This window comes from Fundulus heteroclitus, chromosome 5, assembly GCF_011125445.2.
Source record: "Fundulus heteroclitus isolate FHET01 chromosome 5, MU-UCD_Fhet_4.1, whole genome shotgun sequence".
NCBI lineage: Eukaryota > Metazoa > Chordata > Actinopteri > Cyprinodontiformes > Fundulidae > Fundulus > Fundulus heteroclitus.
In genome coordinates, this window is record NC_046365.1 from 25,682,505 (window position 1) to 25,970,862 (window position 288,358).

The 288,358-nt window shown below is 40.0% G+C and overlaps 5 protein-coding genes and 1 long non-coding RNA gene across 9 annotated transcripts; all 6 read left to right on the forward strand.

Moving 5' to 3' along the window:
* The first annotated feature begins 3,792 nt into the window (after positions 1-3,792).
* LOC118563184 lies at positions 3,793-4,718 on the forward strand. The gene is made up of 2 exons (XR_004931082.1): positions 3,793-3,929; positions 4,567-4,718. It is a non-coding gene; the product is annotated as an uncharacterized LOC118563184 (long non-coding RNA).
* A 32,376-nt stretch (positions 4,719-37,094) lies between these two features.
* On the forward strand, positions 37,095-156,145 carry LOC105936763 (complement C3). 2 transcript variants are annotated; one of them, XM_036137294.1, is made up of 44 exons: positions 37,096-37,193; positions 37,328-37,493; positions 38,643-38,841; positions 40,211-40,373; positions 54,379-54,452; positions 56,254-56,342; positions 56,430-56,512; positions 56,592-56,685; positions 56,757-56,859; positions 57,243-57,363; positions 67,649-67,764; positions 67,955-68,101; positions 71,333-71,432; positions 71,529-71,623; positions 71,710-71,901; positions 72,017-72,172; positions 96,707-96,833; positions 99,634-99,702; positions 108,763-108,960; positions 109,068-109,182; positions 109,261-109,349; positions 109,705-109,844; positions 110,078-110,293; positions 118,410-118,467; positions 118,553-118,642; positions 119,960-120,166; positions 120,328-120,403; positions 122,331-122,490; positions 122,574-122,669; positions 125,905-126,055; positions 126,197-126,282; positions 127,736-127,813; positions 127,939-128,094; positions 144,892-144,954; positions 145,601-145,682; positions 146,215-146,263; positions 152,879-152,969; positions 153,066-153,155; positions 153,397-153,499; positions 153,730-153,819; positions 154,244-154,336; positions 154,413-154,496; positions 154,770-154,908; positions 155,565-156,145. In XM_036137294.1, exons 2-44 carry the CDS (start codon positions 37,399-37,401, stop codon positions 155,707-155,709), a joined length of 4,968 nt encoding a protein of 1,655 aa, XP_035993187.1. In that variant the 5' UTR covers positions 37,096-37,193; positions 37,328-37,398; the 3' UTR covers positions 155,710-156,145. The 2 variants fall into 2 exon arrangements, with proteins under 2 accessions (XP_035993188.1, XP_035993187.1); XM_036137295.1 differs by lacking the exons at positions 146,215-146,263; positions 152,879-152,969; positions 153,066-153,155; ... (4 more) ...; positions 154,770-154,908; positions 155,565-156,145 and adding an exon at positions 145,863-146,207 and having other exon boundaries at positions 37,095-37,193.
* A 6,829-nt stretch (positions 156,146-162,974) lies between these two features.
* LOC105929252 (complement C3) lies at positions 162,975-208,001 on the forward strand. 3 transcript variants are annotated; one of them, XM_036137290.1, is made up of 43 exons: positions 162,975-163,377; positions 169,730-169,928; positions 173,143-173,305; positions 173,980-174,053; positions 174,337-174,425; positions 176,482-176,564; positions 176,663-176,750; positions 176,856-176,958; positions 177,598-177,718; positions 178,161-178,276; positions 179,264-179,410; positions 180,059-180,158; positions 181,323-181,417; positions 181,495-181,686; positions 181,801-181,956; positions 182,695-182,824; positions 184,038-184,106; positions 185,351-185,593; positions 185,698-185,809; positions 185,889-185,977; positions 186,147-186,286; positions 187,266-187,478; positions 188,191-188,254; positions 188,342-188,431; positions 189,709-189,915; positions 190,007-190,082; positions 192,560-192,719; positions 192,804-192,899; positions 196,372-196,522; positions 196,756-196,841; positions 197,115-197,192; positions 197,297-197,452; positions 200,098-200,160; positions 200,735-200,816; positions 201,432-201,468; positions 201,707-201,797; positions 201,891-201,980; positions 202,593-202,695; positions 202,866-202,952; positions 204,555-204,635; positions 204,961-205,044; positions 205,682-205,826; positions 207,694-208,001. In XM_036137290.1, exons 1-43 carry the CDS (start codon positions 163,205-163,207, stop codon positions 207,830-207,832), a joined length of 5,061 nt encoding a protein of 1,686 aa, XP_035993183.1. In that variant the 5' UTR covers positions 162,975-163,204; the 3' UTR covers positions 207,833-208,001. The 3 variants fall into 3 exon arrangements, with proteins under 3 accessions (XP_035993183.1, XP_012722401.2, XP_035993184.1); XM_012866947.3 differs by having other exon boundaries at positions 162,976-163,377; positions 185,701-185,809; XM_036137291.1 differs by lacking the exons at positions 162,975-163,377; positions 173,143-173,305 and having other exon boundaries at positions 169,842-169,928.
* Positions 208,002-217,961: 9,960 nt separating this feature from the next.
* LOC105929253 (complement C3) lies at positions 217,962-249,865 on the forward strand. Its single transcript, XM_012866949.3, has 43 exons — positions 217,962-218,126; positions 218,896-219,094; positions 219,241-219,403; positions 219,813-219,907; positions 221,560-221,648; positions 224,232-224,314; positions 224,395-224,482; positions 224,571-224,673; positions 225,075-225,195; positions 226,331-226,446; positions 226,979-227,125; positions 227,441-227,540; positions 227,618-227,712; positions 227,828-228,019; positions 229,010-229,165; positions 230,022-230,151; positions 231,338-231,406; positions 231,711-231,908; positions 232,008-232,128; positions 232,208-232,296; positions 232,427-232,566; positions 233,282-233,494; positions 233,689-233,752; positions 234,167-234,256; positions 234,357-234,560; positions 235,212-235,287; positions 237,553-237,712; positions 237,816-237,911; positions 238,086-238,236; positions 241,028-241,113; positions 241,198-241,275; positions 242,967-243,122; positions 243,214-243,276; positions 243,426-243,507; positions 243,597-243,645; positions 245,331-245,421; positions 245,534-245,623; positions 245,718-245,829; positions 245,921-246,010; positions 247,429-247,521; positions 247,604-247,687; positions 249,343-249,487; positions 249,571-249,865. Exons 1-43 carry the CDS (start codon positions 218,035-218,037, stop codon positions 249,710-249,712), a joined length of 5,001 nt encoding a protein of 1,666 aa, XP_012722403.2. The 5' UTR covers positions 217,962-218,034; the 3' UTR covers positions 249,713-249,865.
* A 1,733-nt stretch (positions 249,866-251,598) lies between these two features.
* Positions 251,599-256,811, forward strand: asf1bb (anti-silencing function 1Bb histone chaperone). Its single transcript, XM_012866950.3, has 4 exons — positions 251,599-251,906; positions 253,448-253,563; positions 253,959-254,135; positions 255,771-256,811. Exons 1-4 carry the CDS (start codon positions 251,798-251,800, stop codon positions 255,966-255,968), a joined length of 600 nt encoding a protein of 199 aa, XP_012722404.1. The 5' UTR covers positions 251,599-251,797; the 3' UTR covers positions 255,969-256,811.
* Positions 256,812-260,566: 3,755 nt separating this feature from the next.
* prkacab (protein kinase, cAMP-dependent, catalytic, alpha, genome duplicate b) lies at positions 260,567-286,092 on the forward strand. The gene is made up of 11 exons (XM_036137300.1): positions 260,567-260,612; positions 263,626-263,687; positions 266,778-266,906; positions 269,190-269,288; positions 272,286-272,368; positions 272,520-272,646; positions 277,275-277,370; positions 277,760-277,882; positions 280,027-280,086; positions 280,180-280,284; positions 280,382-286,092. Exons 1-11 carry the CDS (start codon positions 260,567-260,569, stop codon positions 280,505-280,507), a joined length of 1,056 nt encoding a protein of 351 aa, XP_035993193.1. The 3' UTR covers positions 280,508-286,092.
* Positions 286,093-288,358: the final 2,266 nt, after the last annotated feature.

Genomic DNA, 288,358 nt, shown 5'->3' on the forward strand with positions numbered 1-288,358 from the left:
CTGATGGGTTTTGTTGAAACGCATGAAACGTTGGACAAAAACACGCCGCCTGAGTGGAGACAAAAAGTTGTGGAAACAGTTACAGCCGAAGAAAAACGCCTGGAAAATGGTGAGCAGCTTGGCAAGTATTTGGTAAAACAGTATGTTAAAAGTAAGAAACATATGAAGGAATTTACGGAGAAACAACAGAAAGTTGGTTTGTTGCACTTTGGGAAACACAACCAGTAAAAAGGTAAGGCAGACAGAGAGGTTAAATGTTGGGAAAGATTGTTGGTAACTTGGCAGGGGATTAAACATTTGTTTGAGACAAAAAAAAACACAACAGAATAGTTTCCCGCACCGCAGGACAGCTCTCTACCCACATATATCGTAAACACTCCTATTTCCGGACTGTATCCAGTACTGACCATGTTGGGCGGAGAGTTAAGGCTAGAATCAGTTCCTGGGGCCCGTTCTTCGTATGTCGCTAACTCAGTTAGCTGGATTTGATTGTTGACGATTTGGCATGATCCTGGATCGTTTGGTTCTTTGAAAGACATCCTGTACTTGTTGTCATAGCAACATGTGCGCGGTATTAAGCCTGCTCGAGAGCAGGCTTATTTCATGTAAACAGGGTTAGATCACGGCTTTATAAGCGGAGGAGATAGGAAAGTCTGTCGTAGCCAGGTCTATTTTTACGACAGCAACCTGTTGCGGAAGGTGCAAGAATAATTTCAGAGCTTTTCGAATTAAATTGCATATTGCGCAATAGACAGGATCCTTTAGCGCAGCGCGACAGTGTAATTGTAGAGAGATTTTTCTTGGTGGCTGTTATAAACAGACAAAGACATCATTTAACAGTGGCTTTTAAAGAGGTAAAAGTTGTGTTAGAGCCATAAATAGAAAATATTTAAGTTATTTGTATGATTGTTTGCTTTTTATTTTTTATCATATTCAGTAGGAAGATTTGTTCAGGGCAATTTATTGTGAAGTTTAGTTTTACTTTGAAAGGCTTGCTTCCTTGTCGAGCCGTATATTGTATTAGAAAAAACTATGGATGGATTATCTAGACATGGAGCAATACAGTTTTTGACCATGTAAACTGTGGATGACTTGGAAAAGGAAAAACTTCATTTTATAGAGATAAAGAATTTTTTGGTCATATTCCCAGTTTGCACACGTCCTTTACTTCCAATATCTAAGGTCCCGTGAAGGCTCTGACATAAAAGAACAAAGTAAATATGAAATTATTAACATGCAAAAATACCTACTGTAGAAAGTGATAAAAACATCTACCATGTATAGTACTTACGCATTTAATTTGTCTGCTACTTTTTGCTAGCCCTCTCTCCTGGCTTTAACAGACTTTGAGGTGTAGTTTTAGAAATACACATACAAACATACCTACATTGGACAATTGGACCGCCCTCCAACAAAAATTACAGAACAACTAGTTTGACAGGAGCAGTTGAATGATAATCCAAGAAAAAAGGAAAACAATAATTACATTACTTATACAGTTGGTGTCAAGTTCTGATGAATGTTCCATTTTTTCCAGTATTTATTGTTGTCATAGTTTTAAGGTGTTTGGCCCACATGCAGACAGAATCAGACTCGGGAACAGTTTAAGATGTTTATTAAAGGCTCAGCAAGTTTTAGCACACAATGGGAGTGACGGACAGGCAGCGTTGCTGATCATTGTTTCTACTATCGACACATTTCCCCTTTTAAACCGATACATGAACGCGCAGTTATCTCAGATAACTCAATCCAGCCATACTTGTAATGAATTGCTAATGTTGAACCCAAATGTGAGCCAGACACGGAGCTGTATTTTAAAAAGGGGTTTATTAACAAAATCCAGGTGGCAAAAAGGCGGACTCAAAAAACTGAAAGGCAAAAATCAGAACAGGCACGGACTGGCAGACAGGCAGGTTGTACACAAAAATAATCAAAGGCTGGAAAGAGCTTACCGCAGGCTGGCGAGAGGGATAAACACAAGACGTTCCGGCAACACACAAACAACTAAGGAGACTTAAATAGGAGGATGGAACAGGTGAGCAGGGCGGGACCAATTAACCAAAACAGGTGAAAGTAATTGAAGGAACATACAGACAAATAAAGAGAAAACCTAAGATAGAAAGCAAGACTAAAGGACACGAGCTGACATAAATAATAACCAAGACCAGATGACTTAAAACAGACTAAGCACAAATCAAAAACAACACAACACAGAAATAAATCCTAAAACAGAAAAGTTGGCTAACTGAAAATAACCTAAACCACAACAGAACGTTACAATACTAATCATAAACAACAGGTGTGTTCGAAGAAGAACCCAATAAGCCATGATTAGCCGGTTGATATTATCTTGGATGTCTCATTTGATCTTACATGTTTTAAGCAACGTAGGAAGAACGGGCCCCAGGTTTCTCACACACTAACAGAAGAGATCAGTTTAAGGGTCCATCAAACCTTGAAAGTGGGCGTTTTACAACCAGTGGCTGTCTCTGTTTATGAGTACTACGAGTACTACGAGAGTAAATTTTAGAGTAATGGGCTATAGGTTTTGTCATCTTAGGTTTTTTTTGTGGAATTGCCTTAATGCTATTTCTCATTCACTAAGAATAAAATGTTTTCGGATATATATATTTTCCATCTCAGAAACACCTTCTGTGAAATTCTACCATCCAGAGAGGAAGGGTGGAAAACTGCTGCAGCTCTGTAGAAGTTATGAATGCACCTGTGCAGAAGGTAAACAAGAATGGTCTGTATGAAGAGATTAGGATGGGTAAAACATAATTTACTGCAATGCATTCCCAAAACTGACAGCTATTTGCAAAAGTATCAAAAATCCAAGAGTAGATGAGTTCAATTTCAGTTTTTGCTAAATCTGCAAAATGTGGCAAGCGTATGTATTCAACCCCCTTTTCTCTTTCACCCCTAACAAAAACCCAGTGCAACCATCTTCCTTGAAAAATAGCCTAATGTTAATCTTACATTCTTTGAAGGCCTCAATAATTTGACATAGAACATTAGAAAAGAAATGGCAAAGACCAAATGTCATTAAAATGCAGAAGAGCACACTAGGTGGGTCATAGTAAGGTTGTGGTATCTCTAGAGAAGCTATAGAGATACACGGCTTAGATGACAGAATAGTTTAATAGGACCAATTCTGGGTCATTAACTCCAGAAATCTGCCCTTGGTTGAAGAATGAATTCAGAGCTGTGTTCCTTGAAGCACAATGTTAGGAAACTGGAGAAAAAATGGCGCTCTACACACCAAGAGGAATCCTACCTAATCAAGAGGGACAGTCTATTGTTGTATAACAAGACCCCTTGCAGAGTTAGAGCAGCATATCTTTTATCATTAATTGAGGAGAACAAAAATAATCCTAGATTTCTCTTCAGTACAATGCTAGTTATTAGAAGGTGGGTATTAATAACTTTTAATGGCATGAAAAGGTTTAAAAACATTATTGGTATTTTTTTTTTTTTTTTTGTGGAACCTAATTGTGTTAAAATACACATAGCTTGTGGGAAGGAAATTATACCCAAGTCAATGTATAGATTATTTCTACTGTAGTGCAATTTAATACTAATCTAGTAAGTGTATTTCTTTCTTTCATTCCCTCCTCCTTTTACAAAAAAGAATTTTCCGTGTCTGCATAACGATCTGATCTTTGTAAAGGGCTCTACGTTTAAATTTTGAGTTGATGTGTATGACAACGCTACATATTTCACCTTCAAACACTTGTGTAAGCTGAAGCTCTTTGTCTCTTCTTGTTCTGCACTTCTACCACAGAAAGTATTGATGTTTGTCCTGGTGGTAAGCTGTGCTCATTCCTCAGTTATCAGCATTGCAGAGAAAGTTTAAATCTGGTAAGAGACAAAACTTACCTCATCATGGGATCATCTAAAGACATCCACAGAGATGACCAGACGCAAACGTAAGCAGCTGTTCGTGCAATAGGATTCATTTGAAAGCTTTTTTTGCTCACCAAAAGGGACAGTTTCGGTCAAAACATTACACATGTTTTTGGTATAAGGATAGACTGGCAATAAAACATAAAATGGATTACTTTTATGAACAATAAGTGGGAGGACAACTTTACATTTCCTCTCACTTATGCATTAACCCACACTAATATTTGGAAAAATGTCCTTTAGCAATTTGCTGAGACACCGTATTCTTCTCGTAGCCATCAACAAGCTCCTGTCAAAATATTTGGATCTATGTTAGTAAATAGTTAGTTGATTGGTTAAAGTTCATTTATCTTTTGATCTGGTTGCAGAAAACCAATAATGAGAAATGAAATCCCTGTTTTGTTTCAGTATTTAATATAAAGAAATATGGAAAATAAACGAATGGTCCAACGAATGGATAGTTATGAGCTAGGTTTATGCTGATTAATTCTTGACATCAATTGACTGACATGTCACGGTATCTTATTTAATACTGGCCAATCTGTTAGGGTTTGACAGTGTACCAAGACATTGCATAAAGGCATGTCATCCCACATTTTTTTTTGTCTGTGAAACTGCTCACTTTACCTTTCAGTGTACCTCTGCCCATGCCTTTTCCAGGTTTCAGTATGTGCTCGGGGAGAGGACCTGGATTAAGTACTGGCCCACAGAAGCAGAGTGCCAGCTTGATGAACATCGTCCTACTTGAATGGGCATGGAGGAGATGGTCGATCAGTACACCAATTTTGCCTGTCAGCATTAACTGAACTCAAGAAAACAAGTGTCATATATCCAAATATATTTTTTTGCAATATTTGTAAAGGATGGCTGGTATGGCTTGTACAAGGGTTAAAATTAAAGTGTGTTAATTAAACTCTGATGGTACTTTTTTGTCTCACAGTCTTGGCCTTTTGTGATGTTTGCATGCAGTACATGTTTTAAATACACTTTCTCTTTTTCCACCTAATTTATTTATTTCTCTCACCTCTGAAGAACATCAAGACATTATTTAATATTACTTCATGACCAGAGAACCACTAAAGTAAACAAGCAAACAACTCCAATCCACAACTGTGAGTTGCAGATTCAGTCAAATATCTTCTTGATTTAAAATTTATACATTAAAACTTAGACATCCAGAGGGTTTTTGAATTGGAAGAAAATGCATCACTGAATGATACCACAATCTGCCCAACCAAAATTTAAACAAACAATAAATGGGTGAGATATATAACTGTACCATAGTGTACATGAATAGACTCTAAATTAATTACATTTACTGTACATCCCATGCTGAAGCAGCATGCGCTGCTTGAGCTTTTCATATTGCAGCATCCCATACGAAACAGCATTCTCATCATGGTGGTCTAGAACAAGACACCCACCCTAAAACTGTCATACAAAAATAGATAACAAGACACTATGTTCACTTAAGCATTTAACAGTCCCTTTTTGGGAATCAATATTACGTAACTGCCTCAACTGAATCGCGACTGTGCTTGTTTAGCTGCCCTCTGCTTTAGAGAGTGAAAAATCGTTCCAATTGTCTGTTTTATTTACTCAGCCCGTAAGTTGACCAAGGGGTTTTAATATTGAATGTAAGCTGACATGCAGCAAAGGTCCACATGCTGGAATCCAGTATGGCCACGTTGAGGACTAAGGCCTCCATATGTGGGTTTTATGGGCATTTCCCACTGGCAGGAGTCCCCAGGGAAGACCCAGAACTCGCACCCGATAAGATGTCACTGGGGGGAGGGATGTCTTGTTTGCTTTTGCTCTACAACCTGATCTTGAATGAGCAGAAGATGATGGACGGATGGGTGGATGTATGGATGTTTGGGATAAAATTTAAAGATACTCTCTCTACAGAATCAGTCTGTTTAAATTAAAATGCAAACATGTGTTTTCTTGAATATTAGAGATTTATAGAACTGATTAGAATATTTTGTATGAATTTGTATCTTCATTTATAGCTATATGGTCCTTGTGTGATTATCTTAGGTGTATTACTATCCATCCATTTATTTTTATTTTTGTAAAGATAATAGAAACGGACACATTGTCTTCTTATTTTATTTTTGTTTTTAATCTGAAAAGCGTACCGTGCTTATACAGTGCCTTGTAAAAATATTCACCCCATTTTGTTTTAACCTATTTCGTACATTTTAACTTGCAATTTAAATGTTTTTTACTCTTATTTTGATGATGGATCATGGTGCATCGTGATGTAAAGTGAAGTGAAATAAGAGAAATATATATTAAAAAAAAACAGAAAATTGGCATGTGTATCCACCTCCTTTGTTACAAGCCCCTAAAGTGTTCTGGTGCATCCAATCCCCTAATTGGTGAAATGATGTCCGCCTGTGTGCAGTTTTGGTGCCTCATGATCTATGAGTGTAAACACGCATTTTCTGAAAGGCCCCATAGGCTGCAACACCACTAAGCAACAGGCCTCACACCATTAAGGCAAACAAGTCAGGGACAAAGTTGTTGAGAAGTAAATGTCACGATGAGTATATAAAAAGTCTCCTAATCCTTGCCTTTCCGTGGAGCACAATTAAATTCAGCATCTTCATCTTAGATTTGAGACTGGGACAGAGGTTCATTTTCCAGCAGGGCAATGACCCAAAGCATACTACAAAATTAACACTCAACTGGCTTAAAGTGAGATGTTTACATGTATTGGAATGATCCAGTCCTTTCATTTGAATATGTGTGGTTAGACATTCACTTGTGAATCTCTATTCACAAGTGAAGTGGACGGGACAGGGGTAAGGCAAAAAGGCAGGAATCCACAGAACGATCAGTCATGTTAGGGATCATGAGATTACAGAGACTGGCCTGACAAAGGCAGTTACCATGGGGATTGCAGATAGACAACAGAGCCTGACATACTTAGATTGGACAGAATGACTGATTAGGGGAAGATGTGTCAGCTAGGACACATCTACATTACAGTATGATCTTCTCCATCAATGTGATGAGCGGAAACCTGATATACTGTGCACAGCCTTGAATGGGTGTACACAACTGGTCCTACTTATTGTCTGTGTGAGGAATGAACTGGGCATCCGGAAATCTCCCCGTCGTGTTGTGTGTGAGAGTCCAGTACTGAAGCTGTAAACATCCTTTTGCCTTTTAGATTAAATATGGTAAAATATAGTTTCTGTTTCAAGAGTGTTTTTATTATTACAGAAGTCTATAATAGAAACCTCACATTATTCAGAGACATAGAAATCACAGCAAAGTTGTGAACGTTACATCGTCAATGATGCACAGGAGCAGGAGCCCCTGGGCCAAAGAAGCATGATGAGAGATGTACTTCACTGTTGCTACATTTATGCTCAGTATGAGGTATGGCTGCAAATTCAACAACGTAATGCAGGCAACTGTCCGCTATGGCTAAGCACTCTTTCAAGAGAAGATAATGCTGCAAGTCAATAATGTCTTGGCTGGCATGTGTCATCTGTCTATATGATTTGAAATAATTGACTTTGTAAAGTGCCTTGAAATGATGTGTTGTAAATTGGTACTGTACAAATACACTAAATACACTAGATTGAAGGTGGTTGTCCCATGATGGACTGGTGACCTGTTGAGGGTTGTTATGATATCAAATGGGTCAAGTGTAACAAACTGTTTATCCCAGAACTGCTTGCCACACTTGGATAACACCGGACACAAGGAAATGACTCATCTGTCTGATAGCGTCCCGGAGTTGATACAGTTTTGTGGAATGTATTAACTTTGATCCGTTTCTTACACTTTTATGAAGGTTTAACATGTGTTTATATGCTTTAATATGCTTTTAAGATAGCTGGCAGAAAGCTTCAAAACCGGGCCTGTTGGTAAGGGAATTTGGAATTCTTGGAATTTGCAAGATGGGTTTCTGTCTTGCAAAACCTTTTGTTTAGCTCAAGGTTCGGGGTTGTGGTCAGCAGCTTGCAGGCGATGACCGGAAGTACCAGTGTAGTGTAGCAGCCTGCAAGCAATGACCGGAAGAACCAGTACAGTGGGCAGCCATAGAAGCAACCCCATATAGGGTAGAAGTATTGTTAAGGTGTAGAACTGATTGGGCAACAGTGTGTGTCATTCGCTCATGTAACTCTGTGAGACCCTCCCCTTTGAAGTTAATAAAAAGAGCCTGCACAAGGAAGAGGACAGAGTTGTTGCTCGCAGGTGTTGGCTGGTGCAACTTCTCTCCTTTTGCAAAGGTGAAACTTTCAATTCTGTTTCCTTGGCTAAGTTTTTGTTGCACTCTTAAGTCCTGCACATGACTCAACGGACCCGGGGAAGCAAGCGGCTTCAACAGTTTCTCTACTGATGACACAGTTTGGATGTGTACGGCATTTTATGGGTGTTACCCTAAACCCCCCCTAGGGCCAAATGTTTGAATGATGAGCGATCGGGGCTTCTTGCCGATCAAGAGCCCATCAGCGCTGATGTGTCTGTAACTGTTTCTCTGTCTTTGGTAGATAAAGTAAAGTATACTTTTCTGTTTATGCGTCTTGTCAGTAATATGTAAGTGTGGGTCGCCTGAAGGGTACAAATGAGCTGGGTCCATCCAGGGTGTTTCACCGCCGACAGGGTGTGGTAGCCCTTAAAAAACTGGTGTTTCCGCCTCGGACCCATTCGGACATACCACATTCCGTTTTCCGGCCAGGATGTTATTCCGGAAGAAAAACACACACAACGGCCATACAGAAGGTAAGGAGATTCCATTTTAATATCTCCAGTGTCTTTTGCTTCCTGGAAGGGCCGACTTTTTGTATTACTTGAGGCAGAGAAATGGTTTAGATAAGCTGGTTGCAAAGGTGTCAAGGAGTACCGTGTTAATTTCCCGCATGGGTATACAGGGTTAATGTCTTAATTTGTGTTGGTGCCCGCAAATTGAAATATCGTGTACCCTAGAAAAGTGGGTTTTAGAGCCCCTTATTGCTCAGAAGCGAACCTAAAATTATTCGTTTTCACGGGATAAAAAAAGATAGCCTTTTCCAAAAATGGAACGTGGAGGGCATTGAGGTTTAAAGGCCTAGCTCCACGAGAATGGATTCAAAAAGCTCCATTGCCAAAGTCGAGTTTTCGGTTTAAAAGGTCAATAGTTTCTCCTGAAGAGACTTAAAACTACCAACTGGAAAGATACGAAAGAGGGTACGTACAGAGTTCACTGAAGCTTGGCCAGAAAGGGTATGTATGTGTGTGAGTGTATGACATTTTATGAAAAGTACAGCTTATTGCTCAGTGTGAATCAGCATAGTAAGTCATATAGGAACATCACAAGTTTTGGTGCCTGAGAAAAAACATTTCTTGCAGATGAAAATGTAGAAAAACAGAAAAAGGAACTTAGGAGGCGCAGCGTTGCGCAGGGGACACATTTTAATGACAGACTGGATAGACGCTTCTGTCGACTAGTCGGGAGAAAATGGCTAAAAATAACCGTGAAACGTAAGAAAATGAAAGAAGGAAAGGCAGCGCTTGTCTTTGCGGAGACAAGGCGTTGGAAAACCGGTGAGTCGAACGTTCACGGCGGTGCGGGGCAATTTTGCTTTTTCAGCCTCCACGTCTGGAGCAACAGCAGCGCGTTGGATAATGTACACAAATATATATTACGGTAATCTAAACTTTTCAAACATGATCCACGCTTAAAACACAAAGGACAAAATTATAGAGGCCTAAACAAATACGGACACAGAGACGTGTTCATACAAAGAATTCCAATAATCCACAAATTAAAATGCAGGTAATAAGGCTAAACAAAGAGTTAGAAGAGGGGCAAAACTTAAGGCTGATCACCTACCAACGGTTGGTCAATATTTAAGAGGGTTTAAAGGAACTGCACAAGTTCTTCATAATTAAAATAGACAGTGATTGATGAAACAAAAAGGCAAATTCTAGCGTGGGGATTTTTAATTTGCTGGGACAAGACACGGTGCAAACATAAAAAACGGATTCATAGATCACTGGGTGATTATAATTTGCAAGAGCAAACCAGTTATATCTATAATTTTAACCTAAATCGTAACTAAAAAATAATCGTACCTACAAAAACATTATAAGAAGGAGATGCTCGCTGAGAGCTTCCTGGAAATAAGTGTAGGCGCACCTGCATGCTGTTGGAGAGCAGCATTTCAGCACCTGAGTGGGAGGGTCATAAATCTCCCCTGCTGGTGGCAGCAGAAGACATTGAGTCTGAAGCCCCCTCTGTGATGTGACACTGGGTCCTCACCTGACTCTTTCTCTCCTATCTTTCCTCTGCTCTATTTTCATCTTCCTTAAAGGCATACTATGCAACATTTTTCAGTTAATTAATGTGTCCATACCGTTTTGGATGATTAAATGAGTCATTTCAGGTCGAACAAAGGTTTTCTCGGCCGCCCTGGTGGTCTGTGGGGGAAATACCGCACTTGCAATTGCAATGCGGTACCGCGCACGTGACGTCACCGTCTCAAGAGCAACGCCCCTTTTGCCGCTTAGGTAGGGCATACAGGAGAGAACGCATACAGGAGAGAACGCACGGATAACAGATATGACCGACTTTACAGCCGTTACACTTTCCCAAGACGATGTCCCAGGCGCACGGATTACTGGTCGCACTGTGGAAGAACACACCAACCTTCAGCTCAAACGATGGCTTGAGGTTCGAGGGCTTAAAAAGACTGGAAAACTGGCCGAGTTGATGAACGGTAAGCTTTGTGTTTTTTTTTTCCTGCGCGGCGATCATGGCAGCGTCGGCCGTTTTTTTTTTTGTTGTTGTTTGCAATCACCGTCCAGGAATGGGTATATGTTTAATGTTTGTCTCATTTGAAATGTTTTTGAGTAAGCTATCCTGGTAGCAGGCTATCATGTTAGCGCCTGCTACCATGATAGCCTATGGGTCTTTTGCAGACACGTGACTTCGACACTAGGAGGCGCCATTTTGGGGGGTAACCTGCCTAATCGCAACGAAGTTCATTTGAGTTCAAGGATTGACAGTAAAGCCGCGACGTCAGCTAAATAACTTCAGCAATATGGACATCCACAATAAAAACGAAAAGAAGCCTTACAGAGATAAACTCAATAAGGACGCCAGAGACCGGTATTTAGCTAAGCTAACCTCAATTAGCAATATAGATCCATATGAGCTAGCAGCTAAAGCATGGACAGCCGATCCCTCGCTATTTCCACCAACTACAAATATGGACATCATTTTTTATCTTGTTAATGGTGTTAGTGCATATACACTTGAAGAATTCCGAAACTACAAATCTCTGGAAGCTCATGGACTGTTTACTAACGGTTGGGTGCAAGATTTATACTCATTTCAACCAGAAGGATGCACTAATACTGTGGTCACCGCAAAGGTAAGATGTTAGTCAAACTTGTACAAGTCTTCACTTCACAGCTTTATCTAAGTGTAAATTATGGTGCATTCGAACCTATCAAGCGGCAAAAAGCTTCCAAAATGATTAAACTCAAAGTACATAAAACTCTTTTAGACCAGCATACTGGATGATTCCAGGTAATCTTTCTAAAGTGGTACCAGAGCCTGGATATAAAATTGATTTCACAAGTTCAAAGGCAAAAAGAAAGACTCTGAACAGACTCCTGGAAGGAGGGACTGTAGCTGCACCTGGCATCAGGACAAAACGCACAAAGACAACTAGTACTGTGTCAAATGAGCAGTTGGACTCCTTTTTTAGGGCAATTCACAAGGCATCACCACAAGCTGCTGTGCTATCATGTTTGCCTGAATATTGTGAAGCATTTATTGACCAGGTCCAACCATTAACTGTGCCACGTACCCTTCACTCTCTACGTGATGCGACAATGGATGGCAAGGATATATCTGTTTTGCGCAAGCACTGCGAATCACTTGTTAGTAGGACCTCACTTTCAAACAAGCAAGCTGAATACATAGAATGTAATACAAGAAAGCAAAACAAATCTTTAACATGGCATCACTATCGTGCTGGGAGGGTAACAGCATCTAACATGCATTCAGTTTATGTAGCAAATCTGGACAAACCTTCACAGTCTGTTATTAATGCTGTGTGCTATCCTACAAATGAAACAAACAGCTCTAGTGCTATTGCATGGGGGAGACAAAATGAGGACGGTGCCAGGGAAATGTACAGACTACAGTCTAACAGAGATCACGTTGGTTTTGAGGTGACACAGTGTGGTTTTTTTGTGAACCCAAAGTTTCCAGAGGTAGGAGCATCACCTGACGGCCTTGTACATTGCATCTGTTGTGGCCGAGGATGTATTGAAATTAAATGCTCATATAAGTACCGTGACCTAACGGTGATTGAGGCTTGCAATAGCTCTGACAGGAACTTCTGTTTGGAATTACATGAAGGGGAGATGCGTTTGAAGCCACAGCACCCCTATTATAAACAGGTGCAAACTCAGATTTTTGTTACCGAGACTGAATACTGTGATTTTGTTATGTGGACAAAAAAAGACCTGGCTGTGATACGAGTTGCACCAGACCTGGAGCTTTGGACAGCTATCCTTGAGAAGGCAAAACAATTTTTTGTATGTGTGAGTCTCCCTGAGCTTGTAAGCTGCCATTTCACCAAGACATTAAACAGTCCTGCACTAAATGAGATTCCCCTTTTAGCTTGTAATAACAAAACACCACAAACATCAGACACAGTACCACAGAAAAAATGTAAGCGAAAAAGTGTTGAAAAGTTATGGTGTACTTGTCGTTGTCCAGAGAGCAAAGACAATATGGTCGCCTGTGACAATGACAACTGTAAAATTGTTTGGTTCCATCTAAGTTGTGTGGGTCTGCAGCTTACACCTGCACAAGAAGAGACATGGTTCTGTTCTTCATGTACCAATAAAATGTAATTTACTATCTTATTTTGCTTAATAAAGATGGCTTTACTTGGCTAAACCCTGTTTTTATCCTATTTGTGTACATTATAAATATTATATAAATATATGTATATGTATATATGTGTATATATATACATACATGTATATATATATATATATATATATATATATATATACATACATATATATACATATATACATATATACATATATATATATATACATACATATATATATATATATATATATATATATATATATATATATATATATATGTATACATATACATATATATGTATATATATACATATACATACATATATATATATATATATATATATATATATATATATGTGTATATGTATACACACATATATATATATATATATATATATATATATATATATATATATATATATATATATATATATATATATATATATATATGTATACACTTTAGAGTTTTTATAAAGAAACCCAAAATGCATAAAATCAGACCGGTGTAGTTCAGTAATCTTGAGACAAATGTTGAGCCATTTGTGTTTATTGTCATTAGCTACTTACAAACAGATGGGCACAGATTTGTCAATGCGCAACACACTGTAACCACTTTATCTAAAAGGGTGACATCCTCACCTTCACATGGCAGTATAAGAGAGATTGGCATTGTCCCTGTCAATATCTTATATTTCTGATTTACATTTCCAATAACCCTTTCAACGTGAATTCTCAGATGTGCTATTTTTCTTGTTTCCTCCACATTTTTAGCATCCAGCTGACACATGCCTTTAGTAAAAGCTGGGAGTTTAACCTCCGCACACAACAAGCCAACATTTTCCTGAATGTCAAAACCTCTGTCAGCCAAAACGATGTCCCCTGGCAATAGTTTATCCAGAAACCCACTATTCAGGGTAATATGTTTGTCACTTGTACGCCCCCCCCCCATCCCTTTGACAAAAAACAGATGGCTCCCTTGGGTGTAATGCCTATCAGGTACTTCATGGTGTGATTGTGCTTGTAACTTGAAAACATTTGGGCACATGCTTTGACATTGGAAGGTCTCTCTGTGAAAATTTCGAAGCAGTCAATAATGACAGCAACTCGATTGCCAAACGACTGCACAAATTGATGTGGCATAACTTTGCATAAAGTGTCTCTGTCGGGCCATATAATGGCATTTTTTAGAAATGTATACAATTGTGAGATAGTGTCGCTAAAAGCTCTGTACACAGTACTAGGAGACACAAAAAACATATTAGCAAGAAGATAAACAGAAACATCTAGTCGAAGCCGCATACATGTTAGAAGAAGCATTTGAAATGGTGTGAGTAGTTTCTTATTGTCTGAAGTGGCAGGCACCAAAATCGACACAATTTCCATGAATGTTTGTTTATTTGGCAGTCCTGTATAGTGCCTAACTTTATCATTGTCATCATCTGAAAAAAAAGTATCACTGAATTTAACTCTCTCAAGTTGGTGCCTCAGATTTCGATTTTCTTCCAAAAGTCGATTTATTTCTGCACTTTTGAGGATGCATGTGCCACATTCAGGGATGCCATTCAGTTGTTCATCTTGCTGTTGCGTATCACCAGTCTTGTCTGTAATGGCATCTTCCTGCACAGTAACTGCAGACAGCTCAGTGTCCACCGGGATGTGTTGACCACAGACTTCTCCGTTCTGCTGGACCACTCTCTCTGCCTCCTGCAGCATACTGTTCCTCAGCTGCTGGCGTTTACCTCGTCTTGCAGAGCGCGCACTGTCAGTTGGTTGGAGATCAGTATGACCAAGACGTAGGGATGGAGCCCAGTCTGGATCAGTTTCCATCATCTCATAAGCAGGTTGACCTGCAATTACATATTGAGATAATAAATACAAACTGTTATGCCAAGATTTCTGTAAGTTTTATATGTTATAATAAGTTGAAAGACAGACTTTTATTGGTTCTGTCTTTGTCCTGGTTTAGTCTTTAGTTCTTGTTTTTCCCTGTTTAGTTCTGATTTAGACCAGATTTAATTTTGATCTAGGCCTGATTTAGACCCTATTTAGAAAAAATTCATGCATCGGCAACAAGACAAACAACAATAGCATCATGCCACATATAACACACATATCCAACAGATTACTAACTGCAGCTTCACAAACTAGAAAAACAAATAAAGCATAGGATAGATAATCTACTTACTTTTATGAAAATGCAAAGAGCAAACACGCATATTCGGAGATATGTGATTGAATGTGATATCTTTCCGTCGGACAGCTGCAACCCAGGCTATCCTGCGTCTCCGGCTAATGTCCTCTATTTGTAAGCCACGATCTTTTCTCCAGGCAGGAAACCTGAAAAATTTCATGCCAGAACGTCCTTTTTTACCCGAAGTAGTACTCCCACAGGCTTTAACACAACAAGAACGAGCCATTTTATTCACAAAAGAAAGGGTAAATCTCCTCGGGACGTTTGAATAGCAGCTCGAATTTCTCGCTCGGTAACCCCCCAATATGGCGCTAATTACCCACAATGCACAGGGCGTGACGTCACGTGCAAAAGACCCATATGCGATCATGGTAGCAGGCGCTACTTTATTAACATGTCGGCCACCAAAATACTCTTACCTTGACTTGATGTCGCTGGAATTGGGTCAGGATGTTCTTCGGTTGTGCCCTTTCCTCCGACAAAATGCTTGCTACATATGTACTTGAATTTGGTAACTTTTTCCGGGTTGAACTGTTGTGTAGGCCGACCGCCCCGAAGCGCACACATTTCTCCTTGGCAGTCTTGAAGAAAGCATCCTTCATATGCGGCCGATCAGCGTAACTCGAGTCGCTGTTGCACGTTCCATAGCAACAATGTTTAAAAACCATGGTCTTAGATTTGGAAAAAGCAGTCGTTTACCGAGTAAAACCTAGGCTAACGCATGTCTCTTACAGCGAAACAACGGCAGCTTTCCGGAGTTTGCCCCACTGCGTACCACGTGATGGGACGTCATCGTGACGTTGTGTTTCTAAAAATAGCTCGCGCGCGGTACCGCATTGCAGGAGCCCTTGGCCCACACCCACAGGCTCAGAAGTCTCATGCAAGACCCCGAGAGTCGGTCTTGGTTTACGGCAAGAACTCCATGTGTTTTTGCCCTGCCATTCACTATGTGCACGCGCGAAAGCAAGAACAAAGAACTGCGTCTACAGCTGCTCCTTGGCTGGAGTAGCTGTAGAAATAGAGCCTGTGTATAATGTAGAAACAAATGTGATAACACCACATGGAGTAACACCAATCAGTCCTTTAAATGTGGTGTGATTTTTGTAGCTTGAAAAAGTCTCTGACTGTAAGGAGAGGGAAGTTGCGGTTTCACAGCGAATCTCAGTGCAGTCTATGATAACTCTCAGCTGAGAACAATAGAGCCTGAACTTGTCAGGCATTGTGGCCTGTACCTGCTCTCTTGTCATCCAAGATGGTAATGAGCCCAAAACCTGATAAAGGTAGCTTGTCCATGTAAAGATGATGCGACTAACAGTTGACACGCTGACCTCAAAGAGAGATGACAATGTCCTCTCCTGAATCCCAGCTGCAACGCAACAGAAACATGAACAGTTCAATCAGTTCAAGCTATCGCTGTGGACTTGCCGTCACTTCTGCTGCACGCTGTGCTTTGGACTAATAGATAAGCCTTGAGGCAGACGGGTTAACAGACTCCCAAAACAGAGTGAAGACCTTCTTGGAGCTGAATCTTGTGTAGTAACGGTAGTCCTCGTTGGTCACACATAATTTGTAAATTAATGGCTCCTGATTTTTAAGGGTCAGCTGCTGGATTTTGTGTTCAAGTGTCAAGATTTGCACCTCCAACTGCTGAATCTTCATAGCAGCTCTGTACATTTTACCTTTAGAGAAAAGAGGAGACTACACTTTAGCATCACCTATCCATTTTAGGTTCATCCAATTTGAAGGTATCAGTAGGCTTAATATTTTTCTTAATTTTCATGAGGTGAATGTTACGAGCAAGGAGCTGGACCCCAAGTGCAGAGAACCAGGCGTGGGGAAAAAGGTGCAATCAACAGTTTATTTAGTCCTTTAGGGAAGCAGGGAGAGGTGGTGTCTCCGGAAGCTGGGGCTGGTCAAGGAGGAAGGAAGGCTCACGAGGGTAGCAGCTGGAGACGTGGTAGGCGGGTGGTATGGCTCGGTGGCAGGTGGCTGGTGTGGCTCGGTGGCAGGTGGCTGGTGGCTGGAGCGGAGCTGAATCCTAGGAAGACAGGACAAAGGTTACTTTGTGGAAAAAACACAGCAGAGTCTGAAAAAGAACGCTTTCTCTAGAGGAGAATGTTGGTTGATCTACCAACTAGCGGTGACCATCTGGCAGTGACCACACAGGAAGCCAGGCTTTAAAGGCATACTATGCAACATTTTTCAGTTAATTAATGTGTTCCATACCATTTTGGATGATTAAATGAGTCATTTCAGGTCGAACAAAGGTTTTCTCGGCCGCCCTGGGGGTCTGTGGGGGAAATACCGCACTTGCAAGAGCAAGAGCTCACGGCCCGCACTCACAGAAGTCTTGCTTTACGGGGAGAACTCCATGTGTTTTTGCCCTGCCATTCACTATATGCACGCGCGAAAGCAACAACATAAACATGCAAGCATATCGAGTTTTATTTTTATTATTATTATTATTTATTTATTTTTTTATTTTATTTTATTTTTTTTTATGTTGGCGAGACGCTACCGCGGCAGCCGCGGCGAGGCGGCGGCGGCGGCCGCGGCTTGGCGAGGCGGTGGCGGTAGCGTCTCGCCAACATAAAAAAAAAAAAAAAATAATAATAATAATAATAATAATAATAATAATAAAACGGACGAGGCGGCTGCGGCAGGGGCCGCGGCTTGGCAAGGCGGCGGCGGCGGCGGCCACTGCCGCCGCCGCCGCCGCCGCCTCGCCAAGATAGCGCTCGCCAAGATAGCGCTCGCCAAGATAGCGCTGCGGGAAGCTTGATGTTCATACCTTCACTGTGTTAGTCATTGTTTGTACTGCCGTTTTTTCCACTTTTCGTTGCGTTCGCCTGTCTGCTAAGCTCAAAACAACCGCGCCTGGCTTGTCGGAGAAACCAGAACAGCTGAGCATCTTTACGACAGTGCACTTTTACTTTCGCCCTCTGGGGGGAGCGTCGCTGGAAAATCAACCCCGGTTGCATAGTATACCTTTAAATACTGCTCCAGATGAAGATCAGACTCAGGTGTGTGCAGCCAGCTCCTCCCCAAGCCACACCTATCCGAGAGAGAGCACACCTAACCACACCCACACAGTCACAAACACCACAGTGAAGAAAGGAACATTAGGTCTTTATTGCTATATTGTGCCAAATATGATCGTGGATATAATTTCGTTTAGAAACATTAATTTCTCAGATTAATTTCCTTTCATTAACAAATTGATTTTGACAGCTCTAAAAAAATGTGGTGACCCACTGAAAATATCTTGGGAAAAGCTAAATAAACTTATTATAACTCAATTATCTTTAAGAAAGAAAGATGGAGTTTAATTTGTTTAAAAAAAATCACCAGGAGAGGGATGGCAGCTGTCTCAAGGTGAGACCAATCCTCTGTGATGCTCCCTGGAAAAGGCATCTCGTTGTCAGCTGCAAGGCGTTTTCTTGCTCGCCTTCCAGATTGCTCACCTCTTCCTACAATAAAAATGTTGTTGTTTAGATGTCATTTCAAACTATTAATGTGATTGCCATACTTAAAACAGCAACCACTATTTTAAAAGAAAGAGTTAGCATGAACCCCTTAAGTTGAGTTCTGAGTAAAAGTTATCTAGTAATTTATTACCAATTTAAATACTGTCATCTTACCTTTGCCCCAATCATTCCACGGGAATTTAGATGGTACTGCTTCCTTCTTTAACTTCTTTCGACCACTTGCAGAAACGTAGGTCTCCTCGGAAGGGAAGTGCTGCCGTGCAGGATTTTAAAATTTGGCCCCTCGTCTCTTCCTATTGCCGTCACCCATTGGGCACGAGTCTCAGCATCAGCCGGGAAGTCATGAAACCTGAGATATGGAATGTTTTTTTTTGTTGTTCGAGCATTGTGGGACACTGCAGTAGCAGTTTCTCTGTGATTGTGCCAAGCTTGGTGGATATGATGCTGCTGAGAGATGAACACAAGGAGAACAAGGGGAGAAAAAATTGATTAATTATAATACTTTTTAAAACCTTTTATTTAACCAGATAAACTCCCATTGAGATTAAGATCTCTTTTCAAAGGTTGATCTGACTAAGAGGTCTGCAGCACATGTCATTACTAATACAGTATAATAAACAAAACAATTTCAGGCCTCTACTTAAAATACACAATATTTTGCACAAAAACTAAGAAAAATGTGCATTAATATAAGTGCAAATAATATTATGAAGGAAATTCGTAATAATACACAAAAAATTCACAATACCAATACAAAGGGAAAAAAAAGATAGTCAATGCGACACATTTAATATTGTGCTCTCTGTCCTACCTAATGAAATTGCGCTGATTTCTGATAGGTAAAAATTCGGTAAGGTAAGCTAACAAGCTGCTGCATGTTAGCTTTTATCTTCATGTTACTGTCCCGATCATAGCATCTATATAACAGCTATGATCGCTACAAATACTAAGGAAAATAAAGATAGTCAATACGACACGCTTTATATTGTGGTCTCAGTCTTACCTTATGAAATTGCACTGATTTTCAGTGAAACACGTCTTGACCTCCCAAATTTTCTATGTAAAAGCATATAGCCGGATGTAGAGATACCCTGCTCTGCTTCAAAACGGAAGTTGAGTAACGTCATGTGAAAAGTGTCTATTAGAAGTCCTTTGGTTTGATGCTGTCACTACCCGATCTGTACCGGTAGCACGATCCGTACCATCAGCTCATTTGCGCGTGCGCGAACAGAATAACTTCCGGTGGGAAATATTTCGTTTTTCTTACTTTTTTATTCTTTTGTATTTTTTCGAGGCAGGGGTTTCTTTTCGTATATCTTTGTATGCATATTCTAAAAAATAAACAACAGAAATACATAAAAATGTTTTTTTTTTTTTTTAATAGCAAAAATGTTTCCCAGTTGTGGCTAGGGAAATAAAAATATATAAACCATTTCAGTACATAAACCTCCAGCTATAAACACATATAGGAGTATAGAAACGTATTTGATTTTTTTTTTTTAATTTTTTATCATGTATTTGATTTGCATATGTATGTATTTTGTGCTTAATAAATGTATTTTAATAAGGTATGCCTTCCCTTTGTGTATGTTCTTTGTTCTATTCCCTGTTCGTTTTCGTAAAAAAAAATAAAAATAAAACAATGCGGCTACTATAATCACGAGGTCTTCTCTAGTTTATGATGTGTACACCAGAGGGCGCTAATTTCTCAATCAATAATTTTAACTTTCTAATAAAATAAATGTTTAGAACAAGATTATTTGTATAACAAAATACACCGTATAATTAAGGATTAAATCTTTTTTACAGTCCTGTTTCAACAAGAAATAAAACTAACAGAGTGCTTTCAGACAATACAGTTAAATGTTATGCAATGATAACTTCCCGGACTGGAGGATGCTGGAGCATATCCGATGATGACGTCAAGCAATACAATGGAGAGAATGTAAAACGCATCAATTTCTTTCAGAAAAGTCTTCAATATTTTATTTATGATATAGTTTAGCATTTTTTTATGATTTAAGTATAGAAATAAGTATTTTCAGTACCGTAATTACATAATTTTTTTGGCGACCCGGAAGTTATTCTGTTTGTGCTTGCGCAAATGAGCTGATGGTACGGATCATGCTACAGGTACGGATCGGGTAGTGACAGATGCACGTCAATCTCAAACTGATTCACAGAATTACTTCCTGTCTCCGCCCTGGGCTACACCCACTTCCTGAATAGCAACCAATTACCACTTTGTGTGCGCTTGGACATCCACACACTTCCTTTTTCTCAGCTGAGTTTTTTAAAATAAGACAAGAGATACATGGGGTTGCTTCTGATTACCATCACAACAATATTCTGGAAATATACACAGTGGAGATTTCTTTTACAAACTGTTAGGATATCAACAAGGTCAAGTGGAACGAGCTGTTTATCCCGGCACATATCTATCAGATACCACCCCGGAGGTGACACAGCTTCCCTGCTGATGTCACAGTTTGGATGTGTACCGCCCTTGTATGGGTGTGTCCCGAGATCCCTTTATAATGTTTGTGTGATGAGCACTCGGGGCCTCCTGCCGATCAGGGGCCCATCAGCGCTGGTGTGACTGTAACTATTTCTCTGTCTTTACCTAGATAAAATATAACTAAAAGCATACTTGTCTGTTTTATGCGTCCTACATTCAAGGTAATAAGTAAGTGGGGGTCGCCTGACTGGGTAAAACGAACTGGGTCCACCCAGGGTGCTTCACCGTAGACACAGCACGGTGAAACAGTAACAAAATGGTGTTTCCGCCCAGACCCAAAAGGCGGCGTACCACCTTCCGTTTTCCGGCCAGGACGTCATTCCGGAAGAAAAACACACAGCCCGCGGCCGCACAAAAGGTAAGGAGATTTCATTCATCTCCTAGTGTCTTTTTCTTCCTGGAGGGCCGACTTTTTGTATTTCTAAAGGCAGAGAAAGGTTTGAGGATAATTGTTTGCAAATGTGTCGATAAGAACTTGGGATTTGCGTGCGGTCACAGAGGTGAAAGTCCGGGAAGCCTTGGCCAGGGTTCCGAAAATACTGTGCACCTTGAGAATTTAGGGTTTAAAAGGTCCCCTTGTTAGGCACAGAGGAAAATACGTGTTCCTCTGTGCGTAGCATAAAAGCGGCCATTCTGACAGGCACGCCGTTACGCGTGGCTTCTTAAACATTGTGTAGCCTAGAAATTGTGGGTTTAGAGCTCCCTTATTTTCCGCGAGGACGAACATAAAAATCTTCGTTTTTGCGGTAATATAAAAGCAGCCTTTTTCGAAAAACGAGCGCGTATGAGACTGAGAACACGCGTGGCTTCTAAAACATCGTGTAGCCTAGAAATTGTGGGTTTAGAGCTCCCTTATTTTCCGCGAGGACGAACATAAAAATCTTCGTTTTTGCGGTAATATAAAAGCAGCCTTTTTCGAAAAACGAGCGCGTATGAGATTGAGACCGGAGGTACCTACAGAGTTAACTAAAGATTGGCCAGAGAGTGTGTGTGTGTGTGTGTGTGTGTGAGACGCGTTACTATCATTGAGCCGTGGAAGTGAAGGGTAAGGGTGCACCTGTTCAGGTGACATATAACCTGCTCATCCTGAGTACACTGGCTCATTGAAATTGCCGTGTAAAAACACTATAATAAGGCATATAGGAACATAATAAGTTTTGGTGTCTGAGAGATAAAAAATAAGCTCTCATTGGACTGGGGACAGGACGCTGTCCCAGCAGGTTGGCCAAAACGTGTGAGTGCTGGAATGGCTGAGAATCAGGCAGAAAATGAGCTCCAGGGGTGTTCTTTAGGAACACTGTTGGAGACAGGAAAAGGGAGCATAATGGCAAGCTTTCCACACAGAGATGCTGAAAACCATTTAAAACAATTTGAAGAGTGGTGTGAAAAAATGAGGAGAGACGGGGTTTTTGGTGATACAAAAGGACCTCCACCCGATGCCCAAATGTGCACTTACTATTTGCAAATGTTAAAAAATAGACTAGCCCAAGCACAAGTAGAAACGGCTAATGCAGGTGAGTTTGCTAGAGAAAAATGCCAAAAAGAGGAAATCAAAATAGCAGGCTTGATAAAACTAACTGAACATTATTTCAGCATTTGCTTCTCAGGCCTCGACAAACAACAAGAGGGTGAAAATCTGCAGGGGGTAAGGGAATCATCTTCTTTCAAACAAGAAGATAAGTACACAGCCCCTGTTATTCCAGAGATGTCTGCTTCTGGTGCAGCCGCTGTTATGCAAAACAATCTGTGTGGTGATAGTGCAGAACTGTTATCCAAGGCCAGGAGTGTGGTGACTTCATCAGACCCTTCGGTGCATGTGCCTGGTATAGAATTATGTGGGGGACAGGTAAGCTGTGACGTAAGACCCAGATGTAGCCGGCATTCTAGCGAAACTGATCTTTCTTTACCTGCAAAGAAACAAAGTGTGCAACTGCCATTGTTTCAGACTCACAGTGCTACAGGACAGGTGAATGCAGCTGGTTACAGCCCTCTTTCATGTGCAGACAACGTTCATCTGAGGCACATGTTCCCTGATCCCAGAAAAGGGCCGCACCTTTGGATCAAAGCATTCGTGGAAACTTTAAGCGGGTATGTATTGGCTATTGGTGATGTGAGGACTAGCTTATCAGCATACCTGGAACCACAAGAGGTACATGCGGTTGAAGTTTCTGCTGGAACTGACGTACTAGGAGCAGCTGCTCCTTTGGCCCCAGTGGCACGGCAACTTTGGAGCACACTGAGGGCGTTTTATCCGGTAAGTACGGATTCTAGCCTTTTAAAGGACATCCTAACCGTCGTTAGGATCTGACCAGCCCTTCCTCCCTGTCAGAAGTAAAGGCCTGCGTGTGTTTGTTTGTCTGAATGCGGTTGAAGTTTCTATGTATCTGTATGTATGTAACTGTATGTAACTGTACGTATGTATGTGTCGTTTGTAACTAAACGTTCTTCTGTGTGAATTAATTAATTTGGTTAAAATTATTGTTCATGGTTTCAAAATGATCATTTGTTTTGGGAGAACTGCAGCTCCGTAATTCAAATGACATATTAAGCATGGACTAGGTTAACAAAAAGGTAAAAGTAAAAGAGAGATTTAAATAACAAAGTTTGTTTTTTAACATTAAATATCTGGCCAAATTAAATTGTTACACTGAGATATGCTAACGTGTCTTAAACAGAAAATATCCCAGGGCTATAGGAAATACTTGGGACTGGGGATAAAGTTTTTTTTAGTTTGGAGCTTAATTATGCAATACAGCAACCAGAGGCGTTGGGGTGTATTCAGTTATGCTATTAGATTGCGTTTGGCTTGTGTTTGTCAATGAATTCATGACAGCTGAAATAATAACAGAATAAAAGCTTTTATATTGTAATTTTAGAACATTAATAAAATGGCAAACAGCATATGGGGAGCATATGGGAGAATGTTTGGGAGAAATGGAACCGGATGGGATATGTTTAAGGGGAGATTTTTAACTAAGGATTTTACAGCTGCCTAAAAAGAAGAATTTAAGAGCATTAAGATATACATGATTTTTGATTTAAATAGATGAGACAAACTGTGCTTTAAACAAACTGTATGGGACTAAATATGGTTGCTTTTCTAAGGGTTCTGTATTAATTTACTTTATTTCTTTTTACTGGGGATTTGAATGCAGCTAATGAGAAATTTAGAGAAGTGTCAAGATATCACAAGGCCACATTAAGCATGTCATCGGTTACAAAAGCATCTGATGTTATTAGTTATGCTGAGCTGAGGCAAGCCTCAGAGGGACAGTATAACCTGAGAAGGACAATAGATATGATAAACAAATCTGACCATGATGTAAACATCTGAATGTTATGGCAAGGCTGGGTCTGTGTGTTCTGGCCTAGGGGCACGAAAACTATGTCAGAGGGAAAAAAAAAATAAAGCCAGCTTGTGAAGGGATTCACAAGCTGTTTCACAAACAAATTCACAAACAATTTGTTTTTGGGTAGCCTTTTGGGTAGCCTTTTCAATGTGCTGAATCATGGGGAAAACTCTTATCATTTATAGAGAAACACTAGAAACTCAAAAACTAAAAGGGAACAATCATTGCTTTAAAGTTTCACCCTTGACCAATTTAGATTGAAAAGTTATATATGAATAAAAGTATTACTATTAGCAAATACACATGGTCAAAGGACCAGAAGGATATCAAAAAGTTTGTAATACGTCAAAAACCTATGTCATATTGGAATAGACATAATTGTGCTCCTTGGAAGACAATTTTGTTTGTTTTTGTTTGTTAATTTCTTTTGTTTTTTTGTTTTCTTTCTGTTGGAGGGGTTCTGAACAGAGTTCAAAGGAAAGGTGAGGAATAGATCTAATTTCCCAGGATCAGCAGAACAACATCACGTTAAAGTGACACTAAGGGGACCAGGGTTTTAACTACATGCTATTAACACTCTTGTTTTTCTCTGAGTTATTGCTTTCAGAACAAAGGAGACGCCACCTTTCTGCCAACAAGAAGGCTCTGAGGAGACAGTGCTAGCAGTGCGGTAAGGAGTCATAATCAGATTTGGACACTAAATTATACTTAGTTTTGACTAAGGAGATCTTCCGGCAGGAAAGGTGGTGTCTTAAAATTGTTTGTTGCTTTCTGCTGTTAACAGCTCTATCTTTCTGCTTCTTTTTCTTTGCAAAGAAACCTGGTCAATATGATAGGGATGTGCTAACATAGAGATTTAGTCTCATTTTAGACATTCTCAGATGTGAGAGAATACAGAAACAGTGCCGCAGTGCCATGGGGGCTGATCCTTGGGACAAGGAGAAAAAGGTGATGTACTTGACTCCTGCCTAATCCAGTTTTTGATCAAATTTTGGACAAAAAATCAGTAATTTTTGCAGAAGCTGCATAGAGGTTTAATGGGGAATGTGATGCTACAAGGTTAAGAGAAATGTTTTTTTATTAATTAACTTATACAAAGAGGTTGAACTGTCTGTAAAATATTTTGCTTGGATAAATTTTTAAGGGATCAAGATCTGGGGTAAAGGTGAAGAACTTCAAGAATAATTTTGTTTTAGAGGGAACAATGTGGTTGATTTTGTTTTGAGACAGTTTTCTTGTAATTTCTGTTTTGATTTTTTTCTTTTCAACTTATTTACACTACACTACGGATGAAGATAGACAATTCTTGTATTGGACAATTTGATTTTGGACAAACTCCATATTGGCAAAATGCTGGCAGAATTCCTTGTGGTTTCAGACACAACCATTGGAGAAAGAAGATTCATGGACAACGCTCGTCCTGGAGCGATGTTGTGCTGAACTGAGACATGAGGACTGAAAATGGACAACTAATTGCGGGGGAAAAGACAGAGGCATCGGATAACCTTCAATGGACCGCAACACGAAACAAAGATGAGTTGGCAGACACCCCTTCTGCATTTCACATCAGATTTTCCTGCACATAATTAAAACACAAAACACACATTAGAAACATACACGTTGGCGGATGCGCTTAGAAGAGAACTTTCAGATTAAAAGCAATCAAGATTATTATTAAACCCCTAGGATGTTAATTGTTTTAAGTCAGAGCTGTTATTGGCGAGCGATAAGAGGGTCAAACGCATTCGGACAAGTGGTACTGGTCTGGAAAAAAAGCTGGTAGAGATTTTGGGCCGCTGATAAGAAGGATTTTCTTTTACTTTTCTAACACAGTTTTTATTTAAATCATTTAAAATACATATAGATATGTTTTGGAATTTTATTAACCCCACAGGGGGTTTTGAATAAGATTCAAAGAGGCACCTTTAAGATACAATAAGCTTCATAAAATACATCATGCATGAGAAGAAATAGGGGGGAACCGCTAAAAGACATCCATTTTGCACCAAAATATTAAGTTACGGGATGAGAGCATAGAGCGGCTTAAGTAATTATGCTAAACCTAAAAGGTTTGACAACTTATATTGGGGATTACAGTAAGGGGATTACATAGATGGGCCGTTTAAACGTAAAAGGAAAGTGGATAAGAACAATGTATGCTATTACATCAATGGGCGATAATTATGATCATGAAAAAACTAGTGGGCGAAAAAGTTAAAGTAGGCATTACAGCAACAGTTAATAGCATAAACGAATGAACGAACGAGTGAGCAAGCTAATTTTTCAATATAAGCAGAATAAACTCTAAACCTTTTAACCTTGTTCAAGCGAAGGGGAAATTGTGAGCACAACATTTACTGGGTATCCTAAAGTAAGCAGAGGCGCAACTAAGAAATTAATTATTAGGATGTAAAGCGACACAAAGGTTAAGGACTTGAATGGATAAAACTGCAAGTTTAGAATAATGCCTTATTCTAATAAATAACTTGGGTAAATTAGGGATTAAAGCACCAGTGTAAATAGTTTGGAATTGTACGCAGTTACCTAAAAGGTGTGAGGAGACTTAACATCTCTCTGTTTGAACACAAAATAGCACAATAGTTGTTCTTTAACTAAATGTTAAAACATCCAGAAGAAAAAACAGATAAACATAGTTTAGCCATCTATTAACCTAGTGGTCTTTTAGACCAGGATAATCTAACGATTGTCCTCTTGTACATGCAGAAAAGTAATGAGGTCAATTAGATTAGTTGGACATTTGGAATCTGGTCAGGACAGCAGAAGTGACTCCTGGACACAAGATGATGAGGAAGGATAACAGCTTCAACATGATATCAATGCATGAAGGTTGGCTCTGGGGAACATCAGAGCTGCAATGGCATCAGACAGTGACACTCTTGCTGTGCTAAAGAACATCTTGAAAAGGACTATGCATGACTGCTTTGCTTCACAGGTGATGGAATTCAACTACAAGGTTTCACGAACATGACATGGAGAGGTTGGCGTTCAGAAAACGTACCTAGAACACACTCTTGGACTCTTTGGGGTAAATGGGCTCTAAAGGGGGCCACTTAACAGGAGATGAACTGAAAGCCTGGGCTTACGACGAGAGACATTTCAGACAGGGGGTGTGGACACCCAGGAATTGCTGCTGTGGTTTGAAAATGTCAAAGATTTGTCGCAGGTGGTGGAGTGTTTCGATGACCCAGGCGCTTGAAACCAGGTTGAACAAAGGAGACGACGTCGTGTTCCCACAGGGATTACCTATAACCTAACACTGACAGTGAACATTTATGTCTGGGTTTGCTGGGGTTGCCAAAAGGAGCATCGGAAATGACTTTCTCTATCCTGACCAGGTTCACACTTAAAATGCAAAGAACAAAATTATAGAGGCCAAAACAAATACGGACACAGAGAAGTGTTTATACAAAGAATTCCACTATTCGTCAATTTAAGGTGCAGATACTAAGGCTAAACAAAGAATTAAAAGAGGGGCAAGACTTAAAGCTGATCATTTACCAATGGGTAGTCAATATTTAAGAGGGTTTAAAGGAACTGCACAATTTCTTCAATAATCACAACAGACAGTGATTGATGAAACAAAAAAGCAAATTCTAGAATGGGAATTTTTAATCTGCTGGGACAAGACGGTGCAAACATAAAATAAGGATTTATAGATCAATGGGTGATATAAGTTAACAAAACACAGATCCTAAAATTGGAAAAACTGTAGAAAAAGCAACAGTAGTAATAACGGATAAATGACAAGGAAAGAAACTCACTTAGAGTAATGTCTGCTTAAAGTTTTCAAGGATGAACTAAACACATGAGAACAAAAACTAGATACTTGTTAAAGGGTTGATTTACTTGGGGATAAAATTATGCTTGGAAGTATTATCTATTAAACTAATGTTGGAGGACTGAAAAGGGTTTAAAGTCTCATAAAAAATCTATCTAGAAGCAGCATGGAGCTTCTTACATGTTCAGGGGGCGATGTGTTTAATAAACAATGAGTCACTGCTCACAGCATACTACAGTTTAAAGGTTTGTTTCAAACAAGATTCAAACAGGGGGACATAAGATAAAACTAGGGTCGCTTACAAAAGCTGTCTGTTAAAACAAGCAGAAGTGATTAAAAAATCAAGAATTAATGGGGTTAGAATTGCGCTTCGCTTCAGGTGGAGGGCGCATTCTTTTGGGTTGATGCACGTCAAGCTGAAAGTGATTCACAGAACTACTTCCTGTCTCCGCCCTGGGCTACACCCACTTCCTGAATAGCAACCAATCACAACTCTGTGTGGGCGAGGGGCATGCACACACTTCCTTTTTCTCAGCTGAGCTTTTCAAAATAAGACAAGAAGTACATAGGGCTGCTTCTGATTAATATCACAACATTATTCTGCAAATATATATAGTAGAGCTTTCTTTTACAAACTTAAGGGTTTTTCTGTTGGGCTTTTTAGAAAAATTTTAAGTATTTTAGAGCTGGTTCAGTAAGAAGTTTCTAAAAGGTTTTAATACAATTCCTTGTGTGCTAAATAAATTGAGATAAACCGTGTCACAGTAGCCATGAAACATATGATGATAAACTTCTGTTGCAGAGATTTTTCAACTGTTGGACATTGTAAGGTGAGACTCACATGGGAAAGAATTATAGAGAAATGCTGCTGCAGATAACGTTGAACTTTCAGATTTCTCCTTTTATATAAGAGTAATGCAAGATCTAATGATTACAGTAAAGGAGGTTAAGCTAAGAGCATAATAATTGTGAACGGAAATATCTGGATGTGAAAGTGTTTGAAGAAGGTAAATGACAGAAGGATTGGGAGTCTTGATAAGAACACTAATTACACCTTGTTTCTGTTATTCAACAGTAAACAAGGCCTGGTGTCTGCCAACCATCTCAACAGAGCATTTTCCTGGGGATAAAATGCTTATTGCCTGAAAAAGGACAGGACTCTCATTACCATCCAACTAAATCGTTTTTGTCCATGTTGAGGAATAAGAAGAGGACTTAAGAAGTTTGGGAGTAACATGCCAGAGACCTATGATTTTTTTAATGTTTTTTTTCTTTCTGTTTGCCATGAAGGAGCAGTTGCCTGAGAACACTGAGCTGACCACTTATGCGCGAATAGATTCATCTCTGCCTTGTGCTCAGACTGGCTTGATGTTTTTTTACTTGAGTTATTGACGTACAGACTCTTTTTATATCACAAAACTGATTTTTTCCTTTCTCTTCTCCACTGACTTCCATCACCATGTTTGATTTTATGTGTTATGATGTTTATACTGTGATGTTGCATTAAGTTGATCGCTATGGTTTTATGATTAAGAATGAAAACTCTCTGTTACAGACACACACACCAAGACCTACAGTTCTTGCAATCTTTTTGCTTTGTTATATAGAGAAGCAGGATCTGATGGCTATCACAGATCCATAAATTACTTGGTAAGGCTAATTTTTAGATTCAATACAGGGTGTCTTCTCGCTCAGATTGGCCCAGAGTGGGATTCCCTTAGACTGGGCTCCATCACTTTTTTGCCATTTCTTAGAGATGGTTTTTTGTGATGAAGACTCAGCCTGCCCTCTGATGCCCCCTACTGGTACTCTTGGATTTGTGAGGATTGAAGGTGATGGATCGTTGTCCATAGGAATGGAGAGTGGAGGACCGAGTAGGAGGTTTCTTGGGGTGGGGGTAGAGTAGACGAATTTGGCCTTGATTAAGGTACATCTTTAGCTTATCTGGTCTAAAGTAAACTTAAAATAATGTGCGCATAGGAACCTAAAACAGGCCTAGCTCAAATAGTTGAACCCTAAATTGTAGTTAAAATGCTTGGACTGTGGTGTTGAGTAAAAAATGATTCATGCTGATTGATGCTAAGATGTTTCCATTGTGGTTTGTCCGGCCCATTCCTTGGAACCCCCCCAACAGGGGGGGCTAACGGACAACTGGACTGGTTTTTACAAAGTGCTTTTCAGTCACACCAGCAGAGATTGTGTGACCCCAGAGACTGAACCGCACTATCGACTGCCATGGAGATCACAGATGGATGGACTCTGGAAGCCGGAAGCTGACGTGCGTGGATTGCTTGGACTGGACGGAATGACCGACTGTTCTGGGAGAGAGACAGACTGAGAGCTGTCGTTCCACTGGTTGATCATCTTTGGTGATGTGCCATAATGACACATCATCAGGGGGTCTGTTAGGATATCAACAAGGTCAAGTGTAACGAGCTGTTTATCCCGGCACATATCTATCAGATACCACCCCGGAGGTGACACAGCTTCCCTGCTGATGTCACAGTTTGGATGTGTACCGCCCTTGTATGGGTGTGTCCCGAGATCCCTTTATAATGTTTGTGTGATGAGCACAGGGGGCCTCCTGCCGATCAGGGGCTCATCAGCGCTGGTGTGACTGTAACTATTTCTCTGTCTTTACCTAGGTAAAATATAACTAAAAGCATACTTGTCTGTTTTATGCGTCCTACATTCAAGGTAATAAGTAAGTGGGGGTCGCCTGACTGGGTAAAACGAACTGGGTCCACCGAGGGTGCTTCACCGTAGACACAGCACGGTGAAACAGTAACAAAACTTAGGAGTTTTTCTGTTGGAGTTTTTAGAAAAATATGAAGTATTTTAAGGCAGGTTCAGCAAGAAGGCTCTGAAAGGTTTTAATACAATTCTTTGTTGAGACTTAGTGTGTTAAATGAGTTGAGATGAACCTTCACACAATAGCCATGAAACATATAAGATGATAAATGTATGATGCAGAGAACTTTCAACTGTCAGACATTCTAAGATGAGACACACGTGGGAGAAATTTGGTTAAGAGTTACGGAGATAAACTGCTGCTGATAAAGTTGAGCTTTAAGATTTTTCCTTTTAATATAAGAGTAATGCAAGATCTAATTCTTACAGTGCAGGAAGTTAAGCTAAGAGCAAAATAGTTGTGAGCGGGAATATCTGGATGTGAAAATGTTTGAAAAAGGTAAATGATACAAGATTGGGAGTCTTGATAAGAACACTAATTTCTGTTCCTCAACAGTAAACAAGGCCAGGTGTCTGCCAATCATCTTCACAGAGCATTTTACTGAGAATAAAATGCTTTTTGCCCGAGCCAGGACTGAACACTCATTACCATCCAACTAAATCATTTTGTCCATGCTGAGGAACAAGAAAAGGACTTAAGAAGTTTGAGAGGAACACACCAGAGAAATATATATGTTTTTCCTTTTTCTTTTCTTTTTTTTTGCAACGAAGGAGCAGTGTCCTGAGAACCCTGAGCCGACCAATTATGCTCAAATAGATTTATGTTTGCCACGTGCTCAGAATGGCCTGACGGCTTTTTGCGTTATTGACTCTTTTTATATCACAAAACTGTGTTTTTTCTTTTCTCTTTTCCACTGACTTTCATGTTTGATTTTATGTGTTATGACGATTATACTGTGATGTTGCATTATGTTGATTGTTATGGGTGTATGATTAAGAATGAAAACTCTCTGCTACAGACACACACACCAAGATCTACAGTTCTTGCAATCTTTTTGCTTGATATAAAAAGTACCAGGATCTGATGAGTATCAATTCAATTCAATTCAATTTTATTTATATAGCGCCAAATCATGAAACATGTCATCTCAAGGCACTTTACAAAATCAAGTTCAATCATATTATACAGATTGGGTCAGGTTATACAGATTGGTCAAAAATGTCCTATATAAGGAAACCAGTTGATTGCATCAAAGTCCCACCAAGCAGCATTCACTCCTGGGGAACCGTAGAGCCACAGGGAGAGTCGTCTGCATTGTACATGGCTTTGCTGCAATCCCTCATACTGAGCAAGCATGAAGCGACAGTGGGAAGAAAAATCCCCATTAACGGGAAGGAAAACCTACGGCAGAACCGGGCTCAGTATGAACGGTCATCTGCCTCGACTGACTGGGTCAGGCTGGTAATTTATTAAACTCATCTTGATCAAGAGATGGTTTCTTAAGTAAAGGTTTAATAACAGCTACTTTAAAAGCCTGTGGTACATATCCATTTACCAAGGATAGATTAATCATGTCTAAAATAGGACCACTGATCAGAGGGAATACCTCCTTAAACAACTTGGTTGGGATTGGGTCTAACATACAGGTAGAAGGTTTAGATGAAGCTAAAATTTTAGATAGCTCAGAAAGCTCTACTGCTTTTAAACAGTTCAGACACTGCGCAGGTTCTAAGGATTCCTCCAATGCTGCCTCATTTACTGAGGACGAGGTAATCATGTTTGGGAGGATACCAATTATTTTATTTTTAATGGAATAAATTTTATTTATGAAGAATCCCATAAAATCATTACTGCTAAGAGCTAAGGGAATGGATGGATGAACAGAGCTGTAGCTCTGGGTAAGTTTGGCAACTGTACTGAAGAGAAATCTAGGATTATTCTTATTCTCCTCAATTAATGATGAAAAATATGCTGCTCTAACTCTGCGAAGGGTCTTGTTATACAACAATAGACTGTCCCTCCAGATTAGGTAGGATTCCTCTTGGTGTGTAGAGCGCCATTTTATCTCCAATTTCCTAACATTGTGCTTCAAGGAACGCAGCTCTGAATTAAACCAAGGAGCCAGCTTCCTGTGAATAATCACCTTCTTTTTCAAGGGAGCTACATTGTCTAATGCAGAACGCAATGACGAAGTCACACCGTTTACAAAGACATCTATTTGTGAATTGGAAGAAACAACATCGCTGCCATCTACAGGGCATTTCTGCAATACGGAGGATATTAAAAAGGGGACAGACTCTTTAAGTTTTGATACAGCATTATCAGATAAAGATCTACTATAATGGAACCCTCTTTTGGGGGTGGAGAACTCAGTTAGATTAAACTCAAATGTTATTAAAAATGATCAGATAGGAAAGGGTTGTGAGGAAATACTGTTAATTCTTCACAATCCATGCCATATGTCAGCACAAGGTCTAAAGTATGGAGCCAAGAGTGCGTCGGTTTATGCACATTTTGAGCAAAACCAAATGAATCTAGGATAGTTTTAAAGGCTACACTAAGGTTATCACATTCTGTGTCAACATGGATGTTAAAATCACCCACTATAATAACCTTATCAGTATTTAACACCAAGTCAGATAAGAAATGTGTAAGGGCCTGGTGGACGATACAAAACAACAAACAGAAGAGGTTTTATTGCTTTGCAGTTTGGATGAGGGAAAGTGAGGGTTAAATGTTCAAAAGAACTGTAGTTATTAATTGGCCTGGGACTAATTAATAAATCAGACTGAAAGATGGTTGCCACTCCTCCTCCTCTTCCCACAGATCTGGTAATGTGGAAATTTGAATAATTGGAGGGAGTTGACAGTTGCGACAGACTGGCGACCTGTCCAGGCTGTACCCCGCCTCTCGCCCAGTGAACGCTGGAGATAGGCACCAGCAACCCCCGCGACCCCATGAGGGATAAAGCGGTTTGGAAAATGGATGGATGGATGGATGGAGGGAGCTGACTAATTTATACTAACGTAGTCCTCTTGTAGCCAGGTTTCTGTGAGACAAAACAAATCAATCTGTTTATCAGAAATCAATTCGTTTACTAACAAAATCTTTGGAGGGAGAGACCTTATATTTAATAGACCACATTTAATTGTTTTATTTTTAGGTTCAAGGTGAACCGTATAGATTTTATTAGGTTTTTATGATTTGTTCCTTTTAGATAAGTTTTTGATCCGTTAAGTTTTGGCCGTGGGAAAGACACCTTCTCAATAGGATAATGGATGGGTAACAGTACAGAAGCTGCAGAGAGGTGTGTTAAACTACGGCTCTGATATCACAGATCCATAAATTACTCGGTAAGGCTATTTCAATCTGAAAAACTAACAGAAAAGAAATGGCAATTAGAAGGATTTTATTGACACAATATTTTAAGTCTTTGGCGCTCAGAGCTCGGCAGGAACATTATTGCTGAATTATACTTTAATATGCATAAGTAGATGTATGAGAACAGGGATGTTCCCCCCAGGTCTAAAACTGGTGGTGGAGTGGAGATAGAATAAGTTTGTTCAGTCCATATGGTGATCTGTTTAAGATAGATGTCCAACTTGATAAACACAGGTTTGCATGAACTGTCCATGATGAGCAAGCTTGAAGCAACTGTGGAGAGGAAAAACTCCCCTTTGGGAAGAAACCTCTGGCAGAACCGGGCCCAACATGGTGGTCTTCTGCCGGACCAATAACGAGGTGATAGGGAGTGCTGAAGACTGAAGGGAGAAAACACTCTGATGGGTTGAGGATGGAGGAACGTCTTGGAAGCTAGATGAACTCAGCTACGATGGTGGAGAAGGGGTTGGGGGTAGGTTGAATCGGACATCTGATTCAAAATCCGACATGCAATCCGTTTGCGCTTGCTGGTTAGCAGGCTGAGACGTGGATTTGAAGTTGCTTTTAAGATGAGCGCAGGATGCTGATTGGCATCATGGAGGTGCGGTTCGTAGCTGATTGGCTCACATCAGAGGCGGATCGGACTCTGAATGGCGGCAGGCGATGAATTTCTTCAATTGAACTTGCGCTTCAGCTTCATTTTTTAGATTCAATATGGTGTCTTCTCGCTCAGATTTACACATAGAGGGATTACCCTTGACTGGGGTGCATCGGTTTTTACCATGTCTTAGACGAAGTGACGTTTTCTGGTGGAGGTCCAGCCTGCCCTGTGATGCCCCCTACTGGTACTCTTTGATTTGTTAGATTTGAAAGTGATGATGTTTATCCATGAGAATGGAGAGTGGAGGACCAAGTAGGAGGTTTTTTGGGGTGGAGGTGGAGTAGACGGATTTGATCTTGGTTACTAAACAGTCTTAGCTTACCTAGTGTAATGTAAAATTAAAATAATGTGTGCTTAGGAACCTAAAACAGGCTTAGTTCAAATAGTTGAACCCTAAATTTTAGATAAAATGCTTGGACTGTGGTCTTGAGTGATAAATGCTGAATTATGAATTATTCATGCTAATTGATGCTAAGATGTTTCCGTTGATGTTTTTCTGGCCGATTTCTTGGAACTGTTTTCGTTGTGATGTGACTTCTGGGCACACTAACAGGGGGGGCTAACAGACAATTGGACTGTTTTTTTATGATGTGCCTTTCGGGCACACCGGCAGAGATTGTGTGACCCCAGTGACTGAGCTGCACTATCGATTGCCATGGAGATCACAGATGGATGTACTCTGGAAGCCGGAAGCTGACGTGCTTGGATTGGACGGAATGTCTGACTGTTCTTGGAGAGGGACAGCCTGGGAGCTGTCGTTTCACTAGTCCAGGTCTGGTTGATCATCTTTGGTAATGTGCCATTTAGACACATCATCAGGGGTCTGTTACGATACCAACTGGGTCAAGTGGAACGAACTGTTTATCCCAGAACTGCCTGCCACACTTGGATAACACCGGACACAAGGAAAAGACTCATCTGTCTGATAGCGTCCTGGAGTTGACACAGTTTCTCCACTGATGACGCAGTTTGGATGTGTACGGCCTTTTATGGGTGTTACCCTAAACTCCTTTATAATGTTTGAATGATGAGCGATCGGGGCTTCTTGCCGATCAAGAGCCCATCAGCGAAAATCAGACAAATTGTTTCTCTGTCTTTAGTAGATAAAGTAACTTAAAGTATACTTTTCTGTTTATGCGTCTTGCATCCAAAGTAATATGTAAGTGGGGGTCGCCTGAAGGGTACAAACGAGCTGGGTCCACCGAGGGTGTTTCACCGCCGACAGGGTGCGGTAGCCTTTAACAGGGTGGACCCCACCTTCGCCCAGTCACCACTGGAAAAAGGCACCAGCCCCCTCTCTACCCTACAAGGGTAAGCAGGTGCAGACAATGGATGGATGGATGAACTGAATATTACAATGAAAATGAGTGGATGTAGTAGTCACAATTTGTAACAGATCAAAATAAACTGGCTGAAGGAAATCAGATTTATGTACTCACAGACCATAAAAAACACAGTAAAAAAAAAGGAGCACTCAAAAAAAGCAGCCATGGACTGTGATTGACTGAATGCAAATGTGATTCAGTGATGAATCCTTAAGCTGCACTGGCTAAGAAAATTATATTGAAACATTTGTCTGGTGACATTTCAAGAAAACCAAATAAAGGCTGAAGGACATACGGACATTTCCACAGTCTTGATGATATGCAAGCAGGATAAATGTCAAGCCTTACAGTAGCTGCACAGGTGGACACAGTAGGTTTGATGCTGATTTGGTTCAATTTCAGGAGCTGACTGAACAAAGAAGACTGAAACCACATGAAAGATAAATTACCACAATGGTGAGACCATCATAAAACTTGAAGAAGGTAAGAGCCCCAAGTCTCCATTTTTATCTTTTTGTTTTATTTATTATTTTGTTTCATAGTTGTTTTTTCGCAGTTCTTTTGGACACAGCAACATGCTCATTAACACAAATCAAATTGTTGCACGTAGGGTATGCCATATAGCATTGCAGTTTGGTAAATGGACCGAATTTCATATGGTGCTTTTATTGTCAGACTGACCACTCAAAGTGTTTCACACTTCATCACCAAATAACCCTCAAACATTGAGCAAAAGTAAAAGTTACAAAATTATTGCCTCACAGTCAATGTACTTTGATCTCTACAATGCCAGTAAATTGCAAGTTATCTTGTTGAATTTGCTCAGAAGTGCATCCCACCAGAAAACAAATAGAGGCAAGGACAGTGATGCAATTGTTGACCTAAAGCTGTATGGTAAATGTGTGACAGACTACAAGAACAAATAAGTTACTTGGTCACACAGAAGGACAATTTCGATGCTACGACTTTAACAGTGCGTCAAGGGTACTAGTTATCTTGAAAAGGTCCTGTAATTTGCAGGTCAGTTCATATTCTGTTTAAATGTTAATTTAACTAATCAAATCTGTTCCACTAGATTTCATCATCAGGAATGTACATTTGTTCTTTGTTTGTTTTAACAACACATCCAAATCCTTAAAAACTGGGTGAGACAGAAGAAAGAAGAGGAACTACTAAAGCTGTTTAAAAAGGAGCTACATAGTGAGTGGAAACACTCAAAGCAGCAATGGGATTCAATATGAGGATGTTTTGGCTCCCGCTGTGGCTGATGGCCTGCCTTCCATTTTCTTCCCTTTTTTCTCCAACTGCTGGATCTCCAATGTAAGTAGGCCTGCCGTACTCTACACAAGGAGTTTAGTTTGGATATGTTTAGTCATAGATCATCTGTTTGCTTTTTTTTTTTTTAGCAGTATAAGCATTTCTACATTAATTACATTTAGTTTTACTCATTTGTTTTATTTTGGTGTTACTGTCAATTGCTTATCTTGGTACTTTTATGATAAAATGGCTTTTAGGACATGAATATTTTAAATGATTCTGAAACTTTTTCATATTTATTAAGGACTTTCTTTAACAAAACATAAATGTTGGATTGCCTATTTATTGACCAACCTGTACAGATCATCAAGACATAAAGTTAACCGGTCACGTAAATCCATAGACATGATTCTTATGGACTTTTAGCTGTTCCCTCTATCATAAGAAGATAACATCAATTCACTCGCTTTCAACATCTTTTAATGCATATAGGTTAAAACAACAGACAATAGATGAAAATACAATTGGCTTCAACGAGTCATTTGTGTTATTTATTTCAACACAGAAGCCATAAACCTTTGTTCAACCGCGAGTAAATTAGACTAAATTGTTTACTTGGAGGTAAATTTCATCAGATTGACAGAGTCAAGAACAATGATGAAATGTTTTGTTTATCTAATCAATACTGGGTTTTGGTCTAAGGTCAGGCATAAAGTACTGATTCTGTTTTCGGTAAATACTACATATATCTCCTTCTGCATGATATGATGATTCACTCCAGCACTTTTTGTAAAAGCCTCTAAAAGCAAAATCCTCTTTGAGCATTTTTGTGCTGCCACTTTTTGTCACAACCTAGCACTGGCAAGTAATACTTGCATGTTCAGTATTTCAGTTCAAAGATCCGTATTCTTGTTCTCTGAGTTTAGATGATTAAAGACGTCTGTGAAAGACTACACATCAGGCATGAAGAAAAACTAGTCAAATCGGAAAAAACTTCCAACACTCGTTTCAATAAGCTAACTGTAGTCAACATCACATAGCTTCAGGGTTTCTTAATGAGTGTTTCCCAACAAAACGTTGACATTACTTTCATAACTGTAATGGTCTGGTTAAGTTTTTTTTATATTTTTCTGGACTGTAAAAACCAAAGTTTAAGAGTGAGCTTTCACACTCCCGGAATAGATCTCTAAACTACGTGTGCTCTTTTCTCAGGAATGTGATGATTGCCCCCAACGTGCTGAGAGTTGCAACAGAGGAAAGGATTTTTATAGAGATTCAGGACCATATGGAACAAAATAATGTGAACGTTAGAATATCCGTGATGAACCATCCAACGAAAACCACAGAGTATGCATCGACATCTGTGACACTTACAAAGCAAAAGAATTTCCAGGCATTTGGAAAAATTGTGGTAAATTTGCATTTTTTTCTTGGGAGTATCTGGTTTCAGTGCAGCAAACTATTTTTTGTTTATGATGGTCTCATATCTAGATTTAGAATTTAGCAGCTGTGTTTAAATTTTTCCACAAGTTTAGTTGTTATCTTCGGCTAAAACATATTTACCTTCACTGCTTGCTAAATGTACGCCAGCCCCCCATCCTGATTCCAGACCTCTGGTTTGACATGGATCCCAAACAAAATTTCATCCTGCTCTTATGTCTTTTATTGTCTTTTATCACCTCTATCATTTCAAATTGTGATGTCAGCATCAGTAGTAGAGATGACAGAAAGAGAACCTTAGGTAGCGGAGGTGCTTTAGAGTTATTGATGACACATTTTTTTCTCCTTCTGTGGTAATACGAGGCCTCCTGGTCCATGTAGATGTACAGCTACAGCACCACTGTGGACCTGTTCTGCACTTTTTTGTTACGATCACTAATTTCACCGCAAATTATTCGGATTTACATGTTATAAAGCAACACAAAGTGGTACGGAATTGCAAAGTAGATCGGGAATGATATAGAGGGCGTTGTGCTTTTGGGAGGTGATAATAGAACCCGGAGAAAAACGTGGTCTGCAGGAGAATTGAGACTAGGTTGGAGGTTCAGCTTCCAGCAGGATTCCATGAGCCAGAGGTACAATGAGATGGTTTCTAGATCACCGTAAATCCAGTAAATGTCCAAGGCCCAGTAAATGTCCAGTTTCTTTGCCAAGTCTTAAAAAAATGTTTTACTTTAGACATCAACACCCTTTCCTACTGAGAATCAGCTATTTTGTAAAGACTACATATAATTTACCTTCTACTTCCTAGTAGAAGGAAAATGTTGGTGTATCCCACGATGCACCAACATGGTTGGTTGTTGTCTACTTTCTTTTACCATAATTTATGAAATCCAAACAAAATTAGCTGACAATTTTGGCAGTATTGTATGAAAATTTGAAAAACCTTGAGTTTTTACAAAGAGTTTTTGCAAGGCGATGCATGTTGTTTGGGTTGACTCACAGGTGGTTATTTACTATAACTTATTTTTTTATCAACATCAACAAGACAAGGGATTTTGTAGAACATGTTGAAATATAACTCTTTTTTTACATTTCTGTTTTACATGGATTGTAGAGAATATTTTAATATAAAAGATGTAGAATTAGATTAAACTCAGTCTATAAAATAATTTAGGACACAGCTTGTCAAATCATGTGATCACTGAAAAAAATTAATATCTAGTGACTCAGAAGACAAACCTGTCTTAATGTTTTTGGTTCTCTTGCTTTTCTGAGGTAATTATGTATAAATGTAACTGTTTTTACCCAATATTTAAAGCAATTGTTTTTATTCCCAGATTCCCACTGACCGCCTCGTCAATGATCGCAATGTAAAGCAGTACGTTACTCTACAGGCCCAATTTCCTGGTCATCTACTCGAAAAAGTTGTGTTAGTTTCCTTCCAATCTGGTTACATTTTCATTCAGACTGACAAGCCCATCTACACCCCCAGCAGCACAGGTGAGTCTTTTAGCAGAATAAACAATCTGCAGAAAAAATTATTGTACAATTTTAGTCTTAACAGTGACTGAGCTCAACATGATTTTATCTATATGGATCATTCAAACAGAGTAATCAAGATTGCTACACTGGGAAAACAGAGAAAAAAAACATAAATCAAGCAAAGTATCACATAAAAACAAAATCCTGTCAAAACAAAGCAGTGGTAAAATGGCAACATTCAAATACATTATTTTTCTAATAAAAACCCTGAACATGATGGAAATTATAAACTCTTGCATGTTTATGGTAACAGTTTCTTGACAGTTAAGATTTTCAGATAGTTTTTCCACAGCTAAGAAGCATCAACTTCTAGATGCAGCGCCTGATCCTTGAAAGCCTATGCAGCATTTATCTAGGTCCTGTTTTGAATAGAAAAAATCCTAACCTTCCATTTTTGTGACCAACAATGATCAGACAAGACAAAACTCAAGGTCGATAAAACAGTCCTAAGTCACAACCAGGTAATCAGAATGCAAGATAGTCCAGAAACAGAATCCAAGCGCAGAGTCGGGACACAGAATAAGGTTCGATACACGGGCGAGCGGACAGGCTGGACAAGGACAGGCTTGCTCGGTAGTTAGACAACAGTCCAGGTCGGTACACAAGAGGGGGGGTTAAGGGGATAAGGCAAGCTCAAAGAGTCCAGTTACAGGCTAAGTCATGGAATACAGGAAAGCAGTCCGAACAGGCAGGAAAAGCAGGTTACAGGATCCAGGCTGGCTCAGAAGTTAAGAGGCAATCAGGTATTATTAACAGGTCAATCAGGATAGAGAACGCTGGACAAACTCACCAATCGGCTTAGATTGATCTGGCACTGATGTCTGGTCTGAAGGCTGAATATATACTGGTATGTGCAGGTGAATCAGGTGAGAGGTAATGAGGAACAGGGCGCAGCTGAGCAGGTGTGTAGAGTGAGTGATCAGACCAGGCATCAGTGCTGAGATACTGACATAACTGAGATAGAACATAAACTATAAAAGAAATCAAACAAGATAGAACCCAAAACAGAAATCTAAACTAAGGCAGAAAACAGAAAACGTGAATCGTGACAGCAACAGGAAGTTTTGAATGACCCCTGGATGACGTGGAAAAGCTGACATGGAAAAATATTGTTAGGATAGTTATTTTAGGTGATATTGAGATATAACCCATAATCTGAGCTCGTGAGGTCATATAATTTATTAATACATAAGCCTTAAACAAGAATTGAACCACAATACTGTAGCAATCGTAAAATAAGATAAACAAGAGCAACAAAATAGTATTACATAAAACACATTCAAGTAGATTAGGTGTAGAAAAGCTTAAATATTGTAACACTCCAATATAGTGGATGTTAAGATGTGAAAACTACTGTAAAATACCAGCTTATACAGTTCCTTTATAACAAAACCTTTGGGGTTTGAATCATTTTGTTATTTGTTTTTGCATTATTTATTTATATACTATGCAAGCCAGCTGACAGCTTTGCTGGGGCCTGGGACAACACAATCTTTTTGGGGCCCCCCCTCTACACCTGCCGCCACCACACCCACACACATACACACAAGCTAAAATATGGCCTTTTTTCACCTGCTGTATATTAGCCAGTCCCTGTTGACCTTTCGGGTTTTGTGATTTTTATCTTATTATTACAATTAAATATTAATAATAATGATGTTATGTTCAGTGTTTTTTCCTAATCCACCTCTTATATCTTTCAATCCTTATGTAATTTTGTCTGTGTTGTGTGCACCTGCCTGTTGCTTTAATCCTATAATTTCCCCGTCGTGGGATAAATAAAGGATTAGGTAATGTTTTGGTTCTGTTACGACCTGTCTAGGGTTGGCCAGACCATAACATATTAAAGAGTTGATCCATCCTCTTCCCATCCCAAGCAGCTCACAAATACAAAGTTGTATATGTTTAGAAAGTGATTTATTTTGTTGTAAATAGTTTTAAAGGTACAACACCAAAATGGAGCAAACTTCAGAGAGAGCTATGTGCCGAAAATAACAAACAAAAGGCAACTGTCTAAAAAAAAGAAATGAACCAACTTACCTAGTAAAGTAAACAAATGACAGTCACCTTACCTCCCTTACTAAGAAAACAAGAGAAAACTTAAGTAACCGAGACAGCAGCTCACTCCTACAAGCTCCAGAACATTCAGAGTGCTAAAAGTGTGGCTGGTTGGGAAGAGTGGAGGACGGGCCCAGGAAGTCCACATCAGCAGTCTTTTTTAGTTGTCACTTCCAGGATGGCACCAATAGGACGTCTCCGTTGTCATTGTCCTGGAACCAATCAGCAACTGACACCTGCACACTCAGTTACATAAAAACTTACAATGCCAATCGTAACACGGGGCAGTGAGAGAAGTTTCCTCTCCTCTCTCCATTTCTGTCGCTCAATGTTTTCTTTCTTGTGTTTTTTCACGTGCTTAGATAAATTTGTTGTGTTTCCACTGAATTTGACCAGCTTTTAACAAAACATACAGCTTGATTTCATTTACTAAAATATAGCTAAACGGCGCTACTTGCCCTCTTTATGTTTTTCCGCTCCTGCGGTGTCGCTCCGAGTCTGATCAGCAGCAGCGAGGTTGTTTGTGAGACAGAGCTGAGTGGGCAGGCCAGGCTGAGCCTGCGTGCTGATTGGCTGGTGCCGCTGAGCCATGTACAAGAGGGGAAGTGGAGAAGCAAAGGGCCGTGACACAGACTGACCATTTTAATGGTCAGTCAGAGTGTCAGTTTTGGGCCCCCCCCTCTGTCCTGGGCCCGGGACAACTGACCCGTTTGCCGCCCCCTGTCGGCGGGCATGATCCTATGTTCAGTATTTTTATTTTTTTTTTTGTTTATAACGTATCACACATTATGTTTAAAGGAGCAATAAGCAAAATTTCAATATTTTAGATAGAAAGAGTGAAGAACTAACAGTAATATTTCAGAGGGACTATGGTATGACTTCACACCACAGCTCTCTGTGTTGTTCTCCAGTCTCTTGTTTACATGCCTGGGCTGGACCATGCATGTACATGCGCACCCATACTTGTACGTGCATGTGAACAGCTGCTCAGCCGCCTGTTCAGGACAGCGCAGTGTTGGAGCAACACGGCAGAAAGCAACCCAGCAGATCAAAATGTTCTCTTGCTAAAAGCATTATCAAGTTATGACTTATTTACTTGTGACTTCACTTGAAATGTTCATTCAAAAGGTGTGGTTACTTTGGTGTGTTTTTGTCCTTTACAAATAGGGGCATAGAAGGCAACACGTGAGAAGGGAAGTGTAACAACATGACTTTCACAACAGATGGTAGCAATACAGCAGCAGCTCACTGCTCTAACAGCAGGTCAGATGGGCACCAAGCTACCTTCTGCTGCAAAAGCTTATTCAAAGCCTAATGTGAATAAGACTAGCTCTAAACCTGGGTTTTGTTTCCGTTGTGGGGAGGATGGCCATATTAAGCCTCAATGTGATAATGAGCCCAATCCAGCATTGGTCAGTGCAAAGCGGAAAATATTTTATGATAAACAGAAGTTTGTTTTTGACAAAATCCCTCTGTTTCAGCACATTTCACCAGGTGACTATGAACCAGTTCAAGCACTGAGTAAATGTTTAGAAGAAATCAATACATGGATGTGCCAAAATTTTCTTTAGTTGAATAAAAACAAAACAGAAGTAATATTTTTGGACCAATAGAGGAGAGATCAAAAGTTAGCACACAGCTTCAGTCGCTTCAGCTAGAAACCACTAATCTGAATGTCCTACTTCATGTTGAATGGGGCTGCAGGTCAACATGTTCCGTATCTGGGTTATGTTGAAGTACGAATAACATTTCCAAAAGACTTCAATGGGAGTGAATTAACAGTTGAAACCCTTGCTTTGGTTGTTCCGGATGTGAGACCTGGATTTCCAGCTTCAGTACAAATTGGCATGAATACACTTGAAATTCTCTATGAAAAATTCTGCTCCAGTAACTGTCCAACGTTTAAACCTACCTCATATGGGTTAAAACAGTTCTGCATCAGTTAATGCATCAGCAGAACTGTGGCAACCATTTTGGGTGTTGTGACACATCACAGAAAACCCCTGTGCTTATTCCAGCTGGTTACATAGTGGTGGTTAAGGGTTGTGCCAAACTCTCTAGTACGGCCAGCCAGTGTGCTGTCGTTCGGCACCCGGTTTCAGGCCTGCCGGGTGGCCTGGTTGTCAGTAGCTGTCTGGTTGCACTTCAAGCTGGCAGACTGTATAGGGTTCCAATTGCTGTCTCCAATGAAACAAAGCAAGACACCTCCATTTCAGTTTTAAGTGTTGAAGTTTGCTGAACTGGAAGCCTATGCAGGTATCATCTCAGAAGCCCATGTGACCAACCATATAGCTGAGGAAACATCAACAGCACCTTTGAACATCAATTTTGGTGAGTCACCAATACCATCAGAATGGAAGGAAAGAATCATAACAAGGTTAAATGCCATACTTGAAATTTTATCCCATCATGCATTAGATTTTTGCTGCACCAAGCAAGTGAAACATCACATTAATCTTCATGACAATACTCCTTTAAGCACCGTGCAAGACCGGTCCACCCACAAGACATAGAGGCTGTTCGCAAACATTTACGTGAACTTCTGGATGCTGGTGTTATCAGAGAATCCGAATCACCTTTCTCATTCCCAATTGTTGATGAATGGAGAGATTTGACTGTGCATTGTGTAATGGCAGTTCAGACGTGATGACTGCATTAATTCGGGACGTGACGGACTGGATTCCCCATGACGCAATGTGGTCAAAATGGCCACCAACTCCCATCATGCAACTTGGCCCAAAAATGGCCGCCGCCCTAACAACGGAGTGGAGAGATAATGTTACTAGGGAAAATGTATTTATTGAGGCCACGCACGACAATCTGCCTTCTTCCTGGCGCGCTGCCAACCTGAGAAGACTCACAGCTGTTTCACTTCGTTGGGGCAATCCCACACCACGTGCTCGAGTTTCTCGCTGGACCGAGACTTTTCAAAGCAAACTTTATCCCTGCTGACGCAGGAGGTCGACTCTAAAAGGTACTTTTAATTCCCTCTGATCAAATACTGGAAGCCGCCTTATCTCCCAGTGATCGAAAGAGGACTACGCTTTTGCTGGGCCGAGCAAAGCGACTGTGAGCCCGGAGAAAGAGACGAAGGAGCCTCCACGCCCCGTCCCTGCTGCTGCCCGCTCCGGCCTACGACCGCGCAGTCGAGACGCATTCAGGACGCCGCGTTATTCCAAGCGCTCACGGACCAAACCGGGACTTCACTCCTGAACCACGTATAAGTAACGGGGTTCTCCCCTTTTATTTCTTTTTCACCCACAGGGTGTTTAGAAGTGCCTGGGCAGGCGTTAGGAACTTTGTAGGTGTAGGTTAATGCTTTTTACTCCACGACAAAGTTGGATTTATTTTGCTGAATATTTTCTTTGTATGTGCATGCATTTGTGAAAGTGACTTGGCTGTTGTTTGATTTTTGTGGTCCGTGGAGACTCCGCCGTGGGTCGATTCTTCAACTTTTTCATCCTTTTCCTCCCTCTTTGTTCCATCTTTGCTTTGCTTATCAGCGAGTGCAATCTTTTTGTCCGAGCTCAGTTCGCGGTCTCCATTTAAAATCCCCAGTTAGCCACGCCCTCTCGAAGCGAGGTATTACCCCATCAGTGTAAGCATGGTTACGGCATTAGGACCTCCCCTCACGCATCACGCAAATTGGTAGATCATACGTCATCATAGTCGCCATCTTGGAAGGGTGTCGGGTGACTGAGATGTGGTGTTAAACGACCGTGAGCTGGACTTAGATTCGCTAACCTCTCATGTTAATCCATTTGTTTTGTTTGTTCTTTTATTTCCACATATATTTTGCATGTGTAGTTTAGTAGTGAGTAAGATTTTCAAAGTCGTTGATTCAGAGAATTACTGTAACAGGGAATTGCTTTTGGTTCAATAAAAACATCAACTGCGGAATAGAAATTGTTTTGTGTTCAATCTAATTCACAGTTGCATGGTTATTCAGAATTCAGAGCTAACCTCCTTTGGAGTTAACATCTGATATTAATACAGAGACATTATCATTGGATGGTGATAAGGAATACGGATTTAAACTCTAATTGCAGTTACATTGGGGTTCTCACAGCCTGCCGGATAAACCTCATCGGTTAAAAGTCCGACCAGATCATTTATTCCAGCATAATTTAGTTCATAACAGCTATTTAACTAATGCATTAGTGGTATAAATCCTTACAAGCGTACAGCTAACATCACCACCATTTGAACTATATTTTGTTATAGCGGAATTTTGAGTTGAATGATTTCTTACTTAAATTATAATACCAAATTATAATTAATAATAATAAGCATATTCAAACAGCTTCTGGCATAACAATTGACTACCGTAAACTTAATATACAAACGGTCAAAGATGCATATGCTTTGCCCAACTTGGAAGAATCATTTACAGCACTCAGAGGATCAAAATGGTTTTCTGTGCTTGATCTGAAATCTGGTTGTAACCAGATTGAAATGAATGAAACAGATAAAGCTAAGACCGCTTTTGTTACTCCACTTGAGTTTTGGGAGTTTAATCGGATGCCTCAAGGGGTTACTAATGCACCATCAACATTTGAAAGACTGATGGAGAAATGTATGGGTGACCTGCATTTGAAAGAGGTTCTGTTTTTTTTGGATGACTTGATCATATTTTCCAACAGTCTTGAAGAACATGAAAGTCATCTACTGAGAGGTCTAAATCGTCTGAAAGAGTTTGGAATAAAACTTTCTCTGGAAAAATTTAAATTCTTCCAAACATCTGTCAGATATTTGGGCCACATAGTTTCAGAGAAAGGTGCTGAAACAGACCCAGAAAAGATTTCCACAGAGAAATCCTGGCCAATTCTTACCAATTTGAAGACCTTGAGATCTTTTCCGGGATTTACTGGCTATTATAGACGTTCCATAAATTGCCAAGCTTCTTAACAATCTGACCCGTGGGTACCCACCAACTAACAAAACCTCAAGGGTACAATCTAATACGTGCCCACAGTTTGATCCAAAGCAACATTTTGGTTCCAGATGGACTCCTGAGTGCCAGTTGGCTTTTAATACCCTGATTGATAAACTTACCACTGCACCAGTCCTGGGGTTTGCTGATCCTGCATTACCTCACATCCTTCACACAGATGCCAGCACCACTGGACTGGGTGCTGCCTTTACCAGGAACATGAGGGGAAGCTCAGGGTAATAGCCTATGCTAGCTGGGGTTTGTCAGCCAGCGAAAGTTGTTATCCAGCTCACAAACTTGAATTCTTAGCGCTGAAGTGGAGTGTAGCACAGATGTTTCAAGATCATTTATATGGAGCGGATTTTACAGTTGTCACTGACAGCAGCCCACTTACTTACATCCAGATATCAGCTAAGCTGAATGCTACCAATCATTGTTGGCTGGCTGCACTTTCTACCTTCTCCTTTAAGTTGCAGTATCGAGCAGGGAAACACAATCTGGATGCTGATGCACCCACACCGTCTGTTACAACCCAGAACGGGGCCAACATATTTAAGGACACGTAGACAGGAATGAGGGTTAGCAAAAATATTTTATTTTCAAAACCTCTCTTGGACTTCTTTTTTTGTTCAGCTGCTTTGCTTCTCTGTGGAGGGAGAGGGGAAAAAAGAGAGAGAGAGTTTAAATACCCTCGGTTTCTCCGTGTCCAAAAAACAAAACAAAAGGGAGAGAGAAAATAGAAAAACACATAACTCTCTAAAGTATTAACAGAAAGTTGGACCTGGTGAGACAATCAAAAAACAGAATGCTACAGCAGAGGGCCAACCCTATACAGGGCCGTCAAAGCCTCTACTATAGGCAGACTAGAGCAAAAAAAAACTATTGCAAAGTAAGAACCGACAACAGGACAACCGTTCCCACCAGGCCAAAATCATCAAAACAGCAAACAAACAAAAAGCTAACAAAAATACCACATGGCTGGCTGGAGTCGTCAGCTGTCATCATCAGCTGTGTCATACAGCTCCAGAAGACGTGCGCGCACCACTATCAGGACACATCCTTGGTAATGGTGATGAGCGGAAAGGCGGGGCTCTCTAACATGTTGAGACCCAGCCTATTTATAGGCGGACAAATAGCACCGGTGTGTTCTACCATCCAAGCTGGAAGTTGGAGAACGAGTACTTATGCGGAATGTGAGACTCAGAGGTAAACACAAACTCTGTGATAAATAGGAACAAGATGTCTTTGTAGTGGTAAAGTGTGCTGGAGATCTTCCAGTTTATACAGTAAACCCAGAGTGCAAAGATGTCCCCAATACACACACTACACAGAGACCTTCTTCCATGTGTTTTTTCCCTGTGACAGATGCTGAAAGATCAACTGAGACAGTTCCAGTCACAAAACCCCAGACACGTCAACAAACCAAGAAATGGCAAGAATTTCCTGATGACTGTTGACATTCTTCCAGATTCTGAGAGTGTGAATTTAGTTGTTCAAGGGGAATCAATTGAACCAGAATCCAGTGTTGAAGAGCAACCTGATGTGGTTCCACTTTATTCTGAAGACTTAGCTGATCCTGGAAGCCCAGTTGGTGAAACTGTTCCTGCTCCTGATTTTGAAATTACTTTGAATAAATCCCCAAACTTTGATGGCATAAATCTAATTAATGACATCCTTCCAAAACATTCAACATGTCATTGAGTGGAGCCTAAACAACTTCAATCTGTTCACTCTGTCGTTCAAACTTAATTGCAGTTTGTCCGATGCTTTGTTTGTGACATTGGGACGTGCATGATTTAAGGAGGATGTAACCCCACCTTTGACAATTAGTCACATGGTACAGCTCCAGCTCTCCCAGTCAGGTGGAGAGACAAAGGAGCTATGGGTTTGTGCTTCCAAACAATTAGTTCATCTCTTTGGTTATTATGCACTTTTAAAACTCCACCCACTTAATCGGTTATCACAAGGGGTGCTAGTGCCTGTCTCCAGCTTGCAATGGGCGAGAGGCAGGGTACACCCTGGACAGGTCGCCAGTCTGTCGCAAGGCAACACAGAGACAAATAACTAGTGATGGGTCCGGCAACACCGATGCGTCGGCGCATGTGTCGGTCTCATAGAGCGAAACCCGTGTCGATGTGTGTATTGCTACGGAAAAGTCACGTGACCGATACAGGAACTGTTTCGGTCACGTGACCAATACAGCACCTGTTTCGAACTGACTGACGCGCCAAACTGTTTCTGTTCCCTCTAAGCTGAACGCGTGTGCATTCGCGCACAGCAGCGCGCACAGCAGAGCTATGCTGCGCAGTAAAGAAAATCCAAGCTGAACTGTAAACAAAATAACTGTTAATAATGGTTAATTTTTAACTATTTTGCAACTCTGGTGTGATGGTGTTGTACCACAGTCTCGCTCTGTGAGCACAAGGTGCTGATCGGAGCGCACCACTGATGGATGGGTTGGGCAGACGCCTTTATGGTTGGGCGGGTTGCGCTGTGCGTCTTTGTTCTGAGCGTCGTTTCAGAAAAAAACAGCTGATCTACACTGAGTAGAAAGTTGCTTCTCTGAGTAGTTTTTCCTCCCTTTGTCATACTCAGCATGTCCGATTTCAGAACAGATGATATCAGTCAGGTAACTAAACACAGCGCCCGATCAACCATTTGTAAAAAAATAAAAAAGCCAGTCCACAAGCATCCTCCTTCACATTATTTATTGACTGTATCTAAAAAAAATCAAATATATGTTTAATTCAAATGAAAATATAAAATAATACAATGCAACATACAATGATTTAAATTGTATTGTGTATACTTGGTCATCAAATCAGTGTCAGTTAACTCTGTCAACCAGGTTGCCTGTAGGGATTTTTAAGGTCCAGCAGGTGTCAGTATTCAGTGACACAGTATCGGCACAGTATCGGCACAGAGTTGCAATGTGTCGAAACGTTTCATGACGCCTCATCGACCCATCACTACAAATAACCATTCATGCACACAATTTAACCGTTAGGTTAATAGACCCCTTGCATCTGACGTCACAGTCACGTGATCGGGGGTGCGTGCCTCCATCTTGGTGGGCAGGCTAGCCTGACAGCCCGTCTACTACATGACAAAACGGGTGATTTAGAGCGTACTTTTAGTTAGTTTATTTATGGAATCTAAACAATGCCTACGACTTGTTGTGCTCCCGGTTGCACACAGAGGCATTCCAAATCGTTGGATGTACGTTTCTGTCGTTTACCGAAGGAGAAAGGACGAAGAAAGAAATGGATATTTTCAATGAAAAGAGCGCAGGCATACACTCCCAATGGACTGGGGGAGCCAACATACTACGAGAGAATTTGCAGTCTACACTTCATCTCCGGTAAATACAACTTAATTCTGCTCTAGTCATTGTTCTACTTAAATAGCGGCGGGGGGGAGGTAGCTATCGCTACCTCCCCTCCGCCGCTGTCTGAAGCAGCGGCGGCTCTCCGGCGGCGGAGACAGCAGACAGCGGCGGCTCTCCGGCGGCGGAGACAGCAGACAGCGGCGGCTCTCCGGCGGCGGAGACAGCGGTGGCGGAGACAGCAGACAGCGGCGGCTCTCCGGCCCGTGTAGCTGTTGCTGCTTCAGACAGCGGCGGCTCTCCGGCCCGTGTCGCTACACGGGCCGGAGAGCCGCCCGTGTAGCTTCAGACAGCCGCCGCTGTCTGAAGCAGTAGACAGCGGCGGCTCTCCGGCGGCGGAGACAGCAGCCGCGGCGGCGGAGGCGGCTCTCCGGCCCGTGTAGAGCCGCCGCTGTCTGCTGTCTCCGCCGCTGTCTGGAGCAGCACCCGCTTCCTGCTGCTCCAGACAGCGGCGGCTCTCCGGCCAGTGTAACGATCGCCACCTCCCCTCCGCCCGTTCACGGGCGCTAGTACGTCTGTGTTTACGCTGCAATGTCGCCGACACCCCCAACCATTTTAACAAGACAAAAACACCTAAATAATCCGTAGTGAGTGATGTTTTTTTAACCTACTGGGCGGGTCTTCCTCTCTGCTTTCTGCTGTTACACAAACATGTCTGAACATCCATCCATCCATTTTCTGACCCGCTTAATCCCTCATGGCGTCGCGGGCGTTGCTGGAGCCTTTTCCTGATATAAAATAATTGTAGCCGTCCAGTGGTTTCAGGGGCTTTCGTGCTCTCTTGTCCGTACTGGCCTGCGTGTTTATAAAGCAGCTGTGTCGCGGTACGAAACCATTGGCCAGCATTTCACAGACTCGCTCCGTCCCTTCAGGCTTTTGCTGTGTGGATCTGGCAATCTGATACCATCAACCATCAACTTACTCTTAAAACGATCTTGTGATACGTTATCTAAAGAAGAAAAATACCTGGAGATCTCGTCATTTCGTCAAATGGCGTGCCAACCAATATGGCCGCCACGCAAGGGGTTCTGGGTAACGGAGTCACGTGGTTGCAAGGGGTCTATTGGTCTCCCACAGTCCATGTTTTTGGACCCGGATAGAACCCACACATGCACAGGGAGAAAGACCCAGGGTTGGACTCAACCCCTGAACCTTCTTGCTGCAAGGCAATAGTGCTACCCACTGTACCACTGTGCACTTTTAAAACTCACAATTAGGGCTGGGCAAGTTAACGCGTTAATTTCGCGTTAACTCATTAGACTATTAACGGCGATATTTTCTTTAACGCGCGTTAACGCATGTTGCTCACATGCTTTTATTTTGTGAAGGTCTGTTGCTGCGGTGTAGGGGTTTGAATCAGAACAGTAGGTGGCGATAATGCGCCAATAACCTCGCTGTCAGCCAAACCTCGGATTCAGAGTAAGAAAGGTGCTGGCCGGAAAAAAACAAAACCGACATGCGGAAGGCGGTGTTTCCCGCAGGAATTTGCTTAGGCGAGGCGGTGAGTTGGCGGCCGGAACAAGTTTTGTGCGGAGCGGAGCGGAGTCTGCATCGACGCGGTCGGTGAAGTCGCTTCTTGTTTCAAAGTATCCATGTGTTTTTGCCTGTTTTTCCCTGCCATTCACTATATGCACGCGAGAAAGCAACAACAAAAAAAACGCGTGTCAACGTCAAATAAACGCAAGCAACGCAAGCATATCGAGTTAGCAAGCATTTCAGTTTAAAGTTCTTCCAGCATCGAATATGACAGAATCAAATTAGTTGTAACCACTGCCAAGTTAAACTTTGGTATTGAACATAAAATGGTAATGCTGCTCCCTGCTGTTACCTCAGAAATTGCCTGTTTTTGGTAGATTTTTTCCCCATAAAGAGAATTCCCTGTCAGTGGCAATAAGCTTTAATTTATTATTATTGCTATTTTTTGTTTTACATGTTTAAGTTGAGCTTTACACTAAATATGTGTTACTGATAAGTGCTACAAATGTTACAACACTTTTGTTCATATGGCAGCAGAACATTAAAATAAAAGTGCTCTTTACACTACTTTTGAATTCATTCTTGGAGTTTGTAAATACAATGCGATTAATCAGGGCGATTAATCAGGGCGATTAAATATTTTAATCGTTGCCCAGCCCTACTCACAGTATAAAATTCAAGTAGATCTGAACACCCAGTGAGCTTGGAGTCATGACGTCATGCACTAAACTATGTATGGAGTTGGTGAGTAGTGAACACAATGTTATTTGTTTGTTTAGCATGTTGGTGGTGGTAGCCAATGCTAATTGTTTTATCAATTGTCACGTGATTTAACTTCTTAAATTCAATGTATGTGTTCAAGATAAAGAGATAAATTATGATACCCTTACTTTGTCTGAAAGACTAGATGGTGGATATAATTGCATTTAGTCACATATATATATATATATATATATATATATATATATATATATATATATATATATATATATATATATATATATATATATATAACATTTTTGGGTACTATGTATGGTTTGTGTTTTGTGGTGTTTTTTTTTTTTACTTTTTCCCTGTTATAAAATACACAGTATTTAAAGCAGTTATTCCCCCTTGTATTGTTTTTTATTGAATCCTGACAACAGCTCCAGTAGATGAATTCAGTCTTCTATGCCTTCTAGTCCTTAATACATAAACTAGTGTTACAGAAGGAGGGGTTGGTTGCCAGGTTCGATCGAGGCTCTGGCTTGGAGTGAGAGACGCAGCTTGTCATACGTCTTGCTTTGGTCTACAGACAGGGCTCAAGCACCACCTAGTGGTAAAATATTGCTTATTGCTCCTTTAAATTTGTAAACTTAATTATTAAAAAGAATGTGGAGATGGATGGATGGACGGACAGACGGATGGATGAATGGATGGATGGTGCTTTTTGAACTGAATGCCACTTATTTCCACGTGCCTTCAATTTAATGACAAAGAATTTTTAAGTAAAAATAGCTCTATAATAAAAAAAGAGAATGAAAAGTACACCGTAAAACTCAAAATGGGTTTAAAATTAAAAGGTATTTCCCTATAAAACAAATGATAATGTGAGATATACCTGTTTTTATTTTCTGCTTTAGAATATTTTAAACAAAAGGTATCCCTAGAAACAAGATTCAAAGCAATGAAGACAAAAAAGGAGGTTAATATGTAATTTAATTTCCTCAATAGAAATTTCAATTTGTTTTAATTAACTTTGTAAAGTGGCTTCAGATGAAGGTCTATGAAATGGAATAATATAAATAAAACTGCATTGAATTAAATGTATAATAGGTACTTATTTAGGAATATGCTTCATGGACACCTTTAAAACTTTCAACATGGATGCAACATAGAAATAGTACTTATAATGACTGGCAAAACGATTAATTCTGGTCATCTTGTTCGGTTCATAAATAATTAATAAAATATGTAACAAGTTCTTTAGCTTCTTCAAGATAACATTTTCCTGTTTTTGTTTCTGTAATGTTGATGCAACATTACAGAGAGTCTACAGAAAATGTTATCTTGATACTTCACCACCAGATGAAATTGCATTATTTACATGTCTCTTCCTGTGTCTCTGACAGTTCACTACAGGGTTTTTGCGATGTGGCCTGACATGAAGTCTCCATCGGATTCTTCAATTAATCTTGATATTATGGTATTGTACAATATGTTTCATAAATACATTGTTCTCAAAACGTATTAGTACATTTAGTAAAGGGATTTATAAACACTACCGGTCAAACGTTTGGACTCTGCTTCTCATTCAATAGTTTGTATTTAATTATATTACTACTTTTGGGAACTTCTTTTCAGGCTCATCAAGAGAGAAGAAAATAGAAAATGCTAAAATATACAACATTTTTGAGTTATTTCACAATTGTTAATTTGATACATAACTCTATATACTTTTGAGTCATGGTTTTGATGTCTTCAGTATGTATCTGCAATGTAGACACTCAGAAAAATAAGGAAAAGTAATTGACTGACAAAGGTTAGTCCAAACCTTTGACTGGTGCTGTATATTTTTTATCTCAATGGTATGATCTCCCAGGGAGAAATTTTGAAAAGTACACCTTTAAATTGAGTGTGTTTATTTAATTGGGGAAAATAATTCTTAAAATAATTATTTCACAATTATTACCCTTTATGGTTTTTATATTTGGTTTCGGTGCATTTAGCCAATCAGACAGCTTCTATTCATCTCTTAAAACATTTCATAGAGTTGGTTTAAATAAAGTTTAACCATTCCTTGATCTGCAGGTTTACCACACTGCCCAGAGCTGCAGCACTGATTAACACGGGCAATATAGGTAGTTGCCGTGGTGGCAACTGACCACCAGATAAGAAAGTCTTTATTGAACATCCCCTGCTTGTTGTTAAACATGGGGAGATTGGATCATGTGCAGGATTTGTGTTGCAGTTTATCCTCCCCTCAAATCTCAGACATTATTATTTATTTATTTATTTATTTTTTCCCCAGTGTCCTGTCTAGCAATGTGGCAATAGGAATTGATGTCTCAATGCCAGATAGAGCTCAACAGATTTTGCTTTTACAAGTGGAGCAAACAGCTTTCGCCATAGTGCCCCACTTGATTTATGCTTGTAAATAGCTTTATTGTGATTCCTGCAGGGAGAATTTCAAATTATATGGACATTACAATGGGAGAGTAAAGGAAGAACAAGAAGTGAGAGAGAAAAAAAAGAGTAGAGGTGAAAGAAAAAAGAGATAAAAGGGAGAGAATGATAAAACCTTCTCCGTCTGCTCCATCACCTGGAAAGAGATGCAAAAAGAACAGCACAACCAACAGACCTTTGCCTCCTCAGGAAAAAGAGTCGGCTTTGGCCCTTTTTGTAGACCGCCTCTGTGTTTCTAGTCCAGTCCAGCTTATTATTAAAGTACACTCTCAGGTATTTATACTCCTCCACAGTGTCAACAGGGACCCCCTGGATGGAAAGAGGGGTCACAGGTGTTTTTGCCCTCCTCAGATCCACTATTAGCTCCTTAGTCTTTGTCACGTTGAGCTGCAGATAGTTCAGCTCACTCCAAGTGACAATGTTGCCCACCACAGTCCTATATTCACTCTCATGACCCTTTTCAATGCAGCCAACTATTTCTGAGTCATCATAGATGATTCATAGATGCAGAAACTCTTAATCCATTTAAATAAACTGCTTTACTGAAAGGAACAGATGCACAGTGGCTCAGCTGCTAGGACTGTTGCTTTGCAGCAAGAAGGTCCAAGTTTAAATCCCAACTTGGGAGACTTTCTGCATGGAGTTTGAATGTTCTCCCTGTGCATGCCTGTGTTCTCTCTGGGTACTCTGGCTTCTTCTTGCAGTCTTGTTAGGTTGGTTACTCTAATTTATCCATAGGTGTGTGATGCCTGATTGTATGTCATGTGCATGGATAAGAAGGTGTTGATAATAAATGGAATGTACTTGTTTTTTATTTTTAGACCCCTGGTGGAATTGTGGTAGAGTCTAAACTAATCTCCCTGGGGTCAAAAATCTACTCGGAAACTTACACCCTGGGTAACATTGTGAGGTAGGTTCAGACATCTTTGAAAACTGTATGATTGAATTATTTATCACCATCAGAAAGTAATCTCAAACTTGTTGTGCATGTGTGCAGCTTTGGAAATTGGAAGATGATGGCCAAATTTCACAGCAACGCAGCAGAGAGTTTCACTGCAGAGTTTGAAGTTAAAGAATATGGTAAGTCTTTCCTAAGTCTTTGTTTTAATTAAGATGTTTTTACCTGTATAAACACATCCAACAATGTTTTGTGTCCCAGTACTTCCTAGCTTTGAAGTTCAATTGTCACCCCCTCCTGAGAGTCCCTTCTTCTATGTTGACAGCAAAGAGCTCAAGATCACCATTAAAGCTAGGTAGGTTGATGCAGAACTTTGATTGTTCTATTTTTTTTAGTGACGTGTTGACCGTTCCTGTATGGTTTAAGGTATATGTTTGGTAAAGAGGTGGATGGAACAGCTTATGTGGTGTTTGGAGTTATACTTGGAAATGAAAAAAAGAGCTTCACAAGTTCTCTTCAAAGAGTCCCGGTGAGTAGATTTTTTTGCACATTATGCAAATTGGTTTGCTGAAAGTTGTTGGGGATTTTTATTTTATCCTTCACCTATAAGCTGCCAATATATATCATATTGGTTCTTAACACTAGTATTTTAATTTTTACTTTTGAACATGTTGACTGTTTATTTTTAACAATGGAAACAACTCAATTAACAACAACTAAAACTAAAAGCATTTTCCAAACAAGACCATGGCCATTTAAAAGGTGAAGATTTTCAAAATATCTTTTCACATATTTAAAATTTAGTACCACAGCTCTTAACACTAACATACAAGTTTTCTCTGCAGCAAGGGATTTATCCAGGTTATTTAGCTGTTGATAATTTTGGCCTAACTATTGCATAATATTTTACAGATTCAGAGAGGTAATGGAGAGGTAAAACTACAAAAGGAACACATCACAGACATCTACCCAGACATCAGTCAACTTCTCGGGAACTCTATATATGTATCTGTCAGTGTGCTGACTCAAAGTGGTAAGAGACAACACCGTTAACTCTGAAAGTGAGGTAGATAAACAAACTGACCTAAAAAAGAAACAAAACACTCAAAAATGTCCTTGTGTATCTTAACTTTAAATGAAGCAGTCTTTAGAATGTTCTGTTTACTTTTAAATCATCACCTACATAGTCTTGGGCGCCCAGATGTAGAGAAGAAGTTAAAATTTGTCTATGTGCACATATGGACAAAAAGGATTGGTAAACAGTTAAATAAGGCTGTCAGATTAAGAATACATTCAATGCAATATGTTTTATACCTTTAAGCAGGTATAAAACATGCTTTTCACTAAGCCCACATTACTATATTAATTCTCTTTTATTGGTCTGGTGTAATGTTTGATCCCATCTTAAAGCAGCAGTAACTTAAATTATAAGTCGATGTCATGGTAATCTGATGGGATTTTTCCATCGCCCTTGTCTGCCTCACATCACTCTACTCATCCCGCCTGCGCTCCGCTCCACCGTAGCGCTTTTGATTTTCAACAGACCTGGTAAGGAGTGTTGGTGAACACCTCCTGGCGGTGGCTTTAAGCCTCACCTTCTGTTTGGTGTCCCGCTGCTATTATGCATTACTCTGTGGCATTACCCTCTGAAGAAATATGTGAGAAACGGTAAAATAAAAACGTAAAGAAATTCTTATAATAAAAACACAAATAAAACAAAAAATACATATAATGTAAATGCAAGAATGTCTTGAATTGTTCTAAAGGATCAAATAATCCACTAACCTGACCCTAGCCAGATGTATTTCGCTCCACCTAGCTCCACTCATCCATCTGGGACTGATCCATAGGAATGGCCTTTTTTGAAGGCTGGGCCTTAGGGTCAGGTTAATAATCCACAGGATGAAAATCTGGATCATACATGTTAAAATCTAGGGCTTTTGATTATCATAGGTTGGATATTGGGTATTTGCGCTGTGCTCATTTGGTGGAGTGTTGGTTGTGTTGGTCCACTTCAATGGTGGGGGAGCCTCACTTGGAGAGCAACAGCTTCAACAGCAAGGTGTGAAGTGGGCTCCACACCACAGTGGCTACCAAGAGAGAAGACTGTGTCGATATGAAGCCGGGCCAGAAGCCTTCGCTCTCAAAGCCCCAGCAACCCCCACACTGCCGGTCACTTGAACAATATGCTAGCACAGAAGACTGTTGCAGCCAGAGGAATCTGGCTTTTTTGTTATTTCTTTGTGTTTTGTATGTTTTATTGCCATTTCAAGCTTTGATCAAATACAGCAGAGAAGCGAAGCCTGTGGACCGAAGCACAGATGATGTATAGTTCTCTAGACCGGCTCCCTCTTTAAAAACATCCCAGTCAGTGTGCTTGAAACAGTCCTGTAAAGCCGAGCAGGCCTCCTCAGTACAAACCTGAATGGTTTTGGTGACTGGTCTGGCTCTGCAGATCAGTGGCTTGTAAGCAGGTATCAGCTTCACAAAGATGTGATCTGATGCTCCAAAATGAGGAGCTGTGACAGCGTTATATATACTGTAACTCGATCTAATATATTACTGTCTCTGGTCGGGAACTTAATGAATTTATAGAATTATGGGGAGCACAGCTTGTAGTTTAACATGATCAAAACCTCCTGCTACAATCGCAGACGCATCTGGATCACTCTTCATAAGTCCATTGATGAAACAATGTAGCTCATCCAGGGCTGGTTTAGCATTAGCTTTAGCCTGGGTGTATGTAGCAATAATAATCACAGAGCTGAGTTTTCTAGACAGTTTAAAAGGTCTGTATTTAACTGTTAGGTATTCCTACTCATGGGAGCAGAAGGTTCCAAAATGTTTCATTGTTGTTGATCAGGTGTTATGAACATTTATAATCAATCCTTCTTACCTGTGTCCTCTTTGTGGATGCCTTTAAAAAAGGCATCCAAAAAGCAAAGCACAAGTACAAGCAGCGCATCGAGAACCAGTTTGACAGCAACAATCCATGTGACATGTGGAGAGATATCAGAAACATATTACAAGTGCAGCGATCAGCAGTTCAGCAATGACCCGGCTCTCCCTGACACCTCAAACAGGTTCTTTGCATGCTTCTCCAAGCAGCAGAGAGCCTGAACATCATCCCCAGCCAGAGGAGCACCATCAGCCCCTTGTCCTGTAGCTGCATTGAGTGACCTCCTTCTTGAAGATAATCAATAGCAAAAAGGCTGCAGGTCCAGACATGGTGTCAGCTTGGACGCTTAAATCGCTGACCTGCTAGCACAAGTCTTTCTGGTAATTTTAAACCTCTCCCTACAGCTCTCCACAGTTTCTGCCTGCCTGAAATTATCCGCTATCGTGCCTCTTCCTAAGAAACCAACCATCACCTGCTTCAGCGATTATCATCCTGTTACTCTGACCCCCATCATCCTCAAGTGCTTTCAGAGGATGCTCCTGCAAAACATCAAGGACGCCATCCATGCTGGCCTGGACAGCCTGCAGTTTGCCTACAGGGAGAATCACTCCATGGAGGTACTGTCTCTTTAGCACTGGACTCAGCTCTGACTCATCTGCAGCATCCCAACACCTATGTTAGGATGCTGTTTGTGGACTTCAGCTCAGCCTTTAACATAGTACTCCAAGGCATCCTGGCTCTGAAGCTCCACAACCTGGGATTATCCACATGCCTCTGCTCTTGGATCAGTGACGTCCTCACCAACAGGCCCCAAGTGGTGAGGATAGGGAAACGCACATCTACCCCACTGAGCCCCATCACCGGCACGCCACAGGGTTGTGTCCTCTGATCTGCTCTCTTCAACCTTTTCACACAGGACCGTTCTACTGTCCACCACACAAACACAATAGTTAAGTTTGCGGACGACAGTCATGGACGACAGACAACAGTCATGGCATTGATGAGAATGCCATGACTGTGTCAGCTGGCTAGTGTCCTCACAGACTTTTTAAACACCTCACTGGACCAAGCTACAGTGCCAGCATGGTTTAAGTCTGCCTCCATCATTCCGGTGCCAAAGAAACCTCAAGTCACCTCATTTGACTACCGGCCTGTTGCACTAATTCCCATCATGATGAAGTGCTTTGAACGGCTGGTAAAAGAACACATTGTCTACAGACTCCCCCCCAACATTTGACCCATTCCAGTTTGCCTACCAACGGAACCGCCCCACTAAGGACGCTTACACCTGGAGGAGAAAACCACCCATGTGCTAATGCCGTTCCTGGACTTCAGTTCAGCGTTCAACACCATCATCCAACAGCATCTGGTAGGAAAACTGGAACATCTGGGCTTCAGCACACCCCTTCGCAACTGGCTGCTAGACTTCCTCTCCAACAGACCTCAGTCGGTCCAGGTCGGACATAACACCTTTGATGTCATCATCTTCAGCACGGGCTCCCCTCAGGGCTGTGTCCTGAGCCCCCTGCTGTTCACTCTGATGACACATGACTGCGTCCCCAGGTTCACCACCAATCACATTGTGAAGTTTGCAGACGACACAACGGTGGTGGGCCTCATCAGAGACAACAACGACCGGGACTACAAAGAGGAGGTGGAGCAGTTGGTGGTCTGGTGCAGAGACGACAGCCTGATCCTGAACATGAAAAAGACGGAGATCATCGTCGACTTCAGGAAGAACCGGCCTCGCCACGCTCCACTTCTCATGAACAGCTCAGCTGTAGAGGTGGTCTGCAGGACCAAATTCCTGGGGGTGCACATCACAGACAACCTCACCTGGTCTGTGAACACCATGTCACTGGTCGAGAGGGCACAGAAGCGCTTGTACTTCCTGCAGAGGACGAGGAGAGCCCACCTGCCCCGCCCCTCCTCAAGAACTTCTACAGAAGCACCGTAGAGAGCAATCTGACCAGCTGTCTCTCTGTTTGGTGTGGAGGCTGCAGCGCCTCCGACTGAAAGAATGTGAGGAGAGTGGTGAAGACAGCAGAGAGGATCATTGGGCTCCACTCCTCTCCATAAAGGACATTTCATGCCAGCGCTGCGTGTCCTGAGCCCGTAACATCATCAGTGACCCCTCACACCCCCACCATGGACTATTCTCCCTGCTGCCCTCTGGGAAGAGGCTTCGCAGCATCCGTTGCAGGTCCACCAGGTTCTGCAACAGCTTTTTGCCCATTGCCATCAAACTGGTAAACTCTAAACTGGACTCTGCATTACACATGCACAAAACTGAACTTTATGGCCATTTTGCATCATTATTTTGCACTGCCAACTTTGCTGAACTTTTCTTATCCATTTAAATTTAAAAGTACACAACTGAACGTTTACTGCATTTTTGCACCATTATTATTTTGCACCCCCAACATTGAACTTTTCAAATTAATGCCTTTTTTGCACCATTATTTTTGCACTATAAACATGGTCATACCTTCTTCTGCACACTTTTTTAAAAACTGTTTTTCTCCTGCACTGTTACATTCTTATCACTGCTGCACTTTATATCGTAATGTTATTTTATTACAAATGCAATCTCATTACATTGTCGTAAGCTGTATGCAACGCACTCTGTGCATAGAAAGTTAAAATAAATTTGAGCTAAGTCTAACTCTAAGACACCACTGTAGTGGGTCTCATCTCCAACAATGATGAGTCCCACTACAGGGATGAGGTCAGCAATTTCATGCGGTGGTGCTCCAGGGACAATCTGATCCTGTCATGGTGCAGCTTTGCCTGCTGCACCATGGACATTCGTGGCACTCTCCACCTCCCATACAGCGCCAGTTCCACACCTCAGTAATCAGTTACACCTGTAAGCCTTAATCAAGCCAGGACTCAGTTCACCTGCCATCCTCCCTATTTAAGCTTCTTTCAGTCAGCTCTCCTCCGTCGGATCGTCTGCTCATTACTGCTCAACTCATCCTTTCCTTATCCTGCCTGAGTTCCCTTCATCTACGCCTGCCTGCCCACCGACAAGTACTCTCTCTGCTGTGCTGCTGGATCTCCTGCTACCCCAGTGCTCCAAGTATTCTCTCTGCCATGCTGTTGGTTCTCCTGCTACCCCAGCGGTCCAAGTATTCTCTCCGCCATAGTGCTGGTTCCACCTCTTCCCCAGTGCCAACCTACCTGCTCTGAAGGCTTCCTGGCTCCACATTGCAGCACCCGCAGTCCTCCAGTTCTCTCCGGTCATCCTGCTCCTGCCATCTCCATCATCTAGCTCCAGTCCAGTACTGACTGCTGGTTTCCTATTCCACTATCCATCTTCTTCAATAAAAACTCACAAGACTAGCTCTGTGTGTGGTTGTGTTTGGGTTCAGTTTACAAATCATGACAGATCCAGCAAGACCAAAGGGGTCATAGTGGACTACAGGAGAACCAGAAGGACTGAACATGCTCCTCTCTGCGTACAGGGGGAGGTGGTGGACCGTGTGGACAGCATTAGATGGCTAGTGGAAAATGTAGAGTTGGTTACTACTATTTTCATTTTAACAGATCAGTTTAAGTAACATTACAAAATTTCTTTTCATCTAGTTACATATTGATTCCACACACCAATAGTTGTCCTGTCATTAACAAATAGTTAGTCTGCTAAGAAAACCAAAACTTCTCTTTATTATTTTATATTCAGGTGTGAGCTTTAACACAGTGATTTGACTGAGAGGACTTTAACTGATAGGGTTAAGTTTAATAACCTCTTATCCTGGAAAGAAAACCAACACAAACACAAGTTTTTTACTCTTCACAAGGAAGAGGGCAGACGAACCAGGAGCATTAAGACCTGTTCTTTCACAAGCTTGAGTTCGACTGCCCTGGACTGCCTCTGTCCCCTTGTCTTTATTGTCACACATCACATGGGGTCAGGAGGATTTAATCACAGTCTTGAGTTTACAACATGGGGGTAGGAAAACAAACAAGGGAGCAAGTTTCATTGCGGGTGATAATCAAATCACCAGCTTTATGCAAAGTTGGATAGAGGTGATAATTAAATCACCAGATTCATGCAAAGTTGGATAAAGGAGACATTCCTTATCTGGGAAAACCATTTGCTCTCCCTTATCTAAGGTTAAAAACAACAGAACCTTCCTTAAAGCAAACTCCTAAAACAAACCGAATGCCTGTAGCTTGACAAAAAATAAAATTACTACATTAACATTTTTCTAACATTCCCTCCTTTTAATCATTTTATTTAAAATTGGAGCTTAACGTAACCTACTTCAAGTACTCATTTCTTGCGTTCAGCATTTTTAATGAGACTGTCATTTTTGTTAAGCATTTAACATGGGAAAACTTAAACTGCAGGTTGTATTTCTTCAAGAGGGATTTGTGAAAGCATTTGATATTGAAACATTATATTTCCCACAGTTTTAGCGATCATAGATTTTAGACATGGAATTACACAAGCAGTAAAAACACAAATAATAATAATAATAATAATAATGGGTGTCATTATTTTCATCAAGAGGTGCCACCAAGATCCTGAAAAGAACCAGGAGAAGAAGTCTATACTTAGAGGAACAGCATCTTGGGACATTGCTTGTTGCAGATTATTTAAAGCAGACATAGCTTCAGTAATATGAGTTTCATTTGCATCAGAAATGTATGTGCAGCAGGATGTTCCAATTATTACACATACGCCACCTTGGCAAAACCATTCTGTTTTGCAGTACCATCAAACGCATTTCCAGGTGCAAACACAGGTACGAGGACAGTCCTCAGGAAACACGTTCCGTCTCCTGCCGGCATGCTCTTAGCATACAGTGTGGGTTGTCTGGTGGATTTGGGCATCACTGAGCATACGTAGCAGTTACTCGTGTTCTTCTCCTCAGCCAACACCGTCACATTCATCTGCCACAAGTTGTCTGGGTGATGGTCTGGGAGATTTCCCAGCCAAATCTTCATGGCAGTGGAGTGGTTGAACCTCTTTCCTCTGTCACTCAGCGGATCTGGACTCAAACAGAGTCCAGCAAACAATTTTGCTAGGTTAGCAGAGATGTTAATTTTACCCAGGACTCTAAAGAACAGGGATCAGTTGGTTTCTTCACCGACGTTGAGACGAGTGGCCCTAAAAAAACCAAACCCCTTTCTAATCGGACTTCCCCACTGTTCCAACCTTTTAGGTATTTAACACTCTCTGTAACTTACAGTTGCTGAGGTGAATTCAGGAAGGTCTTTCAGCGATCTTCACAGTTGCTGGCGTGGTCAGGAGCACTTGGTATGGTCCTTCCCACCTTGGGCTTGTCCAGTTTTTCCTTCTGATGACTTTGACGAACACCCAGTCTCCTGGTCTCACTGTCTGTGGATCCTGTGTAGAAAAAGATTCTCCTGGCAGTAAATTTGAATTGGACAGTTCTTTAGACTGCAACATTTCTCTCATGTAGTCTGCTAGAGTTTTTTTTCCCCCTGTATCTTTTAACCTTCTTTTGAGATAACAGGGCTTGTAACTGTACTTGTTTCTGCACTCACTGGGCATGGTCTAATTATCCCTGCATCCTCCATCTATTTCTTTTTTTCTTTTTTTTTTCTTTGGGCTGAAAGCCCCCTCGGTCGCTAGGACTGCCCCTGCCTCCTCGGAAACCTTCTCGACACCGTTGAAGGGTCCGGTAGCTTGGAAAGCAAATATTTCTTCTGAATCACACATAGGATCTGCCCAGAAAATGTGGGTTCCCCCTCCAGAAGCACCAACTCCCTTTTTTGCGTGTTTCTCTTTTTTGACGCACATATTCCATAACTGTGGTTACATTAGACGTTGCCAGTGTAACTAAATGTTTTTTAACCCACGCGGAGATATGCGGCTGGAAACCTCCCATCAACATGTTTTTTAGCTGTTGTTGATATGGTATTTCATCTCCGTCAGCGGGAGGGATGCCGCTGTGAAACCTATATTCTTTTTTAAAACGTATTTTGAACTTGTCTACGTCTTCCCTTATTTTTTGTTTTATGGACGCCAAGTGTTCATAATCTGCTCTTCTGTGGAAAACTGCTCGTGCTGCTTTTGCTAGAGCTGTCCATTTCTGCCTTTGTTCGATCCCCATTTGCTCTTGATGTTCAAATATTCCACCTCATGGGGTTCTGCCTGTATGATTCGCCCTTACTTTTTCCCAATGTTTTCCCACTGATGACTGTAAGGCTTGTCCGAACTCATTTCCATTTAAACCATATGAGCTTTGAATTTCCTTCATGTCTTGGGTCCATCTTTCTGGATCTTCCTGTGGAGAAATGACACCTTCTAAAGTCTTTCTGGTTTCCTCTAACGACCACGGACGGAAAACTGGGATTGTTTGAGGCTGCTGAGCTCCTACATTAGGATTTGCGACCTGCACCATAGGACACAATCCTTTGGACTAGTCTGTAGATAATGAATGATCTTATTTACTCAGTCCATCCAGGTCTGGGTACAGATTTGAAACATCCTTGGGGGGGGGGGGGGTTGAGGGATTATACGGTGGTGGTCTGTTTTCTGCAGTTGCCACCATAGTTTGCGTTACTGAAGTAATGTTCTGGCGGGTTCTTTTTTGTTTAGAGCCTAAACTTGTAGGAGACCATATAGGTGATGAAGTGGGGCTTTGACACACCGCTCCATTGGCCACCCCACTCCCTCCTTCTGGTCGGGGCTGTCTCTGTCTACGGTCTGCTTTATTTTTTGCTCGTGCAACCTGCCTTTTTTGTGCTTGATTTAACCAACAGCGTGCAATTTCAAGCTCTTTTAGTTTTTCCTGTTTTTGTTTTTCTGCTTTTGCACTAGTGCTTGTTTTTAGCCGACACACAACGTTTTCCCATTTATTCACTTTCAACACACCATCTACATTATACTTTTTCTTCCACTTCCCCAAGTATTTTAAATTAATTGGATCAATCTGATTCATAAACTTTTCATCCCCTTTGGGATTTCCCTTTGTACTTTGTCTGGAACCCATCCTATTTTACTTTTGCATTGTGTTTATATCATTTCCAGGACCTTAATCCTGTTTTCTTTTGTTTGTTTTTTTTCTTTTTCTTTTTCTATACCTTTCAGGACTTTAACCTGGATTTCCTTTTTAATCTACCTTTCAGGACTTTAACCTGGATTTCCCTTTTTTTTAATCTACCTTTTCAGGACTTTAACCTGGATTTCCTTTTTTAATCTACCTTTCAGGACTTTAACCTGGATTTCCCTTTTTTAATCTACCTTTCAGGACTTTAACCTGGATTTCCCTTTTTTTAATCTACCTTTCAGGTCTTTAACCTGGATTTCCTTTTTTTAATCTACCTTTCAGGACTTTAACCTGGATTTCCTTAACTTCTGGACGGACTTAAACCGTATTGCTTCGAGAGACTCAAACTCTCGATTTAACTTTTCTTGGGGAAATTTTAAACACCTGTAAAAAAGGGACTTAAACCCTGAACGACGGACTTTAACCGTCGTTTAAAACACACTCTTTGAGAGACTCAAACTCTCGATTAACCTTTCAGGAAACTTTTAATCACCCGTAACCCTGAACGACGGACTTTAACCGATCGCTTTAAAACTTACTTGATTTGTTTGGCTTTCTCCCTGGTCGGAATCCCGTCAATCTCTCTCTGGCGAAAGGAGTCAACCTATAACGCTGGCCCAGCGAGGAAAACACCTCCCGGGACTTTCACCAGGTCCTTGCCTCAGACCTGCAGTGGTTTTCAGCGCATTGCTCCTCCCGTCAGCGAGTCGATATGTTGGGATCCGCGTCACGGCGCCAGCTGATAGGGTTAAGTTTAATAACCTCTTATCCTGGAAAGAAAACCAACACAAACACAAGTTTTTTACTCTTCACAAGGAAGAGGGCAGACGAACCAGGAGCATTGAGACCTGTTCTTTCACAAGCTTGAGTTCGACTGCCCCGGACTGCCTCTGTCCCCTTGTCTTTATTGTCACACATCACATGGGGTCAGGAGGATTTAATCACAGTCTTGAGTTTACAACATGGGGGTTGGAAAACAAAGAAGGGAGCAAGTTTCATTGCGGGTGATAATCAAATCACCAGCTTTATGCAAAGTTGGACAAAGGAGACATTCCTTATCTGGGAAAACCATTTGCTCTCCCTTATCTAAGGTTAAAAACAACAGAACCTTCCTGAAAGCAAACTCTTAAAACAAACCAAATGCCTGTAGCATCATAAAAATAAAATGATTACATTTACATTTTTCTAACATTAACTGTACAAAAATGAAAATTGTCCATAAAAATCCAATTTGTCTTATAATTGTGCACACAGTGTAGAGGAATTAGGCTTTATTACTGAAAGGTAAAATACTGAGAAATGTATCTAAAAAGTTACATTTAAATGCTGCTGAGGTGGAAGAAGTTGCTAAACTTTTGTTTAAATTAATTGTGTTTTAACATTTTTGACAGGTGGTGAAATGGTAGAAGCAGAATTAAAAGGAATCATGATTGTTGAATCCCCCTACACAATCCATTTTAAAAAAACACCTGAATATTTCAAACCTGGATTGTCTTTCGATGTAATGGTAAAGTAAAATTTTTCATACCTTATTACATCAGAATTGTTACATTATTATAGATACTGTGTGACTGAAATTGTCTTAATGTTTTGCAATTGTTATATTCTAATAGGTAGGAAAATTATTAGATATACAGTATGTAAATGATATAATATAATTGTATTATATAATAAAGTTCTCTTTTTATTAATGACAGGTTGAAGTTGTTAATCCGGATGGTTCTCCAGCAGACAGTGTACCTATTTTGGTTAATCCTGGTGAAAAATTGGCTGTAACTAAAAGCAACGGGATGGCAAGACTTTCCATCAATACTGAACAATCATTGGAACGCCTGGAAATAAGTGTACGTTTTCATAAATTTCAGATTATGTTCAATTAACCTTGTTTATTTGGATATTTTAATACATTGTATATTACTTTCTTTGTAAATTAGAGTTGGGGATTTATTTCTGCATTACACTTGAGCTTCTACAACTTTAACATTTTCATTTAAATATGTTATCTATTTTAAGGTCTTGACAGTTGTTTTATGAAATTTTTATTCAGGTCCGGAAGAGATCGCCATGCACAAATAACACAAACACTGTTTCTATTAGGATAATAGCCCATATTTATTATTCCCCACAGAATACAGCAAACAAACAGCAAGTAATTCTTAAACACTATCCCTGCCAGGATAACTATATCCTTCATTATCCCCACAGAATATAGCAAAGTAGCAAGCACTAACAAACACTATACCTGGCAGAATAACTATATCCTTCATTATTCCCCACAGAATATAGCAACAAACAGCAAGCACTTCGCACACACAAAGTAGCAAGTACTAACAAACACTATACCTGGCAGAATAACTATATCCTTCATTATTCCCCACAGAATATAGCAACAAAACAGCAAGCACTTCGCACACACAAAGTAGCTAGCACTTAAAGCAACATTGCTTTCAAACAGGCGTGATGTTCCATCCCTTACCATGGTACAGGACTGGGAAAACGGTCAGTCCAGTTAGAGCGACATCAACGCGGTCGGGCATCCTCACATGGCAGACTTCATCATTTGATGGTGGTTCCCTCCTTTTTACACCAATCCTGTTTCCAATACAAGAATCGTTCCCAGCATCTCAGCAGTGTGTGAAGCAAAATAACATTGCGAGCTCAGAATAATAAGGAATACAGAATCAGTTTTCCCATAACACATTGTCATAGGTTCCCACCACAAGTTAAAACAAGTTATAGGAAAATTACACATGTTGTTCTTAGTTTTATGTGAGCAACATAACAGGCACGAGCATATATGTTGCTCTTAGTTTAAAACTAACCAGTTTTTCCCAAAATACATTGTCAAAGAACAAAAATAATTCTTTAATATATCAACAGTATTAAATGGCAAATGCAATATTTTAAAGATTTATTTTAACATTAAAGAGGCACATCTCATAATTAAGAACTTGATAGTTAGGTTAGGTAATAGGTTGCAGAGGTGGCAAGGATTGTACTAAAGTAAAGGTAGCACTATTTCAACATATTTTTTTAAAAGTAAAAAAGTAAGAAGGCCACTTACGTACTGAGTAACTAATCATAACAACTAACTTAACATTCAAAATTATTTAACCAAACAGGTGAAAATATAAACATGTACAAATTCTGGTATTTTAAAAAAAATTGGAATTTTTTTTTTTTTAAATACAGAAAATCTAGGTATAGTAAACATTGTCATCTGGAGAACAACAGCTGGTCCATTGGAACCCACATCAGAGCTCTGACGACTTGGGCTCCATGCCTACAGAGCCTAGAAAGTGGACAGGCACTGAGGGCCCCCACTTGATACCCTGAAATAGGATCTGAGGCATCCTCCGGACCCCCAAGCAGGGTAACAGGATCTGAGGCATCTTCCGGACCCTCAGCAACCAAAACAGGATCTGAGGTATCTTCCGGACCCTCAGCAACCAAAACAGGTCTGAGGCATCCCCCGGACGGTGGAGAGCACCCCTGTGGAGGACCCCACCACTACTTCCAATGTGACATTGATTGTTGGAAGCGCTGCCGCTTGGGACGCGTAGCTCCTTTGCTGATGGCTGGATATGTGACGCCAAGAAACAACTGTAGGCAGGACGAGTCTGATGGTGATGCAGAAGCTTTGGTCTGCAGCGACAGTTAGGACTCTGCAGCCCAGGAGTGTTCCAGGGAATTTCTATGTAAAATCAACCCAACAACTTATGCCAACTTAACTAGTGTAAACAAAATGGCAAAACAGAAACACAAGGACACATAAGGCCTGTTGGAGGATAAAATAGGACATTTATGCCCAAAGATAACAAGTTTGCTCTAGAAAATTCAAACCATGGCAGTTTTTTACTAATTTATGGGTGATACCAAAAGAAAGGACCTGTTTTGATTTGAATTGTTGTTTGTGCTTTTGGACTGTTTAGCTGAACTTTCTCAACACCATGCTCAAACCTTCCCAGTAAGTGTTCGGCTCACATTTATCAGTGTCACCTGCTGCTGCTAATTAGGCCAATTCATTCCACCTGTTCCTCCACCTATTTATACCTGCCTCACTCATCACTCTCTGCCAGAACGTCTTTTCTTGTCTTGCAGCAAGCATGTGTTTCCTCCAGTGTTTATGCCACTCAGCCTGATGATCCTGTGGATATGTTCTTGCCCAGCTCTTGTTAGTTGGCTTCACAAGTACTTGTGTACGCCACTTGGTTTAGGTTGCTCCTGGGGATTCTGTGTCTCGCTCTGCCCTTGGTAGGGACTCTTCGGCTGCTTCTGGTCAAGTCTACCTCTGCCTGCATCATCTGGTTAAATCAGTCTCTTTCTGTATCATCTGGTCATCTGCGAGTTCCTGCTGCAATCACCGGGTCAATCCTGACTCTAGGTTGGAGGGGATTCATGTGTAGATGTGAAAACCAGAATTTCACTCTCCATTCAAGTTCATCCCAAAGCTGTTTTGCAAGGTTTAGGCTAGGAAGTTTCTCAGCGTCAGTGGTTTTCAAACATGGTCGTCAGGACTCACTGTCCTACATGTTTTAGATGTGTCTCTGCTACAGCACACCTGAATCAAATCAGTGCATTACCTCTACAACAGCCATCAAGTGCTCTGTGGCTTCTTCTTCAACTAGTTTAAGTCAGGTATATGGGTGAAATATGCAGGATAGTGGGTCCCCGCGGACCAGGAAAACCACTGCTCTACACCAAACTTTATACACCTGCAGTCATAGAAGTGATTGAATGGGTGCCCATCCACCATTCCATTTTGCTTAATTTAAAATCAGAAAACCAAATTTCTGTTATGCCACATTGGCATATTTAATTGTTGCTTTTACTCAGCATCACTCTTTGCATCAGTCCTCTTTTTCTCCCTAAAATGCACTACATTATTGCACTTGTAATATGACAAAGTCTTGGTTAATGTAAATTTTAATGAGTCACAAAAGGGGATTGAGGACAGTTGTACTGAACATTTTGGTGGTAGTAAAAAGACTTATGAAATTTGAAATGCATAAGACTGTGCTATACCTTAGGCTTATCTATGTGTATTTTACTTCACCGGAGTTGTTTCTTCACAGGCAAGGACCAACCATTCCCAAGTTTTATCTCATCGACAAGCAACAGCCACAATGGTAGTTCTCCCTTATAAATCCCCAACTAATAGTTTACTTCACCTAAGTAAGTGTTGCTCTGAGTAAGTAAAATATAAGTAATACCAAATATGAAAGTGCAGTGTATTAAGTGTGTACAAAAATCTGTGAAACAATATTTCAGGTGTTCACTCAGCTGAAGTGAAGCTAGGTGAACAGATGAAAATCGACCTGTACTTTACCAGGCCAGAAAATCAGCCAAAAGACATCACATACATGGTGAGAGTTATTCTGCAGTTTGCACTTGTGCATGAATCATAATTGTTATAAGTAATGAAGGATTAATGAAAAACTTTTTCCCATAGATTTTAAGTAGAGGTCAGCTGGTGAAACATTTCAGAGAAAAGAACAATAATATAAACCAGATGTCATTGTCTTTTGATATTACAAAAGAAATGCTGCCATCATTCCGCATTGTAGCCTTCTATCACACAAACGCCAATGAACTTGTATCAGATTCTGTTTGGGTGGATGTGACCGACACCTGCATGGGAACGGTGAGAGACACAACAATGATGTCTAAAGTTCATGTACATAAACTAAATAAGAGGTGCATTATTATTTTTAGTAAAAGACCAGGAAATTAAAATTTTCTGTTCTTGTTTATTTTAGCTGACACTAGAAATGGATAAACCCGCTGCAAGCTATGAACCTGGCAAATCTTTCACTCTAAAAGTAACTGGAGATCCAGGGGCCACAGTGGGGTTGGTGGCTGTTGACAAAAGTGTCTACGTGTTGAATAACAAGAACCGCCTAACACAGAAAAAGGTACATTTTATGGTGTTCATGGCTTCCTCTATGATTTTTTTTAACTGTGGTGGTCAAATGAGTGTGTGTGTGTGTGTGTGTGTGTGTGTGTGTGTGTGTGTGTGTGTGTGTGTGTGTTTGTGTGTGTGTGTGTGTGTGTGTGTGTGTGTGTGGGAGGGGGGGGTTCACTGTCATTACAATGTCATTGAAATGCATAATTTGTTCACATTACTTTATGATATAATGTATGAATTTTGCATACTTGGCCTGAGTCCATGCTATGTACATCTAATTTTAACAAAACCACAATACAGGAACACACATTGAACGGAGTGAATAAATGATTCAAGGTGTGTGTGATAAACAGGTAACTAGCGCAACAGTTACAGAGAAAAAAAGAGACTAGATTAAAAACTATGTTTTTTCTGTCACGCCCAGCTCAAAGGCTATGACAAGAACGGGAGGCAGACGAGCAGATCTAGGTCAAAAAACATTTATTTAGAAGACCCATGTGTAGCGACCACAACTTGTAGTAGTGCACAAGCGCTGCTGCCTGCTCCCACCAGATTCCATCTGGAGGCCAAACCAAGCAGGGCGTGGCTGGCTTGAAACCAGCCTTTTAACAGCATCCAGGTGTGCTCAATCAGGCAGCCCAGCCATCCGACCACTTCCTGAAAGGAAAAAGAAAGAAAGGAAAAAACAGAGACCCCTAGTGGACTGACGGGGTCGTCACACCCCCACCCATAAAAAAATGGAGTTCTCATCAAAACTCCATTACCTACTACAATTACTGCAATACCTTAGAAGCTAGGAACACGGTGCTCTGGATAAAGCATCAGCAACAACATTATCTGAGCCCTTAATGTGGCGAATATCCAGACAATAAGACTGCAAAAACAACACCCAACGCATCAATCTGCGATTTGGGCACTGCAATGAATGCAAAAATGTTAGAGGATTATGATCTGTGAAGACCACCAGAGGAACACTGCCAGAATCCAAGTATACCTCAAAATGCTGTAAAGCCCAGATAAGTGCAAGTGTTTCTTTTTCAATAACCGAGTAGTTCAGCTGAAATTGGTTAAATTTTTTGGAGTAGAAACTCACAGGTCGATCAACCCCACCTTCATCACTCTGAAATAACACAGCACCTGCACCTACATCGTTAGCATCCACATGCAAGGCAAAAGGACAATCCATGCGTGGAGCTGAAAGAACAGGAGAAGAACAGAGAAGAGATTTGATTTCATCAAAAGCCTTCTGACAGGAAGGTGACCAGATATATTTCACCTTCTCCTTCAGCAAATCTGTCAAAGGAGCAACAACAGTAGAGAAATTTTTACAAAAACTGCGGTAGTATCCCACAAGGCCAAGAAACCGCTGAAGTTCTTTTTTTGTTGCCGGTATAGGATAATGCGCAACTGCAGACACTTTAGCCTCTATCGGCCGCACGCTCCCTTGCCCTACCACTTTACCCAAATAGGTAACAGTGGCCTTAGCAAACTCGCACTTGGCCAAATTTAAGGTCAGGTGTGCTTCAGTTAATCTGTCAAACAGTTTATCAATATGACCCAGATGTTCTTTCCATGAATTACTAAAGACCACAACATCATCCAGATATACAGCACAACCCTCCAACCCAGACACAACCATGTTCATCAAGCGCTGAAATGTGGCCGGTGCGTTTCGTAGTCCAAAACTCATAACAGAATAGGAGAACAAACCAAAAGGAGTTATAAAGGCAGAAATCTCCCTGGCCCTCTCAGACAGTGGAACTTGCCAATAACCCTTCAACAGATCAAACTTGCTCACAAACCGAGCTGACCCAACCTGATCAACACAATCTTCCATTCGTGGCAACGGGTAAGCATCTGGTTTTGTAACCATGTTTACTTTACGATAGTCCGTACAAAACCTGAAACTTTTGTCAGACTTCTGCACCAACAAACAAGGTGATGCCCAACTAGATGCAGAGGGTGTGGCAATACCATTGTCCAACATGTACTGAATCTCCCTGTCCATCACTTTCCGCTTTTCTTCAGATATCCGATAGAAACGCTGCCGGATTGGCTGCGCCTCACCTACATCAATATTGTGTTCAATCAGGTGTGTTCGACTTGGCACATCACCAAACAAACAGGCATACTTATTAATTAGAGTAGTCAACTCTGCGCCTCTCTCCTGAGGCAAATGTCCAAACACAGAGTCCAGATTCTTCAGAGTATCAGAATTTTCCAGCCTACCAGTCAATGAACCCTCATTACATGCAACTACTCCATCATTTTCCAGCACAGACAAGAAACCCAAACCACCCACCGCAGTAGCTACCGAAACAGCTTTTTTAGTCTGCTTCTCCTCACCCAGTGGGTCCGCAACCTGCAACTCTCGAGTATAATAAGGTTTCAATAAGTTTACATGACAAAGCTGTGTTGATTTCCTACGCTCAGGGGTTGACAACAGATAATTTTGATCTGACAACTGGGTTAGGACAGTGAATGGGCCTGTAAATTTAGCTTGAAAGGGAGAACTAACAGTTGGTAATAAGGCAAGTACCTGATCACCAGGACTAAAACACCGTTGCTCCACCTTACGGTCATAAAGGCGCTTCATTTTTTTCTGGGAAGAGGTTAGCTTCTCTCTAGCCATCTCTCCCCCCATATACAACCGATGCCTGAAGCCATTGACATAGTCAAGTAAATTGCTTGGGGGTTGTGACTGCCCCACTGCATCATGCAATAACTTAAGCGGTCCACGCACTGCATGTCCAAAAACAAGCTCATTTGGACTAAATCCAATGCTCTCCTGCACCACCTCCCGAGCAGCCAACAAAAGCCACGGTAAGCCATCCTCCCAATCCTGGTTTAGCTCCACACAATAGCTACGCAGCAAGGATTTCAAGGTCTGGTGAAATCGCTCAAGAACACCTTGACTCTGAGCATGATATGCAGAAGCCTGGTTATGTTTTACATGCAACGTTTTCAAGACCTGAGCAAACAAGTGAGAAGAAAAGTTTGAACCTTGATCAGATTGGATCACCTTTGGAATGCCAAAGATAGAAATAAACTGAGTCAGAGCCTTCACCACAGACCTAGCAGTAATGGTACGAAGTGGATAAGCAGCCGGTTATCTTGTGGTCTGACACATTATTGTCAGCAAGTAGTTACTCCCAGCCTTAGAACGGGGCAAAGGACCGACACAATCAATAATGAGATGTTCAAATGGTTGCATAATTGCGGGAATGGGATACAAAGGAACCGGTTTAATACTCTGGTTAGGCTTTCCTGCTATCTGACAGGTATGACAGGTTCTGATATATTCAGACACATCCCTTTTTAACCGGGGCCAGAAAAAGTAACGCAAAATATAGTTATACGTCTTCCGGACCCCCAGATGCCCCAACCGATCATGGGAAGTTACCAACACCTCAGTGCGAAACTTAGCCGGGACCACAACCTGCCAGAGTGGATCACCCATATAATATTCTCCATGTGCCAACCACTTCCGCACCAGCATTCCATCCTTCAACACGTACCCACTTGCAACACTCTCCACATCAGTGACAACCTGGTCAAACAAGTGTTGAAGAGAAGGATCCCCTCTCTGCTCCGCTATCAGGTCACTGCGAGAAACAGATAAAAGAGAGTCAGGGATATCCATACCACTTTCTCCTGGTACCCCACCCTCAGGGGCAGAAACCAACTCCGGCTCAGCACGGCACATAGCCCGTGTCACCGCACAGGCTGTAAAAATTCCAGGAAAACACCGGGCACTCTCATCTGGCTCTCTGGAAACAGGTGAAGATGTCACTATAGGTGAAGGTGGTGGACAATCAGCCCACACCTGGCTTCCAGCAAGATCGTTACCAAGAATAATGTCCACCCCCTCCAGAGGAAGAGCAGGGCGCACCCCCATGACAACCTGTCCCTGAACCAACCCACAGTTCAATGAAAGTTTATGCAGTGGAACTGGTAGTACCATTAGCCCCATTCCCCGCATCAAAACATGGTCTCCCGTGCTGGATTTTTCAGAAAAGGGCAATACAGAGCTAACAATATATGAATGAAATGCTCCAGTATCCCTCAAAATCTTCACCGGTGTGGAAATATCACTCCCCACCAGGGACACATGACCGTCTGAAACAAAAGCGGAGAAATTCACATGATCTAAACCACAACTTCCTACTTCCACCCGCTCAGAAGAGGCAAGACCAGCATGTTTTTTTACAGGGACAGCAAAAGCAACGGGTTTAACATGGCCTGCTCGTTTAGGACATTCACGTTTCCAATGACCTTTGGCTTTGCAATAATGGCATAGGTCAGTGGGATCATAACGTGCATAACCACTTGCAACCCGTTCCAACCTACTGTCCAACTCAGAACCACCACCTTCCACATGATAGCGATCCTCTCCCCTGTAACCAAAACCACTACGAGCATGACACTCACGACCACCCCTGTGGGTGAGTACATACTCATCTGCTAGCACAGCAGCCTCAGCAGCTGTCGTCACATTATGCTCACTGATATACACGGCGAGGTGTCGAGGAACAGAGTTCTTAAACTGCTCCAACACAACCAGGTTACAGAGGTCAACAAAAGTACTAACTTTCAGGGAAGCACACCACCTTTTAAAATGAATCCCTAGCTCCCTGGCAAACTCAACATGGGATTGTTTCCCAGTCTTTTCCCACATCCGAAACCTCTGTCTGTAAGCCTCTGGTACTAACTCGTATGCAGTTAAAACAGCCTGCTTCACAGTGGCATAAACTTTGCTTTGATCCACTGTAAGAGCAGAGTATGCCTCTTGAGCCTTGCCTGTCAAAACACACTGTAATAACAGCGTGCGATCTGAATCAGACCAACCCCTACTTTCGGCAACGCGCTCGAACAGGGAGAAAAATGTGTCAGGATCCCATTCTGAAAACTGAGGAACCAAACGCAGGTTGTTGGCAACATCAAAGGAGCTAGAAGTAGTCCTACCGGAGATATCCAAAGAGGCATAGCCTGCACCTGCTGAACTCAACCTTCGCTCTTCCACCTCCAGTTTCTTCACCTCCAGCCTTTTCTGTTCTATTCCAGCTTGTAACAAGAGTAATTCCCTTTTTTGTTCAAAAGTCAAACCACCAAAGACATCGGTTCCTAACAACGAACCGGCAGCCTGCAACTGAACTGGCTTAATCACACCAGAATCAGTCAAATTAGCCTTGATGATTGCTTTAATACTCTCCTTGGAGCGCTTATCACCAACGTCTAGTTTGAAATGATCGGCGATTTTTAACAGCTGTTCACGTGTACAGCGCTCCAACCCCTCCTCAGACGGATCCCCCAAAAAATCTTCAACAGCAGCCATGCCAGAAATCACTACCCACACAAAAACAACAACGATAAGCCAAAGTTTACTGTACCGGTAGCACCCCAAGTCAACAGAACCCAAACACAGCCACAACGACACAGCAGCCCTGCCCCTCTAACTACCGAAAGAAAAATCTAACTAAACTCCCCCCTAGTCTTCGGAAGTTACTTGTGGTGGGTATTTATGCACTGACGCCCGAGAGCCCGGAAAAGCAACCAATAAATGGCGACTCACCTGCAGCTCCGGATGTGCTCCCGAGACAACTGCTCTAACCACTTTCACAACACACTAATACCCCCCCACAACAAGCTCCATAAGGGAAACTGTTGTTAAGCCTAACAGGGACAGGACCACCGCTACTCACCAAGACTGGCTGGGGCCGACAACTCAGAAGCTGCTATCTAAACACAGACTCCAAATCAGATAAAGAATGGCTACCACACTCACCAAACCACAATGCTCGTTAACGCTCCCCAACAAAACAAACCAGAATGCCACACCAAACGGGTCCAAACTGACGAGCCCCCACTTGTCACGCCCAGCTCAAAGGCTATGACAAGAACGGGAGGCAGACGAGCAGATCTAGGTCAAAAAACATTTATTTAGAAGACCCATGTGTAGCGACCACAACTTGTAGTAGTGCACAAGCGCTGCTGCCTGCTCCCACCAGATTCCATCTGGAGGCCAAACCAAGCAGGGCGTGGCTGGCTTGAAACCAGCCTTTTAACAGCATCCAGGTGTGCTCAATCAGGCAGCCCAGCCATCCGACCACTTCCTGAAAGGAAAAAGAAAGAAAGGAAAAAACAGAGACCCCTAGTGGACTGACGGGGTCGTCACATTTCATATTTATATCCAGCCTTGTAATCCAGGGTGAAATCATCAGCAGCTTTGCATTATACATTTGCAAGGTGAAAACTGTCAGGGTGCAGTTTTGCCCGCTGCACCCTGGCACCTTCTTCCACTCCACCGCTGATCTCTGCCACCTGCCGTTGCTAATTAAGCCAGACTCATTCCACCTGCCATCCTTCCTACATAAACTCACCTCAATCTGCTTTTGCCCGCCGGGATTGTCTTTTCCCCACGTCTCTCAACTGGCCTCGACCCCTCACGATGCTCTGTCTTCCTTTGTCCCTCGCCCCTTCCACATTGTCCTTTCAGCCTTCATGCCTTCCTGCCTTCTTCCCACGACCTACAACCTTCGTCCTTGTGCCTGCCCTCGTCCCTCGTCATTGCCTCGCCTCACGTCTGCCTGCCTGCCTTGTACTTGCATTCAGTATATATACACATATATGTGTGTGTGTGTGTGTGTATACAGATTATATGAAATGTAATGGTTCATAATACATATTTAATACATATATATATATATATATATATATATATATATATATATATATATATATATATATATATGTTGCGTTCAGTAGATTTAACCTTGCTGGTTTTGATATACCGTCTTGAAGGATTGAGGAAAAAGCAGTGCAGTTCACGATTAATGATAACAAATGAATAGACCTCAGCCTTGGCAAAAGTCATTCACTCAGCACCCAGCACCGTTGGTTAAAATATTTAGGTTAAAACATATAGCGAGGTTTAGCCTGTATATGTTTTGACCCTGTCTAGAGTGGCGAAACCCCCCACAATAAATTCACGGCTTTTCACCAAGGTGCAAATTTAAAAAAAAAATTTCTTCCAAAATTATTATCCACGATCAGGGTATGTAAATTTCTGACTGGAAAAATGCTGGGATATGTTGTCCCAGTATAGGTGAAACCAACACGCAGCAACTATTTAAAAAATGTGTAAACGGTTTTGATTGAATAACTAACTTTTCTACTCCTATTTTGCAAAATCAACACTTACACCCAGTCAAATAATGAAAAGAATTTCTGAAAATATATCGTATAGCTTTCACTTAATGCGAAATTTTAAATAAACTGCAATCAAACTATTCAAAGAAGTTTTTGAACTACACTTAAATAATTCTGTATAGCTGCAATATTTAATGTATTTAACGACTTCAGTCGATGCTCAACTGAAAAATGCATTTGACAGTTGCAAATATTAAAAGTATACTAGAAACAAAGTAGTGATGTATTCATGACACATTTATATTGAACAGCCACAGGCCTGTTTTCACAGGGCAGACAAATGCTTGATATTCCTCTTGCTGCAAAAGCAGATGGTTAAGGCAAGTTTGTAGTGACCATAGTGAATAGCTTTGATAGGGGAATTGGAGGGTATATTCACCGCCACTCAAGTCTGAGTGACGGTCTAAGATAGAATAAAACAAAAAGCATTCAAAAAGCTAAATAACCCATAGAACATGCAATAACTCTTTCGTATAGGTGGTTTCTGATGTATCATCAAAATAAACCATGTTTACCTATGGTTTAGATCAGTTTTTTAAAAGGTTTGAGGAGCAATGCATGATGGAAAATTTCGGCTCCCCCCGCTGTCCCTCTCGTCTTTTGCGACGCGAGTTGTTGACCCGGGTGGGAGGAAAAGATCATTTTGATGTCATCCAAGCACAAAATGAATCTAGCTAACATAAATAAGGCAAGATGTGTGTTATTGATCCAACAATTGGGGAATTATTGAGCAGCAGCAGCAACATAACATATAGAAATCAAACTAAACATAAGACCTAAAAATATGAAGTGGTATACATTCTTACATCCTATAGTTAAATCCATTTTGTTCCATAAGAGGCTATGGGTTTACCAAAATATATAAATAAAGGGGAGCTATTAAAAATAACGGTGTGAAACCTATCAGAAGAATAATGGTCTGACATTTTAGCTGCTTCTTTGTAGAAATATTTCAGGCTTTTTTTTTTTCTTACATTGTTACTGTATTTAGGATACAATATTAGAGATTAGTGAGAAAAACTGATTTATTGATTATACACATTTTGGAATCCTGAGCAAAAGAGGGCAATATTTAGAAACGTAGTGGGTAAAAAGTTAAATTAGTCAGGATTTGATGAATTAAAACCATATTGTTAGTTACTTTTGTTTATTTTTATTGAAACGCAATGAATTTTAACGTGTTATCCCGATAAAGTCGGCTGTTTGCTTTAAGGATGGTAAAAATGGACTTTATATGTTTTATTCAGTAAGACATATTTAGAAACCATTCCCAAAAATGCCGGAATCCTCGGCTCCAAAAAAAACAACAACAAAGAAACAAGATTATACACAGGTAGATTTTTCAATGCATTGTTTGTCATCAAACCCAGCTGCAGTGCTTGTTTCCAAAAAAGCTAAAGCTTAGTCTCTTCTGACCGAAGCATACAATTCCAGTCCAAGTCCCAGAACACTTAAATTTTTTTGTGATGGTAGCACAGAGTAGGCTTTTTTTCTACCCTTACTTCCAAGCAGCTGGTTGATATATAATATACCATACATAATATACCATACATGATGGTTTTAGAGATTTTGTATCCCGAAAATGCTGCACTTTGCTAACAGCGGATTGATAATAAAAAACAATTGTTATGGAATTTAGTTTTATCCACACTGCAGGCTAAAGGAGGTAAGGTGGTGGTGTTGGTCGCTTTTATTCTTTGGGGATGCTTTATTCACTAGATACACGGAAACTGGTCAGAGTCAAAAAAGGGGCTTTGATTGAGCTAAATGCAGTGCAATCCTTGAAGAAAATCTGAGAAAAGACTAGAGACTAGACCCTGAACTTACTGGTAGAGCAATGATGGAGTGATTTTACCTATTTTAGACCGGCCTTGTCCAATCTCAAATAGAAACTTTTACCTGAACTTAAATTATTTTTCTTAAATGCTGTTTAAAATGAAATAAAAGTTATTTTCTCGGGTGTTCTGACGGATGAAATCAGCAGACAGCTCCTTCATTTTCAAGGAAAACCTGAAAGAAAAACAGGGGTTGGCGTTCAAAGTTACTGCAGGGCTATCATGGGGATGTTAAGTCTTACGTCACGCGTGACGTTTAGCCTCTTCCTGGTCCAAGCGCTCAACACGTCTAGATCAATAACAATGGCGGAATCTGTAAATTTATTTACGATCACGTCCTTCTTTAGTAAGGTACCCTTGGCGGTCAAAAAGGGTTTAAACTCCTTCAACTCCAACAGAGTGGTTAGTGTAGCGCATCATTCAGGTGGCATAATTAAGGGTGGAGTCCAGGCATCGATGAAAAAGAAGGTTTACGAGGTTGAGGTGAGTTAGCTGTAAGCTAGCTAGCTGATAGGTGATATTCCATGTTCTGGGTGAGGTATTTCGAAAGAAAAAAAATATAGAGGACTGCTATAACTGTGGATGTAACTAAACAAGGATTAAAAAGTAAATATGTGACAGCCAGGTTTTAGGGGGTTTAGGGAACTAGGGAATTAGTAGTATGATCTGATAGCCCCAGCTAGCTACAGAAGTATTGTTATGGTTACAGCGCTGACAGCAATGTGTTTTAGAAGTGTTAGGGTGAGGGAGTAAAATTGTTTTCAGTACAGGTGCAAGTTGAGGGCCAGGCAGTCAAGTACAGCACATGCGAGTGCCCAATCGGCAGGGACAAGTGCCATCATATGGCAGCTTTGTTGATTTGGGTTGAGAAAAATGTGTCCCGCACCGACATGGAATGTGTGTGGAAGAAGGCCAACGCTCCGAAGGGGGACGAAATTGCAACCAAGAGAGTGTCTGAGATGACACCATCCACAGCACAAGGTTTGTAATAAGTTTGTTGATGTTGCGTGGTTTAAATTATTTTCTTAACTACGTAATGTGGTTTAAAGCTATTGCTAATGAGATTAATCGTATTTAAGTTAACATACACTCGCGGTGTGTTGTATTGCAGCTGAAAAATCATGATCATATCACCATATTGAAATATATTTGCAAGACAGTGAGGCTGAGATGTACACTGAGATTTTTTTTAGATTGTGTGCTATAAATAAATGATGATTATAATAAAAGGCTATTAAATTGAGATAAATACATTACTCATTTTATCATTATAACCATTTGTATACCATTATTTCAGCTGGCATCAAAAGACCTGTCACCCAGGAGGACAAAGAATGGGCTCAGGCATCCTTGTTACAGCTTGGGCGTTTTACAGGATGGGGTGGATTTTGAGTCCAGAGACACCTCAGGTAAGATTTTTTACTTTTGTACTTTCATGTTCCCTTAGAATTAGCAGAAACATCACAATTACACTAACATTAAATCAATGACAATTCAGCTAGGGTTTTGTCATCCAACACATAATCATTTTGTTTTGTACAATGTTATATGTTTAATTTTTTGAAATTTGAACCAGAGGTTGGTTTCAAACTGTGTAATATAGTTAAAAAATAACAATACATAATTTAGGCTCATAATACATTTGGTAAACTACACGTATGTATGTATGTATGTATGTATGTATGTATGTATGTATGTATGTATGTATGTATGTATGTATGTATGTATGTATGTATGTATGTACTGTATGTAAACCATTGCTTTCATTTCAAATGTATTTTGTATACACTATGTGGCTAAGTATGTGGACACCTCACTGACTTCACAACTTGTGCCTAACTTTAAATCTAGACTCTCCCAATCAAGATCTTTGATGGGCTGGTGACCAGCCCAGGTTTTGTCCAAGCTGAGGACAAGGCTCTATATGTGCTGTCAATGCTTGTTGTCAATGATCAGGAGAAGCAGCAGATTGAGGAAGCAACTGTTGGCCAGGCTAAGAACTCACTATGGTAAGAAAGTATACCCTGGTGGTTCAGAGAGCCTAATACGCGGAACCTTAAACGCATGCAAACAGACAACACAAGCATAACTAAGTTAGCCCTGATGACATTCTGCTGTCATTTACTCTAACCCCGGATTTTCACCAACTGTGGACTGGCTGCGGATCAGTTCCAAATTGTCTGCTAAAGGCTGTAAATTAGCTCAAAATGTAGAAGTGTGCTAGAGAATGTCAGATTGTTTTTACATGAAACTGTAATTGCCAATTGTTGAGCAAAATTGGTCTCTCTAATTGTTGGTTTCTTTTAACAGGTTAACATATCGCAAGAAAAGGATAACAGCAAGTAACTTTGGTTTGGTCTTGGCAGCAGTCAAGCGGAAGTTTTACCCGCCTTCCTTATTCAAAACCCTGCTTGGGCTCTACAACCTCAAAGAAGGATCTAAAGTTAGTTGTAGTTAATAAGTGAATATTTAAAATGAAGGCATCTGGTGTTGTCACACAAGAGAGGGGACTGTTCCTATCTGATAGCGGCCTGCTTGGTGGATCTCCTGATGGGACGGTGTTTGGAAACTGCGTGATTGAAGTCAAGTGTCTGTGGTCAGCCAGAACCAAGACTATCCTGCAGGCAGCGGAGAGTAGGGACTTTTTCATGGAGTTCGATGAAGTGGTTGGTTCCCTGACACTAAAAAAAAAATCACAACTAATGGCATCAGATCCAGGGAAACCTGCACCTTACCAGAGCTAACAGCTGTCAACTGCTTGTGTGGACACCTCTTGACCTTGTCATTCTGCCAGTGCTAAAAGATCCTACATGGGCTGTGAACAATGACAGTCTTGAAATATTTTATAAAGATTTTTTCCTACCTAACATTCTCTCCCAGTTTTAAGAAAACAAATCCACCCACTAAAGCTTTTATGGAAGTAATCAACTGGGAAACGTGATATTAGTTAAATGTATTCACCAGTGTCTCCCCTTGTTTTCTGTAAATACTTTTGTTGTGGCTTTTTACATTTAATCTGCTGTAGCCTATTTTTGTGCATGACTGAAATAATTTGAACTGCTTTAAAGTAATTTAGGATAAATGTTGAATGTTTGTAGTGCTTTACTTTAAGATAAGATAAAATGCTGTGTAGCCTATATTTTATAAAGATTTTCCTATCCTTACAACTCTCACAGTTTTAAGAAAATAAATTAAACTTTGACATTTCTCACAAGCCAGGTATTTTATTTATTATTATATATCAAACAAAGACGGGATGTTCAGGGAGATGGCTGAGGTGCTCGGGGAATTGGAAAGTCTTCCCCTCATTCCAAGCAAAACGCGATGGTCCAGCAGCTTTTCCATTGGGGAAATGCCAACTGCACACCCTAGAGATCCAATTTGGAGTGAAGTTTTCACGTCTGTAAAAAAAAAATATATAATTATTAATAAATATTACTTTTAGAATCAAATTACATTAATTCACCAAAGGGATTTTTTAATTATTATTCAAAGGTTGTAGTACTTTCCTAGTGACCAGACTGACGTACTACAGGTGAAATTTTGATAATACCTAATAATACTGTATTACATAATATAACACTAATTTACTAAAAAGGGGGTTTGTTTGTTCCATAACCTGAAACCAAGCATACTAAGACACACACAGCTTCTTCAAGATTGGATTTGGCCAGGCTTGTTCTGTGTATGTACACTGAGCAATGTAAGATCTGAATCAAATATGTAATCATACCTGGCCATTAACCATGATTCTGATCTTATATCTCAGACTCCCTCCAACAATGATCAATTATTATAGAAATGAGAAACGTTAGCAGATTATCATAATATCAAACTGGTCTAATCACGAGAATCTCTCTAGTAGTTGTCATGATTTGTTTACTGACACTGCATGAAAAGTGAGATTTTCGTCCCAGTAAACTACCGCAGATCTCCCTAATTTTCGTCAGTTAACGACAATTTGCAACCCGCGCTTGTCGCCGTTGGTCAGTGCCACAAATTGTCGGAACCGGACAATGACGTATGTGGAGAGCGATCAGCTGTACTAATGGCCCTAATTAGCATAGGACTGGCTTGAATAACCTACTCAGTATTGGCTGAAACCACTATTTTCAAATAAGTAAATTTGAAAATCGTGATTGGCAGCAAAACCACACGTGGCCAGGCCAGGCTTGAATGTTCTTACTCGTGATTGGTTGGCATATATATATATTTTTTTAATATATAGATATTTTATTTATATTTTTATATATATATAGATATTTTATTTATATTTATTCATATTATGCTGTATATTTATGTTATCCTACACTACTACACTATTATTAGGCTACCATCAAGGACATGAATGAATTTATACAGGAAATTAACATTTGCCAGGAAGATGTTTATGCAAAGAAAGAGCTTTATTAAAACAAACACAACTATATACAACGCGAGGATCTGCCCACACATGCGTTTTCAAAAATTAAAACTCCTCTCCGAGGCAGGTCCGATGTGCAGACGCTTACTGTGCGTAGCTCTGTACTTCGGCGTCGCCTCTAACCGGGACTGCAGCTTCACACAGAGTTCAGAGAAATCCGGCCTATGAAATGACGGCGGCCGTACAATCCATCCAGAGACCCCGCCAACGACGCTATCTTCTTCGCCAGAAATGAGGTCGACGGTGGCGGACTTCCAGAGTTCCACTTCCTCATCCGCTAGCACACTCTGCCTCGATTCCAGCAGCTGTAAAAAAATAAATAAAATGAATCAGTACTATGCGATGGGATGCACTGCGTATGGACACAACACATCTATCAATGCACCTGAAAAATAGTCACCAAATAAAGTCTTACCCTGTTTCTTCTAGCTTGACTCCGAGCTGAATTCTTGGCAGCTTCAGCTCCTGCGTACCATCTCATAATACGTCTTACAGGCGGCTGGAAAACAATTAAATGAGAGTGGTATGAATAAAAATCAAACGCAAGTCACAGTAACAAGGAAGGAGAAAACAGTAAAACAAGTCACTTACACACAATGTCGTCTTTATCAACATCGTGTAAATCTGGACTTGCAGTTATTGCTCCGAGCAAATAGGGCTTGGGATCCGCGTTGCATTGTGGGACGTGGCGGCCAAGTTGATGGCAACGCAACGTTAAAATACCTCTGACATAACGTTGTTGAACGAAGAGACGTAGAAGTAGAGTTGAGAAAGAATAGATAGAAAAAATATGTTAAAATCCCAAAAAGGATCTGAAATTTACCGGGACACATTAAATAGAGAAACCAGGGACCGGTATGTTGCGAAAATCAGCATTATTATGGAGCGCCGACGACCACTTGTTGCCACTGTTTTGCATATCGGACGTCTTCGGCTACCTAGTTTGTGGTGTGAGCGCCTATACTTCAGAACAGTTCCAAAGCTACAAGTCCTTCGAGTCTCATGTGCAGTTTACGAATGGATGGATTCGGGAGCTGCAGATCATAAAGCCAGCAAACAGTGGGAACACAGTAATTCGCCCTATGTTAAGCTGTGCTCAGACGGGCTCTGGCACCTGCTAACCGCTAGTGCTAACAACCACTCACGCATGTAATGTACTTTTAACAAGCTGCTATGTGTTTCAAAGGTGTAGTTAGTAACGTTAACTGCCAACCCTCCCTAAACCCTCCTGGTTTCTCACGTATTTGAGCCTTTTCCCGCTGCCGTTTTAGTATTTATGTGCATGTATGTGGTGTCGCGGCTGAAGGAAAGAAACAATGTAGGCTATAAAATAAAACCGTGCATCTTTAACTTACCAGAATGAAAATGCAGGGAACAGACACTCATTGACATCGGGATACTGTGGAAAGTTATGATCGGTAGTCTTAAAGCCGCGAGCCGACGACTCCATTGCGCTTGCTGTCTCTCCCGTGGTTGCGCCTCCAGGCAGGAAAGCGGTGGAAAGTTAACCCATTTTCTATGTTTTTCCCATGGCGATCATGTGTTGCGCTGTTACAGCCCACAACACAGCAACGGTTTACCATGGTTGAAATCAAGTTACGGTAAAATTAATCAAATTAAAACACGGCTGAGAGAGGGAGTACAGTACGCGGTAGTCATAGGCAGTAGTCTGAGTAGCGGGGGCGGAGGCATTCAATATGGCGGCCACACAAAGTAATACGTCATGACGACCAAGCCCTATAGGAGGTCACCGCCTCATTATGAGGCATGCTTAGTCTGTGAAAACAAAATGTACAGTTATTATCGGTATCTATCCGTATCTATTTCCTTTTACCACAGAATGAAAGCATATTATTTAAATCTTACCCTTGCTCCGGTTCATAGCGCCTGCAATTTGTCTCCGAGTTGTGAAGACGGCGTACTGCTTCCTGTGAATCACAAAAATACACTTTAATAAAGCTTGTTCTTGCAAGTTGAAGGCGAGTTGAACGCGAGACGTCGTCCATCCATTGATCGCTTACCAGCTGTTGTGGTTTTATTTCATCTTCAGGCTCAGAAGAGGACATGAACACACAGTAGCGGAGCGTTCAGCACATTTTTTTTTTTACTTCTTAATTCTTCTTCTTCTTCTATCATGGCGGACCGCAAGCAACTTTAAGGTGCATTCCGCCACCTACTGTCCATGAGTGTGTAGCAACACTGTTTTACATCTATTAAATTCTATTTGTTAATTTTGTATTCTGAAGATAATAAATAATAAATAAATAATGCTTTCCTTAATCTATAAATATCTTTTATATGTCCTTTATTTCCCAATGATCCTTTAAGACTCCATTCTTGGCCTGTCCTTTTATTCCCAACAAGTTTGTAAAATTGTTGAAGTTACATTTTCATCCATACTACATACTACTACTGACAATGCCATCACATCACTTCTTCTGTGAATCAAACATTTCATGTGGATACTTGGAAATGTTGTCTGTGTGTGCTAATTCCCTCACTGCCTTTGCAAGCAATATTCCAAAGACTTTATTCTCCTTGAGGAAATGGACTGGTGTCCTCCGTGACAACTTCTTACAGTATGTGGTTTGTCCAAAATGTATGACAGTATACATGCTTACTGAAACCTACGAGCTCAGACGCGATGGCACAAAGGTTTGTAAGACTTGTGGTCACATACCATTCTACAATCACCCACAGCTAAAGTCTGCATTAAGGAAGAAATGTGGCTCTGTCTTGCTAAGAAAGGCGAAACCTCCCCCTGCAACACTGATTTGCGTTTGTATAGCTCACAGCATTTTCATTTACATGTTAAAGCCTCCCCTAGAATGGCGTACCGCGAGCGAGCTATTTTTAGAAACGTAACGTCACGATGACGTCACATCACGTGGTACGCAGTAGGACAAGCTTGAATAGTCCGCCGCTGTTTCGCTGTAAAAGAGACGTGCGTTACCCTTGGTTTTACTCGGTAAACGACTGCTTTTTCCAAATCTAAGACCATGGTTTTTAAACATTGTTGCTATGGAACGGGCAACAACGACTCGAGGTACGCTGATCGGCCGCATATGAAGGATGTTTTCTTCAAGACTGCCAAGGAGAAATGTGTGCGCTGGGTACACTGGTGTGGTCGGCCTACATATGTAGCAAGCATTTTGTTGGAGGAAAGGGCCCAACCGAAGAACATCCTGACCCAATTCCAGCGACATCAAGTAGTGAACAGGTAAGAGTATTTTGGTGGCCGACATGTTAATATTGAAGCGCCTGCTACCATGATAGCATATAGGCTATCATGGTAGCAGGCGCTAACTTGATACCCTGCTACCAGGATAGCTTACTCAAAAACATTTCAAATAAGACAAACATTAAACATATACCGATCCCTGGACGGTGATTACAAACAAAAAAACGGCCGATGACGCCATGACCGCCGCCCAGGAAAAAAAAACAAAGCTTACCGTTCGATCAACTCGGCCCGTTTTCCAGTCTTTTTAAACCCTCGACACTCAAGCCATCGTTTGAGCTGAACGTTGGTGTGTTCTTCGACAGTTCGACCAGTAATCCGTGCGCCTGGGACATCGTCTTGGGAAAGTTTAACGGCTGCAAAGTCGGTCATATCGCTGGTTCTGTTGCGCGTGTAATAGCTGGTTGCTACGGGCGTTCTCTACCTGTATGCCCTACCTAAGCGGCAAACGGGGCGTTGCTCTTGAGTCGGTGACGTCACGTGCGCGGTACGCCATTAGGAGGAGGGGGGTCATGGGGGGAAAACTGCCACGTCAATTTCTGACAATTCATGGCAGTTTTCGGTGTTGCCTGCAAATTACCGTGAACAGCCATTAACCTGAACTTCCACGACAATCTACAGTGCCGCATAGTGACGAAAATCACACTTTTCATGCAGAGTGATGAACTCAGAACCACACACACGGGACTAAAAGTTGAGAGTTTTCATTGAAAGGATGATGGATGATGGATGATGTAACCAGCAGGGCAGGACTGCGCAGAAACAGGGGTGCAGAAGATGGCAGGAACTGACGGCCCGGAGTGGGAGTACATGGAGCCAGAGACAGGCAGCAGTGTTCACAGCTTCACAGAGGCAGGCAGCAGTGTCCACAGCTTCACAGAGGCAGGCAGCAGTGTCCACAGCTTCACAGAGACGGGCAGCAGTGTCCACAGCTTCACAGAGACGGGCAGCAGTGTCCACTGCTTCACAGAGACGGGCAGCAGTGTTCTCAGCTTCTTAGAGACGCGGAGCTGTGTCCACAACTTCTCAGAGACGGGTAGCAGTGTTCAAAGCCTTTTAGAGACAGGTAGCAGGACTAACCTTAAACGAGAAACAGAAGGCAGGTTCCAAAGGCACACAGATGACTGGCATGGAGAGGGTGTTGAATGATGACGGACCAGAGAGGAAATGGGAACAGAGGGAGGTTTAAATAGGGGAACTAACAGGTGGAAAGAGTCTGACTGGTTGATTAGTAAATAGCTAACAGGTATGACTGACTGCAGAGGGAGTGATGTGAAGGCTGAGTGAGAAGGGATGATGAAACTGAAAACTAACAATAAATAAAAGTCAAAAACTTAATTATTACCCAAACGAGTAAGAAAAGTGAAAGCTAATGTAAGCAGAAGCCAAACCAAAACTAAACCATGACATTACCACCTCTCAAGGCCGGTCTCTGGACGGCCTAAAAAAGAAAAACTAAATAGTGACCAACCCAGGGTGGGTGGTGTCATGGTTTTCAGATGACGAGCCCACATGCAGATACGATCGGGAAGCAAAGCACAGTCTTAAGATTTTTATTTAAGAAAATGGCAGATATAAAGGACGGGACTACGGGCAACTCGGCAGGGTCAGGACGTCACGGCTGGAGAGACTGCAAAGAGAAGAAGAGTAAGTGACTTTGGAAGGTGAACCAGGAGAACTACTAGAAACTGCGCTGCTTACCATAAAGCTGGGCGGACCTAACCGATGAGAAGTAGTGCCGAGGGAACTCTGTGATCCTACCCCTGTTGGTGTTTGACGGCTAGTGGCTGAGGGCGGCAGATGTAACTGGTGAGGGATCCAGAGCGAGCCTCCTCGGAAGTGGGTGACAGATGGATTGACCAGAGTGAGGGAAGAACCAGTAGAATCCGGGAGGGAGAATCTCAGGCCCCGCTGGGTAACATCCAGCAAGTATGAGGGGTGAGCCAGAGCAAAATCTGAGCGAGAGAATTCTGAAGGTCTGGTTCTTCGGACAAGACGTCAAGACAGGTGAGTGCATCCAAGCACCAAAAACTGTGACAAAAACAGGGAGATCCAAAATTAGTCAAAGTCCAAAGACGAAAAAACTCACAAGCAGGTTTCCAGGAGTTGGGTCAGAGGCCACGTCGTACCACGACTTGTTAAGGCTCTGGCGTCTTCCATCTGTCAGCGCTCTGCTTAAGAAGCCAGAGGAAGCCGCCTGCAACAAGCCGCAGGTGTGGGCCACGCACCCTCAGCCAACTAGACACACCTGAGGAGTAGAGTTAGAGCAGGACAACACAGAGAACCCTGACAGGTGGAGGGAAGGTAGGATGGCGTGCTAGAAACAAACAAAAAACTACCCATCCAGGGCGAACCAAAATAAAAAAGCATCTAACAGATGCTGGACGAAAAACAAGAGTAATTAAGGCCAGATTGGCGACCAACGCCACAGGGCAAAACAGGCAAGATGGGTGACTAACGCATCAGAGCAAAACAGGCAAGATGGCTGACTAACGCCACAGAGAAAAACAGGCAAGATGCGTGACTAACGCCACAGAGAAAAACAGGCAAGATGAGCGACCAACGGCACAAAACGAACAGACAACATAGGTGACTACGCCAGAGGGAAGAACAAGCGTATAACAACGCCAGAGGGAAGAACAGGCATACGACAACGCCAGAGGGAAGAACAGGCGTACGACAATGCCAGAGGGAAGAACAAGCGTATAACAACACCAGAGGGAAGAACAGGCATACGACAACGCCAGAGGGAAGAACAGGCGTACGACAATGCCAGAGGGAAGAAACAGGCGTACGACAACGCTAGAGGGAAGAAACAGGCGTACGGAAACGCTAGGGTTCAACAACGGATGGAAACGCTGGAGCACAACTAACGTACTGGAAATGCCAGGGGAAGGACAGGCGTAAGGAAACGCCAGAAGGCAGGACAGGCGTACGGAAATGCCAGAGGGCAGGACAGGCGTACGGAAACGTCAGAGGGCAGGACAAGCGTACGGAAACGCCAGAGGGAAGAGGATGCCGGGGCATGAGGGAAACGCCAGGGCATGAGAGAAGAGAACGCCGGGGCGTGAGAGAAGAGAACACCGGGTCGTGAGAGAAGAGAACGCCGGGTCGTGAGAGAAGAGAACGCCGGGTCGTGAGAGAAGAGAACGCCGGGGCGTGAGGGAATCGCTGGGGCGCGAGGGAAAATGGGTAAACCTAAAACACCAAAACAAAGAAAACTATAATTTCAGGAATCTGAGGGTGTTCAAAAACACCAAGTACCAAAAAAAAAACTAAATACCATGGGACAGTGGGCATTCTAACAAGCCAGGGGAACCCAGAAATCTAAAAACCAGGATACAAAGGGCTTTCTAACACGCCAGGGAACCAAGAAGTCTAAATACTAGGAGACAGAGGACGTTCTAACACGCCAGGGAATAAAAGAAAAATCTAAATGCCAGGAACTAGAGGGCGTCCTAACATGCCGGGGAACCAAGAAGTCTAAACTTCAGGAGACTGAGGGAATCCTAACATGCCAGGGAACCAAGAAGTCTAAACATCAGGAGACTGAGGGCGTCCTAACACGCCAGGAAACCAAGAAGTCTAAACATCAGGAGACAGAGGGCGTCCTAACACGCCGGGGAACCAAGGAAACTAAAACGCCAGGGAAACGGAGGTCGTCTAACACGCTAGGAACAGATAAGTCCAGAATTCTAGGGAACGGAGCATCTGACGTCACAGTCACGTGATCGGGGGTGCGCGCCTCCATCTTGGTGGGCAGGCTAGCCTGACAGCCCGTCTACTACATGTCAAAACGGGTGATTTAGAGCGTACTTTTAGTTAGTTTATTTTTGGAATCTAAACAATGCCTACGACTTGTGCTCCCGGTTGCACAGAGAGGCATTCCAAATCGTTGGATGTACGTTTCTGTCGTTTACCGAAGGATGAGGAAAGAAGAAAGAATTGGATATTTTCAATGAAAAGAGCGCAGGCAGACCCTCCCAATGGACTGGGGGAGCCATCATTCTACGAGAGAATTTGCAGTCTACACTTCATCTCCGGTAAATTACAACTTAATTCTGCTCTAGTCATTGTTCTACTTAAATAGCGGCGGAGGGGAGGTGGCGATCGCTACACAGGCCGGAGAAGCGGCCCGTGTAGCGATAGCTACCTCCCCTCCGCCGCTGTCTGTAGCAGCAACAGCGGCTTCTCCGGCGGCTTCTCCGGCGGCTTCTCCGGCCCGTGTAGCGATCCCTAGATCCCGCCGGAGAAGCCGCCGGAGAAGCCGCTGTTGCTGCTACAGACAGCGGCGGATGGGAGGTAGCTCTCGCCACACGGGCCGGAGAAGCCGCCGGAGAAGCCGCCGGAGAAGCCGCTGTTGCTGTTTCAGACAGCGACGGCTCTCCGGCCCGTGTAGCGATCGCTAGATCCCGCCGGAGAGCCGCCGGAGAAGCCGCTGTTGCTGCTTCAGACAGCGGCGGCTCTCCGGCCCGTGTAGGGATCGCTACACTGGCCGGAGAGCCGCCGCTGTCTGGAGCAGCAGGAAGCGGGTGCTGCTCCAGACAGCAGCGGCTCTCCGGCCAGTGTAGCGATCACCACCGCCCGTTCACGGGCGCTAGTACTTCTGTTTACGCTGCAATGTCGCCGACACCCCCACCCATTTTAACAAGACAAAAACACCTAAATAATCCGTAGTGAGTGATGTTTTTTTTAACCTACTGGGCGGGTCTTCCTCTCTGCTTTGTGCTGTTACACAAACATGTCTGAACATCCATCCATCCATTTTCTGACCCTCTTAATCCCTCATGGCGTCGCGGGCGTTGCTGGAGCCTTTTTCCTGATATAAAATAATTGCAGCCGTCCAGTGGTTTCAGGGGCTTTCGTGCTCTCTTGTCCGTACTGGCCTGCGTGTTTATGAAGCAGCTGTGTCGCGGTACGAAACACTTGGCCAGCATTTCACAGACTCGCTCCGTCCCTTTAGGCTTTTGCTGTGTGGATCTGGAAATCTGATACCATCAACCATCAACTTACTCTTAAAACGATCTTGTGATACGTTATCTAAAGAAGAAAAATACCTGGAGAACTCGTCATTTCATCAAATGGCGTGCCAACCAATATGGCCGCCACACAAGGGGTTCTGGGTAACGGAGTCACGTGGTTGCAAGGGGTCTATTCAGTCCTTCATTTCTGCAATATTGCTCTCAATTAAGTCCCTAACCATCCATTCCTCTTTAGAGCCTCTGTTGCCCTTCGGTCCAAGCTCCCAATTTCTGAAGTCCTGACAACTCACATTGTTTCAATAAACCTTTTAAAAAGTATGTTGATTTCCTAAGTGTGTTCTGCATGTGGGTTAAATCTTTGGCAAAAACCATGACACCACCCCTGGCCTCATCTAACTTCTGCCAACGTCTCTGTACATGGACCCTGTTTATGTGCCCTGACCAGAGAGCCTTGCCAAGCCCTGTGATATTTGATCTATGCCTCTTTGAGCATGAACCGTGTCTGTCTTCCTACTAACACCACTCCATTTTGATATTGTTTCTGTTGGCTTTTCGGATATCTGCATACTAAACCTAGCCTGTCTACTTGTTCTTAAATCTTCCCCCTTGCCTGCTGCTGCCTGGTTCCCCTCAAGAGAAGCTTGGGCAACCCTACTGCTTTCTGGAAAAGAGAAGTTGTTTGGATACAGTTGTTTAGATTTTCATTTAGATCCTCATGAGGAACAATTACCTAAAGGAGCATCCTGGTTGAATGAAACCACTGTTAACAAATCCTAAAAATGTTAGTGGCATTTTGTTTGAGTCTCTAAATTATCTGACTCCTTTGGAGCCACTAACTACTGTCATGGTTTAGTTTTGGTTTGACTTCTGTTTACATTAGCTTTCACTTTTCTTCCTTGTTTGGGTTTTTAATTAGGCTTTTGACTTTATTTATTGTTAGTTTTCAGTTTCATCATCCCTTCTCACTCAGCCTTCACTTCACTCCCTCTGCAGTCAGTCGCACCTGTTAGCTATTAAAACTCCTGAGGCCCAGCAACCTTCTTTTCCTGCGCCCTTAAGGCCAGCGCTTGTTGTTTTTCTGTCTGAGCTCAGCTCTGAGGATTCAAATGTATCTGGATCTTCAGAAGGGGAGCACGGTGGAGGGTAAGCCGGGCGCGATTGTAGGAGGATTGAAGCCACAAAGGCTACCAGCTGGAACTTGAGAACTGGAAAGTCTTCTGGAAGGATTGCAGGTGTGTTCCGATGCTGAGAACTGAGCCGGAACAGGATCAAGAGTGCAAAGGCTAGAATCTGGGAAACAGAGCACAAGGCTGTGAGAGTCAAGCTTAGCTGTCCACGTCCTTTCATTTCTTTATTTGTTTCATTTATTTATTTATTTGAATTAAGACAATGCACATTCATCAACTTGTCAGCTTAAAACATTATTGTAAATATGCCAGATTTAGTACAACAGCTAGTTAGCATCCGCTGCCCTAAGGCAGGTAAGACCAGTGAACATTAAATAAGACACTATGGGAAAGAACAGAGTGGACAGATATGATGCCAATAACATAACATCACAATACAATTAGGTTAACAGGCCCAAGGAAACAGATCAATTAACCTGTGAATACATGTCTGCTTAGTCCTCACTAAGACTAAGAAAGTAAAGCATATCGCCCCAGTACTGAAGTCCTTACAATGGCTCCTTGTATCTCAGAGAATATACTTTTAAAATGTATCTTAGTCAATAAATCACTGATTGGCTTGACATCAAAATACATCACAGACTTGTTCTCAGAGTATTAACCCTCCAGATCACTCAGGTCTTCTGTCTCAAGTCTACTTTCTATACCCAGAAGCAGAACCAGAACCAAATAGGGAGAAGCAGCTTTTAGTTCTTATGCTCCACTTATCAGGAACAAACTCCCAGAAGACTGTAAACGTGTTGAAACCCTGGGTTCCTTTAACTCAAGGTAAAAAAAACTATTTGAATAGATTTGCTTGTACACAGTTGCAGCAGAATCTGCCATGTCTGAGTCCACAGTACCAGTTTTCCTCAGCTACTCCCACCACAACTTGTCCAGTTCCCTTTCCTGCATCTGAGCTGCCAAAAAGCCTTAGAGCCCATCCATTGTCGTCATCCTCACCGCTTATAGTCTTGGCTCAGTCGTTGTTGTTGTCGTCATCATCGTCACACGCTTGGATCAGTCATCATCATCATCGTCACACGCTTGGATCAGTCATCATCGTCACATGCTTGGATCAGTCATCATCATCATCATCACATGCTTGGATCAGTCGTTGTCGTCGTCATTATCACACGCTTGGTTCAGTCATTGTCGTCGTCGTCATCATCACACGCTTGGATCAGTCGTCGTCATCATCAGATGCTTGGATCAGTCATTATCATCATCATCATCAAGTACACCACGGTCCCAAATGCACAAAGAATCCTAAGACTAACCCCCAGATTCCACATCCTCCTTCTTTGCTCTGATCTGCCCGACCGACTGACTACATTATGTTAATTAATGAAAACGGTTCCATATTCTCCATGAGTACTCTGAACGTCACCATCGACGGACACTATCCAATACCGTCATGATCCTCGGGTGTTTATTATTTCCTGGATCATGCTTTCCTTTGTTAGTTTTTTTTATTAAAGTATGTATTAAAGTAAAATTTATATTAGTTCTTACTTTTGTGTAGGATTATTATTTTAGTCCTTGCTTAATTAACGGTGTTATACACACATTCAATCTTTAGCGTCATCAAAATTAAATCTTTAAAAAGATAAAATCACAATGGTGGAACTCCAGTCTCGTCACGTGTGGTTACATTTTGTTTTTTAATCTACCTCTCTGATTAGATATGGGATGTAGTGGAGAAATATGACACAGGCTGCAAACCAGGTGGAGGGAAGGATGCCATAAACGTCTTCTATGATGCAGGACTGTTGTTTGTGAACAACAACGGTGTTACACCGGACAGAACAGGTAAAACTTTCTCCTGTTTTCACTTGAGTAATGTCAAACTAGTCTTGTGAGTATCTGTGTTGCCCTGTGATAGACTTGCGACCTGTCCAGGGTGTATGCTGCCTCTGACCCAGTGATTGCTTGAGATAGGCAAAACCCATCCCCGTGCAATACAAGGGTATAAAAAATGGATCAGTGGATAATGTGGATACTTTATACTGCAGCATTATTAACATCATGCTGGGGAATAAAGCTTTAGAGACAGCATCAATGTGCTCAACACAAGTTTTGTTCCTCCATCTCTCCTGCCCTTTACACTATGTTAGAGGTCATAGATTATAACACAATGGTAATCTCTAGTTTTAAGATAAATTCATCCACAGTCACTTGCCTGCTGCTGGACTTTTTAAGTCTGGTCAGGTCTGGTCAAGTCCAAGTACCTTTATCCACTTTTTTCACAGTAAATTATTGTCGTGGATAACCCAATGGCAGCCTGATAACATCTACTGTGGTCTGCAATAACAATTTTAAGTTACTAATATATATTTTAGGTTGGGTATTTAAACTTTAAAATTTAGACTTTATTGTCGATTCATCCATGGTCAACTTGAAATAACTTCACTGACCATACTGACAACTCCTTTTGAAATATTTTTTCCTGTCTTTTTTTTTTTTACTTAATATTGGTAGATAAGGCAAAAACACATTGGTTAGCAGTGTGAGCTTCACTATCACCATTTTAGCAACTTTGTTGTCGTGGATTATATCGTCCTGATGTACGCTTGTACACTTGCCAGCAAGTCAATTCCTAGTTGCCAACATTTTAAAAAATGTCCTTTACCAAGTTAAAGAAAATCCATTTATTTTTTTCAGCTATTGGCAAGGTTTTCACATAATTCTGGCTGGATGTTTGATCCCTCATATTGGTGGAATTAATTTAAGTTGATCAGTGTCAAGACAACAACTTGGCTTTTCAGTATAGCCCATAAATTTGAATCAGGAACTTAATTTTTTGGCTGCTTTATTCATTCCAGTTTATATAAAACCAATGGATGTCCTTTTAGAACACTCAAGTGGGTAAAGGTTGTAAATACCTGGGCTAGACTGACACGTTCACAAGAAATTCTTAAGGATTTTCGGGAACAGACATTCAGGTATAACTACATTTTGTCCTAGCCAATATGGCTTCTTGACCAAAAATGTTATGGTCAGACAAGTTATAAATTTAGTTATTGGACCATGACAAAAATATGGTTGTATGCTTAGAGGAGTCAGGATGTATTGTTCAAGCCTAAGCACTCAGTTGTGTATTATGGTATTATTAGCATCATGCTGGGGTCTGTTTTAATGGTGTTGTTCTGATGGTGGTATTTTAGGGCAGGGAGGGGCTAAGCCCTGAATGGTAGCTGTTCACATGCACGTACATGTACTATGTAAACAAGACTGGAGAACAACACAGAGATCTGCGATGAGACATTATCCCAAAGTTCATCTGAAATATTACCTTTAGTTCTTCACGTCATTATTTTTTAGTTATTTTTATCTGAAAACATAAAATTTTGCTTATTGCTCCTTTAAGTTTCTATAATGTCTCTGACATCCTCCCTGCTGAGTAAGCTGAATTCTTGTGTTTATGTGGGTTCACAAATGCACAAGAATCCATCCTGTCCCACTTCCACCTCAACCATCGGAGAAATGATCCAGCACAAGTGGGCCAATTACATTGCAGTATTATTGTTTTAAAGTGTGAAATACAGCTGTGACGAAAGCTAGAGGGGCCGAGTCTACAGACAAACCAAAATAAATATGGCAGCGCAGCAGGACTCATGTTCATGTTGCAAAAACGGCAAAAAACACTTAACGATATGATTACATCAGTGTCACTATCCATATAAAATGTGCCTTGAGTAGCATAACTTGTTGTGGTTTCCCATGGCACCTGCTTCTTACGACATTTTCATTTGATACCGTGATTGTCCAAACCCAACCTTTTGGTAGTGCTACACATTATCAATTTGGCTTGCCAGGTTACGTCTGTGTCAGGAGGCCAAATAATGTCAATGACCTCTACCAATTCTGCCAAGAGGAATGGTCAGAAATTTACCCAGTATTTGTCAGAGGTTTGTTAATCGATAAAAAAGAGAGTGTGTTTTCTCTGAAACTTTCAAAGAGGTTTTTAGTCAAATTCTATTGTGTTCTAATGTGTTTGAATTAGTTTATTTAAAATAAACGGCATGATAAATTTAAATTTGTGCATCGATCTCCTGTTTTTTAATTAGATTAAAGTTACAAAAATGCTACTCATTTCTCAAAGAAGAAATGCACTGAAATGCATTGATAGGAGTGTTTAAAGTTCTCTAATCAGAAATAAGTGAGCGTCAGTGTTGCATTTTATGTGGAGCACTTTGTAAAATGAAAAGACAAACAGGAAAAATAAAGAGAAAGGTGAAACATAAACTGGAGGGCATTCGAGGATAACAATTAGGGAGAGAAAAGATTAAATGAATTTAAAGAAAAAATATATATTAGCAAAAGGGTAGATATCTGTCAAGCAATGGATAGTAAGTAGCCTGGGGTTGGTGTTCCATGTTTTACAGAAGAGGATAAATAACTCAACAATCTAAACCAAGGTATAAACAGGCTAGTATGTCTATTTAAGCATCATACAAGAAGACAACAATTGGATGCCTGCTCAGTATCTCACATTTTTTATATTGCATCTATAATCCTAAATCCAGTATTTCTTTAATCCCTTGCTGTGTACTCTATACTTTTATGAATTTGATTATAAAATTGTGTTTTGGTGTTATTTTATCTCTAGATTTAATGTGTCCTGCCCCTACCAGGAGGAAGCGAGCAAGCACCATCATGGAAGTCAGAACCAGCTTGAGTAAGAATATTTTTTTCTAAGCAGTCAGTACCTGTCATGGTTTAAGTTGTCTGGCTTCTGGTTATTTTGTAGTTCACCCAGCTCCCCCTCCCACAGCCATTAGTCACACCTACTCTAATTAGTCTTCATTCCCGTCACCTGTCAGGCTCCCTTTATAAACTCACCTCAGTTGTTTTCTCGTCGCTGGCTCGTAGTGTTTTGTTGCCCTCCATCGTGTCTGTCTGCACCTGTCCCCCCGCCTTGGTTCCCGGTCAGTTAAGTTTTGGTTTTGTGTGGCTGCGCTGCTGGCTTCAGTTTCTTCGTCTTCGTCCTGGTCTTGTCCCTGGTCCTGCAGCAGCCCAGCTCCTCTCTGTCTCGTGGACTCTGTACCTGCCAGTCAGCTCCTGCATCATTCACCTCTGCCTGGTAACAACTCTGGTTCCTCTTGTCACCACCATCCACCTGCAATAAACTCTCTTAAATCCTACTCTGTGTGTGCGTGCTGTGTCCGGGTTCATCCTCGACTAAATCCTGACAGTCCGAGCCAGCCACAGGGTGAACCCGAGCACACACAGAGTCACGATGCAGGAGCTGGCAGGATCTGCTCCGCCTCAGTTAAATGTCTCCGTGGGTGACTTCGCCGCTGGTTGCGTTCCGCTGGAGGGATCGTTCTCCGCGGAGCCCAGCGTTCTCAAGTTCCTGTCAGCGTCTCAGTTCCTGTCTGCGTTCTCAAGTTCCTGTCCGCGTCTCAAGATCCTCGTTCTCAAGTTCCTGTCTGCGTTCTCAAGTTCCTCGTTCTCAAGTCCCTGTCTTCGTTCTCAAGTTCCTCATTCTAAAGTCCCTGTCTTCGTTCTCAAGTTCCTGTCTGCGTTCTCAAGTTCCTGCCTTAGATCTTTAGTTTCCTAGTTTAGCTTTTATTTTCTAGATTTGCTTTAGTTTTCTGGTTCTCTTGTTTTCTAGTTAGTCTTCTAGTATCAGTCCAAGTTCTCTAGTTTCTGTTGTTGTTTTGAGTTATTTTGGCCCTGGGGTTTTGAGTCACTTAACATTCTTTGGTTTTAGAGTTTTTTCAGTGTTCCTTAGATTTCTTAGAGTTCTTTAGTTTCAGTTTGTTGTTCTGCTTAGATTACTTGAGTTTCTGTCTTGCTTTGGGTTTTATTTCTTTTCAGCTCAGTCCTATTGTTCTTGGTTTGCCTTTAGTCTTTCGCGTTTTGCTTCTGAATTCTAGTTTTTACCTTAGATTTTCTGTTGTTTGTGTTCTATTTTCTAGCTTTAGTTATCTAAAGCTTTAGTTATCTAAAGCCACGGTAAGGTGGCAGCCCTCCCTGGGCTGCCACCTTACCGTGGTGGAGGGGTTTGAGTGTCCCAATGATCCTAGGAGCTATGCTGTCAGGGGCTTTAAGCCCCTAGTAGGGTCACCCAAGGCCGACAGGTCCTAGGTGAGGGACCAGAAAAAGCGCAGCCCAAAATGCCCTTATGATGAGTACAATTATTGGACCTCGTGTTCCCTCGCCCGGACGCGGGTCACCGGGGCCCCACTCTGGAGCCAGGCCTGGAGGTGGGGCACGTTGGCGAGCGTCTGGTGGCCGGGCTTTTGCCCATGGAGCCCGGCCGGGCTCAGCCCGAAGAGGTGACATGGGTCCCCCTTCCGACGGGCTCACCACCTGTCGGAGGGGCCAAAGGGGTCGGGTGCATTGTGTAACGGGTAGCAGTAGAGGGCGGGGACCTTGGTGTTCCGATCCTCGGCTGCAGAAGATGGCTCTTGGGACGTGGAATGTCACCTCTCTGGTGGGGAAGGAGCCTGAGCTTGTGCGTGAGGTTGAGAGGTTCCGACTAGAGATAGTCGGACTCACCTCGACGCACCGCTCTGGCTCCGGAACCAGTCTCCTTGAGAGGGGCTGGACATTCTTCCACTCTGGAGTTGCCCTTGGTGAGAGGCGCCGAGCTGGGGTTGGCATACTTGTTGCCCCCCATCTCGGTGCCTGCACGTTGGGGTTTTCCCCGTTGAACGAGAGGGTGGCCTCCCTCCGCATTCGTGTGGGGGGACGGGTTCTGACTGATGTTTGCACTTATGTGCCAAACAGCAGTTCAGATTACCCACCTTTTTTGGAGTCCTTGGAGGGGGTACTGGAGAGTGCCCCTCCTGGGGACTCCCTCGTTTTGCTGGGGGACTTCAACGCTCACGTGGGCAATGACAGTGGGACCTGGAGGGGCGTGGTTGGGAGGAATGGCCCACCTGATCTGAATTCGAGTGGTGTTTTGTTGTTGGACTTCTGTGCTCATCATGGATTGTCCATCACAAACACCATGTTCAAGCATAAGGGTGTCCATATGTGCTCTTTGCACCACGACACCCTAGGTCGCAGTTCAATGATCGACTTTGTTGTCGTTTCATCTGATCTGCGGCCTTATGTCTTGGACACTCCGGTGAAGAGAGGGGCGGAGCTCTCCACCGACCACTACCTGGTGGTGAGTTGGCTCCGATGGCGGGGGAGGAAGTCGGTCCGACCGGGCAGGCCCAAACGTACTGTGAGGGTTTGCTGGGAACGTCTGGCAGAGTCCCCTGTGAGGCGGAGCTTTAACTCCCACCTCCGGGAGAACTTTAAACACGTCCCGAGGGAGGCGGGGGACATTGAGTCTGAATGGACCATGTTCCGTGCCTCTATTGTTGAGGCGGCTAGTCAGAGCTGTGGCCGCAAGGTTGTCGGTGCATGTCGCGGCGGCAACCCTCGAACCCGCTGGTGGACACCAGCGGTGAGGGAAGCCGTCAAGCTGAAGAAGGACTCCTATCGGGCTTTTTTGGCCTGTGGGACTCCGGAAGCAGCTGATGTGTACCGGCAGTCGAAGCGGCAGGCGGCTCGGCTGGTCGCTGAGGCAAAAACACGGGCGTGGGAAGAGTTCGGAGAGGCCATGGAGAAAGACTTCCGTACGGCTTCGAAGCGATTCTGGTCCACTATCCGGCGTCTCAGGAGGGTGAAGCAGTGCAGTACCAACACTGTTTACAGTGGGGGTGGTGTGCTGCTGACCTCGACTCGGGACGTTGTGTTTCGGTGGGCGGAATACTTCGAAGACCTCCTTAATCTCACCAACACGTCTTCCATTGCGGAAGCAGAGCCTGAGGACTCTGGGTCAGGTTCTCCCATCTCTGGTGCTGACATTGCCGAGGTTGTTAAAAAGCTCCTCGGTGGCAAGGCCCCAGGGGTGGATGAGGTTCGTCCGGAGTACCTTAAGGCTCTGGATGTTGTGGGGCTGTGTTGGTTAACGCGGCTCTGCAACATTGCGTGGACATCGGGGGCAGTTCCCCTGGATTGGCAGACTGGTGTGGTGGTCCCCCTATTTAAAAAGGGGGACCGGAGAGTGTGTTCCAACTACAGGGGAATCACACTCTTAAGCCTCCCTGGTAAGGTCTATTCAGGGGTTCTGGAAAGGAGGGTCCGTCGGATAGTCGAATCTCGGATTCAGGAAGAGCAGTGTGGTTTTCGTCCTGGCCGTGCAACACTGGACCAGCTCTATACCCTCAGCAGGATTCTGGAGGGGGCATGGGAGTTTGCCCAACCAGTCTACATGTGCTTTGTGGATCTGGAGAAGGCATTCGACCGTGTCCCCCGAGGGATCCTGTGGGGGGTACTCCGGGAGTATGGAGTACCGGGCCCTTTAATAAGGGCTGTCAGGTCTCTGTACGACCGGTGTCAGAGTCTGGTCCGCATTGCCGGCAGTAAGTCGGACTCGTTTCCGGTGAGAGTTGGACTCCGCCAAGGCTGCCCTTTGTCACCGATTCTATTCATAACTTTTATGGACAGAATTTCTAGGCGCAGCCAAGGTGTTGAGGGGATCCGTTTTGGTGGCCTTAGGATTGCGTCTCTGCTATTCGCGGATGACGTGGTCCTATTGGCTTCATCAGGGCGTGATCTACAGCTCTCACTGGAGCGGTTCGCAGCCGAGTGCGAAGCCTCCAAATCCGAGACCATGGTCTTGAACCGGAAAAGGGTAGAGTGCCTTCTCCGGGTTGGGGAGGATGTGCTGCCCCTAGTGGAGGAGTTCAAGTATCTTGGGGTCTTGTTCACGAATGAGGGGAGGATGGAGCGGGAGATCGACAGGCGGATTGGTGCAGCGTCTGCTGTGAAGCGGGCGCTGTACCGATCCGTTGTGGTGAAGAGAGAGCTGAGCCAAAAGGCGAAGCTCTCGATTTACCGGTCGATCTACGTTCCTACCCTCATCTATGGTCACAAGCTTTGGGTCGTGACCGAAAGAACGAGATCCCGGATACAAGCGGCTGAAATGAGTTTTCTCCGTAGTGTGTCTGGGCTCTCCCTTAGAGATAGGGTGAGGAGCTCAGTCATCCAGGGAGGACTCAGAGTAGAGCCGCTGCTCCTCCACATCGAGAGGAGCCAGTTGAGGTGGCTCGGGCATCTGGTCAGGATGCCTCCTGGACGCCTCCCTGGTGAGGTGTTCCGGGCACGTCCCACCGGGAGGAGGCCCAGGGGAAGACCCAGGACACGCTGGAGGGACTATGTCTCCCGGCTGGCCTGGGAGCGCCTTGGGATTCCTCCTGAGGAGCTGGCCCAAGTGGCCGGGGAGAGGGACGTCTGGACCCCGGATAAGCGGAAGAAGACGGACGGAGTTATCTAGTTTTTCATTAGTTTAGCTGCACCTGCCCTCGTCTCCCTGTTTTGCTTAGTTTCATAGTTTTTCTTTAGGTTTTGGTCCCCTTCCTAGTGTTCTGGTTTGTTTCGGTTTTCTAGCTTTAGCCCCTGTAGTACCTATTTGGCCCAGTAGTTTTCTGTTTAGCCCTGTTTTTTAGTTCAGGTCTTAGTTCCGTATTTGTTCTAAGTTTTGTTGTTTTATCCCCTTAATGTCTGTGTGTCTTAGTTCCTGCGCTGTCTGGGTTCCTGCGCTGTCTGGGTTCCTGTGCTGTCTGGGTTCCTGCGCTCTCTGGGTTCCTGCGCTCTCTGGGTTCCTGCACTGGATAGGTTCCAGCGCTTTAAAAAGGTCCCTGCGCTCTTAAAGGGTCCCTGTGCTTTAAAAAGGTCCCTGCGCTCTTAAAAGGTCCCTACGCTCTTAAAGGGTCCCTGCACTCTTAAAAGGTCCCTGCACTCTTAAAAGGTCCCTGCACTCTTTTAGGTCTCTGCGCTTTCCAAGGTCCCTACGCTTCACTTTTCCTGTTTCCTTATCTTAGTTTTGCCCAGTTAGGTTAGTCTAGTCCTCTCTAGCCCTCCATGGTTTTCGTTTCGCTTGTTTTCCCCAGGTGTCGCTGTTCTGTTTCCCCTGTCTCCTAGTGTTCAGGTTTCGTGTTCCCGGCGTGTTAGGACACCCCTGACCCCTGTAGATTTCATGTTCCCGGCGTGTTAGGACGCCCCTGACCCCTGTAGATTTTGTGTTCCCGGCGTGTAAGGACGCCCTCTGACCCCTGTAGATTTTGTGTTCCCGGCGTGTTAAGACGCCCTCTGACTCCTAGTTCTTTGATTTCGTGTTCCCGGCGTGTTAGGACGCCCTCTGACTCCTAGTCTTTAGATTTCTTGTTCCCGGCGTGTTAGGACGCCCTCTGGTCCCTGGTATTTTAGAAATTCCCCTCAAGCCCCGGCAATTTCTTCCCTTGCGCCCCGGCGTTTCCCTCACGCCCTGGCGATCTTTCCCTAGCACCCCGGCATTTCCCTCACGCCCCGGCGAGTTTCTCCCTTGCGCCCCGGTGTTTACCTCACGCCCTGGCGATCTTTTCTCTAACGCCCCGGCGTTTCCCTCACGCCCCGGCGTTTACCTCATGCCCTGGCGATCTTTTCTCTAACGCCCCGGCGGTGCACCCGTTCCTTCCCTTTGGCGCTGTGTTGCGCCCGTTCCTTCCCTTTGGAGCTGTGTTGCGCCCGTTCCTTTCCTTTGGCGCTGTGTTGCGCCCGTTTCTTCCCCCTGGCGCTGTGTTGCGCTCGCTCTTTTCCCTGGCGCTGTCAAGTGCCGCGCTTTGGTTGTGTTCTGGCACGTCTGTGTTCTCTAGCCCCTTTGGTCCCTCCGTGTTTCTTGGCACCTTTAGTTCCTCCATGTTTCCTAGCCCCTTTGGTTCCCCGTGTTCTCTAGCCCCTTGGTTCCCCAGTGTTCTCTAACTCCTTGGTTCCCCAGTGTTCTCTAGCCCTTGGTTCCCCAGCGTTCTCTAGCCCCTTGGTTCCCCAGTGTTCTCTAGCCCCTTGGCTCCCCAGTGCTCTCTAGCCCCTTGGTTCCCCAGTGTTCTCTAGCCCCTTGGTTCCCCAGTGTTCTTGACCTTTTGGTTCCTTAGTTTCCTGTTCCATCGTGTCTGTCTGCACCTGTCCCCCCGCCTTGGTTCCCGGTCAGTCAAGTTTTGGTTTTGTGTGGCTGCGCTGCTGGCTTCAGTTTCTTCGTCTTCATCCTGGTCTCGTCCCTGGTCCTGCAGCAGCCCAGCTCCTCTCTGTCTCATGGACTCTGTACCTGCCAGTCAGCTCCTGCATCATTCACCTCCGCCTGGTAACAACTCTGGTTCCTCCTGTCACCACCATCCACCTGCAATAAACTCTCTTAAATCCTACTCTGTGTGTGCGTGCTGTGTCCGGGTTCATCCTCGACTAAATCCTGACAGTACCTGCATATATTTTAAAGTGAGGTTGAATAAGAATTATCTTATCTTTATATACCACTTTATATACCTTTAGCATTTGGGCGCACGTGAATTTTTTTTTCTTTAATGGTGCATGACAATAGTGCTAATGTCTGCATCACAAACCATCAATGTTTATATCATTTAGATTACATTTTGCCATGATTTTGTATATTGATAAAGTAACATATGTGATAAAGTATTATATGTGGAGTTTATTTAATTTGCATGCCACAGGAATGTTTATGGCATATGTGATATCTGTGGCTGAGTATCTTAACTGGAGATCAGATCATAAGACATACGCAAAAATAAAAAAAGTAATAACCAGACTCTGGATCACTGATCTCTATTTATTCACTGGATATCCGATTGGCCGTTGGTAGTACACATTGCTATGAAGTCACCAGCCGCCATATTGGTACTCCCTAGTTACAACCAGTCAGAACGTAAATCATACGAGCTCAACACCATTGAACAGCGATGATTTTCTCATTTTCAGGGGGGCTTTAGACTTTTAAAATAAAGATAAATTCATTACTTTGACACACACTTGCTGTTTCATAGCATCAGAAGATTATTGTAATTTATGGTATAAATAGGCACATCACATTGCATATTCAGTATGAAGTCTATAATATAACATATACAAATCTATCAGATATTTGTATATGTGCTCCATTAACACAGAATACCATATCCTGTGATAATGGTGCATAATAATACTGTACTTGGATATTAAGAATATCACACACACACACACACACACGGATGCCAAAAGTGCTAAATTGATGATGTGCATGTAATATACATGTATTGATTGCCTTGTTATGGTAATTACAAATTACACATAATTTCAAGATTTTACATCAAGACTGCATTACTAGTACATGTCTGTTAATGAGTATTTTTCTATTTGCAAATTGTGCATGCATGATGCCATATACTTTTATGCTGTGTCTGGGCATTAGCCTTTTTATCTGACATAGATTTACAATAGAGCTAAATTAATGAACCAATTTAATCACTCCACAGAGCTTCAGTTTGTACACTAGCAAAATCACATAAATTTGCAAAACAACAGGCAACTTCAAATTTCGTATTTTGCTTTCTGCTCATAGTTACAAGAGTTTGAGAATTTATGCATGTATGCAAAGTATGTATGCACACACGTACGCAAATACACACATACACTATCCAGTGATTGAATACCTTTAATAATATAAGTTGCACATGTAGTTCTAATTCAGATTCAAATATGCATACATATGTATATAAAATATATTCCAGCATTTTACGTAAATTAACTTTCAGAAATTTTATAAAAATATATCAAAATGGTGTTTGCATACTGGTGCTTGAAGCGGATGAGTTTTGAAAACTGTTTGCGTATCTTGCAACCTTTAATTATGGATGTATGTTCCCGTGCGATGTGATGCATCCTGATCTTGATGTAACTAGCACATATGTACTTGATCAGAACAAAAACATGGCTGCAATCAGGTGGTGTGTCAAACATGTGTTCATACAGTTCCGCAAACACTCCCTTGCAGCCAAATGCTACACACGTCGGCAAGTTTATGGTGCAACTCCGTGACAGTAGGGAGTACTAAGATGGGGAAGGTGATTTCAGGCTTTTGAACAATCGGATATCCAGAGAATAAATAGAGATCAGTGCTCTGGACCAAAGATTCAGCCACGGCAGGTCAGTGACATTTCAATAAGCTTTATTAAAAGATAAACAAGCGCAGGCACTCGGGGCTCTCTGCTTGTGTTTGGGCTGGAACCCCTGGAGGCAGAGAGACAGGTTAGTGACCAGCGATGGCAGGCGTGACACTGTAAGAAGAGCTGGATCACTAACCTGACTGAGGGAGCTTGCGGTGCTGAAGCAATTGAGCGGCTGATAGGCAGGCAGCCCGCTCAGGGCTTTCCAAGAGCGTTATCCAGAGGAGTTCAGGGTTCGGTATCAGGAGACAGAGATCCAGCGGCGGCACAGAGAGAAGATCCGACAGTCGGGTCCAGGTTCGGTCAGGGTTCGTTAATTGGCGGCTCAGAGAGTTAAAGAAGTCAGGAGGGTTCCAGTACTCTCAGGCTAACTGATTCAGGGGTTCAGACGGGCAATCCAGGTCGAATGGGTTCCAGGGTCCAAAGGCCAACAGAACAGGTTTTAGGCAGGCAGACAGTCAGAACAGGATTGGACAGGCTCAGAATCAGAAGGCAGATTCAGGTCGGGCAACAGACAAGCAGACAGGCTTGGAAACAGGATGGCTGGAAAGTTCTCACCAGTTGGCTCAAGACGATCTGGCACTGGTGGCCGGGGTGACAGCAGATTATATGGAGGTGGAAACAGGTGGAACCTGTGAAAAATGATTGCAATTTATCAGTCAATTTATGTGGGAGGTCTGTAATAACGGCGGAAGTGTAATCTTTATTTGCTTAATCCTCCTTATTTTAATGCCTTTGTTTTTTTTCTCCTTTCTTTTCAGTAAGTCAATATACGGACAAATTACAAAAGGATTGCTGTTTGGATGGTATGAAGGAATCTCCTGTATCATACAGCTGTAAGAGGCGTGTTCAGTACATTGTGGATGGTCCATCATGCGAGCAGGCCTTCCTGCATTGCTGCGAAGAGATGCAAAAGCAGAGAGATGACATGAAGGTGGAAGTCCTACACCTAGCTCGCAGTAAGATATTACCACAAAAAATAGTCGTACTTGCATTTGATTCTTAGTGTCATTATAAATAATATATTCAAAATAAAAATGGCAGTTGTTTTTTATTTCTTCCCAAGACGAGATAGATGGTGGTTACATTGACAGAAAGGATATAATAAGTCGCACCAAGTTCCCTGAAAGTTGGCTTTGGAGAGATATCCAACTGAGATGCCCTACCAATGACCCCAAATGGTAAGAACATCAACTCAAAAAATGTCTCGCTACAGTTACATTTTATCTTACCAAAATCATATTTTCCTTTTCTTTCAGTAAAACTGTGACTTTCACAAATCCGGAACCATTTCCAGACACAATCACAACCTGGCAGTTGACTGGCATCAGTCTGTCAAGAACTCATGGTGCGGCTGGGCGGTCTGCACAGCTTGCTTTTGTCATTTTTAAAATAATTTTATGCTGTTGAAGTAAAATTCCAAAGACTTATCAAATTATTAATTTAAAAATATTTATAGTTACATGTTATTCCAATATAACCATTTAAGTTTTTAACTTCTGACTTGTGAAATGGTCTCTTAGACCTCCCTGATTATAATGATAAAAATGGGACAACTGCATATATGTCTACTGCACACATGAATCATGTAAAATAGAAACCAGTTTATTAAAGATTGATTATTATTATTATTATTATTATTATTATTATTATTTATGTTATTATTCATGTTATTATTATCATTGTCTTTTGCATCATTAAAGGTCTCTGTGTGGCCAAACCATTAGAGGCCATAGTCTGGAAGCCATTCTTTGTTGACCTCAGGCTGCCCTACTCCGCCGTTCAAGGAGAGCAGCTGGAAATTAAGGCAATTCTCCACAACTACAACAACCATCCCATAACTGTGAGTTTGAGCTGTTCCTTTTTAAAAATGCATGTGTCACATGCAGTGTGAAGGTGTTTAAATGGTATGCATTCCAATATTCGAATTATGACAATTTACTTGTATCCTGATACTCAGTGAACCAATTCTAAACCATTGTGGAAGTTTCTGCATTTTTCATTCTTTGTCTCCACTTTGCTTTAAATATTTGACTGTTTTGTCTTCCCAACTCTCCATCTCAATCTGCTTTAAAGGTCCGCATTGAGTTTAAAGAGGAAGACCATGTCTGCAGTGCAGCTTACAAAAAAAAATGGTTTCGAGATGAGGTCGAGGTTGGAGCCCAAACTACGAGATCTGTACCATTTGTCATTATTCCCATGAAGCACGGATCTTTTCCTATTGAGATCAAAGCATCTGTTAAAGGTTTTCAGGGGCTCTTTGATGGAATTAAGAAGACTTTCCGTGTGGTGGTAAGAGAGACAAATGCAATGGTTTGCTCTATCCTGTTATTATGCTGATCCACTTGTAAAGATATCCTTTCCACCCCAAATCACTTTTTGATTATAATCTTCATCTTAAGGTAGTGTAAAAAACCAAAACTACCTGTAAAACCTAAGGGTGATCTTAGAACACCCAAAGGCCTGAGGTTTTCCTGAATAACAACATGAAAAAATAACTGAATAATTGATTTCTCATCGTTTGTAGCAAATACAAACGAAATTTGAAACTTACTTTAAAATGACCCATCTTCAATAAGGTAAATAAATACTTAATATACGTCCCCTTAAACGGTTTAATACTCACTAGTTCCTCTCCTCACCACGGACCCTCCCCAACAGGAGCCAACGTTACCGTTGAGTTTGCTGCCGGTTGCGGCTCGCTGCTGCTGCTGCAGTTGAGAAGTCACTTTTGGTAACTTTGAGAGCAGCTTTCTACTTATCTCCTTCTTTCTTTTCAGCACCACTAGGGTAGAGTATTTCCTTTATATTTCTTTTATTTTCTCTTCTCTCTTCTTCTCTCCTCGTCTCGCGCCGTTTGTTTTCAAATGGTTTGCTGCCGTCTGCCTAGACCTTTCTGCACATGCGCAGCAAATGGACTGATCCAATGTAGTGGAGACTGTAGGGGGGGGGGGGGGGGGGTCGAGACACACTTAATATAAAAAGCATTCTGGTGGCATTTTAGCAAAAGAATTTTAATCAAAAACGTAATTAATGTGCACAAATAAGTAATAGCTGTATTAACCATACATGTAAAAGGAGTTTTAGGGGGCCCCCAGGAACTTGGGGGCCCTAGGCAACTGCCTGGTTTTGCCTAATGGTAAATCCGCCCCTGAACACTATAATAACAATAATGAGAAAAAGCAAGGGAGGTACTACATAGTTTCGAGCAGTAACAGACATTCCATTAAAAATGTCCCACCAATGATGTGCAGATGCTCCATTAACTTAGCCGCATGCAAAACCTGTCCTTGGGCCATAAATGTAGACACCTTTAAGCTGGAAATGTTGGACCTGTGTGATTCAATTAAGCAATTTATTTCCATAGACTCATTCAATGCGCATTTGAACCGATCCAGGGAGATAGTGAAATTGGTTAATTGATAGGTCACGTTATTCCAACTCCAGATGTATACATTATATAAACATCCAACGAAAGGCACCTGAGGTAATTGAGGATGACTCTTTATTGTTGCTCTAGCTGGTTCATGATTCCAATCACATAACACCTTGTCTCCGGTTAACATTGGTTAAGATGTCCTTGTTGTACTATGCATACCACCCCTTTATCAGCAGTCTTGCATAGATCCAGGTCATAGGTGTAGTTTTTCTGTGGGTCAAACCAATCACCATCCAGTTTCAAAAACCAATACCCCTGTACAGTCACTACGGGCAATATATAATAATGACAGACTGTAGTACTATTGGTAACATCATATTGTGTCCAATGACCTTCACATATAGTAGCATTACAATAGGTCTTTTGTGGTTCTAGTTGTAACCAACTATTACTACTAATGTTCCATAGGTGTCTCCATTCGTGGAAATTTCCTATAATAACCACACGCTTAAACCGTTCTTATTGCATGTGAACGTGCATCATTTGTGCATTACATACCGTCCAGTTCAAAGCTATAGAAATGTCCGTTAACACTTCTGCTGTCATGTTTCACATCTTTATTTGCCAGTTCAGTTCTGTTTTTTTTTTTTTTTTTTTTTTTCCCAGTGTCCTGTCTAGCAATGTGGCAATAGGAATTGATGTCTCAATGCCAGATAGAGCTCGACAGATTTTGCTTTCACAAGTGGAGCGAACAGCTTTCGCCATAGTGCTCTGCTTGATTTATGCATGTAAATAGCTTTATTGTGATTCCTGCAGGGCGAATTTCAAATTATATGGACACTACAATGGGAGAGTAAAGGAAGAACAAGAAGAGAAAAAAAAGGGAAGAGGTGAAAGAAAGAAGAGATAAAAGGGAGAGAGTGATAAAACATTCTCCATCTGCTCCATCACCTGGAAAGAGAGATGCAAAAAGAACAGCACAACCAACAGACATAAAGCAACAGATACAATCGAATAACACCTAGGTGCCATTGCTAAATCTTATGTACTATTATATAAAGGTATACTATGCAACCAGGGTTGATTTTCCAGCGAGGCTCCCCCCAGAGGGCGAAAGTAAAAGTGCACTGTCATAAAGATGCTCAGCTGTTCTGGTTTCTCCGTCAAGCCAGGCGCGGTTGTTTTGAGCTTAGCAGACAGGCGAATGCAACGAAAAGTCGAAAAAACGGCAGTACAAACAATGACTAACACAGTGAAAGTATGAACATCAGGGTTTCCCGGAGCGCTATCTTGGCTTATTAATTTTTTTATTTTTTTTAATGTTGGCGAGGTGGTAGCGTGAGTTTGGCGAGGCAGCCGCCTCGCCAACATTAAAAAAAATAAAAAAATTAATAATAATAATAATAATAATAATAATAATAATAATAATTTTAAAAAAACTCGATATGCTTGCATGTTTATTTGACGTTAGCACGCGGTTCTTTGTTGTTGCTTTCGCGCGTGCATATAGTGAATGGCAGGGCAAAAACACATGGAGTTCTCGCCGTAAAGCAAGACCGACTCTCGCGGTCTTGCACGAGACTTCGGAGCCTGTGGGTGCGGGCCGAGGGCTCTTGCAATTGCAAGTACGGTATTTCCCCCACAGACCACCAGGGCGGCCGAGAAAACCTTTGTTCGACCTGAAATGACTCATTTAATCATCCAAAACGGTATGGAACACATTAATTAACTGAAAAATGTTGCTTAGTATGCCTTTAAGCTGACATGTGTAAAGTGAAACCTGAAAAAAGAAAGTGAAAGAACATAAATAAATAAATAAATTACAGGCTTTCTGTATATAAGTGAACACTTAATACCTGGAACCCTGCACCTGTGGGAGACGACCCCGAGGAAATCCCCCAGCCACCGCAATGCCGATGCCCCCAAGAGCCGCGGGGACGAGCCCGTGGGCTCCGCCGGCAGCCAGACCCGCTGAAGTGGTCCCGGCCATGGGCCCTGAGAGCCAGAGGCCCCAGGGGCGCCCCGCCCCCGTGGCCAGTTCAGTTCTTTAAGGAAGATCTTTGCAGTTTCTTCCTGTGATGTTACAACAGTAGGCATCCACATTCCAACCTGATGAACAGCTCTTGATCAGAATCAGATTCAGAATCAAGTTTAATCGCCAAGTGGGTTTGCACATACAAGGAATTTGACTTGGTGTTGATGGTGCAGGCAAAAATAAGAATACAATAAAATAAAATTAAATTGAATAAAATGGATATATATACAGAAGCTATATACACTCAGTAACTGTGCGTTAATGTAACGCAGAACCTTGTAAGTCCTGAACGGGGGAGAGAGAGAGAGAGTGTCCAGTGTCACAGGTGGCTCTTGGCCTTGTTGATAAGACCGGTAGCAGATGGGAAAAAACTGTTTTTGTGGCATGAGGTTTTAGTCCTGATGGACCGCAGCCTCCTGCCAGAGGAAAGTGTCTAAAATAGTCTGTGCCTGGGGTGCGAGGGATCAGCCAAAATCTTCCCTGCACGCCTCAGAGTCCTGGAGGCATACAGGTCCTGGAGAGATGGAAGATTGCAGCCAATCACCTTCTCTGCAGACCTGATGACACGCTGCAGTCTGCCCTGGTCCTTAGCGGTGGCACGAGCGTACCAGATGGTGATGGAGGAGGTGAGGATTGACTCAATGATGCAGGAGTAGAACTGCACCATCATTGTCCTTGGCAGGTTGAATTTCTTCAGCTGCCGTAGGAAGTACATCCTCTGCTTGGCTTTTTTGGTGAGGGAGTTGATGTTCAGCTCCCACTTTAGGTCCTGGGAGATGATAGCTCCCAGAAAGCGGAAAGACTCCACAGTGTCAATGGTGGAGTCACAGAGGGTGATAATGCATGCCGTCCCGTGTTTAATAATATAGTTCTTGTTACTTTATTGTCAAAAGTGTTGGAAACACTTAACACAGTACCTGTTCCACCAAGCAAAGTGTTCATATTGGCACAAACCCCTCCTTGAAACCACTTTAACGTTACATCCCTTGAAGACTACTGGTATGCTTCTTACACGCCACCGAGAGCATGTGTAGTCATCCTGGATTCCGTTGCACATGCTGTCTCCCCATCCCAGTTTATACGGCTGAACCACTTCTCTCAGGATCCGGCCTGGTGCTTCTGCCCAACAGAGGTGTGTCAGCAGGACCATGGCAGGGAGGACACGGAGGATGATGGCCCCAGATCCTGCACCAGCCCTGTGCTGCCTCCCACGGTTTGGGACGTCCGCCATCGCGCTGTCCCTCCGGTTGTCCAATCAGCAGATCCCACGGATCTGAAATCAAAATTAGTACTGCTATAAGACAAAATAATTTAATTAGTTTTCTCTTACATAACATTTATCAATTTTTTCCTCCCCTGAGTAAAATACTGACACTGTTGCATCATTCCCTTGTGAAATGATTTCAGCTGGTCTAGGTGGACCATTTTCTTGTCTCACCCAAACTTTGGCTCCTGGTTTATCTGTTGAGCCAAACCCCCCTGTTCCTCTTACAGTGATATTAGTGGGGGCAGCCACCCCTTGAACCTCTGTCATTATACAGGGTTTAACTAGCAGTTGTGCTAGTTTTTCTTCTTTCTCAATTACCAGGGATTTTCTCCTTGATAATCCCCATCAATCACTCCAGCTTGTATTGTCATTAACAGCTGAGGCCTGCAGCTCCACAGGCCCGGACATCATCTTTCCCAATGACACAGCTTGTTGTTTGGCTTTCTCAGCCAAATCTAATGCTCTTTGCTGTGCTTCTTCCCAAATACAATTTTCTTTTTCAGGCACTTTTTTAGAATTGGATTGACCACATCCTTGTGCCATAAAATGATAAATTCTAGCCAATAATGAGCTAAATCGCAAATCTTAATGCCCTGATGTTTACACAATGTATAAACAAATGTGTAAGTAAATTTCATCCTGAAATGTTTTTTTAACTCCTGTATTAAGCATTTACATATACATTAATACATTTTCCATTCAGATAAAATCACAAGTTTTATTGTTCATTTATTTTTACTCTCTTATACACACATATAATCCTGAGCGGCACCTCAGTTTGTCAAATGCAGAGACAGTAAGTCTGCCCCTGGAGCAATTGGCCTATTATTCAATTGGGCCACTGCTTGCATCAATTTAGGTTTCCCATCTATCAAGTCATGATTATCAGACACATTTTTTTTCAAGGATTCTTTCAACAGCCCATTCATTTACAATCAGCCCAGCAGCTTGCAGGTAATATGGAATGTGATAAATCCATTCCACCTGTCGTTACTGTCCTTTTTCTGATGTTGACATGATTCACACTGCTAGATGGCTGTTTTAATGTTATCTGTTTTCAAATCAACACCCCTGTACTGGTGTTGACATGCACTTTCTCCTTAATGTCTTTTCACAATTTTTTCCCCAAACTTCTTTGTTCTAAATTTTCCAAAACCTTTTAAACAACCTCGGAAAAAGGTTTAAAGACACTTTATCTTTTTTTTTTTTTTTTTAGCAAACAAAACAAAACTCATGTGTTGGATGAATTGCCTTTCGGTTAAGATGTCTAAATTTTCCAAAACCTTTTAAACAACCTCGGAAAAAGGTTTAAAGACACTTTATCCTTTTTTTTTTTGGCATTGCCTCTCGCAACATCTGGGCCAAAGGATTTAATGGATTCAGCCCAGCACTAAATCCAGCACAGTTAACTTTTATGTCTTTCTTTTGACATCTTTGTTTCAACTCAGCACCAGATAACCCATTAATCTCTCTGCTGCAGGCACCCTAGCACTTATGAGTGCCTTCCATAACATAAAACATGACGGACCCTGTTCATTTCTCCTGGTCCGTTTGCGGCCCGCAAACCTAAGTTTGTTGACCTTCTGGGGTGCGTTCCTCTCGCTCGCCCCATTTTCCCAGATTGCGCAGCTCCATAATTCTAGTTTTAATAATTTTCATCGAGGCATCTGGAGCTCCCAGCATCACAGTAAGCATAGCTGATCGATAATGCTGTAGAGCAGTTCTATTGTTTTTTTTTTAATGTTTCAAACAAATGTCCAATTCTCTGCCAAAAAGCCAGCAACTTTTCCTAACTTCTAACCTGTCTCCTGCGCCTAATATACTGTTTTACTATACGTTTTAACAAAATCTCACCGTAATAACCGTTTTTTATTTATTTTTTTCAATATAACTGCCTTGACCAGCTGTTGTTTGCACGCAGAACTCTATCCAGCAAGGGGGGGGGGGGCATAAAATCTTCAATCTGTCCTCCCACTGATATCCATGCTCCCACTGATATCCATGCTGCACAATCCTATTGATTTTCACGAATATCCTGATTAAACGCTCCCTCCATGCTGAACACTTTTACTTGTTTCTCGAGAGTTAACTCAAAACTCCAGTAATTTTCCACCTTAAGTCTCTTACGCTCAGGAACTATTCTCAGCTCCCTAATACGCATAAATCTACACACACATAAAACTACTCACAGACAAAGTCCCATTTACACACACACTCCGCGGATTCAAGCACACTCCTTTACTCATTCACACACAATGAACCCATTTTAACCGACAGGATATGACAAAAACAACATATCAGACAGACAGCTTGCGCTTTTTCCTAAGGAACTTTTTGTTTCTTTCTTGTTACCACAGACACCCTAGCTACATCTTTACTGCAACACTAGTTATCTGTTCCAGCTGGTTACTCAACATTTTCAGATGCTGTCGACACAGCGACTCAGCAGATTACAGCTCTATCATTTCCTGCTTGTGTTTTAACTGCTGAATTTTTAATTGTTGGCCGGCTTCATACTATTGTTTCAATGCAGTGGCACAGATCCACAAACGCCACTGCAATCTGGTCACCGGAGCCTTTTTTTTTTGTACTTTAATTTTCTGCAACACTGCCAATAAGTCTTTGGGTCCTGCTGCCTGCAGTGGACCACCCCACGGTTCCGGTCTTCCTCCACTACCGCGCACACCCAGCACTATCTCCTTAAAAAGAAGCTGTTCCCACCTCGGGATTATCTTCACTTCCATATTTGTATATTGCAGTCTCTTCTCAATCCTGCCAACAACGCCAAAATGTTTTATGAAATTTTTATTCAGGTCCGGAAGAGATCGGCAAGACGCAAATGAAAACACAAACACTATTTCTATTAGGATAATAGTGCCCATATTTAACAAACAAACAGCAAGCACTTCGCACATGCAAAGTAGCAAGCACTTCTAAAACACTATTCCTGGCAGAATAACTATGTCCTTCATTATTCCCACAGAATATAGCAACACAAACAGCAAGCACTTCACACACACAAAGTAGCAAGCACTTAAAGCAACATGCTTTCAAACAGGCGTGATGTTCCATCCCTTACCATGGTACAGGACTGTAAAGTCAGTCAGTCCGGTTAGAGCGACATCAACGCGGCTGGGCATCCTACCACGGCAGACTTCATCGACTGAGGGCGGTTCCCTCCTTTTTATACCCATAACATGTTTCCAAAACAAAAAACATTCCCAACATCTCAGCAGTGTGTGAAGCAAAATAACATTGCGAACTCAGAATACAGAATCAGTCTTTCCCACAACACATTGTCATAGGTTCCCACCCCAAGTTAAAACAAGTTATAGCAAAATTACACATGTTGTTCTTAGTTTTATGTGAGCAACATAATAACAGGCATGAGCATATATGTTGCTCTTAGTTTAAAACTAACCAGGTTTTCCCAAAATACATTGTCAAAGAACAAAAATAATTCTTTAATATATAAACATTCCTCTGCTAAACTTACAATAAACTTTTAAAATGAAGGCAGTGTTGGTTAATTATGTCTTTGCCAGCTCTGTCTCAAAATATTCCCTCACTTGAGAATTTTTTGATGATGAATTTTAAAATGGATTTCTTGTGGTAAAATTTTGGTTAGGCCTAAATCTTTATTTTATCTTTATGTCTTGGTTACACTAGACACCCAGAGTTGTAATTCATTAAATACAAGGTTTTCCCTTCTTGATTTTTTTTCTAGCCTCAAGGTGTGCAAGTGACAGAATCAACAAAAGTAACACTATATCCTGCTGGAAAAGGTACACTTAGACCACTGCAATATCCTAATTGTAATGTTTAGTTTCCCATTTTTTTAACCTTTTGTCTTGACGTCTCATCTCATAGGCGGCAGACAAGTGGAAATTATTAACAGTAACATTTCCATGGCCCATCTGGTTCCAAGTACACCTATGAACACCCTAATCTCTTTGACAGGTGAGAGAAAGTAGTATGTACAAAAACTAATTATATTGGATTCAATTGTATCCATATAATGTTGCAGCAGTAAATGTTCTCTAAAGAACATTTACTAAAGAAGTCAAGTTATTTGTAGCGACTCAATACGAGTGTATTGCTCTTGTAACAATGTGCTACATCAATTCCCACCAGATTTTACCTAGAGCAGAAGGGTGGAGATGAAAAGTATTTTTTTGACCATGTCCCCAAGTAGATGATAAACCATATACAGACCATAAACTTGACTATTTAAGAAGTTGTTAAAGATCTAATTATTAGTGAAATCTTTCCCATAATCTTCATCCCATTGGAAGATCATCAGTGATAGAATGCAAGCCTAAAGGACCTTGCAGTTTAAAACATAATGCTAGTAGCCAGTGACGTCTCTGTCATGATAATTTAAGTGGGGCACAAAAACTCAACACCTGTTAGCGGCAACTACTTTTTTGTGATGCATACAACTTGACTTTGATCAATTTTAAATTAAACAGATAAATGAGCATAAACCAACACACTAGAAAATCCATGTTATATAAGCTAAATGTAATTCAATTTGTATACATAAAATTACAAATAAAGCCTCACTAACATTATTATTTTTTTGAACAGAAAACATTCACATCAATCCTTTAATGAGTGAACAAGGACAACCACAAAGACAAGATTAAATTAATATTTCTTTCTGTTTCCATTTTCTAATGTTTTGTGTTGTTTAAATTGTTCTACATTTCATTCCAACTGTCTTTTACTTACTTTTATTCTGTTTTCATTTATTTTTATTTTGTCTTAATCGTGTATAGCACTTTGCATTGTCCTTTGTATTGAAATGTGCTATACAAATAAATGACCCTTGCCTAGATACCCGGCACAACGTAAATGTAACGTGCAATTCAAATATTTTGATTGGATGATCTGTGTTGGGCATGCGCACTGTAATCCCCTATTTTCATCATTTAAACAAATGTTGGTGGGCCCCAAAATCAAGGCCCCCTTAAGTCGATTTAGCCTACTGACCTCGTCATTATTTTGGCAGACTTAGATATATGGACACAAATTTTTATTTAATAGAATTATTTTGTTTTTTTGGGTTTTTTTTACAATACTGCTCTATAAAAAACAATCCTGTCCCACTGATTATTGTGAACATAGAGCTCCAAAGCGCCATCCTGTGGGGCCTGGCTCTACTAGCCCCATATGCAGAGACGCCAGGGATAGTAGCACAGATAGCTGGAGATGCATGTGTCCGTTTGCCAATGACAAAATTCTGGTAAAAACCTTTTTACTTTGTAAACACAGGAATCGGGCAGATGAATTCGTTGTTGGATAATGCCATTAGTGGGGAGTCTATGGGTACTCTAATCAACGAGCCTCGTGGTTGTGGAGAGCAGAACATGGCCGCCATGACCCTGCCTGTCATTGCTGCCATTTATTTGGACAAAACCAACCAATGGGAAGCTGTGGGCTTTGAAAAGCGCAACGAAGCTATACAATACATTAAGACTGGTAAGTTGTATAGACCCCTTTTTAGGCCCAGATACAAAAAGAAATTGTTACCTGCAATATATTAAACAAAAAATGTTTAATACACCTCGTAGATTTCCTTAAATTTCAGTTTCATGTGATAGGTAAATATTAATTAAGTGTTTTTGTTGACTTTTTTGCAGGCTACAGAAAGCAACTTAAATATCATAAACCTGATGGATCTTTTGCTATTTTTCCAGAGTCTAAAAGCACCACCTGGTGAGATACACACTTGATGCCACATTTTAACCCCTTAGTGGTCACGGGGACATTGCTGTCCTTGCGGAAAGTATTTCTGACTTCTAAGCATTGTGGTTTTTGCTGTAGGCTTCTATTTTAAAGATTCTGGTCTCAAAATGGTTGTCACCAACTTGGTGTTTGTGGGCACCAAGTAGCCTATGAGAACCACACGTGGCGCCCACAAGCAGAATCCACCAGTGAGCTGCATCTTAAACATTATTTTTTCACATTACTCTTCTTGTTTAATCAAACTTGCATTTATATAGATTTAAAAATGAAAAGAGTTATAACAAGGCCCAAAAAAATATTTATTGTACATAAAGTTAAGGTGAACTCCGACTCTTCTAGTTTAAAGATCAGTACTAGTAGTCCTTCATAAGACACAACCTCAATGAAGCAGCCCTCAGTCTCAAAATGGTTGGTGACCCCTGGCTTGGCCCTCCTCCCATGATTGACACCTCTGGTGACCAGTTGCATTGATCTGCAGTTTCCCCAGAACCAATTGTATTACTCATAGGTTATTTCTGAAACTCCCTCCTCCTCCTTTTCATGCATGTTGCTCGGGCCAGTCAGTGCAGACATTCATTCTGAGACATGCAGGTTGTAGCCATTAAAATTATTTTCACATAGATGTATCACCTCTGGGGCTGGATATTTAAATCCCGCCAGTAGTGGCTGTGGGGATTTAAATATCCAGTAGCAAATCAGTGCGCTACACCTAGCACGGGTCTGTGCGTAAAAGCCAATTTTCTGTGTTAGACGTTTATTCTTCCACTACTGTATTTCGGTCATGGGGATAGTGAATCTATGCATAGAACAGGATTCCTCTGGAAAATACCTTTCATTTGAGCCCCCACAGATGTCGCTATGTAGAAGTAAAAAGGAGGTTCAGCCTTTTGAAGCCAGGATCATAATTTAAATGGTTTTGAAATTTTGATTAGTTTTTATTTATATTTAGTTTTGACTTCTGATTTTCAGTTCTATTTTAGTTTTAATTCGTTTTTAGTACTTGTTTGCTAGTTTAGTTTAATTTTTATATTTTGAAAATGTGTAGTTTCAGTTTTGTTTTTATTAGTTTCAGTAATAGTGTTATTCTTTTATGTAATACGACTTATCAGGGGAAATACTGAAAAAAATAAATAGAAAAAGTTGTGTGTAACAAAATCGCAGAAAAAAAATTATAGATTTTGTATAATGCATTATGATAAAGTCACACAAATGAAGACTAAGTAAATTTTCTCTGAAAATTCAAATAATTTTAGTTTTGTAAACTATAATTACACTATCACTTTTCATTGTTGTTGTTGCAAGCTCTTGTTTTAATTTTTATTTCAGTTAACTAAATTTTTTTTCTTCTAGTTTTTGTAATTTTGTTAGTTTAAGTTAACAATAATAACCTTGCTATAGATCTCCATTTTGACACAGTTCGGATACATTAGGATAACTGTTGGCGAACACCTAGTCGTATTCACAGAAAAAAGATCCAGAAGAGTGTTTTATGCTATTAACCTCATATTCGAACCTGTCATAGATAAGACTTGTCTCTTTTGGATCCTCTTTTTTTTAAGGCAGTACTTCCTTGCTTCAGTCTGAAGCTGCATAACGAAGAAAAAAAAGCAAAGCGAGGAAAAAAGCATAATTTATGTGTGTTCCAACTTCAAGAACTAAAAGCTGGTTACCAGCATATAAATTAGACTGCCCAGTTGAAGAAATTTAAGTGTTACCTTTACAAACACACCAAACATCTACTCAAAAGGCTCAAAAAGCACATCTAATTGAATTTGGATTTGCTATTTTAGGCCTTTTTGGTATTTTAGGGGTGACAGTTGAGAATATTTTTAATTAAGTTGATTTACAAGAAAATAATTTTTCTCTGCTGTCCTCTTCTCACCTCTCTACTGGGAAGGCTGACTGCCTATGTTGCCAAGGTGTTTTCCATGGCCACAGGTCATGTGCACATTGATTCCAGCGTGATCTGTGGCGCCATCAAGTTTCTGATTCTTCACACACAGCAACCTGATGGCGTATTTGTGGAAATTGGAGAAGTTTGGGATAAAAATATGATAGTAAGTAAAACTAATACAAATAATGGATCTTAAATAGTGTACCAAACAGAAAACAGAAAAGTTTTGTATCCAATATTGTACAGGGTGATGTGGGCGGTGTAGATTCAGATGCCTCCATGACTGCTTTCTGCCTAATTGCCATGAGGGAGTCAAGTGGAATATGTTCTTCCAGTATTTCTGTGAGTAACCCATCTATACATATAATTGTCTCGTTTTTTTATACTGTGTGTTTGAAACCATTTATTTTATCATAAATTAAAATAATTCATCACATTATAGCTCAGTAATACACTTGGAAACATAGAAAATTATGTATGAGTATAGAAAATTTAATTTTCTATACTCAATGCTTTGGCACGGTGTTGAATTGTTGTTGTTGACTTAACAGCAATTTAAAACAGATGAGTCACATATCTTAACAATGTTTTAAGTAAAGAGACTCTTAAAGTGGGCACATTTAGATTGCTGGGTTTTTGGAAAAGATAAAAAAAGAGCATTATAAAACCTGCTGTCAGTTACAGTTATGCCAAAAAAAATTTCATAGTACTGGCAGATATACATTGAAGATAACTTCCATTTAGTCAGGAAGTTTTTGTCTGATATGAAATAATATAATTTTTGATTATTTATAACCTTCTCAATAATCAATGAAAAAAGATTTATGAGCATGACAACAAGAAAACCCCTTTTATAATTGCTGACTAGCTTTTCGGATGTCTACACTGATATTACGAGAATCACTTTTGGTGATGAGCCCCAAAAATTTGGGGGTTGGAAGGTCTCCTTGCCATCAACCAATCTTTAGCTTCCTTGACAGATTATCTTTCAAATCCAATGTGGGATTCTGATGGGGCCAATCTAAGGCGTTGATATTATGTTCGGTCAGAGCAGACTGGTTGGTAAAATAAAGTTACTTTAACTTTAGGCCAGTCAGGGGTAGGGATAATTTTGGGCCTAGCTGTAGAGTGAATCCGATTAAAGATAAAGTACAGCTGTCCAAGTCAGATTTTCCCAGCATTTGCAAATGTCCATCCTTTGCCGGGAGGTTCTAGCGATTATAATGTGATCTTTTCAACCAGGTCAGGGAACATAGTGAAGACAGTCATCTATTATGAGATATATTGTGAGAACACAGGGATATTACAAACAGTGGCCATTTCCCACAAAATTGAAAATGCTAAGGGAGACTGCAAAGAGACAAAAAAAACCCTGTAAGAGCTGCAAGAACTTTTAATTTCTATCTAGTGTTATCGAAAAATATCATTAGTTGTTACATCAATCAGGCATTTTATGGAAAATAATAAGAGGCTTCTTTGTTTTGGAAGCAGATAGGACCTGGAGTCACAGTGTCTGTGCCCAAAACCCCCAAACTAGTCGGGAGGGGTTGGTCAGTCTGATAAAAGATGGGTCTGCGAAGAAGACGGTAGACAAAAAGGCTGCAATGGCTGAGAGAAGGACGTGGTTAACATAATGAAACTAAGCTTCTGTTTTTCTTTGTTTCTTTGGAATTCCAAATGAAATAAATATGCATATTTTAAATGTTTGCCCATGATAATTGTTTCTCCTTTACTATCAAATCTTTAACCGGGGTAAGACAGGCCTTCAGAAATAAGCAGGAGCAGGCCCATATTAATTTCAACACTAGACATGTTTGTGGGCTACTTTGACAACAACTTTCTGTGATGTCTAGATAAAGTAGTCGAGTTTTAAGATAAAAGTCCTTTTGGAGTTTTAGGTGGTAGCTTCAATAAAGTGTGTATTTGTTTCTTTAAAGATATAAAAGTATTTTATTTCATCCATATTTTCCCCTAAAGATATTATTGTTAGAGAAATGTGAATGTAATCATTTTATTTTCATTAAGTTACAGGCATTTGGTCTGTTTCAAGAGCTGGCTTGCAGGAATGTTTTGTTGTTTTAACTTCAGACAGGGAGAACAAAAGGTTCTCCCAGATAAGGAATGTCTTGCCTTATCCAGCTGTGAATCTCGCAGGTGACTGATTACTTACCTCAATAAACCTGCACCCCTCTTTTAATGCCGACCCACATGTAACCTCCTGATCCTTCTTTGAAGGCCGACAATCAAGGCAGAAAGACAGAGGTAGCCCGGCGGAGATGAGCCAGACTGTCAGGGAGCGCTGTTCTCCGTTTTGGCTCCTCTGCCCTTGTCATGATTTGGGTTTTGTTATAGTTTATGTTGGTTTTTTTAATTAGTTCACTCTCCTGTCTTAGTATTAGCTCTGGTTTTTATTATTTGCTTATGTTCTGTTTGGTCTTTATGTTGATTTTGGTTCTGGATTAGTCTAGTTTAATTTCTGTTTTGGTTTAGTAATTCTCTCCATGTAATCAATTCTGTCTTAGGTTTAGGTTATGTATTAGTTTTGGTTAATGGAATAGTTTGAGTTTTAATGTGGTTTGATTTTGTACTTTCTTCTGGCCTGCTCTGATCAGTTCTGTCACCAGCCTTTATTCAAATCACCTGCCAGCATTCTTTTGTCTTCCTGTCACTCCCCTTCACCAGTCACTATCCAATCAGCTTCAGTTTACTTCCAGCCATTTTGTCCCCCCTTGATCAGCTCCACCCATTCTGGTAATTAGTTTCACTCTGTTCACCTGCTCACTCCCCTACTTATATCTGCCTCTGTCTTCTGCACTCTGCCAGATCATTGTCCTTTGTGCCCTTGGTGAGTTTTGTCCAGCATTCCCTTTTTGGTTTGTCCTGTCGATATTACCCAATTGCCTCCGGATTTCTGAGCCAGCCTGAACCCCGTACCTGATTTTTCCTGCCCTGTTCTGACTGCTTACTCGTTTTTCTTCCCTTGGATTATCCCTGTTGTATCCCTGCCTGTTTTGGACTGCCTATCGTGTACCGGATTTTGGACTGTAATTCTGACCACTGAGTTTTGCCTGCCCCTGTATTGTTTAAGATCGCCTCCATTAAAACCTGGTTATTCCACGTACCTCGCTTGTTGTTGGCTGAATACTGGGTCCTCCTGTCTCCGATTCGTGACAGCCCTTCTCTGCAGAAAAGTAACTTGTGTTTTGTGTTGGTTTTTCTCAGACCATAAGGGGTTATTATCATTAACACTATCATTTATTTTTGTTGCTATTGGACAAATTGTATTCTTTTTTCACATCAATGTTGAAAAAAAATCTAAAGTGACCCTACATATTAGCAGGCATGCTTATAATTTGAGATCCACTGTATGTTTCATCATAAATATAGAAAACATAGAAATATAGAAAGCTCTGCAGATAGTGTGCTACAAACACAAATTAAAGTTTTAACATAAGTATACTGAACTTAGAGCTAGTTCTTGCAAGGTGTAAATTGGTACATTACTCAACTTTGTATCACCTTTACTGACTTATTGAAAATAATGTTTTTATATCAACTGTCTTTGCTTTTTAAAAAGAGCCTTCCAAACAGCATTAGAAAAGCAGAAACCTACCTGGAACAGCGACTGGGGAGCCTTACCAACCCTTACGCTGTGGCGCTGACATCATACGCCCTGGCAATGAATAAAAAACTGAACCGAGAGATTCTCTTCAAGTTTGCTGCCCCAGGTGTTATTTCATAATATTTCATGTCAAATCCTCACAATGCAAAGTTTATAAAAATACAGACATAAATAAAGGGAATCTGAAAATTTTCAAGAAGCTCATCACACACAAGGTGTAGTAATAATGTGTTGATGTCTTTCACAGATCGATCTCACTGGCCAGTTCCAAGGGGAATTATTATTACACGGGAGGCCACTGCGTATGCTCTACTTGCACTTGTTAAGAACGAGGTGAGTGTCGTGGCAAATAACAGAATAACACAAAACATGTCAAGTCAATTTTTGTGCACATGCTCTAATTAATTTATGAGTCTTATGGCAAGGATGCATACAGTCAGACATTACCAGGAGGATTTAAACATAAGTCCTTCCCAGCAAGAGTCCCTCCCCTTAAACAGACCATGGCACAGAAGTTTCTCAATTCTTTACACACAAAGACTAACGATGCACCAAAATTTTTTTTAAAAGACATTAGATCGTTTAGCTTGTAGAAGACCCTAGTGGTCAACTCTCTGGGAGTTTTGGGACTAGTCTTTGACTTGTGATATATATGCTTCAAATTTTAGATTAATAATACTTGCATCTAAAGAGGGGTGAGATGAAAATCCAATATAATCCAATTCCCTATCTAACATTTGAGAAATAAATGCCAAAGCAAACTGACCTTTACAATAGTTTTACTTATGTTTGCAATAGTTTGCCACTGCATGGTGACTAATAGACTCAGTGGTGGTTCTAAATTTACCAAGGGGGCCAGGGTGGGGCCAATGTTTTTTCATGAGGGCATTGAAAAAAATAATTAAACCAGGAAAAACTGCAAGATTTTATTGTTTCATATAGGAAGTGAGCTACAGAGCCAGAGAGCCACTTGTGTCTCTGGAACTGCAGGTTGCATACCCCTGAAAACTGGGATCCTAACTCAAAACTCCTTAGGCTAAAAGTGAAAAACATTAATCTTAAGATTAGTATTAAAATAAAAAATGTAAAGGTGAAAAAGTTCTTATCATCATAAGAACTTGATTCAATTTTATGTCTTTTGTACAGGGGCCATAACAGGGGCCTTGACCAGTTCTACAGGGGTACTGGCCTCTGTTGACTCGTCTAAAACCGCCCCTGAATAGACTTTAGTTAAATATTGGATTATAGTTTGAAATCTCTGCTTTTTCAGATCAGATATAAATTGTACTCATAATGTATGCCCATTTCCACCATTTATTATCAGAGATAAATTGTTTCTCAAAATTTTTAGTAGCCTATGCTATAGTATACATTTTTCCAGGTGGAATAATTATTAAAAAGCAAAAACAGGTTCTCTGCTCCCTTTGAATAGAGAGCTGTTTTTTGCATCCATGTTCTGTTCCTGCCTTGTGCTTCAAGGCCCTAATTATTAAATTGTTTGATTATGCATTGTAATTAGTGAATAGACAATCTAAAATTAACTTTTGGCACACAAGGGGCACAGGGGTGGCAGATGTGACCCACATACTGAGGCCTTAGTCATCCATGTGGCTGACCTGAGTTTAACTGGTCTGTGGAACTTTGCTGCATGTTTTACCCCTTTCTCTCAGCCCCCTTGCTGTTAGCCTACTCTCAATAAAATGACCAATATTAGCACAAAAATGACTAAATCTGGATGAAACATTAAACAAAATCCAGCATTGTTTCTTGCATGCTTTTGTCAAAGGCCATTGAAGAAGCAAAACCTATTGTGCGATGGCTCAGCCAACAGCAGAAGGAGAATGGAGGCTATGGATCAACTCAGGTAATACAAAACTGTACATATATAAACAAAGTTATGTCTATAATGTATTTTTTATGATTTAAAATTTTGATTCTGTTTAATCTGTTCTTTTTTTTTTTTACTCTGAATTATATCTTCTTCCCCAGGCTACTGTAATGGTTTACCAAGCAGTGGCAGAGTATGCATCTAATGTGAAAGAACCCCCATTTGATCTTAATGTGGACATAGCAATACAAGGCAGGTCAATGATCAACAAAATAAACTTCAACCATGAAAATCACTACACCACTAGAAGGTCTAAGGTGAGAACACAGATAAACACGTCCTGACCGTGCACACACGTTTTTTTTTTCTGATAAACTACAGAAAGGGATATCTCTGCTTTTTGACCTTAGTAGTAACAAATATAGGGTTTTTTTAGTTCATAGAGGCTATAGTACATTGCAACTTTAAGAACCCAACATGAGAATGACAAAATAAACACAACCGTTTAACAGTTTTACATCAATTATTTTAAGGAGGATTAGAACAAATACATATTCTCAGTGACGAATTTATCAGATCCATCCATTCACTTGTTAACACAAACAGAGAATCTGCTGGTAATACGTGTACCACTTAGGCATCTAGATCTGGTAAAGATGAGTGGTTAGAATGCAAAAACATAATACAAAAACAAAACATAATTTGAACATAACATGGAATGCTTTCTAAGGCAAGGTAAGTTTATTTGTATAGCACATTTCGTATGTTGAATTGAATTCAATAAAATTTAATTTATATAGCACCAATTCATGAAACATGTCATCTCAAGGCACTTTACAAAGTCAAATTCAATCATATTATACAGAGTGGTCAAAAATGTCCTATATAAGGGAACCAGTTGATTGCATCAAAGTCCCGACAAGCAGCATTCAGTCCTGGAAAAGCGTAGCGCTTCAAGTATGTTCTACTTGAATAGAACATATCAAAAGACAAACACAGGGAAAGGTTTGTTGCAGTAACATATTAAATGTATATGGGGAAAAGTTGGACTAAAAACTTAAACTAATGATGTTTCAGTTAACAGTTTAAATAGACCATTCAAAGGCAACTCTAAACAAGTGGGTTTTTACCCCTAATTTAAAGCAGTGGTTGTCAGATGTTTTCTGTTGCAGGATTCCCTGCAAACAGCAGGGGGTTCTGTTGTCACATTTAGAAGGCCTGTTTTTTTCTGGACAATAAAAAAAGCATTACCTTCAGTTTTACACTGACCCAGTTTCCCAGGTGCTCCAAAAGAATAGAATGATCAGCATTGTTGAATACTGCATGGAGGTCCAATATTACCACAGTCGTCCACGGTCTGCATTTATACGAATGTCACTGAACACCTTGACAAGGGCAGTCACTGTACTGTGGTGAGCATGGAAAACTGACTGGAATATGTCAAAGCAACTGGTCAGTGTTAAGAAGGTATTTAACTGTTGAGACACAGCTTTTTCAATGATTTTACTGATGAAGGGGAGGTTTGAGATGGTGTTAGATAAGCTGGCACCACCAATACAGACATGATCAAGAATTTCTTAAACACTGCAGAAAAAAATCCAGTACATATTATTTAGCTTTAGGAGTAAAAATACATAGTAGTCACCAGTGTTGTATAGTAACGAAGTAAAAATACTTCACTACTGTATACTGTTGAAGATTCTCAATTCTCAGATTCCCAGTACATTTCAAACCAAACAGGACCCTCAGACAGAGGCTGGTGCATCCCAAGGACAAAACACCCAAACCTAAGATGAACGGAGTGGTGTATGCAGTTCAGTGCAGTGAGGAATGTTCTGATCTTTATATAGGAGAAACCAAACAACCTCTCCACAGACGCATGGCTCAACACAGAAGAGCTACATCCTCAGGACAAGACTCTGCTGTCCACTTACACCTTAAGGACAAAGAAAACTCTTTTGAGGACCAAAATGTTCACATTTTAAACAAAGAAGACAGATGGTTTGAAAGGGGTGTGAAGGAAGCCATCTATGTTAAGAGAGAAAAAACAACCTTAAACAGAGGAGGCCTTAGGTTCCAACTCTCAAAAACTTACAACACAGCTATAGGATTAATTCCGGCCGATCATCCCCTTAACTCTCACCCTCATTCGGGTGATCAAAACATTGTTCCTTTAAGCCAGGCCAATAACAACCCTAACGACTCCCCATTACAGAGGAGTGGACCAGTTTCGGTTCAATCTGCTGGCTTAATGGCTTTAACAACCCCCCATTACTAAGGGGTGGGTCTGTTTCTGTTGAATTTGCATGTTATCTAAGCCATTGCAAGGCCTTTGTTTGGGCAGTGGTATATAGCTTTGTACTCATCATTACTCCAGACTTTTCGAATTGAGAAAGCTTCCTGTAGAGGAAGCAAAACATCTTCAACTACGGAAAACAAGTCCAGTTGCTTTGTTTTTTACTTTTTTTGGATTCACTACTGTACTTAAGTATATTTTGGAGTACTGTATACTTTTATCGAGTATAAAATTTTTTGATAACTTTTACTTTTACTTCGCTATATTTCCGAACTCAATTGCATACTTTTACTCTGATACATTTTCAATGGTTGGTTTAGTTACTCATTACAAAAAAAGAGAGAGAGAGAGACGTGCCCGAAGGGCTGCTGTGGGCCAGCGGGGGCGGGGCCTGGTGCTCCACGCAGCCAATCACGAACGCTCCTGGTCTTTGATTGACAAGGTAGACAACCCCCATTAACTCCACTCTCATTGGTTGTGTTGCCTTAAATCCCGCCTTCCCTCTTCCTGATTGACTGTTTTCTATTGCGTGTGTGCGTGCATGTGTGTGCATGCTTGGAGCAGGAGAGATTTCAGTTTTGAGAATACTGGTATGGAGGACCAAGTCTTCCATATTTAAAAAAATACATAAATAAATAAATGTTCAATAAATAAATAAGCATACAATTAATTGCAACCAAAAATATAATAAACAAATAAATGTAGGTATCAACCGCGGTGAAGTTGGTTTGAAGTTGGATATTGGACATTCAAGCTCTGCGGAGTCAGCAGGATCTAGCTCATGGTTGATCCGGTTGAAGGACTCCGATTTCGGCCAGCGTCTCACAGCTGCTCCCTCCTTCCACACGCAGTGGTGCAGTTCGGGACTGTGAAAAAAACCTTTGAACCAAGCACTCTTGATAAACAAAAATCAATAAATTCCTTATCTTGTGACCAGCTAAGATGAAACTAATATAAATTGATGCCAATAGATAAAAACTGTAAGGCACACTTTTTTTACTATATTTTAAGCTATTTTAAATTTTTAAAGACAAAAATTGGGACTTTTCTTCAATAGCTTCCAGGTCATGTGACCCACTCACTGAAATTCTTTGTGAAATTGTTCTACTACATTAGCCTGATGAGGCACACTCGTTTTTATTCAATTTTAAGCCTTTGCTTATTTTTAAAGATTTTTTATTATAAAAATAATTGATATTTCTTCAATAGCTTCCAGGTCATGTAACCCACTGACTCCAAATCTATGTAAAATTGTTCTACTACTTTAGTCAGATGGGGCACACTCATTTTTATTCCATTGTAAGCCTTTGTTTATTTTTAAAGATTTTTCATAATGAAAATAATTGATATTTCTTCAATAGCTTCCAGGTCATGTGACCCACTCACTTAAATTCTTTGTGAAATTGTTCTAGTACTTCAGCCAACTTTTGTCTTTGAAAAATTTTTAAAAATTGAAAAAAGCATAAAATGGAATAAAAACAAGTGTGCCCTACAGATGTTATTTAGTGGCATGATTTTATATTAGTTTTGTCATAGGTGGTCACAAGATACGGAATTTATGAACTTTTGTTTCTTAAGAGTGCTTGGTTCAAAAGTTTTTTGACGGTCCCTAAATGCACCACCGCGTGTGGGAGGAGGGAGCAGCGGAGCCCCTCAACCGGATCAACCGTTAGCCACTTGGGCCAGCTCCTCCGGGGGAATCACAAGGTGTTCCCAGGCCGGCCGGGAGACATAATCCCTCCAGCGTGTCCTGGGTCTTCCCCTGGGTCTCCTCCCGGTGGGACGTGCCTGGAACACCTCACCAGGGAGGCGTCCAGGAGGCATCCTAACCAGATGCCCGAGCCACCTCAACTGGCTCCTCTCGACGAGGAGGAGCAGCGACTCTACTCTGAGTCCTCCCCGGATGACTGAGCTCCTCACCCTATCTCTAAGGGAGAGCCCAGACACACTACGGAGAAAACTCATTTCAACCGCTTGTATCCGGGATCTCGTTCTTTTGGTCACGACCCAAAGTTCGTGACCATAGATGAGGGTAGAACGTAGATCGACCTGTAAATCGAGAGATTCGCCTTTCGGCTCAGCTCTCACTTCACCACGATGGATCGGTACAGCGCCCGCTTCACAGCAGACGCTGCACCAATCCGCCTGTCGATCTACCACTCCATCTTCCCCTCATTTGTGAACAAGACCCCAAGATACTTGAACTCCTCCACTAGGGGCAGCACATCCTCCCCAACCCGGAGAAGGCACTCTACCCTTTTCCGGTTCAAGACCATGGTCTCGGATTTGGAGGCTTCGCACTCGGCTGCGAACCGCTCCAGTGAGAGCTGTAGATCACGCCCTGATGAAGCCAATAGGACCACGTCATCCGCGAATAGCAGAGACGCAATCCTAAGGCCACCAAAACGGATCCCCTCAACACCTTGGCTGCGCCTAGAAATTCTGTCCATAAAAGTTATGAACAGAATCGGTGACAAAGGGCAGCCTTGGCGGAGTCCAACTCTCACCGGAAACGAGTCCGACTTACTGCCGGCAATGCGGACCAGACTCTGACACCGGTCGTACAGAGACCTGACAGCCCTTATTAGAGGTCCCGGTACTCCATACTCCTGGAGTACCCCCCACAGGATCCCTCGGGGGACACGGTCGAATGCCTTCTCCAGATCCACAAAGCACATGTAGACTGGTTGGGCAAACTCCCATGCCCCCTCCAGAATCCTGCTGAGGGTGTAGAGCGTGTCCAGTGTTCCACGGCCAGGACGAAAACCACACTGCTCTTCCTGAATCCGAGATTCGACTATCCGACGGACCCTCCTTTCCGGAACCCCCGAATAGACCTTACCAGGGAGGCTTAAGAGTGTGGTTTCTCTATAGTTGGAACACACCCTCCGGTCCCCCTTTTTAAATAGGGGGACCACCACCACCCCAGTCTGCCAATCGAGGGTAACTGCCCCCGATGTCCACGCGATGCTGCAGAGCCGCATTAACCAACACAGCCCCACAACATCCAGAGCCTTAAGGTACTCAGGGCGAATCTCATCCACCCCCAGAGCACTGCCACCGAGGAGCTTTTTAACAACCTTGGCAACCTCAGCACCAGAGATGGGAGAACCCGACCCAGAGTCCTCAGGCTCTGCTTCCGCAATGGAAGACGTGTTGGTGGGATTAAGGAGGTCTTCGAAGTATTCCGCCCACCGACGCACAACGTCCCGAGTCGAGGTCAGCAGCACACCACCCCCACTATAAAAAGTGTTGGTACCGCACTGCTTCCCCCTCCTGAGACGCTGGACAGTGGACCATAATTGCTTCGAAATCGTACGGAAGTCTTTCTCCATGGCCTTTCTGAACTATTCCCACGCCCGTGTTTTAGCCTCGGCGGCCTGCCGAGCCACCTACCGCTTTGACTGCCAGTACACATCAGCTGCTTCCGGAGTCCCACAGGCCAATAAAGCCCGATAGGACTCCTTCTTCAGCTTCACGGCTTCCCTCACCGCTGGGGTCCACCAGCGTGTTGGAGGGTTGCCGCCGCGACATGCACGACAACCTTGCGGCCACAGCTCCGTCTAGCCGCCTCAACAATAGAGGCGCGGAACACGGTCCATTCAGACTCAATGTCCCCCGCCTCCCTCGAGACGTGTACAAAGTTCTCCCGGAGGTGGGAGTTAAAGATCCGTCTCACAGGGGACTCTGCCAGATGTTCCCAGCAAACCCTCACAATACGTTTAGGCCTGCCAGGTCTGACCGGCTTCCTCCCCCACATTCGGAGCCAACTCCCCACCAGGTAGTGGTCAGTGGAGAGCTCCGCCCCTCTCTTCACCCGAGTGTCCAAGACATGCGGCCGCAGATCCGATGAAACAACAACAAAGTCGATCATTGAACTGCGACCTAGGGTGTCCTTGTGCCAAGAGCACATGTGGACACCCTTATGCTTGAACATGGTGTTTGTGATGGACAATCCATGACGAGCACAGAAGTCCAACAACAGAACACCACTCGAGTTCAGATCAGGTGGGCCATTCCTCCCAACAATGCCCCTCCAGGTCCCACTGTCATTGCCCACATGAGTGTTGAAGTCTCCCAGCAAAACGAGGGAGTTCCCAGGAGGGGCACTCTCCAGTACCCCTCTCAAGGACTCCAAAAAAGGTGGGTAATCTGAACTGCTGTTTGGCACATAAGCGCAAACAACAGTTAGAACCCGTCCCCCCACACGAATGCGGATGGAGGCCACCCTCTCGTTCACCAGGGAGAACCCCAACGTGCAGGCACCGAGATGAGGGGCAACAAGTATGCCCACCCCAGCTCGGCGCCTCTCACCAAGAGCAACTCCAGAGTGGAAGAATGTCCAGCCCCTCTCGAGGAGACTGGTTCCAGAGCCAGAGCGGTGAGTCGAGGTGAGTCCGACTATCTCTAGTCAGAACCTCTCAACCTCGCGCACGAGCTCAGGCTCCTTCCCCACCAGAGAGGTGACATTCCACGTCCCAAGAGCCAGCTTCTGTAGCCGAGGATCGGAACGCCAAGGTCCCCGCCCTCTACTGCTACCCCTTGCATAATGCACCCGACCCCTTTGGCCCCTCCGACAGGTGGTGGGCCATTACCTCCACCATGCTTAACAGATTGCGTCAGGCATTCTTCCAGCATCTTTTAATTTGTTCTGCGTCTCACAAGCGTTCTTCTTTGTGATCCAAACACCTCAAACTTGGATTCATCCATCCACAACACTTTTTTTCCAGTCTTCCTCTGTCCAATGTCTGTGTTCTTTTGCCCATCCTAATCTTTTTCTTTTATTGGCCAGTCTCAGATATGGCTTTTTCTTTGCCACTCTGCCCTGAAGCCCAGAATCCTGCAGCCGCCTCTTCACTGTAGATGTTGACACTGGTGTTTTGCGGGTACTATTTCATGAAGATGCCTGCCAGTTGGGGACCTGTGAGGCGTCTGTTTCTCAAACTAGAGACTCTAATGTACTTATCTTCTTGCTCAGTTTTGCAACGCGGCCTCCCACTTCTTTTTCTACTCTGGTTAGAGCCTGTTTGTGCTGTCCTCTGAAGGGAGTAGTACACACCGTTGTAGGAAATCTCCAATTTCTTGCATGGAATAGCCTTCATTTCTAAGAACAAGAATAGACTGTCGAGTTTCAGATGAAAGTTCTCTTTTTCTGGCCATGTTGAGCGTTTAATTGACCCCACAAATGTGATGCTCCAGAAACTCAATCTGCTCAAAGAAAGGTCAGTTTTGTAGCTTCTGTAACGAGCTAAACTGTTTTCAGATGTGTGAACATGATTGCACAAGGGTTTTCTAATCATCAATTAGCCTTCTGAGCCAATGAGCAAACACATTGTACCATTAGAACACTGGAGTGATAGTTGCTGAAAATGGGCCTCTATACACCTATGTAGATATTGCACCAAAAAACAGACATTTGCAGCTAAAATAGTCATGTACCATTAGATATGCACTCTCATGTAAGACATAAGCCTGCCATATGGCAGTCTCATGACCAGTCCATGTCTTCTGTCAAGCAAATTGCTAATAAGTTAGTAAATCCCTACAGATATCCTTTATATATTTGCATACTGAACTTTGTTTTTTTAAAACTCAGATTAAGAGAAACAGTTCAGATTTAACTTTTCAGACAGGCATTCTGAACCCACGACTGCATCCACTGAGCTCATGTTGAGAAACAATTCATTACAACAGCTGAAACGCTTCGGACACAGATGCCACATGTGCAGAAAAGAACGTGCACAAATATGTGCCAATTAAACAAAATATAGTCACAATATGTCTGTTGTCTAGATTTATCCTGTATTTTCTTTAGAATATATAGAAATGCACAGAGATAAACCCCACCCTCATTTTTTTATCCAAGATACTCTGTCTGAAATATAAAACGCCAAAATTATACATTCAATTATACATTTGACAGATACATCTATTGTATTTACTCTGCACTGAAAGTAGAAGTGTAACTAATACTAACACGATTTCAAATATTCAAATTTCAACAAATGTACAATTGGGTTGTAGTTGCTCTCTTTAGCCCATTTAATCTAATTTAAGATGTGTTATACTTCAGAATTAAATGCTATTTTGAGATATTAACGTTGGTTGCTTACATTTCTCAAGTTCAACAACTCAAAACTATGTCCTGCTTCTTTTCAGAACTGCACTCAGCAACCTTTCAGATAATATTTAGTTTCTTAACTGGGACTAGTTTCATAGTCTAGTTTTAATTGTGGTAACGGCAGTGTCCCAGTATTCTCAAAACTGAAATCTCTCGCGCTCCAAGCACGCACGCACATACGCAATAGAAAACAGCCAATCAGGAAGAGGGAAGGCGGGATTTAAGGCAGCACAACCAATGAGAGTGGAGTAAAAGGGGGTTGTCTACCTTGTCAAATACCAGGCGCATTAGTAATTGGCTGCGTGGAGCAACCCCCCGTATCTGTTCAGTCATTGGTTACACTAATCAGAAACCAATAGGTTTTGTGAGTGATTTTGTTTTCTTGTCTGTTTGTTTTGTTTTTTCATCAGCTTGCATTAAAATACCACTAATACATATTGGTATTCAGTGAAGTAATTTAATTATTTTAAAATCATGATCCTATACCAGTAGTAATGTTATTATTATCCATTTGGTCATTGCTACTGTTCAACTGTTTTGAAGACTGCTGTTGCTTTGAGTTTGACAGAAAGGCCTTTAATAGGCTGTTGCATGTTCTGAGCAGAGGTGTAAAGTAACAAAGTACAAATACTTCGTTACTGTACTGAAGTACACTTTTTAGGTATCTATACTTTACTCCATTACATTTTCACACAAGTATCTGTACTTTCTATTCCTTACATTTTTAAAACAAACGTTACTTGTTACTCTTGGCTTCAGTTTAAAATTTATAAATATTTATTTCACGTAATGTGCGCCATCCAATGCAGATCATTGGCGCCATCCACACCTAGTGACAACTAGTGTAATTGGATGAGTCATATAACGCAAACACTCATTGGTTAGCTATGCTATAGCTATTCTCTTTTTCTCTCTCTCTTTCTTTCTCTCTTTCTTTCTTTTCTCTCCCTCTCTCTCTCTCTCTCTCTCTCCCCCTCTCCACACAAACTACATAGAATGTTTTTGCACCAAAGGGTATAGTTTACCTTAGGTATTTGATGGAACTCACACATTCATGTTCTGGCAGTTCTGCAGGCTTGAATACTACCTCTGTTTGGAATTGAATTCCAATAAAGTTTGAGAGAGAACATGCTCCTTGAGTGACTTTGTCTTTGACTAATGGGTTAATGATTATGTTGTGTCTTGGGCCACATGTAGAACTAATCAGTGTTTAAATTAAGCTTTCAATTCAGATAGTGGCATTTTTTTAAAGGTTACTTTATACTTTTATACTTTAAGTAGTTTTTGGAGCACATACTTTTTCACTTTTACTTGAGTAAAGAGGTCAAGTTGATACTTCAACTTTTACCAGAGTGTTTTTAAACTGCAGTATCAATACTTCTACTTAAGTAACAAATGTGTGTACTTTTGACACCACTAGTTCTGAGGGAATTAGAACGGCTGATGAAGAATCAAAGGTGTCGTCGATAAAGTCCAGTGTTACATTTTCCACGACATTCAGTGACTCTAGGGGGCACTGTTTTAGTGACTCCTGAAAAAACCTATTCCCCTCAAGTGCACAAAATAAGCAATCGCACAGCCCCAAAAGGACAAAGAACTGTTAATGGAAAGAATATTATGTTATTTGATATATTTTTATCATAAATATGTAATTTCATTGCATATCAGATATCCTTTGTTAACCTCTTTCAATTTGTTTTAGAGTCTATGCTTAGTATTTTAAATACAAACAATATTTGTATTAATAAAGAATACCACTATTAAAATCTGATATGAGTTGAACTTTGGTTTGCAAAGGCTATCTGTTGAAAATTTTTCATCCCTCTATCCACCTTATTTTCGAACGCGGAAGTCACTACGGGTCCAACTTCCGTTTTTTGTGCGGCACTTCCGTTTTAGCCCTCCCTCGGCCAAATAACATTAGTTTGACTGAAATGATCAACTGTCTCGGCAACATTGTCAAAAATTGCAGAGCAATCGCAGTGGCAGGTCAGTGCCACAGCCTCAAACTATTAATGACTGAGAGGATGACATGAAGAAGTGGCCTCGTTTAACGAACGAGGACATTTTAACCTGTTTGTGTCGTCACTTGGTGCGGACGGCTCTGCATTGCGACTTTACCGAGGCGAACCTTCCCAGTGGAAAAGTTGGATCGGTGTTAATAAGTATCAACAAGGATAACCTGGTATTCATGGAGGCTGATGTCCATTCAAGCCAAAGCAAGTCCGACGTCCACTCTGCTGGATCCTGACTACATCAACCGGCTCCACCGAGACGGCCGAAGCGTTCTGATGCTGCGGCTCCAGGGGAAGTTCTTCAGTCAGGCAGCGGTGACTTACGGAAGGTAGGCTGATGAATTGTCTCATTCAAAACATCCTAGCTGTTGCCTCGTTGTGATTAGATTGCTGGTCAGTTAATTTTGTAATGTTTGGAATTTAACTGATGTTATACGAGGATATCAAAACATTCTGCCCACCTAATGTTTAGTCTTGAAATTTAAAATTTAAATGGATAGTTTACGTTGTCACTATAAACTATAATCTGGGTGCGATTTGCCAGGGGGATGGGGGGGATTTACCCCCCCCCCTGTTTGTGACGTCCCTCCCTCGATTTTTTTTGTCGCCGTTAATTGCGCGTCAATACACACACACCGTTCACTAATGTTTTTTCCCCGCCGTGCTCTCCGGACTGTGTTTCTTTTACCCTCGGCGCTTTCCGTAGTTTCAAGAGCGCTAGAGACTGTTGCACAAATTGTTTATTTCATGAGACTTTGAGCTTGTTTTATCCTAAAGGCGCTTGTAAATTTCATGAGTCATGGGTTGCGTTTTTTTGGGCACGTTTCTGAAAGTGAAATCGCTTATTTGGGCTCTAAAATAAGTGACAAAACAGCGGTTATTAAGAGACCTGCCTTCACTAGACACTTTGTATCCAGCTGAAATATCCCTCCGCCATAGGAGCCGACGGTAGTAAAGGCAGACAGAGCAACTCTGCACGTATTTTCTGCAGTTTAGGGTGCAATAACCGGTGATAACTGCTGAAAGTAGATTACTTGGTGCAGATCACCATTTTGAGCAGTAATTTGTTTTCTCTGTATTTGACAAACTAAGGCTGAATTACGTTGCCAAACGAAGGACCTGGAGTTACTAAACAGTTCCTAAACAGTCTCTTTCAGGGTATTAGGCTCCTGCCCAGTTGCAAGCAAAGTGTAAGACTGAAATTACCTGGAAATTTAAAACCTTTTTCCAGGCTTAAACTGTATGAATATGGATATAAACAGCAAGCAAAAATATTGTTGTTGGTGTGAAAGCTCAGAGAGATAAAACTTGTGAATTTATTGGAATGTAAAATTGTTATTAATTTATATGTATATGCCTAATACCATGTCTATCTTTGTTTGAGAGGCACAAAAATATATCGGCATGGTATTTATTTATAAATGTATTTACACATTGTGTAAACATCAGGGCGTCATGATTAGTCATTTAGCCATCATAGTCCAGAGTTTAACATTTGGCACTAGGATGTTTTCATTCCAATTTTCAAAGGTGCTTGAAAAATAACAAAATAAAAATATTTTTTGTACAACCATGTATTTTATTAGTGTCAGTTATTGCAAAATTGCATATTAAAATGCCCAAACAGGCTATTACACTTGCAGAAATAAAAGGATAAAACGTGCGATTAATTTGCGATTAATCTCGAGTTAACTATCGACATTATGTGATTAATCGATTCAAATTCAATAATTTTAATCGTTTGACAGCCCTAATATAAATACATCTCTTGTGTCCTTCACATTTGTTAATTTAATTTTTTGTTGTCTGTTTTAAAGAGTATTATTACATGTTCTGCTCAAAGCGGTTAAAGTAAACTAATACCCACTCCCGAGTCCCGACAGTAGATGGCGCAAGATTGAAAACAATAGTCTAACCTACAGGATCTAGCTAGCTACCTGAAAGAGCACCGTGCTAGCTAACCATTATTAATCAAACTTTTTATTCATTAATAAAACTTTTGAAATGATCCCCCCCTCTGTTTTTTTTTTTGCAAATGCACACTGACTATAATCCATATTTTTATATAAATATGACACCAAGGACTGTAATATAAAAAGTAACTGTTTCTTTAACTTTGTTAAAAGGTGCAGTTTGCTATGGCCAAAGGTCTGACTGGATTGTCCTGCACAGATGAGCGTCCCCAAAAGGCTGAATGATGGATGTTTCCTGCACCACAAAGAATTAAATGGCCTACAAATATGCTATAAGTGAAATGTACATAAGATACACTTTAGTTCTTTACATGTGCTAAATCAACATCCACTTGATCAAAATATGAATAAATGCAAATTACACGAGAAAGTGAAATGGATTGCAAAATTTATTAAGACGCATTTTAGTTGGACACAATTTTTGTTTAAGTAAACATCTAAATAGTCTGGAAATAAGGATATACAATACTTAAAGTTTTTAAAAATGGAAAGTAATTCCAAAATGTAAAACCTCAAGGTGCTAAATAAAGAATATTTAAAAGCAGAAATCCAAAACACATTCTTGTGTTATAATTCCTTTATGGAGGAATTATAATTCCTCTGGTTTACAGTAAAATTTAACTAATCAGGATCTTTTTGACATTTAGACTTCTGTGCTTCCTCATGTATGATTCCCCCTGCATGCTCACAGGAGCTGCACAGATTCTAAACATTTTTTCTATTTTATAAACCAAGTTGATGGTTACAGTCTGGGAAATTACTATGAATACTTTGAGCCTCCTGATAACTCTTTCCACATGTATGTGGACATTTGTAATCCTCCTTGTGGCAGTTACATCCTCATCAGGGGACTACCCTTCTTTATGAGTGAATGCTGGTAGAACAAGGTTAAAGCTCCTCTCAAACAGCAGATCTCCAATGGTAAAGCTTCTGTCTGCTGCCACTTCATCGCCAGGACGAAGATACTCCAGGAAGCCAGCCACATATATTCTTCTTTTCTCCTAAGTGTGATCATCGGCGCCTGTAGTGTCAGCGTCTTTATTTATCGGTGACTGACAATGGAGCGGTCTGGTCAGCCTCTGCATCACAGTGGCTGTCATCTGTCAAACACAAGACAATCAGTTTAGCATAAAACATATCAACATTACTTAAAACCATGTTAACACCAAGCTAATAGAGCACCACCTATATCATTACTCATTCAAATATTCATATCACACATTCCTTCCAGTTTTTACAAACACCTGGGGTTAGTACCTGGGATGTCATTTGTACAATATTGCAGTTAAATTCTAACTGCAATATTTTGGGTTATTTAAGTTCATAAGAGGAAAAAATAAGTTTTCATTTTTAAAGTCAGATTTTCACCATGTTATACATGTCACAGTTCCAAACTAAATATTTCATTACACAGCTAACTGTTTAGTTTGTAAACTATATATTAAGATGCAAACCAAGCATTTAGTTTTCAAATTAAATATTTAACTCCAAATTAAATGTTTGGTTTACAAACTAAACGTTTACTTTGGAGCTAAATATTAAGATTGTTATTTAAGTATTTATCTGTGACTTATTTATAGATTTATGAATGACAAAAATATGAATAATGAACCCTGCCTTTTATGTCTTATGACAGGCTAAATATATTTTTCTGTAAAATCTTTCATCGTATAACTTTACAAACGGAACCCCATAGACCTACCAGCATGGATGAAACATATCCAGATAATAATTGACAGAGAGAACAAAGCTAAAGACGGTTGCATTCATGTCAAAGCGTATGTTTTATCAGGAGCGGCACAAACTAAGGAATTAAGAGTTAAAGAGTGCTAATGTAAACATCCCTAAGCTTACCTGTCTCCTCTCCTCTTGACGTCTCCTTGTTTCTGTTTTTAATGGAACTTCGCAGCTCAGCTCAACAGCTCACTTTTCTGCCGTTGTGTGGTCTTCTGTCGGATTTTTGTCCACAAAATTAAAACAACAAAGATACAGTCGCTTCGGTGGTTTCTTCAGATTTTAAGCTTTTAACCACAGGCAAAGGGATTTCTCATTCTTCGGTTGGGAGTGAAGGAAGTAGGGCGCCTCGCATCCGCAGCTCTTGTTTACAGTCGATTATTAAAACACTCATGCTACACGTAAACCTTTGTTTTACATCCGTTATTATGACAACTTCTAACTGGATAAACGATCCAGGTCTTCCTCGAAGTCATAACGACGAGTAATTTGAGACGAAGTAGCTGCATGAGTCACTTTTCAGAAAGCTACCCAGTGACAGGAAGTGAGCGGGCGGAAGTCTCGCACAAAAAAAGGTCCTCTAAGGTCAGAATTGGATAGATCGGAGAAAATGGTTTAAAATACAAATGTGTATCCCTTTATAGTAGCAGCAGTGTTTTCTTTCTGAAGTCTGATGTTCTTCAGTTCCTCATAAGGCTCCATCAAAATATGTTGCTTGAAGATTGGCTCACACAACCCTTCCATTGTAGCATCAGTGAATCTGTGTTCGACCTCATGGTCTTTGGACCCGCATTTAGCTGGATTACTTATACCTGGCCTGATTTAGTCGAGTTTCCTGAGCCTGGATTGGGCTTTGTGAAACAGATAAAACCAAGACACATTGATCACGCTAGTTCAAGCCTGGCTTTAGCGCTTATACTTGATTTCGAAATCCGGCTTTTGTGAAATAGGCCTCTGGTTTTAATGATAAAGGCAATAGTAGGTCAAAATCTCATTAAAACCAAGGTATTGAGAATACCACCACTGAAATGCACTTGCAAATGCACGTCAGCAGCAATACACCACAAGGTGCCCCTCCTTTCACCTAAAAGCTGGAAACAAAGGCAACAGTTTGTCTGGGCTTACAGTTTGGACATCGAGAGACTGGAAAAATGTTACCTGGTTCAAGGTCAACATTTGGATGTTAGAATCTAAACTTGACTTACAAAATATGAAGGCATGAATCCATGTCGCTTTGTATGAGCAGGTTAGTGTAATGGATGGATTTTTCTGGCACCCCTAAGGAGGTTAGTATCATTTACACACCACAGCCAAGCTGAATACTGTTGCAAATCTTGCTCATCCCTTTATGACGGTACACCCATTTTTTCCTTGCAGCTTCCAGTTTGATAAGCACCATAAAACACAGCTCAAATAATCTCAAACTTGTTTCTTAAACTTAACCATGATGCACTCTTTTTTATGTTATTTATTTCATTGAGAATTTGGGCATTTCTAAAGAAAAAATGGGGTCCCACCTTGTAAAAAAAGCATATACCCAATAAAGTGGCCAGTAATGTATATAGTTAAAGAGTGAACAACTGAAGGTGATTACACTGACAAAGACATGAGGTGACAAAATGTTGACTTGAAAATTACCTCTCTTCCATCAGACAGATATTTATTTAGGATTTAATTTAGTGTTTTAACTGTTGTATTTCTGCCCTACATGGCAAAAGTTACCGGGACATGCTGGTCATTCTAAGTTCTGTGGACAAATTAACTTTGAAAAGGGTCTTAATGAATTTCTACACCGCTAGCTAACTCTGGTTGCATACAAAGGGTTTCTGATGTGCGCTTTTGGCTTATAATATTTGTCTATGTTTTACATTTTGTTTTTGCTCTATTTGTTAGTAAACAAAGGGCTTTTGTATATATTTGTGTATAGTTAACATAAGTAATAACCAGAAGTAAAATATTGTGCACAATGATTCAATAAGAAGAAAAAAATGGAGCCCACAGACATATGTTTTAATTACATTAAAATAAATAAATAAATACACTCGTAAATATATGGTTATATTCCATGAAAGGTAATGCCAGTAGATCAGGTTTACACTGTAAATTGGTTGGTACAATTCCACGCAACTCATGAATGAGACATTTCTTGGAATTGCTCCACTATGCTATTTCCAATATGGCAGCGACTTTGACATGTGGTTCAGCGCTAAACGGGGCATCTGAGAAAATCAGCAACACACAGTGGAAGAGGGAAAAGACAGAGGTTAAGTAAACTTAGCCTTGTAGATTGGATTGGTCATTAATCACGCCGAGCTGCGAAGAATTGTAGGATGGTTTACTGGCTCTTACAGTAGCTGCTTCAGTTGTCACCATCTTACTTCCTTACTGACTTTCAAGGTTAATATATATTTTGTTATGTTTTCTTTTGGTGAAATTATGGGACTAGGCCCCTTTAAAGTACTGCTCAATGTCATTTTTAGAGTGAATGCAAATTTACCACTAACTAATAAACATATAGGCATTTATTTTTGTGTTAAGTTGTCCAATTAGTTTTTATGCCTAAAATGAGAACATTCATAATAATAATATAATATTAATCACTAAGGAAGTTTTTTTTTGTTTGTTTGTTGTTGTTTTTTTCAAGTGGCAGAAAGAACAGCCGTTGTTTGGTTGTGAGTTACTTTGGACATGTCACTGATCTGTGTTTCTGTTAATGGGTATTTAAAAATGTGCAGGGACATATTGAAAATATGACTCTTAATGGTTTGGCTGGAAAATAAGGGCTGGGATAAAGCTGAACACAAATTTTGACTGAATATGTAACTTTAAATGAGACCTTTATGTCTCAAATTTAAGGTACATTTTTCAGTTTTTTTAATCTAATTTCCTAACAATCTTGCATGTGAATATATATTTGAATATATATTTAAATGTTTGTTTTTCTGTAACTGATGTCCTATTCTCCCAACAAACAGTTTGATGGTATCAATAAGGATGTCACAGTGACTGCAACCGGGACAGGAGAAGCAATGTTTAATGTAAGTTAAACTCTCCTTTTTTAATAATTTTTATCTGTTTATGTAAGCTCATGAGACTTTGTAAATAAATCTAATTTTGTAACGTTTCACTCTAAAAAAAACTTGCAATGCTTGGCCCCCTTTCAAACTTTCTCAAAAACTTAAAAGGGAAAAATCATGCTTTTCAGCCCTTCCTTTCCATATTGAAATCATTCAGTCTACATGAAGTGGAACTGTGATGCATTGTTATGAAATTTTCATTAGTTTATCCCCACATTCCCACTTTTTACCCCTGTCATGAGGTGCATCTGAGAGCTACTTGTTATAGGGCTGTCTCTTTAAATCTAAAGGAGGCACTTCATACCATGCTCTTCCATGTAGCTGGGTGTTACACTCCAGCCTATTTGGCCATTTTTGTAGAATGCTGACGGTGTAATGAACAACCAATATCCACTTGTGGCTTCGGCACCCTTGAACTTGGACTACAAAATTTTCTGCCCTTCTAGAGACTCCATGTTTACAACAAAATGTACTTAAGGGCTAAAAATTGGATTTTGCATGATAATTCCTCTTTAAGAGGTTGTGAAAACTTATCACTTTGAAGTGTACAAATCAAATCAATAAACACTTTGAGGTTTTACATTTGATATTTTTTTCTGTGCTCTAGATGGTATCCCTTTATTATGCTATACCGAGTAAAGAGGAGAGTGACTGTGAGATGTTTGACATGAAACTGGAACTCATTGAAGGTAACTCTTTATGCCCAATATGTTGCTTTCTGTTTAAAGCTGCTATAAGTAAGATATTTATTGTAAAATCAACCTAAATTGTTCTCATTTCTCACCTGGGATGAAAGTAACATTCCCTATAAACTATCGGTCCTCTCTATCAACAATGTCTTAATCACGTTTTTCTCCTTTCAAACCTAGAGGTACGGTCTGGAACTCCTTTGCTCAAAGTGTATATTGGTACAAGAGCAGCAGTCTGCAAACATGGGAGCCAGCAAGAGAAGCAGACCAGAAGTAGAACAGAATACAACATCATAGACCTATCCTGTATTAGTAAAAATTCGGAAGGGTTTCACACCATTTAATAACAGTATATTAGATTGTTGCAATCGACAAGCTGTTGGTCTGAATTAAGCCACAAGGTGTCAGTATTACTTATAGCTCCTTTAAGTTTAATGCTTCATAATTTGGGGTCTGGTTGCATTGGTCTTTCTTGTTTCCATTTTCTTTTATGGCAAAAATGTAGCAATAACCAAATATCTTGTTTTTGCAGTGAACAGTGAAGAAGGTGCGAGAGTGTACAAGCTCAAAATAGAAGTTTTGTGAGTACCTTTGTCCAAGAGATGCATATGTTCCAAAGCTCACTTAAATGTCACCATAAGATTTTGACTTGAAAAAATGTAAAATCGTAAGGAAGATGGTAGCCAAGAAGGTTCGTGTATCTTTTGGTCATTTGATTTTTGTTTCAGAAGCAGGAATTAAAAAAACAAAAACAAATGGCGATTGGATTTTTCTTTTAAAATACAAAAATGAAAAATCCAAATACAAAGTGTTTGCCTTTCCATTGTCAAAAAGGGAAAAGTAAAATTTGAAAAATGATTTGAATTTAATTTTCCATTTCGGGTAACAAAAAACAAAAATGATTTTAAACAAACTAAAAAAGGCTAATTTGTTCATATTCCGAGACCGGATGTGGTTACTAATGCCTGAGACTACTTTTCAAAATAAAAGCAATTTCTTTGACGCTTATCATATTTGTTTTTTTATACATATCGACTTCAGTTAGTTGATATAATTTCTTACAGCTTAATGTAATATTTTTTATTATTCAGGTCTGCTGATAAATATGGAAATATATATTTTGGTCGCAGTCACTGTTTAGCCTGAATAAACTACTAAAACAATAGCAAACAGGCTTAAACATGCTTGCTGTTGCGATGACCCGGATAACTGACAATTTGCACAGAGATACAAAGATACATAAAAGCTCGATGATGCTCTTATGTTGCAGTTCAACAAGCCCGGCATTCATAAGACTTTGGTCATCCTTTATGATATGGCTTCTCATATTGAAAATAAGAGACAGATTCTAACTATTGTATCATAAAGTCATAGGCCTACTTACCCTCGCTGATTCATGGACAACCTTCTTACCGGAAAACAAGGCTTTAAGCGGTGCATTAATTCAGCCTGTAACAAATAAAGTGAAGTTCCACTGGAAATTCCTTTTGTCCAAATTATAGTAAAGATCACAACAACAACAAAGACGTTCTGTGTGCTTTCTTCATAGTCTGGCTACAATTTTTTTATTCATATAAATGATTATATTTCTCTGTGTATAACAAAAAATATTTAGTTTTCAATACATTGAGAAATCTAATATACACTATATTGCCAAAAATACTCACTTACCTGCCTTCAACTCTGTCCACAAGGTTTAGGAGTGTGTTTCATCCAGAAACGCATTTGTGAGGTCACATACTGATGTTGTATGACAAGGCCTGGCTCTCAGTCTCCGCTCTAATCCATCCCAAAGGTGTTCTATCGGGTTGAGGTCAGGGCTCTGAACAGGCCAGTAAATTTTCACCCACACCAAACTCTGCTGTCCATGTCTTTATGGACCTTCCTTTGTGCTCTGGTGCTCAGTCATGTTGGAAGAGGCAGGGGCCAGCTCCAAAGTGTTCCTACAAAGTTGGGAGCATGGAATTGTCCAAGATGTCTTGGTCTGCTGAAGCATTCAGAGTTCCTTTCATTGGAACTAAAGGGCCAAGCCCAGCTTCTGAAAAACAGCCCCACACCATCAGGGGTGGACTGGGACAAAAAATCGGCCCTGGCATTTTGGATTAGACTGGCCCACCACATTGTCATGGTTCCTAAACAGGCGCGCTTGGCCTCCCCTGGGATTGCGCAATCCCATGTTAACTGCGCTGACTTCTATTCTGTGATGCATCTTCCTGCCTCTAGATCATAAATTCAATTGTTCAAACAGTTATGAGCTGATTTTCCATTTAATATATGTGGATTACGAATTGTGTTTTGGTCATCAAACTGTGTGCAGGTAACATGTTTTTGTGCTGCTGCGCAAACATAAAAGGCAAAGAGCTGGTTGTAGGTGAGGCCGGTAGTTCCTTGGCCTCTCGGCAGGGGGCGCTCAAGGAGCACCGCTCCTGATCCAAAACTGTAGAGTGACAGCAAGTTATGGATGTTTTATTAGCGAGTTATGCTAAACAAGTAAAGCACTAAAAAGACTCTAAGCATCCAGCTGGAACAGGACTGATGAAGGAAGGCTTTCCTCCCTGGCAGTGAGCTCCACTGAGACTGAGAGACTTTTAAATCTGAAGAAGATAAAGAGAACTTTTACCGGAAAATGATGATATTTTTGTGCAGAAAGAGCGCTGCATGGACTTAATTTATAAGTAGAGGTAAGACAGCGATAATTATTCATGTTTTGTTTCTGTAATGAAATGTGCGTAATGTGGGTTATAGTTTTAGAATGTGTTACAAATGCAGAAATCCATCATAACTCAAACTGTTACAGTCAAATGACATAATTTATTTTTATTTGTTCATCAAATAATCAATATTTTTCCATGTATCTTGGTGAATTAATTTGGCTCAATCAGTCTCCTTCAGCACTTTGCAACGAGTCTACTCTGTAGAGTGTATATATTTCTAAATGTGGCTGATGACGTCAGTGCTTCACCAGCTATGAACCCTACCGCACGTCACTGACTACAACCACCACCACCACCATATTTTACATCAGACACGGAGCAGATGAAGGGCCTGCTGTTGGGAACATGTCAGTCAGTTTGACACATTTCACAGCGTCCGTTTGAAGAACTTGTTTCTTTTTTTCGCGTAGTTTCTCTGCGCCTCCCTTGCGTTTCTTATCCGTTTCTACTGTGAACACCGCTGCACAAAGTTCCACATGGAGCGTGAAGGTGTTTTTCTACTTTATGATTGGCCTAGCCCTTTAGACTGTCAGGGATGATAACCAATGGGCTGCAGTAGCCTGTGGTAAGGGCCGGATGATCGGAACAGACTCTTGCGCTGCTGATTTTATTTTTCTTCATGCATTATGCAAATATAACGAGGCAGATATATATAAAATAATAATAATAATAATAATAATAATAATAATAATAATAATAATAATAATAATAATAATAATAATAATAATACATATTATTAATATACATGTCGGGTCTGCCGGCCCAAACAGCACGTCGGCCCACCGGGCAAATGCCCGGTACGCCCGATTACCAGTCCATGCCTGCACACCATAATCCCCCCTCATCCAAACTTTATATTTGGCCCAATGAAATCAGACAAGCACCGTTCTCCTGGCCACCACCAAACCCAGATTCGTCCATCAGATTTCCAGATGGAGAAGCGTGATTTGTCACTCCAGAAAATTCCTCTCCACTGCTCTGGAGTCCAGTAGTGCCGTGCTTTACACCAATGCACCCACCCCTTTGCATTGCACTTGGTGATGTATGGCTTGGATGCAGCTGCTTGACCATGGAAACCTGCTTCATGAAGCTCTCTGTGCTGTTATTGAGCTAATCTGAAGGCCACATGAAGTTTGGAGGTGTGTAGTGATTGACTCTGCAGAAAGTTGACAACCTTTTCACACTATCCGCTTCACCTAACCCCACTCCATCAGTTTTCATGGCCTAACACTTTGTGGCTGAGTTGCTGTCGTTCCCAAATACTTCCATTTTTTAATGATACAGCTTATAGTTGACTGAGGAATATTTAGGAGCGAGGAAATTTCAGGTCTATATTTGTTGCCCAGGTGGCATCCTATTACAGCTCCACGCTGGAGTTCACTGAGCTCCTGAGAGTGACCCATTCTTTCACAAATGTTTGTAAAAACAGTCTGCATGCATAGGTGCTTGATTTTATACACCTGTGACCATGGATGTAATTGGAAACCCTGATTCCAATAATTTGGATGGGTGAGCAAATACTTTTGGCAATATGGTGTATTACCAATACACTTAATGTTTGAACGGTCTTTAATTTTGAAATTAATTAGCTTTGTTGAGCAGCATCTGGAGGTCTCTACTGTCATGCTGAATCAAAAAATTTAAACTGAAAACGTCCGGTTTTGTAGCAACATTGACAGCAACTTAGGTCAAAGTGACTATATATAAAGATTTCGAAGGGCTTTTATTTTGGATATCTGCATCAGATGTGAATGCAATTTGTTGAGCAGTATCTGGAGGTGTTCTACTGTCAGACTGAATTCAATTAAATTTTATTTATATAGCGCCAATTCATGAAACATGTCATCTCGAGGCACTTTACAAAGTCAAAATCAGTCAGATTATACAGATTGGTTAAAATGTCCTATACAAGGGAACCAGTTGATTGCTTCAAAGTCCCGACAAGCAGCATTCACTCCTGAAAAAGCGTAGAGCTACAGGAAGAGTCGTCTGCATTGTCCATGGCTTTGCAGCAATCCCTCATACTGAACAAGCATGAAGCGACAGTGGAAAGAAAAACCACCCATTAGCGGGAAGGAAAAACCTCCAGCAGAACCAGGCTCAGTATGAACGGTCATCTGCCTTGAGCGACTGGGGTTACAGAAGACAGAGCAGAGACACAACAAGACAGACAAAAAAGCAGAAGCACACATTGATCCAGTAATCTGTTCTACATTAGATGGTAATAGCGGGTGATCGGTCTTCCTTGGATGATGTCACAGTTTAACAGAACGCCAGACCAGGTGTACCTACTATGGAGAAAAAGAGAGAGAGCAAAAAGTTAAAAGCTGAAATGACGACAGTCATTTCAATGTAATACAATGCAAAACTGGAGAACAGAAGTTAAAGTATCCACTGAAAACGTACCGTTTAGTAGCAACATCGACAGCAACTTAGGTCAAATTGACAATGTAGAATCACCTGCAGACCTGAATAATAAAAAAAATATTACATAAAGCTGTAAGAAATATCAACTAACTGAAGTTGATATTTGTTAAAATAAAACAACAAAGAATAAAATAGGTTGAAACACGTTGCTTTTATTTTGAAAAGTAGTCTCAGGCATTACTACCATATTGCATGATGCTCACAGGACCTTCAAAACCAAGTAAGGGCTGGCTTGACTGCCGTGTCCGAAGTGGCGGCTGGCTTGACTTCAGTAAACTCAAGCCATGTTCATTGCAAAATCGTCTCACGCTTTATGGGGATCCTGTTGCTCCCCCAGTCACCTGGGATATCTGCGCTGATATTTTCAAGTATGACAAGTTGTTTTGCCATGTCTAAAAATCAAATGGTTTTAAGGTTCTAAAGACATTTTATTCTGAAAAATGTGGCACTTTTGCCATAAATAAGTTACCATATACTGTGCCGGAATATGAACAAACAAGTGTTTTTTTTTTGTTTGTTTTTTTTGTGTTTTTTTGGTTTCTGTTTAAAAGCATTTTTGTTTTTTTGTTAGCCAAAATGGAAAATTAAATTCAAATCATTTTTCAAATTTTACTTTTCCCTTTTTTACAATGGAAATTAGAAACCCTTTGTATTACGATTTTCCTTATTGTATTTTAAAACAAAAATCAAATCGCCATTTGTTTTGTTTTAATTCCTGTTTCTGAAACAAAAATAAAATGAACAAAAGATAAAGGGACCCAAAAATATATCTTGTCTTTGCACTGCTTTTTTTTATTTTTTAGAATAGGAACATGTTTAAATGCCAGTTTAGCTGCCTATTGATTGCTAAATCCAAATGTTTTGCATGTTTCTCTCCCCCTAGGTGAAGATTTAGTTAACCATAAATGCTAATTTATGTTTATACATTAAAGTCAAGTTTTCTCAGCATTTTATACACAGAAAAAAAAAATAATATCACCAATTTTGAGTCTGGCAGTCCACTTATTGTTTTCTCTTGTAAATGTAAAGATGTTGGGCTTGTGACATTAAATAAATCACAAATGCAAAAATACAGCAAAAATAGCATGACAACATAACTTTTTAGACATTATTTGACATTATATATTCCCAAAGTATATTTGTTGTCTGCCATTTTATTTTGCTAATCTCCATGAGATATATCCTTCATGCAGTATGGCCTGCAAGATCAATAATAATATTCGTGTGTAGTTACCAGTTTAGTTACTGGCCTGGCCAGTCATGTGCAAGCTGAACTGGTCCATGTAAACTATTCGGTTTACATGGACCAAAGAACAATACACACCAGCCCCAGTGGCAATATCTTAACAGTAGCTTCTTAAAAGTACCATAAGCTTAGTCCATAGATGTTTGTGTTGCATTTAATTGTATTAAGTTATGTAAGAGAAGTTGCGGCACAGAGACAAAGTGCAAACTATTTCAGACACTTCCCTCTGGCAGGAGGCTGCAGTCCATCAGGACCAAAACCTCACGGCACAAGAACAGTTTCTTCCCTTCTGCTACCAGCCTTATCAACAAAGCCCAGAGCCCCCTGTGACACTTGACACTGCCTCTCTCCCTCCCCCATTCAGGACCTACAAAATACACCAACGTAGCATCTCCAGACCTTCTGCGTTACATTAACACACAGTGTACTGTGTATATAGCTCTAGATTTGGTATATATACTGTATCTATTTTGTCTGCACCATCAACACCAACTTAGATTCCTTGTGAGCGCAAACCTACTTGGCAATAAACTTGATTTTGATTTTGAGCTAAGTTTTTCAAATAAGAGGCTATTTGCAGCAAGACTTTTTGAAAAGTAAATCATTAAGAGGAAATTGGCAAACATACAACATGGGAAGCTAAATATCATAAATAACGAATGGATCGCCAATCACAATGATAGGCTCTCATTGTGTCACTGAGACCAGAAGTAGGCTGACTCGTTTTGAGTAAATATAAATTCACTTTTGTGTGTGTGTGTGTGTGTGTGTGTGTGTGTGTGTGTGTGTGTGTGTGTGTGTGTGTGTAGGTACAAAAACATGGAGAAGAATGCATCCATGTCAATCTTGGATGTTGGTTTACCAACAGGCTATAATTTTAACAAAGATGACCTTGACGCAGTAAGAGTTACACACAGACATGAACATGGGAATAAATAATCTTAAATCAGATCTTTTTTGTACTAACCATGAGCATTTCTAAATTTGGTTGTGTAGTTGTCCAAAGGGCATGACCGCATCATTGCAGACTATGAGGCAAACAAAGCTCTGTCAGAAAGGGGCTCCCTGATTATTTATCTGAGTAAGGTAAGAATGGATCTCTCGCCTAATCTTTCCAATTCATGAACTGACTTTCACAACATTTTATAACCTAGGTCTAGAGAAATAAAACCTTAAAATAACCCATTAATAATTTTGAAAGGTTCACATCACTACCCATTTAGATGTATTATTTGTAAATATCAATAAAATGAAACATATGTAAAAGTGAAATTATGGGAGTAGAAGAAATCACACTTGGAATATAACGTACCACCTCTCTCCACAGGTGTCTAACACACAGTATGAAGAAATAACTTTCAAGATCGAACAGCAGATGAAAGTGGCCTTCTTACAACCAGCTGCTGTGTCAGTCTATGAATACTATAACAGTAGGTTTCTAAATGACTACTAACTACACAAATAAATGTTAAATGTATTTTTGTTACTGTTACAAAGTTATACAATCTGTCTGTGTTTTGAATAAGTTAACAACTTTCATCTCTGGCCAGAGAGCAGGCAGTTCAGTCAAGCATATGTGTTGTAAATTTCTAAATGTGCAAAAATTTACAAAATATTAAAACTGCATACAAAGTACCTGGCTTCTTCTTCCTGACTGCAGAGAAACGATGCGTTCAGTTCTACCGCCCTGGGAGGATTAGTGGGGAGTTATTGACACTTCGTCACAATGCCGGATACTTGTGTGCTGAAGGTGATGTAATTGCTTAAACTATACTTTAAGCATGGCTTTTATGACATGTCAATTTATAAACCATGCAACGTACCAAAATTCACCTTGCAATGTTATTTTAAAAACAATCTTTGTTGCCTCTTTTCTTCTCATCCATATGCAACACTATTGAAAGTGACACAAATAGGGTTGAAAGAAGGATGCTACAAGTGTAACTTTAAGTTGAAGCTTTTATTGTGGCGATGGACATCACATTTAATGTAGGGGAAACAATAGTTTGGTTTGGACATGTCCACTGCTGCTTTTTGTAAGCGAGATCAAGAAACAGCTGATTATATATATATATATATATATATATATATATATATATATATATATATATATATATCTTACTCATTTGCTCCCTCAGCTCATGGATGCATCTTATGTTTTTGTTTAATTTTAGAAAACTGCAGTAAACAGAAAAAGGAGAAAATCAACAATGATGAACGTACAAATAAAGCCTGTGAATCCACAGAATCAAGCAAAATAGATTTTGGTAAGGATCATTACTATAGTCTGAAATAGTTTGTTAAGCCCTGCTAATGAGCTAAATAATACATTTCTTCCTTCAGTTTACAAAGTGATTGTAGAGGATGTTTTCCACAATTACACCACTGACACCTACAGTATGCGCATCTTGGAAGCCTTTAAGTTAGGTAGGCGTTCTCTATTTGTTTTGATTGCTTTTAGATTGGCAGAAATAGCTGCAATGGCTAAAAAAATATATATTTTGGCCTGCTATTGTAATAAACCACAGGTTTATAATAATGTAGCATTTTTAATAAAGTGTGCTTATGTCTAAAGGAAAACTGCCTTTACTGTTTTTTCCATAGATTTCTATTCAGTAAATTGTGATCTCAAGAAATGTAAGTTGTTGACATGCTTGTTGTTGTTGTTGTTGTTCTGTATTACACATTTTTTTACAACAGGAAGTACCGATGTTGCTCCGAAAGACAAACTGCGCCTATTCCTTGGTTACCTGCACTGCAGAGAGGCGTTAGGTCTGCAACCAAGCAAAACCTACCTGATCATGGGTTCATCATCTAATATTCGCATTATTGGCACCTCGTAAGTTTGTTGTATGTCATAAGGCTTGTTTCAATAGGTTCTAGATTCAGGTGTATGGTGAAGCAGCAGAACTGGTGAAGAAGAGGTTTATGTTACTGTGTGATAGGATTTTTTTTCTGAACTGTTTCAAAGTTTTCTGCAAAGTGACTGAAGGATAAATGTGTAGGTTTTATTTATTTAATCCATGGCTCCTCCCTTAAATCTGCAGCTTTTTCATTTCTCTGAAGACTTGCTGTACCCAACTTGGTCTGCTCTCTTTATAATAATATAGCAAAGCAAAAAGATGCAATATTGTTTATAAACGTTAATTGGAGATTTACAAAAAATAACCACTAATAATCATTAAGCTCATTAAAGTTATTATTTGGACTGTAAGCTTAATAACCGTTCATGATTTGTGGTGTTCCCTGAATTGTGTGGGTAAAATCAGAAGTACTCCATTCAAACCCAACTTATTTGGATTATTGCTCAAATATTGGCAATAAACAGCCAAGTTAAGGTTTGGGAAATGTTTTATTTGAGATGTTTTAGAAAAATTAGAGGTCATTTAGCATTTTTGTGATATACTCAGCCCTTTTTTAGTCTAATAAAATTATTAATCATTGAAAAACCTGCCTTTGCAAAAACTCAACATATCGTAATTTTTTTCTGTTTAGATTCCAGTATCTCCTTGGTGAGACTACTTGGGTCGAGTACTGGCCAACCACAGAAGAGTGCCAAACTGTCAAACACCGCCCTACTTGCGTGGGCATGGAGCTCCTAGAGGAGCAGATTGAAGATTTTGGATGTAATATGAAGTGATTGGAAATGAAATGTTTATTTTTTTATTCCAAAACCCTTCTGAATAATTATTTTCCCTTAAGTTGACAAGTTGACACTTGTAATAGTAGGTCTTCTTGAATGTTTAGCTACTGTCACTAATTAAGGGCTCCTCTAAGTACATGTTTAATTGAAGTATAAAGTAACTATAACTAAAATAACAAAAAAATTTGAATATGAAGGTGCAAAATTATTTTTAGGAACTTTTTTTGCTTTAAGGTTACCTATCAATGGATAACATTTTGTCATTTGAATACAGAAATAAAATTAAACCCTGAATTTGTTGCTAGATTTTTGTTTTACATTTTGTAGACAACCTTTTACAACTGATGCATGATAGTAATGACATTATAATTGTGCAAAATCAAAATGACATGATATCCAATTGTTTGGTTTTAAATTTCTCTTTACAAGTTCAGACTCCTTGTCCTTTTTTCAAACTCCACATAGCTTAGCATTTTTAATTGTTTCTCAAAGCCAGATATTGTGCTGCAGTAACAATTTAACTTATAGTCCTTATTTGTCCTGTTACAGTTTTAGTAAAAAAAAATTACTGATCACTTTAAATGTTCAAATACAATTAATTTGAGTATATTCTTGGTTTAGATGGGGAAAAAAACACAGCAACTCATGTTAAATATTTCTTGGATATTTACTAAATTCACATTTACTGACACGGCATGATTTGTTTTAGGGAAAACCAAATGTAGAGCTGTGAAATCATCAGGTTTTAATGAGAAAAATAAACAGAATTTACAATGTTGATAAGAAGAACAAGGCAGGGTAATGGAGCAATGAGGAACATGAAATAAACGAAAGAAACCAGCAAAGTTCAGATTCTTTTTCTTTGACATTTTAGGACAGATAGAGCCAAATTTGTTTCATTACTCTCAACCAAAATTATTCTTCTCCATGTCTCAGGATGTCTGTTGCTGATCAGGAAAGAACTAAGAAAACCAGGGAGGCTATGCATTGTGGGGAAGTGGAACCCCGTTTCAGAAAGCATGGCCAATCTACCCTGAGTGGAAAGCTGCTACTCTGAGTAGTTCTACCTCACTCTGTCATATTCAATGAAACTAAACTCAGTGACCTATCAACCCTGAGTTAAGAGCGAGCATGAGCGGAAAGATGAAAGAAGCCCTCATCAACAGAATGCAGATAACGTGATTCACCATGGCAGCAGCAGGAAATAAGAAACCTTGAAGTGTGCATTTCTCGTCAATAGAATTAGAAATCTTAATGGCAGCATATGGAGAATATCAAGACATAATTACCAAAAAGAAACAATGCAGTGGCTGTGGAAAAAAAGCGCTAGTTAGTGGTAGAGAACTGTTGAAAAAGTCAATTTGAGAAGGGTTTTTTTTACGGAGAAATAAAGCTGTATTCTCATACTATAATCATTCAACATAAAAAAAGATGTCTCTTTGGGGGGGGGCATTGAATACATGTCTAGGTGCAACCAGAGAGGCATAAAAAGGACACGGCAGCATATCAAAATGAACATTTTTCAGAATGGATCCTGGAATTCCTGAAGCTGTACAAGGTCAACAGCATTCTGAGCCATCATTGCAAACTCCATTAGGCTGTGGAAAACCACCCTTGAGGACAACTTCAAGCCAATTGCACAAATCTCCATCAAATGGGGAATATACCAAAGAGATGCTCTGTCCCCTCTGCTGTCCATTACCCTTTCTAACAGAAAAGATTCCTGGATCAGTGTGAGCTTCTGTTCTTTTTGTGTCTCTGCTCTGTACTCTAAAACCCTCAGTCAGTGATTGCAGATAGTCATTCACACTGAGCCTGGTTCTGCTGACTTTTTCCAGTTAAAGGAGTTTTCTTCTCCACTGTTGCAACATGCATGCTCGGTATGAGGGATTGCTGCAAAGCCATTGACAATGCAGATGACTGTCCACTGTGTGTGTGTAGTGTGTTTCTACAAAAGAGGAAGACCAGGTTGAATACATTCGAATATGTATGAATCAATCTGAGAATTGACTGTTCAGCTACATTGCTGTCCAATAAAATAATCATTTTTGTGCTATCACAGCCTGCCTTTCTTAATTTACATGTGAAAAACTGGCTGTGCACACACATAAGTAAACATGCTACTCATTTTATCTTTATGTATTTTTCTCAAAAGTTTCTGTTTTAATATTTAATATACACTCACCGGCCACTTTATTAGGTACACCTGTCCAACTGCTCGTTAACACTTAATTTCTAAGCAGCCAATCACATGGCGGCAACTCAGTGCATTTAGGCATGTAGACATGGTCAAGAGAATCTCCTGCAGTTCAAACCGAGCATCAGTATGGGGAAGAAAGGTGATTTGAGTGACTTTGAACGTGGCATGATTGTTGGTGCCAGAAGGGCTGGTCTGAGTATTTCAGAAACTGCTAATCTACTCGGATTTTCACGCACAACCATCTCTAGGGTTTACAGAGAATGGTCCGAAAAAGAAAAAACATCCAGTGAGCGGCAGTTCTGTGGGCGGAAATGCCTTGTTGATGCCAGAGGTCAGAGGAGAATGGCCAGACTGGTTCGAGCTGATAGAAGGGCAATAGTGACTCAAATAACCACCCGTTACAACCAAGGTGGGCAGAAGAGCATCTCTGAACGCACAGTACGTCGAACTTTGAGGCAGATGGGCTACAGCAGCAGAAGACCACATCGGGTGCCACTCCTTTCAGCTAAGAACAGGAAACTGAGGCTACAATTTGCACAAGCTCATCGAAATTGGACAATAGAAGATTGGAAAAATGTTGCCTGGTCTGATGAGTCTCGATTTCTGCTGCGACAGTCGGATGGTAGGGTCAGAATTTGGCGTCTACAACATGAAAGCATGGATCCATCCTGCCTTGTATCAACGGTTCAGGCTGGTGGTGGTGGTGTCATGGTATGGGGAATATTTTCTTGGCACTCTTTGGGCCCCTTGGTACCAATTGAGCATCGTTGCAATGCCACAGCCTACCTGAGTATTGTTGCTGACCATGTCCATCCCTTTATGACCACAATGTACCCAACCCATGATGGCTACTTTCAGCAGGATAATGCGCCATGTCATAAAGCTGGAATCATCTCAGACTGGTTTCTTGAACATGACAATGAGTTCGCTGTACTCAAATGGCCTCCACAGTCACCAGATCTCAATCCAATAGAGCATCTTTGGTGATGTGGTGGAACGGGAGATTTGCATCATGGATGTACAGCCGACAAATCTGCGGCAACTGTGTGATGCCATCATGTCAATATGGACCAAACTCCCTGAGGAATGCTTCCAGCACCTTGTTGAATCTATGCCACGAAGAATTGAGGCAGTTCTGAAGGCAAAAGGGGGTCCAACCCGTTACTAGCATGGGGTACCTAATAAAGTGGCCGGTGAGTGTATGTATGCTGTGAGTACTTGCAATCCATCTCTTGCACACAGTCTTGGATAATAAAGCTGATTCTGACTCTCAAGCGTTCATCAGATGGAAAGCCTGTGAGAAGAAACAGTCTCTGTGTGACTGGTGTGGTGGCCTCTGTAGTGCCATCCTGAAGCTAAAAGTATAAGTAGGTTGTCGCTAGGATTAGTGGGATCTGCAGAGGTGTTCGCTGCTCTTTTACTTAACCTAGCCTGTACAAGTACAGACTGGAAGGTCAGCCATTACATTCCTCTCTGTAGAACTGTTTGTTGTGAGTTCTGACCTGTTTTATGAAAGAACCAAACCACACAGTGATGGGTGTGCTCATGACAGACTGAGCAATGATGAAGATGACCACCACCTTTTGTGGAAGGTTGTACTTATTGAGTTAAGGAAGTACTGTCTCTGCTGGGCCTTCCTCTGAACAGAGTCTATGTGTGAGGTCCAGGAAAAGGATGAATTCTAGGAACGGAAGTGATCAAGAGCAAAAAATGTTGCTGTGGATGGGGGTGTGGAGTTTACTAGAAGTCCACCGCAATCTAAACTGTCTTGAGGCTGAGGTGGTTCTGAGCAGTCATTTGTGTACGGAGGGAAGAGTGGGGAGAGAACACACCCTTGGGTGTGCCGGTGAATTTATGATAAAGAGGTTTGTTCCATGTGAAAAATTATTCTTCAGAAATGTTGGTTAATTAAATCTAGTCACTATACCTTTATATTCTGTAAGTGAATTGTATGGTTTATTTTAACAAGGACTTTTTTTATTTACTGAATTTAAGATCCCCTGCTCCCCAAAGTAACATTGCTGCGATTTGAAAAGATGTTTTGATGATTGGCTTCTTGATTTTTATTCTTAATATTCAATATCTATCTAAATAATAGCATGTTTAATCATCTGGTAATGTAACCCACCCCCATCAGCTCTAACAGGGCTACATTACTATTGTCACGGCTCAGAACAGAAGGACCCAGTATTCAAGACGGACAAACAGTTTATTGAAAATATAACTGCTAGGACGGCGCCGGTGATCTCAGCAGGAATCTCTACAGGCGGAGACAACAGGTTCGTGACCACGTCGGTCAGGATGTGATTTAACACGAACGTGCGGGCCACTAACCTGGTCTTATATCCAGTCCTGGTGAAGCGGTGGTCGGTGGACGGGCTAAGGTCAAAACCGTGTAGGCAATCAAGGGCAGAAAAATCCAAAGGGGTAGAGCAGTAGCCGATGTCCGGGACGTGGTCAATGGTCGGTAACAGGAGGTCAGAAAGCCGATGAGGTACCAAGGGATAATCCACAGCGAAGTCGGGTCACAGTCCAGAGATCGGTACATGGGTTAACAGAGATAGAGCAGGGTATCAAGTCGGGCGGGAGTCTAGAAACAGGCAGACGGATCAGGAAGGAACATGCAAACTCGGAGGTCAAAAACAGATCTGGTCAGGAACAGGTAACAAGTATGTGGAAATGCTGGAATAGATCAATCACAAGGACGAAATAAACTGGCAATACTGTCTTGTCTGGAGGGTGACTATATACTGTAGTACACAGGTGGAACAGGTGAGCAGTAATGAGAACAGGGCGGAGTAACAACAGGTGTGAAATGAGTCAATGGACCAGGTAACAGAAACAAAGTCATGACAACTATAGCAGCATAACTATAGAGATAGCTCAAAATGGAAGGTTTTAAGCCTAGTCTTAAAAGTATACAGGGTGTCTGCCTCACGGACTTAAACTGGGAGTTGGTTCCACAGGAGAGGAGCCTGATAGCTAAAGGATCTGCCTCCCATTCTACTTTTAGATACTCTAGGAACCATCAGCAGACCTGCAGTCTGAGAGCAAAGTGCTCTGTTAGGAACATACGGGGTAATCAGAGCTCTGATATATGATGGAGTTTGATTATTAAGGGCTTTATATGTGAGAAGTAGAATTTTAAATTATAATCTTGATTTAACAGGAAGCCAATGAAGGGAAGCTAGAATTGGAGAAATATGATCCCTCTTGTTGATTTTCATCAGAACTCTCGCTGCAGCATTTTTGATTAGCTGAAGACTTTGAACTGCATTTTGTGGACTTCCTGATAGTAAAGAATTGCATTAGTCCAGCCTTGAAGTAACAAATGCATGGACTAGTTTTTCTGCATCATCCCTGGACAGAATACTTCTAATTTTGGCAATATTCCAGAGGTGAAAAAAGAAACTCCTGGAAAGCTGTTTAATATTAACCTGACTCTCGCCAGCTGTATGTCGCTCCGCCTGGCTTCACTCACATACATCTGGGACATCGCCCATAGAGAGTGATTTCTCCAACTAATTTTATTGTCTGGCCAATCAGGACGCAGGGCTGGAGTTTCATAGATGTGACGTAGTGGAGAAGCGACCGTGACCTGAAACTGTTTTGATTCAGACAGCAATGGTGGCTCGCATTGAGGAAGCAAGCGTTAACATTGATGCTGCTATTTCTTCCATGTTGTCCAATCTACCTACTATTGTTTCATGAAAAGAACATCAGAGGACGGTCAAAAATAACATCAAGATTTTTTACTTTATTATCAGAGGCCAATTTAATGGCATCCAGATTAAGTGATTGATTAAGAAGTTAATTTTTGAGGACTCTGGTCCAAAGATTACAACTTCTGTCTTGTCAGAATTTAAAACAAGAGAATTTAAAGTCATCCAGCTTTTGATGTCATCAAGACATGACTGCAGTCGAAGTAATTGATTGGATTCATCAGAATTTATGGATAAATATAGCAGAGTGTCATCAGCAACGGTTGAAATCAATCTCATGCTCTCTGATAATTTTGCCGATCGGAAGCATATATATTGTAAAGAGAATTGGTCCAAGGACTGAACCCTGTGGTACTCCACAAGTGACCCTAGAGTTTGAAGAAGATTTACTATTAACATGAACAAACTGGAATCTGTCAGCCAGATAAGATTTAAACCAGCCTAATGCTTCCCCCTTAATCCTACAGTATGTTCAAGTCTTTTTAGGAGAATATTGTGATCAGCTGCATCAAATGCAGCACTGAGATCTAACAGGACAAGTACAGACACAAGTCCATTATCTGAGGCCATGAGAGTATTATTAGCGACCTTCGCTAATTATGTTGAATAGGTTTGTTTAATTATGTTGTGAATTATAATACACCAAATTATGGTAGCCCATGTAAATACATCCACCAAGAACTGTGTGTAAATCAGGTATGTTGTAAAATAAATCCTAAAAATGTAAAATATTTGGTACTTATATAAAAAAAAAGTTGAAAAAATATGCATTTCAGTAACTGACGTAGGACAGGAAAGGGTCAAAGTAAATACAGAGAAAACAGCAAAATAAATTTACAACAAAAGCATTAAATTTATCTCCAATACTGGAAAGTCAAATTAGCCTGAATCCTTTTACTATAGTAAATGATTAAATAAATAAATAGCCAGACCCCCCCCCCCCACCCCCACCCCTCAGTGCTAGACCCCTTCATCAATTCAAACTACCCGACTGCATCCAGATTAAGCAAAATAATAATACAAATTCAGCTGTATGTTTGATTGTGTCTGAGGTCAGGGTTAGTTCCAGTCTCAAACTTAAAAACTGGTATTCTCCCCATCCCACACTGAAATATTTTTGTGGTATCTTACCCTGCTGACTATCACTAATTCATATTGACGTAGATTATCAGTAAATACATGCAATTTTGGAAAGTTTGCTTTGTTGACATACATTGTTGGGGGCCAATGTGTTCTGGCCTTGACCGTGTCCTCTGTTAGGTTTTGCAATGACTGTGGGTGGTAGTTGCTGTCATTAACTCTTGTAAAGGTGCAACTAAAATCACAAGTCAATAGTGAATATCAATACCTGCCAGTTAATCTGTAAGATCTCTCAAAAGGGACATTGGTTAAAACCACTGCACAGCTGTTTTCCTGTTACTAATATTTTACAGACTATTATCAGTCTGAAATTAAATAAACTTGTGATAATATTTCACAATAAAGGGAAAGTCAGAGAAAACGGACAGCAAGGACAAAGGTTACCCAACCACTTTTTCACATTGACTGATTGGGGCTGGACTGTCCTGTGATGGGACGTGACAGTGTAGAAGAACCAAGCCTGTGGATCAAAAGGAAGAAACTGAGAGGGTTTACTTTCACAGCAGATATGGAGTCAAGTAGGAGAATGAGATGGACTCCATTTGGATTTGTGGGCCTTCTTGCTTTGCTCTCACTGTGTTCTCTGGCTGACGGACTTCCACTGTAAGACATTTCTCAATTTTACAAAGCACTTTCTTGTATTTTTTCGCATTTAGGGTTCAATTTAAGATTTAAAAGGAGAGGGCACATACTTACAAATTCCAGTGAGTCATAAAGATAATTATCCAAAAACTGCAACTTAACTAAGTTATTGAAAAAATCATTCAAGCTGCGCTATTTTTTTTTACATACATTTTAAACATGTTTTTGTTGTCACACAAATTGGAGCAATTGTTTCGCTTTAGGTTGTCTTAACAGTGTTTCCGATAGGTTGAGAACTCACTTGTGGAGGTGGGCAATGCGGAGAGGCTTTGGACAGTACAGTCTAGTATGGTGCTTGATGAGCAGGTTACAAATAAACTAGTCAAAAGATTATAAACTCTCTATATAACAGAAATCCTCAATGTCAACATAAATTAGAAATAATGTAGTTATTCACATTTTAATCAAATTATTGTGAGCATGAACAAAATCTTTTCATATATTCAAATGATGTTCAGATATTCATTTGTAAAACTATGTACAAAGTTAACAGTTTCTGTCAGGATCTGGGTTTTTGTTTTGACTGTTTGTTTATTTTGATCTATTAGTTAAACTCTCCAGCTTTAAAGCTCAGTTTTGGTTTCAGGTTCTTTCTTGTTTGGTTTCTGTTAGCTTGTGTTCTGTTTAGTTTTAGGTTTAGGTTCTGTTTTGGGTTATGGTCTAGTTTGGATTTTATTGTGGTTTGATTTTGTTTATTATCACTTCACTTGGCCTGCTCTGTTTACTTCTCTGTATCCAGCCTTTAATCTGTCACTCAGTTCACCTGCCAGCTATCTGCCAGCTCACCTCGTAGTCAACACCCTGTTACTCCTCTTCTCCAGTCACCATTCAATCAGTATCAGTTTTCTTCCAGTCACTTCCCTGTTCCTGATAAGCTTCATCCATGTCAGTAATTAGTCTTCACTCCTGTTCACCTGCTCACTCCCCTATATAATCCTGCCTCAAACCTCTGCAATCTGCCAGATCAATTCGAGCCACTTGGTGAGTCTTATCCAGCGTTGTATTACTGATAGCCCTGTTGATACCTACCCGATTGCCTTTTTGATTCTGAGCCAGCCTGATCCCTGAACCTGATTTTCTTGCCCTGTATGATTGCTTACCTGTTTTTCTAACCTGGATCTGCCTTGGGATTTTCTGAGTTTGCCTCATCCTTGTCTGGACCTTTGCCTGTTTTGGACTGCATTTCGCGTACTGGATTTTGGATTGCCTTTGTAAACCATTGAACCTTGCCTGTCCCTGTTTGGTATTAAAATCCATTTTTTTGCTTAAAACCTCTCTCTTGTCTGGCTGAATACTGGGTCCATCTGTCTCTGGTTCCTGACAGTATCTGTCCGAGGAATTAATCTTTCATTGATTTGGGGAAAAAAAAGAAAGGTCTGCGTGTATGGAAAGGCTTCAGGGGCGGGTCCATTAATGCAATTCTTAAGCATGTAAGCACACTGCTCAGTTTTAATCCTGTTTATTGCAAATAAGTCTCATTCACAATTTACACTTGACACTGGGATGACTAGTGCCACTGTAGCCATATGTGAGGGTAGATTTCTGCCCACTCATTAAATCCACTGGCAAGCTGTCCCATAACTGACCCTTGGCTTTTGTCCTACCAGGAAAGAAAAGAGTTGACACTAAATAAAAAATAAAATCATTGCAATCTTGATTTCTAGAGAAATCATACCATTTATAAGTGGGATTTAAGGTGTTTTTAAACCAATAGGCGAACACAAAAATGACAGCCTAGATAAAATGGAACTACTGAAGAAATACCTGACAACATACCTAAATAAAATACCCTCTGGTTATAACTGCTTGCCCTACACAAATTAAATAAGACTTAAATGTATTAGCATACTTCACAAGTTTAAGCTAAAAGGATCAAACGCGTACATTTTCATTATGCAGGTAGCATCATTTTCTTCAATCAGGTAGATCGAAACGAAGGAGGTAAAGGCAGGAGACTCCATTATAGTGTGGGGTCCCCTTCTTTTATACAGTCTATAAGTAACACATTTTCCTCATACTTAAAATCTAACATGTCAGATGATAACTATTTACACTCACTATTTGTAATTATAATTTTACATATTTGACTCTGTTACATAGACTGGAGCTCATGTCTTCCTTCTGCCTAGGCTAGGCTCCCACATACTCAGGTATACTGTGTGCTACTGTAACTATCCACAGATGTTTTACTCTTCATAGTCAGGCATACCAATTGCCTAAATTTCTTTTGAAAAATCTCTGAATTTTCTACCCTATCTGCCAGTGAGACGAAGCGGCGGAACAAATTACTTCAGCACAGAGAGGGACTTTGTCGCCATGCATCTTCGCAACTGCCTGCCTCATTGCATCAGCTCTAAATCACTTGTAAAACAATTTGATGTGTAGACGTCTTCCCACTGAGCAGATTACTGTTTGACCACAGCCGTAAAAATTGAGCTCTGTGTGTAACTGGACGTCTGTGGGGCCGTGGGTTTAACTGTTTATAAACCCAGGGCCCCACTGTCTGAATTTTATCTTTGCTGGTGGGTCTCAATTTACCTGGGTGTGACACCCAAGTAGAGTCTTTGTATGGGACACGCTGCTTAATCTCAGTTAGATTTTTGTTATGTTCTGGTTTGAAATAAACTATATTAGTCTAAACACCACAGGCAGCTTGTCAATAGGGGTGCACAGGTGCCACCCCATCACAATAGCAGGAAAAAAACGCCACAGAAAACAAAACAAAAAAATAGTAATATATCTGATCTCTCATAAAATGTATTTGACTTGATTTTTAAGCATTCCAATTCCATACTGGGTTAATTTTTTTTCATGTAGGACACCTAATTTTAACGTTTAAATGCCAAAGGGCAGAGGACAAATGAGAAACCTTTTGTTTTCCATGTTACTTCATGTTGGTCTCTAATTGGTTACTTAAAGGGGCCTAGTAACATATTTTGACCATAAAAATAAAACATAAAAGGTATATATTTATCCTCACATAAAACAAAATACACCAAGTGTTCGTTCGGTTAGTGTTTACTTAGTCCTTTTTGAGCCTGAAATTAACTTTGCGGCAGGTGCAATCAACAGACATCAGCGTTGTTGCTCCATCTGCCAGCAGTATCGCAGAATCCAAGATGAAAGCAAGATGGTGACAACTGATGCAGCTACTGTGAGGGCCAGTAGATCAACCTGCAATGCCTCGCAGTAAAGTGACAGCTCGGCTTGGTTAAAGACCAACCCGATCTACAGTGTTCAGGTCACTTACTCTTTCTCATCACACCTCTGCTTGATGTTGCCAACTTGCGCAGCTCCATTGCCAGGAACCAGGACCACAGGTCATGTGGTCTTGTTTTGGTAAATATACACAAAAGCGCTTTGTTTCCTAAAAACTAGCAGAAAAACAGTGGAAAACAAAAATAAAATATAAGATAATTTAGTCAGAAAACCATTGTATGCTACCAGCGTTAACTACTGGCATAGAAATTTGTAAAATCCCCTTTAAAGATTATCCTCAGGGAACTCTCTGCACCTGGAGCCAGTCAAGGTTTTTTTGTCATTCTTCATCCAATCAGATTAAGTCATCATTTCTGTTCATCAAAATCACACCCCAGGCAGATCAGATGTGCATACCCGAATGTCACTCAAATGTTCAAATGAAAATGGAAGAGTTGGACAACAATGACGAGACAGGAGAGAATGGTGCAGTGAAAGAAAAACTAGCCTTTGATTAACAAAATCATTTTGTGATGCTTTCGCAGTAGGAAAAACCGCAGATAAAGTAACAGATCACCCAGACTTAAAAATCCAGCAGCAGGCTAATGACAGAGTATGGATTTATGTTCAATTATCTCAGGTAGTGGTCAGGTGACCAGAGGGATGGGCTTTAATTAGAGGTTCCACTTCCTGTCCGTTGCTCAGACATCGTTCTTTCATGTCATGAGCTCAGATTCTTTCTACGTCTTAGTTCTATTCTCTTCGGCACCATGAGTACCACCCATCCTTCTCTCTGCCTTCCCCATGTGGTCTCTGTTCCGCAAGTAACACTATTTCTCTTCTAGTCCAAATTCTGTGCCTTGGGTGTAATCAATCAGCGCCCCTCCATCCACCCACCATAAATTCATGCTGCGGTATGGTCTAATCGGCATGCTACACTCTTTCACTCATATCTAAGTACTATTGTGTTGAGCCATACCGTTAACAGATAGACTCCAACCTCTAGTGGCCCTACTCCCAAAAAATATTTTGGGTTCTGCTACTGCACAACCTGTAGCCAAAATATAACACTGTGCAGCAAAATGTGTATGTAAAAGAATGGGCCCATGATGAACAAATTAAGAAATGTCCACCACTGACTCATATCATGTACAATTCAGCTGAAAGTTGTTATGCCATAAACTGGTTGAATATGCTTATTATTATTATTAATTATAATTTGGTATTATAATTTAAATAATAAATTATTCAACTCAAAATTTCGCTATAACAAATATAGTTCAAATGGTGGTGATGTTAGCTATAAGCTTATAAGTATTTATACCACTAATGCATTAGTTAACTTGCTGTTATGAACTCATTTATGCTGGAATAAATGATCAGGTCGGACTGTTAACCGACCAGGTTTATCCAGCAGGCTGTGAGAACCCCAATGTAACTGCAATTAGAGTTTAAATCCTTATTCCTTATCACCATCCAATGATATTGTCTCTGTATTAATATCAGATGTTAACTCCAAAGGAGGTTAGCTCTGATTTCTGAATAACCATGTAACTGTGAATTGGACTGAACACAAAACAATGTCTATTCCGCAGTCGTTGGTTTTTATTGAACCAAAAGCAATTCCCTGTTACAGTAATTCTCTGATTCAAACAACTTTGGAATTCTTACTCATTACTAAACTAAAACATGCAAAATATATATGTGGAAATAAAGAACAAAACAAAAATAAACAATGGATTAAAATGAGCGGTTAGCAGATCTTAACTTAACTCAAAGTTGTTTAACACCGCTCTCGAAACACCGGCATTTCACGTATCAGCATTGATAGACAGAACAGCTTCGGGAATCTCACTGGACGCTTTGATGTCTTACACAAAGCTAGTTCAGCTAAGCTACCTACAGTTCAGATATACGTCACCCTCCCAAGATGGCTGCTACGATGACGTATGAGGGGAGGTCCTAATGACGTAACCACGCTTACACTGATAGGATAATGCCTCGCTTCGAGAGGGGGGGCAGCTAACTGGGAGTTTAAAGCAAAGCCCGCGACTTGAGCTCGGACAAAGAAATTAAACTGATAAGGAGCGAAAAGAGAGAGAGGGGGGAAGCAGGGAAGAAGATGGAAAGGAATGAAGCAGTAACCCACGGCGGGGTTCTTGATGGATCACAAATCAACACAGCAAATCAATTGTAAAATGCATGCACATACAAAGAAAATGTTCAGCAAAATAATTCCAACTTCGTCGTGGAATAAAAGCATTAACCAACACCTACAAAGTTCTACCGCCTGCCCAGGCACTTCTAAACACCCTGTTGGTGAAACAGAAATAAAAGGGGAAAACCCCGTTACTTTGAGATGCCTCGGGGCTGGTCCGGAGCGCTCCGAGAAATGCGGCTTTCTGGACGCGTCTTGACGAGCGCAGTTGACCGCAGGCTGCAGCGGGACGGGGGAGAAGCTGCTTCGTTTCTTCCTCCGGGTTCAGTCAGTCGCTTTGTTGGCCAGACAAAGCGGGGTCCTCTTCGATCACTGGGAGATCCGGCGTCTCTCAGTCTTTTGATCAGAGGGAATTTAAAAGTACTTATTTAAGTCGACCTCCTGTTATAAAAAAACAGGGAATAACCGTTGCGTCGAAAAATCTCGGTCCAGCGAGCAATCGAACACGTGGCGTGGAATCACCCCAACGGAAACAGCTGTGTGTGTGTCTTCTCGGGTTGGCTAAAAGCCAGGGAAGAAGGAAGATTTTCGTGTGTGATCGGCTTTTATAGCCATCACCATAGCAACCTTATCTTGATCGGCGGCCATTTTGCCGTGTTGCGTGATGGGAGTTGGTGGCCATTTTGACCACATTGCATCATGGGTAACGCAGTCCGTTACGTCCCGAATTGATGCCCGCTTTCTGTCACGTCTGAACTGGCACAACAAAGTAAACAAATCTGTTTGGAAAATCTGTTTAAAAAAGTTAAAATGAAAAAGGGTTCAATAAGATGCTCGATTTGCAGATTCTCCCATATCTTACATGAGACAAATTGAGTCTGTTCAAGCTAATAATCTACAAGTACCTTAAACATAATTTCCTTGGTGTATCTTCTTTGTGTCTGCTTGTCTCTCCAGGGAGGTGTTGTCTGCCCCCAACCTTCTTCGAGTAGAAACTGCTGAAAATATCTTTGTTGAAGTTCAAGATAGCGTGCAAGAAGATGCCATACCTGTGCAAATCAAAGTCATGGATTATCCAACCAAAGTTAAAATGCTTGCAGAGACATCTGTGATCCTTTCTAAGGAAAATAACTTTCAGGATTTTGGGAAAATTCAGGTAACTTGCTGCAAAATATAAATTAAAAATCATGCTCTCATACTTATCATTCTTATTAGACATAGGATTTAAATCAGAACATGAACCACAGAGGCATATAAAACAACTTAAAGCTTTACTTCATGACTAACTAAATGAATGCAACAATGAAAAGCAGCACAACACAAACCTAGAAAAGAGGCCATATTTTTTGCTTTTAAACACAGCAATACTCCTTATAAGCTGACCATTTATGCAATAGACCACAAAACAATAATATGTTAATGATAAAATGTTACATGCAGAAATGACAACATGATGGTTTAGGCATCATAAGATGAAACTGATTTGAAAAGTAGAACCTTAGGGTTTTAAGGTAAACTGGATAGTGTAGGGTTACTGTCAGTTCGTTATATTTGAGTTCTGGATTCAATAAACATGTGAAGTATTTACTGTTTCAAAAGCTGCTTTTACATAGAATCACCATTCTCCTTTCAACCCAGGATAGAAGTAACCTTCTTTATAAACAATCAATCCTCTCCATCAACAATGTCTTAGGCATGTTTTTCTCCTTTCAAACCTAGAAGTACAGTCCACGGGCTCGTTCTTCGTACGTCGCTAACTCAGTCAGCTGGATTTGATTGTTGACGAATTGGCATGATCTATGATCGTTTGGTTCTTCGAAACTCATCCTGGACTTGCTGTCATATCAACATGTGTGCAAACTTAAACCTGCTCGCGAGCAGGCTCATTTGATGTAAACAGGATTAGATTGCGGCTTTATAAGCGGAGGAGATAGGGAAGTCTGTCGTAGCCATGTCTTGTCCGTTTTTACGACAGCAACCTGTTGCAGAAGGTGCAAGAATAATTTGCAGTGCTTTTCGAATTAATCGCGTATTGCGAGACAGACAGGATCCTTTAGCGCAGCGCGATAATGTAATTGTAGAGCGATATCGTTTTTCTCGTGAGGCCGGTATTTACATAATTAATTTGTTGGAACCACACATTAAGTGTTCAACACGGAGGAGTGATTTTTTTTTTATGTTCATCCAAAGAGTTTTTTTTTGAGTGCATTTAAAAGTGGCTTTTAAAAAGAGGAAAAAGTGGCTTTTTAATGTATAATAATTAAAGGCTACCATTTTGTAGAATATTCTTGTACTTCACTTTTACTTGTCCCCATGTTCTAGTGGGTCCCATGGAGGCTCTGACATAAAAGAACAAAGTAAATGTGAAATTATTAAAATGCAAAAATACATACTGTAGAAAGTGATAGAAACATCTACCATGGATAGTACTTGCATATTTAATTTGTCTGCTACTTTTTGCCAGCCCTCTCTCCTGGCTTTAGCAGACTTTGAGGTGTTCCCTGTCCTTTTTTAATACTTTATTTTTGTCATTTTAGTAGTTTTAGAAATACACATAAATACATACATACATACATACATTGAACAACTGGACCCCCCTACAACAAAAGTTACAGAGCAACTAGTTTGACAGGAGCAGTTGAATAATAATCCAAAAAAAAAAGGAAAACAGTAATTACATTACTTATACAGTTGGTGTCAAGTTCTGATGAATGTTTCATTTTTTCCAGTATTTATTGTATTTATAAGCAGCAAGTCTTAATGAAAAAGTCATACATTGTGTGAATTTCCTCAATTATATCCTTCCAGTCCTAACATGATGGTGGTTCTGCATCAAGCCACCTGCAAGTTATAGCTTTCTTTGCACTTGCTATTAATATTAGTAGGAGACTTCCTCAGCTCTTGGGGTAAACTACCCAGGAAAACCGTGGTAAAATCACAGCGTAAACATAACTCCATTTTAGTATTGATTTCTAGGATGCGATCTTAGTACATTCCCAGAAGATATGAAAATGTCCTGAAGACAGATACCCACAGTTCCTCCAACATTTTGCCTTCTCAGTGTCGTTACAATGTTTACTTTTAATGTTAGGTGTAACAAAAAAATGCACCAAGCATGTCCAGAAAAATTCCATCCATAGGTCAGAACTTGACGTGTGGATCACAGAATTACAAATATTTAACCAAACATCATCAGTTATTGTTTTTTTAGCTTCCTTTTCTTATTTAACCTTAAGATATGTTGTATTACATTTTCTCTCTGTTTGTAGACATGAGTATAGTTTGGATATTGTTTTTTTTGGGAGGTCTTCCTTTGCTGGAATCTAATAAGATTTTAAGTATACCTGTCTCATCTTGCTCCAAAATTTTAATATTTTTATTGTAATGGTATCTTAGCTGGAGGTATTTAAAGAATTCACATTATTCCAGGTTATAGTTATCTTGAAGTTGTTTAAAACTCTTTAATTCACTATTGCTTGTAATATTCCAGTAACGTTTTTGTGACCACTGTGTAAATCCCCTGTCGTTTTAATTAATGACTCAAATGCGGCATAACCTTCCATTCAAAGCTTGTGTTCTGCTTGGGAGAAAAACCATGCTGAACAGCCAATAGCAGCGTTGCTAATCATTGTTTATACTATTAACACATTTCCTCCTTTAAACCGACGCATGAACGCGCAGTTATCTCAGATAACACAATCCAGCCATACTAATCATAAACAACAGGTGTGTTCGAAGAACCTAATTAGCCGGATCATTATTAGCCAGATGAAATGATCTTGGATGTCTCATTTGATCTCAGATGTTTTAAGCAACGTACGAAGAACGGGCCCCAGAACTACTTCTCAGAACTACTTCTCTTTCAGTGTGTAGCCTTGTTTACTTCCTGGTTCCTGAGCCAATCATATGAGAGTTCCCAGAATTCCCAAAACAGAGTGTAGCATTTGTTATTTTATTTTGGCAAATGGCTTATGAGCAAAAATTACAACATTCAGATGTTTGTTTTTAAAAGTAAATAGCTGAATTACATTTTTAAACAAATATGTTACCAGAGATGCTTCAAGATAATGAACTAAATACCTCAAGTGAATTAATGTGTATTTTGAGTTTTCATATTAATGACAGATATAACTAGAATTTTGAAGAGAAGTGGCTTTTCAGGAATGACCACCAGCTGGCTGATCTTTTTTAGACAATTGCATTCGATGCTCGGTTCCCAGAGTATATCTGCTGTTTTCAATATGACTACCTTTGTCATGAGTAATACTGTGAAAGTTCACCATAAATAACATTTACTTTGATAATGTCTTTTCATGTGACTTATATCCCAAGTACCATGTTTTAACTTTTACTGTTTGTTTTATTTCCAGATCAAGGCTATAGATTTCAGTAAAGATCCCAATAAAAAACAGTATGTGTATCTCCAAGCACAGTTCCCAAACAAATTGTTGGAAAAAATTGTGTTAGTGTCCTTCCAATCTGGGTACATTTTCATACAAACTGACAAAGGCATCTACAATCCCAACAGCAATGGTAAGTTTATATGTTTTCCACTGAATCAATTATTACAGTCTGAGGGTATGTTTGTTAAAATATTACAAAAACAAATGTTTACCACATTTATATAGTTACAATATCTATTGGAAAGGTAGATGATAGGTTGGCATAGTAAAAAGAGAGTACACCCTCTTTCACGTCTGGCGTATTTCCGTATTTGTTTTATGACTCTTAACCTCTATCTGGATAACACTATCCCATGGACCACACAAGTAAGGCAATCTTTTTAAGCAATGCACAGTAGTTCCAAAATAAGGTTTTGGATTTTTATTTTCACGGTGGAAGTGTGGCCAGAGTAAATTACAGCAGCTCTGTTGAAAGTGGGACTGCATTGCGATAATTGCGTCACACTCTCACCACCTTCTAACTTTAACTGACGTTGCAACATTGTCTGTGAAAACATGTTCTTTATTAACCTTTTTGATGCAACGTTAACCATTAGTTTTCACAGTGGTTGGGCTTGGTGAACAACAAAAGAAGGGTAGATGATGTCCAGACTCTACACAGAACACCCGTTTCTGCAACTCTGTTTGTCAATGTCTGTCTGTGTCTTTTGAAAGGGAAAACTGAGAGCTACTTTCCTTTTTCTTTGTTCCTATTTGATTGCATCCTATAATAAAGTCTTTTTTGTTGTATTTGTATTTTAAAAGTTATGTATAGGATTTTTGCAGTCAGCCCTGGCATGGAACCTCAGAATGATATACTACTGGATACTGAAATTGTGGTAAAGTGCTTTATGTTTCAATAACTGTATAAGTAGTTCTGTACTACACATGAATAGTGCTGTACAAACAAGTATGGTTCACTAAAAATATTTTGTTGGATTCTGTAACTGGTATAGAAAAAGTGTTTTTCAAGCAAGTTTTGCAAACCTTCGACACTGCATATACTGGCATGACAGTGATTCTCACAGATATAACCCAAATTAGCTGAAGTAATAGTAATTAAATTTAAATAATATAGCTTTTTTGATGAATGCCAACTAATAATGAAAGTGTTGTTCATAGACTCCTGAAGGCATCACTATACAATCTAATTGGAGATTATTGAGAATGGGGGTGACTACTGAAGACTACAGGCTTCCTGAAATTGTTAGGTAAGTGATGTTAAATTATTGTAAATAAAAGCTGAAGCCTCATTGACATCCCCACAGATCTCTGAACTAAAAACTTGTATTTTAAAGGTGACCTACTATTCTTCCATTAAAGTACTTCTTGATTCTGAGATCATACAAGTTGCTATATATTAGAAAGTTCACATACTATTATGACCCGAGGAAAAAAATTAAAAAATTTTGATGACAAAGTGGATTTTTAAGGCTTTTTAGCACAAGGCTCTTAAAAAAATTTGCGCCGCGTGTCACGTAACTGATGACATAATTCGTTGACAACCGTTGAACTGATTACATGGCAACAAGTTATTTCCTGCTTGCAAACTCGCTTTTCTCAAACACAACTAGACGAATAAAACATGGTTAAAAAGTGTACCGTGTATGGTTGGTCAAATACCAACAAGGATAATGTCTCCTTACACACATTTCCGAACCCGAAGAGTCACACTACCTCAGCACGGCCCTCCTATCCCGCAGAACCCAGAGGCGTTTAAAGCCATGGTGGGGATAGACCCACAGCCCCCCCCCCCCGGAGAATATGAGCGCCATGGCGCAACAGATAAATGCGCGTCCGCTCTCAGAGCGCTCACGTCTAGATTATTAAGTAAAATTCCGGGAACACATAGTTCTGAGACATTGTGGTGTGTGCTGAATGTACATATTTTTCTTTTATGTGCTGTTTTGGCGAATTTCAGCCATCATAAACTATGCCAGGCAATCAAGCTTCGACGAGTTGTTTCCGTGTTTACATCCGAACTGGCAGCCAGTTTATAAACTGGCTGATTATAAGCCCCGATTCCAATTATACACCAGCAACCCATTTCGTTTATTCTCCTAAAATGTTTTTCTCAGACTTACCCGAATCGTAACAGGCTGTCTTTCGTGTTAAAATTATCACTTTGTGAATCCACATTTGAACTTGTCGTTGTGTACTCCATTGTACTCTCTGTAGCGTAGCCTGGGCTACATCAACAAACTACGTCATCATACCACGTGACCCAGATTGTGGATTTTCCACCTAGCGGTCACTGAGGGACAATTTTTAGTCCTTAAAAAACCTTTAACAGCACAATCACGATCTTAATGCCACGTTTTTTCAAAATACGGTCACTAATGCATGTATTTCCGAGTTGGTTGATCGCAGAATCAAGAAGTACTTTAAACATTTAGGATAGGTCTATGGCATGGGTCTTCAACCCTTTTGTATGCAAAAGCTTGCATACAAAGTAGTGAAACCTGTTCATACAAGCTGGTGAAAAGATCTACATTTCATACAAATGAAAAGGCTGAGAATCTTTTATACAAACTAGTAAAAACATTTCAATAAAGTAGTAAAAACCATTTATACAAACTAGTGAGAACCTTTTATATAAACTAGCAGTCTATATGAACTGTGTCTGGCTGGATTATTGGGTTCTTAGAGCACTATCCATTACAGGTTGATATTTTTAAATGTTACTTTTAATCTGACAAACAAGTAATCGTAATGCATTTTCTAATTTGAATACAAGTGTATGTATAGGCACAAAACATACATTTTAGTTTTTTGTAAGCTTTATAATTATACTGATGAATCTGTTCTAGAAATTCTAAAATGAAAATAGGTTTGAATATCCAAGTTATCTTTATTTTGTTTTTACATAGCGTTCTGTAAAGCAGTGGTTACCAACCTCTTTTATTTAACAATCCCTGTTCTTGCTTCGACCAAAATTCTGCACCCCCACACTACCGCAACGTTTGCATGTCAAAGTTTGCAGGATCCCCACCTTGCTAGTTAATATTTAATATTTAAATAGGGAGAGTGACAGGTGATCTGAGTGAGACTGATAAGTGGTGGCAGCAGGTGGAACCAAATACATTTCACTTAGTGAAGTGAGTTAGTGAAATAAATGAACAATTCAGTATTCAAATTTATTGAAAATGACCATAAAAATCAAATGTGTCTCGGAAAGAAAATATTTAAAATGTTATGAAATATGAATTTGATTATTTTTGTGTCTTCCATTCCACTAATATTTGTTTTCAATGTGTATGCATATAGTTTTGGAGTGTGGAAAGTGTTAGCCAAGTTTAGGACTAACCCACACTTGAGCTTTACTGCCGAGTTTGAGGTCAAAGAATATGGTAAGTGGCTTTTCCACTTAATTTAAATCAATGAATGTTTTCGATTACGATTGAACTGACTGAAAAAAGCTGCACATGTATGTCTGCAAATTTTACAGCTCTTCCTAGTTTTGGGGTTAATCTGACACCTGGAAGCTCCTTCTTCTATGTAGACAGTATAGATCTAGCAGTGAACATCAAAGCTACGTAAGTGAAGCTATTTATTTGTAGATGTATTGAAATGATGGAAAGGTTGAAGTGTGAATAAAGTGTATATCTAATTGAAACATAATCCTTTACTTTTGGTTTTAGATATAACTTTGGGGAAGCAGTGGATGGAACAGCATATGTGCTGTTTGGAGTTGTTCATGAGTATCATAAAAAAAGTTTTCCGAACTCTCTACAGACAGTGAAGGTTAGAGGACCTTATATTTATTTAGTTATATTTTGAACTTGATCTCAACAAAATGCACCTAAATGAAAGCAAATGAAAGACTAACCCTGGGGTTCTACTGAACCCAGAAGCAGTTTGAAAGCGGTGTGGTAGTGGTGCGGGAGCATCACTGTGTGGCAGCATCATGCTTTCTGCCAGGCACGCTATTCCTCTGGGAGTGATTCGGAGCAGAGCGCTGCTGTGGATAAAACAAGGAGTGCATCATCAAGCAACAGTATTGTACTTGTAGGCTTTAAATAAATTTAAAATTGTCGTCCAAGGTGTTGAGTATTGATTGAATGCGCTGGTGGCTTGGTGCTGAAGCCACAGATAATGACGTATTGATGTTTCACAGTAAAATGTGATCCAAGGTCACATGACATGAATCATTATGTGCAAACTATGGACCAATAACACTCTTTGTCTAATAATAGTATACAGTGAGTTTAACTTTTTGAACTGAATTACCAAAATAGTTAAACTTTTGATCATAAAGTTATTATTGAGATAAAGAGGTTGGATAAATAATTATAATCTGCTTTAATCTGACTGAAATAATAACTTAAGTATACAGAGATAAAGATGTTCTTTATGACAAACTTTTGTTTTGCATCATATTAGATTTTGAGAGGTGAAGGAGTGGCCAAACTGACCAGGGAGCACATCACACAGACTTTTCCAAATATTCTAGACCTGGTGGGGAGCTCTATATTTGTAGCAGTCAGTGTGTTGACTAAAAACGGTAAGAAAAATTTTGAAACTATTTCTAAAATGCTACAACGTAATAGAACATGACTCTTCTAAGTGTATTTTGTCATATTACGAGGTCACAACAAGTTTCAAGTCAAAAGATTAACATTGAAGAAATGACTCACTATGCAGGAGTTTTGCTGAGTTTGTTAAAATAAAAAAAGGCTATGTGAAGAAGAATTTCATTATTTAAACTTACAATTGCCAATTGGCATCTAAAGGTTTCTTTGTATATGGAAGCATTTCCATCTTTGAATAAGACAGAAACACAAATGAGAAACTAAAACTTCATCAAACAAAACATGTTCAAGTAAAAAACCTGCTTTATCATCATGTTTTTCAACTTGGCCTGATGACTTTGAATTAAACACAGTTTTTTTCCAACTTTAGATTGTATGTATTGCCTTTTTATGAACAAGTTGTTTTACCATCAGGTGCTGAAATGGTTGAGACAGAGCTGAAAGAGATAAAGATTGTCACTTCCCCCTACACCATCTTCTTCAAGAAAACGTCAAAGTTTTTCAAACCAGGCACACCGTTGGATGTTGTGGTAAATAATTTGTTTACATTGGAGTGGACAGAGAAAAGTTCAATAATGCCTTCCAACATCCAAACAAATTTGAAAATCTTAAACTGCGCTGCTGCAGCAGTTTTTAAGGCCTTGTTTGAAGAATGTACAAACCTTTGCCAGTGATGATGTTGTAGTAGTTATTGCGGAGGAAGGACATCTGGCTCCTGGTCACCTTAGCAAAATTTTAATAGACATATAGGAAACGCTGTCTCCCACTTAAATAGCATGAAAACATGTTGTAAAACTAATAGGGGAAAATTGTCAACATAAAGGCATCCATCAAAAGTATTGAAATTGTCTGGGAACTTGTTAGGGTGGATAAAATGGCTGAACAGCCCTGATGTTGACAATACTTGAGCCCTGATGTTGACAATACTTGTTTAAGCTAAATTTGTAAAGTAGTCGGGTGCCAAAGACTAAAATTGTCTACTTTCTTTGTAGGTTGGATACTGTATTTACAAGGAATAATACTCTCCAGTGTTTGAAGAAAAGCCATAAGAATCAAGCCAATCTGCTGAAACAAAGAACAATCACTACACAGATAAATAAATCGGCATTATGAGGTTCTGTACACATGAAAATTGGTATAAAATTGGGTTCCCAGTGAACTAGGGTTCCTAGGAATGTGAGAAATGCCACACCTCCAAATCATGCGTAGACTAGTTTAGAGTCTATGCAGAAATGGAGTTTGAAGATTGAAATTGATGATAAGGGAGTAATTTCAGATGTAGTACTAGTTTTGTGGAAGGATGGAAAAATAACGGGCGAAAAACCTGTTCAGAAGGTACTTAGAGGGCAGTAGAACTTCACTGGCCAATATTTATGCTTTCCAGTATTGCTGTATTCCAGTTACATTCAAACAGGGAGAAGACTTTAAGGTGGCTTTAATCAGGAAGCCTGAAAGGTTTCAACTGTTATATCCTATAATGTAGTTTAATAATCATTTTGTGTTTTCTGCTCTGGCAGGCTGAAGTTGTGTATCCTGACAATTCCCCAGCTCAAGGTGTCACTGTGGTGGTGAATCCTGGTAACATGGAGGAAGTTACAGGAGCAAATGGTGTCGCGACATTTACTGTCAACACATTAGAGAGCTCTCAAACTCTGACTATTTTAGTAAGTCAAGTGAATCGTATGCCACCCAATCCTCATCAGTAAGGCTCCAGTTCAAAGTGAAAGTTCCTTTTCGAATAACAAAGTTATGTAGTTAGGCAGTGCAACAAAATTATTGAAAAAGCACCAGAGGAATCAAAAGGACAGAAGCCAAAGCAACTGAAAGAAGAAGGCAAATAAGGATAGTATAAACGAGAATAAAAATAGTCAGAGTTGGTTGATTAGATGTCTGCAAAACCAGTCACACCTAAACAATGTGATCACCTGCTCACTATTGCCAAAGGCTCAGTCAAGAGGAGGTATTGCTGCGAGGTCTATGACTGCAATGCAATTGACTGTACGTCCTTAGACAGAAAATGTTTCGACAATGGGATAATAAACGGAATTGGACTGAATTGTATTAGAACCAAGATTGTTGATTATATTAATGAACAATAGAATTTGTGGTGAGTTGGCAATGTGAAGCTAATCTGCATTGAAACTGTATTAAATGTCTAAAAGAGGAAGAAGAAAATGATCAGTCAGTAAATGACAGGACCTGATCAGTACGCAGTTATATAATATACCTAATAGTCAGTGATACGATAGATAATCTGTTTTGTCTGTATGTCACTTTTCTCAGTGTTTAAAGTTGTGTGTCCTCTATTACAGGCACAGACCAAAGATCCCCAACTAACAGCTCAAGGACAAGCATCTGCCTCCATGACAGCTCATCCATATAAATCCAAAAGCAACTCTTACCTGCCCGTGTGTAAGCGACATCTAAAAAATAAATACAGTTCGGCCCAAAATTATTCTTTACCCCTGGCACATTCAGGTTTAAAATAATTTTGATTATGCCAAGCAGTTAGCTTCTGATTGGAAATGAGACAGACACCTCTAAAAAGATAAAACTATGTAAAAGGAGTATACATTTTGATAAGAAAAATATTTATTTTTTTCAGTTAATTTTTTGAAATGGCATGTTGAAAATTAGCAATCAATGGAAAATCAATGGAAAAATGTTATTGGCATTACAACGATCAAACCTGTTTTTACAATTGCAAATCAGCTTTTTGCATATTTCAGTTTTTATGATTTATCTTTGGTCATGAGCTCCAAGTCATTGAGATTGGAAGGCATTTCCTAGCCTGGCCAGCCAGAATGATAATATGTAGCATTCTGTTCTGCACATTGATAATGTGCAGCCCTCTGTTCTGCACATTATCAATCTAGGACTCCTCCCATTGAATCCGTTTAGGGAAACGAGGGACATGCGGCAGAATTCTCTGAGCTGATTGGTTGAAGCCACAACTAGTTCCCGCCTACCAAAGGCTGGTTTTAGCCAACCATGGTATCAGTGAGAAACCGCAACTAGTTACCCTGGCCCCGGTACTTCTTTCTGTTTTTCTCTCAAAGAAATCTGACAAAACAGATGTGATGGCAGCACCTACTCGTGCATCCTCCTGCGGTGCTGTGTTTATGTTATTTTGGCTGTGAGCTCGTCGGCTTTTGCTTTCATCACAGCTCTAAGTCCCGCCTTAAACCATAATACTACAACGAGATTGGTCCAATCCGTTTTTGGTTAAGTCACAAACGGTTGAAGTGGGAGCAGTACATGATGGCTTCTCATATGTTTGTGAATGCGAAAATATTGTGAGAATTCAGCTTGCAGGCAAGAATACTTCTTCCCATCACCCTAAAAATGTATCTGCCTTGACAGATTCTCTATCAGATACAAGTTGGAGCTCTGGCTGAACCACTCCAAAGAGTTGGTAAGAAGAAAGATATTGAAGTTAAAGGATTCCTCTAAATGAAAAAGCTCCCTGGGGTGTGAATAACTTTGGGCTAAACCAAAATGTAGTCTACCCACTGATATTGATAATCATTGAGTCTAATAGGTAAGAGCCCCCTAAATACCAAGTTCTTGTTACAGATGTAGATTCAGCTGAGGTGGAATTAGGAAAGACCATAAAAGTCAACATCTTCCTTAGTAGACAGGAAAGGGAACAAAAAGACATCACATATCTGGTAAGAAAACTTTAACTGCAAACGTGTGTTTTAGTATCTGTGAGCCTTAGTTGTTTGACATGTTTCTGTATTCCCAGATTTTAAGCAGAGGTCAGATGGTGAAACATGGACGATATCGCACAACCGGTCAAGGACTGTTTAGCCTGAGACTTCCCGTTACCAAAGAAATGTTGCCATCATTCCGCATTGTAGCCTACTATCATCCAAATTCTGAGGAAGTTGTTGCAGACTCTGTTTGGGTAGATGTCAAAGAATCCTGCATTGGATCTGTAAGAAGCACAACAATGAAATCAAGATACATCCACACAAACTAATACAGCTGTATGCTCAAAGATAATGATGAATTTGAAGCACAGCAAATAAATGTTTTCTTTCTCTTTAAGCTAAGTCTGGAATCAGTGAGACCTGCTGCATCTTATGAAAATCGCATGGGCTTCCGTTTAAAAGTCACAGGAGATCCAGAGGCTACAGTGGGACTAGTTGCAATTGACACAAGTGTCTCTCACCTGAACAGGAAGTACCGCCTGACACAAAGAAAAGTAACTCCTTTTGTGTGTTTGCTAAAATATTTCATATTTAGCACGTGATCCAAAAATTTATTAATTAATTATTGTTTCATTAAAAGAACATCAGAGAACGGCTCTGAAGGCTTTTGTTGGCTGTTCTGTTTTGTTGTTTCCTGCGTCGCTCTCATCAGCGTCACGGGTTAGCTTCGGTGTGAGTGGTTGAAATAGCACGTCGATAAAGATGACAGACAAGGGGGTTATCCAATCATATGCAAGGATTTTTGATAAGGCCCAGCCTTCTAAAACGCCATTCCTATGGATCTGTTCCAGATGGATGAGTGGAGCTAAGCGGAGCAAAATTAATTTGGCTAGGGTCAGGTTATTCACTGAGCCCAGAGTCAAAAACAGTTAGTTTAGCTATACAACAAAATATTTTGATAAATTAGCAAACAGATACGTGCAAACTAAAAAGGTTCAGTAGTTTATGCTTGCTTCTTTACAGTTGCTCCAACGTTTTGTGCCATCCGGTGATTCTGTGATTCCTGGGGTCCTTTAATGAAAACAAAATCTTCTTCTGTAATAGCTACACTATGTTTATGTAGCTGCTCTGGATTTTTATTTTGACCAGCTTAATAAGTATATTACTCAATAGTATGTATCCAAATGGCAAACTTACTTTTTCTCATTAACAATGTCTATTATTTAAATAATTTCTCACAAAGCCCTGAATCTTTTCATAGATTGTATTTAAATAGCTTTCATTCTGTCTAGATCTGGGACATGGTGGAGGAATACAACACTGCCTGCACAGCAGGTGGAGGGAAGGACAGCATGAATGTGTTCTACGATGCTGGGCTGTTGTTTGAGACGAGCACCATACCCGGGACACCTTACAGAACAGGTTAATACTTACTCATGCTGCCTTCTGGACTGACTGGATGACTGCACAGCTTTGTGTTTGGCCATCTCTTAAACAATTAAAGATTTCTCTTTCAATTATTTTGTTTGATTTTTGTAATGTCCTAAAGCATAAAATCACTTCAGCTTTTATAGGTTTCGTTCAGACTATATAGATCATAACCTAATTAGACACATTTCTATAATTTCCTCTTAACATCACTTTTTAAATTTAGCAGAAAACTGAAAGAAATTCATGAACCCCTAAGTTAGATCCTTAAAACAAACCTCACTTGAAAGTATACATTGTGTACACAGATATTAGCTAAGAGACCATTTTGACCAAATCATTATTGTTATTCATGTTTTCTGGCTCCAAGCTATAGCAAAGCTGTTTGTTGGATTTAAGCATATCATCTTATTTATATTTGTGCAGTTAGGATAGATAAGGAGATCAACATGCCGTAATCTGCATAATTATTCAGAAATTTCCATCCCTCTGGCAAAATCAGAAAAAAACAGGTTTAAGTGACACTGAAAAGAAAAAAAATGCAAAGTTAAGAGGTGTATAGCAGTCTTTAATTGCAGGTAATTTTGTTTTCTTTCCATTCTTGAACTTAAAGAAAGGACTTGGCAGAAAATCTTTGCTCCCTCCATAGGCTAGACTTTTGAATTGGTGGCAGGTTGACCTACTTTTTACTTAATTGAGCTAATAATTACAAAGATTGCTGGAGTTACACTTATAAAGTTTAACGTAAACCTCCAGCTGGTGAGTTGATCCTTAAATGTGGAAACAAATATAAACAGAGTGTGACATCACAGAAACAATAGCATACCTTGTCCTGACAGAGTAGTGCAATCTGGAATTTAAAACCGTCATTGCAATAACACACACGGTGTGGAAAACAAAGGAGCATCAAAGCGTCATGTGTTTCAAAGACGTGACAGGACTTAATGGTTAATTCCCTCAGGTGTAGACCAGGGTAACATGGTTTTTGATTTGCCAACCTGCATGACAAGATAGGAAACTGTTTGGTAGCAGCTTTACAAGGGTGGGAAGGGAGCGTCCAACTAGCTTCTCAGCTGTTGTTGGCTACAGGGCAGCTTTGGTATTGATATTGTACTACTTTACACTCTCAACAGCAAATATTTTGTCATTTGCAAGCCTGGTTTCTTTTCTTTTTGTCAAATTACTAAATTATACGCTGCTTTTTCAGATTTCAAGTGCCCCACCTCAAGCAGAAGAAAACGAGCCCTTTCTCTGAGATACAATGCAAGCACACCAGGTAAAAATTGTTGCTTCAAATCCTCAAAACCACAGGGTTAGTGAAACTCTGCACGGCAGATCAGTTCACTGATTGTCTTGAACTTAAATAGAGAGCGTATTACTAAATTTTTATCCTCTCTGCAGAGTTCATTTTAAAATGATTGCATATGTTTTTAAGTCTTTAAACGGTCTTGCCCCTCCCAGCTCTCTGAGCTACTGCTTGTGCGCTCCCCCTCTCGGTCTCTCAGATCAGCTGACCAGCTGTTGTTGGACGTGCTGAGGAAACAGCTGGAGCTGAGGGGAGGCTGGGCTTTTGCAGTTCCCAAATAATGGAACGCTTTGCTGCTGCAAATTATAAAAGCCTCTACAACAGACGTTTTTGAATCTGCTCTTAAGAGCGCTTTTCTTTGGCAATTGAACCGGTATAGGTGTTAACCAATTGTTTTGATTTTCTTATTATTATTCTTGTTATTATTAATGCATGTTTGTTAACGTGTGAAAGAAATAAAATAATTTACTTAGCTTACTTCTTTATTTTTCCTCTGTTTTAGCTGTAGTGTCAGAAAGGTCAGATCAGAGACCTTAAACTTTAGCTGAATGTATGGATATAAACTATTTTTAGTGATGAAGCTCGCTCCAGTGAAACAAGGAAACAAAATAAGTTATTCTATTTGTAGCTTTGGAAAGACTGGACAAAAGTGCTTTAGATCACAAATCCAAAATAATATACTTAGCTTAATTCTTATTATTAATAGAAACAAAAGTTTTTTTTAACTTTGTGTATGTTTGTTAAGGTATGAAGGAAGTCTAGTCAGAGAATAACTTAGCTTATTCCCTTGTTTTCCCTACATCTGTAATGTTTTCCTGTTCATGTACAGCACTTTGAATCATCTTGTTACTGAAAAGTGCTATATAAATAAACTTGCCTTGCCTCTTTTTGTCAGTGTTGCATTACATTTGGTTACTTTTATTATTTTATTTTTTACTTTTAATTATTATCTTCTTTGTTCTAAGTGTTTATGTTTTTTTATTTATTTAAAATCATTCATTCAATTTGTTTAGCACTTTGTTCAGTGCCTGCTGTTTTTAACTTAATTTATAAATAAAGTTGGCTTGGCTTAGATAGGTTTTTCAAATCAAGAAAAATATTTTGGTTGCCAGCTACTCATCAACTGCTGCAAGCAAATTAAAACAATTTCCATGTATAAGTAAAACGGCTGATTATACCTGGAGGATAATGTTGTTTTCTGTCTTTTCTTTCAGATTCAAGTTTTGCTCAGGAATTTCAGTCTCGAGTTAAAGAACTTCAGTCGTGCTGCTTGGATGGTATGAGGAATGTCTCTGACCAGCACTCCTGTGAGAGGCGAAGGAGGCATGTTGTGGGCAGTCCAGCCTGTGCTGAAGCCTTCATGCATTGTTGCAAGAACATGAAACAACAAGCTGGGATGAAAGGGGAAACTCAACTGCTGCATCGCAGCAAAAGAAGAGCACAAGACACGAGTGATGGTTGTTATCAGTTTATGATCTTACTGCACTGGTATTGAAGTTTGAAAATAGTTACTGATCCTTATGAAAGATTTGCTCTTTTTTAATTTCCACATCCACTGGAGAAGGTGGTATCCCAACAAATTCAGATTTAATCAGCATTCGCACCAGATTTCCAGAAAGTTGGCTTTGGTCTGAAAAAAAAATGAGTGCTTGCCCTGGAAACAAACCTGACTGGTAAGGACCAAATTAGTGATTCCACTGTAGATACTATTAAATTTTTTTTCCTCGTGAGTCTGACGTAGCTCTATTTCAGCTCATCTACATCATATGAAACAACTGTCATGTTGCCGGACACAATGACAACCTGGCAGCTAACAGGCATTGCTCTGTCAAGTACTCATGGTGAGCACTCTTTGACGGATTTACACAACACAAATGTCTTCCATAACCATCCTCTCTCGAGCTGCACATTTAATTTGCATTTAGACGTTTTTAGGTTGACAAGAGTTGTGCATGTGCAGTATGGTATCCCTCAGCATGTTTATTTTGCTCTTGTTCTGTTTTTTTCCAGGTATCTGTGTGTCTGACCCATTAGAGGTCACAGTAAGGAAAACGTTCTTCATTGATCTCAGGCTGCCGTATTCTGCCGTTCATGGAGAGCCGCTGGAAATTAAGGCAGTTATCTACAATTACAGTCCTTATCCCATCAATGTAAGTCTGAGCTATTTCAACCAAACTAATCAACTTTTTACGTCATGCAAGTGAGTCTGGTGTATATATATATATATATATATATATATATATATATATATATATATATATATATATATATATATATAATCCACAAATAACAAATTTGGAAAACAATTTCTTAAAATGAATAAAGAGAAACAACCATGCAAAGAATAACTGAAAATAAACCGCTAACTCTTTAAAAGAAAATTTAGATGTACTGAATAAAAATGTATATTCTATACATTTAATATAAATGAACAGAATATTGATAACTCTATGGCTCAAATAACCTAAAATAACCCCTGTGCTTTTGGACACATTTTACCTCTTGTAAAGAACCTGTTCTGTTTAAGGTCTAACCAGTTTGTTCTCACTGTTTTTGCTGTAATGTGAGCAATGTGCTACAAACGTGAATGCGTAGCTGACGAGATGGAAAAGTGATGGAAGAAGAGCATAAGCTGTCCAATTAATTGATTTGCTATCCCTAAGCCTGACCGGTGAATAAATAGTGTTTAGTTATACTCTCCACCAAAAACACATGGACCAAATTCTGTTTTGGTGATTTCAGCCCAAAAAGCTATTCTAGAGCTAGGAAGCAGGAAATACATATGCAGACCTGTTCCCCGAAAACAGGCCTGTTTATTTTTCAACACTCTGTTATTAATCTACAAAACCATTATATTATTAAATGAAGTCTAAGTTTAGGGAGTGGAGGCCTAAGCACAATTTAAAAGATTCAAAAGCCTCAAATGGTGCTTGTTGAATACCGACAGTTTTTACTGTAAGTATTAAATTACATTAAAAAGCTAAATGGAAAGAGCTGTTTGTGACAGAGGTTTTACTTTTCTTATATACCTCTCCATTTATATTCCCAGTTTCTTCAAAAGTCCTCACTTACAATGTTTGAATACAATCCTCCATTTAAAACCCGGTTCCTCCTTTTGCCCATTTTAAGGTGTATTTGGATCTGATGGATACAAACGATGTGTGCAGTGCAGCATACAGAAGTCTGAGCTACCGCCAGGAAATTCAAGTTGGACCCCAAACTATTCTGCCTGTTCCATTTGTCATTATGCCAATGAAAGACGGACATGTCAATGTTGAGATTAAAGCAGCGGTTAAAGATTCGGCCCTTAGTGATGGTGTCAGAAAAGAGCTGAGGGTGTTGGTAAGTTCCACTATGAAATAAATCTGTGGGTTATTTTACCTCCTTATGTTTCTTGAGAACTGTTCTTGAATAAAGACTGAACCTGCTAAAAGCCTGTATCAGCAGGGTTGTTTTTTTTGTTTTTGTTTTTTCAGTCCAGCAGGCGTACTTGACATATACAGTGGTCAGCAGTGCTTCTCGAACTTAGGTCTTCTTTATCTGGTCTACGTAGGAGACATGGTGAAAATAGCTCCAAATAATGCCACGGTCATAACTTTGTTCATCTGATTTAAACAAATTGCTCAAACACTATGTATAAAAATCATATCAAGACTGCAGGATATTTATTTCTACTTGGATTAATTTGTCTATTTATGTGGATAAAACTGGTTTGCTTAATCAGCTCTGAGCATCACGTATTCAAGAACAATTTGGACTTTAAAAAAAATACTTAGAGATAGGTTGTTGTGACATATCAGGGTAAAAATAGGAGACAAAATCAGGTGTTTTGAGAAAGCAAGATCCAGGCATATGCATTTACAGAATACAGCCAGAACATTGCAGTGAGACAAAAAAATTGTAAAAATAAATTTTTAGTTAAATGTATTTTATCATCTTTTTTTCCTGGCCTACTATGGAGACCCTAAAGACCATCGCTGCTCTCCACAGCTTAAATTATGCAAAGATTCATTATTAATTTACTAATATTAATCATTTCTTTCCATTTCTTCAGCCTAAGGGCAAATTGGTAAAGTCTGTAAAGATTGTCACACTAAACCCGACTAAGGATGGAGTTAGTAAGTTTCCAAATTATTCGGTCAAAAGTTTGCTTGACATATTTTGTTATATGAATGCCAGCCATAAGATATTGCCTTTATCTCTAGATGGCCAACAAGTTGTAATGATCAACAGTGAAATTCTTCCAAGTGATGTTGTTCCAAACACACCAATGAAGACGTTCATCTTTCTAACAGGTAATTCAAGCAGGCAATGTGTTGGTGAAGATTCTCCAGGTCATGATCAATCCAAAAAAGTTTAAAAAAATAAAACAACTGGACTTCTATTCTGAAGCTGAAGATGTTTCGCTTCACATTTTGAATTGAGTAAGCTGCTTGGATGGGAAGCGAAACGTCTTCAGCTTCGAAATAGAAGTTCAATTGTTTTGTTGTTTTTTTTAACCTTTTTTGGATCAAACAAGTAATCTTTCTGTAAAGAAACAGCACTAAAAATCAATAACTGTGTATCCCAGAAAAACAACTAAACGTATATTTGGTATTTTTTTAAATTGTTACAATGAAAATTGTAACACCTCTTTATTGCACAGACTCCATGTATCAAGAAATGTCAAACTTAAAGGAGCAATAAGCAGAATTTCATTATATTAACTAAAAAGTTTTTGGTCTTTTGTGAAGACCTAAAGGTATATTTTTAAATGGACTATGCTTGAGCAGATAAATAAGATAATCTGCCAATGGAATAAGAATGTTGCACTTAAAATAGGAACAACTCAACTCCACCATCTTATTTCAAGTGCAGGATGTGTAATTATCTTATTTTAGGGCTCAAAATACTTATTCCATTGGCAGATAATATTATTTACCTGCTCGAATCTAGGACAGAAACACACATTTTAAGAACATTTTACTTATTTTTAGATCCATTTTTGCAGTGCTGTTTTTTAGCCTTTGCAAATAGGCTCATTATGAGCCACTGGGTAAGAAGGGGAAATAGTTGCCGATTGCTGGAGCGGAGCGAAAGAGGCGTGGCTTGATACATATCTTGATTTGGCCCATAGACATTGCTCAAGGTCCACCTAGAGGTGAAGAATCACTTATTGCTCCTTTAAGGTGTTGTTCAAAGCCTAAGGTCAAATAATAATAATTCTCATCTGTGTTGTCATTGCAACACACATTTCAATGAATTTCATCCTCTGCATTTAACCCATCCCCCAGGGAGCAGTGGACTACCACTGTGCAGAACAATTCTTTCCTCTCACAGCTCGCAATACACATACTCCCATTTTTTACCCATGTGGTTGAACCATTGTATTTCATTTACATTTTTCAAATTTTAAATTCTTGAAAATGAGATGACACATCTCAAGGAGTTATCTTTGAAATGAAAAAAAATACCAAATCTGTAAATAAAATAATTAGGCATTAATACTGGGTATTTTCTGATGTTATCCTTTTGTGTTATCAAGAAAAAAAATGTTCATTTTTTTAACACTTCTATGTTTCTGTCCATATAGGAGGAGAGAAGATGACTCCATTGCAGGAGAATATCATTAGTGGAACAACAATGAGTGGTTTCTTCCAAAACCCTGTAGGTTCTGCAGAGACTACCATGATTATAACAACTTTGCCTGTTGTGGCAACTATGTATTTGGATAAAACCGATCAGTGGGAAACTGTGGGGTTAGAGAAAAGAGATGAAGCTCTCCAACTCATAAGAAATGGTACGTTGTCAACCAAAGTCTTTATCAAGAACTTGACTAAGATAGCTAATTTGCTGTTCAATACAATTAAAGTAAATGCTCTTCTTTATAGGGTATCTTCGAGAGCTGATGCACATGAAAAAAGATGGGTCTTTTGCTGCATTTCCTAATATACCAAGCAGCACCTGGTGAGACAGACAAAACCTTTTATACACTTTACCTGTATCAAAATGTTTATCTGAATAGTAATAGTTCTCTAAAATAGTTTGATATAATAGAATTTATGGGGGGGGGGGGGGGGGGGGAATAAGTGTTATGTAATGTGGAGTTGTAGCAGGACCAAAGTGCAGACAAGTGCTTGGGAGCTGTATGATGAAGTGAATGATAATAATTTATTGCCATGAAATGAACGACTTACAGGTAAGGCAGGAGATGACTGGAACCAGAAATATGGGAAGCACATAATGTATGATCGGGCAAAGATGAAGAGGAGCTAGTGGTTTAAATAGGGAGGGAGGGAACAGAGAAGAAAGCAGGTGGAAGTAATTAGAGAAACAACAGGAGATTGAAATTAAGGTGATAAGATGAGGGAGTGGGAGTGCAATGCAACAGCAGAAGACAAGAAGGGAAACGAAACCAAACACAAAAACACTGTTGAGTGTCTCAGAGTCTGAGAAAGAAGAAATATCTAATGGGTATATAAGAATTTCTTGTTGATAACAGAGAAAAATAGTTTGACTGTTTCAAATGAATGCAAAGCCAGATCAAGGGTCTTCAACCCTGGTCCACAGGACCCACTGTGCCACTTGTTTTAGATGTGTCTGTGCTTTACCACACCTGAATCAAATGATTGAATGACATCCTCAGCAGCCACGACGAGTAGCTGATCCTTCATTTATTTAGGTCAGATGTGTGAATGCAGGGTGAGATCTAAAACATATAGAAGGCAAGGGTTGAAGACTCCTGGCTTTGATCAATTTTAAACCCATGGTAAACATGGTTCCATCTCTGAATATGCAAGTCATACCTTTGAAGAAATGCAGCACGTCTTTCATCATCTTTCCTGATTTCCTTAAAAATGTTTCCATGATGTCAGTCAAGGAAGCAGTGCGTGTCATGAATTGTTATGTAGTGGCTGGACAGAAGCTGGACATAAGAGGTGGTGGAATAACAGAGGATCTCTGTCCGTCCGTCCGTCCGTTTTCTTCCGCTTATCCGGGTTCGGGTCGCGGGGGCAGCAGCTTCAGTAGGGAGGTCCAGACGTTCCTCTCCTCCGGGGGAATCCCAAGGCGTTCCCAGGCCAGCCTAGAGACATAGTCCCTCCAGCATGTCCTGGGTCTTCCCCTGGGCCTCCTCCCGGTGGGACGTGCCTGTAACACCTCACCAGGGAGGCGTCCAGGAGGCATCCTGACCAGATGCCTGAGCCACCTCAACTGGCTCCTTTCGACGTGGAGGAGCAGCGGCTCTACTCTGAGTCCTCCCCGGATGACTGAGCTCCTCACTCTATCTCTAAGGGAGAGCCCAGATACACTACAGAGAAAACTCATTTCAGCCGCTTGTATCCGGGATCTCGTTCTTTTGGTCACGACCCAAAGATCATGACCATAGATGAGGGTAGGAACGTAGATTGACTGGTAAATCAAGAGCTTCGCCTTTTGGCTCAGCTCTCTCTTCACCACAACGGATCGGTACAGCGCCCGCTTCACAGCAGACGCTGCACCAATCCGCCTGTCGATCTCCCGCTCCCTCTTCCCCTCATTCGTGAACAAGACCCCAAGATACTTGAACTCCTCCACTAGGGGCAGCACATCCTCCCCAACCCAGAAAAGGCACTTTTCACCCTTTTCCGGTTCAAGACCATGGTCTCGGATTTGGAGGCACTGATTTTCATCCCGGCCGCTTCGCACTCGGCTGTGAACCGCTCCAGTGAGAGCTTTAGATCACGCCCTGATGAAGCCAATAGGACCACGTCATCCGCGAATAGCAGAGACGCAATCCTAAGGCCACCAAAACGGATCCCCTCAACACCTTGGCTGCGCCTAGAAACGGAGCATCTGACAAATGGAATTGAAGTCCAGGAAGCTTAAATGAAGGGAATGTAAGGAGAAAGAAGCGTGAAAAACAGGTGAAATTAATGAGATAATAATTATAGGAGACAGATGAGAGCAATGAAGGTGGATGGCTGAGGGAGAAGGAAGGTGAAAGAAGGAGCAAAAGGGGAGGAAACACAGGAAGAATTCTCACTTACCATACTACCAAAATAATAAAGAAAGAACTAAAAGACACCATGAACTAAATCTACAAGGTAAAAATAAACCTACACTAATGGATAATAACTAAAGGAGGCACAATCTAAGAACTAAAAGAACAAGTCCAAAACCAACACCTGAAGATCGTGACAGTGAGTTACAGATGTTGTCACAATTCATCCACAGATGTGCCTCCTTTTAACTTGAATGCTGTAAATTATTAACTGGGCCTGTGTGGTACAAAAATAATCTTAGTTTATGATTAGGGATTCATTAAATTGAAAATATTATGTTAATCCTAACTGTCCTCAAACAGGGACATTTTAGTCTTTTTTATTGTCAGACAAAGTCCTTTTAAACAGGGGTTTATAATATCTGGTTCAACTATAAATATATATGCATGTTTCCTCTACAAGGCTGACTGCTTATGTTGTCAAGGTCTTCACCATGATAAGCAACATGGTGCCAACAGAAAAAAAACATATCTGTGATGCCGTCAAGTTTCTGATTCTTGCAACCCAGCAATCTTCCGGGATGTTCAGAGAAGTTGGACGTATGTTTCACGTGGAAATGATGGTAAACTATTTGATTTTAATAATGTTCAAAGCAGGTCTTGCAAAAGAACAATAAACTGCATTTTATGCCAATGTGGGTTTTCAGGGCGATGTTGCTGGCACAGATTCAGATGCTTCTACAACAGCCTTTTGTCTGATTGCAATACAGGAGGCGCATGCAACATGCGCTGATACTGTTCATGTAAGTATTTCCATGTTTTCTTCGTGTTTTTTATAGCTTACTGGCTGTCTTAAATGCAGTGTTGCCTGCAGAAATCACTTGCACTTCATTTTATTTGGAATAATCATAACCGAACAAATGAGAATTTCATGGTTAAAAAACGAACAGGTCATGAGGAAACAGATATTTCACAAAATAACAAAAATATTGGGATAATTAAAATAATGTTATAAAAATATCATTGCAAATTCAAGACCTCTGTTACATAGCACACATACCCCGATAGGGCAGAGTTTGGCTTGGCCTATTTTACTCCTTTTTCCAGTAGTACCACCTCAGAGTGGTTTGCTATGGGTTGACTTGCTTTTTGTGCTTCTCCATTAGTAACGGTGACATGGAACCGTTAATATTTTTAGAACCTGCTGCGATGTGGTTCCAAGCACAGTGAGTCTGCTCACTTAGTTCCAGTAAAAGGAACTCCTAATGCTTCAGGATGCAAAAATATTTTACATATTTCTATGCTCCTAACCTTGCTGAAAAAAAATTGGGCTGATTTTTTTCAATTTCAACATAACTGAACACCAGTGCACAAAAAAAGGTTTATAAATATATGGATTAGTGAGTTTGATGTGAAAGAACCTGACTTGCTTCAACCTCACACCTTTTGAATTAGTGGAGACTGTGAGGCAGGACTCTGTCCGATATCCGTGACTGACCTCAAAAACTTGTCTAACATTCCCATAAACACACTCCTAAACCTTGTAGACAGCCTTCATGGAAGAGATAAAGCCACAAGGGGTTGGTCAATATGGTATCAAACCATGTGGGTTAAAGCTACATAGCCACATTATATTCCTATAAAAAAAAGACCAAAAACTGTTTGATCATGATAAAATAAGGTTATTTACACCAAGCGTCCCCACTGATAAATGTTTTGATAGTTTTTGAGCATAAATAAGACCCCAGCAACTAGCACGATGAGCAGAAATAAACAGACGTGGCACCATCTACCGTCAGAACCACAGAACTTTCAGAAAGCCACATGATGATTAAGAAGTTAGTACTAAATAATGCCGGCCTGAATGTGTCCCTATAAAGGGAGAGAGAGACGAACAAATGAGCCCTCTCTGCCAGGAGGACAAACTAGATGCTGTTCTACACTGCCCTGTTTCTAACATAAAATAAACTTCACTGTCATATTGAATTAACTTACCTGTCCAGCAGAAAGCTGCTACCTCTGCATCCATTTTAAATTCCAGTTCCCTCATTAATTAACTCCACCTTGTTGTAATGGCTGATATAGACTCTCATTTCCTCCTGTTATTACTTCTTTTGTTGTTTACTTTCTCATCCCTCTCGCTGGGCAAAGAGTATGGATGGTCCTCCATTTCAACAGAAAGCGGCAGACAGAATGATCTACGGTTGTCTTTGCTTGTTTTCTACTCCTCCTCCACAACTGCACATCTTCACATAGAAGACAGATAGGGAAATACACGTGTGGCTAACAAGTTTGACCATTTTCAGAAAGAGCGATGCAACGTGGCACCTTTCGATATCTGTGTATTTAGAGAGATTGCTTTAATTTTTGATGTGATCTTATTAGACTTGACCAGAATATGTATTTATAAAGGCAATACTTCATTTTTTGCTAATTAAAAGCCAAATTAGTTACACACTGTCCCTTTAAATGGACCTACCTACAGCAACTCTAAGAGCCTTATATCAGAACATCAAGGAGAACTAAAATTCCCATTTATAAACGGAAACCGGGACACAGCATCAAGGTGAGAACCAGTCAATCAGTAAATCAATTTATAATGTTGTAGACTGTAGAGGCTAAGAAGAGCATTGTTATTACTATTATCAATCCAAAAAAGGTTAAAAAAATAAAACAACTGGACTTCTATTATGAAGCTGAAGACGTTTCGCTTCCCATCCAGGAAGCTTTCTTAGTTCAAAGTATCTGGAGTTTCAAGCTTTTTAGACCTAGAGGCTGGACCTCATTGGAGCTTAGATTCACATGCAAATTCACCTGGAACTGGTCACCCCAACAATGGAGAATTTTTAGGGTCATCGTTGTAGTCGTCACATGTGTGGGGTTGAATTGTGGTGAAACTTGGCAGGAATCAACCCTATTGCTGTGTTTTAAGTTTTTGAAAGTTGAAACCTGAGCCCTCCTCCTCTATTTAAAGATGTTTTTTCGCATTTGTAGTAAATGGCTTTCTTCACCTCTCTCTCAAACCATCTGTCTTCTCTGTTCAAAATCTGAACATTTTGGTCCTTAAGAGTGTCCTTTATCCTTGAGGTGCAGGTGGACGGCTGAGTCTTGTCCGGATTGATCATAAACTAGATGACTAAGAATCTTTACCAACATATTACTATTATCACAGAATTAATAAGGATGTTTACTCACGTCAATCAACGCTGCATATACCAGGCTATGTGCCTTTAAGAAAGGCATGACATTCTAGTTCAAATGTATGTGAAGGCTGACATACAAATACTTCTGGCAATACAGTGTATTAAATTCGCAAAAGAATACTTTTCTGATTATTTGGAGAAACTGTACAAACTCAGGCAACTGTAAAGACAACCAATGACTGAAAAGGTTGACTGATTATGCTAAACACTGCTCTTTAATGTAGTTTTTCAATTCACTTTGTTCAAAGAGCACTGATTTACAAACACTTCTCAAGGCATTTCATAAAACAAGAAGGTCTGGTTTAATACAGAAAAATATAGTCAATTCTTCCAATCAAACACACTGATTCAAAGACATCCCAAACTGACCTTGGTGATAAAGCAATGCAGTCAAGGTTTCTAACTAAGAAAACCCAGAAAACTAGATTGCGTTGTTAACATTAAGCGCTTAATCTTTAACATGTGTGTGACAAAAGTGAAAAAGAAAACTGTGAAGACATAACAGACACACAAATATAAAGCATAATATAAAAAAACAGAGGAACATCCAAAACAGAAGTTGCAGCAGTACTTTCAACATTAAAGAAAAGGGGAGAGTTAGTAGCTTCTTTAGTGATTTCATCTAGGAGAGACCGCAGCTAAAAATATAAGCTCTGAGCAATTAGTCTATAAGATAAAAACTGAGGACGCAATAGATTTACTCAGTGCAATAGCTCCTTCAATACATTTGTCTAGGAAAGTTTTAGGGAAAAAAACACAGTAAGACAGAATCAAATTTATCAGTTACCATGTATGATGAAGAAAAAGGAGACTGATTTAAACAGTGTGTGTTCTGGAAGCTCTTACTCATTTATTTAAAGTCCATTTACGTTTTGCTAAAATTTGCAACATTCACCTTGTGGCACTCCTTTTTTACGGCTGTATGGCATTTTTTCTGTTTGAAAACTAAGAAAAGGCTACATGTGAAATGAATTACTTTCTTCAATATAAACAGATTTTAAAAAGTATTGGTCATTGTAAATACAAGTATATTCACTCAAATCTTCTGTTCTTCCACTTTCTTTCCTTCCAGTCCATTCCCCAAAGTATAGACCGAGCAGCAGGTTACCTGGAACAGCGTCTGTCCACTCTCACAAACCCTTATGCTGTTGCAATGACTTCCTATGCCTTGGCGACTGAAAACAAACTCAACAAGGAGATCCTTTTCAAGTTTGCTGCCCCAGGTGTTGAAAAATAAGATGAGCAACATTTTAAAGACAGATTTAAAATATCTTAATACATAGAAATGTATAAATGTACAATCTTGCCATATTGTGATGGTTATTTGTATGAACTGGCTTGTAATGCAATTTTGTGCTTGTAATGCAATCACAATGAGATTGTGTAAGGTGACGCAGAATTGATCTTATCATAACCACATTCCCTAACCAACAACATAATTCTGTTTTTTCCACAGATCGATCTCATTGGCCAGTACCAAAAGGAAGCTTATACACGCTGGAGGCTACAGGCTATGCTCTACTTGCGCTTGTCAAAGCAGAGGTGACACTTTCTACTTCCACACAAGATAGCTGTGATTCAATTTGGTATAATTAAAGACACAGAACACACATTCCAAGATCCAGAGATTACCAAATATCCAAATGGACCTTTATTTGGTCTCTCTGTTGGGTTGGTTTATGAACACAGATGTTCTGTGCCCCAAAACTGCCAGGTTAATGAGTCTACAGCTTTCTTAGATGGTGGCATATTTTTGGACTCCTACTTTACCTAAAGCAAATTTGACACAGTTTTTCTTACATTGTTTTGTTAAAGGCAATTGAAGAAGCTCATCCTGTTGTGAGATGGCTCAGCAAACAGCCAAATTTAACTGGAGGTTTTGGATCAACACAGGTAACATGAATAATGAATTCAATAAAAAAAAATGGGGGGTTCCCCATTTTAATTCACTTTCTGAAGAAAGGTTTTCTGAAATGTGCTCATATCTCCCTCTCCAGGCCACCATTATCATGTACCAGGCCATAGCTCAGTACTGGATCAGTGTGCAAGACATAGATTATGGTATGAATGTGGAAATCTTGATACCGGACAGGTCCCGACCAGAGAGGTATCGCTTGACTAAAGAAAACCAACACATTACAAGGACCTCAAAGGTAATATTGCAAGTTCAAGGCAAAATTTCCCATTTGCAATGCAAATTTTTATTGATGTAAAATTCTCTCTATTAATGTGTTTTAGCATAGATCTGATTAAGCTAAAATTATGAAACAGCAGAAATTATCACTATACAAGTACGAGTGTGGGGTTTGACCAATAATCTAAAATGTAATGCAAAACCAGAATGACCTGGGTAAAGCAGACACATGTTAGATTTAGCCATAGGCTCTCCTTTTCTTCCACTGACACCTAAACTGACAAAAAAGACTCAGAAAAGTGGAAAGCATAGACCACTGCATTTTTATTTTTATTTTTTCAATCATCAAATGATTTGTCAGCAGTACAAGACAAACCTCATCAAAATGAAAATGACTGAAAAGGTAAAGCACAATGCTTATCTTTGTAACCTCCCTACACATTAAATAAAACTACCCAACATTGTTCTTACAATATAGGAAAGAACATAAAACATAAGAACAAAAACATTTAATTACTTAAATATAAACAAATAATAATCAAAAAAAATTAAGAAAAAATAAATAAACATCGTTTTAATCTCTTTTTTAACTTGTTTTTTTCGTAAATTTACAACCTGTCTCAAATCCCTTTTGTATAATTTAAAGAATTTTTGCTGGGAGGATATTTAATTCACCTTATTTGTTATTGCCCATAGTTTCATGGCACATTCAAGTTCAGCTTCTGGAAACAACTGGACAAACTAGGTGTGCAATCAATGGGTTGTGCTGAAATCAAATGGTCACTCTTAGTGAACCTCTCCTCCGCTTGACTCATCAGTGTCACAGGCCTCTTTCATGACTGTAGCCATGCTGGTTTTCCTCCTTTTATTTACTTCTGGATTAATTTCTTGCACAATCCCATCAGCTCATTCCCAAAGACGTCCTACATTTTTGTTTGAGGTATTCATTGCGCGGTTGATGCCAGTAGCATCAATGTCCCATTTTTGCAGTACACTGTACAGTGTGCCCAATGGGGCATTGTGTACAGTGTACTGCAACGGTGTACTGCAACTGTACAGTGCCCAAGTGAAGAAACTTTGGTTCCTGCAGGTGCATAGACAGACCATAGGCCTTGCTAATCTTCACCCTATTCCCATCCCTCTCTTGTGCGAATGTGGTCCAAACACTTCTTAATCTCCTTGCAGCATTCTCACACAGCATTAACAGTTCTGCTTTTGAAATTGCACCACATGTCTGGAGGTCTGGGGATCCGCCTATCTGATGTCTCGACAAGAGCAGCTGTTCTCTTAAGAAAAAGGTGGCGAAAGCTGAGAGATCAGCAAAAAACACTTTTAATTCAGATGATTCAAATATGTCAAAAGCCTCAGTAGGATGTTTAACATATACCTCATTCCAGTTGCAATGTGTTGGGTCCTTCTATAAAGCCTCAATACTTTCCTGGGTCCTTTTTCTTACAAAAGTGTAAGTTGGCTCGTTTACAGCAACAGAAAGTTTTAGCTTTAAATTATGCAAAATCCTGCGATAGACTGGCGACCTGTACAGGGTGCACCCAGCCACTCGCCCATTGACAGCTGGAGATAGGAACCAGCACCCCTCGCGACCCCGCAAGGGATAAGCGTGTTGGAAAATGGATGGATGGATGGATGGATGGATGGATGGATGGATGGATGGATGGATGGATGGAAGTTATGCAAAATCATAAATATGGGAAGATGATCACTTGTATCCCTTAAAAATAAACCACTAATTGCTGGACCATGCACATTAGTAAAAATATTATCAATGTGTGGCACTTTCTTTAGTAATTCAAGACGGTTTGTTTATGAGAGATCTTAAATCAACACTGTACATTGTATTACAAAAATCATTTAATTTGTGATTATTCCATTTCAACCGGCCAATATTAAAGTCACCACAAACAAAACAAAGAATCTCAAAGAATCTTCCAAGCGTATCAACTATAATCTTCAAAAACTGATCCATACATACCTGACATTTGATATAAACAACTCAGGAAAATAATCCTAATTTTAGCAGTCTGTATGTCAATTGTCAAACTTTCCATTACTCCATCAACAATTTTATATAAATTACCTTAATTTGGTAATCTTTCTGTACAAAAAGCAACTCCACCACCAGTTTTATTCCTATGATTTACACACAAAAGAATTAGACCCCTCCAACACAAACTCTACACTCTTTTGTTTTGTTATACAAGTTTAACTTATTGCAATCACTTGAAATTTATATTTAAAGGTTGCCAAATATTCTTTTATTCTTAAAAATCATATTATATGAGTAATATTCAGAGATTGATTTGAATTATATTCATTATAAAGTTTATTCCCTGGATCAATATTATTCTCAAAACTAAATTATTTACATTCAGACAAACTAAAGTAATGAAACTGGTCATTTGCATTCTTCATTTTTTTTTCAAAAGAAACACATTTATGACAGAAAAAAAATATTCCAATGACAGAGCTTAAATAATAGGTTAATTGTGCTAATTAGCTACTCAGTTGTGTAAATTTGTGCATACATAGTTGTCTGTCTCCACCCTGCATTGATTCAGTGAGAATAGTAGACTACCTTTCATTGAATGTAAAATTTAGAAAAGCATTTAGAATTTTTTTAACAATTTCATATTTTTATTGTAACAGGTTGAAGGAATAAATAAAGACATCAAAGTGATGGCTACTGGAACTGGAGAAGCTATCCTAAGGGTGAATATGCTACTGTTTGAGTAATTTCCACTTAAAGTTTTCATGAATCTGTACACCTAATCAAACCTATGACTTTGTCACTAGCAGTGTGACCTGCTGACTTTTCGTTATATTCAAACCAAAACACTTGGTTTTCATAAGTAATATTAACTAAAGTGTGGCCAGTGCTTCTAGTACAGAAATATGTAAATTTAATACAGTCTATTTTTCATTTACTACATAGTATCGTGACTTAAATCACACCATACATTGAGTTTTTGAGTGCATTGTTTCAGCTGCTGCCTTATTAAGGAGTCATTATTTTGTGCACAGAGACTGGGCAAAGTTTAAATGCCAGAAACAAAGATATGTACTTACCCTGATACTGACACTGCAGAGGGACAAAGCACAGCATATATTAAATTTAGCGTGAAATAAATCAAAAAGAGCATTTTTCAAAAGTGAAGTCAATGGTCTATTGTTTGATTCAAAATTGATTAAATGTATGTAATCTGTATAGTAAAATTAACATTAAATAGATTTTTCTCAGTGCTGCTGAAATATTCAATAAGATCCTTTTTTTTCTTTATGAAAGATGGTGTCACTATATTACACTGTTCCTAAGGAACCTGAGAGCCAATGTGAAACTTTTGACATGAGTGTACAACTTATTCCAGGTAATTTCTTTCTATCATCTGTTAAATTTCTTTCAATCAGAGCTCAGTGTGTTTCTGTTTGCTATGTTTTAGCCTACTTTATGTTGTTAGAGAAGTTCTCTTTGGGTTATTTCTTGATTCTTCGGTGCCAGACAGTCATCAGGATTAGGTGTCACTAAATAAACTGAACCAAAAAAAGTTCAGTTACTTCATGATTTAAAAAATGTGGCAAATATAAATTTTCCATGGGGTGAGAATAGTTTAGACAGCTTTTTTTCTTTTCTTTTTCTTTTAATAAATGAAATAATCATCTGAAAACTCTATTTAATATTGACTCAGGTTATGTTTAATTTTAAAAGTTGTCTAATCTAAAACATCTAACTGTGACAAATAGGCAAAAACCTAAGAAACCCAAAGAAACCTTATTGTAGGTATCTATTCAAGAAAATCTGCAAAATTTCAAATGTTAGTATATGGATATATTTAAACTCATTCAAGTTTTATGGCATAGTATGTGTATTCTGGAAAAAAATAATTTTCAAATAAATCACTAAAGAATAAAAAATAGAATTTAATACATGCCAGTAATGGGTGTACGGAAACTTCTGATCAGAAACACCGTTCTTTTCTTCACAGAAGGTGAAAAAATATACATGTTGAGGATACAGGTCTTGTGAGTATTTAAGGAGCTTCTAGATGTCAATTTCACCTCACTAGATCTAGTTAACTCTTATCAATATATAGCCTTTTCCCTCTGAAACTATTTTTATTTTCCAATATTTTATATTCACTGTTCTATATTCGGCTCTTGCCAGACCTTTTTTACCATTTGTTTTTTCCCATATGTTACATTTTCTGTCTGTTTTAAAAAACAAAGGCCTTTGTCATCCACTGCTAATGTTTGTCTGCAGGTTTAAGCACAGAGACCGTGATGCATCATTATCAATCTTGGATATTGATTTGCCAGCCGGCTTCACCTTTAACAAACCTGACCTGGATGCAGTAAGACAGAAGATGCTGAAAGACTTATACCACCAGAAACGTTCAAACCCATTTTACTCAGATTCCCTTAACCTTAAATATGTTTATTGACAGTTGTCTACAGGGCGTTCCCGCCTCATATCCAAATATAATTCTACCACATTTCTGTCGGAAAAGGGATCTCTCATCCTTTATCTGGACAAGGTAAGACTTTTGTTTCTAGATTGTGCAACATCTGGCTTCATGACAGACAATATTCTGGTCTATATATATATATATATATATATATATATATATATATATATATATATATATATATATATATATATATATATATATATGCTTCTTCGCCCTTTCTGAGTTATGTACAGTTGCTTACAAAATATGCATTATACTATTTTCAGACAAGATAAATGGTGGAAAGGCTGAGAATGCTGGTGCCTTTAAAATCCACATGGTCTTCAGTGATTTTTCTGCTGTATCATAAGCAGTTTTATCGCATTTTTCTAATGGACCATGTCAAAAACAAGAGTCTCTTGGTGTGGGGACAGCACAGATGTCCTCCTCCCCTGATGTGGGAGTAACCTGTAGTTACCCCAAAATACATGCAATACCAGGTCGACGAGTATCTTTAAAATTTCATGCAATAAAACACCTTTTTACAGAAAGGTATTGAGTCATACTGTAAACATGTATGTAATGAAAAAAGAAATTGGTGGACTCAGTGAATCTATTTGGTTGGGCTGACCTCGAAGTCCCTTTTCCCTCATTGTCAAACCAGAACATAACTTTATTTTGTGGATCTTGTTTTGCCAGATTTCTCACACACGGCAAGAGGAGATCTCTTTCAGGATCCACCAGGAAATGAAAATGGGAATCTTACAACCAGCTGCTGTGAAGGTCTATGAATATTACAACTGTGAGTTTCTAGTTCTGAAATCAGAAATTACACTGTAGTATAAGGTGCACAAAACTATAACCATTTTGTGTACCTTTATTTTAGGGACTTAATTGTATATTTAAGGTTGAATTACTTACATAATCCTCTTGAACAGTTTAACATATATCAAATTTATTTTGTTGTTGCAGACAAACCTTGTGTGAAATTTTACAGCCCTGAGACAGTCGCATCTGTGTCTAAACTGTGTATCAACGATCATTGTGCATGTGCTGAAGGTAAAGAAACAAACCAAAAAACTTTCCACTGAGTGCTCCTGTTGTATTCCATACTCTTAATGTGCCCGGCACAGCCCACAGCCAACAATAGAGGTACTTGACTCCAGAACCATTAAAGGTGTGCGCTTTGTTTGAATAAGTGCAATTACTCTGTGCCGAGCCTCTCCCCAACAAAGCTGAACAGTGTTGTGGGGCCTTTTCTGAATATTTTGAAGCAAACAGAAAAACAATTGTCAGTGAACTTATTTTATTTTAAATTGTAAGCACAGAGATGCAATTTCTGCTTCACATCTAGGCAGTTATGTATGGGAGGGTTTCCCAAACTTTTCAGCCTAGGACCCACAATATAACAGTGCTAGAGACTGGTGACCCCCTTTTAGCAGGCGGGATCATGAGTTATAAAGTGAGAATGAGAATAAAGTTGTGAAATTACAAGAATAAAGTAGTATTTTTATTTTAATCACAACCTTCCCACTTTGTTAAACTGAAGAATGTTGAGCATCTTCAAAAGTTATACTTTGGTATTCGTTTCACAAACAAGGAAATACTAAATCTTTTGTATGGGATGCCAGTGGTACCTACATTTGTTTTTGTGTTGGATTTTGGGTTTAGGCTCAATTATTTTAATTCCCAACATAATCCTGTTGAATAGTAAAGAGGAAAGGTGCTTCAAAATATGTTTTTCACACACAAACTATGAAAAGTTAATTTTATATTCAGAGTTTTCACTGTAATGTAACAATATTGTGCCAATTGCATCAATAGCTCTGTTTACATGCAACAAAATTCATCATCAGATTGAAATGCATTTGGATTGTACCACTTATGTAGACACATGATCAATAAATCACATCGTAATGTGTGTTTATGCACCAGGCTCTATTCAGAATAGAACCACTCTGACATGCGCAGTTATCAAATATCTCTAAAAAATACAGAAGAAGAAGACCTTCCGTTATTGCTGAACAACAAAAAAATAGCAAACAAAGCAGCAGTGTACGAGTTTGTATGTCTCCCAAGCGCCCAGGCTAAACTTGTACTAGCTTCTAATTACAGTTGAAACATTACTGAATAAATCATTTTGAGCCCTTTTAATGTTTTGAATAGAAAGGTTGTATTGGGAGCCCCATCAGTTTTGCTTCCCGACATATTTCTGGCACTCAACAACATGGAATTATGTCACGTTTACGTCAGCCGCACATGCTCACTCGGGTCAGTTTGCAACATTTGGAATAACTTGATCCTGACAAGCGTTTACATGCATGTCGACCCAATTTTCAATCAGCATAAACCACCCTACTCATTTGTAATGTAATTTAATTCTGATAGAGCAATCACAATATTCTGATTGGTTTGTTTACGTTACGCGTTTTTATTTCAATCAACCCTTTATTCTGATTACGTTTGTCCATGTAAACATAGCTACTGTTTACTCTTTGCTAGTAATTTGAAAATTTCTATTTCATTTGGGACTATTATTTGTATTATGTAGAAATACGAATAAAGCTACTTTTAAAATTGAAAAAGCAATATTTAGGAAGCCACATACAGATAATTTTTTTATTGAATTCATGAACTATGCATTTATATTTGTGATTCCAGGGGAGTGCAGTAATCAGAAAAAAGGAAAAGTAAATAACGATGAGCGTGTTTCGAAGATTTGTGATTCCACTGTAGGTTTCGGTAAGAGATTCTGTGTGAATATATTTTTAAATCTAAAAAGTACACCTCCTTAAACTTTTTGTCCATATCTATGACATTTGAGATGTACTTTAGTGTTTTAAAGACCTGTTAATTTTGTGTTTCTGTAAAACAAGTAAGGATAATCCATCAAGAGTAGTTGGGGCCTGTGATTTTCTGCTGTTTGAATAATTTAAGGGCCTGATTAAACTGACCTCATATATAGCCTTTTAGTGCTAGGGCAGCACAGGTTTTTTTTTCATGATCAAATGTTAAAGGATGCCAAAACAATCTTGCAAACAGGCCAACAATTTTTGTGTCTCCTCAGTCTATAAGGTAAGAGTGGATAATTTAATGGACAGCACGTCAGCTGATGTTTACACACTACAAATTTTGGAAGTGATCAAAGAAGGTTGGTAATAAATGTTTCTTGTTCATTCACTCCATGTTTTAATCTTACATACACTGCCTGGCCAAAAAAAAGTCGCCACCAAAAAAAAAAAAAAAAAAAAAATGGTCACACACTAATATTTTGTTGGACTGCCTTTAGCTTTGATTATGGCACGCATTCACTGTGACATTGTTTTGGTATTGTCTGCAATCTCCTTGGATGTTTGCTCTGCTTGATGCATGCCAATGATTTGACTCTTCTGAAACAGACTGACAGCTTTTCCACAACCATGGGATATGTTGATCAACATAGTTGTTTAAGAAATGAAAAGCGAGTCATTGCACCAGTTGGGGTTAAATAACTTTCTGCCAGCTGAAATATAATCGCCCATGCAATTATTATCTAATAGGAGGCTTGCACGTATTTGCTCAATTAAATCCAGGTGGCGACTTTTTTTGTATGTCATATGTTTGTATCTGCTGACTAAACATAGACATCATCAACATTATTTGTTTACTAGCAAGTGTTGCAGTTCTCTGCAGCAGTTATTCACTTATAATTCTCCTTTGTTTGAGAGAGAGAGAGAGAGAGAGAGAGAGAGAGAGAGAGAGAGAAAGAGAGAGAGAGAGAGATTTTTGACCAAATATTTTTGTTATAGGAAACATTGATTTAGGAGCACAAGGTAAACAGCGCAAGTTTCTTGGCAAAAAAACCTGCAAAGATGCTTTAGATCTGCAAACGGGAAAAACCTACCTGATCATGGGCTCATCGAGGGATATAAACAAAGATGAACAGAATTTAAGGTAATTGCTGCTTAGTATCACTGGATTAATATAGCAAAGTCCATATTAACAGAAACTCTTCTTTAAAAGGACTCTTCTAGATTAACTTACATAACTATAAATAATAGTTATGGAATACAACTTGATGTCATCCATGAACAGGAGGTGGCTGATGGTGGCCCCATTTCTAAGTTGGTATCCATAGCCAGACTGGTTGATTTTTTTTTGGATGAGGGGATTCAGGCCTATGCAGAACAGCAGAAGGGAAAGAGCATCTCCTTGGTATATTCCACATTTGATGGGGATTTGTGCAGCTGGCTTAAAGTTGGCCTCAAGGGTGGTTTTCCACAGCCTCTTGGAGTTTGCAATGAAGGCTCTCAGAGTGTTGTTGACCTTGTACAGCTTCACATATTCAAGGATCCATGTGTGTGGCATTGAATGATAGGCTTTCTTGCAATCAATCCATGTAGTGCACAGGTTTGTTTGTCTGCTTTTGCAATATAGGGAGACTGTTCTGTCAACCAGCGGATGGTGTTTGGCTCCTCTGGTGTTTTTACCTATGCCTTTCTGGGCCTCTGTCATGTGTTGATCCATGTGCCCACTTATCTTAGCCACTATGATGCCTGACAGGAGCTTCCATGTCATGGAGAGACAGGTTGTTGGCTTCTAGTTGGTATGGGGCGTCCCCTTCAGGGGGTCTGTCATTATCAGGACTTTTTTGCCCTCTGTCAGCCATTCAGGGTGGGTCCCATTTGTCAACAGTTGGTTAATTTTTGCTGCTAAGCGTTCATTGAGAGAGGTCAGCTTCTTCAGCCAGGAGGTATGGATCATATCTGGGCCTGGTGCTGTCCAGTTTTTCATACCTGAGAGTCTTTGTTTGATGTCTGCCATTGTGATGTTCACTGGACTTTGTTCAGGGAGATTATTGGGGTCTGCTCTTAGATCTATTAGCACCTGTGCATTATTGTTGTGTGATAACATGTTGTTGTGTGACACTGTGGTCAGACCGCTAATCTAAAAACCTAATCTTGATCCAGTAGTTCTCTCAAATTACAGACCATCCATCCATTTTCCAACACGCTTATCCCTATTGGGGTCGAGAGGGGTGCTGGTGCCTATCTCCAACTGTCAATGGGCAAGAGGCGGTGGTACACCCTGGACAGGTTGCCAGTCCATCGCAGGGCGACACAGAGAAAAACAGGACAAACAACCATTCACACACATACTCACACCTAATGAGAATTTAGAGAGGCCAATTAACCTAACATGTGTTTGGACTGTGGGAGGAAGCCGGTGTACCCAGAGAGAACACATGCATGCACAGGGTCCACTGTGCAGCCCCAAATTACAAACCGTTTGCCTCATTTGCCTTTTTTTTCTAAAGTTCTGGAAAAGGTGGTTCTCACACTGCTGCAGTTATTTCTAGATGAGAATCAGATATTTGAAACATTTCAATGCTTTTCAAATTTTAATGGAATTACATTTATACGTACGGCTGATTTATTTATTTTTTTACTATTTATATTTGTTTTTAAACCTGTACAGCACTTTCATCATTCTGTAGTTGTTGTAAAGCACTTTAGAAATAAAATTTTATTGATTGATTATTGAGTGATTGAAGCTTCTTTCTCCCATATTCCTTTCCAGTATTGCTCAATCTCTTGCCTTGGTGGGTTGGTTCATGTGGTATTAACCTCCCACTGGGAGTACATTTTAGCTCGTTCAGGGGAGAATAGCCTGTTTATTCTTCTGGCTTCTATCACCTTTGTGTATCTCTTCAGTCTTATAGCCAAGGCTTTGTTTGGCAGTATATATATGTTTATAACATGTTGACTTCTGCACTGTACGAGGATCTAATGTGCATTGTTTCTCCATTTGCTTCACTCAGCTACTGGTATGTGTTTCGGAGTGACACCTGGATCGAGTACTGGCCCTTAGACACGGAGTGCCAGACACACCAACCTGCCTGTTCTGACCTGGAAGATACGGTTGCCCAAATTATTATGTTTGGATGTGCTCTTAGATAAAACTGACCAAATCAAACTCCCCTCATTTACCTGTTTTCTGATCCAAATCTAAGACCACGATAAGGTATCAGGAGATTTCCCTTTGTAGTTTTTATTTGACATACAATAAAAGCCAAAAGCCTATTTGGAGAAAAGGGTGTTTCCTAATAAAATTCGCTTTCAAAGTGTATCTGTGTCTTGTTGTTGTTCTGGTCCTCATTTTTGTGAAATATTAACCTGTCAGACCAGTTGTTTTACTTATTCCTGATGGTGCCTGTATTTTACCAAGTATTCTGAATAGCACGACTGACTGGGAAGCTAAACAATTGTTAATGGATACAGCAGTAACTAAGGGGTTAACAGATGTTGACTTGAAGCCTGAAACAGGTTTCTTACTGATTTTCTTTTTTTTTTTTTTTTTTACTGATTATTTTTCAACCATTGCAGTAGTATGGTAACTCAGAATTTGCTTTTCTTCAGTAAAATATCTTTGTTTTGCTTTAATCCAACAGATCAAGTTTCATTAATATTAAAGGATAATCAAAAACATTATTGAAAAAATTTCAGGCTTTCCTAAATTCTTCTTTAAAGTCATGTAACATTGTCATGAACATGCTGTAGCAGGCTTCGACATAAAACATGCTTATACTTGCCTGTTGTGATAATCATGAAATAATCACAGGCATTTTCGAGCTGTGAAGTGAATAGTCTGAACATGATTTCTTGTTGCACTGTTCATGGGTGCACCTGTAATCAAAGCTTCACTCATGGCTCTCCTACGTTTAAACATGCACCAGGCAAAACTAAATACCTAATTTGATTTCAACGCATTCTAGCAATGCAAAAATGCTGGCATCATCCCCTTTGATGTTGAAGTCCATGCCGTGATTAAGATCAGCTGCGGTGAAGTTGAAGCAAGGAGCAAATTGGGCCAAATTGAGTCGTGGATGTAGTGCTGTTTTCCACAATGTAGGGATCCTTCTGGTGCTCCTCCTGCTATTCACCATTGCCAATTTGGGTCCCGGGCTTACCCCCAAGGTTGGCTGGTGGAGCACGTGGCACTCAGAGATGCTGGGACAGGAATACTGGACCATAAAAATGCCAAAACTCAACATCATGAGCAGCAAGACTAGGAGCCACTGGTGGCCGTTGCTGGACTTCTCATCCATCTTCCCGGACCCGATGGAAATCCATCCCTCAAGCCCCCATTTCAGCTGGGGGACCCCGAAGAGAGCAGATACTTCGGGGTCCGAGAACTATAACAATGCAGATAAAAGTTAAGCAGCATTAGGTAACCATGCAGGCAGACCAGACCACAGCAGGCTCTCTGGGTCCAGAACTGGGTCTTTACAGGGAGAAACAAGTGGTTCTTTAACAATAGCCGATAGATTAAATGTTGATAATACTTTTAACAGAGCTAATGCACATCTCCAGCATCCATCAATTCTTAATGTTTCTTCCTTAAACATTAGGAAGTTAGGAACACATTAGGAACACTAAGTTATGAGTTCAACCTCAAGTATAACCTTGCTGTAACTCATAAAGGGTATTATATTGTGTTTGATGCTGTAACTAATGAAAAATGTGAATTCTTTACTCTGGAGCAGAATAAATCACCATGGTAACTGAAGTGCTACTGCTTTTGAGAAACAATGTCGAGTCTTAGTTCAGCTAGAAATATCTGGAAAATCCCAGATCAATGTTGTATCTTGGTTTTGTGAAACAGGCTCCAGGTTTACAGTAAAAAAGTACAAGAGTGCCATGAAGTGATCAAAATAAAGAACTGCAGAATGAGTCCAATCTTCACCGGTGGTACAGTATGAATGTATTTATAAGCGCCCTTTTTTATATGTGCAAACAGGGCCTTTGGTTGGGTTGAGCTATTTTAAATCACTATTTTAAACAGTAATTCTAAATTACTGCTTGATATATGTCAAATGTGCTTTACAATCATTCGTATTGTTTAATATGCTCTTTGACTTTTATCAGTTTTAATTCAATTTAGTTTTAGTGTTTACACTTTGGATGTGGAATAACTTAAACGTAAAACAATAAAAAGTAAGTCTGATATTTGAAATCCTTTTTTTTTTTTTACATCCTGTCTGTGGTGTCTGGAATATCATCTAGATTTTTTTAATTTCTAGAGAAACATGTAAGCTTTGTGTTGAAACAACAATTTTTCTACATGCAGCATCTCAAATACTGTTGTTCTGGGTATGTTTATATGCACACTTTTCCCTTTGAGTAACATTTCCTTTACAATGCTGTTGCTTGTAACACTACTAACATGAAAAATTGTATTCGGTCAGTTTTGTCCCCAGTGATTAACTTGTTTTATTCATTGTATTACTTTTTCTGCTAAAGTAATATATATATATATATATATATATATATATATATATATATATATATATATATATATATATATATATATATATATATATATATATATATATATATATGTATGTATGTATGTATGTATGTATGTATGTATGTATATGTGTGTGTGTGTGTGTGTGCAAGATAGAGAAATTCTTGTGTTCTTAGTCGCCAGTAAGTGGGCGGGGCTTATGTAACTCTGTGATGTAATTGACTGTGACATAAATTCTTTGCATCACAGGACAGAACAGTCCTATTCCAAGTTAGTTCCAGTAGCAAGCACTCCTCAACAGATCTTAGTTCAAACCAACAAAATGGGTCGTTTTAGTGAACCACTTTCAAGGAGAGGCAACGTTGAGGCTTTATTTGAAAGCTATGTGATACCTGCTGCCAACAAATTTGTCAGCAATATCCCAAAAGACCAGTGGGAAAGTTTGGAGTCAGGACATTCAGATGAAGACACCAAGTACATGATAGCCCATCTGTTACGACACATACTTAATGCCGTTTCAGGTCTGGTTGTGGACCGAATCAAGAACTTAAAATACAATTATGGGAACATAAAAGACATAATTGGAAACAGAGTTCCTGAAGCCTTTGCTCAAGTCATGGGCATTGAAGAAAACTTTCAATCTGAGACTACAGAGATTTTTAATGTGTTTTTCATAAAACATGTGATCACAGGGGTCACATGTCGCTTCAGAGAGGAAGACCCAGTAGAATTTCTCAAGATAAGTTTCCGATTCAATTCTTTGATTGGAAATGTTGTCATCATGCTCCAAGAACTGATAGCAAGGAGGCATGCAATTGACATGGAGAAAACAACAAAACCTGTCCGTGCAGCCGAAGGATCTCCAAAGAAGTCACCAAGAAGTCTCCAAAATAATAAGATCAAGAAGGTACGCTGGAAACAAACTCGGGTGTCACCAGCAGATTTCTCAGGTACAAAAGACACCCAGGTGTGGCACTCAGAAAAGTTAACAAACATTCCTAAGGATGGGATATTTGAGTTTACGCCTCAGGAATATTTTGAATATGAAGAGAAGAAAGAGGCTATAAGGCTGTTCGTGGCGTGGTTGATCGGTAGAAGCATTACAAAGTCAAAGATGTCTTGCTGTTTTCATGCCCTTAAAGCCACAAAAGAAAGAGTTGTTGAGAAAATCTGGACTAACGTTAACAGACAAAAATTTCTGATCAAACAGAACTGGTTTCCAAGTCTCAGCAAGAGGGTGTTTGATGACGTATGTAAGATGCTGGTCTGTCCATCTGAATATGTGTTGGGTTTTATGTTGTATGAACACAAGTTAATCGACAATGCAATTGTATCATCGTTCAAAAATCAACTCAGGAAGCAACAGGAAAATAGAGATTGTTTAATTAGAACGTTGTTTTCTTGTATAGGTAGGACCATAATAATATGCAAAACTTCAGGTGAGAGATCTGCAGTGTAGTGATGATGAACTGCCATGGCAGGGAAGGGAAGTGATGGGTGTTCCCTGCAAAGACCCTCCACAATGCTCAAATTGAGCAGTGTTTTGATATTTAAAGGGTTTAAAAATGTGCAAAGGTTTTTAACAGGAAAATTAGGAAAAATGTCATAAGGAGTATTATTTTGGTTCAGATTTTGTGTCATTAGCCCGAAACTAAAGTACTTTAAAAAATATATATAATTTACCCAGTGGAAAGTTTTCAAAATATCAGTAGCCCTAATTAGGAAGTACTTTTGAAACTTCATGTGCAATTTTTATTTTCTGAAAGTTTATGTAGATTTTACAGCTCTGGGCAAAAATGATTTAAGAGAGTGAGGAAAAAATGGCTCTTTGGACAGTAAAAATTCTCTGAGCGGTACCGTGGCGTTGTTTAGTAGCTCTTTTGTATTACAGCAAGGCGGTCCTGGTTAGATTCCTGACCTGGGGTCTTTCTCAGTAGAGTTTTCATGTCTTTCTTGCACATGTCTGGGTTATCTTCAGTTAGTTCAGCAGCCTCTCACAGTCCAAAGAAAAAAAAAAGATAGAGGTAGTTTGGTCTCACCAAATTGTCCTTAGGTGTGTGTGTGTTTGTGCATCGTTGTTTGTCTCTATGTTGCCCTGTGATAGACTAGCACCATGTCCAGGGTGTACTCCACCACTCAGGGGGGCAGCGTGAGGCCAGTATTTTTTTCACAGGGGCACGAAACAAAACAATGAAACCAAAATGTCAGGGCAATATTTCATCATTTAATATGTTAAGTGAGCCACAGAGCCAAAGAGCCATTTAAGTTGCAGAACCCTGACCTAGCATGTGAAAGCTGTGATCATATCTCAATGTGACTGATCCTAAAGTATTATGCCTTCAGTACAGTTCTGCAAGGGTATCGGCCCCTGTTGGACCATGTCTAAAATTGCCCTTGCCTGACCCAGTACGAATAAACAGGTGCAGATAATGATCTTAAACAAATCCAAAAAAATCAGGATTTTTGTCAGTGATACCTTGTTGTTACTGTGTTGTGCATGTGTCCAAGCTCTTTCTTTGACTCCACAAACCCCATTTTCACAGCGTGATGATGTTGGATTGCTGAAGCACTGTCATTTGAGATAGATAGAGGAGGACTCCTATGTGTTTGAGATATGAACTTAGACTTTGACTGACCCGCTGGTTTGAATGAATAATTTTATTTCAGACATTCCACCAAAATGATCAAAATATCAAAATGAACGCATACAGACATATTACTCATTCAATGCAACTGTAAGAATGTATATCCAGCACACGAAAAAATACACAACTTCATTTGCTGAGTATATCTTGTGCAGTTAAATATGTTTAAGTTATTTAATATTTAATCAAATTATCCATGGTGTGATAGGTATTGTCCTATTAATATCAATGGCTGTAATACTTCAACACATTCTCACTCCCTACTTGTCATATATTGACACTGGGTCAGGTTCCCTCAGAGTCACAAGTTGACGGGCCTTGGGCCTTGTGGGCTTTCCAGTGCTCACAGGTCCTGCCGCCGGTCTCTAGGGTTTCACTGGCCGGCTGAGCTGCAGCTTTGTCACAGGGGTTACCCACCCCAACGCCCACCGCTGACTCTGCTGTTTCGCCGCTGGGGTCGTTCTTCCCTGATGCCCACCGCTTTTTTTCCCACCGCCCGCCCTGGCCAGGTTGCTTTCTTTTCATGGACTGGAGTTGGCGGCTGGAATCCGCCCTTAAGGGGGGGGGGGGGGGGGGGGGGGTAATTTCAGGACCCTCTGAGCTGGGGACTCGTTTCTGTTTATTGGTCTAACCTGTGTTCCCCTGATTAGCACCTGTATTTAAGTTCCTCTGTTTGTTTCCCCGTTGTCGGGTCATTCTGTGTTCTGCCTTCTGCTTCCCTGTGTGCTTCGGTCTCATGTGCTCCTGAGAAACTTGTAAGTCTCCTGTTTTCATTAAATTTACTTTGTTTAACCCCCATGCACCTGTCCCTGCCTTGTTGCCGCCTAGGTCCCCGCCTCCCCAATCATGACATATACAAGGCACTTTCCAAAGTCAAATTCAATCAAATCATAAAGCCTGATTGGTCAGAAAGTTTCCTATTTAAGGAAACCTGACAGATTGCATCGAGTCTTGACAAGCAGTGTTCACGCCTGAAAAAGCATGGAGCCCTAGTGGACAGTCGTCTGCATCATCGTTGGCTTTGCAGCAATCCCTCATACTGAGCTTGGTTGAACCGAGAGGAAAACTGACCTTTAACAGTATATTAGATATTTTTAAGTATGCAGCATAACCAGGCTCAGTGCGAACAGCCATCTGCCATGACCAACTGGGGGTTTGAGAACACAGAGCAGAGACACAAAGAAGCACACATTGATCCAGAATATTTTCTATGTTAGAAAGGGTAATGGCAGATGATCTGCCCCCTTGGATGGTTTCACAGCTAGCAGAACCACTATGAACAGAAAAAAGACAGAACATTAACTTAAAAGTTGAAATAACAAATAATGCTAAATTGGAGAACAGTAGGAAAACTGAGCAGAGTGAACAAAATAGATATTGATGTCCTCTGACAGCCTAAGCCTATAACAGCATAACTACAGAGGTAGCTCAGGGTAACCTAAGCCACTCCAACTATAAGCTTTGTTAAAAAGGACATTTTTAAGCCTACTCTTAAAAGTAGACAGAGTGTCTTCCTCACAGACCAAAACTGGAAGTTGGTTTCACAGGACAGGAGCCTAATAACTAAAAGATCTGCCTCCAATTATACTTTTAGATACTTGTGGAACCATCAGCAGACCTGCAGCCTGAGAGTGAAGTGCTCTGTTTGGATATATACTGTACATGTCTGTAGTTTCTGATTGCAATCGTGTGCTGCTGCCATTGTTGGCCATGTCTCTCTTGAAAAAGAGATTTTTAATCTCAATTAGATCTACCTGGATAAATAAAGGTTACAAACATTTGGGGTAATCAGATCTCTGAGGTATGGAGCTTGATTATTAAGGGCTTGACATGTGAGATGGAGAATTTTATTTTTGATTTAACATGAAGCCTTTGAAGGGAAGCTAAAATAGGAGAATTATAATCCCTCTTTTTAATTTTCATAAAAACTCTTGTCGCAGCATTTTGGATCAGATGAAGGCTTTGAACTGCATTTTCTGGACTTCTTGATAGCAAAGAATTACAATAGTCAAATGCATGGGCTAGTTTTTAAGTGTCATTCCTGGACAGAATATTTCTAATTTTGGCGATATCCGGAGGTGAAATAAGGAAAACCTCGAAACCCTTTTTTTAAATTGATTTAAATGACACATCCTGGTCACAATTAACACCAAGGTTTTTTTTTTTTTACTTTATTACCAGAGGCCAAGTTAATGCCAATCAAATTGACTGATTGATAAAGAAGTTTATTTTTAAGGACTCTGGTCCAAGGATGACAACTTCTGTCTTGTCAGATTTTAAAAGCAGAAAATTTAAAGTCATCCAGGTTTGGATGTCATCCAGACATGCCTGTAGTAAAAGTAATTGATTAGATTTGTCGAGATTTATGGATAAATATAGCTGAGTGAACTTAGCTGGTATACAATTTCTTCTAAGCTGTTGTGGTTTATTTGGCTGAATTGTGACATTTTGTCAAGATCAGTTCTATTTGGAGAAAGCTTTGGTTCTTAACTTGACATGGATGTATACATTGCCCCTCTAATCTTTCGGATTTTCTAAGTTAAGAAGTTAGCAAATTTGTTGCTGGGCCTGGTGGAGTGGAGTTCAGAACCCCAAGTCACAGGGGGATTTGTTAACCCGTCGACCGTGGCAAATAAGACACAGGCATTATTAATGTTTTTGGCTGATGATCTCAGAGAAGAAATATTCCCTTGCATTTTTTCAGTTTTAGCTATAAATTCTCTCTTTACATGTCATGGTGAACCTGGTGTCTCGTCTTTCTCCACCTGTGTTCAGCTTTTCGACATTTCCTTCTTCCACTTCTAACTGTTGGAGCACGTCTCCAAGGAGATTTTATTCTTTCCAGAAACAACCTTCACTTTTATTGGAGCAATGCAGTCAATGATGTCGGAAACTTTAGAGACTGAAAGTTATCTACGAATTAATCTACTGAGTTACAAGTCGAAGTAGAAGAGTAAACTTGGTTAAAAGTTTCTGTGGCATTGTCCTTAAAGATTTTTTTTATGATGTCCCTTTGGCTGACTGAGTCACTGGAAATTAACCTTTCAGTAGTAACAGAAAAGTAATCAATTAGAGCAACATCAGTTACTTTGACCTTAGAAATGTTTAGACCCTTAGTAATGATCAGGTCTAAAATATGTCCCCGCTTGTGTGATGGGTTAAACCAAAGTTTCTAAGTGTGTCACATGGTTCTTTTGCACCTCTGTCTTCAAGATTGTTAACGTGAAAGTTGAAGTCTCCCACAATAATGAAACAGTCCTAATCAACACATTCACAGATAGGTCATTAAGTTCATTTAAAAAGTTTGACAGAGTTAACTGACACTGATTTGATGACCAAGTATACACAATATTTACAATTTAAGTCATTGTATGTTGCATTGTATCATTTTATATTTCCATTTGAATTTAAAATATATTTGATTTTTTTTAGATACAGTTAATAAATAATGTGAACCCGTATCATAACGTAATAATCTCTAAGTAAACATGTTGTGAATGAGGATGCTTGTGGACTGGCTTTTTTATTTATTATTTTACAAATTTTTTGCTGCCATGTCCTTTCAATGCACCCCCACACACACACACACACACACACACACACACACATACTTCCCCTTTTGTGTTGATCAGTGAAGTGTGAGAAAACAGCTTTAATTCTCATCACATAACTTTCATATCACGCATGCATTGACTTTTTCAACAATTTTCTCTTACGGTTTTCAGCAGCAACAGCATTGTTTCTTACGGTTTCATATTGTCCATATGCCTTCTTTAAAGATTTCTAACTCTACTCGCAGGACATGCGCACTTCCAAGCTTATTTCCTGTCATTGCCATGGTGAATCACGTTATATGCGTTCCAGTGATCGGGCTTTTTTTCATGCTCATGCTCACGTTCAATGGTTGATCGGGCGCTGTGTTTAGTTACCTGACTGATATCATCTGTTCTGAAATCAGACATGCTGAGTATGACAAAGGGAGGAAGAACTAATCAGAGTAGCCGCTTTCTACTCAGTGTTGATCAGCCGTTTTTTCTGAAACGAGGCTCAGAACAAAGACGCACAGCGCAACCTGCCCAACCATAAAGGTGTCTGCCCAACCCATCAATCAGTGGTGCGCTCTGATCAGCACCTGGCGCTCACAGAGCGAGACTGTGGTACAACACCATCACACCAAAGTTGCAAAATTGTTTAAAAAAACTTGGTTTATTGTTATTTTGTTTACAGTTCAGCTTGGATTTTATTTACTGCGCAGCATAGCTTTGCTGTGCGCGCTGCATCCAGATGATGTGCGCGAATGCACACGTGTGCAGTTTAGAGGGAACAGAAACAGTTTGGCGCGTCAGTCAGTTCTAAACAGTTCCTATATCGGTCACGTGACTTTCCCATAGCGATAAGCGCATCGACACAGGTTTTGCTCTACGAGCTCGACGCATGCGCCGACGCATCGGTGTTGCCGGACCCATCACTACTTATGATCAACCAGTTGGACTCATTAGTTAAGTCGCTTGAGTCTGCGTGCTGCAGTTCTGCCTGTTTCTCCATGAGTTCCAGCCACTCCACCTGGACTCTTTCCAGCCGTTTGCTCTGCCTGTTCGGGTGGTTTCCCAGCCTACATCGCTCGGTCTGGTCTTTCCCTACCTGCATCACCTGGTCTCATCCTTATCTCTGCTTGCCTGCACCGTCTGCCAAATCTTGGCAGACGGTGCAGCATATTTTTGCATGTTTATAATACTTCAAAAAGCCTTTAACTGCTGCATCATAAAAAGAAAATTGGATCATACAATATCCATTAAAACAAAAAATATCTAGCCAGGAACATAAAACCAAAACCATACAGAACCTGATACTAAAAATGTATCCATCAGATCCATTTAAGAGAATAACCTCCTTGGAGAGGATATAGAATATTAGTTTTTAGAATTAAATGTACTAAATATTTTAAAGTGGCAAAGAAACCTGGCTGAATGCAAATGTAAACGATCAGGCCAAATAAAGCGTAGGATTGAAACCTATTAAGGAGCCAATACACACTCTCTCTCTCTCTCTCTCTCTCTCTCTCTCTCTCTCTCTCTCTCTCTCTCTCTCTCTCTCTCTCTCTCTCTCTCTCTCTCGAATGACACATGAGACAAGCAAAGTGAAAGTCCATAAGGAGGGAGGCGGTTGCATGACAGAAACCTGCAGTTCGGTCCTCCACTGAAGCCAATATGGGATCAGGCCAGGGGATGAAGGGGCTACGGTGGTTGTTTACCTCCGCGGCTTTTATTTCCCTGATTTCTCATACAACAGGGTCTCCGATGTAAGTCCCCTCTTCTTCTTTTATCGCCTTCTTTTTTATCCAAATGGGAACCACTGTAAGCTTGTCCGTCCTCTGGACAGCAAATCTTGTAAATTTGAACAACTTGCTGTTCGTGGATCATCCCAAAAAGCCAAATAACATAAATTCATAAATAAGGGAATTATTAAATATGTACCTAGGCTGGTAGTATAAGTTTACCATTTCTGGGAGAAATTAATTATCTGTAAGCTGCAATCGATCACACATATAAGTTAATTAAAAAATAAAGTTTCATGTGAAAAGGATTACAGTAATATTTGAAGTTTTAATATTTTCAACTTTGAGTTAAACTCTTTGATATTGTGTTAAGGGAAATAGTTTTAAGCACTAAACAGAGCAATGTAGTTGACATTCACACTCTGGGCTCATACTGGACAAAATCTGAAGATTAGAAAAAATAATTAAAAATGTTTGTTTTAAAGTACAACTGTGGATAGGCAGGTTCATAAAAACGGATTCATTGTGTAATTCACAGTAAATGGAGTCTATGTTAAAATAGTGCATGCTTTAGGTCAGCAGGGGGAAAAAAATCAATAGATCACAAATTGAAGATCTGGGAAATGTTGTTTTTAACAGGCAGTGTAAACGGAAACTTCAACAGACTCAAACAAATGTTGTGAAAAACAAGTAAATGATTTATTGGTGATAAGATGTCATTAACCTGTTTTAGGGTTCAGTCTGCCCAGAGATAAGTTTAAATGTGGCTTTTATTCCTGTTGGTCCTTTGTAGGAAGGTGATGTCTGCTCCCAATTTGCTGCGGGTAGGCAGGGCAGAAAACATCTTTGTGGAGTGCCAAGACTGCCCCGATGACAACAACATCACAGTCAACATCAATGTAATGAACTATCCAACCAAATCTAAACAACTTGCACACACCTCTGTGAAACTTACCACGGCAAACAGATTCCAACACTTTGGCCAAATTGAGGTAATGTTAAAACTGAGTTACGCTTTCCTTACCCATTGCAGTTTTAATAAATTAATTCCTTGTTTAGCTATCTTTAAACTTCCAGTTTAAATAGTGTACTCTCATAATAAACCTTTTTTTATTACTATGTATGCACCTCTTCATAGATTCCTGCTGACGACTTCAGTCGCAGTCCAAACACGAAGCAGTACGTCTACCTGCAAGCTCTGTTCCCAGATGCAAAGCTGGAGAAAGTTGTCCTTCTATCCTTCCACGCCGGCTACATCTTCATCCAGACGGACAAAGCACTCTACACACCCAACAGCAAAGGTGAGTTCAACGGCTCTACACCGCTCAAATACGTCTCTCCTGTTGTTTTTTTGTTAAACAAGGACAGTAACAACACAGAGACAAGAAGGCAAGTAATGAAAGTTGTACGCCTTATGTCGTTTGTGGTCCTTATTAGAAGATATCAGAAAAGGTTTGCATTTTGTTTTTTCTCTGTAATAACTGCAAGAGTTTGGATTTCGCCTTGCTGAACCTAAATTAACAAATCAATTAAAATATGTTTTTTTGATTTGTTTGTTTTTGTTTGTTTTTATGTTTTGTTTTGTTTTTGTCTTTGAGAAAGTAAGAATTCAACGTCAGTTATTAAAAGAGCTATTCCTGTGAATGAGAGCTAAAATAGGTCACATGATTGGATGTGTAGTATTTTCACTTTCTATCATCCTTGCTGCAGTTTATTACAGGGTATTTGCAATGACACAAGACATGAAGCCTGTGGAGAGGGGTAACAGGACCCAAATGGACACTTCTATTGTCATTGAGTTTCTGGTAAACTATTTAGTCTGTAAATATCATTAATGCGAGTTTTATTATGTAAAACGGATGGTAATTCAATGTTTTTTAATACTAAGAAACTTAAATCACTATGCATATTAAGCTGCTGCACTGTATTTAAATACACTGACTGATATGTATCAATATGGCTGGTAATATAGCCTTTCAGCTTGATATGGTGATTACTTAATATCTGAAAAGGGACACTCGGCATAGAACTGAGACTAGCTGGGAGTATTTTTAATTTTATAGATGTTTGGGGGGAAAATTTTATATATAAGAATTTAGCCACCTGATGCTCACTTAATTGAAGAGTGAAGTGATGTCGCTGATCGGATTGTAAAGATGTTTTTATGATTATTCTAGGCTGGAGCAGCTATCTGCAACTTTAAGTAACTATAATGTCCAGCAATCAACAAGTGGTTCTCATTATCAAAATTCAAATCAGTCTTAAAGTTTATTAATGAAAATAACCTAATCTGAAGCATGAAATACACCCTTTGCATAAAGTTGTAGTGGGGGAGGGGACCGATTAGGGTAACATCAGAGACAAGTCACACAGCCAGTGAGCTAAAATGAGCTTATAGTTGACTAATCAGAGTTCTGCCATACGGAAGAATTTTGCCCCTAAGATTTTATTGCTACTGAAGCCAATTGTCTGCTAAATGTTGTTGTTGTTTTTTTTTTTATTCAAAGCTTTATAACATTTGGCATAATAAGAGCAGTTTCATATCCAGAATGTTGACACTCAAGATTCAACATTATGCTAATTTCTTAGACTTGTTTATACAAAACAGAGGGAAAATTATCTCACTAAATTCATACAGTGTAATAGAAATTAAAACCCATAAAGACATATAGTAACACGTCTGTTTTTATGTTCGATGTAAGGTCGGGAGAGGCACATATAAATAAAATGTATTATTATTATTATTATTATTATTATTATTATTATTATTATTATTATTATAAAACAACAAAATAGCAAACTATAAAAATAGATCTGGAGGATTAATCTTTAAAACATGTATTTACAAACTAAGGCAGTCTGTTTACTGACATAATGAGTGTTTTGTTCTGAACCTAAGACTGATTTAAAAGAAAATAAAGTGTTTTACCTTCAACATCCCTTGTTTTCTTTAGTTTTTATTTTTAAAGAATTAGGGCTTGATGCAGCTGCAGACACCTTCCATATGCAAAGATGCCTACACCCACAGTAGGGAGTGTCAGGACAGCATTCATTATCTAGTTTATTGTTGAAGAGCTTTTGAAGAAACCAGTGGTATTAGTTATCCATAAGATAAATAATAAATAAATAAAGCTGATTATCACCAACAAGCAAAAAGATGATTGGTTCAAGAAGTACATTGACCTTTAATCAGGTTTGATTAATCAGGAACGTTTCATAAGAGATGTTGGGGGGAGACATTTCTGAGAACTCTTGTTATAAAGTAAAGCAAATGATAGTCAAGAAAAAACAAGTGCAGATAGCTGCATGTGCTGCATTACATTTAACTCTGAAGTCAGACCTTGGATCTAGGATTGACATTTAATAAAGAAAAAAAATATTTAAATAAGAATTATATAATAGAATATGACTTAGTTTAATAGTAAATAACAACAAATCTTTACTTTCATTTTATAAGACCCCTGAAGGCATCATCCTACCATTGGACCCAGTTTCTCTGAGGTCGGGGATTCATTCTGGAGACTTTAAACTTCCTGAAGTTGTCAGGTGAGCTTTTTACATTATATTTTGCAGCATATTGGACATATATACCGTGGGTACAGAAAGTATTCAGACCTCTTTAAATAGATCACTCTTTGTTTCATTGCAACCATTTGCTAAAATCGAAAAAGTGTATTTTATTTCTTTATTAATTTTCATTAATGTGCACCTTGACAGAAAAAAACAGACATGCAAAAAATGTTGCAAAAGATGGAATGTCACATGGTCATAAGTTTTCAGACCCTTTGCTGTGACGCTCATATTTAACTCACAACCTGTTATTTTCTTCTGATCCTTCTTGAGATGGTTCAACTGCCTCATTGGAGTCCAGCTGTGTTTAATTAAACTGATTGGAGTTGATTGGTAAAGCCACGCACCTGTATAAGACCTTGCCGCTCACAGTGCATGTTGACTTTGTGGAACTTTCTCCCATCTCCGTACTGCATCTCCAGAGCTCAGACACAGTGATCTTTGGGTTCTTCTTTACCTCTTTGACCAAGACTCTTCTCCCTAGTATGCTAAGTTTGGCTGGACAGCCAGGTCTAGGGAAGAGTTAAGGTTGTCCCAAACTTCTTCCATTTAAGGATTATGGAGGCCACTATCCTCTTAGGAACCTTGGTTGCTGCAGAACTCCTTTTGCAACCTTGGCCAGATCTGTGCCTTGCCACAATTCTGTCTCTGAAATCCTTGGACAGTTCTTTGGATCCAATGATTTCTCATTTGCTCTGACTATCACTGCAGCCCACCACCAGTCAGGGCTTTATGGCAGAGTGGCCCGAAGGAAGCCTCTCCTCAGTGCTAAGAATATGAAAGCCTGTACAGAGTTTGCTAAAAAGCACCTGAAGGACTAACAGACTATGAGAAATAAGATGATCTGGTCTGATGAGACCATGATTGAACTTTTTGCCATTAATTAAAAGCAGTATTTGTGGAGAGATCAGGCACTGCTCACCACCTGCCCAGTACAATCCCAACAGTGAAACATGGTGGTGGCAGCATAATGCTATGTTGGTTTTTCAGCTGCAGGGACAGGACGATTGGTTGCAATTGAAGAAATGATTAATATGCCCAAGTACAGAGATATCATGGAAGAGCACTTCTTCCAGAATGCTTAGGACCTCAGACCAGGGCAGAATGGCATAGGGGACAACCGGGGTAAATCCCTGGTGTGCCACTGGTTTAGAGGGCCGAAGGTTCACCTTCCAACAAGATAATGACCCTAAGCACATAGCAAAAATAACAAAGGAGAGGCTTTGGAATGACTCTGTGACCGTTCTTGATGGGCCCAGCCAAAGCCCTGACCTAAACCCAATTGAGTATCTCTGGAGAAACCATAAAATGGCTCTCCACCAACGTTTATTATCCAATCTGACAGAACTGGAGAGGATCCCCAAATCCAGGGAATTTGTATCAGGACCCCCCCCCCCCCTTTCATTTGAATTATTTTTATCACTATTAAATAAAATACAATGAAGCTGAATAAAATTTAATTTATTCTTGCTCCAAACATGAAAACAGCAAGCATCATGTTCTAGTTCTCAGTAAACCGGCAGCACAGAGAAAGTTGCGTGCCTAAGAGCCACAGGACTGTAATACGCCAAATGCAAGGAGTTGTTGGAAACACCACATTTGATGTGAACCTGTCAGCATGTGAAGGTGGTGTTGGATATTGTCATGATGTGTACCAGACGGCGCCTTTCCTCTTAGGCGGCACAGAGAAAGAGAAGAGCGCTGGATTGTTTTTTGGGGGTACGCCCGCAGTGGGGTTGCTCCGTTACCTTGCGCTTCAATTGAGGTGCACATACTCAATTTAGTCACACTGTAATGTCAGTGGCTGGGGAGAGGGACGTTTGGGCCTCCCTACTGAAGCTGCTAGCCCAGCGACCCGACCCCGGATAAGCGGAAGATGATGGATGGATGGATGGATGGATGGATGGATGGATGGATGGATGGATGGATGGATGGATGGATGGATAATGTCAGTGTGTACTTTATGGAGCATTTTCAGGGTTTTTTAACATTCCTCTTCCTCCGTCTTTAAAAAGAGTGCTTTAGAGTCTGTATTTATTCATTTTCCCCACGGTGTTTATCCCTCGCGCACAGTGCAGAACTGAAAAGAAGAATTGTTTCCGCTCCCCTTACCACCTCAACCGGGTATCTTTGAACATAAATTATGCTGGGAACGGACAATCAGTTCCCAAATAGCCTATTTTTTTCTATAGCCATCTAGGCTGTGTAGAAAGGTGAGACGTAGTGAAGCACAACAAACAAAATAACTTAATTCCTCCAGTATTTTTGCTCAGTACAATCTATAACAGTCAAAGAAGGGGAAGCTTGTTGATTGTGGTCAGATAAACTTGAGCTATCAATATATCTATGTGCAAATATATCCAATAGGGCCTCTCACTCCATCTTAAATGTAATACTAACCAGCAAACATATGTCTACAGAATAGGTAGGATAACTGAAAATGGGAGAAGTAATATAATCTTAATAACAGATCAAAATACGCCGTAGGAGGAGGCATTAGTAATCAAATCTGACATCCTAATCTTCTGGTCTCTTTTTGTGCTTTGTGTGCATATTCAGTGTTGGACTTTGGAACATAAGGGCACGGTTTCACAGCAAACCAAAGATGAGTTACTCTGCCCAATTTGAGGTCAAAGAGTATGGTGAGTTGAATCAGAGATTTCCCCATCTGCTGGTTGGTATTTTGATGCATGAGATTACACAAATCTGTTACTTTCTTTAGTACTGCCTAGTTTTGAAGTTAAACTGATGCACCGAGGCTCATTCTTCTTTTTGGACAGCCAAGAACTCCACATAGACATCAAAGCCATGTATGTGAAGTTTTTCCTTATGGTTTTAGAAAAAAGTTTTGATTATCATATTTAAAAATAAATAAAAGTCCCCTCCTGTTGATTTCAGGTACATGTTTGGGGAAGGAGTTGAAGGGACCGCCTATGGAGCCTTTGGAGTTATGCTTGGGAATCAAAAAAAGAGTTTTCCCAGCTCACTTCAGAGAGTGTCGGTAGATGCTATTCAACTATCTTTCTGTGTCATTTGACCTTCTTCCTGTCTCAATCATTCCCTTGCATGTGCTTTAAAAACAGTTTGTACCAATGAGATGTCAGCCTTTGGTCAGTGCTGGCAATGTTAAAATGGAGGCTTTCTACATTCAAACCCACAGTAACTAACCTGAAAAAAGCCAGTAAAAGTAGGGTTTCAATGAGATCATGTGGAGATAATTTGAACAATGTTCATCTTTTTAATATATGGCCATCTTCAAAAAAGGACCAATGATATAACTTGCTATCTTTGTTAACAGGCTACTGAACATGTATACCAAATAAAGTGGCCTTTGAGTATAACTGGAATGTAAATCTGAGACAACACCACGCTCTCCTGGTAACTTATGTTATGTGACATTAGATTGAAAACGGAGAAGGGTTCGTGACCCTGAGGAGAGAACACATCACTCAGACCGTTGAAAACATCACTGATCTTCTCGGGAGCTCCATTTTCGTGGCTGTCACCGTGCTGACTGACAGCGGTAAGAAATACAGAGGTTGGCAGTGAGTGCATGCACATACAAAGTTAGATCAAACAATCTTCTGGCAATTTATGCTATTTTAATTTAAAGGCATGTTCCCTAACAAATTTGCAAACTAAATTTTAGCTATAACTACTATCTAAAACTGTCACCATGGACTCCTGAAAGTGTCACATTATTATAATTAATAACATAATCATCAGGAAAAAAATGTGCTCATCATCACTACCTTGGAAAGGTCACAAGGCCATCACAGGGTAACGTAGATTTTCCAGTTATGTTGAACAGGCCAACTGGGAGAATAATAAGCATTATCATGGCTTGTAAATAGAAGACAGCATATCATGAAATGCTTGGTATCAAAACCCCTGGGTTTCCCTGAAGCATGTAAACTCACTTCATCCAACCACACAAACATTAAAGGTTTAATCTGTTTCCAGTGAAAGTAGATTGTACCAGATTCTTATAGTACTGTAGTTGATTTCCTCTAGATGTATGTTTGTCTTGTAGTTTAATGGATTTAATCTATGACTCTTTCACTGTTGCTTTTTTGAGAGTCTTCAGAGCACTTTTTGGCTACCATTCAAAGGTTTGGACTTACCTTCTCATTCAATGGTTTGTCTTATTTTTATTACTATCTCTGGGAACTCTTTGAATACAGCTGGAAAACCATTTCAGGTTATTAACCTTGTGAAGCTCATTGAGAAAAGGCCAATAGTGATCAAAGCAGTAATCAAAACAAGGGAAGGCTATTTTGAAAAAGCTGAAATATACAAGATGTTGGGAGATTTTTCAGAACTTTGTGTTTGATGCATAATTCTATGTACTATTGGGTCACAGTTGTGATGTCTTCGTAATGTATCTACAATGTAGAAAGTTATGAAAAGAAGGAAAAGCCATTGAATGACAAAGGGGAGTTCAAACTTTTGACTGGTGTAAATAAATGTTTATCTATTACCTTGTTTCATCATATTGGGGGATGTTCAGTTTTGTTCTCTATATATAACATTTAACATGCCCATTCATGTTGAATGTTATATATATAAATAACTGCTGCATCCAAAGCTGTACATGGTGTGCTTACTAATGTGAAAGGATAACATAAAAAAATAACAATTTGTTCTTACCTACTCAGGTAGTGAGATGGTGGAGGCAGAGCTGAGAGATATCTACATTGTCATATCCCCTTATATCATCCAGTTCACCAAGACACCCAAGTATTTCAAACCAGGATTGACTTTTGATCTTGCGGTACGATTGTTTTTGTCTTTTGCAATGTACATGCAGTAAAATGGTAAATTTTAAATGTTTCCCTACCTTTGCAACAGATTGCTTGAGGTCTACGGTAATCACTTTGTCAAGTGTGTTATACTAGGGATCTTGATTGTTACAAACGAGGCAGAGAAGATGGACATTTCTGAGTAATTTATATGGGTTACAAACATTGCAAGATGAACAACTGGGCAAAAAAAGTGGCCCTACAGTGGCCCTACTTTTTAAGGCATTTGGTGGAGTTTTTATATAAAACAAACTGAGGGACTTGAATAGATTAAATAATGTCACCCTTAACTGAGCCAACAATCTGTGACGCAAGATATATTTTCATTTATTTATGTTGCCGTTAAAGCACAATGTATACATTTTTATAAATTGTTTACCCAAAATTTGAATGTTCAAGTTGTGCAAATATCCTCTTTTTTTCCCAGTACTATATTAATTTCCCCCATTTCTGTCAGACAGGGTTGACCGTTGTTGATTTGATTGTTTGCTTGTTTGTTGAAAGCTTGAAGTTTTGAATCCTGATGGCACTCCAGCTCAAGGGGTTCCTGTTTCAGTCGATGAAACTGAAGTTGAAGGCATTACCTCTGCCAACGGTATGGCAAGACTATCTATCAATACAGTGGCTAAAGCTGAACCACTGAAGATCACGGTAAGTCCGGTGAATTGTCAGAATTGCATGTTTATTATTTCACTTTTTTCCTATCGTGGGGATGGTTATTTAACATATCTTATGTTTAATAAAAGTCTCACATTCTGTATGAAAGCTCATATAAGATTTTCAGGTCTCTGACCACAGCTTATCTTACATATATGAAGTCTTAAATAATATTTTCTTCCTGTAAATAAGGAGGCAATCTTATTTTACCTAATATTACTTTTTGGAAATCTATTGTTGCGTTTCTACATTGCAAACAATGGGGCTGCTAACTGCATAATGCATTTTTATTTTTCTGTTGAACTGTAGGTGAGGACCAATAATCCTCGAATTCCAGCTGAAAGGCAAGCATCAGCTTCCATGACTGCTCTCCCTTACCGCTCAGCAAGCAGCAATTATATCCATATTGGTAAATACTCAAGTTATTTCAGTCAACTAGTCATGCATAACTACCCTTTCTTCAAATTAACTAAAAGGTCTCTGCAGGAGTGACTACAGCAGAAGTAAAACTGGGAGATAACCTGAAAATGAACATCAACCTCAACAAACTGGAAAATGTGGAAACTGACATAACATATTTGGTGCGAGAGCAGGTTTTGTGTGGATTTATGTTTTAGTTGATTGTTTGCTTCTAAAAGCATTTGAAGCGTAAATCAGTTCCACACAGTGCCGATGCCCACTTTTCTTTGCCCACAGATCCAGAGCAAAAGTCAGTTGATAAAGTACGGACGTTTCAAAGTGAAAGGTCAAGCCATGATTTCCATGTTATTCACCATCACTAAAGAGTTCCTGCCATCCTTTCGCATCGTCGCCTACTACCATCCAAACGATGATGAGGTGGTGTCAGACTCAGTCTGGGTGGATGTAAAAGATGCATGCATGGGCTCGGTGAGGCACAATGATGTAGCAGAGTTTAAATGTGAAATTGAAACAAATGTGAGAAGGGATTTTGTTTTGTTTTTCACAAATACACATTTCCTAAATTTAAGAATACTTTTGTCTACATTTAAAGCAAGTATCACGGGTATTTTTGTTAAATATATTTAGTTTGACGGGAGCCACGTCTCTCTGCATTAGCGCTGGACGATAATCTAATAACAATATATATCTATCAATAGATGTGTGGTGAGATAGAAAACATGGTCAATAAAAAGTTTAAGAACAGTTTTCCCTCATTTTGCATTTTAGCCTATAATGTGGGTTAAAGTCCCAGTCATTAAATCCTCCCAACCAATGACAAACACAGACACAGGAATGCTCTGCAGGGCGGAGTTTGAGTGTTTGTGCGTTCTTTATCTAAAAATAGGTCATTAAGCAACAGCATAAATGGCCAGGGCTGCACTTAAAGTGCATGTTTTAAATTTTTTGATAATTATCAAATATCGATCAATATGAATTTTATTTTATCTGTATGCTTTTTATCTATATTGCCCAGTCAGCATTAACCAGATATCATACTGATTTTATATGTCTCCAGATATCTGGGCAATAAATTTGTACATTGGAAATCCAATTCCTCTCTGGTAATACCTTGAAACCTTGGTTCAAAAATAATGGTCCACACATGTGTTTTTGAGTTGTTATGTAATTGACATGTAAACTAAAACACACTTTTCAAAGATACAAGCATAGAGAAATGAGGTAAAATTTGTGATGTATCGTATAAAAAGTGCTATTAAGTAAGGACAGAGTAATTAAAGTTTTTTTGTGGGCAGGTTATTGATTTGTCGAAGGGTTATTTAGTTTAACCTGTGTATCATCATACGGCATTAAAAAGAAACGGCAATACACAATAGTATGATGGTTGTAGTAGTGAGTTTATTACTTGGCAAAAACAATTGCATCTATCCCCAAATTAACCTTCCCTTTGCTCTTAAGTTGAAAATAGAGCCGCAGACATCTTCTGCCTCTTATGAACCTCGCAAGAAGTTTGGCCTGAGAGTCACAGGAGATCCTAGGGCCACAGTGGGACTGGTGGCCGTGGACAAAGGTGTGATTGCTCTAAACAAGAAATACCGTCTGACACAGAAAAAGGTGATCTCCTCTCCTAAACCGAGGCAGCAGAAGTCACATGCTGATTGACCATGTTTAGCCTGTGCACTGAAAAGCCAAAACAATGGTGGCCGGCAGGTGCAACCACGCAGCAAAAGGCTGATAGCGCCACAAAAGGCCAAACACGCTGCATACACATCATGTCAACTCCAAAACACACAAACAAGAAACAAATCAAACAGAAAACCAACAGAAAAATGCTGCAATCACGGAAAACAGAAGTAAGATAAAAAAAGATGCTGCAAGTACTGAAAACCCCAACAAGTAAAAAACAAAAGCTGCAAACTTGGTCTGGACAAAAATAGATGTGCACCAGAACTAGGGGGACTCAGACTGGCGCGGTAATATGACTCACATAAATATGCAGATGCTCTATAATATTGTAAATATTATTTTCACATGTTTAAACAAGAAATTAAGGTAAAAGTATATTTTCTTTCTTCCCTCTAACTTTCTTCTGGGCATCATTGTCTTTACTGAGGGTCTAGTCCCATCTGACTTGGTGATCGTCTCACTTCCGTGGTCAGATGTATTTTCGTTTTTTAATTAATTTGCAGCTTTTTTTAAATCACTGTTGTTTTTGATACTTGCAGCATTTTTCTTTCACAGCGTTTTGCTGTTGCATTTGTTTGTTTTTTTTTTGTTTTGTTTAAGTGGGTTTTGGAGTTTGCATCTTTCTGTTTTCTGTGACTGCAGTATTTGTCTTTTGCAGCTCGTTCAGCCCTTTGCTGCATTTTGCACCCGTCGGCCACCACACAAAACACCTTTACATGTCCAAGATTCATTTTACAGTTGCGTCAGTCATTTTTTGTATTGAGGAGCTGCTTTGATTTCATAGGTGTGGGACACAGTTGAAAACTATGACATCGGCTGCACACATGGGGGAGGAAAGGACAGCATGAGTGTGTTTTACGATGCTGGACTGTTGTTTCAGTCCAACTTAGGATCTGGGACTCCGTACAGAAAAGGTAACTTCATACTTTCCTTTTTATATTTTTCTGCTGACATTGTAGATGTATGAGAAACAAAATACATTGTCTGAAACAAGAAAACTGATAGACTTGATGGTATTAGGCCAGCAGAGGCAACAAAGGTGTTACAGGTTTATTGTCCATCATTTAATGTTTTAGGAGTGCTTACCACACAAATGAGATTTAGCAGGAAATTTCACAACAGAGGAGTCTATAAATAAAAGCTATGCCTCAAAAGAACTACAATTGAAGCTATAGACTGGGAAAAAACAAGGAGCTTTATGGTCTTAAAAGTTATTATAGAAGTCATTCATTAAGAGCTTTTGTTATGAATGGAATATAAAGACCCAGAATTCGGACCAGACAAAGTGTGTATGATTTGAAACAGTTTATTAACAACTAAACTGCGGCAGGCTGCGTCAGCGTCTATGGCAGGAACCTCTGGAAGCAGAGACAGCTGGTTAATGGCCACGTTTATCTTGCAGTGAGGACTAGTCACAAACGTAATGGTCACTACGCTTTTCTCTGTGCTCAGTCTGGGGGAAAACACAAGTGTACAGGAAATCTCAGAACGGAGCTCCTGTAGGCGAATGGTGGTCAGGGAACATGCAGAGGGTCAGAACCGTGGAGACAATCACAGACAAGATGATCAGGAGGGCAAACCAGAAGCCGATGTCGGGGACGAGGTCCGAGGTCAGAGCCAGGTGGTCAGATATCCAATCAGAACGGGATCCGGCAGACTCAGATGTCAGGTAGCAGGTCTAGTTCAGTACACAGGCAGTCAGGTCAGGCAGGAATCAGGTAGGCTCAGAGGTCAAGAGGCAGAACAGGTAATCAGAAGTCAGGATACAGAATGCTGGAATATGTCTCACCGGATGGCTCGAAATAATCTGGCACTAATGTCAGGTCTGAAGGCTGTTTATATACTGGCAGGCGCAGTTGAGCTGGTGTGTAGAGTGAGTAATCAGACCAGCATCAGTGCCAAGATCATGACAGCTTTATTTGTTAAAAAAGAGCTGTATATCCTTTTCTGAGTTTCTTTTTTTAAATATATAGGTAGCCCTTTTTACAAAGGCTAAAATTTAAAAATCCTCGTCATTTTTGCTATTTGTCGTCAAAACTCTACCAGGAGTAAATTTGAAATTTCTTCAGTATGACATGAGCATCCATCTGTGCGTTTCAGAGCTGACGTGCTCGGCCCTCAGCAGGAGGAAACGGGACGCTGCCATGATGAACTTCACCACCAACCTATGTGAGAACAATCAGAGCAAATGTTAACAAGAACAATCCAGTGCATATAAAATGTCTACAAATGTGTCTGTCTACCCTATGCCGGCAATCAAATGTCAGTAAAAGCAGATTCATGTAAATAAAACAAGCTCACAGATATTATTTTTAAAACCTTCGTTTTTAAACCGTAATTTTACCCATTCTCTTTTGTGAGAAGTTTTCTCCAGTTTATAGTAGTGAACTGTTTTTGTTTGTCTCCAGTCAAATGACACTTCCTTTGCTCATTTGTACCTTTATTTCTTCTTTACAACCTTCTTTGTGACCAGTGAGTCAATATGATGATGAACTGCAGCGGGACTGTTGTTTGGACGGCATGAGGGACACCACAGTTTCGTACTCCTGTGAGCGTCGCAGTGAGTACATCTCAGATGGTCCGGGCTGCGTCGAGGCCTTCCTGCACTGCTGCACAGAGATGGAAAGAAAACAAGCTGAGAGGAGGAAGGAAAACCTGAAACTGGGCCGCAGTAAGAGCCCTAAGAGAGAGATGAGAGGCGACTGCGTTGTTATTTGCAGTGCTGTGGTTTGAAGGGGATGAAATGTTCTCATTTTGAATCAAACTTTAGGTGAAAGTGACGACAACAGCTACATGGACAGCAATGACATAGTCTCTCGCACCAACTTCCCTGAGAGCTGGCTGTGGTCTGACATCAAACTGCCCCCCTGTCCATCAGAGACACCAAACTGGTGGGCTTACTGAAACTTTTACTTTCACTCACAATTTAGATTTCGTTGATAAGAACACAAATGTTTATTTTTGTCTCAGTGAAACGACATCATTCGAAAAGACTGTGCCTCTCCAAGATACAATAACAACATGGCGGTTCACAGGAATTGGTCTGTCAACAACTGGTGGTGAGAATTCAGTCTTTAGTGTTCAATTTTGTTTCAAAACCTAACATCAAGAAAATAAAATGTTTTCTGTAGCTCTCAGTGCCTCAGGTGTTCATTTTTTCTTTTTTAATATCTGCCTTGTTATTTGAAGGCCTCTGTGTGGCCGACCCGCTGGACATTATTGTCCGTAAGGATATCTTCATTGATCTCAAACTACCCTACTCAAGTGTTCGTGGAGAGCAGCTAGAAATTAAAGCAGTTCTGCACAACTACAATCCCGATCCTGTCACTGTAAGTCAGCAGCCTGGATTAGCCACTTAAAATAGATTTTTAATTGCCCCCACTGTACTTTAATCAGGATGAAATTGGGATGTATATAATGGGATATGTGTGTTTGTAGAAACGGGTTGTATTGTGATAATTAAAATGGATTTGAAGCTGCTTATATATATATATATATATATATATATATATATATATATATATATATATATATATATATATATATATATATATATATATATATATATATATATATATATATGTGTGTGTGTGTGTGTGTGTGTGTGTGTGTGTGTGTGTGTGTGCTACACCCTGAATTGAACCCCTCCTACCTTTCCTAACCCTTCAAAATGTGGGATAGGGTACGTGCTTTTTGAAGCCCTTTTTCAGAAAGCACAAATTCTGGTCTCTCTATTGTCAGCAACAAGCTGGCTCAACCTATTTGAAACAATTCCCCATTTTCTACACATGCATGGATGCTATAGAAAACGTGTTCAGGGTACAACTGAAAGATACGTCTAAATTTATTCTATTTTCTACATCTTTGGCATAGAAAATAAAAAAATAATAATTTACAATGTCTGACAGTTATATCTTCATCTGGTGCTTGTCCATTCCTCTTTCTAATGTTGCCCACATGGTCCATATCAATAACCATCTGAACTGAATTAAAATAAACTGAATGAGGCATCTTGTACATCCTCACCTGTTTGTTGTTTTTAAGGTACGCGTGGACCTAATAGAGGAAGCTCATGTGTGCAGTGCAGCTTCTAAGCGTGGGAAATATCGGCAGGAGGTTAAAGTTGGGGCCAGAAGCACAAGATCAGTTCCTTTTGTTATCATTCCAATAAGAGATGGACATTTTCGTATTGAAGTCAAGGCAGCTGTTAAGGACTCTGTACTCGGAGATGGAATTGTAAAAACACTGCGAGTTGTGGTAAGAGAAACAAGTCATGAGTCCATCTGTTAAGCCAGATGCAGAAAAACTGCAACCATCCTCTGGTTATCTTCCAACCCAACTGGGTATTGAATTATTTACTGTGTAAAATTATTCAGTTAACTAAAACTTATACAGCATAAAAGCAACTAGGAAGCTATTTCAGATTTATTTCCTCATTGCTGTTCTTCTAGCCTGAAGGTTTACTGATAAAATCTCCTCAAATTATAACGTTGGACCCTGAAAATGAAGGAAAAGGTAAGCAGGAATTTGTAGATTATTCACATTTTCTTTTACCGTTTGTTTTAGAATCTCAAAAAAAAAATCATTGAGAAAATAAATTTTATTTAATAATCTAATTCGAAGTACCATACAAGACCTTACTTTCCAGGATAAGCTACCGCTGAACTGAAAGCAGTGAACCTGTTTGGTCTGTCTCATAAGCATACACTTACATCTAAAGTAAAGGACAGAAATAATCAAGATGAAGAGGTGGAGAAAAAGGATGGAGAGTGATTAGTGAAGCAAAAATGGAATGTGATTAGCGATGAGTAGACCAGTAAACAAGAGTGAGGTTATTGAGTTGAGAGCATGAAATGAACTGGACTGTGATTATAGAGGTTAACAGTTATGTGCAAAGCATTACTAAAACTTTTTTTTTTTTTATTCCAGACGGTAAACAAGTGCAACTCCTCCGCAGTAATATTCCTCTAATCGACATTATACCAAACTCGCCCACCAGCACACAAATAGCCGTTACAGGTGATTTGCACACAAACTGGCTGAAAACTTTTGGTGTTACTGTAAATTGGCAAGAGTGCAAAATGTCATCTTACCTTAATTGCTGTGGGATCGTTGTCAGGAACAAAGCCTAAGGAAGAGCTCAAGAACAGCATTAGTGGAGAAACAATGGGCGCTCTGATCTACCAGCCTTCTGGCTGTGGAGAGGAAAACATGATCCACATGACCATGCCCGTCATCGCAACCATGTATTTGGACATGACCAATCAGTGGGAAGGCGTGGACATCGATAGACGCGACGAAGCCCTGAACCACATCAGCACTGGTGAGGCAGATAATTATATTTCTCTGCAGATTTACTACATATACCAGCTTTAATTTCAATTTTATCAGTTGGTAGGGCTGAGCGATGAATCGATTTAATGGATTCATTCAAATTATTTTAAAAGGAATTTTTGGAAAATCTGGATTATTTTGCCAATATTCTCATTGGGCTTCCTTGAAGAGAACATTATGCAATGCCGAATATATTTTAGGAGAATATATTGACAAAATATTGTAATGACTAAACTTTTATTTAATATGAAACACTTTAATGCACTTGTTTATTTATTTTTTAGACTAGTTTGAATTTACACAAGTGAAGTGAAGCCTGTTCTTAGATCATTGTGTAATACCATTAGCAGCAAACATTTTGTTATATTTTCGTTGTTTCAACCGCATCTTTTTTTGTTTTGTTTCACAGCTTGTATTTAGTTGCATTTTGAATTCAGGTCAACTCCCAGACGAAAGCAAGTTTTTAAAATAATGTATTTAATTTATTTTTGTGAAACAAAAGGGGGGGAGGTCGATTAACTGGATTTGGTATAACAAAATCTGAGATTTTATTTTTAAGCCATATCGTCCAGCCCTATCAGTTGTTCCAATGAATGTGTAGACAGCAATTAGTGAATCTTGTTTATTTTGTTGTGCTCAGGTTACCATAATCAGCTGAGCTACCGTAAAAAAGATGGGTCTTTTGCTGGGTATCCTGATCATGAAAGTAGTACCTGGTGAGCTCTACAGACCTGCACACATTTTTGCATAAATAAAAACTTTTGCATAAATTACTCAGTCGTACATTTCTTTAATCTTAGCACCAGAATACCAGAATTTCCCCACTGAGGGACAATAGATGTTATTTCTAAAGATATGTATAATGTGTCGTGCCCAAGTTTCAGAAACCTAACTCTCCCTCTCCTTGTGTTTGTATACATATCTTCCAAGACTCAATCTTTTAAATGAGTCTTTTTTACTATTCCTATTGACTTTCTGAAGGTCTATAATTGTCCCCTAATATTTTCACTAAAATTTGCATCCTGTATTAGTCATGAAACGGTAAAGAGCAGGACCCTAATGGAGTTAGATAATAGGAGGCAATAAATATTATTACTTAAAAGAGAACAATCAAAGATGTACAATAAAGAAACTAAAAAAGAATTAAGGGTGAATCCAAACTAATAAAGCAAAATTAGTAGACAAGGTTGTGACAACAGAAGGCTTTCAACATCTGAGGCCTTGTATACATGTAACTGGGTCTTTGGAAAAAATAATATCTCCCCCACATCATTTAAAAAAAATATAATTGTTCACATGGGATTGCTTTCAGAAAAGTTTTCATCCACATGAACCCACACAAATATGCCACTGAGCGTTGTTTTAGCCATACTAAACTCATAGGGGCCAGTGTACAGCAAAGCTAAAACCTACGTCAGCCAATCAGAGTCCTTCAAAATAATGGGCATGATAACTGTTTATTGGAGGGAAAGTTGGTGTGAAAAAGCTGACCTCCAAGCGCTCTTTCGCCTTTGCCTGGCCTTTAGCCACCGCATGGCCACGTCTATGACAATCATCACACATGTAACATCAGTGCTGAATTATTTTCCACACCCTGTGATGCCAGACACGCTAAAACGCTGGTTTGGCACATATGCATGGAAACACAAAATCCCTGGTTTTTTTTTGTTGTTTTTTTAAATGTCTACTTTGGTGGGAATTTTCAGAAATAATTGTTTTTAGTGATGTAAAATTAAGTTTTCATGTGGATGAAAAGCCAAAAAGAACAAAAGTGTATTCATTTTCCCAAATTTCCAGCTACGTATAGATAAGGCATTTTAGCTGGAGAGTTCATTGAACAACAACCAGGTGATTGATTAGTAACTAGGTGAACTGTGAGGGAAAGCAAGTATATGAAGATAAATGGAGAAAATGGGAGAAAACAGCTAATGGGAGACACAGGTAACCATTCATCCATTTTCTAACAGTTCTATCCCTGTTGGAGTCAAGAGGGGTTGCTGGTGCCTATCTCCAGCTATCAATGGGCGAGAGGCGGGGTACACCCTGGACACGTCGCCAGTCTATTGCAGGACACACAGGGAACCAAGGACATAGAAATCAAAATGGTATACAAACTAGAAAAATAATAAATTATAAGAAATAATCAAGATTCAAACAAGACGACAATTAAAAGGAATACATGCAATAAATGGAACATGCATCTAATGAAAAGACAATAATTTAATTATTGATGCAAAATAATCCAGGTTGAAAAAAAGTTGAGTAGATCCTCTGGACGGGTTTTTTTTTTTTTTTGTTAAAACGTTTCATCTCTTCTGTGAGGGACTTCCTCAGTCTGAGGAATTACAGGTAAACTCAGACTTATAAGCAGCACCTTCGCGTAGTGGAACAACAAGTTAAACGGCGACAAGCAAAACTGGTTGCTTACATGCTAAAGAGGACCATCAGACTAACGATCAATTGTTAGTTCTCTGATTGCCGCTTACTGTTCCCAGAGGGCTGAGGCATGCTCACAATAACAGCATTGTAAGAGGAGGACAGGAAAATGTTCACTCCTGTGACCTGATTTTGGCTATGGTTCCTGCTGGAAACTACTCTTGTACTGAACAAAGCTCCTGCAGTGAAAACACGACTTGCACGTGGACACAAAATGGTTTCTTGTCCGAAATAAAATGAGGCATTTTATCCCAAAATAATTCACAAGCCAAAGTTAAGTGGCTTAACAAACAAAAAAGATTTCTCTGTAAATTAGCAGGTTCAGGAAATGTGTGGGATTTTTTTTTAAAAACACCTGGAGCTATTACTGTAGAGTAATACAACTTTTAAAGCTTACAAGAAAGTATAGCTCCAACAAAGCAACATATGAAAAACAATGGCTGTCTGAAAACTTTTAAGTGCCTTTAACTCGCAATATGACTACAAATCCATTTTGTGTTTCAAGAGCCACTAACATTTCTGTAACCTCTATTTTCCCCCACAAGGCTGACGGCGTATGTTGTCAAGGTGTTTTCTCTGGCCAGCAACCTGGTGGCCGTACAAGGCAAAGTCATCTGTGACGCCGTCAAGTTTTTGATTCTCAGCGCACAGCAGTCTGACGGGACCTTCAGGGAAGTTGGAAGCGTATCCCACCCAGAGATGCTTGTGGGCACCCTGAGTTCATAAATAGTCAAATGGTTTATTGTTTTGAAAACAAAAGAGTGTTTCATAATTGAGTTGGTGGGAAAAAAGTTGTGTATTTCTGTAGGGCGATGTCCACGGCACAGATTCTGACGTGTCCCTGACGGCCTTCTGCCTCATTGCCATGCAGGATTCACGCAGGTTATGTGGTAACAGTATTAATGTGAGGACTTTATATTTTCACTCATAATAATAATTTGTCTATAGTATATATATTAAGACAATGTTTCTGCTTTTAACTCCTAAATGAGCAGCGGCAGATTTATACTGAACTGTTGTGTTTGAAGCACGTAAACATTCTAGTATTCTTACACTTTTTTTCTTTCATTTTGTCCAGACTTTACAAGACAGCATAAAGAAAGGAGTGAGCTTTCTGCAAAAACGCCTGCAGACCCTAGTCAACCCTTATGCAGTCGCCATGGCATCGTATGTCCTGGCCAACGAAAACAATCTGAACCTGGAGATCCTGCACAGCTTTGCCTCCCCAGGTGCAGTCACACAGACACCACAGATGATTTCTAATGAATGCAATTTAAATAGTTTGAACTCACAACTACGACACAAGGAACAGATTGTATTGTTGTATTCAAGATCACTTAAGCCAAGACAAAGCCAAGATCAACACCAACACCTTAAGTGAGGCACGAACAAATCTGAGACCATTTTCAAGACCATTGCTACAATAGGTCATTCCTCACATGAAGTCACATTTGTCTGTGAACAGCCCGGGTTTCCAAGCTGATAGGACAAGAAGAGTGCAAACTACAATGGCAACAACCACAAAAATAATCATTTTGGAAGATGACAACATCCCAGGAGCTTCATTTCAGCCTGTTTCAACGGAGAAACCCAGCATAGCAGAGCTTAAACGTTGATCGAAATGTAGAGGCCTCAAAATGTGCGGAAAGAAAGCAGTATTAGTAGAAAGGTAGGAAAGGTTGTGAAATGCGAGGAAGAAACCCGCTGCGTCAGTGTAGAATTCCTGCTAATACTAAGAACAAATACATATATTATTACAGGCCTATGTTATAAATTGTTATAGGAGTCATTGCAGAAAATAGACTTAAAAACAGCTTCTTTTCTAAAGTTGCAAAGTCAATCATCCCGCTGTAATCAGACACTCAGATCCCAACTCACCATCTCACATACACACACACACACACACAAGTTCACTGTGAGATAATCAATTCGACTCCGTGAAAATAAGCCGTAGACCAGCAAGAAAACCACCACACGGCGCTTTTAATCCTTACAAATGCACGTATTTAGCTGGTGTTTATGCACACCGGAACTTTTCCTGCTAGTAAGAAGGTTGTGATCTAGGATGGCGGGGGGTGGGGGGTTAGGATGGTGAGGTGGGATGGTGAAGCCCTGCTGTATAGCTGCAGGGCTTCTGTCGGGAAAAGAGCAGAGCCAAAAGAGCAACTTCACGCTCAAAAAGAAGCTCAAGAAACCGCAACCGCTGACTCACGAAAGTTACAAGTGACTTTAGAGGAAACACAAGCCCAAAGTTGCTTGGGCTTGTGTGACTATGCAGCATTGAAGCTCACATAAACAGCCCTCATGGACTGTATGATGATGTTTTCGTTCCACTGAGAAAAAGTGTTGTCTACCTGCAGAGATGATGCAGTCACTGGTATTAGGATTCCACAGTAAAATCCTTTTGGTTACGAGCTTGTATCCAACACTGACATTTCTCTGCAATCCTTCGGGGTTTTGGAAAATCAATGGAAACAAAATCTCCCTTCATATAATCATGCTCACCATATCACAAGTCACTCCAGCAGATACCGACGCAGCAGTGGTGTTTTGTTGATGCCATAGTATGTCTGTGGAGGTGATATTCAGGACAGACCTGTTACCACTCTGCTTGTATGGCCACAAGATGGCCGCCACACTAAATTTAGTAATTTGACATCATTTGAGGAATGCCCTATTACAATAATGTCATTGAAATCTGCATTTGAAACTAACTTCTGCTTAGACAGAAAAAAAAACTCCAGTTATTACACTGGGAAATGTGTCTCCCTCATGTTTTCTCATCCCTTTCACTTTCTCAACCTCAGCATAACAGGTGACACATGGAAATTTACAAAGAAAAAACTGGTTTGCATTTGAATGTAGCCAGTTTATTACCAAGTTGCGGTAAAAGAACGACGCTCCAGCTGTAGTCTTGACTGGTCTTAAGAAAAAGGACCCTGAGATAAGACCATAACTCTTTGCTATATTTGTACTTTTGCAGTTTGTGTATATGTTACGGTAAAATATTCTAAAACGGTAAAAATTTTACCCAAGGTTTGCAGTATTAAAAATGCTGTCCACCACAGGATGTTTCAGACTGACCGTGTATCAATTCATACCCAGCTGGGGATGTTTTGTACCTCTTTTGCGAACTGATGATTTGCAGTAATTTTGCGGTAAGTCTCCAGCTAATAATATCTACCAGCAAGAGCTAGCTAATTGTCATTTAGGTTTGATTAGAGGTCCTGAGCTCACATATTTCACAAGAGGCAAGTGGAATAACAACCTATGGGGTATAGTATTAAGTCTTCAACAAGTAATAAACCATCAAATCATATTGTAAGTGAAATCTGATGAGTTTCACAATTATTTCCATATATACTCAAATTACTGAAGTATTTATAGACACTGTGGTCAGTAGCAGGGGAGATATATGGTTTTACAGGTCAATGGAGGCAACATGTGATAAATGGGTTGGTACAAAATATGCCAATTGGCAAGTGGTAAAATGACTGAAAACTACTTAATTCCCACTAAAAAACATTTCAGTTCATAATAAAATTTATTTGAAAAAATCAATTTGAAAAAATATATAACGTCTAGGGAATTTAATGTTAAACTAATTCCCAAGACGTTTTATTCTTTAGACAATCAAATAATAAAAGTGCAGCTAACAGCATAAGATTATGACATCCAGTTGCAACCTCTCAAGTTTAAAATCATTTTTTGGTTTAAGTAGGTAAGATTATTAGAAAGGTGTTTGGGAAGTCAAGAGAGAGGATGTTTTTTGTCAGGTTGTAATTACGTTTTTCTTTCAGCGGTGATATCAGCTCTCTTTAGTGGAGACTAATTAACTTCCTCTCATCTATAGGACCTCGGCTGCTCTTTACCATTATGAAGCAGAAAAAAAACTGTTAGACTGTTTAAATCTTTGTTCAAATCTGCTTACAAAATGCAATGGTTCACACTCTATTTCTTGATTTTACCAGTTAATGGGAGCCCTCTTGTGAATCATTAATGTTGTTGTGTTATCTTCAGATCTGTCCCACTGGCCTACACCAATGGGTCGTGTTTTTACGCTAGAAGCCACTGCATATGCTCTTCTGGCTCTTGTCAAAGCCAAGGTCAGGCTGTTTCCTTTATTACATGAATAATATAGATGATGATTCTGTTTAACAGCTTCAACATGATATGTTGTTATTGTAAAGGCTTTTAAAGAAGCCATACCAGTTGTGGAGTGGTTCAACAAGCAGCAACGAGAAAATGGAGGCTATGGATCAACTCAGGTGATGCAAAACTATTGTTTCTGTCATCTTTTTTGGTTTGAACCTTTATGGCAATGTTTCCCAGTTTCTACATATTTAGCTCTCCAAGCTCCACTATACTGACTAGGGATGGGTACATTTCACATTTGAACCGATACTCGTGGGAATCGATACCAGTTCTTAACAGTATCCATTTTCGGTATTTTTGTGTGTTTATGCTGTAATAAATGTCAGTTCATAACTAAAATCTCTAAATTTTTCAATTTAACATAAGTATTTCTCAATATATAAATGTATTTGGATCTAAAAATGAACCTCATTAAACAATTTATGAATTTTAATACATGAAAAATAATTAAGGCTATGTATTAATAAAACAACGTTTTACCAAAGCAACAGTTGTCAGAGGCACAGAGTGGATGAGGTGAATATGCGATTGAAATTATGTGAATAAAATTCAAGGAATTGTTTTAGTACAGTTTTAGAGAAGAACAAATATATATTAAAAACATATCTTGTCCCGCTTTCTAAATCAGGATTGGATACATTTACAATGAGGGAACAGAGAGGCTCTGCTCTCTCCACTCTTTGCTCTGACTGCAGGCGAGTTTCAGGACTAGGCAGCTGTCTGTCTGGGAGACAGTGCTAGGAGAAACTTGTAGAAGTACTTGGCTCTCCCAAAACAATAACTGAAGAACGATTATTACTTTCTCGGGAAGTCACCAATAACAGAAAAAAGTCGCTAGATTTTTCAGTAGTCGCTTTTTTGAAAAAAGATCACTGGATGGCTCTGAAAAGTCACTAAATATAGTGAGAAATTCACTAAATTGGCAGCAGTGACCAGGTGCTTCCTCAGTTTAGAAGTATTCTTGCCGCTGATCTTGTACTTGTAAAAAAAATAATAACACAGAAAAATCCATTGTTGTTAGCATCCACTTATGAATATGCTAACAAATATTTACCTGGTCAATAAACATAAGTTAGCAATTTAACAGTTTTTCAACTTTGACCTGAAACACAGTTATATTTGGTTTGATGTCTTCCTAAGATCTACTTTACAACTTCTGAGGTAAACCATAAGAATCCATCGCTGTGAATGTCCACTTTACTTTGCACAGCCAAGGTCAGGCTGGCTGTAGGACATTCTCAAAGTTTTCTCCACTGCAGATTCCTTTTCGAGAAGGTTTTGTTTGAAGTTGTTTGTTTGTGCGCTTAAACAACTCTTCTTCTCGGTTGTTGGTGCTCCTCAGCTTGGTAGTGACCACAAAAACATCAGAGCTCCTCTCATTCTTAAAGGCCCTGAGGGGTTTAGGAGCAATTTCTTAAAAGTAGACATGTCATGCAAAATCTACTTTATGAGACCTTAAATGCATTTTATTGTGTACTTTAAGGCTGTAGGAGAATAGAAAAAATTAATTTGGTCTTTTCGTGTTTTAGATGTCTTTGTACACTGTGTTTGGGTCATATTTCTAAATTTATTTTGTTGTCTCTATTACATTGTTTTTCAATTACATCTCAGTATTTGCTATGGAAATGCTAAAGAACATCTTGTCATTCAGCTTAACATATCAGCTGCCACAGCTCTATATTTCCGTTGATTCAAATACCACTAGTTGTTCTTGTAGCCCACTTTAAATACCATGACTTTGTAATATTGATCTGTTTGTTGGTAGTCAGGGCTTATATTTCTAAAGTCTTCCTTTTCCGCGCAGGCCACAGTGACAGTGTACCAGGCCGTGGCAGAGTACTGGGCCAGTGAAAGAGATCCAGACTATGATCTAAATGTGGACATCTTGCTGCCGGGCAGATCAAAGCCTGAAAAATACAACTTCAACAGGGGGAACCACTTTGCCACAAGAACCTCTAAGGTTCGAACAAGCACTTTATCACAAATAGTGGCTCAAAACCTAGCTTTTGGTGCTTTATAATCTTTTTTTTTTTTTTTTTTTTATGTTGTAGATCAATAATATAAACCAAGACGTGACAGTTGTTGCCACAGGCCCAGGAGAAGCCACAGTGACCGTAAGTGAAACATGTTCATGTCTGCCTGTTTGGGTTCAGTTTTATCCATGGAAAGTTATACATATTTTAACTTCATGTCTACAGTCTCAAGGCGGATCTCCTGTTTATCTATTGCATGCTAAATTACAAATCTGCTTGTTATGTGACAGATGGTGTCGTTGTTTTACGCTTTACCCAAAGAAAAGCACAGTGACTGTCAGAAGTTTAACATGTCGGTACAACTCCTCCCAGGTTTGTCTAAGTGCCTTGCCCCTTCTTGTGTGTTAATATGTTTCAAAGCATGTTTCCCACCTCGCTCACAACTTGTGTTGTGTTTCCAGAAACAACAGATGAAACTGAGAAGATTTACAAGATGAAAATAGAGCTTTTGTAAGTCATATAGTTTCATGAAAATCGTCCCTTCCACATAAAGCGTTGCTTTATTGCAGATTAAGTTTTAACTCATTAAAGTCTGTCCAAAAAATGTATCATTTTACTGACAGCTCAGTAATTCTACAGCTGAATTAAAACATCCAGTCACATGTAACGATTTCAGAATCATTAGTGTTTCTGCTCTATTGCACTATTCGGACACCACTTATCACGGCGACTATTGTCTAGAGTTCTTAACAATTGGACCTGTATTTGGTAAAGACTCTTTAGCCAAAGCGGAAGTGCGTCAGTGGTCGCCATGATAAGTGCTGTGTGAATTGTGCGGTAAGTAAGGAAGGAGATGAGAAAAGGAGCCTGTATGCTTCCTCCGCATGGCTAATTTAGCATAGGATCCTTTGATGTCCCTTACTGGCGCTAAGGACCTATATCCCAGAATTCTTTGCAATGAGATGACGTATAAGCACAATCCACCACACGGAAATGAAAGAAAATCTCTGAAAAGCAGAGAACGCACACTTTGTAGTTCACTTTGAGAAAGGCTGTAGATCCGGATTGGACTTGCATCATCTATGTGCGTTTCCATTATGTAATGACGTCAGATTTAAAGGCTGTCCAAAATTGGCACAGTAGTCCAAAGCTCCTTTCCTTCTCACGATAGAGTTCTTACTGTTGATCCCATGAAAGGTTAAGGAACAGGAGCTATAAGCTATAATTAAGGATGTTCGGATGGAGCCATTGACTTTAAAACAATACACCTCACCCCCTGATCAAGCATGTGATGACAATGTAGAGGTTTCAAAGTGGGGTTCTGTTAAGTGGCAGGACCAGTCAATATCTTACCTTCAGTATACAGTTAAGCCCAAAACTTTCAAGATCCCAGGCAGATTTACATTTTAAATAATTTCTTATTTAACCAAGAACATTGTTTGTGAGAGGAAATTAGATGGACATCTCCAAAGAGATAATACAACAAAGCAAAAGAAGTGTGTATTGTGAAATTAAAGATTTATCGTGTTTAAGGTTCAAAGGCCTCCTTGTCATCACCCTAATCTTTAGCTCCCTGAACAGATTTTCCACAAGATTCAAGTTGGGGCTCTGGCTGAGCAGCTCCAAACCCTTAATGTTACTTCCAGTTAGAAAAAGTATGTATGAATAATTTTGGGCCGGAATGTAACCCTGCTAGCTTTTGTTATAGCATGCTAAATATGTATGTTTATGTAGGGCTTGAATGATATGGCTATTTGTATTAAAGTGTAGGGTTATTTTTAATGTCAAAATGAGTATCCCATTAGCATCTAAAGATAGAGTAAGGTCATGTGAAACGTCCAAACTAATCCCTTGAACTGTTATAACTGTTCTTTATTTATTTATTTTTGTAACAGATACTGACTCTGACCAGACGCAAAATTCACACACAGGGTTTTGCAGTTTGTGTTTCAAGCTGTGGGTCCTTTCAGCTGTTTCCTCATTCAGAGGGATTGTCGTTATTATGAGCTCCTCTAATCGTTATTGTCATAGTAACTGTAGCAACGCAACGTTATGGTCCTCCAGTGTCCAATCTATAGTGAACGTTGGGTGAGAGGCAACTCCTAGCCTCTTGCAGATCATGAAAATCAAATGAATTATCTTTTTAATGAAGTATTTTTTTCTACTCTTTCTCCACTTATTTTTCTTCTGTACAGATATAAGGACAAACATCGAGATGCAGCCATGACAGTGTTGGATATTGGGTTGCTAACGGGCTTCACTGTTAACACCAAAGATCTCAACCTTGTGAGACACACACACACCTTCAAGCTTAGGCTGCTCAGATGTCTCAAATCATTGAGACAAGAATGTGATTTTGTGCTCAAAGATGAGAATCATATATTTTTTTTGTATGTAGTTATCTAAAGGCCGTGCCCGCAGTATCTCAAAATACAAGGAGAGCATCGGTGACTCTGAAAGAAGCTCCCTCATCATCTACATGGACAAGGTACTGAGTCTTTAGCGTTGTATCATTTCCATCGTTTTGTATCAGTACAGTTCTTTTCTATCTCATTTGTCTCTTTATTTACACCTCTTGAAAGGTTTCACACACAAAACCAGAGGAGATCGTTTTTAGGATTCACCAGAAGCAGCTAGTAGGCGTTTTGCAACCAGCAGCTGTGTCTGTTTATGAGCACAACAGCCCTCAGTATGGTAATCATGACTCGTCAAAGATGTGTCATTATATTTTCAAATAAGTGAAAAGTTTTTTGAAGTGTATAAATATGTTTAACACACCATGCAGAGACACGTTGTGTGAGATTCTACCATCCAGAGAGGACGTCTGGAAAGCTGCTTCGACTCTGCAGAAACGATGAGTGCATATGTGCCGAAGGTAAACAGGACTTGTTTTAGCTGTCTGCCAATAATAGTAATGTAAAAGAATATTACTTCTTCAGATCAGACCACATCATTCAACCATAAAGCAACAAATGCAGTTAGATTTACAACCTCAGTGTTGAGATTGTTTTCAAATAAATCAAACAATAAGTTTATTCAAAGATGGTAAGAAATAGGAATGGTCGTCCTTTGAAACATGAAATATGGATACCAAGTCTTCTTGTCAGATTTGTCTCCAGTATATACTACATTAAGAAATCTTAAAGTACTTGGAAAAAAACTTGTGATTTATTCTTTTGATTTTACATGCTTTTCAGATTATCACATCTTACTGACCCCTGCTGGGCTTTCTAAGTGATAACGTGAGAGTGGCACCACTACCTACCCTGGTTTTTGAGTTGATCAGGTTCAGAAGGAGACAAAAATAGGAGTTTGTCAAAAATAACTCGTGTATTTGCTGCCCTTTAAAGTACAAATATTTAAAAGGAAAAACTATCATCCTAATCTAAAATCACCATGAAGCATAAACTAAGCTCTAACTCACAATCATAAAAACACTCTCAGCTATTTGTGTCGTGTAAAATTATCAATTAGATCTTTGTAAATCAGACCCGGCTTAGCAACATATCATCAAACGACAGTTACAATGAGCTCGCTGGCTGCCTCGGAAGTCCAATCCGAAAGTCATGATCAAGTTATGTGTGTACGAAGTGTGCCATTTTGAGTCTACTTTAATAAGCAAATTATTGGGAACGCCTGTGGAACAATCAAATTTATTCACGCAGTGAAAAACAACCGGTCTTACCTGAAGTGAGCCTAACTCTGCCCTTGAGAGTTGAAAACTTGAAAGAACGGCAAGGACAAATGACAGAAATCAGTATCAATGCCTTAGAATATCGTTTGTCTACACTGTACACTACCAGTCAAACGTTTGGACGCAGCTTTGTCATTCAAAGGCGTATCCTTATTTTTACAGATACATAGTAAAGACAAAGATACAGTACATAGTGAAGACATCAAAATTATGGCAGAAAAGTATATAGAATTAAATATCAAACACAGAATTGTGAAATAACTCAAAACATCTAGAATATTTGTGCTTTTCTGAAGTTTGTTTGATGCATTAATCCATTATGAACTGCTCTAAAACTGTGGCTGGCAGAGGATAAACTACTATTCTGTTTATGTAGGTGGAAGGTTTTCACATATTAGTAATTATAAAACTATTAGTCAAATAAAGGGAGAGTTTAATAACTGAAAAAAATTACCTTTGGGTACAGAAATTAAGCTCATATTTCTCTATGTGTAGGGGCTATTGAATTAAGTTTTGCTGAAAATTCATGTTTGTTTTATGAAGGAATATCTTTATCTTATGGGTTCAATTTCCACATTGTCCATGTTTTGTGATTGCAGAAAACTGCAGTATGCAGAAAAAGGGCAATATCAGCAATGATGAGCGGACAGCTAAGGTTTGTGAGACTGAACTGAACAGCAAAATAGATTTTGGTAAGTGCCAATATTTGTATGAATTTCACAAGGAGTTGTGTAAATGTGCCAACGAGTCGACGTACAACCTGCATGTCCTCAGCTTACAAAGTGAGAGTGGAAGGGTTTGCAGATGGTTTGTCCACCGATCTCTACACAGTGCTTGTGCTCGATGTCATAAAAGAAGGTGAGTTTGTGTCCGTCTGACTTTCAGCTTTACAAACCAATTAAAACTTTACGGTAAAATCTTCATGCAATTTTTTGTGCAACATTCTCCAACAGCTTTTTATTCCTGTATTAATTTAAGGAGGATGAATAAGTCATTTTTCTAAAGTGCCTTGCACGTCATTAAAACCCTTTGGACCTTTTCACATTTGGTAAATTATAACAATAAACTTCAGTATGTTCTATTGAGATTTTATGTAACAGACAAGCACAAGATTGCGCATAACTGTGATATGAGAGGTAAATGATTGAATAGGGTCCAGACATGCATAATTTAATCTAAGTGGAAATCCAGCTGTTTTGGGAAAATCTAAGAAGTTCACTAAAAAACATTTTAAAAAAATACCATCATGACAGAGGAACTCAGCAAACAGCTCAGACAGAAAGTTGTGGAGAAGTTTAAAGGAATGCTGGATTGATTAAAGACAGTATTTCAAGCTTTGATCAATATATCTCACAAAGCACTGCTTAATCCATCAACTGAAAAAAGAATATAGCATGACAGGCACCACTGAAAACCTACTACTTTTGAGGAGCTACAGATATCTGCAGCTCAGGTGGGATAATCTGTTAGTTGTGAACTCTCCAAATCTGGCCTTTATAGAACAATGACAAGAAAAAAATAGTATTGATGAAAGAAAACTGTAAAAAACATGAAGTTTACCACAAGCCATAAAAGGAAAACAATAAATATGTGGAAGAGAGTTTTTAGTCAGACTAAAATCTGACTTTGTCACAGAATAATGAATTCTTCAAAAGGTACTCATTTGTGTCATTGATACAAACTAAACTATTCACATTTGCCCAAATTTTCACGCTTCTTCCTGCACCAGCACGGCTGTGTTATTGCTATAAGCTAAAGCTACAACGCTGATGTTAGAGAGCAACTTAAAAAGGTCAGTGAAGCCCTTTTATCTGCGTCAGTGAAGTATTACACTTCCAACTTGCGTCCTGGGAAGGCTGCAAGTTTCCCAGTTTAAATCCCAAAGACAGTCACTCTGGGTCCCTGGGCGCTGCACTGCGGCGTCCCACTGCTCCTCAGGGAATGGATTAAATGCCGAGGACATTTTTCATTGTGATGTACAAAGGCGCAATGACAAATAAAGATTATTATTTAAAAATGCTGTTTACAGATGCGCCCCTTCAAAATCGACTGATCCTGATCTGTTTTGCAAAGAAGATTGAACAAAGGAATCAATACTCCTCTCAAGTGAAGGAGTCTGAATACAAGAGTGCACCACAGTTTTCACTTCAGCATGAACTTCTGCTTCACAATCATGATTTACTTTGCAGTTTATCAAATAAACATGGCCAAAAGTGAAGGTTGTAGTTGTAACGTGACCAAAAAAAGTCAAAGGGTGTTAATAGTTTTGCTGTAATTTGTTTACACTGTAATTCTTGCTTCCTACACAAAATCAGATATGTTTTATTCATTCCAGTGACATATGACAGGACAAAAGGATTCAAGTTTAAATGTACTAGTAAAACTGATCAGTTTATTCATAGCTAATTTGATTTAAATGGATTGGTAGGTGATTTTGATGACGTCATGGATTCAGATGATGATGCAGTTTCTTCCATGTCTGAACTGATTGGACACAATGTTTTTAATCACAGGAAGCTCAGATGTGGGTCCTCAGAATAAAAGGCGCACACTCCTCAGTTATCGGCACTGCAGAGAAGCTTTAGATGTAAAAATAGGCAAAAACTATCTCATCATGGGCACCTCAAAGGATATTTACGCTGATGAAGCAAGTCAGTCGTAAGTGTGCTCTGCTTTTTACTGATCAGTTTGCTGGATATGGAGTTTTGTCACGATTTTAAAACTACCCGTTTCTCTGTCAGGTACCAATATGTGCTTGGTGAGAGGACCTGGGTCGAGTACTGGCCCACTGAAAGGGAATGTGGAACCAAGGAACACAAACCCACCTGTGAGGGAATGGAGGAGATGGTCCAGCAGTACACTCTCCATGGATGTAGACATTAGTAAAACAAGTGAATACGTGAACAAACTTCCTGTTTTTCAAAGTTCACTGATGCAAGAGATTCAATTTTGTGTGGTTGCAAACAAAATACAAAAGGTTCAGCGTAAACAGAGACAGTTATGTTAAATCAAATAAAATTGTTTTAAATCAAAATGGCTAAATTGGACTTAAGACATTTTTTCTCAAGACGGTATTTTCTCTTTCCTTCGTTGTCAGGAAAAGTGACGGGGACTGGTGGAGCCTTTAAAAAAAATCAGTTACTGGTGCTTTTGACACTTTTGGTATAATCTTTCAAAGAAAAACTTAGGGACTCCTTCATTCAAATGGCAAAACATCAAATGACACACTAAATTGTGACTGTCTAAGGAGAATTTAGAGAGGCCAATTAGCCTAATAGGGTTAGGACTTTGCGAGGAAGCCAGATTCCCAGGTGAGAACTTATGCATGCACAGGGAGAACATGCAAACTCCATGCGGAAAGACCCAGGGCAAGGGTAGGACTCGAACCCAAGGACCTTCTTGCTGCAGGAAACAATCCAGACAAACATCATTGAGATTTAAAATCTCTTCTCCAGAAGGGACCTGGCAAGACAGCAGCACCATTTACCACTTCAAGTATCAGCAACTTGATTCCTACAGTGGCATACATTTGTATAATTTCAAAGGCAAAAGCTAATAAAATCAAATAATATGCCCCTTCTTGAACTGAAGAACTGCTCAATTAGACAACATGGTGCAGCTGTATGCGTTTCAATGTATGCATCGCACACATAATACAAATAATTTCCAATGCACGTGTTACTGAGATTAAGTAATCAAGGCCTTTGGGAGAGAAACAGCCCATGTTTCTGTAGAAGAAACCCATCTTAGATCGGACACGAGATTGTTAATATGCTCCTTGAAAGAAAGTTTAACATCTATAATCAAACAAGGCGTTTTCTTAAAAGGTAGAACACCCATGTCAGAATATACTGTGATTGAAAAAAATAATTTTGGGGTCACACCTTTTCATGGGTTACAATGCAAATTGGAGGATAGATTGCCCCAGAACTTTAGCCTTTTAAGTTTGTGACTGTCATTTCTGAACATACATGTATAATCTTGGTGTCATTAGAAATTTATTGTAATGCCTTTTCATAAGAGTTTGTAGAGACATTATTTCTACCAAATTTGAGTCATCAAAAAAGATTTTGTGCATCTGATTAATAAATTAGGATCGTAAAGTAGTGAGGCCAAGGATCAGCAAGGAGGAAAATAAAAAACAACACAGCCTCAGCCACCGCTTCCAACTTCTTCTGATGACTTTCATTTGTTTCTCATGACTCTGAACACCCCTCCCGAGCTTCCAAGTCCTCAATGTTTTTATAGCCAACTGGTAACATACCAGCCCTGTTGCAGATCTACAAAGGACAAACAACGGTGAGTAAAAAGGAAAACAAATACCACAAAAAACTGTTTGAAACCAAATAAACAAGTTCAACCAATAATCCAGAAGTAGTAGCTTCACCCTAAACATATAAATAGATGGAAACTGCAACATAATGGTAACACAAACAAACCCGGGATAGTAAGTGAAGCAAAGTTGCAAACTAATCTTTAAATGTAAGTATTATGACCAGCTACAGAAAGTAAATGAATGAGAAATAAGAATAAGGGACAAGTGGTGAACACAAACTGAACCACGTTCTCACAAGGATACAAATGCAGAAATATGTTACCATTGTTTTTTTCATTTTTTTCATTCATCATTTAAAAAAAAGACCCTGTTCGCCTGAGGATGGGCTGATTCCCACATCTTCCCTGAGATATTTAGCTGTTGTTTGCCAAATGAACACTAGGCGGCAGCAACAGTCCGCTATTTGTGGTGGCGTCATCAACGGAGAAGAAGAAGAAGTGACGCACTTCCTCTCTTGTCGAGCCGCCGATGGGTCGCGTAGTGGGTGTTCTCTGAGAATAAAGGACTCGGACATTAATTTCGCGACCCAACAACCGTCTTTGGAGCTGCGATAGATCGGTGTTCAGTAATAGTTCAGGTTGTTTTACAGCTAAATTGGTCTCCGAGGTTGTAGCCCGCCTTGGTTTTCCGTTATGGCAAAGGTACAAGTGTTAAATGTTGCTGTTCTGGACAACCCGAGCCCGTTTGGGAATCCGTTTCAGTTTGAAATAACGTTTGAATGCATGGAGGATCTGCCTGAAGGTGGGTGTTATTTTATTGTCATCTAGACCGCACGGTCTCTGTTAGATGTTGCGTTTGAGTGCGTTTAGTTCTTTATTTTTTAAATGTTGGCTTCACTGCGAGAAAGCTGGTGCGTCGATATATCATGTCTCTGCTTTTCTGTTTGCCTATAATCAAATGTAAACCGATGTTTTATTCGGCTTGCATCTGTTTCTTTATGCGAGCTGTTGAAAATTGGCGCTGGCGCGTTTGTGTTGAGAAGCCCGCCTTCTCCTTTCGCTGATTGGCTGTTGCACAACCGCGTCAGCGGTTTCCAACAAGGTGATTGGATGGGAGGATCACGTTGGCAGGCTCAACAAATTGCCGCGAAACATAAAATTGTACGGATTAAACTTTGCAGAACAAACGTTTGATTCTCTTTAGGGCAAATTAACCTGATGTTTTGTTTCCATTTTTGTAGTTATTTTTTGCTGTTTATTTTTTGTCTGTCGTTACTTTTCGCTTTTATCTAATGCAGTTGTATGGATTGTGTAGTAATCAAATGAGTTGAAAATGTTGCCGCGAAAACCAAGAAATGGCCTTATAGTAAGGGACGCAATCGGCGAAGTACATGTTTTGATTGCGTTTTGCCTGTAGTAATAAATCAAAGGCGGTATTTTATTGATTAGTTACTCTTATACTCGAACTTTGTTATCCTTTCTAACCACTAACAATCAGATGTGAGAATTCCTGCTGATTGATGATCCACTTGGAGTTATTTTTTTTTTTGCTTTCACCTTAACAAAACTGAAGTTTTGTACTTATTCTGTATGTAAACTCAGGTCGTTTTGGAATCAAAGAAGTTTGAATCCGGTTCACAGATGAGGATGCGAGTTAAAAACAAGTCAAATATTTGTGTATTTTGGCCATTAAATCCGTCCAATTTGATCAAAAGTAGTTACCTGATGTCAGAAACGAACTTCTTTTTTTAGATTTAGAGCAGCTATAATGTAAAAAAAAAAAAAAAAAAAAAAAAGTGAATCTTTCGCTGAATTTTAGTGCTACGCCCTTTCATTTAGTTAACATTCACATTTGCATGACCTGCATTTGTTGGGAGCTAATTAGCAAATACCCGAGTGTTGCTCAAATCTAATTAAAGTTGGGTCTCACCAAGCTGATTGTTAGTCCCCCAAGAGTCAGGGCTCCTAAGTCACTCAGCCCCTAGTGGTTACAGCTGTGCGCTTACATCCTGGTGGGGCCACACGTTTCCAGGTTCAAATCCCACACACTGCCACCCTCGGTCCCCGAGCTAAACCTGCAGCCCCAACATGCTCCCTGGGTGCTGCACTGTGGCAGCCCACTGCTCCCTGAAATGGATGAGTTAAATTTGCAGGACACATTTACTTGAAATTCATGGTGGAGTGACAGATAAATGTTTTTTTTTATTTTTTTTTTTTTTTTTATGCCAAGCTCAAAACAAAAGCAGTAACAGAGGCTGCATATGTGCTGAAATGTGACACTGGAATTAAAACTTACATTGTCCTCCTAACCCCCCCCCCCCCCCCTCCCCCCCTTTCTATTAGATCTGGAGTGGAAGATCATCTATGTGGGTTCTGCTGAGAGTGAAGAATACGACCAGGTTCTGGATTCTGTTTTAGTTGGTCCGGTACCAGCTGGACGGCACATGTTTGTGTTTCAGGTGAGTTCCCGGTGGCAGGAGTTACTTTTATTAATTTGTCTTACAAGTGGCCTACAATCCACTGAAGTTATGAAAATGATGCAACCAGAGGTACAACTGGAAATCCTCTGGCTACCAGAATTGCTGATGTTCTGTGTCAACAACAGAGGAATTTTCCTTTTTCCAACCACTGAACGCAACATACTAAGTGCCGGTACCAGCTAAGTACAATGGCTTCTTATCGGGTCTGAGTTTTATAAAAATCAGAGATCGTCCACAAAACTGGTCGGGTCATCGCTAGAGACAGCATATTCTTTGAATTGCCCCAGTTGCTAAGCCAGAGTGCTCGATGCTATAACATGGGACATTTAAACGATGAGTGAAAATGTTTTTCTTGCTTTGTTTCCACCCGATAGGCGGACGCTCCTAACACAGGTCTGATTCCAGAGACCGATGCTGTGGGAGTGACTGTGGTCCTCATAACCTGCACCTACCGCGGGCAGGAGTTCATTCGCATTGGTTATTATGTCAACAATGAGTACACGGATCCAGAGCTACGGGAAAACCCGCCTCTAAAGCCAGACTACTCTCAGGTAATACGAACAGAGGTGCCGTTGTGTTTTAGACAGCACCATGAAGTGCATTAAATGTGCCACTCTTCAGAAAAGGCTTCAGTGGTTTTCTGCTGCCCTCTAGTGTCTCCAAAAGTGAAATGTGTGAAACGGTTCATATCCTTACATCCTTAATGTAATATTTCCATGTTCAATGATGAAATTTGTTTTAATGCAGCTGTTAAGAAGTTTAGAATTTAAGGAAATTGTGGGTTTTAGGTGATCATAACTGGAACTACTATGTCAAATATCGCTGTTACTCTTAGTTTACTCCAAATTCACAGTTGAGCCCCACTTGACCAGAGGTTCCCTTTTCACCCTCCGAACCCCAAAGTAGCAGTGCCAGAGATCAGTGACCCCCTTTTGGCGGAAGGAAGGAGTTATTTATTTATTTATTTAAGAGAATAAACTCATAACATGAAACTAAAGCCCTGAAATTACAAGATTATGGTCATATTTTTATAAAGTCCAGGAAATGGTAAGTCTTTTCAGCACATCAGCATTAAATCATCTCCCGACCATAACTTTGGGAACCCCTGCACTAGCCTAGATGAAGTAGCTTGAGAAATTCACTTTGGTTGGTTTAATCTGAATAACTTGCCTCACAAATGCTCAACCGTTTGTGTTTTTGCTGCTGTCATCAGTGATCACTGTGTCATTGTTTTTCTTCGTCCCAGATCAGCTCTCAGCTCCACATCAGTGCTTTAAGCTCTTTACTAAGCTTAACTTTAGTCTCTCCGCTTCGGACAGAGACGGTGTCCCTGCAGAGGACAGACGGTGTCTCGAAGAGAATCATAGTTCTCTTAGTTGCTTTCTGCGATCTTTGAATGTTGTTTGGGAGCCAAAATAATAATAATTACCCATAATGCAATACACAACTCAAAATCTGCAACTCTCTTATTAACTCTCTTATTAAGCCATCTTCTTTGGGTTTTTTTCTTTTATTTAAGTTACAACATGTATGTTTGTGGAACAGAAAAGTACGGCGACCAGATGTTTGGCTCAATAATTTTTTGACGTGTGCCCACCATTAAGCATTTTTACAATACGGACAAGAGATTGCAAACAGTGGTGTGAAGTTGATTTGCATGTAGTTTATTTTAAACATATTTTAATTTTTTTGTTCATATTGCCTTCAAATTGCTATTCTACTATTTATTTAACTCAATCACCTACTGCTTGATTAATCCCAAAGAGAAATTAATTGTTGTAACTCAAATTATTGGGATTTATCTCACACTCTTTAAAGGGGACATATCGTGCAACATCTACTTTTTCAACCTTTTTTAAATACATTTTGTTGTGATTGGAGTCTCTAGCAATGCAGAAAGGTAAGCAAGTAAATTGGTAAGCAATTCAGATGCGATATGGCCTAAAATTAGTATCGCAGTATATTGAGCTGTTCACTTTGATAACGACAAATGGACGATAATACTGACCCCACACCTCACTTCAACACATGCACCTCCCAACTACACAAATTTCCCTAACGGGGCATATGGGTTAAGGTTAAAATGATGATAACCCATAGTGCAAAGGAAGAACTGACAAGCATGATCTGTCCCCTTTTTTAATAACAAGTTTAACAAGTCCCTGTTCTTCCTTCCCTCCTCCCAGCTTCAGAGGAATATTTTGGCTTCCAACCCCCGCGTCACCCGCTTCCACATTAACTGGGAGGGCTTGGCAGACAAGATGGAGGACAGCGAAAACGTGGACCCGTCCCCGAACATCAGCGGCATGCTGCCCCCGCCCTGCATACCAGGAAAGATGCCAGCTCTGGGACAGATGCCCGACAACTCCATGGACTGCTTGTAGGAGTCGTGGGATTCACGCTGATGGACAAGGAGCTCTTCTTACCTTTACATTCATATACATCACAACATTTTTATAAGACCAGGAATATCCCCTATGTGGATATTTGAAGGACTAAATGACATGGGACATTTTTCTCTTTTGTGTGGCCCATTTAATGGGACGGGTGTTGCCAACCTATATAGGTTCCTCTCTTGTATCCTTTCTTTTTCTCACGCTCTTAAATCTGCACTGCCAGAGATGCCTTAATTTATTATTTCCTTGTCGCACGTTATTTTTCTGCCTGAGAAACCCTGATTCCTCCAACTCCAACTGCATTTCTGTCCTTTTGAGCGAAATTTAAAACCTTGGACACCGATGTCTGCGTCGCTATTCATGTAACGCAGGTGTCAAGCTTTTGATCATCCAGAAAGACGGTCTCATCTGGTGCTTCTCCGAGGAACCGAGGAACCTACTGCCTCTTTGGATAAATTGTGCTCAGTCCTATCCTAAGAGGCCATGCAGAGCCCAGCCATGTCACGTTACATGGCTCACAATGGTAAACCCACATATTTGAGACAGTCCCAAGTAATGCACCATTCATTGATAAATTTGGGGGGGGGGGGGGGTCGCAGGACTTTGAAGTTAAAAGATGAAATGGGTCCTGTGTTGCTGTCAAGTTCTGTGGTCAAAAAGGCTCTTTGTAAATATGTTCCTAGCGCTTGTTTTGCCTTCAAAATTAAAGGATGTTATTTTATTTTGTGCTCCATATAATTATATATCGTGTTTTTTTTTTTTTGGTGTTTTTTTTATATATACATACCATTGGTAAGGTTAAATAAAATTTCTTTTTCTGATTAACACTGCCTTACAACTCCTGTTTTGTCTCTTAGGGAATAGAAAGCACAGCGACAGCAGTGTGTGTGTGTGGGGGGGGGGGGCTCATCCCTCTCTCCGCCCCTCCCGCTCTGGCTGTTTCCTTTTTCCAGTTTCATTCATAAAATGCAGCAGCATCACTTCACCATTTCCACTCCAGCCTCATGTTGCTAGGAAACTGCAGCACAAAAGGGGAGGGGGAGGTCTGCTCTCGCTTGTTTTATCTTCGTCGCATCGAGTAACTCCCCCATCCATCCATCTGTTCCCTTCACTTCTGATGTCTGCAATGTTTAAGAGGATGAAAGGCAATAGTTGGATACAGATACAGGATGCATTCAGGAAAGAAAGGAGGGGTGGGGGGGGGGGAGACCTGAAAATAACTAAATGTCTGTCGGATGTATTCTCAGCTATCTGCTTGCTTATTGCAGCTTGAATGTTCGCTGCATTTCTGTTTAGTTGCTATTTATGTTAATCTTTTATTTTCCAATAGACTTAATGGAACCCCACTTGCAGCTGAAGGCTCATATTGAAGCCAGGTGTATAGGCTTAACTTGCTGTCAACATCCATAAGATTTCACATAAATACAAAACCTCACATGTGGGAGCGAAGCTTGTGAGGCATTAATCATTTGGTTGGTTAGGTCCGATTTGTATAGGAACGATGAGGGCTACAGAGCATTATACTGGTGTGGTAGGTATTAAGAGATTTCTTGTTCGTGTTTTGTTTTTTTAAACATACTATTACAATATGATCGGGTTCAAAGGGATATTCAAATGCAAATTTGTGTGAAATTAGCCTTTTGATGATGCTGGATATAAAGGGCTCTAGGTTGTCTGCGCTCACTTTATATAGGCCAGGTGCTTGGTTGAGGGATGCAGATGGAGGAGGGTCTGACTGACAGCCTGGCAGTAGAAACACCTGGCATGGCATAATAATTAATAGAAGGAAGAATATCCTGTTTATTAATTTTTTTTCCCCTAACTAAAAATCCCTTCGAAATGTGTAGATGTCCTTGCTTTCGCAGTACTTTGTGTATGGCAAGCCATGCTGTCATATAATAGAAATTCTTAAACGCAAGCCTAACTGTGTTTTCTGGTAAAGGTCAGAATTCAAATATTGAGAAGGGCCTTTTACTATCCACAAAGAACATTTGAGATATACATCACTTTCCCTGTGATAAACTACATGTTTTGTTTTCATTAGTGAGCATTTGGCTGTCAGTTCCAGATGTGTCTTAAAATACCTTCTTCCTAATATAAACAAAAATTGTGTTTGAGTTTGTGTGTGGACAAAGTTCATATCTAGAATCCCAGGTTTGTATTTCAATATCCAAAAAAATTATAAAATAAACAGTTGTAGACATCTGATACAGTTTTGAGTATAAAAAAAACTGAGCAAGTTAAAATATAATTAAGCATAGCACAATTCATATTTTGATTTGCCATTTAATGCAGACATGACTTCTGCTCGAAACTTGATCAAATCCCTGTTAACAGTTTAAACAGAAACATTTGGTTTTCACACAATCTGTAAAATGTTAGTTTTTCTCAATATGTTTTTTTCAGCCAGATCAACATTCCGAACTACAGTAAGTGTGTGTAAACCCCCAATTTTGACAATTTTTTTTTTTTTTTTTTTTTTTAGAAAGTAAGTAAGTGCAGTTGAGTAATAGCGATGTAACAACAGCAGACACGGCAGTCACATTTGTCCTGCTGATTCTGGGAAATTGAATCAATAATTGAAAGAGGTGTTGAAAATGACGGCAGTTTGGAGTTAATTGGTCTTTCATTCTGTTAAGAAGCAGATGCTAGGTCTGAGTAAAATGGGTCATTTCAGACGTTCTACAGAAGAATATAGTATCTGAATTGTGAGGGGGAAGCGTTTAAAGATGTACAGAAAACAAGCCGCTCAGGTAGAATGATCTCTAGATGCTTCAACGTGAGAACCAAAACAAAAAAAAATGTTGAAGAAATCTGGTTATGTATCCTTTCCATTGATCAAAGAATAACCATAATGGCAAGGACTCAGCCAGTAAGCATCATCTTGGTTCCAGATTATCAAAACTAACATAATAGGACGAGCCCAATCCGGGGACCTTCGTTAAATAGAAAAACCTGTGTGGAGACATCAAATTTGTTTGCTTCTGGGATATATCTAAAGGACGCAGAATGTCCTGGGTTTGAATACTGTTCACAGGTATCAGGTTGGTTAACAGAGATGTGACCTACTTCTCAGAAACAGTGGTTGGATAGCTACATGTTTGTTGAGTGATCCACAGGAAAGCTATATTATTAGACGGTTTTCAATTTACAGAGAAAGTGTTTGGGTTTGTAAAGGAATAAATCTAGACATGCTGAACATCTTGATATTCTTTTCTTTGAATTTCTGTAGAGACACAACACATTGAAATACAAAAAAATAAGTTAGCTTTACTTGTTTTGATTTAGAACAGATTTGGTACTGTTCCAAATAATTTCGCATTTTAAGAAATGGAAGCTACTGTGAGAATTTTTATCTTCAGTCACTTTTTATAAACACCGGTATTGTTTGGAACATAACTTTATACAGCTCTAATTTAAGTTCGGACTAGTTTGAAGAGAGTGCGCCGTTGTTGACGTGAACAGGAGCGGTGTTGTTTGATTATGTGTTATATCGTCCTGCCATACAGGCATGCGTTAAATTCTGACCAACATATCTAAAAATAGCTCGCGGTTGACGTCACTCAGCCAAACATGTATCAGTCGTTGGATGCTGGAGGGGACGGGGGTGGGGTAAATGAGTTTTCTCTTTTTTTTTTCTTAAAAGAGCGAGGGTGGGCGGGTCTTCCTGCCAATCACTGCTCGCAGCCAATCGACACCTCGCACTCGCTGAGATTCCCACGGTCCCTCCGCATCCAGCCAATGACAGGACGCGACCAGAGACAGTGGGCGCGTACGCTGTTGGGAGGAAAATAATCGGTGACGCTCCTCTCATTCGCTTTTCTGTTAGGGCTGTCAGACGGGCTCTGCGTTTGAGGGAAAGGCGAAGACAACCAATCAGAGCACTCGCGAGCTTGCCTCTGTAACGGTCTAGCCAATCCACAACCTCATCCTCGCTGTCAATCAACCGCGATTCGCTGAGTGGGCGGGACCTTCGCTCGGCTGTAGTTCCGTCATCCCGCTCGTCTCCGAGGCTACGGGGGGGGGCCGATGTTGATTTGGATGAATACCTGTCGTTGCCGGACCCAGCCCAGGTTGATCCTCTTTTTTTAAAGCTGGGTTCGTTACCGGAAAGCGGGACGCTTTGGGCTGAGAACACCGCGCCCTCGCATCGGGAATCGTTGTTTTTCTGGACTGAGGAGAGGCGGGGAGCCGGGGGTGGGGAGGGAGGGGGGCTCGATCGGCGGGGGCTGCAAGGAGGGTCAGGCGGAGACTATCCTCCGTGTTCAGGCCATCGGCGCCGAGCTCGGCCCTGAGGGTCCACTGAAAGCCCCTGACCGCGGGGCTCGGAGGGGATTTAAACCCGGCGCTGGTTGCGGATGACCGCGGGGGGATCGGAGCCGCTTTTCTCGCCTTTCTCCGCCGTGGCGCCGCATTAGCAGCATCTGCCCGGGTTTTTTTTTTTTCTTTCCTCCGGAGCGGGTCAACGCTCCGTTTCTGCTGGATATAGGAGACTACCCGAGCAGATCTAAGCGAGATCAGACCGGCTTGCGGAGGCTGCAGGGCGGCCCGAAAGCCACGGATTGCCCCGCTGACAGGTCCTCATCATGGGCAACGCGCCCACGGCCAGAAAAGGCAGCGAGATGGAAAGCGGTGGGTATGCTCTCCTTCCTGTGCCGATACCCACCCGGTCTGTGGCTTATTGCTCTGTTACATCCTCATGAAATCCCCAGAAACAACGTGACACAGCAGGCTGTTAAAGCTCCACACACCACCTGCCATACGCTATAAGGAGGCCTTTACCCTGTTATTTCCATTCATTACAATCCGCTATTTGGGCTTTAAAGCGTATGCCTGCAGAAATTACGCAGCGATGACCCACTCCGTGTGCATGCTGTACATCTTGATCAGGAATTAATATTAGGCTCTGTGTTGTACTACTACTCATTTGTGGGCGTGGATTTATTATTCACACGACGTACACCTGTTTTAATCTATGGTCATGATTTAATGAAAGGGTAAAAAAAGGAAAAGAAGTAGAAAAACAGCCTAGAGCAAGTGCAAACTGCAGTAATCTTAGCATCTTCACTTCCTCCAGTGCTCAGAACTTGGCAAGATCGCAAACGAGCTATGTGTCAGATATTTCCTGAACACTCTGTGCCTGTTGCTCGGTTGAAATAGATATTGTTGACACTGCTTGCAAACACACCGTGCCGGCCGGCCCAAGGCATCAGCAAACCTAGAGGCTTGCTGAGGCTCTTGGTTGGGGGCCCCCCTCCACAAAGGGTTGACAAATTCACCAGTTGCACGCAGGCAATGCGAAACATTAATAGATATATCAATAATGTGCGCTACTTGGGTCACAGTTGAACATTTTAAGACACTAGGCTTGGTCTAATAGTACGTACACGTTTGTTGACACATTCTAATATAATTTACTGCATTTCGTTTTGGGCTAAATAACATGTTTTTAGTTAGGCTTTTGTTTCTGGATACTGTTTAATTAAACTGTTAAATGTGATCGTATTTATGCGCTCGTATCCTCAGCGTTACTTTATGAAGTAAGTAAAACTATTCCAAACTGGGTCATGCATGTTTAAGTATAGTTGCCAGACCCCAAAAATGGCTTTAATTCCTTAAGAACAAGGAGAAAATGAAGCCTGGTCATTTTAAAGCTTTGATTAAGCAAGGAGCTGAAACAGCTAATGGGATTAATCGTGATTAATTGATTACTGAAATAATCGACTAAAGTAGTAATCGAATAATAATTAACTGAAGTTTGCAGACTCTAAAACATCCTATTAGCTAAAACAGCACCCAACACCAGTAATTAAGCCTGAACAGTACCAAAATGTACATTTTGCATTAAAGATGTAATGATGCTCTATCCAGAACTCCTCAAGTGGCATAGTTTTAGCTTCACCTGGTTTCTGTAAAAAAAATCTCCTATTAAGCACCTTTTGCTATTCAGTCATTGAAAAAGTACTCAACAAATTAATCAACTAGCAAAATAATACTACTTGGGTCCTTAATTATAAGGACCCAAGTAGTATATATAAGTAGTATATATAAGTAGTATATATATATATATATATATATATATATATATATATATATATATATATATATATATATATATATATATATATATATTAGTATTTTATATATATATATATATAAAATTAAACTGCTGCGTTGAGTTTTTTATTTTTATTTTTGCCATCTACAATACAATTAAAATGTGAAATAAGTGTTTTTTTACGTTCAAAATGTTTGTTTATTGTTGTATGTTAATGTACTAAAAGTATCTCCTTTTAGATTAATCAGAAAAAAAATATCCATCGCGTACTAAAATAATCAATGGCTGCAGCCCTATTACGCAAACTACCTTATATTATGTTCTGAGAACTTTTAAACAAGCTACCGTATAATTCCTTCATAGAGTACTAGGTGGGCCCCAAACATTGAGCTGCAGCTGCAATGTGCTGCCAGGTTGTGGCAAAAAATATTTTCTTTTGGGCTCCCTTAGGGTTAGGGTGCATCTGCACTCACGATATCTGCGATAAGGTCCTGGTCCATTTATTATTAAACAATGTGGAAGTCTCTTTTTTTTGCATTCTAGTATAAAACGAGGCATCAAAAAGTAGTTTGCATCTCAGAACTTCTTTAAACTAAAAACATGCGACTGCATGGTTGCCTAAAGTAGGTTGCTGTGCAACAATCATTAATTAGACCAGGGGTCAGCAACCTTTTTGAAACTGAGAGCTACTTCATTGGTGTTGTGTCATTCGAAGGGCTACCAGTACTGATCTTTGAACTAGAAGAGTTCACCTTAACTTTATATAAAATAACCAGATTTTTCATGCTTTATTATAGATATTGTCATTATAAATCTATATACATGCAAGTGTGAATAAAACAGGAAGAGTAAAGGAATAAAATAAAGTTTTAGATGCAGCTCACTGGTGGATTGTGAATTTTTTTTTTTTTAGATCAGGCTCGTGGGCACCACATGTGGTCCTCGGGGGCTACTTGGTGCCACTGGCACCATGTTGGTGACCCCTGAGTTAGACTTTCTTCTGCCGTGCCTTCTACGTTCAGGTCGTTTTACTTTGCAGTGCAGACGTTCCGTCATATTCCTTTCTTTCTTTCTTTCTTTCTTTTTTTTGTGCCCTGAAGATTATTTGTCATGCAGGCTGGAAAGAGCCCGTTCCATTTCGGATTTCAGGAGTCAGTCCTTAGAGTCTCCAGAAATCATGTTACATGCGCCTTTTTGCCCTGTTTCCTGTTTTAATGTAAAAATAGCTATCAAAAATAGAAGTGGGCACAAATTGCGTATTCCTCACCAAAGTTGAAGCATTGAAACATGTAAATATGTTGTCTTATTGAGGACAGCAGAGTTTTTGGGAGTACAGATAAACCTTTGAGCTCTCTAAGTGGAATTGGATGCAAATAATTGTCTGGAACAGCTTTGCATGTTAGTCAAAGTTCTGAAGTAATGCAACAAATAACAGTGAAACAGGATGTAGGTTTATTCATGCTTTCTGCAGATATTTAACAGGCTGCCTGTAAAATGTGGGCAGCCTGTTAAATATCTCTGTGGCGTCTTTATCTTGTCTGTAACAACAACACACAGAAACCTCATGTTTCTTCCTCTCTCCTGCAGTCAAGGAGTTCCTTGCTAAAGCCAAAGAGGACTTCCTCAAGAAATGGGAGAGTCCTTCACAGGTTTGTCAGTTAATCCTAATACATAATAAGTGGTGGTTGAAAAATCCTGCAATGACCCTTATTTTGTTCTTTTTTATTTTTTTTTCACAATTCAAGGTTTAAGATTTCAATTGGTCGGCCCGTTCGGAAAAAAAGTTGTCGGTACTTCGATACAGTTGTTAAAATTGCCTTTTATTGTACACTACTGTGTTTCTTCTACATCCTAATTAAGGATGTGTTCTGCCATGCTGGTAGATAGTGACATCCAGAATTGTAATTCATCTTTTTCTGCAGTACCACAAAAACACAGAAAAATCCGACATTACTAATGAAGTCCATTTTTCCCCTCCAATTTTGGAGAAACTTCCCACATGGAGAAATAATTGTTTTAATGAAAAACAAAATCACAGAAGCAACAATAGGTGGCGTCCCCAACATTGTCTTTTAAAATAATAGAAATAAATATAGCTGAAGCCTTTTGGTGTTGAACAACACACAAACGTCCTGTTTCCCTCGGGGGTTAAGTATGTTGTGTGACACAGAGGCCTAATTGACCGTTATTCAATATGGGAAAGAGAAGAGAACATCCCATTGGAATAAGAACAATGTTTATTGATCCTTGCAAGTCAAGAGATAGCTACAAAAATCTCCCAAACTCACAGTGAGATTATCTGCAACACTTACTGACATCACCAAGACGAGGGCTGGGGGCTCTCGACATGCTATCTGGTATTTTAGCTAGCACGCTGGGGAAAAACCTTTTCATCCTAAATCATCACAAACGTAAAGAGTGCTGATAGAGTGATGGTGTTTGTCCTTCACTGGCCCGATGATCTTTGCTAGTGCGTGGCTTCATGAACTGTTTGGGCATTTCAAAAGAAAGTTTGGTGGTTGCTGAAAGAGCACTAAAGCAGGTCTGCATTAGCTCTTTCGGCAGAGCTTTTGTCAAACCAAAACATTTGACCAAATCGGCACAGAGTCGGGTCGTGAGACAAAACATGCCTGTCTCAATGCCCAGACCTGAATTCTACAGATGCTCTAACTGTAACAATTACTGTTACTGTTTCCAGCAATGACTAGAGGCGCACTGACCAAACATTTGTGGTCGATTGTCCGATCTCCAGTTTTTGTAATGAGCCAATGTGCCAATTGCAATTTTCTCTTTAGAAACTATAATTAATGAATTCTATTACCATCCCTCCTACCAACAAACTCAACAAGTTGTTTACAGTCCTGTGGTTCTTTGCACAGGTTTCTATGTTGATATTAATAGTCTGTTTTTACACAAGTGTATATAAAAGGACAGTTTGGACAGGTTTTTGTCATATTATCTTATTACACATGGCAATTACCTAAAATGTGCATCTGGTATTCTTTCGCTGTACATTAAACCTGATCTGTGTGCTTTCAATTTTCTGCTGGAGCATTTGAAGGTGTGATAAAGGAGATTGTTGATCTATTCTAAATGACTAAAAGCACAAAAGTACAACATTGTGAATTAGTGAAATAGCTTGCTGTTGTAGAAACCAAAATGTTTGGCTGTATCCGACAAACTTCTTGGTAGGCTAGGCGGTCCCATCCAGTCACGAAAACGTCTGGACGGCCCTATCTGCATAACCAGCTACAAGCTGTTGTCTTTGGGCTTATGAGCCAATGTAGACCTTGCCTCTTCCTTAACACAAAAAACAATGGCGGACTTCGGAGTTGTGTTTCAGACACTATTCAGTTTACTGTGGATTTTAGACCATCACATTTTACTCCTCTTCTGTGCTCGTGTGGACCGCCTTGTTGTTGTCGCCCTGCTCTTTTTCCTTCTTTACTTCTGTGGCAGCATCACCTCGCCACTCACAGGCTTGGCATAGGTATTAAACGCCTATTATGGCTCCTGGGGTTTCATGCGGTTTCATCTTTACGCACAGATACAGTATTCGGCTCTGTGTGGATGTAGCCACATAAAATAAGGTTTCCTTTTAATTAACATCTTACCCCTTTTATGCTTCCTCTGAATTAATGTTCGACACTTCACCAATATGGAAAATAGCTACCCTGGCGTTTTTTTCCCCCCTCAGTGATAGAGGCCACACTGAAGAGTGTTTTCCCCAGCGTACTTTGGTTAAGCTGTGTTATGGTGGGGTCCTTGCTCAGATTTTTTGGGATTCTGACAATGCTAAAAAGAGTCCAGTTTGGTGACCGTATTATTTCTCAGTGCACCTATGGGCCTGACGCATTTAATAAAAAGAATTACGGGTCTATTGATTGGTTGAACAACTAGTTATAAGTCTACTGATTTTCAGTAAGATCGTCTCAGTTTCATGTATGTTTGTCTTAAATGGTGTAAAAGCTTCTCTTGTTATTATTCTGAAAATTGCATTTACAAACAGTTTGAAATCCTTTATGGACTAGGGCTGGACGATATAGAAAAAAAGCTTATCGATAAAAAAAAAAATGCATATTGATCGATATCGATAATTATTGAAAATATTTAAAAACATATTTTATGTGCAGCTCTGCCTGGACATTTTATGATATTGCTAAATGATTTAATTTTAATAAAGAACACAAACACAGAATTCCAATTAAATCTTTATTTAACCAACTTTTTTAACCATAACAGAATTTTTTTTTTAAAGAAAAATAACTTAAGAGACCTGAGTTATGTTATTAAATACTGACAAAGAATAAACTAAAGTGACCAGTACCCTGTTTTGGGACCGTTTCCTCCGTCGCTACTTGCTGCGACATATTCTCGTGCTCTGTGTTGTGGTTTGAGAGGGCGGCGCTTTGTGACGGCGTGCCTGGGTCCGCGATTACGATTGGTTGACAGGAAGTAGTGACTGTAGCATCAACGAATATGATAGGCTGAAAGGAAGGAAGGAAAACTGTCTATCGAAGTTTTATCGACCCTATTTTTTCCAATATATATCGATATATATTGTTATTGAATTATCGTCCAGCCATTTTTATCCAGCTAACACACCTATTAATATGGAAGTTTACTACATTGTACTGTGCATATTCAACAGTGGAATTGTAATGCAAAAGTCTTTTAGAAGTTTTTACAACGTTTAGTCATAAGACGGTGTTAACTCTTTCTGTTTTTCTTGTGTTCAGAACACTGCTAGCCTGGAGCAGTTTGAGAGGTTGAAAACCCTGGGCACGGGCTCATTTGGCCGCGTTATGCTGGTGAAGCACAGAGAAACGGGACAGCATTATGCCATGAAGATCCTCAATAAGCAGAAGGTGAGTCTCGGCAAGGGGGTCATCAAGGTCACAGGAGGGGAGGGAAATCAGGGTGTTTAAAATGTTACTGTCATCTGCAGACGCTTCTGTTTCATGTTGCCACTTGCCGCTCAAAGAAAACACTGAAATGTTTTGGATGGGTGCCGTGAAATGGCCTGGTGCTCTTTCGGGGAGTCTCAAATACAGGTGCAAGCTTAATCTCCATCCACTCGTGCTAAAATGAGCATCATCCGGAGATGTTTTTCTTTTATGCAAGACGACAGCAAAGTGGAGCAATTTAGGGTAAAGCTGCGTCTGCATTTCCCCACGTCACAACAATGAAATTCACCCATTGGAAGTGATTAATATTCATATTACTCATATACTCATATTATTTTTATAACAGACTGATGGTAAAACTTATAATAATCCAATTTCCCAGACGGTCTTACTGATCTGGATTACAGATGTAAATGCTGTTGAAGTAAATGTAAATGTAGATGATTATGGTGGTTTGTTGTTTAACTGTAAATTTAGATGAATGTAAGGTGAATAATGTTTTTTTTTTCATATCATTTAAAACATTACTCAAGCCACATAATTAGGTAGCCATTACCTGCCGGACGATAATTTTAAACTGATAAAATCAAAGGAATCTTAACATACCATAAATAAGTACAGTTTACACTACCATGAATTTATTTTCTTTAATTAACAGTGATATAATTTAAGCTTTTTTCAGATTTGTACTGATTTAAAAATATAAAGTTTCTGACAGACATTTGGTGGACTTTGGATGTCTGTTTGTTGCTTTTAATTCAGACATGGCCTGAATTATTCTACGGTTGGCCCTGATACGGTTAGGCTCAAAATGATTCATACCCCTGGCAGATTTAGATTTTGGTAATTCTATCAAAAAGGTTGTTTCTCGTAGGAAAAGAGAGACAGGCATTTTTCAGAAGTTAATGAAACAATGTATAAAGCATGTTACTTTAGTAAAAAAATGATTTATCTGTTTTCTTTGACATTTGAATTAAAAAAATTTAACATTCAAAGGCCTTTATTGGATTAAAGTAGTCTTATTTCCATGTCTCCACTGGTGTGTAGACGATTTATCTTTGGTGAAAAGCTCTTTGAAGTCTTTGAGGTTGGAAGGCCTTCTTGCCATCACCCTAAATTTTTGCTACTCTATTGTACTGTAATAAGTTGTATTTTCTATTTTCCTTTTGTTTTGATTCTTTTTCAGACATTTTTGACCCTTGATCAAACCAAAATAAGCAAAACCAAATCAGTTTGTCCCTTCAGTACCTAAATTTCATATAAGCTTATTACGTACATCTAAACAAATCATCCCCCTTTATGAGAACAACATGAGATGTTAGCAATGATTTGGGTAACATTAACATTTGTTTCTTTTTACAAAGAAATTAGATGATATACACATCTAAAAAGTATGTTTTAAATAGAATGTAATTGTTGTGGAATACTTACAACACCAATGAAGTAGCTCTCAGTTTCAAAGCTTTGAGTAGCCCATATATTGTTTTCTGCTGTTTTTATGTTAATTTGCCTGTCTCGATTAGGGTCGTTCTAATGTGAGAAAAAGCGCTCAGAAATACAGTTTTAGTGTTTTTACAAAGAGAATAAAGCATTCATAGATCTCTGTGTTTATATTTATCCAGTTCAGGTTTGAGGAAAATATTTTCTGAATGCAGTCCAAAATGTTAAAAAAAACAACTAACCTAGCCAAGGACACTACGAAGCACAGCAGGCGCTAACTTTAGCATTATTAGCGGCTAACTGTTAGCTAGGCATGCTATTCTTACGGTGTTTAATCTGTCAGCATTTTTTTTTATTCTGCCAAATTCCCCAGTATGTGGTTAATCACAACTTCAAAATACGAGCTAAGCTTAATTTCCAGGGCTAATAGTAGCTGACACTGCCACAACGACAAAGTAGCGCTCTGTGAGATGGATATCGCCTTGATGAGAATGGAGTATTGTGATTTTTCCAGCTCTTACTCCAAACCTAGTATTCAATTTCTCATCTAACGAGCTGGATACATAGTTACCTTCCCTACTTAGCATAGCATTTAACTGTTCAGAGAATGTAAAGTTGTATATTGAAGTGTTAAGGTGGTGGGGGGTTGTAAACTGTCCATGCTTATATAACCGTCAGATGATGTTGGGCTGCTCTTGTAAATGAGTTGTTTTTTTAATAGCTCATTTAAATTTCACAAGTCTTTTATGTGATAAAACTGAACTTGTGTTATTTTCTCCGTGTTCACCTTTGTCTGACCTCCAGGTGGTGAAGCTTAAGCAGATAGAGCACACTCTAAATGAGAAGAGGATCCTCCAGGCTGTCAGCTTTCCTTTCCTTGTGCGGCTAGAGTATTCATTCAAGGTACGGAGAACGTCCGAGGGTGTGGGTGGTTGGGAGCTGACCTCTGGGTGAAGGGTTAGATTTCTGTCGTTTGGCACCACTCTGCTTAGCCCCACTTTTGGGATGATTTATGATTTGTTTTTTTTTGGGACAAAAACTTTGTCGTCCGCTCCAACGTGCAAGGTCTGCTGCGTTCTTCCTGCAAAACATTCCCGAAAAAGCATGTCAACTTCACACATGTCTAAAGAAAAGACATGGGGTTTTCCCCATCCTGCCATGCTTAATCGAATCATCTTTTCTTTGTGCGATTTTTATGAGAATAACAGTTTTAGTTACTTTTTAACTTGATGAACCAATCAGAGATTTTGGGCCAATTTGCAGATGAAATCCAGAAATCCATATTAACTGGGACATTTTCTTAGATTAGACTGTTTGAGCTTTATGGCAGCAGACTCTCCCAGTAGGTCTTATGGAAAAAAATAAAAACAAAGGATGACTATGTTGGTGGCAAAAACACCCACTGTTAAAGTTAGGCCCCAAGTTATTCATAATCCCGTCAGATTTAGATTAGAAGCAATCTTTGAAAAAGCACCCACACGTTTCTTTAGACATGAAGTAATGTGAGCATTCGGGAGGGGCCGAGGCAGAGTCCTGACTTGAATCTGACAGAAGAGCCATGCAGGGAGATAAAAGTCAAGGGTGATTGCAAGGAGGTTTATCACCAAAGATACATCATTTAAACAAGCAAAAAAACAGTGGAAACAGGCAAAACCCCAGCCAGGAATTATAAGTAGTGTTTCATTGCTGCTCATAAGTACTTACAAGGATATCGTATATTATTTTGGTCAGACTTTATATTACGCCCAATTTTAATTGATTATGGTTCAGAACCCCATCTGGGCCTTATTCGTCTCAGATATGACAAGTTGTGACTCCTGATCATACTAAAATAACTGAGTGGCCTCCTGCTGATGAATATCGTTGGGTGACACATAATTACCTTTCCTTACAGAACCCTATGGCTAGATTATAGAAAATTACTTTGAACCATCATTGGTAAAGTGTGTACAAACCGTCTCCGTTGATCCAAGGTTGGTATTTAACATCTTGGGCCATGAAAAATTGGCCTGAAAAATTTGGTACAAAGCGACAAAAATATATAAAAAGGGGCAAAATGGTTAAAACTAATTTGAAAACTAGATTTTGTTGTCTTCACTTTAAACACAAAATGACCCCCATCCATTGCCAGGCTCAGCTCAGGTCTGGAATTTATTTCTATTAATTTCCAAGTCTTTGAAAGTATGGAGAAAAAAATGTTTAAGGAAAAGTTAGGGATTTTTTTTTAAATTTACCATCTAAAAGATAAAAATCAAGATTTCTGAACAAATAAAGGACTTTTTTTGTATTACTTCGGATTATTCGGAAGAATGCCTACATTTTTGATATTGATCATAAAAATTAGACCTTTTGTACCAACTCGTTGACCATAAAAATACACATTTAAAAATCCCCAAATGTTTGTTACTTTTTGGCCTCGAAGACCAAGGGCTTTCAGAACACATGGGTCTTAAACTTTGTCCAGTTTAGGTACCAAACAAGGCATTGAAACTCCTTCTTCTACAGACAGAAAACACATATAACCAATCTCCTGTACTGTGACTGTCTCAGAGTCTATAAAGTCTATAATCAATTTGGACAAACCAATCTAGATGCAAAACAAAGTTATAGAATTTGGGTTCAGAGCTGATCTACCAAAAAAAGTAAAAAACGAAACAACTGGACTTGTTTTCCGTAGTTTGAAGACGTTTCGCTTCCTATCCAGGAAGCTTTCTCAATTCAAAAAGTCTGCAATAATGTGGAGTATCAAGTTTTATACTACTGCCCAACAAAGGCCTATAAATTGAGAAAGCTTCTTGGATAGGAAGCGAAACGTCTTCAAACTACGGAAAACAAGTCCAGTTGTTTTTGTTTTTATTACTTTTTTTGGAATGACCATGACCTGGATGACTGAGAATCTTCACCAGCCCAAAGCTGATCTGCGCTGGTTCAGATGGCAGAACTGAGAGAGAGACGGCCCTTTACCCACCCTCCTGAATTATAAGGCAAACTTCAGAGTTGAGTTGTTTCAAGATTTGTGGAAATAATTAAACACCAAATAGGTCCGCTTTCTACTGGCATGCCCTGAATGTTAGTGAGGCTATTGGAAAACAAATGCTAGTAAATAATTACATTTTAAAAATGAATTTGTATTCGCAGGAACCCTGCCACCACCTGGTCAGCAGCTTCTTCTTTGCTGCTCTTGTTGATTTTCTGATCTCTGTCGTGTTATCACTTCTTCCACGACTGTAAGCCCTGCCTCAGCAGAATCCAGTCCAGTTGGCTTTGCCCCCGCCACGTGAACAGGTGTCAGCAGCACCGCGTGCCTGCGCAGACTAACCCAGATGAGCGCCGCACTCCAATTATGTCCTTACTCAGGTTAAGCCGTTTAGATGCACCTGGTTGGGCCGGCGTTCAGAATCCTTCAGGCCTTAAATAAACCTATTAACGGTCCATGTGTGCTGCCCCGCACACAGATGGAAGCGGCACCAATGAACACAAATCCATGCTGCTATGGTCATTGTGAGAGCTCAATCAGTGAAAATTCAGTACAACATAAAAAAAACCTGTTTTAATTGGAATAAAATCACAAGCAAGTGCATTTTATTCTGTTTTTTACTGATAGGAGAAATCGCCTTCCTTAGCTGTCGTGTCTTGCTGTTGAGCCCGAAAGAGACAAATTGGCTCAGGAGTTCTCCCGTGAAGCCGGCTGGAGGTTTTTAGTTTTAGTGACTCTGTTTTAGGACTTTGTGTGTTCCAGCCTGGTCGTTTAAGATTTATTTCAATAATAGAGCATAAAAGCAGTCAGAGGACACACATCGTCAAGAACTTCTTCCAGTTCGTTGTGTGTGTTTTTATGTCAGTGTTCGCCTGTTAGAGGCTGCTTCTAATCTTCATCCATTTTTCTTTTTTTTTATCCAGGACAACACCAACCTTTACATGGTTATGGAATACGTACCCGGTGGAGAGATGTTCTCCCACCTACGACGGATCGGCAGATTCAGGTCAGTGTCTCCAAGCGTCGAGGCGTGCAGCAGGGAGCACTCTGCCGCCTCTCGCGACGGATGTGTTGGTGCTTTGTGTTGGATCTTAGTTCTCTAAGGTTTTGCCAAGCTGCTCACTTTTTCTTCCCCCCCCGCGTTTCTGTGCGCACAGCGAGCCGCACGCTCGGTTCTACGCTGCTCAGATCGTGTTGACCTTCGAGTACCTGCACGCTTTGGACCTGATCTACAGAGACTTGAAACCTGAAAACCTGCTCATAGACCAACAGGGTTACATACAGGTTAGTAAACCAGACTGGCTTTGCTTTCTCTCCTTGCTTCTTACCGAACCATCGACTGAGCAGCTTTCGCTCGTTATGTCAGGCTGGTTCACGATAAGAAAGGATACCAGAGATTTGAAAGTCGTGGTTTCACATCTGCAAGCAGATTCAGTTCAAAGTGCTCCAGTGACCATATATATTTTTCCGCCTGTGTGGAGCATAGACTAGGACACAGCTGCCCCACTGTACATTTGTCATGTTGCTGCGGACTGCTGGTCAGCTGGCTGAAACAGGCCTATTACACTTTTCTCTAGCTTACAACAAAGACTAACTTGTCTGTTTCCAAATGTTTCTAGACAGGCAGAACTCAGTCATTGCGCGTTAAGCTGAAGTAGCTCCGCCCATCGGCGATCCAGGGGTTCTGAACCTTTTGCTCACCGAGGAGCAAACTTAATAATTCTGAAAAGTCGGGGGATTCATGTGTTTCATGAGAGTAAAGTGGTCGAAGGGTGGGAGACGTAACCGCCACAAATAATTAGCCAAAATCAACACTGCAAAAAGGGAACTCAAAGTAAGTAAAATGTTCTTTTTCCTTGATTTGAGCAGGTAAATAAGACTATTTGCCAATGGAATAAGATTGTTGCACTTAAAGTAGGAACAATTCATCTTCATCATCTTATTTCAAGTTCGGAACAGCTAATAATCTTATTTTAGGGGTAAGAATACTCATTAATCCCATAGGCAAATAGTCTTATTTTGCTGTTCAAATCAAGGAAAAATACACTAATTTCAAGAAAATTGTACTTACTGTTAGTTCCCTTTTTGCAGTGAATAAACATAAAAATATGTTGCTAAGTGAAAATAACTCCATTCTCACTGTCTGATCACCATTACCCCAGAAATTACTGAACATATTTTTCTTTTACTAAATGAATGTTCTCTGAAAAGCTCTTAATAAAACTAATTCTAATGTACAATATGTTGTGGCCCCCCCCCCCCCCCCCACACACACACACACACTTGTTGCTGCTCTCTGCCAGTCAACTGACTAATATGGATGTTACATTTTTAACTCGTTCACCACCAAGACAAATTTGGCCATACGCAAAAACCCGCACACTTATAGATAACAATATTATACCCATATGTTGTACTATTTTAGCAACAGCAGAGACATGTCTTGCTTTTCTATTTTAAATCAAATAAATTAGACCATGTTACAAAATTTTTTCTCCCCAAAATATTAAAAAAAAACAGGTAAAACCACATTTATTCCTCTCTATGTCATAATGTAAAAATGTTTATACACATGGTATGTTAAAAAGGCATTATATTATTCTTTCTCTAATAATCTTTCTCTTCTTTATTCCCTTGACCTTGTGTAGTTAAACGTCATTCATTCTTTCATGTGTTCACTTATAACGTGGTTTCATTTTCATCTGTGACTTTCGCGTCTTTTCTTCATCTGATCTGAGCGGCACAGTGTGACCGCACTGAAAAATGTTGAAAGATCCGCCTTTAATTCGACGGTAATTTGACTTATCCGGCGAAGAAAACAATCCCACGTTTTTTAATACCACTTTGTTGCTGCCGACAAACCTTTAGCTAGCAATCTGTGGCTCTCTGTTGACATGGAGAATAAATACGATGTGACACAGAGGCCTACATCTCGTAACTACTCAAAATGGGAAAGACAGGAGGAAATCCATAGCATCAGGGCATGGTAGATGCATGTTGATCCAAAGGATTCAGGAAATGTCTATTAGAAAACATCGACTTGGGTAACCTTGCCCTCAGAGTTGTAATTAGGAAGTTTAAACCTGGAACTGTGACAAAAAAAAAGCTCGGACAACTTGTTTATCATCACACACAGTGAGGAGGACGGTAGGAGAGATAGAAAAACATCCCCAAAGCTCATCGTTAGAGGAATGTAGCATGTTTTTCAGTGTGAGATTATACAGCTGAGATAAAAAAGACTTGTTTTTTTACTTTATTTGTTAATTTTCAACAGCGCATTCTCTACAGCATTCACGTTTTATACAATGCTTTTCACTTTAATATACAAAAACCCCACATAAAACAGAAAGTAAAAATCACACACATATACAACAACAAACATACACAATAAATAAAAACATTTTATAATGACAAAAGAAAATATAAAAATCTATTCACTTTACAGCTAACTACAACAATATAGCAGTGAATTGGTTGTGATGAGGGACTCATCTTGAATGTTTCCATGTATTGTATAATTGTAAAAATGGCTGCCATGCCTTGACAAATTCAGCAGTTGAACCTGCTCATGTACATCTCATCTTTTCTAAAAAAAACCTAAAAAAAAAAAACTCATGAGCTTGCAAGCCATCGTTCATGTGCAGGAGAGGCCTCCTGTTTCCACCTCATAAGGATAAGACGTCTCGCAGTCAGCGTAGCAAAACCTATTGCATTTGAATTATGTTTGGAATGTAAAACATCTGGAGGTATGACTCCAAAAATCACAGTTAGAGCGGAGGGGCCAAATTTAACATTGTATATTTCTGAAAGTGTATTGAATATAGAAGTCCAATAGCTATTAAGTTCCGAGCATGCTCAGAAAGTGTGCATAAGGGAACCCGTTTCTGCCCTGCATCGGTTACACCGGGGATCGGTCCTTGGAGAAAACATAGCCAGCTTTTCTTTTGTAATTTGTAACCGGTGCTGGACCTTTAATTGAATGGAGCCCATGTGTGGTGCATATAGAAGAAGAGAACAGATTGCCAGAGCTCATCTGTTAATGTAACTGCAAGATCTTTCTTCCAATGTGACTTAATAGTAGAAAGGGAGGGAGATTGTAGACCTAATAGTATAGCATAGATCTCTTTAATCCCCCCCCCTCGTATGAATGTTTATATGGTTATATCCAGAGTTGTTTCCTCGGGTAGTTCAGGAAATGAGGTATATCTATTCTTCACAAATGCAGCAGTTGCAAATAGTGGAAAAAATATGTAGGCAGGATATTAAACTGTTCCTTAAGCCGTGTAAATGATGCGAATGTCCCATCAATGAAAAGGCGTTTAACATTACTTAATCCATTTCTTTCCCAGATTTTAAAAAGCAGAATCAGACATAGAGGGTGGGAGCATGTGATTTGAACAAATAGGAGTTTTGATTGACATAGAATGTTGCGCAAATCTTTTCCTACAGTGCAAAAAGATTTATTTTGAAGATTTTTACATTTCTTAGTTGTGGAGGGTGCTGTTTAATGTAGCTTGAATCCAAAGCACCAAACCGAACAAGACAAAAATAAACAGTTTTACAAGAACAGAGTCCAACAACCCTAAATCCTTTAAAACTTATCTGGACAAGTGTTTTGTTTTTGTTTTGTTTAAAAGGAACAATGTAATGTAAAAATCTGTCCTTGTTTGTTGTAGTAGTTTGTACTGTAGTTGGAAACCTTTTATGCTAGTTACCCTTTGCCGCCTGCATGCTGTGGATGCACATCCCAAACCTTCTCTTTCTCTCTGCTTTGAGCTCCTGGCCTAATTTGAACAATTAATCTGATAGTTTATTCAGTCAGCTGCAAGGTTTTGTTCGGTCCTGCTCTGTGTCAAAAAGCCATTTCTGTGGCTTATTCCAATATCTAAGAGATTCAAATCTGGATTCTTGAAGAATTAAAAAGCTTTTTTGCATTGATATTTTATGTATTTCAATGATAAACTGTGTTATCATTTTGGTTTTTGAGCTTAAAGATCAAACAGACTCAAAAGAAATTAAAAAGGAAAAGCCATTTGCCAGTTCTTTTGGCCTCTAGGTCCTTGCTTGAAAGACTGGATCCAAGGTTCTTGTGAAATTCCTGATGGTATGAAATTGTGCGAAACGAAAGCATTTTTAATCACAATCTGGGATTTAAAGGAACTAATTAGTTAATGCCAGATCTGTCTGTAACTTTTGATTTTATGAATTTATTAAAATGCTCCTCCCTCACCCCCCCAAAAAGGTAAATTGGTCACGTAGCACAACCTAAGGCAGCTCCAGCACCATGTTGGTTCCCAACTTATGGAAAAAATTCAGACAGTAAAACCTCAACCAGGAAACTGTTTTGTATCAGCAAACCAGAAAGGCTGACGCACTGGCTGTTTAAATCTTCTCTTAAAACACATCATTTCTATTTATTAATTTTTATTTCATTATTTCAGGTATTCTTAGTAGTTTTAGTATTCAGATATTTTCTGAATTGGTCATAGTTTTATTATAGTTCTGCCTGCTGGAGCTGGCAAGAGTATTTCTGTATTTTATTAGGTTTTATTAGCGTACAGCACTTTGGTCAACGGTGTTGTTTTTAAGGTGCTTTATAAATAAAGTTATATTGTTTTGTATCCATGTTCATAATTCCTAAATATCTATAAGAAAAAAATCTAGTAAACTGAGTCTGGAAAAGATTCGAGTTTTAATGACATTATTGTAGTAAAACTGGAAGAACCTTCAACGACATTAGTAGAGGTTGTGTCACCCCCTTGTGGTTAAATATGAAATAACAGGGGAAAAAACATTTTCCTTGCTGCTCCAAGACCATCTCTCTTCCATCTATCTCTGTATATTTTAATTCTGTTAGTTCTCATCCATAAATGCATGTGTGCTCTTCTTTTTTTCTCTTTTTTAACGCCCAGGTTACAGATTTTGGCTTTGCCAAACGGGTAAAGGGCCGGACCTGGACACTGTGTGGCACCCCAGAATATCTGGCTCCAGAGATTATTCTCAGCAAGGTGATTTGTCTGATTTGTCTGATTTGTCTGATTTGTCCCTCGTCTGTTTTTGCTTGCTTGGGATTTGTTTTTACTTGAAATCTGTAGTGAGTCAATCTGTTAACGCATTAAAATGTGTTTTTGCTTTAAGCATCGAAACAACAGTGTTGAAAACCAGTCTTGTTAAACATTGAGCTGGAGTTTGTATGGTTCGACTTAATGTAATCCATTTCGAGCCAAAATATGGCATTAACCGCCCTTAAAGGACAGAAGATAGTGTTGTTAGAAATGTTTCTGACACAAAACTCAAATGTTTCCCAAAAGAGCAAGTAAAGCAACAAAATCATCTATATTTAATGTCTTGCATGTTTTCATAACACTGAATTTCCCTGGCATGTTTATACCGGCAGGGATACAACAAGGCAGTGGACTGGTGGGCGCTGGGAGTTCTGGTCTATGAGATGGCAGCGGGGTATCCTCCTTTCTTTGCCGATCAGCCAATTCAAATCTATGAAAAGATTGTATCAGGGAAGGTGAGTTTTACTGTCTTATTATCAGTTTTGTTCTGCCGCTTAAAATATTAGATGTATTTAACTGAAAAGAGACTTTGCTGGACAATTTTTCTTGTTATTTCTGTGCTTATGAGAAAAAAAAAATAACTTGGTGGTTGGGCTAAAAACATTGACCCAAGAAAAAATATGATCACTACCTAACGTCTGACAAATTTATAATATATCTGGGTATTTTCACTGTGCTTTTTAATATTCAAGTACAAAACTAAAAACAAATATTAATAATTGCTCAATTTTGAACTCACACTTGTTTACCTCAGAGCTGGTTGGATTCTTTGTGCTCCACAAATTGAAATTGGATGTTTCACACCTCTGGAAGATTTATATTTAAAGTACTACTTTACTTTTGCACACTATATATATATATATATATATATATATATATATATATATATATATACTTAGTTTCGAGATCTCTGTCTTATTTCCTATCAGAAATGAACTTCCTTGAATTTTAAATCTAAATCTGTTAAGTTTATAAATCATTCTGGGATTAAATGGAGGAGAAGTGTTGCTGTTCAACGCCACACTTCATTCTACAGACCTTCTATAGCTCTGCCCACTTTCTGTCTTCATAGGGTGCAGGCTGTTTAAAAGTATACTTTTAAACAAGTGGAATGTAAACTTTATGACATGTGGGCTCTAATTTTCAAGATCAAAAAACACACGGGCCACATAAATTATGCTTGTTTTAAAATATTCTAAACACAAATATAATACATTTAATTTTTTTTAACCTGTTCAACAATCAACTAAAACTTCCTTGCTAAGATGTTTACTCAGTGTAGTGCTTTTAAAAAAAAAGTTTTGTCAGGTTGTAGGCCCTTATTTCCCCGTCCATCAGGACGCTCTGCTCTCTGCTTGGCTGAAGTTGTAAATAAGAAATGATTCCTGATCTGTCATGCTTAGTTGATAGATGATAAATAAACAAAAACCTACAAAGTGGTCATGTTGTTATAGAAAAGGAATCTGTGAATAATTTTCTATCTGAAAAAAATAGAAGGGTCTCACATTTTCAACTTATAAAAATTAAAGTTCAGATGCAGCATATTAATGAACAAATAAACAGTATTAATAAACCTACCAGAGTGGCGCTCTAGGCTAATTTCCATCTGCTTGTCTGTAGACAGGTTGGAAAACAGTTTCTTACAGTGTTTGAGTAAATAGTTTTTTTTTGTTTTTTGTAGATCTAAAAAGATTTTATTAAGATTATTGTGGTATTAAGAGCAGAAAATACATTTCTCTTTCTATGAAAACCCCTGCTATGTTAAACAAAATTCAAAGAAAAGGTTCCCCCTGAGTGTGCTTTTGAGTTACAGTCATCTGATTTTCTGCCCCAGTTGACTCTGAAATGGAAATGAAAGTGAGAAACGTGGTCAGATTGATGCTCTGTCTTGTGGAGTGGGAGGTGGGGTGCTGTACCTTTCTTGAATTAGGTTCATACAATCATTCCGACCCACGAAGCGCACTTTCGACACCAGTGTTTTAAACAGATGAGACCATGTCTATAAGGTGTGGTGATGCATGGATGTATCTTCCCTGGAGTAATTTTTGTTCTCTCATATTTATTTACTGTGTCACGCACAAATAGATAAGATAAGACAATCAGTATTTGACAAAAGCTATATAAGCTTTGCACAAAAAGCCTTTTGAGACTTCTAATATCTATGGTTCCCTGTTGGGCCTGTCACAACAACAAATTTTGCTGGGTGATAAAATGTCCCAGAAGTTATCGTGCTAAACAGTAATATTGTCCTTTGGAGATCATTTTCAACTAATATAATGATAATTGCGTGATAATGCCGGCTTTGGTGCTGTTGTACAGCTGTGGAATTGCCGTTTGTGAAAGGTATATTTTCCCAGGCAATTCGTGTTGGGTGTCAAATGTTTTGCTATAAATTAAAAGGCAGAAACTCTTTAGAGATTAAGCGAACTCTAGTGTCTGGTTGTAGTTTGTTTGTTTTTTCCCAGCTGGGAAAAAACTGCATTGGGTGATTGTGTTTTAGGAGCAGCTGCAAGTTTGTCTGTTGACTACGAGAGATTCTTACTGACGCTGCAACTGCGTGGCCGCCTGGCTGCTTCTTCTTCTCCTTCCTCTTCCTCAGGTGCGTTTCCCGTCTCACTTCAGCTCGGACCTGAAGGACCTGCTGAGGAACCTTTTGCAGGTGACGGCAAACGTCCGGAAAAAACCTAAATTTACCCGAAGGTGTGACTCATTTTGTGTGCCAATGATGAACGTGTGCCGCTCTCACGCTCAGGTGGATCTCACGAAGCGCTTCGGGAACCTCAAAAACGGAGTCAACGACATCAAAGGACACAAGTGGTTTGCGACAACTGACTGGATTGCCATCTACCAGAAAAAGGTGCGCTGCTGTCTATAATACGCTGGACACATTTGTGACTCTGCTTTCACTGGATCTGATTGCGAATCGGTGCCTAATAACGTTTGCTGTTTTCTAGGTGGAAGCTCCTTTTGTTCCCAAGTTCAAAGGACCGGGCGATACCAGCAACTTTGACGACTATGAAGAGGAGGAGATCCGCGTCTCCTTCACCGAGAAATGTGCCAAGGAGTTTGCCGAATTCTAGAGTTAGAGGAGAAGAAAGGAGGAAATAGGGAAAGTCTAAGGTAGGCTGGTCAAAAAGAGGGAGACACGAGAAGAGTGTACTGTCTCCTGTCCAAATATAAGCACCAGCTACAAAAAAACAAAACAAAAAGGGAAACATCGAATAGAAGTGTGGAAAAAAGAGAGAGGAAGACTGATAACCAGCAGTGTTGCCTTTTCTGTTGCGTTTCTGTTGTATTTTATTTATTGTCGTCTTATTTATGAATCCCTTTATAATGACGCTGTGTTTCATGGGTGTCGGGAACGACCACTAACTTAGAGTTGCCTCTACGCATTCTTCACCCGAGATCTTCCCTCCTCCCTGCGTCCACTTCTGTGCCACAGCAAAGAAACGTCAACCGATCAGTCCGCCGGTCACTACACGAGCGTGCACTTAGGATACCCTCAGTTCAAACGGGTGACAAGCTGACTTGAGCAAAACGCGCCACGCGTCAAGATGAATGCCCATGTGTTTCTTTGATTTTCTCCTAACCATCTCCTAGATAAAACACTTTAAAGGCACGAGGGGCCAAAAGGAAGACGAAGCAAAGAGTCAGGGACGTCTGTTGTGTAACTCCATCCACGGCTCTTATTATTGTTAATATATACAGACTTTGTACATATCTGCAGTGCTCCATTTTTAAATGTTAGTAGGTACTTAGTGGCTCCAGTGAAATCATAACACGCTAGCATACAATGAAATATGAAATAAAAAGAAACGGATTTCTCTCAGTTTTACCGGTGTTGTGAGGAAAAAACACCAACCACATAATGGAAACTCAGGTTTGAACATATCACTTAACAGACATTTATCTCCATAAAGTCTAAGGATCGGCAGGTACAAACTCGCAGTATATAGATTTGGGAATTGGAAGTTCTGGTTTAAAAAAAATAAATAAATAAAAAATGAAATTAAAAAGAAACAAAAAAAAGACTATTTAGACTTTTAGTTGGCGTCTTCCACACTTCTCCCTTCCAGAAGATTTGGTCAGCTTTGATAAGAGCACTTCCTGTTTCAGCTCAGAGCTCATCTGCTACACGGGATTATTCTGCTTGTTGAAAACAACCGTTTGCCCCCCCACCACCCTGATTTTGACTTTTCGAGACCATGTGAGGCAGAAGTCCTCAGACTGCTTCTGGCCGAGGGTCATCAGCGCTTCAGTCTGTACGGATGGCGGTCGGGATCGCGTGCTTCGCCTTGACCCTCACTGTCCGTTCATATCCCCGAGGAGGACCACGCAGCTCTGTTATCATTTTGTGTTTAGGACATGCACTATTTTTGCTAAGTTTCTTTTTGTTCGTGTGTGTGTATCGATGATCTAAAAATGACTGGTACTCTGTTTAGCGAGTTAGAGATGGGCTGAAGCACCAGGAGGTGAAGATACAGCAGGGACAACTATAGTCTTGAAGACGTTTGTTTCTCGGAAAATTTCTTTCCAATGAGGCTATTGACAGAATATTCAAACCAGATGCTGGCAACAACCCAAATAATCTCCACTTATTAACAAATCCAAAACAATTTAGTCCATAAATGAGGTTATATGTAATAAAGGAGAAATGTATTGAATAAATGGAAGAAAAGCTTTAGTCAATAACAACAACTTTAAGGCTCTTTTTATGTAGAAACAATTCAGATTCCTAAGGTGTCATTTTGACTGATTCTTTGACACAAACTGGCTTCACATTATTTCCACCTGTTGAAGTCGGGTGATTGTCTGGGCCATTCTAGTAGGTTTTCTCTTCCACACCAGATCAGATTTTCCATGACAATGTTTTTGGGATCAATATCTTGCAGAAAAATTTTCTCTTGCCATGTTGGCTTTTTTTTTAAAACACCCGTTACATGAGTCTAAACTTGAGGGAGTTAAGGATAGCTTTTCGGAACATCTAGTTCTGTCACATCTTTGAAGTATGTGCGCTACTTTTCTCTGCGCCCCCCCGTTCAGCATAGTCTGCAGATCAGTGGGGCGGGTTTCACAGTGTCCCGCTGCGTCACGACCAGGCGCGTTACTTTTTCATAACGTCTCCGTCTCGTTTTCTTATTTTTTTCACAGGAAAGATCAACTGATTCCGGGAATTAAATTTCAAGGCTGTAATTGCGTGCCTCCAAGTTGTCTTGTAACGATTAGCCAATTTATTCAGACAGCCGCAGCTATAGCTCAGTCGGTTTTGTGAAGTATGCATGACGCGCTCATGTGGCAAAAACCTTTCGCTTATCCGATAACTTAATTGTGTATGCTACAGGGTTGAATGGTTTATTTTCCAATGGCAACATGTCCTCTGGTGCCATTAAAACAAAAATGCTGATATGCAATATTGTAGCAGGGGCATTATTAAGAACATTTTGGTACATTTCTTCATTAAAACGCTGCCAGCGCCATATTCTGAAAATACAGGCCAGCGCCATAATGTCCCCACCTCCTAACTTCATTGTGGGTGTGGTGCTGCTGGTGTCAGTGGTCAGGCCGTTTACTCTCCAAACGTGTGTTTAGAGAATACAAGCATGTGTGCGGGCCGCCATTTAAAGAGCTTGATTTTAGTCTCATCTAGAGAGACTATATCCTCCCAGTAACTCGCTGGCATGTCCGTATGTTCTGTAGCAAACTTTTAAGCAAGCTTCAGCATGCTTTCCCTTCAGCAGTGGAGTCTGGCGTCGTAAGTGAACAATGAGGCCATCATGGCTGAGTTTACCACTTGTGATTTTCATGAAAAAAACAGGATGTGCTAATGTCAGGTATTACTCAAGCTCTGTGCGAGGGGACCGTTTCTCTTGGACAACTCATCTGATCATTCTTTTGACTCCCCTGTTGGAAATCCTACAAAGAACAGCTGGTCATGGCTGATTTATGATGAAAGGTTGTTCTTTCAACCTCGAGATTATGGCCCCAACGTTGCTCAGTAGTCTAGAAATATGCCTCTAAATGGTGCCAAAAGGGTGTGAAATGTACTGAAATTGCATTTCCATCATAAAGAGAAACATATTTAGAGGCAGTCACCTAAAAACCAGCTGCCATCAATTATGGATAAGTGAAGTGACATAAGGCAGGATTGCTTTCTATATACTCACAGATTTCAGTTATTTTCTCGACTCTAAGCCTTTTATACATCTTTTCTTTATATGTTTGACACTCATTCCCCTTTTCATTCCACTTTATTACACAAAACTTAATTTACAGACTAATTTGTGTTGACTTCTTTTGGAGCATGAATTACTTGGGTTGTTACAAACACGCAATCTGAGTTTTATATCAGTAGGACTATTAGAAATGTGTTTTCTGAGAAGAACACTGTTTGATAACTGGGTTTTTTTTTCCTTGCTGTAGCTTGTCATAATGTATTTTCTTTGTGCACAGTAAACCTGATAATTTGAAGTTTACAAGAAAGGCCACCTCGGGTATTCACGGGGTTCTCCTTGCTTGACACAGTTTGAAAGCAGAGCATTAAACGATGTGCAGAAAGGATTCAATTATCAGTTTCAGGCATTAAATTACATTAGACTGTAATGTGATATATCATGTTCTTGGGGATGTGAAATAATTTAGTTCAGACAGGCTCAAGGAATTCCTCTCGTCATAAGTTTTTGTCATGAATCTCAAATTTGTGGAAAAGAAAAAAAAAAATCTCAGAAACGAGAAAACACGACAGGCCTTTTGTTCCAAATACACATTTGCAATGTTTGATAGTCTGTGTGCATCATTTGAAAATTGGAGTGATGTTTGAAATGACCTAACATGAAGGAATTACCCAGGTGGACAATTCAGGCTCACACGAGAGATTTGTTTTTATCACGGTGTCCTCGACCACATGTGTCTCCGTGGAGGAACCGTTCCCTCTGTCTACACACAGCCCCAGATTTAAACGGTGGTGATTTGCCTTGAATGCGGATCAGTACTGTCCAGCTGATCTAGGGAAGGTCTGATTTGATCTTATCGGCCTGCAGGAGCCCCGCCGCAAAGGCTGTCATATACTCGACGTGTGATCAAATACGTTGCAATGTCTGGTAAAAATGTGTTTAGAAAGTCCTGAGTGGCACAGTCGTAGGGACCCTTGGTGGTGATACTTCAAACGAACAGCTTGTTTTGTTTTTGCACTAGTACAGCGTTCACAGAGAGAAACCTTTGGCCATTCTTCTTTGCGCAATCTCTTCAGATCGTCCACATATCCTGGATCCTGTGCTCCCTTCTCTTCGGCTCACCCCCACATGTTTCCTACAGGATTTAGGACTGTGATTGCCATGGAGCAAGACTATTTTGGTGTCTGGTAAACCATCACTTTGTTAAATCAGCAACTTGTGTAATTTGACCGTGTGTTTTGGACCACTGTCCTGCCGAAAGACCCACCGATGACCCAATCTTCAGTGTACTGATTGAGGCCACCAAACACGTTTAACGTGAAACACCTCCAGCGTTTGTTACTGAAAAGTTTTTTTTTAATTCTCACCTTACTTAAGCACGTACTTCCATTTGAGGTCTCTGTAGAGTTTAACAAACCATCCACATTTCTCTTAATAATAGAGGGACTAAACATGCATGTATGGCTGAATGGATTGGAGATAGCATCTAATGATTGCTGTGGAGACTCAGTGTCCCCATGATGCATTATTAAAATGCTGTTATTGCAGTTATTTAGAACGGGTTGTTAGGGCTACCAAAGGGTGTAGCACATGTGATTTGGTAAAAAAAAAATCAATTACATCTTAACATGAGATATTATTCCCCCGCTGAGTAAAAGTAGTCAAATAAAAGTTTGGATTTTCGCATTTTTTTCAGTGCGAGACTATTCTGCAGCAGTAAAAAAAAAATGAAATATGAAGTTTCTTTGTCATACTTATTTACCAGAGAGAGCAATGAATTTGTTTTTGTCCAACATCCTTGAAGAAAGAGTCTGTAAATCCTTCGACTTGAAATGCTCCTTACAAGAAAACGTAGTGTGCGTTTTTTTATCTTCTCTATCATGGCCTGTTTAATGGTTGGAAAGTGATTACCACAACAGATCTGGGGCTTCGTTATTGTTTATGTCATGCAAGGCTTCTAGTTTGAGTTAAAATCGTCTCTCTTGACTTGTTATCTTCAGTGTTCTGCGACGTTTCGGTGTCGGCACTTTTCTTGATCAATCTGAAGCTATATTGGCTGATCGATGACAGCTTTCCGGTTGGTCATCAGCTTGCTCGTTGACTACGATGGCCAAACTTATAGACTACGACTATAATCATGAGATTGTTTACATCTGTGGTTGGGACTTCACATCCCCAACATTTCCTTCATGTCAGGTTCAGTATGCAGCATTCTTGAGACACTTTTGCAGAGACACAACTTCTTCTCAGTGCAGGCACAATGCTGGTACATAAGAGCCTACTGTCGCACTTTTTAGGGAAATGAGACCTCCCTCCTCCCCAGCCAGTGCAAACCATACCAATCTCTGTTACGCACACACACACACACACACACACGCACGCAACACTCTTGCAAAGGGAAGCGTCTAAAGTCACGGGAAAAGTGACATAAGAACACCAAGTGTAATATTTTGCAACATGAGTATCATTCCAATAAAGTTTTACTTGTAAAATCGCCCCTGAACTCGTGTGTCTTTACTGAACGGTGTCTTACTTGTTTGAACAAGATCAAGTTCGTGGACAAAGGAACTGATTGTGAGATGTGTAAAACGTCTTCTCGTAAAGGTGTCGGCGATTTCGCTCCCTTGCCATTTTGTGCCTTTGTGGACTCGACCGTTTCCCCCTGGCTTTTTTGGGGGGTACTACGTGGAACCATCGGCAGCAGGACGTTCCATACCAGATGGGAGTCCAGCTCATTGTGGGGGATCCCAAGGCGTTCCTGGGCCTGAGAGGATATATAGTCCCTCCAGCAAGTTCTGGGTCTTCCCCGGGGTCTCCTTCCAGTGGGAGAACCATGGAAAACCACCGAAGGGAGGCACCAAGGTCCTTCTTCCCTCCTCCAGATTCATCCTTCTTTCCTGTCTTTCGTAACTATGTCCTTTCTTATGACCATCCTTCCTCCCTCCCCGGTGTCCTTCCCTCTTTGCGTCTCTTCTTCCTTGTGCCCTGAGCTTGTGTCCTTTGTTCCTTCCATCTGTCCCCATATATTTGTTCTACTTCCCTTCCTTGCTTTCTTCTTTCCTCTCCTGTGTCCTACCTCAATGTCCTCCACATTTCTTTCTGGTGTCCTTTTTTGTGCCCCGCATTTCTTTCCTTCCTCCTACCTTCCTTATATCTCTCCTTCCTTCCTACCATCTCTTCTTCCCTCTCCTTCCTCATACACTTTCTTTTTTGCTTCCACCTTCTTTATGGTTTCTGCTTTGGCACATTTCATATCTAAAGGATCATTGTGGTTTTAATAGCCTTCCACCCATTGTCTATAACCACTTATCTGTGCGGGGGGGGGGGGGGGGGTCGGCTGGTGCCTGTCTCGAGCAGTCATTGGACGAAAGGTAGGGTAAAACCTAGACAGAGCTCCTATGTATCACAAGTTGAAGTAATATCTGCAATAAATTTAAAGTGAACTTTACAGTTTTATTTTTATTTTTTTGCAATAAAAACAAGAAAGAAAACCCAGAAAGTTGAGCTGGATTTTTACCTGAAAAATGTGCAGGGACCCTTTCTCCGTTTGTACCCTCCGAAGGGTCATTTGTAGCCGCTTTAACAACCAATGATTTAAAGTAACCGTTTCTGTTCTATCCATGGTTTATGTGTAAATGGTATTTTAAGTCTCCAGGTAACAGTCATTGGAGACTTAAAATACCATTTACCCATTTCCTGTTACAGGAGCTCCGTCGATGTGATGGTGTCATATCTCATAACAGACAAAGTTAGCTCTGAGTCAGTCAAGCCTCTTTGTCAGTTCGTGACCTACATGTTCCTGTTTCATCCTTTCCAACATACTTTAACTTTAAACACGCCACATTGTACCCATGTAGTTAAAACCCACTTCAAGTATATTTTTCTTTGTATTTTGGTGGTTTATGGAGACCATTGCGTATCGGTTATTTCTAATTTAGAATTTTCACGAGTTATGGAAATAATCATTGAAATATTCAAAGTCCATGCTGAAATCGCAATCAATTTAAAAGCAAACATTAGTCCAGCAAACACTGATACATGGGGCCCATGTGTTGAGACAACGTGGTGAAAAATAGGCCTCCGATTGCATTGTTCAGAAGTTCCATGATGTGGGACAACTCTGGGTAAAAAGTGGTTAGAATCCACATGGGTGCCACTTTTAACAGTTAACCTAACTGTGTTGTGCAATTTGAAATCACTTGTCTACATCATGGAAACTGAATGCTTTCATTTCTCTTAAGAAACATTGAAGGAGCAAATGAACCGGGAGCCCTGTTTTTGACTTTTTGTAATCAGCCACTCATCCACAGCCGCTCGGTCGGATTCGTCGAAACACCTCATGGTCTGTAACATGCCGAGAGCGTCTGTGTTTCTTTGTGCTGTGATGAATCAGTACGCTGGAAACCGCCAACAAAGAGAACACGGGCACGGGGCGAGAGAGTTCCGCCTTAAAAAGCTGTTTGCATCTGTTTTGTTGGACAGAGGCGCCATCTTCAGTCCACCTTAAAGCGCTCAATGTGGCCAACGAACGCTGGCGCACCAGCCGGGCTATGGCAAGCCGTTTATGTAAATATTTCACATCATCATCCTCTACCAGTTTGCAACAGCAAACAGTTAGACATTTCCCTACACTTATTCATAATATTGCTGAATTAGTCCCTGACTTAAAAAAAACTAAATCAAAAGCATGCTGCTAGTTAAATATATAACACTAACAACATTTAGGTTTTTAAATTTATTTTGGATTTCACAGAAAATCCG

Coding starts and splice junctions, on each gene's coding strand:
- LOC105936763 (XM_036137294.1), top strand. CDS start 37,399: ATGGGATTCAATATGAGGATGTTTTGGCTCCCGCTGTGGCTGATGGCC. Junction 99,703..108,762: donor GGAAGTCAGAACCAGCTTGA/GTAAGAATATTT, acceptor CTTTCTTTTCAG/TAAGTCAATATACGGACAAA. Junction 154,337..154,412: donor ATCAAGCAAAATAGATTTTG/GTAAGGATCATT, acceptor TTCTTCCTTCAG/TTTACAAAGTGATTGTAGAG.
- LOC105929252 (XM_036137290.1), top strand. CDS start 163,205: ATGGGACGTGACAGTGTAGAAGAACCAAGCCTGTGGATCAAAAGGAAG. Junction 174,054..174,336: donor TACTGGATACTGAAATTGTG/GTAAAGTGCTTT, acceptor TGTTGTTCATAG/ACTCCTGAAGGCATCACTAT. Junction 192,900..196,371: donor CATGCGCTGATACTGTTCAT/GTAAGTATTTCC, acceptor CTTTCCTTCCAG/TCCATTCCCCAAAGTATAGA.
- LOC105929253 (XM_012866949.3), top strand. CDS start 218,035: ATGGGATCAGGCCAGGGGATGAAGGGGCTACGGTGGTTGTTTACCTCC. Junction 231,909..232,007: donor AAACCTGAAACTGGGCCGCA/GTAAGAGCCCTA, acceptor ATCAAACTTTAG/GTGAAAGTGACGACAACAGC. Junction 247,688..249,342: donor GCTCGATGTCATAAAAGAAG/GTGAGTTTGTGT, acceptor TTTTAATCACAG/GAAGCTCAGATGTGGGTCCT.
- asf1bb (XM_012866950.3), top strand. CDS start 251,798: ATGGCAAAGGTACAAGTGTTAAATGTTGCTGTTCTGGACAACCCGAGC. Junction 251,907..253,447: donor CATGGAGGATCTGCCTGAAG/GTGGGTGTTATT, acceptor CCTTTCTATTAG/ATCTGGAGTGGAAGATCATC. Junction 254,136..255,770: donor TAAAGCCAGACTACTCTCAG/GTAATACGAACA, acceptor CCCTCCTCCCAG/CTTCAGAGGAATATTTTGGC.
- prkacab (XM_036137300.1), top strand. CDS start 260,567: ATGGGCAACGCGCCCACGGCCAGAAAAGGCAGCGAGATGGAAAGCG. Junction 266,907..269,189: donor AGATCCTCAATAAGCAGAAG/GTGAGTCTCGGC, acceptor TCTGACCTCCAG/GTGGTGAAGCTTAAGCAGAT. Junction 280,087..280,179: donor TGCTGAGGAACCTTTTGCAG/GTGACGGCAAAC, acceptor TCTCACGCTCAG/GTGGATCTCACGAAGCGCTT.